Raw genomic sequence first — 288,358 nt, forward strand, 5'->3', positions numbered from 1 at the left:
ACAGGTAAAGAAGCTAAAAATATAAAGCAGGAGTTAACTCTGCACTGACCCATAATCACTGGAGGTGATTAGGGGAAAAACCTGGGATGAGTCCAGAAAGGTTGAGTACATTTCTACTGCTGTGGAGATTCTCAATTTCTTACTGCTCAGATAGACTACACTTTCTGCATGGTGCTCTATAGTGGGTTGATCTGGAAGCTGTGAGGCTGAAAATCTGTTCGGCAGCTGCTGCTGTCCACCAGTCAAAAGTCAAAAGTACATTGTCTGTGTGAGGGTGCATGGCACGCACTGCGGGGCCCTGCTGACTTCACTGAGCCCCCAAGCAAGCTGTTCCCTGGTTTTTCTACCAGCTTGAAAGAATGTCTCATTAGTCCAAACAGAAAATGAAAATCCTGCAGAACTAAATGTTATAATTGTAAATATATATTACTTGACTCTTTGATGCCCATTTTGTGCTCATTTTCTATGTTCTGTGCGGGACAGACACGCACTCAAAGCTTCTTCACACAGAGCTTTTATCCTGCTATTGGGCTTGGTTACTCACAGAAGTTTACGGGCCCTTTAGATGACATCGTCAACCTCCAGGGCGTCTCCCACACTAAATGACCTTTATTCCGTTTTTTAAAAGATCGGAGATAATGAGCTATCAAATTATTCCAGCGTTTGAGTTCCCTCCTGAAAAAGGAAAAGAGACACAATAAGAGGAGCTAAACCACAGCGCCATCTAGCGGCTGTGTAGTGAAACATATGGAAGACTCAGATGAGGAGGGAAAGGGGGGGAAGGGGGCAGAAGCGTGTGTAAAGGGAATCCATCGTGATCCTGCGTTTAAAATGACAACAGAAAGCCCTGTTTTAAGTGCGGGATTTAAGGCTGATGTAGAGATGCTCACGCACACCCTTTGCAGGACCGTAGTCACCCTGTACTACCTCAGCACCTCCATTTCACAAATTCATAAGGCTGAGATGGACCTGCAAGTCAATGAGCCCAGACCCTTGTCCTGAGGCAGACTTCTCCATACATCCCATTTCTTCGGCACCACTGACACCGTCCTCAACTGCATCCCCTCCCAGACCGACACAGTGTCCAGAGACTATCAAGTGCCACACTCAGAGAATGGACCACTAGTAGCATTGTTCCATGCTACTAGTGCTCGTGGACAAGGAATAATTTAGAAAGACAATCTGGATTGCTGGAGCAAAAGAGGTAAAGCCACACTCTACAGAGAGAGCTTAGCCCAAGCGACTAGAGCAGGGAGACATTTTCTTTGCCAGCCAAGGAGATCCCTTTTATGATGATGGAGTAACACGGGGTAACACGGTCTTGGAGAGGATCGCAGGCAGTGCCCTGCGGGACCAGGCGCCTTTCCTGCGCCGCCCAGCATCCCCGGAGCATGCATTTGGTCCCCCAACACATCTCTCTTGTGCTGCTTCTGACCTCCATGGATGTTGGGTACCCTGCATAAGGGGAGAGATGCCTCTCCCAGTTGTCTGTGAAGAGTGCCCAGGAAGATGAGAGGGAGAGGTGCCCTTTTGCCATTCTTTGTGAAGTGTCAGTGGCTCACAGCTCAGCTTGGTGGGACCCTTTATGAGTCTGTCACATGGGCAGTGCCATCTGCAAACTCAGAAGCCAGGAAGGGGAGGGGGTTTCTAGTCATCGGGGCAGACTTCAGTTCCTTGCTACTCCCCAGAGCAAGCAGAATACACTGTGCAATATAAGCACGGATACACGAATTAAGAACATTCGCATAATTTGTTGAGAACATAAGAGCCCTGCTGGATCATACCAAGGGTCTATTCAGTTTAGCATTCTCTTCCCACAGTGTCCAGCCAGATGCCCCGATAGGAAGCCCACAAGCAGGACATGAGCACAACAGCACCCTCCTATTCATGTTCCCCATCAGCTGGTATTCAGAGACAAGCTGCCTCTGATGCCGGAGGTAATATACAACCATCATGTCTAATTGCGAGTTGTTCCAACTGTGCATTTTAGCTTTGGGTGCAGAATGTGGGTTCTACTTGTCACAGAATTATGTTTAGGCAATTGTGTGTAGTGGGTTGGCTTGTGCTCTCATTCTCACAGCTATTGCTTGGATTGCTTTTATGAGATTGACTGCAGCTCCACAGCCAAGATGCAGTTGCATTAGAAAGAGCTCTGATCCTCATTGCAGGTGGCAGCGGCGTGGTGGTGGTGTGTGTGTAATATGTAGATATATACATTGAAATTATAAAATATGTATTAATGCACTTGAGAGGGAGGGCTGAACCCTACTTCTTGCCACACTGAAGAGACACTGCGGTTTTGCTTTCCCCTGGGGAGCTGACTTCTAGATCTCTCTGTGCTTGGAACGACTACAGCTCGATTCCCAGTGGATCTGCGCTTCGATCCCCGGGTGCTCCGCTGGCATGCTGTAACCCTCAGATTGACTCCAGCAAAGAGTCATTAACTTTGATGCTCATGAGCTGGCTGGATGATGGTCCCACACGTCAGCAGGGAATGCTCCAGTGAGTACTTCCTTTTTCATCAGGTAGCAGTTGAATGAGAGAAGATGAATTTTCATTTTTATCATTTTATTCATTTTAAAGATGAATTTTCCAAGAGTTTGGCTGTTGTTTTCAATCCGCATTCCATACAGCTGTTTTGCACTCAGGTGAGCTGGGAGGCCATTTTTTGGGGGAAATATTTTTGGTAGGAGCCCCACAGCATACGGCTTTAGTTATATACTATACAATCTTATATACTATACATAGAATGGGATTAATACACCATGGTACAGAACCAGAGATCAATTTTAGGGTAGAGAGACATAATGCCCAGGAAGCAATACATACCTGTAGAATTTTGCATTGAATCTGATACCTGACATGGAAGATAAATTGCTGCAAATCTTGGCTTTCTTTTTTTAATGGCAATATTCCTACCAATAGCAGTAGTAGTAGTTGTTGTTGTTGTTGATGATGATGATGATAACAACAACATTTATATACTATCTTATTTGCTAAAAAGCCATTAAGGCAGAAGTATGCACAGCAAGTTAAAACAATAAAACCTTAAAACAATTAAAAATAAGAACACTAAAATAGTAGAACATTAAAACTACGTAATTTAAAAGGCTAGATTAAAAAGATGTGTCTTCACACCCTTCTAAAAGCCAAGAGAGTGGGGGCCAATCATAGTTCCTGGGGATGTGCATTTCACAATTTGGGGGCGACATAGGAGAAAGCCCTTTCACATGTGCCTGACAAACAGGCCTCTGCAGGCAATGAGAGAACCTCACCTGCAGATTGTAATATCCAGGCATCAGAGGCATCATTAGGAAAGGCCCACCTGGGCATGGACCCTGGATCTTTTTGAACTGTGCCCTGAATCTTTTGAGCTGTCCTAACTGCCATTTTTTTTACATTTTCCCATGGACTTGATTGGAAAACAGAAACGGCCATAACTGTTTTAGTTTGTATGATAAATTCATGAAATTTGGGGACTTGGTAGCCCCCATGGAGTTGATTGAACCTGACCAATTTCATAGAGTTAGGTTCAGTGGCTTTTGTGCTAGTCACAGGTAAAATTTGCTATTTTCAAGAAAATCTGGTAGAGCGAAGAGCTGTAATTTTTTTGTACTTCCACATATGTGCATAGAGTTTGGGGACCTGGCAGCTCCTATAGAGCTGACTGAATCTGCCAAATTTCACAAAGTTAGGCCTAGTGGCTTTTGAGCTAGCCACAGGTAATATTTGCTTTTTTCAAGAAAAAGCAAAGCAAGGAGCTGTAATTTTTTTGTTCTTCCACACAAGTGCATGGAATTTGGGGACCTGGCAACAGGTTCATGTTGAGATAGGTGTTCTCTTAGTCAGGTCCTAAACTGTTTAGGACTTTAAAGGTTAAAACCAACACCTTGAACTGAGCATGAAAGCATCTTGAAAGCAGTGCAGGTCTTTCAAAACATGTTTAATATGTTCCTGATACTGTGCACTGGTTAGCAGCCTAACTGCTGCATTCTGCATCAGTTGTAGTTTCCAGATGCTTTTCCAGGGTACCCCCACATAGCTGTAGAGATGTTTTCAAAACACGCCATTCTCAAGGTCTTCAGTAATGTTCTCTACCCATAAACCCAGTTGCAAATGACAGGGGAAAGGGGCTTTTATTCTTAAGCCAAGCAATACTTTGCCATCCGAGGACACGTCTTAAGTAAATAGGCAGGATTCAGATAAGTGCGACAATTATCACAGCAGCTGGCAGATATTAATCCCCTTCATCATGTTATGGAACCACTACCCTTTGTAACCCTGGTCCAGGAGGACAAGTCACCAATCAGGAAACACAAGGAGATGACTAAGGAGATGTCATAATCAGACTAGGTACCATCAGGGTCCACCTGCAGGCACTCTGGGACAGTCTTTCCTCCAAAGCCATGCATCTCCTATGCACCAAGAAGCTTCACCACAAGGGGTGCAATCCCAATGCAGCTTGACATTTATTTGCAACTTTAATGAATGCAGCCATTTGGGTGGTTACTCATGCCAGGCAAATAGGGTTTGCTTTATAGGTGTTGAGGCACAGAACACTTCAAGAGTTTTAAAAAGAAGATTAGACAAATTCATGGAGAATGTCTGTCACTGGCTATTAGTGTAGAACCTCCATGTTCAGAGGCAATGTGTCACTGATTCTCAATAGAGATGTCCATCACCACAGTGCCATTCTTTTGAGCTTCTCAGGGCATCTGGGTAGCCTCTGTGGAGATGGTGTCCTGGGTTAGATGGACTTTAGTCTGACCCAGAAGGAGAATTCTTATGTTCTTCGTGGCTCAAGAATTCATGTTTTAGGGATGAGTCATACCTTTGCAAATGAGCTATAACTTGTGGCTTCTTTATAATGTTCATGGGACCTTACAGTGCCTTACTTTCTAGGATACAAGATGCAAGAGTTCAGGCAGGGAAGTCATGCTCCCTGGACCAGAAGTTCATATTATAGGGGCGTAGTGCTGAACCTCTTCCAGACTGAGGGCCAAATTTCATTTCAGAGAAGCTCTCGGGGGCAGCATTCCAGGAGTGGGTGGGGCCTAAAACAAAAGGAGCAGGCCAAAAGCAAAGGGGGAGGCATAGTTTAGCTTAAAGCACATACTGCTGGTAACAAAACCTTAGAAGAAGCTTTTTAACTGTTTAGAATGGGGAAAAAACTGCACAAAAGCCAGGAAGCCACCAAACCATCAGTGATCAAGGGAAAAGGGGTGAGGCCGGGGGAGGGGGAGGGGACCTATCAGGAACCCTGGAGGGTTGGATTGGGATCCCAGGGTGGCCACATTTGGTCCCTGGGCCGGAGGTTCTGCACCCCCATTATAGGGGAAGGGTGGCTATACTCAATGGCTGCAACCACTCTGTGCATGCTCAAAAGATACTCTCCCCTTTATTGTTTCTCCATGCATTCTAAGGCACTAAAAGCAGATTCCACACCTCAAGTTCAAATTAAGGGTTGCTATATACCATTCAGTGGGGGGAAACCCACTGAACATTATGAGCGTGGATACCACCTGGTAGAAGTCGAGTGGTATCTCACCAAAAAACTGAAGTGCAGGAATTTCAAAACTTGCTCAGTCTGAACCAATCAGAAGTGCCTTCCAGAAAACAAACAATAGACTTCAGTCAGTGTATGCAGAAGCTTAGTAGATGTTTATATGGCTAGACCATTTGGTGAGGACAATGGCCAGAAGCTCTGAGACTAGGGTTCAGGCCTCCTTCTAAGGGATGTGTGAGAATTTGCTCTCATTTTTGATAAGAATGTACCCCAAAATTCACAAATTCCTTCATAGTCAGGGTAAAAAGCACTCAAGACTTTACAGATTTCAATGCCAGAAAAAGCAAAACTGACAGATTCTTCCATTCCTACAAGTTCTTCCTCCAAACAACAAATGCTTAACCAGCTTGCAACCAACTCTATCTCCCTCGTCCATTGTGCTTCTAACTGTGCCTCATGCTTGGCAGAAACGTGCCCAGTAATGGGCAGCCGTTACTGAGTAGCTCAGCTAGGATGGGGTTTTTGTGCATGTGTAGTTTGTATTTGGGAAAGGCTGCATGGGCAAGAGGCTCATGGCAGCTGGGAACAAGACAATTACGACATTAGTAAATTAAGTTCACTGACCTGTATGTCCTCCACTGTGGCTTCATTAAAGGAGTTGCCCTGCTGCAGTGTGCAATGCGTGGGTACTCCAGATAAATGGTAATCTTTCTGACCACCAAGTCACCACCTCAGCCAGACAACCCATGAGGATAGCTTTAGACTGGCCAGCCTAAAGCTTTGACAGGAAATCGATTTCATTCCTGAAGCATCCTCACCTCAAGATAGATCAGCAGGTTAAAGCACCACCAGGCACCCTTTGTGATACCCTTTGGTCTGTATAGCCCCACCAGACTATATCTTAGAAGCATGACTTTTGCAATGCTTAGTTTGCTGTAATTCAGTCAAGGAGCCAAGAACCTCCTTGAGGTTCCCTTTCATTCCCCCAAATCACACTATTAATCCCTTTGTTCTACCACAGCCTGAGTCATTGTCTCTTTGTTTGAAGTCTATAATTGGCATTGAGTTCAGGCACCCACTACTCTTCTTGACTGTGGGACTTTCTTGATCCTGCCTAGTGCTCTACTCCGGTGCCTAGCCCAGGGCCAGAGTTTTCCCTCGTGTGAACCGCCTTACTGTCTTGTTTGCCCAGAGCGATCTGCTGCCTTGTAGTCCTGTAAAGTGTTTCAACCCCTGTGAAGCACCCATTGCAGCTTGTTAGCCAGCTTCCATTCTATGGCCCAGCGCAATCACACTGTGTGCTCAATCCTTCTCCCTGGGACACCTGCATGCCTCCCCGTCCTGGGTATGCAATCTGACCTTTTGTAGGCCTCTCAGAACCCTAGGGAGCCAGGCCTTGCAGTGGATTGTATCAAAGTCAAGTGGCCTAGTCATTTGGTGAGCAAGCTTAGAGGACGTTGTGCTGAGGTTTTTCAGGGTCTTGAGCCAAGTGCAACCACACACCCACCATGCTCTTAGCAAGCTTCCTTGCCTTGCTGCCATCCCCTCAGTTCCCTTGGCCCTCTCTCTCTTTCTCTCTGTTGATTATTTTCCTCAGATTACTCAGTATCAAAGAAGAGACCTCATTTTGGGGCTCTCCATTCCAAATTCTACTCTTGCAAACAAATTGTGTAGCTCAGGGGTCCCTAATGATGGCTTAGCCAGCTGCTCAGCCTCCCCATCATTGCCTGAATCAGAACCACCTTTGGATTTATCCAACCTGGGTGGGTGTCTGCCCCATTTTGAACTCATGACCAGAGGGTACCCTGTGCCCACTGTGAGTGTTTAGGTACCTGTGACCACCAGGACGTGAGATCCTTTGAGTTCCCCTTACTCTGAAAGAAGGTTAAGATACATGCTTTGACTCTGTTTTTCCTCTTTCTCCTAAAATCAGTCTAAAAATCTATCTATTCTACTCCTTGCATGGCACATCAAACTAAAAAAACACCTGTGTTGTGTATAGTCTCCCAAGCCCTCCTTTACCATTTTCCAAGCATCCTCTCTGGTCCTCATTTGATGAACTCTAATTTCCCACCTCTGCTTTTCTCTGTCTCTATCACTGCTATTAGAAATAGACTGCTGGTCCAGTGAAGGGTTGGTATACTGATCTAATCTTTCTGGTACATAAAATAAAATGGTGTTATTTCCCGTAAGCTTTGTCAGTGAGCTAATTTCCCTATTTTGTTGAAGCAGAGTGAATGGTCTGCTGTATGCACACCACACCACTGCAAAAGATGGCTATATTTCTAGGCACACATGCAAATTCAAACACATGCAAATGAGGACATTTGGTAGCACAGCCAAATTCCAGACCCTGGACACAGCAGAAAGTATTGTTCTTGCTGATGATATATAAACAAATTAGTATGAATTGTTCAGAAGAGGGCAGACAAAATAACATTTGGAAAAGTAAGGCAGGGCATACAGAGCATCATATGGGGGTGGTGGAGTGGGGAGACACAGTGCATTTGAATAACTATGGCTTTCAGATCACCAGATCAAGTGAAGATGGAAAGTATCAAATGAATACATACCTTGGATGCACAGCTGGATATTGATCCATGAATTGCTACATTACTTCCAGAACCAGATTGAATGGGTTGTGCCTTGAATACTGGACTAATAGGTAGACAATTCAAGATCTTTAAATCTTTATCTTTGTGAACCTCTAACCAAATAGCACATATTGCCTATATTCCTTAGCAGTTTTGCTTGCATGGATTTTTCCCCCTGCATGTTCCCCTCTCTTTTCAAGGTTCTCAGGATAAATGCAGTTCTGTGCACACCTCTGTTATTAGTTATTCTGTTAGGAGGAGGGAATTTTGTCTTTGTTTTTAATGCTTGGTACATTTCCCCGTAACTAGTAGTCTAAGGGGCCCTGTTGTGCAGCAGTGTGTTGTCCCCCCTGCCTGCAAACTTAGGCCCAGCCTCTTTATAGATGTCTGAGAATATTGTGTTTCCTTTTTATAAATGCATATGTCTCACAGTTCCAAGGGGAAATCTAGAAGAAATAAATACTGAAAGTCCTTTTCCCTTCTGTCCCAGGAAGGTGCAAAGCAGCTAGTTTCTCAGAGCGCTGTCCATGGGTAGATGGTGCTGAAACCCTATGATGCAGCGTGGTTGCAGTTTGTAATATGCATGCTAGCATATTGTCCAGCAATGAAATCTCCCCTTGTGGTCTTGCGAGTGATTTACCTCCTGGCTGTGAAACACTCTTGCAATAACCTAACTACCCATCTAAAATTACTGGGCACAGTCCAGTCAAGTTAAGTACTGTATGTCTTATTGGTTTAAATGGGAGAGATTTAACAATGTGTTGCCCAACATTTCTGAATTAAAATTGGAGAAACACTTCACCTACATCAAAAAGGGGTTATTTTTGTGAGAATAAGAACTACCCATCCTCTAAGGAGGTAATTCCATCCCCCTTTCATCTTTCTGCATGTGTCACTGATCTGAGTGGGAGGAAGCCAGCCAGCTCAGAGCAGTGACTCAGGCAGACACACAGCAGGCAGCCTCCCCTGAGGACAGGTAATTCTGCTGTTTCTCTCCATTAGAAGTGACTGGAAAATCCCCAATGCAGAAAATATATCTTGTTTATAATGTGCTGTTTTATTACTATTGAGTTGGGTCCAGACTCTGTCATACTTACAGTATACCCATTGAAATCAATGGGACTAGAAAGTCATGACTAACTTAAGTCCCATTGGTTTTATTGGTTCTACTCTAAGTGTGACTAAGCCCAGACCCAACCCATAATTTTGTTATCATGTAGTTTATGTTTTTGCTTTATCTGTGCATTGCCCAGAGAACTTTGGTTATTGGGCCACTTAAAATGTAACAAATAAATAAATTGCCCACCCTCTGTGGAGGCTGGTTAGAATGAGGCAAGGACAGAGCAATGATTCATGCTGAGATGCATTTTATTTATTATGGTGCAAATAGTGCACACAGTTTAGAATTTACTGCAGTAGTTGTCCCACTGAAATCAATGGGACATGTCTTATTTGCTGACATTGTATTTGACTCCACTGCTTCCTCTCACCAAGGTGAGCATGCGAGGTATTTTTGCTGCTGTCCAGCTCAGTCATTGCAATCAGTTTGTTCTCAGGATAACTTAATTTTTCAGATCTTGTTTATAACGATGCAATCTTTTAAAAAAATAAGTACGTTTCATCAAATCTGCCTTCTTGATAAATCGAAATGCAGCATTTTGAATTACCATTTTTCAATATTTTGCAAGACCTTGGGAAAAACACTGTACAACACTTTATTTTTTCCACCACCCACTCTGCCCCACACACAAGTTACTAGAGACTATGATGGGAGGAAATGAAAAGGAAAAAGGTGGAAAGGCACCAATATGGGGGTAGGGGGAAGAGGAGATGGATTTCAAAAGGTGCACCAAATGATTATTTTTATGCACCTTTGAGATTCAGTCTCTCCTGCCCTGCCCTCTCCTTCTGGAGAGAGAAAAAAGTACCGATGTTAACATTTTCTATTCTAGAGAGAAAAATTAAGTGTTAGATTATTATTTTTTACCCCATCTATATATTCACAGAGGTCCCTGTGGCTGATTGGCTGTGTTTTTTTTTTTTACTATTACAATTAAGGTTTGCTAGCCAAATTCACAATGTTCTTGGTAAATTGTTTTACATATTTTCTCCTAGGGCTTGCAGATGCCTTGAGAGTTTAACTCTTTATTGTCCTGGGAGATCCTAGCTCTCTACCCTTCCCTGCAATATCACTCTGCCACTTATCTAATGGCTGAAAAGAACAGAGCAATTTGTAATAATTGATGTTAACATTTTAACACCATGGAAGTAAATGACTAACAACAAATGCCCCTTTCTATTGATTGAAAGTGGAAGGTTTTACCCCATGTCAGTTTCTGGAAAATCATTACCTAGAATCCAGTCAGGCATTACAAGCAGAGCTGAAATGAATGTTAAAAATAAGACCAGAATATCATAAATGCAATAATCACAGGGTAAAACTCACCCCCCCAAATCCCTCAGCAGAAATTTCATTTTCCATTTCTCCATTTGAGTTCTGAATTTCAATGTTAGGAATAAAAGCTTAAAAAATAGGGAACACTGTATCTCCCCCAGCCAGCCACCCCGTCCCCCAGAAACTGTTCTTGATTCATGCTGTTTGCTAGTCCTAATCTGAAAACTGCAACTATGTGATATTCATCAAAACTTGGGGTGTGGGGGGTGTGTGTTTGCAGTTTTAATTTCAGCACATTTGTTGTTTTATTTATTCTTCCTGATGGCTGTCAAGGAGTTTACATAATGAAAATTAAAGATGTAATCTTTTGCCCATATAACTAGAACATAAGAAGAGCCATGCTGGGTCAGACCAAGGGCCCATCTACTCCAGCATTCCATTCACACCGAAATAAATCTAATGAATACAGTAGGACTTATTCTGAGGGAATATGCATAGGAGTGGGCCGCAAATAAATGCTTAGAATAGACATTAAAACAAGTATAAAAAAAGAAAATCATCAAATCATCAAAACAGCAGGAAAGCCTAACAGTGCAAACTCAGAAGCAGACCTGTAGCCATCTTAAAAATTCAGGGAGGGGCACCAAAAAAGTAGGAATATACCTATCATAGAGTTGGAAGGGGGCCTTTAGGCTATAGAGTCCAACCTGCTACTCAGTCCAGGAATCCAGTTTAAAGCATCCCTGACAGGTGGCTGCCCAGTCTTTGCTTGAATACCTCCAGCAACAGAGAGCCCACCAGCTGCCTAGGCAGTTGGTTCCATTGTCTGACCGTTCTGACCTTTAGGGAGTTTTTCCTGATGTTCAACTGAAATCTGCCTTTCTATAACTGAAGCCTGTTGTTTTGTGTCCTACAGTCTTGGATGATGGAGAACAGGTTGCAGCCCTCTTGTGTGTGGCATCCCTTTAGGTACTTTAAAAGTGCTATCATGTCCCTGCTTGGTCTTCTCTTCTCAAGGCTAAACATACCCAGTTCCTTCAGTCTTTCCTTGTAGGACTTAGTGTCTAGTCCCCTGATCATCTTTGTTATCCTTCTCTGAACTTGTTCTAATTTATCTGAATCTTTTTTAAAATGTGGTGTCCAGAACTGGACACAGTATTTGAAGTGAGGTCTCACCAGCACAAAGTAGAATGGAACTATCACTTCCTGTGATTTTGGAACGATACTTTTATTGATGCAATCTAAAATCGCATTTGCCTTTTTTGCAGCCACATCACACTGCTGACTCATATTCAGCTTGTGATCAACTCCAATTCCAAGGGCTTTTTGCATGTATTATTACCAAGCCATGTTACATGTACTATTCCCCATCTTATACCTGTGCATTTTATTGCTTTTTCCTAAACAAAGAACCTTGCCATTGTCTCTGTTAAATTTCATTCTGTTATTTTCTGCCCAGTCATCTAACCTCTCAAGATCATTTTGAATTTTGTTTCTATCTTCTGAAGTATTAGCTATCCCACCCAGTTTGGTGTCATCTTCAAATTTGGTAAGTATTCCACCACCACCACATCTTGAACTCTTCTTCCTGTTCGGTTTTCCTGCCATGGAATCCTACTTATCAGTGCTCTGAGTTTATTAAAATCAGCTTTCCTAAAGTCCGGGGGAGTTTATGAAGACTTTGATGGTGCTTCATGGTCAGCAGATGCAGATGCTTTCTTGGCTGCTTCAAAGATGTTGTTGAAAACGGTATCATTTTGCATTTCTTGTAATTTCCCCATAATACAGTCAATATGTTTCAGTGCTGCCTCAATATCCAGATTCTTCTGCTGCAGCAGTGATGTTACAGTTTTAAGATATTCCAGTACTTTAAGCATAATTTCAGTAAGAAAGGGGAAAGAAAGACTACTTGAGCAATCCAATAGCCTCAATTTTTAGATGACACAATTTTTCACAAGGGGAAGATGCACTGATTAATTTGTGCATAGAAAGAATGAATTCTTTGTCTGAATGCATGAATCCAAGCGTCCAGTCCATCATTTAACCAACAGGCATTTTAAAGAACTGCCTTTATAGATCTGAGCAACATGCTCTGAGGAACATGCTCCTTCATATACAGTATATATATATATATATATATATATATATATACACACACACACACACACACACACACATACAACTGTTCATTGTTGTTTATTCAGTCAGTCGCTTCCAACTCTTCCTGACTTCATGGACCAGCCCACGCCAGAGCTTCCTGTTGGCCATCACCACCCCCAGCTCCCCCGAGGTCAAGTCCGTCACCTCCAGAATATCATCCATCCAACTTGCCCTTGGTCGGCCCCTCTTCCTTTTGCCTTCCACTTTCCCTAGCATCAGCATCTTCTCCAGGATATCCTGTCTTCTCATTATGTGGCCAAAGTACTTCAGTTTTGCCTTTAATATCATTCCCTTAAGTGAGCAGTCTGGCTTTATTTCCTGGAGTACGGACTGGTTTGATCGTCTTGCAGTCCAAGGCACTCTCAGAATTTTCCTCCAGCACCACAGTTCAAAAGCATCTATCTTCCGTCGCTCAGCCTTCCTTATGGTCCAGCTCTCGCAGCCTGTTACTACAGGAAATACCATTGCTTTAACTATGCGGACCTTTGTTGTCAGTGTGATGTCTCTGCTCTTAACTATTTTATCAAGATTTGTCATTGCTCTCCTCCCAAGAAGTAAACGTCTTCTGATTTCCTGGCTGCAGTCAGCATCTGCAGTAATCTTTGCGCCTAGAAAGACAAAGTCTGTCACTGCCTCCACGTTTTCTCCCTCTATTTGCTAGTTATCAATCCAGCTGGTTGCCATAATCTTGGTTTTTTTTAGGTTTAACTGCAACCCAGCTTTTGCACTTTCTTCTTTCACCTTCGTCAGAAGGTTCCTCAGCTCCTCCTCGCTTTCAGCCATCAAAGTGGTATCATCTGCATATCTGAGATACTTAATGTTTCTTCCAGCGATTTTAACTACAGCCTTGGCTTCATCAAGCCCAGCACATCACATGATGTGTTCTGCATACAGGTTGAATAGGTAGGGTGAGAGTATACAGCCCTGCCATACTCGTTTCCCAATCTTAAACCAGTCCGTTGTTCCGTGGTCTGTTCTTACCGTTGCTACTTGGTCGTTATACAGATTCCTCAGGAGGCAGACAAGATGACTTGGTATCCCCATACCACCAAGAACTTGCCACAATTTATTATGATCCACACAGTCAAAGGCCTTAGAATAGTCAATAAAACAGAAATAGATGTTTTTCTGAAACTCCCTGGCTTTCTCCATTATCCAGTGGATATTAGCAATTTGGTCTCTAGTTCCTCTGCCTTTTCGAAACCCAGCTTGTACATCTGGCAATTCTTGTTCCATGAATTGCTGGAGCCTACCTTGCAAGATCTTGAGGATTACCTTACTGGCATGTGAAATAAGTGCCACTGTCCGATAGTTTGAACATTCTTTGGTGCTTCCCTTTTTTGGTATGGGGATATAGGTTGATTTTTTCCAATCTGTTGGCCATTCTTGTGTTTAAGTTAAAATGTGAACTTAGATTACTTCATCTCAGGTATAACCTCAATTGCATGTACCATTAGGAATATCTGGGCAGATTCGACTGCAACACTGCCCCCACATAATAGCATCTTTACCTTTAAGAAGAAAAACAAAGGCTTTCTTGCTGGTTTCCTAAAAATTTCCCTAATAAATTTGATTATTTATTTGTGAAAAAAAAAAAAACTTAGGGAGCAGGCCAGCTACAGCCGTTCAGAAGTAAGCCCCATTGAGTTCAGTGGGGTTTACTCCCAGGTAAGGGAGTATAGGATTGCAGCTTAAGGCTGTGATCTTGTGCGCCCTCACACGAAAGTAAACTATTAGCCCTATTAAACTCGGTGGGGCTTCTGCGTAAAAACGCACTGTTAGCTGGCTGCAAAGCAGTCGCCGCATTCCAACGGAAGCAAGGGTGGGGCGGGCTGGGAACCCGATGTGGAAATAGCGCCGGTCTTCCTTTGTCTATAAAATCGCCTTTCTTCCACTGACTTGGAAAGTTAATTTCAGCTCTTGCAGGGAGAAATAAACTTTTTCATGTAGCTTCTTATCCGCGCACCGCACTCCTCACCCACCAGGCAATGAGGAGAAGGCATGCGCTCTCACCTGAATTTACTTTAGTTCTCCACTTACGTCTTTTTGCCCCTCTCAGTACATTTCTCTGCTTTGATCTTGTGGAACAAGCCCTTCTCTTAGCAAAGACTTGGCCCTGAAGCTTTCTAAACGCCGGCTGCTACTCAATGTGTACACGCCCAAGCACCGTTTCTCCTTTGGCGATATGGTGAATTCACACGTATACGGTGAACACGGGATGACTTGCCTGTGAGACAGTGGGGCCACAGAATAAACATCGCAGGTGGAACTTTCATATCGCCTGACATTATCTCTATGCATTTCAATGTTCACACGTTCAGTTGCGAGTTAACTAGTGGTAAGTTATCAAGGGACATTTGCTGATTCCTCGGAAAACCCGTCGTGTGCCAGCTAACGCTATTGGAGTTGTGATAGCGAACTCTTATGTTCGCGCTAGTGTCGACTTGGGACGCAATCCTATGCATGTTTGGACAGCATGATTGGCTGAGGATGCTGGGAGTTGTAGGATTTCTTTCTGTCTAAATGTTCATAGGATTACACCCTTGATGCTCATGCATGTACGAATTTCAAAGTGCTTATATCACTTCGCTTTACCTACTTTTCCAAAACCACATGACTCGTCCTTCCTTCCAGCTCCACTATCACTGGAGAAGCAATGTGGTGTAATGGTTAGAGTGTTGGACTACGACTGGGGAGACCCGGATTCTGGTCCCCATTCTGCCATGAAGCTCACTGGGTGACTTTGGGCCAGGCACAGAGTCTCAGCCTAACCTACCTCACAGGGTTGTTGTGAGGATAGTATGGAGCTGAGGACGACCATGGAAGCCGCCTTGAGCTTCTTGGAGGAAAAGGCGGGATATCAATGTAAAGGATATATAATTCTCTTGTTCACTGAATGTGGACTGTAAGTTATTTGGGCAGGGAGTGCGTCGTTTTTATGCAGAGTGTTGGCAGTTTGCAAAAAGCTGAATGTAGGTAAGAAAGGTGTTTCGGGATTCGTGGAAAGTGAGGACGTACACATGTTTTACCAGAAATTACAGTGACGGTGTCCGCCTTACCAGTTTAATGGGCGCCCCCTCAGAATTAGCTTCGTCAGTTTGTAACAAAGAGCTATGCTGGCTGGGGAATGCTGCGAGTTGTAGGACTTTTTCCTGTCTACACCTGCATAGGATTGCACCCTTAAACGCGGAAAGCACGTCTTCGCATGCTTTCCTCGGGACACCTCTGCACCAGACCCAACCTGAGAACTTCTCCGCTTCGCCAGCCCTCATGGAAGTGGCTTGCCTAAGAACTCCTGATTAATTCATAACCAGGGACTGGTGTTTCCACGGCCATTATGCGAAACTAGCTCTGGTCCGTTCCCAGGGCCCATTAAGCACCTGGTGCTTCTAGTAAGAGGCAAAACGGCTTGACTTGTGCGCCAAAGGGGCGGGGAGGGAAGCAGCCCCGGGGGCGATGCTTGAACCCGGCACGCGGCGATGAGCGCCTCTGGAGGGAGAATCAGAGAAACTTCTTTGAAAAGCAGATGCAGCTGGCGGGCATGGGGAGAGACTGTGTGGTGCTGGGTTCTGTTCCTCTTTATAACCCGGAATGTGACATGCATGATCGTAGCTTTCTATAGGAAAGCAAATGGACTGGGTTTTAAGAACATAAGAGCCCTGCTGGATCAGAGCAGGGGTCCATTTATTCTGTTCACACAGTGGCCAACCAGCTGCCGACCAGGAACCCACAACCAGGACATGAGGGCAAGAGCACCCTCCTGCCCATGTTCCCCAGCAACTGGTGTACTGATAGTGGAGGTAGCATTTTGTTGCTTTTCAGCCCAGCTTCCAAATGCGGTGGCAATATAGGTGTGGTGTGTCGCTCTTTTTGGAGGGACTCGGGCTATGAGTCACTTAACCTGGACTTAAAGGGTCAATATGTATCTGAGTCAGGTGGGAGGGGTCCCTGGGACATCCTCGTGACTTTTTCCTTGTCTCCTCCCCCTACTCTCTATTCTCCTTCCTGCTTCCTCCTGCAAGGGATGCTGGCCATGAGGCTGACCTCTGCCAATTTACCTCCAGATGCAAGCTTGTTCTGTCTCCGGTAAAGTCTGTCTTTAACCCACCACTCAAGTGTGTTTTGTCTAAATCCCTGGCTACTGACGGGGGCTGATTCGGACATCAGCTCTAGCAGTGTCTGAGGTGGTAATCAATGCTTAATTGCCGTGAAATACGGCCCTTTGGAAATTCTGTGAATTGGGGGCTGCGATAATGGGTGGGGGAGCCCTGAGAGAAAAGGTGCATAAGAGCGAGACAGAGTGAAGACAATGCGAAATAGTGGCCCGCTGGCATGCATGGGTACGGCTCACGGGGAGGGAAAAATCAGCGGGGGGGATCTGAAGAGAAAGTAGTGTAATGAAGTCGGTGAGGTGACGGTGCTTCGAAGAAAGAATCCCATGGACTCGGTGGCCACGACCGAGAGCCGGTTCGCACGTGACATCCACCACTTTATTCCTCCACGCCTTTGAATGCGTGAACTCCATTCCAGGTGCTGAGAAACGATATGCGAGTTCCTAGCTGGGCCGGGTCAGTGCAAATCACGACTCGATGCTGCCATTATGACCATTCAGAGCCTCCTTTTGCAATGGGAACGAACACGGCAGGTAAAAATAAAGGAGAGGGTGAACTGACAAGGTTTAATGCGTTCAGGAGATCTGGAAACGGACCTGAGCCCTGTCTCCTCCTGAAAGGCAATCAGCAAACACTCAGCCACCTGTTGGTCCAGCTTTTTGGTCCAGACTGTGAGGGAAGGGGCAGAGCTGTCCGTAAGACGCCTCCCCCTCGCAGGGAAAAAGGCGAGACTTGCACGGGATCCCCACGCCCCAGCAGCGCTCTTTCCTCTGCATCACCTGGAGACCCTTTTCCCCGCCCCGGGCTTTTTGAAAGGAGGCGCGCAGGGATTGGCTGGAGGGGGCGTGGCTTTCCTGCGGAAAGTGACGTCACGCCCTCTCCCTGCAGTGTGAATGAATCAAAGCTGCCTTCCCTGGACCAGCACTCCAACGAAAAGGAGGTTGCTGCTGCAGCATCACTTTTAACCCAGGATACAGTCAAGCTGGGATAGCAAGAGGATCCAAGGGGATCTGGAACAGACCGGGCTCGCCTCAGCCCTTCTGCAACCTCTCCAAGGATCAGCCCCAGCCATACCTTATTTTTATTTTATTTTTAATAATTTTTAGTTAATCTCCTTGGGGGGTTTTTTTGGCCCCCATCTTTTTCGTCTTCTCTTTATATTGAAATAAAATGATGCAAAGCTCAGCGCTCACTACAGAAGGTTCTGTGAAAGGGCTTCCAGAAATTCTTGGTGTGCCAATGCAACGTAAGGAATTTTCTCTCTCTCTTCTACATTGATTTAATAATAAAGAAAACTGGCAGTCTTGGGAGCTTGAATGGTGCAGGGAGGATTACTATAATAACTGCACTGTACAGAAGGATACGTGTGTGCGTGTTTATGTAACGTTGTGCTGCCGATATTTCATGATGGTAAACAGGTGGGCAGGTTATTTTCCCTATTAAATAGCTGCATAGATGTGCACAGCAGTCTCTTTCCTTGTGGATAAACAGCATTTTTAGCACTAAAAACAACACATCAGGCGGGGAAGAAGGCTTTCAGCACAATCCTATCCATGTCCTCTTGCATTAATGGGGCTTACTTCTAGGTAAATGGTCATAGGAATTCAAGAGGAAAAAAGGCGGGATATAAATGCAATAAATAAATAATAAATAAATAGGACTGCAGCCTTAAAGAGGTTAGTGAGCAGAATTTGGGGAAGGCGAGAGAATGGCAAGCACATCGAATAAGGGAGAGATCTCGTCTCCTTGCAAGAAGTTTGCCTGGAAGCTTCCTGCCTCTAGTCCCCGTTTTCTCTTCAAAGGGACCGCAATGGGGGGCATTGTGGTGGGGCTCCCGAATAGTCTGTATGCGAAAGTGCCCTTGTCGCTGTTGTGACTGTTCGCCCCCGCCCTGTCCCATTCCTGTTCCCCCGCAACTCATTTGCGCTCAGCTTTGTATTTATTTTCTTAATGCCCAATCACTGGCTAGGCTGCTGCATTTAGGGGACACCCCCTCCGGATTAATTGCTCCAGCGCTGTGGCTTTCTCTAGTTTAGAGTCTGGGCACAAGTAAAGGTAAGGTTAATGGATACACGAGCAGATGCAAACACCTGTGCTTACCTTGTACTGGCGCGCGCCAAAACAATGCACTGTGCCATCTGTCGTGTGTATAGGTGTGTATCTTATGTATGTAGAACTATGAAGACCTGTGTATCTACTGAGTGTGTGGATTATCTGGTATCTATTCTTAGATGTACAGCATGTCCTTCGAGGTGTGCCTATGCAGATACATCACTTGTATCTGTTTACAGAGACATCCGCTGTTGTTTTACTGCATGTACAAACATACATAAAAAGGGATATAAATAGGTGAGGAGGGCGAGGGGCTTTTGAAGATGTGAATAATATATATTTCCCTATATGGAATGTATCCTCCCCCCCCCCCAATCCGCGTAGCTGCATATGTGTATAACACAGCACCTGTTTGTCTAATCTGTCCGATTGCATCCCTCCTATGTTTCAGTCGACCTGCCTGTCGGCCTACTCTTAAACCATACTTATTCAGAGGTAAGTCCCACTGATTTAAATGGGGCTAACTTCTGGATAAGCAGCCCGCATAGATCCGGCTGAAAGTCCCACTGGGTCTAATGTGACTGACTGATTTCTAAGTAAGTGTTCATAGGAATGCAGCTTTATTTCCTCGTCAGTATGGTTGGGATTTCTGCCTGTGGCTGCTTGCAATCACATGAGCGGTCACTTAGGAATAAGTCTCATTTAACTCCGTGGGACTTACTTCTTGGTAGACAGCCTTACGATCAGTATATTTGTTTATAAAATAAGTAGGCACTTCGTTTATGTATGGACCTGCAAATACACAATTAGGTGGGCTTGTAATGTATGGGTATACAGTATTTGTTCATTTATATGTATGTATTCATTTTATAATTTCCCTCGAGAGATGTACCTGCTGATGAACAGAAGCGTTAAGCTTTTAAGTTTACACATGTAGATCTGTAGCATGGCAAGAGTGATATGTACCTATTTAATAGTGTGAATATTTCTAGAGAAGCCAGCCTATGCACTCAAGGCTACCAACCTAAACACGCTTGCTTGGGTTCCATCGCTATCAATGGGATGGATGGACAAATCTGTTCTCTCTGTGTGTGTGTGTGTGTGTGTGTGTGTGCGAGAGAGAGAGAGAGAATGTGTCTACAAGTAAGGGGCATGATCAAGTCAAAATTAATCGCTTTTAAGTCCCGTTCATTTCAATGGAGGATATATAAGCACGTGCTTAACTCTCCTACTGAAATCAGTGGGACTTAAAAAGCGATTGACTTCTCTGGAACGTGTCCACGCTGTGTGTTATCAATAATGATGCCATAAATTGAAGGGAACCTCCCCCCCCCCCTTCCTGAGCGTTTTACAAAGTTGGCCAGACAAACCCCTAAGCCGGGAGGTCGTATGTGCCGACAAGTCACTGAAGCAGCAACCACAGGGCGGTGAGGGTGGCTTTCGCCAGGACGGGAGCTGTTGCGTCCTGGTGTACTTCTAGAGGAGACACGGACGCGGTCTTGATGCGCACGTGCATTTGTGCGTGTGTGCTGGTCACACTCCGGCCTCTGCAAGAGAGCTGTGTTTGTGTGCAAGTGTGCAGTCTCGGGGGGTGGGGGTGGACATTTATATTTTTGCTCACACTCTCCCGCGCACACACAAGGCGCTGTATCTGCACGGCCGTGCGCCCAATAGGTGGCCATGCACCACTCAGCCTCTGGCCCTCCGTGTACTTTCTGCGGAGCACGCTTCCTCCTGCGGCGGCGGCGGCGCGCGTGGTCGGCCGTGTTCCGCAGTGTTCCTCGCCGGTCCTTCGGCCTGCCGGTGGCTTCGTCCGCCTCTTTCCTCGGCCTCCCCCGCGCCCGGTTGCTTCCGTCCTTGGAAGCCTTCGCTGCGTTGGGTCGGTGAATCTACCTGGCTGCCTTGGAGCTACGGGGGGGGGGGCGGGGGGGGGGCTTCCAACGGGAGATCTGTATGCGCAGACGGGAGCGGAGGGCGGCCTTCGCCTTCCGGGGGCTGCTCTGGCTCGGCTGGGATCTCATGTCTTGGCACGCCAGCTGGACCGGCTCCCGTCTAGTCAAAGCAGGACTACGGAAGATTTAAGCCGGGCGCAGCCGCCTGCTCCTCTCCACCAGGCTTACTCGGAAGTAAGCCCCATTGATTTCAGTAGGACGTTCTACTCGCAGGCCCTATTTAGTGGGCACCCCCCAATTCAGGGAAGTCCCCAAACCCATTTTCCAACCAGTATAATGTTTTTCATGTCAACGGGAGTTTACGAGTAGGCTCCATCCCACACCCGAGGGCATTTGGCCTGAGCGAACACACACCTGTTTGCTTAGGCTGAAATCCTCGAGCTAGGAATCTTTTCAAGATGGCCCAGATGTTCATTTCGCCACAGTCTCAAGTGTCAGAGATATTCAGTGGGCTTTGGGATCCAGGAAACCTCTTAAGCCGGAGCATTTTCCTTTGGACTGGGGGACCGCGTATGGCCCAGATCAACAAGCCAGTTAAACCAGGGAGAAGCAGGCTCTAACCTTGCTCACATTTACTCGGGATTAAGCCCCACTGAACGTAGGACTTCCGAGTAAACATACACAGTGTTGGGCTGTCATTGAGTTGCTTCCAAGGCTGCGTAACTAGTTTGCGGGTCTCACCTAAGCGTTCAGGCTGCAATCCTATATGCACTTACCTGGGGGTAAGTCCCACTGAACTCAATCGGATTTCCTTCTGAGAAGACATGCCTGGGATTGCATTGTAAGAAACCCTAAGTGGTAGACTGTATGAATCCCGCACTTTTCTTCCTGGCCTGCTGCCTACATCTCCCCCCTCCCCCCCCCCTTTAAGGCTCTGCTAGGCAGCGCCTTCTTACTAGGCAGAGTTAAGGATCTGCTGAAGAAACCAGTAAGATCTGAGTTTCCTTTAGGCCAAGCTTTGCCTCTGACAGTCAGTGGTGATTCATTCTGGACGTCCGAGAATGCACTGCAGTCCCCCCCCCCCCCCTCCAGGCCTTTCTGGAAGAGGCTTTGACTACGGCTCCTCTGTCTGTCTGCTTCTTTCGATTGCCGCAGTCCCAAGCGCGTTTACTTGGTAGTGAGTCCCACTGACCTCAGTTACTTGCGAGTCAACACGTGTACAGAGCCTGGTCCTAACTATGTCTACAAGTCCTGCTAAATTCAGCCTTGAGAATGATGTTCCGAATTCGCACCCTTTGAGGACTTGCCCAAGTCCGTTTTGGGGGGGGGGGTGAGGGGGGGGGAGTTAAGCGAGTACAGGAACTGTGGTATCGGAGCAAGCGCAGCAAAACTGGGAATGGAGCTTTCCCTCCCCAATAAAAGGGGGAGGGGGCAAAGGCGAACCGAGGCTGGAGTTTCCTTTAGGTCTAAAGGCCGGCTCAAAGGCTTTATATTTAGATGCACACCTAAAATGCTTTAATGAAATCTACGCCTAAAAAAGTAACGGGAGGATATGGCAAACACGTGTATGCAAACAACTTTATCGTATACATCCACTCCCCGTGGATCCGTGCTCTAATTTCGATATATCACCTTCCCTGCGTTCGCCTACTGGTGGGCAATCAAGCAAATATATTTCGACAGGACCCTCCATTACCTCGTTTTTATTTCCTGCCTGAACAATTCCTTTGGCTTTTCTGAAAACTGGCTTTCACCAAATTAGGAAGGGCGGACTGACTGCAGGCGGAAACAGATCAAGAACTTGCTGGAAGCCGTGTGCCCCAAATTTATAGCCTGGGTCACTGATAGAGTATTTCTAATGGAGAGTCAATTGGTTTAATTCAATTAGGCCTAGAATATAACTCAGAAAGTCCGTTAAATTCCAATTATCCAACCGCTGATGTGTGCTTGTATTCGCACATTTTTCCTGCCTTTCTCTTCATGTGTATACAAACGCCAACGTGTTTTACATATTTATATCTGCTGCCTGTGTTTTTCTCTCTCTGTGTCAACATTGGAGTACACAGAGGACTGGCTACTCCCCGGCAGATCCGGATATTGTGTGTATTCCGTATTTTGGTCTGCCCACAAAAATGATCACGTCTGCATCTCTTGAAAACACACACTCTTTCTGTGCACCTGTATCCTGCATGCATACAAAAGCTGCCCTCCAGCACAAAGTTAGGTGCGCTTTAGCCCACTGAAATCAGTGAGGATATAATATATGTCTATTGTCTACCAAGCCTTCACAGGTTCTCAGTTTATTCCCGCATACAAATGTTCGGGGTGAAACGTCAGTTCCATCTGAAAGTCACCATGTTCTTTCTAACCGGTTCCCTTACTATTTTCTCTGTGAACTACTTTTTCCGCGGTTTCTTTCACTTTCTCCTCGATCGCCTGGATTATATTATATTTTCCTTGCACTGTATTGTTTCCCTCGCATCGCTTTCAAAATCTGTAGACCCATTGCCTAAATGCCAGCCTGGCAATCTCGCCGTTCCTATTCCTCTTAAATTCTTGCGGAGTGTCCTTTTGATCCCTGCTGACGAGGCCTTTTTATTTGGGGGAGTTGGAAGGGTCAGCTCTTTTACCAAATCTTCTTTGGGGAGGGTGAGCAGGTGAGGAATTCCAACTGCGCGATTCTTGATAGAAGTGAATAACTCTACACATGGGGCGTCCATGGGTTGGATGGGTCTGGACCTTGAGGCACCCTTGCGTTTAATCTAAACACACTCCGTCCGCGCGCACACACGCGCGCCGCCTTTTGCTCTTTCTGAGTTTCTTTGCGAGGATCTGAGTTCCCGAACGTCCCTGGAACAAAATATTATAAAAGCACTTTCTTCCATCAACTTGGGCGGAATACCGGTTTGTTTCCTTCCATCTTTTCCTATTTTAAAGAACAAATCTTGGCCTGGGAAAACGGCACTTTTTCCGTTCCGAATAAAGGTTCACCTGACCTTTCCTCGACGTCTACATCTTCCCTCTTCTCTACCCGCAACGATTTTGGCTTAATTACTTCCCTTCAAAAAGTAACAATTTCACCTCCCTCCCAAAGGCAAACATGAAGTGAGGGAACGAAAGGGGCTTCGCTGGGAAACCCTGGTTGGTGCCCCTTGAATAGACCTTGGTTCGAAGCGGTGTGTGTGTGTCAGTTTCAAAACAGTTCGGCAGAGAAGGGCGCTGAAATTGACAGCACGGGACTTTATGCAACTCCTTCCTTGGAGCGCTTGATCTCCTCTCTGGCTGGTATCCACACCGGAGTGGATTTAGCCCGGATATTTAATGCAAAATCAGCAGGATAGAAATCGAATTAAATCCACATTAGTTCGGTTAATTGGGTTGTTGCGGATTTGGAATGTAAAAAGGACACCCTCCTTTACTGTTGGCCTGCAGATGTGCCCCCTCCCGCCCCTTATTCGGATTCCCCCGTCCAGAAAACCAGATACGGAGAGGAGTGAGAAAGACTTAAGACGAGGGGACTTCGTTTTCCACCGCCAATGGCTTTGTGCGTTCTGGCTGTGTCTATTCGCGCAAAATGAGGAGGGGGCAAAGAACGGGAAATAACTATTCCTCAGCCATTGATAAGTTAATAAGGAGGTGGTGGTGCTTTGGGTCTTGCCCAGTTCCTCAGCTATCACTCCTCCTAGCTGAATGTGGACCCTCCTGGCACATTCGATGGAAACATGGGATTAATTCAAGAAAAAAAATCTCCCCCAACCCAGCCCAAGATCTCCATGTAAAAGAGCTACGGGAAACTCTGGGGAAGAGCAGTAGGACTGGCCCCCACCCTTCCCCTTTCTTGCGTGATCCCAATTCTTTCTCCAGTGTAAAATCCATTCTCCCTCCGGTGCAGAAGGGAGGGAGAGAAGCCTCATCCTGACACGCTCTTAACTCTCCCAGCGTCCCCCAGAGCGTTTTCTCTGCCCTCTCCCAATGCGCCTGGGGAGGAGCGGGGTGGGGGGTCCGTTTTCCCTCCTCTGTAATTACAAACTTTCTCTCATACGCCGACAAACACCCCTTCGGATTTTACTTGCGGCCACTGACCCGGCGAGTTCCTTCTTTCCCTTTTGTTTGGTTGGGGGAAGAGAGGGAGGTCGACACCACAGACTTGGCGATATGGGATTCATATTTTGTAATGGGTAGAAAATCATCTCTTTCTTCCATCTCATTATGGATGTTTCTTTACTTTCCTCGGGTTTGAGGAGAAGGGAATTCGTCCCACCCCCCTAGTTGGAGGGCAAAATTCGATGGTTTTGAAACGGATTTGGCTAAGAACAAAATGCGGGTTTTCTATCATTGTTCCTCATCGGGTCTGAAATGCCACACAGCCCCGATCTGTCCCCTTCCCTTCGTCCAGAGGTACTTTTAAGAATGTCCCTCTTACGAAGACGGGGTTAAAATTCGACATGTGTAATTAAATAAACACTGCTAATGGTATATCATGCTTTTATACTTGGTGTGGGAAGTTTAATCTTCCCTCTCTTTCTCTCTCTCTCTTTTACCTATTTAGGCACCATTATTATGCGACATTAATTATATATTCTAATGCATTTTATCAATATAATTTATTTAGCCATTTTTCCCATACAAAAGGCTTTGCACATCCATATACTGTGTGGTACATCTATATAATACTAAGTGGAAGAAACAACTAGTTAACAGTAAGCCAAGAGAAAGTAATAAACCGAGAGACAGAAGGCTGGGGTCACAGAAAGAGAGGCAGAAGAGGAGGGGAGAAAACGGAAAAGTATATTCCATGCGGTAAATAAACACTACTTCAATAATATGCATATTGTTTGAATCATTAACTCTGATGTGTACATTTTCTGCTTTTGCTGAGTTCCCATTCATTTCAATGGAGTTTGCACAGGAGAAATTACAGGTGGATCGTACCCACTGTATGTATGGGATGTGCGGATAGATGTACAGCCCACGTTGGCAGTTGGAAAGAATTAAGTCGAGAGTAAATACATGCGTCGTGTGTATGATGCCGCAGGCTGTGGAGAAATGTTCTGGGGTTTCTCGTTTTTAACGGTATGTATTTAGAGGGACGGGCAGGCTGTGAGAAATCTGGATCCGAGTCGTCCGGAGTGGGTGGGGGCCTTACTGATTTGCCATCTTTATGGGACCTAGCCCTGACAAGCAACAGAATCCGGGGGCTGCAACAGTGCAGGTTGACTTCCTACTTTTTTTTCGGATCTGGGTCAATGGAGCTCTTATATCTCCAGCCGGGTTCCGTTTTTAGACATGTGTGCGGGTGTGTTTGGTCATATCCAGAAACCTTTCTTCCCTTTATATGACTTTCACCCTCTTTTGCATGAAGTCAGCAGATCCGGTTGGGAGCCTGTAAGAAATGAAATAACCTGGATTTTCACCTTTAAACAAAATACTGATCTGGAATCTTCCCCCCAAATTTGACATCCCTCCCCCCAATTCAGTGCATTTTAATTTCGCTTAGCATCTCTTTCTAGACTGAGTGACCAGCCAGGAGGGGGCGGCGGGGGGGAAGGAAATCAGCGAAAACAAATAAATTGTTGACATCTTCCTTCTTAAAAGATATGAACATCTATTTTGCCCTTGTTTTGGCTTATTTTGGGCTTCTTGTTCGGGGAATTAAAAATGTGCAACGTTCGAATTTTAAGATGGTTGGTGTGGGGGACCAAAAAGCTGCCACCACTGAATTTTCAAAGCGGAATTTGATTGTAATTTGATCGATTGTAATTTGGAGACACGAGAGTTACTGAGTCCTCGTTTCTTTTCTTTCGTTTAAAAACCCTGTATTTTGAGAAAAGGCACGACATCAGGTGCGGCTTTTAATGCAATCCGTTCTGTATGTAATGGTGCCCCCCCCCCCGGTCTCCCGTTGTCCTCCCCCACCCCCAATCAAGACGAAGCCATCACCATCCAGAGACCAAAGCGAAGACTTGTAGGCCCCTCCCAAACCTACTATTCTATGATTCTATGGACAGCCACCTGTCAGGGATGCTCTGACTTGGACTCCTGCATTGAGCAGGGGGTTGGACTCGATGGCCTTGTAGGCCCCTTCCAACCCTACTATTCTACGATTCTATGACTTTCGCTGCCTTCTGTTGTAGAAGCGGATCCTGTTTCGTCGCTTGTCTTGTTGCAGCAGGCAGGGGGGCCTGTGTGTGTGGGGGGTGGTTTACATGGAGGTAAAGGGTACCAGGGGGTCGACCTTCCCCCTTTGGGCAAATTCTGTCCTTTTAGGCAATTCTGAAGGCTCCATGATCCAGCATCCAGTCCCTGATTATTCCCTCCCAGGATTATCTCTCCTTTGGAATTTGTGTCGCTTCCCCCCCCACACACACAATTACCTTTCCTGGGGTGGGGGGATCCCTGGGCGGGGCGGAGGAGGAGGTCAGAGTTCCTAATCCCGTTACAGCAAACGGAGGAAGCTGGGGCTGTCCTTTTTTCAGTGGAACACCCCGCAGCCTCCGGTTCTTGCGCCTGCCTGAATCCTCGCGTTTGGTCCACTTAGAAATTGGCCTCGGGGAGGCGAACAACTCGCCCCAAGGCAGCCAGAAGGTCACTGATCGGGGTGGGGGGGCAAGATTTCAAGCATGTCCCTGGAAATCCACGAGGCAGATGACAATAGCTACACCCTCCTCTCCAGTTATCCACGGATGGTTTACAGCTTCCCTCCCCCACGGCCCTAGCCGCCCCCCCCCCAGGCCCCTAGCCGCCCCCCATCCTTACCCACCGTATTTTCCTTCCCTTCGGTGGGATTCCCTAATTAAGTCTGATTCGTGTTTCAGCGATGTTTTGCGCAACCCCCCCCCCCGCACGGGGGGGGGGAATCAATCCGAAGGGGAAAGGAGTGAGGGAATCGCTGCGCCGCACCAGGGTTTAAGCTTCAGCTCTCAGAGATGATGCTCTCCATCCACGCACCCCGTTGGAGGTGTTAACATTAACGCTGAGAGGTAGGAAGACACCTGAAGACAGGTGATACGCAATTTTTTCCCCCTCCGTTGAAGGCTGTTCGGAAGAGGGAGTGCTGCTGGTGGTGATGTACGCCACCCGCCCGCACACTTCCACCCCTGGCATGTGGGCTTTGCAGGTTTGTGTACGGCTTCCAAAATCTGCCCGGCGGCGAAGGAGAGGCGAAAGAGCGTACACCGCGCGAAGGAGAGATTCCACGCTCAGCTGTCCTGGGAACTGTGTTTGTCCCTAAGCAGCGTTGGCAGGTTTTCCTTTCGACGGGCTTCCAGCCTCAGAAGATTCTGAATTTGAAAGAGGCGGTCCGTGGAGCTGAAGAAGGGGCATTTCGTCAGTTGTGGGCCCTGGATAATAACAGCGCAATCCTATACGTGTGTTCTGGCGGGGTAACAGTACTCCCAGTGAAGCCCAAGGAAAACCCCCTAACCCGCTTTTTCCATGCATTAAATGCAACGTAACATCGCAATTACAGAAATAAGCCGTGTAATGTTAGTGCCTGAAGGGGCAGAAATTCCAAGCGCGGGCCAAACGGAAATAGCAGAATATCTACGCGGTCTGCGTTTTTAAACGATCCTTTTTTCAGATCACCCGAGTTACCTTTCTTTTGATCTGTGATGCCTATACATTTGGTGACCCTCAGTTCACCTAATCTTGCATCTCTGCCCCTATCCTCCTCATATTTGGGGCATGATCCAGCCAGCGTTAATTAAAAAGACCCAAGCTCGCTCGCTCTCGGTTTCTCTGTGCGTGTGTTTTAATAGAAGTGAAATTAGCACGTGATTAACTTCTCAATCGAAGTCAACAGAATTCAGATCGAACTGGCTCATGTCTACAATCTGCTATTCATAACCGTTGCATATTTTGTTGAAATGAGCACTTTGTCTATATTTGTCGGTTTTCAGGTTTGTCCGCACCTTCTGCTTGCTTCCTTTTTGACCTGATGTTGTTGTTGTTGTTGTTGTTTAATTTAATTGGAAGTTATACTACTGTACTGGCCCATTGTCCTCTTGCCCTCCCCTGAAGCATGCAGGATGCATATCCATCATCCTCTCCCCACCTCCCTTCTATTCCAGAGAAACCTGTCCTGGTTTAAACAATTAACAATGTGCAGAATTGAAAAACAAATAATGAATAAATAAAGCAAACTGATGCATGACAGATTATCCAGTAGCTGGTATGGAGAGTTGTCCCTTTGTTCTCAAAGCAGAGAACAGGAGAGAGATCTTTTGAATGTATCAAGCCTTCCAGTGACACAGAATTTAATCATACACAAAGTGCTTTAAAATTCTGTGTCTGGAAAGCTTGCACACATTTGCCCTAGAGAAATCAGTCTAGTGAAAGAGATTGGCTTGCCAATTCTGTATTTATATTTAAATCCAGTATCAGATCCTTGGATATATAGGAAAGGGTATTATGGCACATTAAAGACTAGTATGTTTATTATGGCATAATAGAATGTTCACTTCCCCAGTCCTTTCGATTACTGGACACTAAATTTGCTTTATTCTCATTACTATGTGTCTTTGAGAGTTAATAATGTCACAACTTTTTTGTGTATGTAGCTAAAATATTCCGTTTTCCAAATTCACCCTTCCTTCATGCTGCCTAACTTTTGCTTTTTACTAAACATATTTAGGAATAATTTTTTCAGTAATCCCCAGAACTGCTCTGTAAGACAAAGTCAATATTGTTGCAATTTTACAGAAGGGATCTGAGGTTGAGAGTCAGTGAATTATCCACCCAGTGGGGCTATGTTGGAGGTGAAGTTTAAACCCAGGTCACTCTTAGACCAGAACTCCAGGTACTGAATCACGCCCATCTGTAGCTGTTAATGGCATTCTCTTATCTCAGTGGACCACACTCAGAGCAAGGGATGGGTTGGGTGTGGATTGACTCCCCAATATAAGATTCCCATCTCCTTCACAAAAGTGCAGTTACCAGGGTGTCTTGAAGGAAATTATTTATTTATTTATTTATTAAATTTATTAATCGCCCATCTGACTGGTCACCCAGCCACTCTGGGCGATGTACAACCCACCATAAAACAATTTTAAACAATAAAATTTTACCATAATTTTTTTTTTTTAAATACCCTAACCCACCCCAAATTAAAACAGTTAACCCAGTTTAATCAAGTTAGTAGTACAAATATGCAGAACCTTGGATAATGGGACTATGAGATCCCCAGGGACTTGGAAACAGTCTTGTGCTTCTACATATGATGTGGTTATGTATGTGGGAACATGGGTTTATGCTAAGTGTGAACATTTAAGCTTAAGCCCTGAGAATATTTCCTTTATTTACCTGGTTTTGCCAAGGACGGTATTACCTGTTGTTTTTTAATTAACATTTTAATTGCTTCCCATGCTTGGCCGTATTCTTGGAATCACTTCTGATACAATCTTTTTATGGGCACATGTCTTCAGGTTTGCATCATAGTAACTTCGGGCTGGTTAGCGTCATGTCTGTTTCTCCACTGAGAGAAGTCTGTTCAGTAGCTGTTTGGTCAATTGCAGGTCTGTGCTGAGTCAGGGGGTTTTGGAGGCATGGCTCTCCTTCCTGCTATTTCAAGGCCCCTTCCCTGAATGTTCAGCTTTAATTAAAAACAACAATGCTTTAATTAAAAACAATCCCTAGCCCATTTGCCATCTTAGGGAGACAGAAGGAAAAACGTACAGTGTTCTGCCCTGAGCTGCTTGTTAAGAAGGAAAACCTCTTTCCATCTTCCCACCTTCTGACAAATGACTACAAAAGCTCTAGGATGACTGAAAAGCACAAAGCACTTAAAATAAATTAATAATGTACATTTTATTTTATTGAAAATGATTTCATAACTTCTACCTTTAAAACATATTCGCCCATAGTGGCCTTGGGTTCCTTGCAAGAGGAAAAGTGGCGGGATAGAAATGCAATAAATAAAATAAAATAATAAATAATAAATAATGTTGCATGTAGGTTTTTGCTGTTGTGCATTGCCCCCAACAAAATGAGCGGGGGTGGGGGGACAGGGAAGCATGCATCACCTTGAGTGGGATCTTACAAGTCTAATAAATAAATTCTAAGGAAACCCTGGCAAGCATTAGAAGACAAGGGCCTTGAAATGAGTATCAGTCAGGGATACAGACAGCTATTTTTCTATCCCCCAACTCGCAAAATAGTTGATTTTTATAATGTTGAACTTAGGAAAGTCAGCTGCTGTTATTCTTATTTAATTAAAGTATTTTAAATCCCACCATGTTCCGGTAAATGCAACTTAAGTCTACACGCCACATTAAATGACTTAATGGGGCCCTCCATTACTTTTGTTGTTTTAAAAAACAGATCCTTCATTTCAATCTCAGGGCTAGTCCATTTTGACGAGGTGGAACATTCAAATAGTATAGTTCTCCCACCCACTAATTATCATGGGGCACAATGTACTGGGATGTTCACCTTTGAAATGCACAAGATCATGGTATTGCAACACCGTAGTAAATGCTTTTATCAAGATGATCTTGGCAGACATGGAGCATTTCACAAAGCTTGGGTACATCCATCTCCTGCTCAGCTGCCCTTAGTAGCCAGGGGTGCTGTTTTGGTTTTCAGTGGAGGTAAGAGAGAGATTTCAGTATCTGCATGTGTGGAGGTGGAGGTGGAGGTGGCGGTGGTGGCATGTGCATGAAGATTAATTGCAAGTTTCCAAAGCCTGCTCTTGGATATATGGATATATTCAAGCTAAGACACATCTTTGGGGCAATTTTAAAGTGCATCTGTTGTAGATGCATTCTGTACATCCTTATAACAAATGCAGGAGCTTCTGGGGACTAATCTTATCTGCAACATGAAATACTGGGGGAAAGGGGGGAAAGGTTGGCTCCCACTACTCACTTCTGCTAGTGGTACTCCAAATCCAGTTTTTGATGCAGGCCTACCTCTTTCACACAATATTCTTGTGTACATGTAGCACCATATGTATAGCCGTGTCAAAGAAATAATCAGACATTCAAAGACCATTTTCATGTTAAGAACCATGTTAAACAAATTGCAACCTGTTCTTTATTTGTATATTGTGCAGGCACTCTTCAAGAGTTATAAGACCAGTCCTGGTACTGGTAAAAAGTATTGCTGAGACTTGAAAGAGGTCCTGAAAGCCCATTCAGACCAGGTCAGACAACAGGGTGAGCATAGAAAGGACTGTCAATTTTCACTGTGGGTTTTCTTCAGTTTGCCGGAGTGTGATATTTGCGTATTTAATTTCCATTAACATTGCTTTAGCATTTTTAATCCACTGGATCTATTAGAGGGGATCTAATAATGTCACCATGCTGACTAATGGCTTACAAATGGCAAGCTGTTTTTTTTTTGTTTTTGTTTACTACATTCCTATACTACCCAATTGCTAAAGCTCTCTGGTGATTTCACAAAATAGAAGTTAAAAACCATAAAAAACAAGAATACAACAATAAAACATAACAGTTCACCAGCAATGTTTACTTGGTTATTCCCTTTTATTAGGGTAGGACTACTGAATCAGCTTAGTGGCATGTGAACTGGGAGACCTGGATACACTGACAGAACCCCGCATGATTCAGATGATCTGCATAACTCAAAGCTTGCTTCGCTACTCTGTCAACACTGTTAGCACAATAAAGAGTATTAGAAACTTTTCTAGATGCTTTCTATTTTGGGGAGCAATTACAATGCTTCAGTTTATAACTGGATATTCCTAAAATGTAGCCATGTTAGTCTTTTGCAGCAAACTCAATAAAGAATTTTATGGCACCTTAAAGACTAACTGATTTATTGTGGCATAAGACTTCACAGAGCCCCCTTCACCAGATGCATTAAGCGTTATCCTCAGTTGGTAGGATAAACATGGGGACAGAGAACTGGGGGAGGGGGGACCCATTTGTAAACAGTGAGATGAAAAGACAGTGAAAGGTACAGCATGCCTGTGATGTTTTATGCAAAGCTCAAATATATACAAGATAAGACCAATGACCATCCACAACAATAGTAAATGCTAATTATGCAATATTTCTAGCTTTGTTCAGCTAATTTAACACCTGTCATGGGGGGAAAAATCCTTGGTCTTAAATGTATAGAATCAAATTTGCTAATATTCTTGCTTTTGTCACAGAGTAGAAAATGAAGGTGTCATTTACTATCCATTCCTTGTGACTGAAGAACTGTAATTTACAGGCAGTTTTGGTTATTTCTTTAACCATTTGTTTTATAGGTTATATTTTTACATTCTGATACTTGTACCTATTTGAATCTGCAAATAGATTAGGGTTGTCAGAATGACCCCCTAGTCACTGCTAAATTTCAAATTGTACAAAAGTGGAAGAATGAAACAATTCATTTTACTGAGGGATGTTATGAGAAGCTGTGCAATATACTAATCATGGATAAGGCATTGCACCAATTGAAGAAAACTTCAAGACAACAGAAGAAGCCAATGTGGCTTCACAAAAAGCTTAGAGATGACCTGAAAACAAAAAAGGACACATATAGGAAGTGGAGAGAAGGCCAAGCAACAAAGGGGAGAGTACAGAGAAAGAGTATAAGCAGGTAGCACAGAATTGCAGGGATGGCGTCAGGAAGGCTAAAGCTGAGAATGAGTTGAGGTTAGCGAGGGAGGCTAAAAGCAACAAAAAGGCTTTCTTCAGCTACATGCATAGTAAAAGACAGAGGAAAGAAATGGTGGTTCAGCTATTAAATAAGGATGGCAAAACGATAACAAAGAAAAAGCAGAACTGCTCAATTCCTACTTTGGCTCAGTCTTCTCCTGAAAGAGGGTCTATGACCCCCCTGGCAAAGGTGAAGTACAGGCTGAAGGGGCAGGATTGCAGCTTGAGATCGATAGGCATATGGTCAAAGAACACCTAATTACTTTGAATGAGTTCAAATCTCCAGGGCCAGGTGAACTGCACCCTAGAGTAATAAAGGAACTGGCAGAAGAGCTCTCAGAACCACTGTCTATTAGCAATCATGGAGGATGGGTGAACTGCTAGATGACTGGAGGAGGGCTAATGTTGTCCCTCTCTTCAAAAAGGGTAAAAAGGAGGAACCTGGGAAATACAGACCAGTCAGTCTGACATCAATCCCTGGGAAAATTCTGGAGCAGATGATAAAGCAATCAGTCTGTAAGCACCTTGAAAACAAGGCAGTGATTACTCGAAGCCAACATGGATTTGTCAAGAACCAATCCTGCCAGACAAAACTGATCTCATTTTTTGATTAAGTAACCTCCCTTGCAGACTGTGGGAATGCTGTGGACAAAATATACCTCGACTTCAGCAAAGCTTTAGACAAAGTGCCCCATGATATCCTGATGAGCAAACTAGCTCAATGTGGGCTAGATGAAACAATGATCAGGTGGATCCACAGTTGGCTACAGAATCGGACTCAAAGAGTGTTTATCAGTGGGATCTTCTCAAACAGGGGAGCGGTAACGAGTGAGGTATGGCAGGGCTCAGTCCTGGGCCCAGCGCTCTTCAACATTTGTATTAATGACTTGGAGGAGGAGGTGCAGGGAATGCTGATCAAATTTGCAGATGACACAAAATTGGGCAGGATAGTTAATACCTTGGAAGACAGAAACAAAATTCAAAGGGATCTTGATAGATTGGTGCGCTGGGCAGAAAACAACAGAATGACATTTAATAGGGATAAATGCCAAGTTCTGCACCAAGGAAAAGTTACAAGATGGGGGATACGTGGCTCAACAACATTACAAGCGAGAAGGATCTTGGAATTTTTGTCCATCACAAGCTGAATATGAGCCAATTGTGTGATGTGGCTGCAAAAAAGGCAAATGCTATTTGGGGCTGCATTAATGGAAGCATAGCTTCCAAATCCCAGGAAGTACTCGTTCCCCTCTACTCAGCACTGGTTAGGCCTCATCTGGAGTACTGTGTCCAATTCTGGGCACCACACTTTAAGAAGGATGCAGACAGCTGGAGGGGGTTCAGAGGAGGGCAGCAAAGATGATCAGGGGACTGGAAACAAAGCCCTATGAGGAGAGACTGAAAAAACTGGGCATGTTTAGCCTTGAGAAGAGAAGACTGAGGGGAGATATGATAGCGCTCTTCAAGTACTCGAAAGGTTGTCACAGAGAGGAAAGCCAGGTTCTCTTCTTGATCATCCCAGAGTGCAGGACACGGAACAATGGGCTCAAGTGACAGGAAGCCAGATTCCGGCTGAACATCAGGAAAAACGTCCTGACTATTAGAGCAATATGACAATGGAACCCATTACCTAGGCAGGTGGTGGGCTCTCCCACACTGGAGGCATTCAAGACGAGGCTGGACAGCCATCTGTCAGGGATGCTCTGACTTGGATTCCTGCACTGAGCAGGGGGTTGGACTGGATGGCCTTGTAGGCCCCTTCCAACCCTACTATTGTATGATTCTATGATTCTAGTGTCAGATATTGTTATTGTTATTATTACTGTCACTGTTATTGTTATTATTCTCCAGTTAGGGTTACTGAATTAGATATTGCTGCTGTTACTTGACATTTTCTTTGTGTACCTGAATAGAGTGCTAATTTATTTCAAATATTGTTTGGTTTCTTTGGTATTATTGCCTGAAATTCGAATTTTACCTTATTTTATTTAGTGTATGTTTCTTACTTTATAGTTTGTCCTAAGTTGTTATCTGAAAACGGGCGGGTTGAGTGGGTGGGCGGGCGGGCGGGCGGGCGGGCAAGCAGGCAGGAGAGCAAGGAGAATGGACAGACAGGCAGGGGAAAAGAGCCGGCGAGGGAGGGAGGGAGGCAGAACGATATCACCAATAACTGCCCTGGAGGCAGCAACGTTGGCTGTCCCTACGGACAGCAGCAAGTCAATAGCTGTAAAGCGAAGATTTTGGCGCGCAGAAGCACGCTGGGTCCAGGCGGCTGGAACGAGGACGAAGCCGTTCTCCAGCAGGCCAAAGTCCCTCATCGTGTCTTTAGCTGCGTGTAGTGGTGAGAGTGATGGACTGGGAGCCGGGAGATCCTGGTTCTAGTCCCCACTCGGCCATGGAAGCTCACTGGGTGACTTTGGGCCAGTCACACACTCTCAGCCCAACCCACCTCACAGGGTTGTTGTTGTGAGGATAAAAGGGAGAGGAGGAGGAGGATAATGTAAGCCGCCTTGGGTTCCTTGCAAGAGGAAAAATGGCGGGATATAAATGCAATAATAAATAAAAATTTAAAAAGTGAAAAATTGGGGCAGGGGAGAGAGCAACCAATTGTAACAAGTTAAGGCAAAGTGTTACCTATATATATAAGCCTTAACATACAAGAAGTTCAACCTGGCCAGTAAAAATCAGCACAATCTGAACAGTCTGGAAAAGCTTCTGAAAGATGCTTAGAACTTCCTATATTTAAAGGAGAAGAAAGTTCTGAGAACACCGTCCTTGATGTTCTTGTCATATGGTCTTGACCTAAGAACATAAGAACATAAGAAGAGCCATGCTGGATCAGACCAAGGGTCCATCTAGTCCAGCATTCTGTTCACATAGTGGGAACCCACAAGCAGGGCATGAGCACAACAGCACCCTCCCACCCATGTTCCCCAGCAACTGGTAAACTAGGCTCACCACCTCTGGTTCTGGAGGTAGCACATAGCCATCAGGATTAGTAGCCATCAATAGCCTTCTCTTCCATGAATTTGTCCAACCCCCTTTCAAAGCCATCCAAATTGGTGGCCATCACTATATCCTGTGGTAGCGAGTTCCATAGTTTTACTATGTGCTGTGTGAAGAAGTACTTCCTGTTCTCTGTTCTGAATCTCCCACCAATCAGCTTTATAGGATGACTCCAGGTTCTACTATTTTGAGAGAGGGAGAAAAATGTCTCCCTATCCACTTTCTCCACACCATGTATAATTTTGTAGACCTCTATCATGTCTCCTGTTACCCTCCTTTCTTCCAAGCTAAACAATCCCAGCTGTTGTAGCCTTCTCTCATAGAGGAGATGCTCCAGCCCTTGGTCATTGTAGTTCCCCTTTTCTGCACTTTTTCCAGCTCTACGTTATCTTTTTTAAGGTGTGTTGACCAGAACTGTACACAGTATTCCAAGTGTGTTCACACCATAGATTTGTATAAGGGCAGTAGTTTTATTCTCAATTCCTTTTCTAATTATGCCTAACATGAAGTTTTCCTTTTTTACAATGGCTGCACACTGGGTTGACATCTTCACTGACCTGTCCACCACAACCCCAAGATTTCTTTCCTCCTCGGTCACCACTAGCTCACATCCCAACAGGCTGTACTTGAAGTTGGGATTGTTTGTCCCAATGTACATCACTTTACACTTGCTTATGTTGAACCATAATTGCCATTTAGATGCCCATTCTCCCAGTCTGGAGAGATCCTTTTGGAGCTCTTCACAATGCCTTTTTGATTTAACCACCCTAAATAATTTGGTATCATCAGCAAACTTGGCCACTTCACTGCTCACCCCTCATTCCAGATCATTTATGAACAGGTTGAAAAGCATTGGTCCTAATGCAGATCCCTGTGTGACCCTACTATTTACTTCCCTCCATTGGATTTACCATTTATTCCTGCTCTCTGCTTTCTGTTCTTTAACCAGTTACGGATCCATAAGAGGATCTGTCCTCTTATTCCATGACGGCTAAGTTTGCTCCGGAGACTTTGGTGAGGGACTTTGTCAAAAGCGTTTTGGAAGTCCAGGTAAACAGCCTCATGGAACATTTGGTCAAGGGAATACTTGCGATCTGTCTTACAGATGTGCCTTGAGTGCCATTTGTTGGCAGAAAGATAGGACATAAATGGAATAAGTAAACATATGAATGAAATCACAACATATCATGAGGGAGGAGGATATCTGAGGACTCCGCCACTTGGGAAATCTGTAAGGAGGTCAGCTCATGCTTTATTCTACAAGCTATGACCAAACATGTCTAATTTGGCTCCAAGGAAACCACAATTTTGCATTTAGGAAAAATCCATTAACAAGCAACATTTGCACAGTTTATCCTGGATTCCAATCTCAGTTAGTGCAGGATTTCAAATTCTCTGGCAAGGAACAGGGTGGGGGCAAGAGAAAGATGGATAGATGAGGAACAGGAAGTACAAGTGGAATCTTAAACAAAACATAGCAGTGTATCCCCCACTCCTGCTCCTAACAAGGGATTCCGCCAGCCAGTCCCTCCAAGCTGTCCACTCCATTCCCCCAGATACAACCTTTTTCTTTCCACCCAGACTTTCATGGCTGTTGAGCATGCCCAGTCCTCATTGGGCTGTTCTTTTAAAGTATGTATTTTTGCTGTAGCTTTTACTTTTTTAAAAATAATAATTTTATTTACAAATATAACAGGACAGAAATGGAAGAAACACAAAAAACAACAAAGCAAAAAACAAAACCTGCTCACAACACCATTAATAATTTAAAATTTTAACACTCTTAAATGCATACATCAATATCAGCAGTCCATATATCTGAATAAGCGTCCAAATGAGATTGACGACTGATTCAAATGTGGAAAGAACAGTAAGCCCTCAGACCACTGAATGATAGGTGGTAGGTGTTTATCTTTCCAGGCTTGAAATATGAGTCTCTTTGGGACATATGGGCTCTCAAAGCCCCCATTTTTCATCCATTTGTTAATCCCCGCATCACAGGATGCTTCTTCTACCTCCATAGACCTTGGGGTTCCTCCGAGCATGCTGTTATTTTCCTCTTGTTTCTCAGGGGCCCTGTTTTGGTTCCATTTCTGTCTTCACTCATCACTCCAGTTTGGTGTTGGGGAGAGTGGTGTGTATGACTCAGGACTGATAGGACTAAGGGCCTTGTGGAAGGTTGATGTGGCCCAGCAGGGCACAGAAACTTTGCTCCTGAAAGCTGGAGCTTTTTGCAGATGTAACCTGCATATTTTCAAGCATTATCTCCCAAAAGAAACAAAACCAATGTCCATGTCCATTTGTGCCATTGATCCTGGCATTTACTCATGTTTGTCCCTTTTGGACCTTGCCTCTCACTCTCCTCTTCCTGTAGCCTCTCTCCATCCCACCCTGCCTTTACATCCTAAACTTAAGAGCCTAAGCACCAGAGGGCAAGGACCTGTATTCTGCTTACATTACCCTTTAAGGTATCATGAATATTGATGGTGCTCTATAAATACATAATATCAGCAAGTATTAGTAATAATAAAATATCATAAAGATTTGAAAAATATTTAAAGTAAGTTGAGATTGGCAGCATCGATGGCTGATACTGTCAGAAATGGAACCTCCTTCCTCTTCGCAATCAACACCACAAGGAGACAGCTTCAGGCTAATACTATTTTATTTTGCTAGAGACTTGCCTCTCTACAAATGCAGATTTCAGGAAGCTCTTAGACTGCCTCAGGCTGCTAAACAACTAATCTGTGATGTCTGATTAGAGGAGACCAACCAGTGGGTAGTGAAGTTGCTGACAGTTTGGGCATGAACCTTAGGGCCAGAACTGCTTCACAGTGATGCCCCTCCCTTAGGGTGATTCCCTCCTACATTGGCTTCCAAGAGTGGCTATCCTGGCAGAGCGTCTGAGCCCTGCCCTGAACTTTTCCTACTTTGCTTTGCAATGTGCCCTAGCATCTCTCAAGTCACGCCCCTCTTCCTCCTCCTCCTTGGAAACTTGAGTTCTCATGGTGGAGGGAAGGGGCAGGGACTCAGCCTGGGCCATCTGGTTGTCAAGGCCTTTGCAGGACTCTCTCCTAGCATCTTGGCTCACTAGGGAGGGTCCCTGCCCCAGGATCTGATGTTTCAACTCTGATTCAGAATTGGAGCTGTCAGACATCTCAAGGTGCTTGGACTCACCCCTGACAGATGCTGGATTCTGTTCCAGAGACATGGGGATCTCTACATGTGTAGAAGACAAGTCATTCTGTCTCTGTGGGTCAGACTCAGTTCCTTCAATTATGTCCTTGAAGGCCCCAGACCAGGATGCCACCCAGCACAGTCCAGAGCATTGACAAAATAAGGCACTCTTGGCAAACGCTCCTGTTCACTAGGCAGGTTCCTGAATGTAATGCAGAAAGAGATGTGCTGAAAATCCCTGCATGTCTGACGTGATCCACGCTCTACTTTCTTTGTATGAGATGGAAGCAGAGCAGTTAATATGTGGCTGATCAGCAGGTTGTATCATCATCACGGGTTCTCTGCGTGTGTCGCTTCAAAGGCAAATGCAATGTCATGAAGTGGAAGGAGGGAGGGAAGGAGGGAGGCTGCCTGGTGAATTATGGTATCATTATTATGCAAATAAACAAGCCTTCTTTTGGAATCGATAGGATTTTGTGCATGATCATTATAAAATGAAGGTGACTGTGTGGGGAGGCAGTACATGAGAAAAGCAGTATGTAAGCCAGTGGCTCCTACAGAAGTTTCAAGATAATTTGACTTGATTTTAGAAAAAGAGTGTTTGCTGAGGGTGGTCCAGATCCATAGTCACAAGGGGGCATGCAAGGGCCTGGTCTCCTCAGAGGTATTTCAGAGCCCTTCTGTGAATTTTCAGCTTCATCTGAAGTCTCTGGCTCTTTTCCCCTACATTTTCTATAGAAACGTGCAGGCAGTATTTCTGACTGAGAAATAACCCTCCTCCAGTGTTCTGGCCAACAAGCACTAGGACGACTGGCGAGGACCAGGACACCAGACCCTTAAAAATCATTACAATTTTGATTTAAATAAAGTTAATGCATCACAATTTCAACACAGTTTACTCTTCAAATTGAGGGGTTTTCTGTTGTGCATCAACAGGCGACTGGATGGCCTTTAGAATAAGTGACACATCTGCCCTTTGCGGTATTCCGCCAAGTCCATTGTTCACAATCAAAGCCGTAATGTTTTCAGTCAAACCAGTAACCACATAAAGAGGTGGCCAGGGTCGGGAGAGGGGCCGGCGGTCCCTATTCCCATTATACACTTTCCCCAACTAGAAATTGCCTTGCTGCATCTGGTGAAGGCCTTTCCAGCATCCTGCTTCCATCCCTGGGCAGCTGGATGCCTCTGGGAAATGCCCAAGCAAGACCATATTAAGGTGACAAGGCCCATTAACCATTTGTCCCCAGCATGTGGTACTCTGCCTCTGAAGACAGAAGTTCTGTTTAGCTCTCACAGTTAATAGCCATGGGCAGAGAGCTATCCCTCCTATTTTCTAGGACCATGGAGCTTTTTTGGGTGGGGGGGGTATGGAGCTGTTTCCAAACCCTCCCCCCTCAATATTTTTGACATGCCTACTATCATTTTTTCCAAGATAACGAAGTTGTCCTTAATTATTTTTGCTTAAGACTTCCATTCAAAACTTCACACAAAAATGTAAAAAGGATCCAAAAATAAAGTAAATAAGAGCAAATTGATTTTCACGAACTATCTGAACTTTAAAAGAGAGAGAAAATTGCAATCAATCTGATTTAATCCCTACAATCCTTTAATTGCTTCCATCCTTTGATCTTCCAGCCAGAGGTGACATTTTTAGGGTTGAATTATGAACCTCTTCATAATGGAAGCACTGACAGAATCTTAACTAGAGTGGCATGGGTGAAACTGTGATGATAAATGAAGAATATGATTGCACCATAACCTGTCTTGTTTCACATGCAAATCTGCAGTTTAAAGTCAGTTTGGACATCGCAGCCAGGATGACTGGAAGATCCTGATGATGATGTTGCTTTTCTGTATGCAAATATATTCAAAGCACTATTACAACATGTTGAAGCTTTATCTATTCAAGGGAGAGGTGATAAAGACAGCCAGCCTAAGCCTGGAGAGCTGTCGGTTGTATCTGTCATGGATTTTAGGTGGTAGCAGTTGCCAGTGGTGCGGTATCACCAGCTTCAACTGCTTCTCTTGGATAAAGATTTGGCTGTAAGCCATTAATATTTGGGTAACATCATACATTGACTATTGAAAGGTGCCCTACTGCAAGATGTCGTTGTCATCATTTATTACATTTCTATACTGTCCCACAGCCAAAGTTCTCTGGGCAGTTTACAAAAGGTAAAACATTAAAATACATCATACAAGGTCACTGAACTGAACTGACATACAAACTTTAAAAGACATTTACATAAAAGCACACAGACAATGTACACAAACAAGATATAGCTAAAAACAACTTTGAACAGTCAGTCATAATTAAAGACACATCTGGGACCAATTAGAACTCATCATGTGCTGCCAAATGCCTGGGAAAACAGAGAGGTCTTAACCTGGTGCCGAAAAGATAACAATGTTGGTGTCAGGCAGACTTTATTGGGGAGCTTGTTCCACAAATGGTGGGGCCACCACTGAGAAGGCCCTCTCCCTCATATTAGCTATGCTTGACCCACAGTGGGACACCGGGCTAATGGAAGCATATATAATGACATTCCAGAGATTACATGAAACATGGCTTTTTAGGATGGCCTTTTTCTACAGTGGCTGACAGAGCAAAGCTGGATGGGTTTTTGTTTGTTTTGTTTTACTGTTGGAATTTTATTGACATTTCTGTGGCTGTGTTTTAAATAATACAAGTTGTTTGATTTGATAGTAATTAATTGTTATTTTTGGTTTTAAATTGTTTTAATACTGTTATTTATTCTTGTTTGATTCATGTTGCACATTACTTCAGTGCCACTCTGATGGCAAAGCATGCAATAAGATCTTGAAATAAATACATATACATACAGGGATAATAATAATGGCCGACCATACTGGATTGTTGTAAGCATTCCTGTGGTAATGTACATGAAAGACTTTAAATGCTCAAAGCACTATATCAATTCTATGTTGGGGTTACTGCAAAGAGCATTCACAACCAATTAATTATAATAAATTATAATACTGATGATCCTTGCAGCCCTAATTTCCTTACATTCTTTACATCTCTAATTTCAAGCACCATATCTCACAATAACTTGCTTATGCGATTAATGCATTTTGTTTCTTGTTATGTTTATGATTACATCCTGCAATGCACCAGGGACAGTTTCTGTAATTCAGGGACAACTTTCTCTTGCTTCAGTTAGTGCTTTTGGTTGTCATTCAAGCTCTGCCTATTTGAGTGACATCACTATTTCTATGGTAACTAATGCACTTCAAGGAGAAAACTGAACAGCATTTTATTTTCTTTTAAAAAGGGGGACTGAAAACAGTGGCATAAACAAAATCTGCCATGTCGGGGATGCTATAAAGTTTTCATTGCCACTTATTGGGAAAAGCTGCATAACTCACTGACATCTTGGGAGCCTATGCAGTCTCAACTAACTCAGGGCAATAAAAATTTTATAGTGCCCCAGTCTGCATTAATTATGGCACGCACACGGTATTTCCCGAGAAATAGATGGGCATTCTGAGTAAATAAGGAAGTTAGTGTTAGGCCCAGTACAATCTATCTGCCTGGGAGTGGAGAGGAGATGAAGTTTGTGTTGGGAGTAATCGGGGAAGACCATCTCAGGTTTTTTTTGCGGGGTGCGGGGGGAGGGATATATATTATGTTTATAGAAGCTTTCAGAAATAATCCAGAGTAAAGCCTTCCCAAACCCAATGCCTTCTAGATTTTTTTGTGCTACAACTCCCAGCATTCCTAACCATTGGCCATGCTGGCTAGAGGTGATGGGAGCTGAAGTCCAAAATGGTCCGAAAACTTCAGCTAGTCCAAAATATGGCTGCAAGATTGTTAACAGGGCCTGGCTAATGAGATCACATTACTCCAGTACTTTTCCAGCTGCACTGGCTGCCAGTCCATTTCCAGGCCCGATTCAAAGTGCTGGTATTAACATTCAAAGCCCTTAACGGCTTGGGGCCAGGTTATCTGAAGGATCACCTCCTCCCATATGTGCCTGCCCAGACCCTAAGATCATCTTCAGGGGTCCTTCTCCATGAGCCCCTGCCAAAGGAAGTGAGGCGGGTGGCTACCAGGAAGAGGGCCTTTTCTGGTGTGGCACCCCAGCTGTGGAATGAGCTCCCTAGAGAGGTTCACCTGGCACCTACATTGTACTCCTTCCAGTGCCAGGTGAAGACCGTTTTATTCTCCCAGTATTTTAGCTTCCTAGTCTTTTAGTTTTGGTGTTTTAAATCTGTATTTTAAATCTCTACATTGCTGCTAGATTTTATTGTGGTTGTATTGTTATGCTGTGGTTTTAATGTTTTTATATTTTATCCTGTTTTATCCTGTGGTTTTTGGTTTTGATTTTTGTGAACTGCCTAGAGAGCTTCAGCTATTGAGCAATGTAGAAATAAAATTAAATGAATCAATCAATCTGGAGGGCACCAGGTTGGGGAAGGTTAGCCTCTGCCAGTACATTTTACTCAGCAACACTGAGTTCAGACAGGGAGCCATACTGCCATGGGGTAGGTATTCTCACCACACAGTAACTTGGTTGTCTATAATATCCCATTGGAATAGCAGTGGTGGGGATCCCCACACCCCACTCCCAAGGTGCAAGCCAAGGGTTAATTTGTTCTTGGAGTTTTTTAGAACAGGTACTAGTGCAATAGCCAGTGTCACTCAGGGTGCACAGCTAATTAACAGCTCTGGATGTATCTGAGACCCTTGGGTGCAAACAGGGGTCACAAGGGAGAGAATGCTGCTGAGCAACCAGGCTGAGCCAATTAAGTTTCCTCTTAGCGTGGATATCTTGTGTATAAAAGACTAGCATGTTCAGTAAGTTCTGCAGTAGTAGTGGTTTCATATTGTTTAAAAGCCTGGCCTGATTTGTTCTACTGTATTATATTTCTAGCTACTTAGACAGGGGACGACCTATTTATGACTCAGAAAAGTTTGCCAAGCCCTTTACTTTATGAATTCGGTCTGCTTTATTCAGCTGTGTCTGTTAACATATCCTGCCAAATCTGGTGGAGATGGGGACATGTTACCACATATCTATTTATCGATCACCAAAATTGCAGATCCTCCCTGTACCTTTTAAATCCAGCACTAAATTGGGAGGCATCACATCTGCAGCCTCATCCATCTATTTTCCCTCAGTCCTTTTGTCCATCTTCTTTCTCTACCTCCTTTGTGGCTCACCTGGAGTCCTATGTGCTACAGCTGGTGAGGCTGGGGCAGAGTAAAGGATCAAGGGAAAGATGGGTGGAGGAAACTGCATATGTCTCATCTTCCATTCCAGTGGCAAATTTAACAACAAGGGGGGGGAAATCTTTGAATTGCCATTGCCACTGCTTTTTGGCAAACCTAGTCCACCTACACACTGCCTATTTATTTATATTTTAATTTCCATTATTTCCCCATCCATTCTCACTGTATACATCCACCCCCAACCATCTTCTTATGGTCCCATCCACCCAACTTCCCCATTTTTTGTCTATCTGCTTTTTTTATTTTTCTAGTCTTTGGCACAATTAGATGGGAAACATTGGTGGCTTGCTGCCAAAGTTTAGCAGATTTTCACAAATATATAGTTTTGTTTTGTTTTTTAAAGTCAGTTTCTAGTCCAGAAACTTTGCTGTAACAGCCAGCCACCAAAAACCTCGAAAGCATGACAGCAAAAGAGTGATGAATACTAAGAACCCAGAGGGACATTGAACATGGCTTCTGGTGGATGTGGAACAAAAACACTGCCTCTTTTTAAAAAACGCACACACAAAACACAAACAAATCTGAAATAAAAATTCTCTCTAATCTCAAATCTACTGTGTGGCCTTAAATTTAGAGACCCTGCCTCTGCTAGATGTATTTTGAAATTGCATTATACGGTCTGAGCCATCAGCTGTCCTGTCCTGGACTTGAATAGATGCTGCCATGGGGGAGAAGGCGGGAGGGCATTGCACCATTAATGACTGGTTGGGCATTTGGTATTGGCCAGGGTGAGAGTTACTGGCCTGGTTTGCTTGATCATTATGGGTTAAACAAACCACAGTGGCTTATTTTATTTATTTATTTATTTATTTATTGCATTTATACCCCGCCTTTCTCCCTCTCGCAAGGAACTCAAGGCGGCTTACATTATCCTCCTCCTCACCATTGTATCCTCACAACAACAACCCTGTGAGGTAGGTTGGGCTGAGAGTCTGTGACTGGCCCAAAGTCACCCAGTGAGCTTCCATGGCCAAGTGGGGACTAGAACCCAGATCTCCCGGCTCCCAGTCCGTCACTCTCACCACTATGGACTGGGCACTATTTGTCTAATCACCCACCTGAACCCAGTGGGTGATTAGGCAAATGGTGCCCAGTACATGCCAGTGTGCTTGGTGTTTGGGGCCCGCTGCTGGGACTGCTGTCTTGGGAGAGGTCCATGGGTATCTAAAAGACTTGCTGAGATGGAGCTGCTGCTGCAAACACCAGGCTCAGCTTGTCTCAGTGTCCTGTGGAATTGTAGGACACATGCGTGCAGCTGGCCCATGACAAATGTCACCAAGGCAATGGACAGAGGCATGCCAAAGCTACTGTGAGTGTGTATCCTGATGTGCTGGGTGTGAGAGAGATTGAGGATGAGCCTGGGAACCAATGCCAGTAGCTGAGGCTGCTGGCCCGCAAAGGGGCGCTATGCTAGATGCCCACTACAGTCACTTTTTCAGAGCCTGGACATGCCTAGACCTGGCCTTCACAGCACTGACATGGGGCAAGGGTAAGCAAACTCTTGTAGTTTTGGACTACAACTCCCATAATCCCTGACCACTAGATATGCTGGCTGGGGCTGGTGGGAGTTGAAGTCCAAAACTTCTGGAGGGTGCCAAATTGCCTACCCCTGGCATAGGGTATGTCCTAGAGTAGGGTTAGGCATTTTGGGGCCTGTGGGCACATTTGACAACTTGAGAAACTGTCCTGGGCACCACCACAAAATGGCTGCCATGAGAGGTGTGGCTAGTCACAAAGGACAAGTCACCTGCCCGAAAGACTGAGTACAAGGCAGAGGTGGGGTGAGAGCCCCAACACACCGAACAACTTTTAACCCACAGTTTTCAGTGCCAACAAAACAAAAGGCAACTAATTTTCTCTCCTCCTTTCTCTGCCAGCCACCTCATTTGCTCCTATTTCTTTTTCTGACTCCCTCCCTCCCCCCCTCACACACGGAGTATCCATTACACATGCGCGCATATATTCATACATACACACACATCCCTCCCTTCTCCTCACTGCAATCACATGAAAAACCACAGTCACTTTTTCCCCAGGATCTTTCCAAAATCCCCCTTAAACCTTCCCTCCCTCTTTCTCACACACATCCAGTCCCACATGCAGACATACAGGCAAACACCCCTCCCCAAACCCTCCCCCAGGTCTCTCCCTGCTGGCTCCCCCAGCCTCTGCTGGCTTCCTGGTGGATTCTCTCTCTCACACACACACCCCAAATTTGGCTTACTGCTGCTCTCCCTAAATTAAAAAAAAATGTGTTTTTAAAAATTAAAAGCAGGAGGGGTAAGGCATCGCGGTGCGTGCCGAGAAAGATGTCTGGGGTGGGGGCACCATATTGCCTTCCCCTGCCCTAGAGAGCAAGATGATGCCTCGCTCCTCCCAGAAGCAACTGGAGTGGTAAGCTGATTGGAACCCCAGGATGAAATTCAGACAATGCCCCCTCCCCTGCAACTCCTTTCAGAGTCTCTTCTCACTCAAAGACCTGTATGGGAATTGGTGGGAAAGCTGTTTTTAACCAGAACTACAAATAAAGAAGACTGTTGCCTCCCGTTGTCTGGTGAATCACACGAGAGCCCCCCTTCCAGCAGAGTTAGTGTCTCACTTCTCTGAAAGATGCTGACTGAGGGTTGAAGGAATAGGTCCATTAGCTGGTAACCTAATCAGATCTGTGGCTGCTGAAAGCAAGCTCCGCTCCACACAGCTGTGCGTGTAAGAAAAAGACCAAGTGCTCATTTGTTGGGGAAAGGAGGCAGAGAACAGGCTCCTGTTAGTGAGGCAGGGGAGACAGGCACACACAAAAGGAGTGGCCGAAAGATTTTCATCACCCCTTTCACATACACACCCCTGAAAATGGCAATTTTGCACAATGATGAAGTTTCATAAATGTGACAAAGCACGGATTCAAGAGCAATCCCCCGTCAAGGCCCTGGAAAGAGAGCTCTTTGAGACTGAGGTTGCCATGGGCATCAGCTCCGAGGTGGAGTCAGAACCTGTCCCTGGACCCTCAAAAGTGGGGCTCTCTGCTCTGGATCCTGCCTGCTGCCCATTCCCTTCCCTGGAAGCGGCGCTGCCCTCCCACTCCAAGGAGAGGCCGGAGGGCTCCTTCGGTGAGCAGGGGGGTCCGGAGGAGCGTTCCCCAGCCAGCTCTTCCCGCCTCAGACCTTCACCACTCAGAGGAAGCCCGCGCCTGTGGGAAAGAGCACAGGCCCACTAACAAAACAGATGCGGCCCTTCCGGGGACCCCCCAGAAGGAGTTTCCTGGCCTAGCTTTAAAACCGTCTCAGTTGCTCTGGGCCAGTGATGAGGGAACTTGTCTCATGGCTCTCCAGGGTCCTGAATCTGAGTCTCTGACATGGTTCCCTCTCCAGGAGACGCCTCCGTGGGTGAATGTCCCCGTGGCCGTGGGGCTTCTCACTGTGGTGCCGAGCGCCATATTACAAATGCAAGCTGCAGCGGGGGTGCGCCTCAGCTTGGTATGATGTGCAAACCCAGGCAGGGTGGGTTGCTGGGATGGTCAACAAGCCATCCAGAACTCACGGCCTCTTTTAGGGTTGCGGGTGGCTTATTAACCATCCCGATGACCCGCCCTGGTCGGGCACGCACATCATAACAAGCTGAGGCGCACCCTTGCTGCAACTTGCATGCTTAAGATGGCAGCCAGCACAGCAGTGAGAAGCCCCATGGGGAGATTCACCCCCAGGGGCTTCTCGTTACATGTGAACTGGCTCCCTGAATCAGCTCCTACAGTTGTACTCAGAGTTCTGTATCTGCTCTATTCCAGGACTATTCAGCTGCCCCCGCCCCTGCCCCTGGGTCCCTTTGCTGGAGCTGTCACTTGGTGTGGATGATGGAACACAGCAGCCAAGCGAAAATCAAGGGATCACTCCCAATTAATTTCCCAATTCCCATCCAGATTCTTCTCCAAAGTGTTATCAATCCCCCTTCAGTTAATTGCCCCCATTCATCAAGCATCATTACCACCACAATAAAATTAAGTGGTGCACAATTTTGTTCCTGATTGGGGGTTCAAAATGGTGGGTAGGTGATGGGAGGAATGAGGTCTGTAGAGTAGGGCATAGGAAAGGGGTCAAGGAAGATTAGGGAAGTGAGTAGAGGTGGAGGATAAGGCCGATTCAGGAGGAGAGAAAGGGTGGAGCAAGAACTGGGTAGCATGGAGAGACAGAGGGAGCCTAGAAAAAGAAAGGGGAAGAGGAGATGGAGGCTGAGGAGGTGGATGGATGGTTCTCTCCTTTTCTTTGCTCTGCATTTTCTGGAGTTGTGACTCTATGTGGTGGGGACGTGTGTGTGTGTGTGTGTGTGTGTGTGTCACAATACACACATATAGCAACACAGAGGACAGAGAAGAGCAAAGTTGGAAGTCACACAGCTAGTGTCACCACATCACATGCACCACAATGCAGAGCAGAGACACATACAGAGATCAAGAGGAGCCAACTAAAGCACACGCAAGACCAGGCTTTAACACACACTTGCAATATTTGGAAAAGGACCTCCTGCCTAGATTATTTAACCCTGTGTTGTTGTTGTTGTTCAGTCATTCAGTCGTGTCTGACTCTTCGTGACCCCATGGACCACAGCACGCCAGGCCTTCCTGTCCTGCGCTCTCTCCCAGAGCGTGCTCAAGTCCATATTCATTGCATCGGTGATGCTGTCTAGCCATCTCATCCTCTGCCGTCCCCTTCTCCTTTTGCCTTCAGTCTTTCCCAGCATCAGGGTCTTTTCCAGGGAGTTTTCTCTTCGCATTAGGTGGCCAAAATACTGGAGCTTCAGCTTCAGTCTCTGTCCTTCCAATGAGCACTCAGAGTTGATTTCCTTTAGGATGGACTGATTTGACCTCCTTGCAGTCCAGGGGACTTGTAAAAGTCTTCTCCAGCACCACAGTTCGAAAGCATCGATTCTTCGGTGTTCAGCCTTCCTTATAGTCCAGCTCTCACAGCCATACATTACTACTGGGAAAACCATAGCTTTGATTAGATGAACCTTTGTCGGCAAGGTGATGTCTCTGCTTCTTACTATGCTGTCTAGGTGTGCCATAGCTTTCCTCCCAAGGAGCAAGCGTCTTTTAATTTCATGGCTACAGTCACCGTCTGCGGTGATCTTGGAGCCCAAGAAAGTAAAATCTGTCACTGCTTCCATTTCTTCCTCTTCTATATGCCAGGAAGTGATGGGGCCAGATGCCACTTAGTTTTTTTAATGTTGAGTTTCAAACCAGCTTTTGCACTCTCCACTTTCACCCTCAACAAGAGGCTCTTTAGATCCTCTTCGCTTTCTGCCATTAGGATGGTATCGTCTGTATATCTGAGGTTGTTGATAATTCTCCCGGCAATCTTAATTCCGATCTGTGATTCATCCAACCCGGGGTTTCTCATGATGTACTTTGCATATAAATTAAATAAGCAGGGCGACAATATACAGCCTTGTTGTACTCCTTTCCTAATTTTGAACCAATCGGTTGTTCCATGTCCAGTTCTTACTGTTGCTTCTAGGGATGTACGAAAGTCACTTACCTTTTCACGAAATTTGATTCGAGGTGGGGGGGAGGCACTCCGTCCCTCCCCCCCAAATTCTGGCCAGGGGGGAGGCGCTCCATCCCTCCCCCCCCGAATCCTGGCCGGCCAGGTCTGCAAATGGCGGCGGCCGTAGCTGCCGCTGTTTGCGTCCCTGCAGTCAGCCATGATAGGTTACGTAAATGTTTACGTTGCCTATCACGGCTGAGTAAAAAACAAAACAAAACACGCGCGTATGGAAATGCGTTCCTTATTTTGCGTTCCTTATTTTGGCACATCTAGTCTACGTAAACATTTATGTAGACTATGGCAAAAATAAGGGGAACGCAAATAGCGTAGTGTCCCATGGGTGCCGCCATTTGCGTACACGCATTTTTTTGTTTTTTGTTTTTACTCAGCCGTGATAGGCTACGTAAACATTTACGTAGCCTATCATGGTATTTTTTAAAAATCTAGCCGTGATAGGCTACGTAAATCTTTACGTAGCCTATCACATTTGTTTGTTTGTTTGTTTGTTTGTTTTACTGGAAATGGCGGCGGTGGGAGCTGGTCGGAAGACTGGCCGCTGCAGCTGCCGCTGCCGAACCACCGCCGCAGCCGCCGCCGCTGCCAGGAAGATTCGCCGAAGGTAAGTCCCGTCCCGGGGGGTGGCGGGGGGGTGGCAGACCGTTTCGCCACCGATTTCAGGGGGCCGAATGCACTGGCATTCGGCCTCCCTGAAATTCGTGGTGAAATTCTCTGACATCCCTAGTTGCTTCTTGACCCTTGTACAGGTTTCTCAGGAGACAGGTAAGGTGGTCTGGTACTCCCATCTCTTTAAGAATTTGCCACAGTGTGTTGTGATCCACACAATCAAAGGCTTTAGTGTAGTCAATGAAGCAGAAATAGATATTTTTCTAGGGATGGCAGAGAATTCTGCCACGGATCTCGGTGAGGCCAAATGCCAGTGCATTTGGGCCCCCGAACTCCATGGCGGAATGGCCTGCCACCCCCCCGCGGAACCCACCAGAACGAGACTTACCAGGGGCGGATCTTTTGGACGGCGGCGGCAGCGGCGGCAGTGGCGGCTGTGGCAGCTGGTCTTCTGACCGGCTGCCACCACCACCATTTGCAGTGTTGTAAAAAAACAAACAAAACAAAATGACGTGATAGGCTACGTAAAGATTTACGTAGCCTATCATGGCTGGGTTTTAAAAAAGCCCCCAAACCATGTACGCAAATGGGGGCGGCTACGGCCACTGCCATTTGCGTTCCTTCTTTTTGACCGTCTTAGTCTACGAAAATATTTACATAGACTATGACGGCGAAAATAAAGGGGAACACAAATAGTGTAGTGGGCGCTATTTGCGTCCCTTTTTGATTGGCTGTTTTAGCCTACGCAAATATTTACGTAGGCTAAAACGGTGAATCAAAAAGGGATGCAAATAGCGTCCGCTACGCTATTTGCGTTCCCCTTTATTTTCGCCGTCATAGTCTACGTAAATATTTACGTAGATTAAGACGGCCAAAAATAAGGAACGCAAATTGTGGTGGCCATAGCCGCCGCCATTTGTGTACACGGTTTGTTTTTGTTTTTTTCCCCAGAGCCCTCCGCAGCCAAAAATTCAGCTGCGGACGGCTCTGGCCGGGCCGGGCCTGGCCAGCTGCTCCGTGGAGCTGCCGAGGAGCACAGCTGGCCATGGAGGATTCCGCGGGGAGGGATGGAATGCCTCCCCCCCCCACCATCAACATAATCCGCGGAAAGGTAAGTGACTTTCGTACATCCCTACGTTTTTCTGGAATTCTCTTGCTTTCTCCATGATCCAGCGAATGTTGGTGATTTGATCTCTAGTTCCTCTGCCTCTTCGAAACCCCGCTTGTACTGTCGGTAGTTCTTGGTTCACATGCTGCCGAAGCCTACCTTGTAGGATTTTGAGCATAACCTTGCTGGCATGTGAAATGAGCGCAAGTGTGCGGTAGTTTGAGCAGTCTTTGGCATTGCCCTTCTTTGGAACTGGAATGTAAACTGACCTTTTCTAGTCTTGTGGCCACTGTTGAGTGTTCCAAATGTGTTGGCATATTGAGTGCAGCACTTTAACAGCATCATCTTTTAGGATTTTAAATAGCTCGGCTGGAATACTGTCATCTCCGCTAGCTTCGTTGTTAGTAATGCTTCCTAAGGCCCACTTGACTTCACTCTTGAGGATGTCTGGCTCAAGTTCAGTGACCGCACTATCATGGCTATCATGGCTATCAGGGATATTAAGATCTTTCCTGTATAGTTCTTCTGTGTATTCTTTCCACCTCTTCTTAATCTCATCTGCTTCTGTTAGGGCCCTGCCTTCTTTGTCCTTTATCATGCCTGTCTTTGCACAAAACGTTCCCTTGAGATCTCCGATTTTCTTGAAAAGATCTCTAGTCTTTCCCATTCTATTGTTTTCCTTGATTTCTTTGCATTGTTCATTTAAGAAGGCCTTCTTGTCTCTCCTTGCTGTTCTCTGAACTCTGCATTCAGTTGGATATACCTTCCCCTTTCTCCCTTGCTTTTCGCTTCCCTTCTTTCCTCAGCTACTCGTAAAGCCTCATCAGACAGCCACTTTGCTTTCTTGCATGTCTTTTTCTTTGGGATGGATTTCGTTGCTGCCTCCTGAACAATGTTATGGACCTCCGTCCATAGTTCCTCAGGCACTCTGTCTATCAGGTCTAATCCCTTAAATCTATTCGTCACCTCCACTGTATATTCATAAGGGATATGATTTAGGTCATACCTGAATGGTTTAGTGGTTTTCCCTACGTTCTTCAATTTAAGCCAAAATTTTGCAAGAAGCAGCTCATGATCTGAGCCACAGTCAGCTCTAGGTCTTGTTTTTACTGACTGTATAGAGCTTCTCCATCTTTGGCTGCGAAGTACATAATCAATCTGATTTTGATATTGACCATCTGGTGATGACCATGTGTAGAGTTGCCTCTTGTGCTGTTGGAAAAGAGTGTTTGCTATGATCAGCATGTTCTCTTGGCAGAACTCTATTAGCCTTTGTCCCACTTCATTTTGTACACCAAGGCCATGCTTGCCTGTTATCCCGGTGATTTCTTGACTTCCTACTTTAGCATTCCAATCCCCTATGATGAAGAGGACATCTTTTTTTGGTGTTAGTTCTTGAAGGTGTTGTAGGTCTTCATAGAACCAATCAACCTCAGCTTCTTCGGCCTCAGTTGTTGGGGCATAGACTTGAATTACTGTGATGTTGAATGGTTTGCCTTGGATTCGTACTGAGATCATTCTATCGTTTTTGAGATTGTACCCCAGTACTGCTTTTCCCACCCTTTTGTTGACTATGAGTGCTACTCCACTTCTTCTCAGGGATTCTTGCCCACAGTAGTAGATATGATGGTCACCTGAATTAAATTCGCCCATGCTTGTCCATTTTAGTTCACTGATTCCCAAGATGTCGATGTTCAATCTTGCCATCTCACGTTTGACCACCTCCAGCTTACCTTGATTCATTGATCTGACATTCCAGGTTCCTAAACAATATAGTTCTTTACAGCATTGGATTTTCTTTTCACCACCAGACACATCCACAGCTGAGTGTCCTTTCGGCTTTGGCCCAGCCGCTTCACTCTTTCTGGCGCTACTTGGAAATTCCCTCTGCTCTTCCCCAGTAGTATATTGGACACCTTCCAGCCTGGGGGTCTCATCTTCCGGCGTCATCTCTTTTAGCCTTGTAATACGTTCCATGGGGTTTTCTTGGCCAGAATACTGGAGTGGGTTGCCATTTCCTTCTCCAGTGGACCACATTTTGTCAGAACTCTCCACCATGACCTGTCCATCTTGGGTGGCCCTGCACGGCATAGCTTATGGCTTCACGGAGTTACGCAAGCCCCTTCGCCACAACAAGGGAGTGATCCATGAAGGGGATTTAACCCTGTAGGAGGACAATAAACACATTTTCTCACCTCTCCCTCCCTGCTTCTCTCTATCTTTCCATCCTAGAGGAAATTGTCCCCTCTTCATGCCAATATGCTTAGAAAAAATGCTTCCATGGTGGGTGGGTGTGATTTTGGGACATCACAGCACACAGGGCCAGAAGGGTTAACCCTTTCCTCCCCAACTTTGGTGTGGGACTTTATTAAAAGCTTTCTGAAAATCTGAGTACACATTGTCTATCATATCACCCTGTCCACATGCTTGTTGTCACTCTCAAAGTGCTTAGTGGGATATGACTTACCTTTGCAGAAGCCATGCTGAGTCTTCTTCAGCAAGACTTGTCCTTCTATATTCTTTATCATTTTATCTTTAATAATGCTTTCCCCCAACTTACTCAGAATGGACATTAACCGAAGTGCTCTGTAATTTCCTGCATTCTCCCTAGATTCCTTTTTTGAACTGTTAGAATGGCCACTCTCCAGTCCTCAGGTGCAGAGGCTGATCTCAGGAACAAGTTAAGTACATTTGTTAGAAGATTAGAAATTTCACATTTGAGTTCTTTAGGGCACAATCCTATGGCCACTAGACGGCCATAGGATTGGTCGGTTCCTGGAGAACTGCATCCCTACCTCCTTCCCTGCGGCTTCGTAGGCAGCACGGATAGTGCCCATGCTCCGCTCTCATAAGAGCAGGGTGGAGTGGGGGAAAGGGAGTATTGCCAGGGGCAGGGTGAGGTGGGGTGTTTGTAAGTGGCAGTATGTGTTGTCCAGCCTCCCCACCCCGAGCTTTGATGTCCTGCGGCTAGACAGCTGCACATGCAGGGTGGCTAGAACATGGAAGAGATGAACCCCTCCATGCTCCTCCCACCATCCATTGAGTAGGCGGTCACCTCCAGGTTCGGAGGTGGCTGCCTCTCTGCATAGGATTGGTCACTTAATAATCCTCTAGTAGATACCATCCAGAGCTGCTAATTTATTATTATTTTTAATTTGTCATGGTTGTTTGCCTCAGTTCTTCAAACTCCCTTCCTGAAAATGTCAGTTCAGGCACAGGTATCTGGCCAACAACATCCACAGTGAAGACATATGCAAAGAATTCATTCAGTTTCTCTGCAATCCCCTTATCCTTCTTCGCACACCTTAACCACCCTTGTCATCCCATGATCCAAATGACTCCCTAGCTGGTTTCCCGCTTCTGATGTATTTAAGGAATTTTCTATTGTTGATCTTACTGTTTTTTTTACTGTCCTCAAATTCCCCCCCCACTTTTTTTTTTTTTTTTTGCATCCCTTATCTTATGCAAGCATTTCTTTTGCCAAAGTTTCTATCCCTTTTTGTTTTCCTCATTTGGGCAGGACTTCCATTTTCTGAAGGAAGTCTTCTTGCCTCTGATATCTTCCTCACTCTACCCATAATCATGTTGGCATCCTTTTGGACTTGGTAGTACCTCTTCTGATCTGTGGTATACATTCTAGCTGACTTGCTATTCTTGAGGTTTTGAATAACTCCCAGGCATTCTGGAGAAATTGACTGTTTTGACTTTCTCCCCATCTTCCTTTTTACCAGTCCTCTCATCTATTTATTTTTTTAGAAGTTTCCTCTTTTGAAGTAAATGTGAGTGTTGGATTTCCTTACATGTTGCAAACATTAACTTATTTTCTATTTAAAATGTCAAACGTATTTATAAATACATATATTATTTTTAATTTTCAATATTTATATAACCACTCCACATCAAAAGATTTTGGAGTGGTGAACAGCAAAGATAAAATGATAAAACACCATATTAAAACAATTAAAACATTTTAAAAGAAACAAGTCCAATAGGCATAAGCAATGGGGAAGCTATGCTACTTGTCTCTTATGATGTCACAGAACATTATCTAATAGATTCCTGTGATATCTCATATAGCGGTCAGTACAGAAGTAGATGTGCCATTGAATGGTGACAGTGGTAGGGAATCACATTTTCCCAGTGGCAAAGTATTGCAGCTTGTGTTGCTGCAATACCCATGCAACAGAGGCGCTTCCGTGAGGAAAGGTTGAGGATCTCCCCAATCGCCAGTGATTGAGTATTGGCTGCATATTTCATGTGCTGAACCTACAATGTCTGGAAAGCCCCCAAGAGTCTTAGGAAACAGTTCTAATATGTGTTTGGAACACTGAACAACTTTTCTGGCGTCTCCAGTCATTTTGAAGGACAATGAGGCATTTTGAAATTTCAGGAGCAAAGTACTCAGGATGTTCTGATATTAATGATGTGTAAAGTGCCTGATTAAGGCACTTTCCAAATCCCTAGTCAGTTCCGAGAACCTTGTTCTGCCATTAATCTATGACATATTTTGCAATGTAACATTTTAAGATAACGTTTCATATTTTTTCCATAATACTGGACAAGAGACAGATTTAAAAGAACCAAATACAAAGGTACTTCTAAGAGTATTCTCACTAAAATTTAGACCTGAAAAAGCTTCTGTAAAATAAAACAGATGTAAAATGTGGGGACTTACAAAATAATTTATAGGCCTGTGGGATATATAGAAATCTAATAAAAATCTCATCATCATCTCTCTTTCCTAGAGATGTCTCACCTGAGTAAGGGCCTTCCAAATTCTCTTTGTTTTGCATCTTAACAGATGTTTAAAAACTCTCCTCAAAGTACTTATGGATGCCTTATGCTACAATTTCAGGATAGGAACTAAAACTATTGAAGCACTAAAACTGGTGTGGTGGCAGAGCAAATCTCTGTTTTCCTGGGGAGGGGGGGAGATTGGTTGTACAAGCCTGGGTTCACAGATCAACTCAGTCTACAACTGGTCAGTATGCTTGACTCTAGTCTCCTCCTGTCTGCTGTGCATTCTGTGATCTTGGAGTGTACTAGAGGCATGTCTGGGTGGGCAAAAAGGAAGGTGCAGGCGGACAAACCAGGGAATGAATTTGTAGCTAGTCGATTAAGCAGCAACACTAATCTAATCACATATTGTGCTGAATAACTGCCTGCTACTGAAAGACAAATGCAGAAGAAACATATTTATTTTAATAAAATGCTGTAAGCACAGAGGTGAAGTGGAGACATTTGTTGTTTTAAAGCACTAGACTCTAATCTGGTCACAGTGCATAATGCCATTAACATTATTCCTGTTATATTAAATAATTTAGTTAAAATAAATTAGATAACGAAAGCAGTTTGCCAGACATATGATAGCGATGGGAGAGCTGACCCGGCAGGCATTCACATGAAAGACAATTCCATTTAAAAAGACAAAGCGGGCGTATAGATTTTTTAATTGACTCCTCTATTATTTTAGTCTTTTGCTGTTCAACTAGGAGCCCATTTTGTACCATTTTGTTTGTTTTGTTTTCTGTCATGTGGGGCAACCAGGTGGGATGGATGAGGAAAGGAACAATCAATACTTCTTGGGTTGGGCCACTCAACCAATCAAACTTGATTGATTTTAAATTTTGTTTTTATGCGCTGCCTTGAGCATCATTGATGGAAAAGTGGAATCTCAATATTATAATTAATAAATAAATAGTATTGGAGCAGGACTCGAAAACGATAATTCAGTTAGTGTTTTGGAGATCATGGGAGAGGCTACTGAAACTGCCATAAGGAAGCATCATTCCTTGGTCTTTTAGGACCAGTTTATCAATTAGTTATTGTGTGTGCACATGGACATGGGTGTGTGTGTGTGTGTGTGTGTGTGTGTGCACAGCCCCCAACCCTTGAGCCAGAAGTGAGTGGCAAACCTTTCCTGGACTTCATCACTCCAGCCTGCTAGGTAGGTGTGTGTGCGTCACGCAGAAATTCCCTGCACATAGAAAAACAGCATGTCTCCTCTCCACGATCTCAGGGGGTGGGGAATCGGGGCAATGTTTTATAGGATCATACCCCTTGTAGGGTAGACCACCCTCGAAATAAAAACAAAACAAATCCAACACCGGCACCTGGGTTTTTAGGAGCCATCTGACTGGCCATTGTTGGAAACAGATTTTAGGGCACATGGGCTGTTCAGCAGGACTCGTCTTTGTTTTTAAATCTTGTCAGTGCCACAAAAGCAGCAACACACCCTTGCAGCCTCTTGGGTCTGCTTCTTGCCAGCTAGCTCAAAGTACAGGACAAGGAAATGTAATGCTTAGACCAGAGTGAACCAGTTTCAAATCAGCCATGAAGCTCCTTGAGCCGGACATTCTCTCCCAACCTAACCCTGCTGGCAGGGTTGTTGTAAGACAAAATGGGAGAGGGAACCATGTACATTCTGAATTCCATGGAGGAAGGGTGGGATAAAAATGCAACAAATGCATAAAATAAACATTAGGCTCAATTGACTTTGTAATGTGCATGTAAAAGCTATTTGGCTAGAATGCGCATTTGTGCTATAAATGCCTTTCTTCCACTTTATCTTCGAGATCAGATCTTAACATTAATAGCATGACAGATGGAAATAGACATGGAAATGCTGTCATATTGTTATGTTGTCCCTGCTTGGAGTGGTGAGCAGCTTCAGGGGCTCAGGGCTTATCCAAGTTTGGTTTTCTTCAGAAGGAGGTCACTGGAGGCTTATGTCCCTTTAAGATATTTGAATTATTTACAAATATACAGGCTGGGCATAGGTGGAAGCCAGGCCTGGCTCTGCCATTAGGCAGAGTGAGGCAACAGCCTCAGGTTGCAGATACTGGGGGGCAGTGCTGGCAGCCCCCCAACCATTCCTCCTGAGCCATTCACCTCTCTTGGAGGACACAGCTGTGTGTGCCACACCTCCTGCCTTGCAACCCCCGAACGACCCCACTGTCCTCTGGTGGGGTGGAGGACCCCACCCCATCACCCGTGTCGAGGTAAGGTTCAACTGTCCGCTTCTGTAAATGGAATGGAGGGGTGACATCTTGTTCTTTGCCTCGGGCAACAAGATGTCTTGGGCTGTCCCTGGTGGAAGCATGGCTGGAAATACTCCAACAGACAGCCAAATCCCCTGTCCTATGTCAGATCTCCAGGGAGAGGCCAGCCCTCTCCCACTGGCTAGAGAAGGGAGAATAGAGATGACTCATCTTCCCCAACCACCTTGTAGTCTTCCAGACCCATTTCTCTGTATCAAGAAGCAGCCCCATCCCAAGACCTCTTGCTGCCCAAGGTGGCAGGGAACGTGGGCAGCTGTATCACATTCCTTCCCCCGCCCCCACATCATGCCCCTCCTTCCCCTTACCTGTTCACCACTCCAAAATCTGTTTTAGATATGGAGCGGTACACACAAATTGTAAATAAAAAATGAAAATAAAAATACCTTTGCTGCCACATCGCCTCTTCTGGCTGCGGGGCTCTCATAAGAACTCAGCCAGTTGGATCTCCCAAGAGCTCGCCTGGGCCTCACAAGCGCCCTGTGGCTGCTTCTTCCAGCTGCTCGGCAGTCCATAGGGCTGACAAGGTGGTGGCAAAGGTGAAGGCGCACGATGAGGGAAAAGAGGATGGGCAGCTGTTCCAGATAGTCCCGCCAGCCACTCTCTCGCTTTGGCAAATGCCATGGCAGGAGAGCAGCTGGCAGGGTGCTCCAGAGCACCTGTTGAAGGTGGCAGGGCAGCTCTGCTGCCTGATGCGGGCACCTCACCCTGCCTCATGATAGCGCCAGCTCTGTCAAGAAGCAATCATCTAACCATTAGCTCCCATGAAAACACATCACCGGAATATCTTGGACTACTAAGACTCCTTTGTCAAGTCCAAGACGCTAGCTAGGTATTGCTTTAAGGCAGCCATCCTCAGCCTGGGGCCTCCAGATGTTTTGGATTACAACTTCCATCAGACCCAGCCAGAATGGGCAATGGTCAGGGATGATGCAATTTGTAGTCCAAAATATCTGGAAGGTTGTGGCAGGCTGCCTTGAGGCAAACCACAGAGTCCTGTTCACAGAAATAGGGTAGTAACACCCATTACAAGAGTTTTTTCTTCCACATTCAAAACAAAACAAAAAACTTTCACTGTTGGGCCTCACCCAGGCAGATGGAGTGTGGCCTGCTTTCGTAGCTGACTTTGCTTAGCCATGCATCCGCTTTCTTTGTCAATGGCCAAATGACTAAGTAGTGTAGTCTATGATGTATGAACTTATACATCCCACATTTAAAAGTTGGTACCATCTGATTAGAATGTTCTGGGCAACATGGTGGCTTACAGATACTGGAGGCCTTATGTAGCAAATGCTCCCTTTTAAAGCGCGGTTCTCCCTGCATGAGGGCACAGCGCCAGGCTCCTCCCTTCCCTCAGTGATATTGAAATCTGCTTTGCACACCTTCTCAGCTATACTGCTGAACTGGGAAGTATGCGTGTGTTGCCATATTGCAGCTGCTGGACAAGGAACAGAGAGATTCCCACTGGATCATCTGAAACCTAGTGATTCCCCCCTTTGGCAGAATTTGGCAATGCGGCCTGGCCAGTGCACAGCTTGACAGCCAGTCATCTGGTTGCGCAGTGAAAATGAACATTCTGGCCAGTGCAGGTTTTATATTTGCATTGCAAGCGTTCAGGAGCGCTCCCTCCCTCCCTCCCTCCCTCCCCTCTCTCTCTCTCTCTCTCTCTCTCTCTCTCTCTCCAGTGTTGCCTCTCATGTGTTGGGGGTTGAGCCTTGCAACTGAAAATAAATCTGAGAGCAGAAAAATGGGTTTGGTGGAAGAGGTGGCCGGGGGAAAGGCAGGACAATTTGGAGCCGAAGTGTATTCATTTATAAGGACTATGGAGTTGGATGAGCTCTGTCGATCATTCGGAGATTCTATGGTATTCTTTACATGCTTTTGGAAAAGCCCCAGTTCCTAATGGCCAGTGCCTGTGCATTTGGGGCTGGAGACAGTTGCGTTAAAGAGCTGAAGTTGGTATGAAATAGGTATCATTTCTTGGGATGTACACATCCATTTCTTTTTGTCCCATTGTCATCTTTGGTCAAACGTATTTTTCATGCGCTGCAAAAATTTGCACATTCTGCCAACAGAATTGGCTGCCTAGGCACAGTGGGGCAACAATGAGTCTGACGTTCCACCTTCAGCTCGCTTGAGGTGCTCCGCAATAAATAAGCCAATCAGCTTGGCTGTTTCATTTGGATTTCAATACAAAAGCTTCCATCGCTCTTGCTTCTGAGAAGCCTTTCCTGGCCATCCAAAGGATTTGTAGTGGCATAAAAAGGCAACAAATCCTGGATATTTACTGTGAGTCGGTCTCCTGCCACCCCAGAGCTACCCAAGAGGATAGCAAAAAACAAACCAAAACAAAAACCAGAGGAACAGTCTGATGCATAAACATCTCTTGCAATATTACTCCATACCTGCTCTGCAGTTTGCTCCTTCAGAAATCAATCTTCTTTCAGGCATGGTTATCAGAATTTATGTGCATTGCTTTTACTGGGTAATCTCTCCTGGCAGAGTTTTACAACACGTTCCATTATTTGGAACTATAGGCGGATAGAAATGGAGATGAACACACAGCTATCCACATCTGTATAATCCATTCTGCCTGCAGACAGGCATTTTATATATAGACAGAGTCAACAACCAACCCAGTATTTTACTGGTCTGACTAGTAAAATTGTGTTCTGTCAAGTAACCAGTAACCAGTATTGTGGTTAAAAAAAAAGCCAGCCAAATGACTGATTCTGCCAGGCAGGACCACTAATCACCTCCATCTTATCTGGAATTATTATGCCCTGGCTTTTCCTGGCTTTGCCCCACCCAAATAAAAAAGTTGGCAATCCTATCTGTATCTGTTTATAACAATTTGAGAGATATTTTAATTTATACAGAGCCCTTCCACCCCCTGCCCCCAAAGCATCTCAAAAAGTGTAGATACTGTACTGATCCTAGAGGGTCATCTAGTGTTTTGTTAATATTTGTTGTTGACGCACAAAGAAGCAAACTGTGCAATTCCTGCTGCAACTCAAAAGGGATGGTGTCCTCAGTTTCAACTATCTTCTGGTGTTCTCCGTAACAGCATCTTTCCATGTGCCTATTCATGGAATGTTTTCGATTCCTACTTTCATTATATTGCCACTGGTTCATAATTTTCATTGATTGTTCATATTGTGAGAGTATTGTTGATGAGAAGAATAATAGAAAGCCTGTGATGGACAGATTTTGTCCATGTTTGGGGGAAAGGCAGAACTTTCTGTTGGAGCAAACTTCAGTTAGTTCAATTTCGAAAACATGGGCTTGAACAAGAAGAGCTTCTGTAGGCAGCTAAAGATAACACCGAGTACAGCATGCTTTCCAGAATTACCTGTGGATATCTAAAATATGTAGGAAAGTGTTTTGTTTTGGCAGTAATACAATGCACTGCCTTATGTGCCTTTATTGACTGAATGGTATATAAAGATTTTGTCATACCATCATGAAAGCTGAAACTTCCGTGTAAGATAATAAAGTGATATGGTGCCCATTAGGCATTGTTTTCCACTTCTGTATTTTACAACTAAAATCATTAAAGTTATGAGCTTGTTATTCTGCACAGCCATTCCTTCTCTTTAGGCAACAATATTATACACCCTTATCTGGGAGCAAGTCCCTAGGACTTACCTCTGACTGAATAGGCACGCATTATAGAATTTTCTTATTTTCAGGATAAGCTTTGCTATCTTAAGGAATGAAGAGGCTCAGAAAGTGTTGGCCTCACTGGATACAAGAAGGGGTAGGTCTGTCTGGAGAAATTTGAATGCAAAACCATCCAGTGCTGTCACTCAGCTTATGCCATTGATGTAGCACAAGCATAGGCCTCCTCTAGAGCAACAGCAGTAGCATATGGTGGCGCTGGATTTTTCAGCAAAACCCGTAACACCAGCACACAGCATTGGCATTGGAGCTAGAGGTCACTTGCTCTAGTGCTACATCAGAGGTGTAAGCAGAGCATCACGTTGGATACTGCCCATAATCGGTGAATGAACTCAGGCTTGATGGCATTCTTAAAAACGTAGAAGCCCAAGGAAGGTGGGGCCATGGCAGCAATCAAAGGGGCCACGGTCGTTCACTTCCTCCACGCACGTCCATCACAGCCTGTGGAGTCTGAACAGTGCAACTATGAATCATCCACCAATTTACCCCTCCAAAATGAAACAGTTGGGAAATTTGTTGATGCAAAATGACTTCTGTCCTGCTGGTCTGTGAGAAGCAAAGCACACGATCACTTGAGAGCATTCCTCTTCAAAGAGCTGGCACTAGAAGGCGTCATAGTTCTGCGGAGCAAGGCGAGTACCATGGGGTGGAGCCGTGTAATCTTGGGAGTGAGGATGAATGGAAACAATGCATGCAAACCTGATGTGTAGAACAAGATGAAGTGAAGTTCTTGTGTGCTTGTTCAAGATATTATATAACAGATCGTTTCTTTAGCATGAAGAAATGAGACTCCATTTTGGCAGCTGTCTTGGCTTATTGCCATGAAAAACCTGTGATGCATACCTGAATAAATGCATTTGGATAGTCACTGAGTAGGATTTACTATACAGTGGATAGAACATGTTAGGTTTACTAAATAAATTGTCTGTATGTTACAATAATGAGTAAAAAAAAAGTTTGCCAAATCTCTTCGTAATATTTCATTGACTTCACCGTTTAAAAAAAAAGCAGCCAGCAGGTGTTTTAAGAGGAAGGGTCTTCTGTGATAAAGGCTTCCAATGCTGTGAAAGATATTTCCCAAAATTGTGCCAGCAATCTTCATAATTACTCAAGTAAAAATGCCTTTTATATGAAAGTTGTATGTGACTGGAGAGGGGTTCCCTAAAACCATATTTATTTATTTATTGCATTTATGCCCTGCCTTTTTTCCTCTTGCAAGGAACCCAAGGCGGCTTACATTATCCTCCTCCTCCTCTCCCTTTTATCCTCACAACAACAACCCTGTGAGGTGGGTTGGGCTGAGAGTGTGTGACTGGCCCAAAGTCACCCAGTGAGCTTCCATGGCCGAGTGGGGACTAGAACCCGGATCTCCCAGCTCCTAGTCCAACACTCTTGCCACTACACCACACTGGCTCTCAATATCAATTTTACAAGTGATGTTACACAAATATAAAAAAAATGGTCCTGATTTTGACCTTATGATGTAAGCTGAAGATATTGGCAATGGTTTGGGCTTTGAGGGCATCTGATTTGGGAAAGGTCAGTTAGAAGACTGTCACTCCTTCTTTTTGGGTGTCAAAATGGCATAGGCAGGCTTACATCATTTCACTTATGAGGTGACAAAAGGCCCTTTTATGTGAAAAGGATATCTGACTGGGAGAAGCTCTCCTAAAATAACATCAAGCTCTATATCTTAGGGTGCACTTCCACACAAGCTAGGGTTAGTTTCACTCATGCATCTGATGACATAAGCAGAAAGCTGGGGCAGGGCAGGGGAGGACACTTTCCGGGCATCTGATTCAGATAAGTAGGAATCAAATTGTGTTGGATTTTGTATTTTATGTGCCAGGATGTATTTCCAAACAAAATGGCACAGATTTCAATCATGAATATTTATGGCATACATCAACAGTACTTTTGGGGTACTCTCTAGCCTACACATCCAGAGGTTGCTAAATAAGCCTCACATTTTTGTACACATGTACAAAAGCCCAGCTGTTGCAGTGTGTGAAGGTTCAAGGCCTACAGAGGCAAGGAAATAAAAACAATCAGGCTTAGAGGCCTGAGTTTTTTGTTGGAAGGTGGTATCTCTGAGAGGAGTAGTTTCATTTCCCCAGTTAAGTTTCATTTTCATTTCCCCGGTTAAGTTTAATTTCTTTAGGTTTAAAATAGTACTTTCAGTTTTGGGGGAGGGGGGCATAAAAACAGTCAGAAAGACCAGAGTAGTGACAGCAGAGTCAGAAGAACACAACAGGAAGAAACAGCTTAGAGGAGTCTTAGGACAGGTAGGGTAAAGGAACTTGGGTTTTACAACTTTTATTTTCTCTAATGCCTTTTGTATCACTCAGCTCTATTGTGTAAATATCTTCCGTTGTTATTTGCTTGTTTTAAATTTACCAGTGAACTATTGTGTTAAACCCCAGGTGTCTGGTATGTCAGTCACCCCATGTCTACAGCCTAAACCCCACATTATTGGGAAGGGGAAGTTCAAAAGAAGGAAGGTGGGACTGTTAAGGAGGCTGGAGATCCTTAAGGAGTTGCTCAGGGGGTCCAGGTCATAAGGGGAACCCTGACACAGTGGTTGGAAAATATGTACCTTATCAAGCAGGCAAAACTATCATGGGCTCTTGGACTAGGCCTGAACTTAGGTCTCAGCCAGCCCGTTCTAGTCATTCTGGCACTTAACTTTTTGTATACCAAGGCCATCTGTTTTCTGAGTTTGTTACAGCAAAGGGTAGCCATATGTCCTACTTTACAGAGGTTAGTCCTCTACTTGAAGGGCTCTCCAGCCCAAGTCTGGTTTAAAGAGACATAACCCTAAGAAGGGAGCGCAAGGAGGCCTTGAAGGTGCCCATTAACGGTTAGCACCTGAGCAGGCACCCAAGTCACCTGGCCACAGTCTTCCCTGCTATGGTGATCTGTATTGTAATTCTATTTAAAATGCAGCAATTATGTCTACATTTGCAATCAGACACAAATTAGCACATGCAGATCTATGTTCCCTTCCGTCCTTTTTGGTGATGCCTTTCCTCTTTCTTGGCGAAGTGTAAGTGGCCCCCGTTTCAGAGCACCTTTCAATGTGTTATAAAAGCATATTGCTAGTGGCCCTGGTTCCTGTACCTTTGAGTTATAGCAGCCAGACATACTGAGATTTAGCAGGTGAAGCTTTCCCTGGCATGAAAAGAATGGCAGTAAAAGCTTCACCTACTAAATGTGTGTGTTTCACGCTTTGTGTCAAAGTTGCAGGAACAGGGGAAAAAAGACGGCTGCCCTTCTCAAAAGAGGTGACATGGGTCTAAATGGGAAGGCTTTGAAAAGGCATTGACTGTGTTCACACAACATGGCAACTCATACTCAAGGTTAAGTATGGGTTGAGTTTGGGTTGTTGTTGTGTTTTGTGAACCCAGCTGTGCTAACAAACCATGGTTTGTTAACCATGAACAACCGATGAGGAAAACCCATGGTTTGTTGTTGGGTTGTGAACTGTGGGTTGTTTGTGGCTAACAAACCATGATGTGTTAGTGCGGCTGGATTCTCCCAACACAACAAGCCATGGTTCAACAACAACCCACACTCAACCCTTATTCAGCCTTGAGCATGGGTTGTTGTGTTGTGTGAGTTTGGAATGTCAATGAGTTTGGAAAGGATTTTAGAAGCTGGCTGCTGGTATATTTACTAGAGCTGGATGTTCTCCTAAGCAGAAGAATCCGCATGGTGATGGGAGCTTGGAGAGGGAGGAAGAGTCGGTCTTCTGGAGAGCAGACACTGGAGATGTGGCATTGACAAAAATAGGAAGCCAATGAATTAAGAGCTGCCATGCCAGCATCCATAAAGCATGACAATGCCTTCAAAGACACATATTTTTTCTGTTTTAACAAGTCTTGCCCCCTTTTAAGTGGGGTGCCTTTCTACCTGCTTTTTTCATGCAGCTTTTACTTTAGAGGGTTTAAGAATCTGCATATTATTATTATTATTATTACTATTAGTATTTTTATTATTGCAACAGGGAGCAAGGAGTGTATAGGCTTTAGTGTAGAACAGGGATGGCCAACTGATGGCCTTTGGGTTGCATCTTATCCTGGTCTGGAGGAATTTTATCTGGCCCATTTTAATCAAGAGTTTGTAAAATGTTTGCCCACTGTTTCACCTGTAATGTAGAGAAAAATGGTTTCAAGTTGTAAGAAAATGAGTGAATCCAACTTCAGTGATACCTCTCTTTTGGATTTTGTATGTAATATGGATTTTCATATGGAGAGGGGGAGAGATCAGATGGTCATTTGTTGCTAAAGGATCAGAAACTAGACAGGCGGGAGCAGTCTGCTTAGTGCATCCCGTTCTTCTCCTTCACTTTTCGTCCATTTGCCCTGACATGCCTGTTCTGCTCTTCCATTTTTATGAGCTGCACCAGTACATAGGACTACAGCCCTTATTCAAGTTTCTAACCCAAAGGGTTTGATTGCAAAATTACCAATTCATTTTTTTTAACCAATACAATTCAGATGGCAGAATATGGGCTTTCTAGCTGCAGAATTCTTGCTCTCCCAGCCCGCAACTATACCCCATTCCCAGTTCAAGCAGTTCTTTACAACTACAATGTCTTAACATTATTTTTGAGGAGCTGCAATTGTATGAATAAGTCAGTAACAGAACGTGTGCAATTGGGTGAGGCTGAATAAATCAATCTAGGACCGAGGCTGGATTTTTTAAAACACTGGGTAAGTGTTTTAAAAAATGCAAGAAACTCGGTCAAGTCGCCACCGAACCTTTATAGTACGCAAAATGAGCAAAGTGCTGTCTTTGAGTACTGTGGTTTCTGTGCAAGAGCAAATAAGCTTCTGAGTTGTCTTCCGTCGGAATGTAACACCAGCTCAGGACTAAATGAGAAGCAATGCAGGAGGTCTCCAATCAGAATCTCCAGTGGTGGTGGCGGCTTAAAATGTAATTGCAGCTGCGGGGTGGGCCACATAGGGTCTGGACCAAGGCATCAAATAAGAGGGTTTGAACCTTTCTCCTTGCACCATTTTCCCAATTAAAATCTACCCCACTCCCATGCTATTTGCCCTGCAGGGAAAATACAGGTAATATGCATACAACATACAGCAAATACAGGTAACGTATGGCGCTCCAGATGTTTTTGAACTCCAGTTCCCATCTGCCCTTGCCAACACAGCCAATGGTGAGGAATGATGGGAGTTGGTCCAACAATATCTGGAGGGCCACCTGTTCCCCATCCCTGCCATATGAGTATCTGTATGTTTCCCCCATGGGCAAATAGCACCAAGGTGGGTGGGAAGGTTTAATCAGGTTAAATCCCCTCCCTTTGCATGTATCCCCCATTCTCTTTGCCCCCCTCTTGTGCTTTATGTCTAGCTGCTTCCTGACAAGGGCCCAAGAAGAGTCTTATACTCAGATAACTGAATCAACAGCCAGTTTACACATTCAACAAAACAGAGTGTGTACAGCTCTGGTCACCATACCTAAAAAAAGATATCGTAGAGCTGGAAAAAGTGCAGGAAAGGGCAACTACAATGATCCAGGGGCTGGAGCATCTCCCCTATGAGAGTAGGTTACAACAGCTGGGATTGTTTAGCTTGGAAAAAAGGAGGGTGGCAGGAGACATGATGGAGGTCTACAAAATTATGCATGGTGTGGAGAATGTGGATAGGGAGACATTTTTCTCCCTCTCTCAAAACTCTAGAACCCAGGGTCATCCCATGGAGCTAATTGGTGGGAGATTCAGGACAGAGAAAAGGAAGGACTTTTTCCCACAGTGCATAGTTAAACTATGGAACTCGCTACCACAGGATGTAATAATGGCCACCAATTTGGATGGCTTTAAAAGGTGGTTGGACAAATTCCTGGAGGAAAAGCCTATCAATGGCTATTAGTCTTGATGGCTACATTCTCCCTCCAGTACCAGAGGCAGTGAGCCTATGTGCACCAGTTGCTGGGGAACATGGGCGGGAGGGTGCTGTTGTGCTCATGCCCTGCTTGTGGGTTCCCGGTCGACAGCTGGTTGGCCCCTGTGTGAACAGAATGCTGGACTAGATGGACACTTGGTCTGATCCAGCATGGCTCCTCTTATGTTCTAGAGTGGGAAGGCTATTTCTGGACTGTAATTCAGGTGGGTGTCTGTTTGAATGTTCCCCCATGAAAAACAAAAACAAAACCTCCCTGCACACAGGCCTATTCCTCGTGTATTGTGTCTTTTTTAACCTGTAAGCCTGCGGGCAGGGATGGTCTTCTTTGTTCACTGATTGTAAGCTGCTCTGGGAGCCTTTTTGGGCTGAGGAGTGGGATAAAAATACAATCAATCAATCAATCAATCAGTAAGTAAATGCTTGTCCCCCACATCCAGGATGCTATTTCAACATGTGACCTCTCACCTGTATCCCTCAGTCCTGATCTCCTGTGCTGTTCCATGCTTGTCCCATGGCAAGCCAGCAGAAATCACAAAGTTTGTGCTGATGGTGCAGCCCAGACAGGGTAATGCTGCATCAACAGGAGAGCAATCTCACATGCCTGTTGGAGGAGCATCGCTTCTTGCACCCTGGGCTTTGGGCTGAACCACAGTGCCAGTGCACCCCCTCTGCATATTTTAAGCCAGAGACCAGTTTGTATCATTTACCCATCTCAGTCAGAACTGCTTGATCCTGGCAGCCTTTTCTTGCTCTGCAGCGGGCTTTGTTCTGGGGGCTGACGTTGTTCTCTTTCTTCCACCACCAGAGATCCCCCAGTGCGCCGGCTGCAACCAGCACATCCTGGATAAGTTCATCCTGAAAGTCCTCGACCGGCACTGGCACGGCTCTTGCCTCAAGTGTGCAGATTGCCAAATGCAGCTGGCAGACCGCTGCTTCTCCAGAGCTGGGAGCGTCTATTGCAAAGAAGACTTCTTCAAGTAGGTGCAGAAAAGCTTTCCATGATGGTGTTGGAGGGCTTGCTGGGCCTCCAATTAGCCACAGAGTATTTCCTGACCAGTGTCGCTGTTGCTGATCCTTGAGCATGTCGTTTTCTCTTGGAATGATTGAGAAGATAGTGTAGTGCGGTGGCTATTCCACATCTGTGCTACTTCCACCCATCCAATACTCCCAGCTATGAATATGCCATACCTCCAGCTATTCCCTACTTTCCTGCCCTGATATGGAGGAGGCGGGAAGGCAGTGTACTTAATAAGGGCCTTCTGGTAGGGATGGGAAATTTGTCTGGGAAATATGCACTTCCCAAACCTACACAGAAGTCGGAATGCAGGTATACAGCGATGTCTGCACTTTTCTGAAGTTTGTGATGCAGTTCACAAATCAAAAACTGCAACAAAATGCGTATATTATGGGAAAGGGTGCACAGAAATGCAGTACATGAAGGGAAATTGCTTGCAAAAATGCATACAGTGCATTCAAAAATGCATGTATTGGGAGAAATGTGCACAAAAATACATATGAATGCTCATACGGACTTTTAAAAAAATTGCAAACTCATGCAGAAATGGGACAGAATGCTAGAAAAATGAGGAACTGAGCAGAATCGAACTTGACAGTCCCACTGAACTGAATGGCTTACTTCTGAGCAGACACATATAGAATTGCACTGTCAGGGTCCCATAGCCCTGTTCTGCCTGTTTAAAATAGGTTCTCCTGGGATGCTTGGAACTTCAGCCTGATCTTCCAAGGCTACCGAAGGAGGGGGGACTTGGAAGAAAGACTAAGGGCTTCTCCACATGGGGCTTTTATTCTGCGATTGAGATTGCAGGTCATTTACATGATGTTGTCAACCTCCAGGGCATCTCCCACACTAAATGACCTTTATCCCATTTTTTTAAAAGATAGGAGATAATGAGCTATCAAATTACAGCATGTTGAGTTTCCTTGTGAAAAGAGGAAATCTCACAATAAGAGGATCTAGACCACAGTGCTGCCTAGTGTCTGTATAATGAAACATGTAGAACAATGCAGGTAAGGGCGGAAAGCGGGGGAAAGGAAGTGCGTGTAAAGGGAGCCCATCGTGATGCTGCATTTAAAATGGAAAGTTGTGGGGTTTTAGTCTGGTGTAGAAATGCTATAAGGATATACTGGGCAGAGCCCATTATAATTCATAGAATCATAGAATAGTAGGGTTGGAAGGGGCCTACAAGGCCATCAAGTCCAACCCCCTGCTCAATGCAGGAATCCAAGTCAGAGCATCCCTGACAGATGGCTGTCCAGCCTCGTCTTGAACGCCTCCAGTGTGGGAGAGCCCACCACCTCCCTAGGTCATTGGTTCCATTGTCGTATTGCTCTAACAGTCAGGACGTTTTTCCTGATGTTCAGCCAGAATCTGGCTTCCTGTCACTTGAGCCCATTATTCCGTATCCTGCACTCTGGGATGATTGAGAAGAGATCCTGGCCTTCCGCTCTGTGACAACCTTTTGAGTACTTGAAGAGCGCTATCATATCTCCCCTCAGTCTTCTCTTCTCAAGGCTAAACATGCCCAATTCTTTCAGTCTCTCTTCATAGGGCTTTGTTTCCAGTCCCCTGATCATCTTTGCTGCCCTCCTCTGAACTCTCTCCAGTTTGTCTGCATCCTTCTTAAAGTTTGGTGCCCAGAACTGGACACAGTACTCCAGATGAGGCCTAACCACTGCTGAGTAGAGGGGAACTAGTACTTCCTGGGATTTGGAAGCTATGTTTCTATTAATGCAGCCCCAAATAGCATTTGCCTTTTTTGCAGCCACATCACATTGTTGGCTCATATTCAGCTTGTGATCGACAACAATTCCAAGATCCTTCTCGCTTGTAGTGTTGTTGAGCCACATATCCCCCATTTTGTAACTGTGCATTTGGTTTCTTTTTCCTAGGTGCAGAACTTGGCATTTATCCCTATTAAATGTCATTCTGTTGTTTTCTGCCCAGCGCTCTAGACTATCCAGATCACTTTGAATTTTGTTTCTGTCTTCCAAAGTATTAGCTATCCCGCCCAATTTTGTGTCATCTGCAAATTTGATCAGCATTCCCTGCACCTCCTCCTCCAAGTCATTAATAAAAATGTTGAAGAGCACTGGGCCCAGGACTGAGCCCTGCAGTACCCCACTCGTTACCTCCCCCCAGTTGGAGAAGGTCCCATTGAGAAGCACTCTTTGAGTCCGATTCTGTAGCCAACTGTGGATCCACCGGATCGTTGTTTCATCTAGCCGACTTTGAGCTAGTTTGCTCATCAGGATATCATGGGGCACTTTGTCAAAAGCTTTGCTGAAGTCGAGGTATATGATGTCTACAGCATTCCCGCGGTCCACAAGGGAGGTTACTTGATCAAAAAATGAGATCAGATTTGTCTGGAAGGATTTGTTCTTGACAAATCCATGTTGGCTTCAAGTAATCACTGCATTGTTTTCAAGGTGCTTCCAGATGGATTGCTTTATCATCTGCTCCAGAATTTTCCCCTGGATTGATGTCAGACTGACTGGTCTGTAGTTCCCAGGTTCCTCCTTTTTACCCTTTTTGAAGAGAGGGACAACATTAGCCCTCCTCCAGTCATCTGGCACTTCCCCCGTCCTCCATGATTTCTCAAAGAGAATAGACAGCAGTTCTGAGAGTTCTTCTGCCAGTTCCTTTATTACTCTAGGATGCAGTTCATCTGGCCCTGGTGATTTGAACTCATTCAAAGTAATTAGGTGTTCCTTGACCTATCGATCTTGGCCTATCGATTTCAAGCTGCAATCCTGCCCCTTCAGCCTGTACTTCGCCTTTGCCAGGGGGATCATAGACCCTCTTTGGGGAGAAGACTGAGCCAAAGTAGGAATTGAGCACCTCTGCCTTTTCTTTGTCATCTGTTATCATTTTGCCACCCTTATTTAATAGCTGAACCACCATTTCTTTCCTCTGCCTTTTACTATGCACGTAGCTGAAGAAAGCCTTTTTGTAGTTTTTAGCATCCCTTGCTAACCTCAGCTCGTTCTCAGCTTTAGCCTTCCTGACACCAACCCTGCAATTCTGTGCTACCTGCCTGTACTCTTCCTTTGTTACTTGGCCTTCTTTCCACTTCCTATATGTGTCCTTTTTTGTTTTCAGGTAATCCCTAAGCTTTTTGTGAAGCCACATTGGCTTCTTCTGTTGTCTTCCACCTTTTCTTCTTGTTGGAATTGTTTGTAATTGTGCCTTGAGAATTTCCTTTTTTAAAAGCTCCCACCCATCTTGGACTCCTTTTCTCGTTAGCGTCGCTTGCCATGGGACCTTACTGATCATTGTTCTGAGTTTATTAAAGTCAGCTTTCCTAAAATCCAAGGTATGCGTTTGACTACACTCGGCTTTTGCTTCCCTTAGAACCAAGAACTCAAGTACAACATGGTCGCTTTCCCCCAGAGTTCCTGTAACTGCTACTTTATCCACTAAATCATCTCTCTTGGTTAGGATCAAGTCAAGGATAGCCGATCCTCTAGTTCCTTCCTCCACTTTCTACAGGAGGAAGTTATCTGCAACACAAGTCAGGAATTTCTTGGAGAGGCCATGTTTTGCAGAATTTGTCTCCCAACAAATATCGGGGAAATTGAAGTCCCCCATTACTACTACATCATGCTTCCTTAAAACGTTGGCTATTTGCTTTTCAAAAGTTTCATCCTCATCTTCTCCTTGATTGGATGACCGGTAGTGGACTCTGACCACAAGGTTCCTTGTATTCTTTGCTCCATTTATTTTGATCCAGATGCTCTCGATGGGGCTACCAAGCTCATCTTCCAGTATTTCTGTGCAGAGATATGTATTTTTCACATACAGTGCAACCCCACCTCCCTTTCTGTTCCTCCTGTTCTTTTTGAACAAGTTATATCCTTTAATTGCTGTATTCCAGTAATGAGAGTCATCCCACCAAGTCTCAGTTATACCTATCAAGTCATAATTTCCCTCCTGTATTAAGAGTTCAAGTTCGTTCTGTTTGTTTTCCATACTCTGGGCATTAGTATATAGACATCGAAGATCATGTGCTTCATAGTCTAGCTTTCTTCCTACATGTGTCTGAAGACTATTATTGGGTGCTATCAGAGCTGTTCTCTCCGTTGCAGTGCATGCGCCTACGTCCATTGTTACCTCTAACATTACATCTCCCTTCCCCGTAGGATTCAGTTTAAAGCCTCCTGATGAAGTTCTTCATGCTGTGGCCAAACACATTCTTCCCATCCTTTGTGAGGTGCAACCCGTCCCTTGCCAACAGCCCATCTTCCAGGAAGTATAGCCCGTGGTCCCAGAATCCAAATCTCTCTCGTCGGCACCACCTTCGTAGCCAGTCATTCACCCGGAGTATTTTTCGTTCCCTTTCTATCCCTCTTCTAACTACTGGAAGGGGGGATGAGAAAACTATCTGGGCCCCAAAGTTCTTGAGTTTCCTTCCCAAAGCTTCAAAGTCTGACGTGATTTCTCCGTAGCTCCGCTTGGCGGTATCATTTGTTCCCACATGGATGAGAAGAAAGGGATACCTGTCAGTGGGCTTTATGAGTGCAGGCAACCTTTCAGTCACGTCTCTAATCCGTCCTCCCGGGAGACAACATACCTGGCGAGTCCATGGGTCTTCGCAACATACTTGGGTCTCGATCCCACGCAGCAAGGAGTCTCCCACTACTATCACTCTTCTCTTGTTCTTCTTGTAGGCCTGGGTTTCATCGCCTCTGTTTGACTGACCTTCAGCCTCTTGCTCACTCTCATGCAGGTTCCCCTGTGATTCTTCCTCTGCAGGCTGTCCTCCAGTCTCATCCGCAAGTACCTGGAATCGGTTCCACAGCTCCACTGCTTCCACTGGTGCAGAGTGGCGTCTATTTCTTCTTCTCCTAACTGTCACCCTTTTCCAAGGAGTATCCTCTACTCCATTTTCCTTCACCTCAGCATTTCCCACTGCCTCATCTTGCTGTTGCTCTTCAAGCTTCTGGTCTTCCCTTTGCTGCTGTAGTTCCCCCATTCTGTCCAAGAACTCTTCGTCTTCCCTTATTCCCCGGAGGGTCGACAGTCGCTGCTCCAGTCCACTTACTTTTTCTTCCAGCAGTGTGATCAACTTGCACTTGTTGCAGGTGTAGGCCATGTTGTTCTCAGGCAAGAAAACAAACATTGCACACACCTTGCAGGTCACCACCACTGCAGAGTCCTGTCCTTCCATTGCCTCTTTTCCTTTTTGTGTCTAGCTTTGTGATTGTTCTAGACTAGCCTGTGCCTGCTCCTCTACTCAGTAGAGGTTAAAAGCAGAGTCCCACTGGTGTGGAAGTGTGTGTTACAAGACAAATAAATGGAAAAAAGTTAGTTAAATAAAATAAAATGAAAAATGAACAAAAATGTTAGGGGCCTCCCCCTTGACCTCCCCTGCCGAACTCCCCTGGCCAACTCCTGTTTGCTCCCCCTGTCCGCTCGCTCTGGTCGCTCGCTCTCTGGGAGCTTGCCTGCTTCTGTAGTCCCTGGACCAGCTGGAGCAGCTTGCTCTGCTCTGCTGTGCTCTGCTCTGCTCAGCTGGGAGGCGGGAAACAGACATATTCAATGCAAATCAGCAAAACCCAAATACAAATAGTCTAATACATTTAAATTAAAGTTATTTAGTGTATTCAATAATTGTAATAAAATATATTTTTAATGGCCAAATACAGAAATCCTTCCCCTTTTCTCCTTCAATTAATCAGTACATGCAGTGGAAGGAAATGAAGCAGGAACCAACTGTTTCCATTACTTGTCAGTTGTGTGTCTGGTCAGAACACTGGAATTCAGGAACAAGTTTAACTTCTTACTGAGCAATTGGATAGAATCCTGTCTCCAAAAGGAAAAGGGATAGAGATTTACTGGTTGTTGTTGTTATTTTAATACAAAATAAAAAAAAATAAAAATAAAAATAAAAGGAACAGAAGGCATCTGAAATATTTCCCAGGGGCTAGCCCTTGAAGCCTCCCCTGTTACAGCTAGATTTAAGTAGCACTTGTAAAATACAAACCCTGAAATGGAAGGGGAGCTTACGAGTCATAACTCCAACAGTTAAACTGGTGGCAAAATCCTAGTGCGTAAGTGCAAACATTCCTCCTGTAGATAGCCACCCTGTGGCTTAACCTAAGACACCCTCCACCATATAACAATCCCCCCAAGCTGTTTTGCATTAGAAATAAATCCCCCCTAACTTAATATTTCTCCTAATGAAAACCTGATCTGCTCCTTGCAGCTGCTTTGCCTCTGTGGAGGGAAATCTAGGCATGAGACGGGTTGCATAGGACAAGGGCATGGCCTCTCTGGGATCAGCTCCAAGTAACTCAGTGACCCAGCTAGTTTGGTAGACAGTTGATGCTCTGTCAGTCATGGGGACAGGCAGAAAAATATACAACAAACATATATGTATGTTTCATCCGGAGTGCGGGGGGTGGGGGCAGGCTTGGCCTACCTAGTTATTTTAAAGGGTCGGTCCTGCTTGACTAGTTGTCATTATCTTGGGGTCCTGGTATTTAACCTTTAACTTGTTTAGGTTAAGAGAAAACAATGGTAATATTTAGAACATTAAATTTCCCTAGCGTACCCCATCTGAAAAATGGGGAATTTTTTTTTAGCCTGTCTTCTAAAGACAGGATAGAAAAATATGCCCATTTTACAAATCCTTCCTTCCTTCCTTCCTTCCTTCCTTCCTTCCTTCCTTCCTGAATGCATGCTGCTTCTATACTGCTTGACATCCCAAGATTTCCAAGCAGTTTAAATAAAAACACATACAATATAATAAAAAACCAATATAAAAACAGTATAAAACAATAAATATCTTTAAAACATGACAACAAAAGCAGTAAAACAGAGCCGTGTCAAGATTGAATTACAAGCCAGGGAAAGCCTGAGTGAACAAATGCGTTTCCACGAGACATTTGAAGTTTGCTACAGTTTCTGCCTCTTTGGCCACACGTGAGAGAGTATTCCAGAGGGTGGGTGCCACTTCTGAGAAGGCCCACTTATGTGCCATTCCCTGACAACACCCTGAGCCCATTCCCAAGTCACAGTGGCAAATTGTGGGTTAATTAATTATTTGCCACTGTGATGTGTGAACTGGGTCACTGTCAGTAGTGGAACGACCAATAAGGCCTCCTTCGACGATCTTAGGGGTCGGGTTGGTGTATAGGTGAAGGCGGTCAGCTAGGGATCCTGGCCAGAAGTTGTTTAGGGCTTTGAATGTCAACAGCATAACCTTGAACATGGCCTGGTAGCTAATAGGCAGCCAGTGCTGTTCTTTTAACACAGGTGTAATATGTGTATAGCTAGAGCATTCCCCCTGCTGCATTCTGCGCTAGCAGCAGCTTTCAAACCAGGTGCAAGGGCAGCCCCACATAGAACACATTACAGTAATCTAATCACGAGGTTGTGCATGGATCCCTGTGCCTAGGTTATCCCTAGCCAGGAACTGGTTCATCAGTTGAAGTTGGTATTGGGCTCTCCAGGCCACCAAGGCCACCTGGGTCTCCAGTGACAAGGATGGATCCAGGAGCACCCCCAGGCTACAATCCTGCTCCTTCAGAGGGAGTGCAATCCCATCCAGAACAGGCAAACACCCAGTTCCCAGACCCGGGAACCACCCACCCATAGAGTCTCTGCCTTGTCAGGATTCCACTTCAGTTTGTTACGCTCATCCAAGTTGTAACTGCATCCAGGCACCAGTTCAGAACATGCATGGCCTCTCCTGATTCAGATACACATAGAAATAGAGCTGGGTGTCATTATCATACTGGAGACATCTTGCCCCAGATCTTCTATTGACCGTTCCCAATGGCTTAATATAGATATTAAATAACACTGGGGGCAAAAGCATGCCCCGTGGCGCCCCACAGTTCAACTGCCAGGGGGCCGAGGCACAGTCACCTAATGTTATTCTCTGGAACCGACCCCACAAGTAAGGGCTGAACCACTTTAAAATGGTGCTCCCAACTCTCCACTCAGAAAGGCAGTCCAGGAGGATACCATGGTCAACAGTATCCAAAGCTGACAAGAGACTGAGAGGAATGAACAGGGTCCCACCCCCTGGTCCCTCTCCCAAAGAAGGTCATCTATCAGGGTGACCAAGGCACATAGCCATCCAGGTCTTCCGCCACTCTGAGATCTATGTTTCATCATATCATCCTGTCTCCTACCTACGACTACCATTATCGGGGCACCCTCCTCCTCTATTTCACTCAGACACATCCTGGCTCATAAATACTTCCTCAGCACTAACCAGCACACTGCAACTCTGCTCCGCTATCATACAGAGCATTAATTAAAACAGTTGGTAGATGCAAACTGGGTTGCCAAGACACACTAATGAAGGCCAAGGTGGCCAATTAGGGCAACGATAAAACCTTGATAATATACTACATATATGCACACTGTGTGTTTTGTGACAATGTGTCCACTGTGCGGGAGACCATGTGCTTGAGTTATTGGCTCTGCACGTATTTCTAGTTCTTGTTTTGTGCCTGTGGCACATTGTACTGGTCTGGGTTATGGTGGATTGACAGTCATGGCCTCCTCTCATCTATAGGGGCCTACCTTGTTCTTGAGTTAGAATTCCACCGATGCTTTCATAGGACTTATTTCTGTTGGTAAAAAAACACACTGGCCTTTGAATTACAATACATTATTAAGCCTTTACGCTCTGTGTTGTTTTTGAATTACACAGCACATTTCACTGGAGAATGGGAAACCCCCTGGTAATTTTCAGCTATATAGGAAGGATATAAATGTCCAGTTGCTGGAAAAAATAATCTTAATCATTATGTGTTTAACTCTTTGAATATGTAGGAGTTCCAGCAAGAACTAAGGTAGAAGACAGGCAGATTTTAAGAGCTGCTCCAGCGGGTTCTTCATCCGTGGTGTGAACTTGGGCTTCACAGCTTACCTTACACATGGCCATACCAGCACATCAGATCCAGGGGATCAGCCCTGGATCAGCCCTCTGCCCTCCCTCTTCTGCTTTGGGTGGCTGTCACATTGAGTCAGGCTATTGGTCTGTCTAGCCCAGTACTGTTTGCGCTGGCTGACAACGGCTCTCAGAGGTCTTGGGCAGAGGGGTCTTCCCTGGCCTTCCTGTCTGAGGCCTTCCAGCTAGAGTTACCAAGGATATAGAACTTGGCACATTAGGCACCCAGACCATGTGTTCTGCCGCGGAGCTATGGCTGCCCCCTGTGTTGTTTTAAACATCACATATGCATTGATTTATAGTCCTTATAGTCCAGTGAGAGCTGGACTATAAGGAAGGCTGAGCGCAGAAGAATCGATGCTTTCGAACTGTGGTGCTGGAGAAGACTCTTACGAGTGCCCTGGACTGCAAGGAGGTCAAATCAGTCCATCCTCAAGGAAACCAACCCTGAGTGCTCATTGGAAGGACAGATAATGAAGCTGAAGCTGAAATATTTTGGCCACCTAATGCGAAGAGAAAACTCCCTGGAAAAGACCTGATGCTGGGAAAGACTGAAGGCAAAAGGAGAAGGGGACGGCAGAGGATGAGATGGCTAGACAGCATCACGGATGCAATGAATATGAACTTGAGCACGCTGCGGGAGAGAGCGCAGGACAGGAAGGCCTGGCGTGCTATGGTCCATGGGGTCACGAAGAGTCGGACACGACTGAACGACTGAACAACAACAAATACATTGATTTGAAGATATGATCATTCTTCAGTTTATACCCCCTCCCCTGCAAAGACTTAAAAGCCATTGCTCTGGGAATTGTGGAGGAGGTGTGCTGTTGATGTCTACTAGCTGGTAGGTGACCTCCATAGCTGGGTTTTCCCTCTTGAAGTTGAGCCACACTGAAAAACTGCAGCACTGATTTTCTCCAGAGTTCAGTCCAGTGGTGCTCCCAGATGGAGGGCTCCTAGCACTACCTATCAGAAGACGTTGTGTGGCACTTCCATCTTTTTTTCCATAACGGATTTTCTTTGGTAAGAAACAAGACGGAAGGGGTGGTGGGTAAACACGGGACGGTGATGAGTGGAAGACAGCGATGTCTGGAGGACTCCCCATAAAATCCTGTGAATGAGCAGAGGGTGATCGCATCATAAAAGCCTCGTCTGGAAGCACTCCAGAACAGAAAAATGTACATTGGGTTCCAGAACCATGGTAGCACTATTAAGCTGTTGTTTCTATGACTCTTAAAATATTTTATATCTGACTTCACAGTTATACCGGTATTTCTTAAGTGTGGGTGTCCCGAGGACAGTTAGTTTACCCTTTTTCTTCCTTGCGCCTCACTGTATAACACAATTACTTAAAACAGAGGCATAAAAATATAATTGACCTCTAAAATCATAAAATGTAAGATATAGACTGTAGGCCAGCATCAATTAAAAGTGGAGTGACAGATCCAAATCTTTAAGGCCCATTTAAAAGTAGTCATGGAGGGGGCCAGGTCTACCTCCCATGGAAGGGCTTTCCACAAGGAATAATACTGATTCTTGCCTTATGTCTAAACTTACGGGAGGCTTGAAAGGCTTCCAAGTTAAAGCTCAGTTGCGGCACTTGTTCTCTTGCTACTGTGATCCAAGAAAGCTCCATTCAGTCACAGGAGAGAGCAGTGCAGACAGGCAGCGCATCCTTTGATGTCTCTCCTGCAGCCGCTCGCACTCCCAAAGAGGCTCACCTGCTTTCCTTTTTCAATTTTAACTGCAAAGTGGGCTACTTTTCAGCATGTGGTGGAAACTGGTGGAAACTGTGGTGGAAGAGACCTCCCCTTTTCCGTCAATGATTGATCTAATACAATATTCCTGTATTGTTTTCAGGGTGATCTCAGGAACCAGAGGCCACAGGTGGTAATCAGACCACGCTACAAGAACTACTGAGTTTGAGCATTAAAATAACCCAGTTTAGGCTTCTGGATAATGATTAATATCAGTCAGTCAGTGTTAATCAATAACATCACTCTGGCTGAGAATAAATTATCAGTTAGATGTATAGTTTTGTGTATGTAGCTCTTAAGGCCCCAGACTCTTCCACAGCTGAAGCTGGCCTAACAAGGGAGATCTCTGTTCTTGTGTTCTGTCTTGGCTGGCATAGCTCACAGGTGGTGCCAGCTCAGGGGAACCCTTGGCTCCTAATATTGTCTCTGTAACCCGCACATTTACACATCCTCCCAGCCATGTGGGAGTCACTTATCTGCGAGTGGGAATGTTTCAGTGACCCGGCCATGTGGGTTGGTCCTGATCATACAGGTTTCGACCGTGGAAGCAGCGTCCCACTGCGAAGAAGCTACCGATTCCATGCGAAAGATCTGCACAGTCAGGACCCGCCCACGTGGTGAAGTCATTCCAATATTCGCTGTGTGAGAGTGTGGAAGCTCTTTGTGGATAAGCGTCTCCTGTGTAGTGGGGAGAACTTGTAAAGGGCACCTAATTTCACACTTCATCAGAAGCCAAGCGGGGCCGGGGCGGGGCGGGGGAGTGGAGAGACCAAACTTCTTACTTTCTCTTCGCATTTGGAAGTTTTGTTTCAGACATGCCACGACAGGGAGAGCCACTCTACTTCTACACCTATTTTCCTGGCATTGGCCATTACCCCAATGGCTGTTTTTTGATTGGAAAGGAGCACTCACACAGGCCACTGGAGGGGCTGTGCACTTCAGGCCACTACTGCCATGTGATATAGCCAAGGAGGGGAGGGCCCAGCTAATGTTGTGCAGGCGCACCATGCCAGACAAACTAGCGCAACATTGACAGAGGCTTGGAGTCAGCGGTGCAACTAGGTAATTCACATCTTGGACCGAATGGTCTCACAGGGGCCCCCTTTAGGCGGCCATGTGTTTTACTTCATTTGTGAAGCACACAACTCAAATGTATCTTCCCTGCCCCTGCTCCAACTGCCATTCCATGCTTTACAACTGATCCTACATTCCTGATATGTTAGAATCGTAACCCAAATGTTTGCCAACCCTGACGGAAAAGCATATGCGCCTGAGCATGTGACTTTTAAACTCACTTAAACCGTAGCACCTTCATAGCTACAGGAATACAGTGGAGTTTGCTTCTGCTGTCCTGATCACCTGTCACTCTCTGGGTGGTCATTTGGAGGACCCCTGGACTTTGGCCCCACCGCTTGGGGTGTGGACATGCCCCTTATGCTGTGTGGTGGGGAAAGGGGAGAAATGTACCTTTGGGTGAAATGGAGTGGGGGGAGGCGGATATCCTGGAAAAGAGGTGCTACATGATGTGGGAAAATACTGGATCATTTTTAAATTGAGTAGAATCTCCAAGATTGTACTGAGTCAAAGTTAGGTGTTTAAATAAAAGGAATTGTGCTGCTCTAGAACTCATACAGGATGAATGCTATCTCTGGGAATTCAGCTTTCTTAGGGAGCAATCCTATGGCCACTAGTCAGCAGCTAGACAGCAATAGGATACATCAGTTTCTGGGAACCGACAGCCCATGCTCTGAGGTTGGTTCCTGGAGAACCAACCTTCCCCCCCTCCTGCGCTGTCTCGTAGGCAGCGTGGAACGGCCCCACGCTTGGAAGAGGAGCGCGGAGCAGTGAAAACAGGGTGTTCTTGGGGGTGTTCCAGGGTGGGGAAGGCAGAAATACCGGCATGACACATCCAATGTTTCATCTGGTAGCTGCTTCTCCTGCTCTGCCTTCCCGTGGCTAGACAGCCAAAATTGGCTGTCTAGCCACAAATGCAGGGCGGCTGAAGCGCGGAGGGGATTGTCCCCTCCGTGCTTCTCCTGCCCTGCACTGGACAGGCGGTCGCCTCCGAGTTTGGAGGTGGCCACCTATCCCGGTAGGATTGCTCCCTCCAAGACCCAACCCTTTCTACAACACCCTTCCTCCCACTCCCGCTTAAGGAAAGGTTCCCCCTGTGCAAGCACCGGGTCATTGCTGACCCCTACAGGGACGCCACTTGCGCTGGCGTTTTCATGGCAGACTATAGCAGGTGGTTTGCCATTGCCTTCCCCAGTCGTGACTACCTTTCCCCCAGCAAGGCTTACTCCCACCCCCGCTTACGGTGGTGTTTTAAAGCCCAAATTGGACTCTACATTCATCTGATTTAAACTCCCTTGCCTGCATCAAGCACATCTATTCTGATCTGTGCCAGAGGGCAGAAGGAATCCACATCCATGCCCATTCTTTATTGTCCTGCTGTTTTCCCAAGATTTCCTGTTTTACTTAGATTTGGGGCTCTTGTCCAAATGCATTTGCTGCATGGCAGACTGAAGCAGGGAAGTTTGCCCATCTGAAAACCAGTAGAAATTTTCAGCATGAAAATCCCGTGCCAACATTAACTGCAAAATGTTTTCAGCACAGCTAGTGTCAGATGAGCTTACTGAAGACCTTTGGGGTGTTTCACATATTGCATTTTTTAGATGTATTCCTAAGGTGTAGTTTTAGAAATGTAATGTGACAGATGTGTTTTCAAGCATGCATGTCACGCTCGGTGCCCTTGACACAGAGCAGTGATCAGCTGCAGATCCTTGTTAAGTGAACGTTTGGTGGTAAATGTAGCTTTGCCCTGCATAATGTGCTAAATAGTCCTCAGATTGGTGCTGACCCATGCCAAGCTAGGAGAGACATAACCTGCAGCTGATGGTGCAGTGTCCCTCTGTGCTAACAACAGCAGCAGCAGAATACCATACCCTGGTAACCCAGAAAAAGAATTCTACAACTTATAAAAGTTATATGTATTCACATATTTTGTAAATGTTTTAAAAAATAATTTATTCTACTCTTGCTAGTCATGAGAGGGGGCAGGGAGATACGTAGAGGGTTGAAGCCTCACCCCCTGGCCATTTCAACTCCCACTAAGCCATCGTCTGGCTTCAGCTTCCAAGTTTACAAAAGCAAGTTTCCCTCCCTTGTGGCTGTGACAAATGTGTGGCAAAATCTCTGAAGCGCTCAGGAACATGAATTCAGTTTGTGCCCAGTGCCAAATTTGGGGCTTTTGCTGGATATGCGTGGAGTCACATAGAACGCTTTGCTCTGGATATATATTGTGCCTTCCTGATACAGAGAGCATTTCTGTCATCTGTTGTTCTTATTATTGTCAAAATTGCAGAGTTAGCTTTTCCTTACATGGATGTAGAAAGACAGGCACTCTTGCAACATAAGGTTGCTGTATAACTTGTTAGCTCCCACCCGTAAATATGCAAGCGAGTACCTCACATCTGACCAGGCAGCTTCTCACCTGTAATGTAAGGAGCCAGCTCAGCACATGCTCAGGTGAATAGGAAACATAGCATGAGGAACAATTCCTCCTCCTGCCACTTTCCCTCCATTTGGATTGTTGCTCTCTGGTTGCAGTGCTTGAGATGATATCTGATGCTTCTGCCTGGCCTGTCTTTTTTGTCATTAGCAGCTGAGAAATATGTGATAGACCAGATGCTAAATCAGCCTAGATCCTATGAAGCCATAACGTAGAGCGTTGGGGGTTGTGTTTATGAAGAGGATTAGAGGGACAGAAGGGGTGGATAATGGGTCCCTGTACATGGTGTTTGCTGTGTGTATTATTATTATTACTTCAAGTTGTAGCCTGCCTTTAGGTGGAAGTACGGTTGTAATAATAAAAAAAAGAAAAGAAAAAAGGTCTGCTCCTGACCTGACAGTAAGGTTCACAATCTGCAGCCTGGTCTACACATGGTGTAGAATAAGGTGGTAGAATCCTGAGGTGCTAGGCCAGACTGCGCCATGTCGGGTTGTAGCTGGGCAATATCATTTTTGAGTGCTCCCACATTGCATGTAAAAAAACAACAAAACCCAACCCTCCTTTCCTCCCTAATAGTAAAAAGTAGCAAATTATGGAGAGAGGTTATAACCCAACCCATTCTCTGCTTTCTCTATGTGTGGGGGTTTATTTATTTATTTATACATACATAGGGATGTTGAAAATGTGATCCCCCCCAGCAGTCTGAAGTAGTACAGCCCATTCTATCACCTCAGAACAATATTCCACCTCATTCTGCTGCCACATGCCAAATGCAGACCAGGCCTGAAAACTGGACAAGGGATGGGCAAGAAAAGCTGAAACACCACAATGGCCAAGTATGCACGATTGCCGTGGCTTATTTAAGCCACAGCGAGCCACGGCACCCGTAGGCGCCATCCTGAAAATCCAAGCTGTGACTGCACGTTGTTGTTTTATGCGAACCCAGCAGGGGTGGGTTGTGCAAGGGTTAAACAACCCACGCATACGAGGGTTAAGCAACCCTCGCACAACCCACCCTCACTGAGTTTGGATGACACAAACAAGCCGCGGTCATGGATTTGATCATGCAAACAGGCCCACTGGTAGGTGCACGCAAAGGCTGCTGGTACCAAGGCTCTGTCAGATATGCAGCGGGCAAGAGACTGAGCAAGAGACAATCAGCTGGAGAGAGATGATATGCAGGTGGACATGAGGAGAGTGAGGAAGAAAGACCTTGATGAAGCTAGACTGGGGTGAGGGAGAGTGGTGGGACAAAGCGCCTCAGCCTAATCCAGAAGGGGCAGAATATCTTTCCACCACCTCACCAGAACCATGATCCTGCTTCTTTTTTTCCTGCAGTAACATGGACTGATGGTACGTAAAAAGTGAATCCAGTGCTTATCAGCATGTTGTTTTCTGACAATTCTACAGTAAACTGCCTTGAGTGATGTGGATGGGTGAGGGAGAAAAGTTTCAAATAAATAAAAATTAAAATGGGATGGATGGAGCCTATCCATCTTCTCATGGCTGTATTCCCATGAGGGTGACATTTGTTCTTTGTGCTGAGCCTGTCTTCTTCTCCTGTGATGGCCTGAGTTGAAAGGAAAAAATTTAGTTGGGCAACGATTCTCTGAGCAGAAGGAAGGCCTCTGAAGACAAGCGCTGGGAGTTGCTAGGAGAAGCTCAATTTCCTCCGTGATTCCCTCGCAGCCTTGGGTATTTAGATGGGTGGTCCAGGAGGCAGTGCCAACCTGCTGCCAGTCTCTTGCGGTTGATGCGATAGTAGACTGAGTGGTTTGTCCTGTGTCAGCTGTGAGAGGCATGAGGAATCTCCCCTGACCTATATCCGAGGACTTTGCTGCTCCCAGGGATCTAAGCTGGGGCCCAGATTACCATTCTTCCTTCCCCTTTCTTCTATGCTATTATCCAAGCCATGGGCAATGAGGAGAAATGGCAGACAAACTGTCTTGAGGGTGAAGACAGACCTAGTATCTAAAGAGCAGTCAGTCGCAAGCTTTTTTTCACCTGGTTTTTTTTACCCTTATACAACTAGCATTACAAATGTAATGTTACATTAGGCAGAGCACTGGGTCAGCCCCCAGTCCTGAGCTGTCTTCCTTTAAAAACAAAGCAAAACATCACCACAAATATTTTTTTTAGTTATGCAAAATTGCTGCAGGGATTGAGGATGCTTGAGTAAGTGACAACATTGGTGCTAGCCAATACGCACCCTCTACAGCCAGATTTTCCTCATTGTAACAGCACCACATGAAAAACCTGCACAATCGGGGTGTTTTAAAGCCTGCCCTGGAGCAAAAAAAATGTACCTTTGTTTTGGCAGTGGCAAAACCACCACCATCACTCTGAAATATTAGAACCTAAAGGCTGATTTTCATGTTATTTTCTGAGATGGTAAATTACTTTGCCATGCCAATCCCACCTGATTTTGTGCTTTTCTGAAAGCCTCCACATAGCAAAAAACCCTGCAAATTACCAGGTCAGTGAAAAATTATTGAAAGCAAGTGGTTTCTTAGATGTGACCATAACCCCAAATCATGTGAGAATTGGCCCTTCTCTGTGCAGTATTACAGGAGGCCCAAAACAGTTTCAGCCTTGATTTAGGGAGGCCCAAAATGATGACAAACTCAAGGAATCCCTGCTAGTGTCTGCATTTCTTTCTCTGGGCACCTAAAGGTCATAGAATGGCTGGCACTGCAGAACCTATGCAGCTTTTAGAGCTCCCAGTGGAATAATACCGTAAGCATCGCTATAGATAATATTTTTTTTCACTGTGAGCCTCTCTCCAGTGTTCCCTTGTTGGCATTAATGAGCTTTTTAATCCAGCAGTTTAATATCCCCCTCATTTCACCAGTTGTTTGGATCTCTCTGGAGAGCGAGAATGGAAATGGGAAAATGGCTGCTTGACCGTCCCTGACGAACTGTCTGTTTGCTTTTAGTTAAAACCTCTCTAATGGCATTACATAAGCCGGTTTGAAAGGAAGTAACAGCTCTCGTGTGGGCATCACTCAGCAGGGTGAGCCTTAGAGCCAATTCTACTGTAATATTTTTTCCATGAAAGAAACCCCATCATATAGATCACATTCTTCAGCTTTCTCCATATTATCCAGAAACCTCCTTCCCTTCCACTAAATAGCAAAAACACACTCAAGCTGGCCCCAAACCTGAGCCTTCGGTTTCTAGCACTAAACAGCATAGAAGGAGAAGGCCTGAAGGGAGTGGGGAGAGAAAGTTGTCCTCTTTCCCATTGCCCATCCTGTTATGTCTGAATGGACTGAAGAGTTCCTATTCCAGGATAGCTGGAAGCTGAGCTCTTAGGGTGCTATCCTAGGCACGTTTATACAGAAAAAGATCCTACAACTCCCAGCATTCCCCAGCCAGCATGCCTAGCTGGGCTGGGGAATGCTGGGAGTTGTAGTTTTTTTCTGTCTAAACATGCTTAGGATTGCACCTTTAGGGGCTGGGATGATATACAGCAGTGTTTTGTTGAAGGTTCTACTTGTTCCCTCTAATATCACACTCAAGTGGTCAAGTGCATATCCATCTGAAAGCGAAACACAGTCAGTCAAAAATAAGATCATGGTTCCTACATACTTGGGAGGCTCCCTAGGTATGCAGAAAAATATAAGTTTGTAAATTAAAAGAAAATTAAATAGAAATCCCCCAAATGGTCCTGTGAGTTTCTGCTACTCATAAGCTTTCAGAACTTTTAGAAAGTTGAAGGCATAGAGATAATAAAATTTAGAACATCCTTCTCCAAGCGAGTGCCCTCCAGGATGTGTTGGAATACAACTCCCATCATAAATCCAGATAGCATGGTCATACTGGTTGAAGAAGATAGGAGTTCTAGTCTGACAAATCTGGAGGATATTGAGTTGGGGAAGACAGTTCTAGAGTAATTCATTTTGTCCTGGATACACACAGGCCACAAACACTGGTCTTTGGTGCTGTCTTATGTGCAGGGCGGGGGGGGGGGACTACTGCCCAGTCACAGCTACATTAACATTCTGGATTTCGCCACTGTTTTCTACAGGCAGCTGTCACTGCCTGGGGGAAAAAGAAACAAAAGATCTGAAGGCAATGAAAGCCAAGCCGATTGTGTGAGTCTGTGCTTAAGGGCAGTTGAGTCATGGAATTTTTAAGCTGTCAGTTGTGGGTAGGACTGAAAATGGAGAGTGGGGGCTGGGGGAATTAGTTTGCCTTAATAGTTCATAGCATCGTGGAGGTGAGTATTAGGTTTGGGGAATGCAAGCCATGAAGTTAAAAAAACTCCTCCCCACACAATCCCCACCTCCAGCTATCTAGCCAGGGCTGGTCCAAGCCATTCTGCTGCCTGAGGCAGAGCAGCAAATAGGGTCTGTCCCCCGTCCCCCCCCCCCATCCCGCAAGGTACATAATATCCTAGACCAGCCAAATTATTTTGGCCTCTGAGGCAGAAAATCCCACAACTGCCTCTTTCCCTCACTGGCAGTGAAAATACAATGGTAATAAATTAAATAGCTAACAATTTACTGCCCTTTCATGACACACATAACCAGCTGCCTGAGGCAGCTGCCTCCTTCTGTCTAATGGTCAGACCGGCCCAAAGCACCCAGTTATATGGCTGTCAGCCAGTCCCAATGCTAGAACCTTTCCCTCTGAATGCTGCTGAAGCTGGTTACTAGTTCCCTGTTCCTTATTTACACAGAATTATTTGCTCAATCAGTAAACCTGATAAGGACCTGAACTTTATATGCCCCCCTCCAAAATTGGACTATCCAATATAATGATTAGGGGACTACCCCATTCAAGATAAACAATCATTCTTTCTGACATCTAGTTTTCTATGTGCAGGGTTTTTGTTTGTGTTTAATGGCGAAGCATTCATTCATGTGCATCCCCACTTGGAGGTTGAAGTGGTACAGCCCAGACATAGGTTTGTTACTTCATCAGCTGTTTGTAATATCTAGACCACATGCGCTACCCAAATCTGGTGAACATCAGATACTTGTCCTTTCCCCCTCCCCCTCTTATCTTTCTGTCTGTTTCCCAAACTCCCCTCAATTTTACTCATCCCCACCACCACCTCGCCCACATATCTGTCTTTTCCTCCCTCACCCCACTGTGGGATTTTTTCACATTTTCACCATGGGACTTGTAATACTGGCTCCTGAGGTTCAGAATTTCATTTGCAGCATTTCCCTCCCTTGGCAACTGCTACAACAATTCAAGCACTGCTCAGGCTCTTGTTCAGCTTGCACGTCTCTCTCTCTCTCGCTGTGCCTTTGCTTGCTTTGCTGACTTTTACAGGCTGAGCTGTGGAGGAGAGAGGAAAGCCCAGCCTGGGGCAGCACACTTCCCCATGTTTCTTCCTCATTCAGGCCTGCTGAATCTGGCAATGCAAACAACATGCAAGGGGTAGGTTGAAGGATACCCCTTACTAGTGCTTGAACTGCTAAGAGATAATTGCTGACTAGCAAAAAGGAGGAAGAGGAGAAGGGAGGCTTTCCAGAACTGATTGGAGGCAGGAGAGACTACATTGGGCCCAAGTACTATTCACAGTTAAGTGGTGCCATCAGGGCAAGACTCTGGGGGAGGAGTTCAGGGACTCAGTAGAATGAGCAGAACTCCCAAACACAGCAGGGCCAGTTTACCTCATTTTGAAATATAAGGGAAGTAAAACATGCCATCAAAAGACCATTAAATCCAGAGTGTAAAATTATCTAACTGTGCCACTGCCACAGATTTCCACAACTGGTTTTTATAAAGGTTTTTCCGTGGGGTGCTCCAGATGGATGACTGCAAGTGTTCCCAATCATTACTCTTTCACTGTAAGATAGGAGTAGAATTGCAATTGACTGTCCACAGTCAATTGTGGGTTTTTTGGTGTCTGCATCTATGTTCCGTCTGCATGACATAGCTGAGTGGGTCATATTTTTCCTTCCTCTTTCCTCATCCCTCATTGGTCACAACACACACCCTTCTCCCAGTGTTTTGTGGCTGGTGTTTCTCAATGCCATGTTAATACCCTGTTCTGTATATGTGTGTTTACAGTTTTTGAAGCAACACAATTACAAAAATTTAACAAATTGTTTTTAAAGAGAATGCCTGCAGCACAAGATAGGAGGACTGCAGCTAAGCGTACTTCCAAGGAAACATGGTTACAGGATCAGACTGCAAGTCCCATCAATTTCACCGGAGAGTGCCCAATCTTGAGTCTGGACAATTTCACAACTGGAGCTAATCAGGCAACCCATCTAGTCAGTTTCACATCCCGACTAGAAAACATGCCTGCCTGATTTTCTAAGCTTGACTACTCTACCATAGTACAATTGTGAGGATTATTTTTTATAAATAAAAATAGTGCCTGCAGCACAGGGCTGGAGGATTGCAGCCTTACAGGATTACTGCCAGAACCTACATGGGCTTCATCACACACAGCTAAAAATCCTGCAATTACTGGGGCTCTGTTTCCGGAATCTTTGTGGGATTAGATTGGGTCTTTTCCATGTGGCTTAAAAAAACACACTAAACTTCAATGTGTTTCATTACAAAGCCACTAGGTGGTGCTGTTGCTTTATTTGCAAGAAAAGTTACTTTAAACTGTACACCCTCATTTATATAGACTCCATGGTGGGAGGAGGGAAAATGCCGGACTTTGGTTGTCATGGAAAACAACACAATAGAGCTCACAAAGAGCAAGAGGTTCCCTGGAGGAGGGCTGTGTTGTGTACAGGACCCACAAACTTCTGTGAGTAAGCAATCTCCATAGCAGGATAAAAGCCCTGTGTGAAGGAGCCCCACATCTGTACTTGAAAATAAGCACTGCTGTTTTCAATGTAATTTACTCATCAAATGGCTAAATGAAGTGTGTGGATTGAGGAAACCTCATTCCTTGAAGCAATTAACTACGTCTGAGAGCCAGGTGATTGGGGAAAAGGACTTGATCGATTAACTGTGAATAGTACTTGGGCCCAATGTAGTCTCTCCTGCCTCTGATCATGTGTTGTAGGACATGAAATGGTGTTGAAAGAAACTGGAAATACATGGCAAGCAATAGAGAAAGGAGGAGCATCCCCAACACTTTATCCACCTTTCTCAAGGACAGCTCCTCTCACTGTGCCCCATTTGTGCATTTTCATATCCACATTGGGAAAGGGATTGTGTTGCTGTTCTCCCCCCCCCCCCCCATGGATTTTCTGCAGTAAGAAAAAAGACAGACGCAGCAGTGGAAAAACTTGGGAGGATCACAATTGGCTTAAAATGTCATCTAGACCCCGCATAAATTGCATCATGAAGGGGTCATGGTGCTTGCACATTAAAAGCTTTGTCCAGAGGCACCCTTGGTATCTAGAGTGAGTGAAGTACTATCTTTCAGCCTAATGTGCTGATCCAATGGGATCAGCCCTATGAAGCCTGCCTCGAGCTCCTTGTACAAAGGGATTTCAGCAAGGAATATTTGTCATAATGCATTGACTAAGGCCAGCCCTGTCTTAAACCATAGGATTGGGCTGGAGGAATTCAGTGCAACTTGAACATAGGATGCATACAGTAGCCATGCTGACTGGGAGATTTTGTAGGAATTTTAGTCCACCACATCTGGATGATAGGATTTAATTTCTACCCACCCCTAAAAAACCAATTCTCTGAAGCACACAAGGCAAAACCGTCCACACTAAAGTAAGTCATTATGACTCAGATTATATTTATGGGCCCATATGATGAAGGATACTTTTGGTCTTGAACTAGCAGAAGGCTGAGGACACTTCCTGGCTCCTTCTTCTCCTGGTCAAACCTCTGTCACCTTCAGCAATGCGTCATGTGGATGGGTTGAATCACAGAAGGTTCTTCAGAGATTTAAATGCAGGCTGATGTGACAAGGCACATGATGCCAGACTCCTAAAGAATGAATTCCATGGAGCAGAGAAGGAGGCTGGTGAGGATCTGGATTATTTTGTTCCTTCTTGCTGCTGAGCAGAGATGGTGCCACCAATCCCAAGAAGAATTGCATTGCATTTGTTGTGGTGCCTGATAAAACCCATATCTTGGATATACGGCTGTGGACAAATGGCAGTTTTATCCTCATGGTTATTTACCAGTATTATTTGCTTTATGAAGCTGCATTATACTGAATCAGATAATTGGGCCATCTAGCTCGATATTGCCTAATAAGAGTAGCAGCAGCTCTCCAGGATTTCAGGTAGAGGTCTTAAGAACATAAGAAGAGCCCTCCTGGATCAGACCAAGGTCCATCTAGTCCAGCATTCTGTTTACACAGTGGCCGACCAGCTGCCCATGGGAAACCCACAAGCAGGGCATGAGTGCACCAGCACCCTCCCACCCATGTTCCCCAGCAACTGGTGTACACAGGCATACTTCCTCTGATACTGGAGGCAGCACATAGCCATCAAGACTAGTGGCTGTTGATAGCCTTCTCCTCCAGGAATTTGTCTCACCTCCTTTAAAGGCATCCGAATCGGTGGCCATCACTGTGTCTTGCGGTAGCACAGCTACTTCCCCAAGGTGTCTTCCCCAGCACAGCTACTCCAGACATCCTTGATGCCAGGGCTTGAACCTGGCCTTCACCATGCAAAGCACGTGCTCTGCTAAAGAGCTACGGTTGGCCTCAACCGCTGAGCAAATAGCCATTGTTACAATGCACGCCCACAGGGCTGCTGGTGGAGCCTGCACGTTCTAGGATCCATTGGACAGATTTTGCCTCCATGGCAAATTTGTCCCCAAATGCAGCGTCAAATGGTAGAAAGGGCAGTTATTCACTTATATGGACATGTATGTAAGAAGCTGTTCGTAGGGACATAATTGAGGTAGAAGCTGAGGCTGCTCCTTCTACCTGGTGAGCCCAGAGTCTGAACCAGGGCAAATTCCCTCCACTGGCTGGATCTCCAGCTGCAGCTCCTTTGCTCTGTCCTCTCTGTGGGAACCGTTTAGAATGGGGTTTGGCCCTGGCAGCATATCCTAAGCCCCTATTCTGCATGGCCCCATCCTGGATCATGGTTGCTCTAGGATGTGATGGAAATATATAGAGATTATTACTTAAGAAGCAGTATCCATGTACATGGATGGTGTTTTACAGACAAATTTAAGCCAAAACAAATGAAGCCCCACAGAACCACGTTCCAAGGATTGTACCATCAAATACTTCTGTGGTTGTGTTAGTTAGGGTTGGCTTTAGCCATCCGAGCACCTCAGAATAACATTTGGAAATTGTGCCTCCCTTCTCCTGTCCTGTCCACAGTGATGCCACATCTGTCCAACATGGCCCTGTGGTTTCTGAAGCCATGGCAGAGTTTTATGGGACAGTTGAAGTTGATGCTTTGGCATCTGACTGACTGGTGGACCCATTGTGGAGCTCACATCTGCCATGAATTCCCTCCCATGCAGAGCCCTTTAATTTTGGTGTAGCTTACTGAAATGAGTGTGTTTCCTGTCTGCTCTTATCTCCAGAGTAGAATGTACAGTCAGGCCCAGAAATATTGGAACAAGGATAACTGTTTTGGCAGCTGGCCTCCATACACCATCACACTGAAGTTGAAAGGAAACACACCCAGACGGGAGTGAAGACAGGACTTTCAGCTGTAATTCAAGGGATTTGACAAAAGTGGGGCACTAACCATCCAGGAAGTACAGCCAGTGGCATACACACACCCTCATCGTTGGTGGCTCATATTTAATGTAACGAATGGCTGCCAAGCAGATGCATGGCCAGGTGTGGCCTGTTTCCTGGGTACCCCATGACCAATCAAGCAGATAAAAGGCCTGGAGGTGGTTCTGAGTGTTACATTTGCATTTGGTAGCTGTTCAATGGGACTCCCAACATGAGGTCCAAAGAGGTGTCCATGCGAGTGAAGGAGGCCATCATTAGGCTGAGGGAACAAAATAAACCCATCAGAGAGATAGCAAAAACAGTGGGAGTGGCCCATACAACAGTTTGGAACATCCTGAAAAAGAAGGAGTTAACTGGCAAGCTCAGCAACGGCAAAAGGCCTGGAAGACCACAGAAGACAACTAAAGGGGATGACCGCAGAATTCTGCTCATGGTGAAGAGGAGCCCTTTCACAACATCTAGCCAGGTCAAGAACACTCTTGAGGAGGTAGGCATGTCATTGTCAACGTCTACAGTCAAGAGACGGCTTTATGAATGTAAATACAGAGGCTTCACAACAAGGTGCAAACCACTGGTAATGCTCAAGAATAGACAGGCCAGATTAGTCTTTGCCAGCAAACACCTAAAAAAGCTTGACCAGTTCTGGAATAAGATTCTTTGGACTGATGAAACCAAGATTAAGAGAAAGTGTGGAGAAGGAAAGGAACAGCTCATGATCCAAAGCATACCACATCATCTGTCAAACATGGTGGAAGCAGTGTTATGGCATGGGCATGTATGGCTGCCAATGGAACCGGGTCACTGGTGTTTATTGATGACCTGACTGCTGATCAAAGCAACAGGATGAATTCTGAAGTGTATAGGGCTATACTTTCTGCTCGGATTCAGCAGAATGCTGCCAAACTGATAGGACACCGCTTCATATTGCAGATGGATAATGACCCAAAATGTACAGCAACAGCTACCCAAGAGTTTCTCAAGGCAAAGAAGTGGGATGTTCTTCAATGGCCAAGCCAGTCACCTGATCTCAACCCAATAGAGCATGCTTTTCACTTACTGAAGGCAGAAAGACCCAGAAACAAGCAGCAGCTGAAGGCAGCTGCAGTAAAGGCCTGGCAAAGCATCTCGAGGGAGGAAACTCAGCGTTTGGTCATGTCCATGGGTTCCAGACTTCAGGTAGTCATTGACTGCAAAGGATTTTCATCCAGGTATTAAAGGCGATCCTTAAACTTGAAATGATGTTGGTTTGTTCCATTACTTATGAGCCACCAACGATGGGGGGGGGGGTGTATGCCACTGGCTGCCCTTCCTGAATGGTTAGTGCCCCACTTTTGTCAAACCCCTTGAATTACAGCTGAAAGTCCTGACTTCGCTCCCATCTGGGTTTGTTTCCTTTCAACTTCAATGTGGTGGTGTGCAGAGGCCAACTGCCAAAATAGTTATCCTTGTTCCAATATTTCTGGCCCTGACTGTATGTACTATCGGTGGAATGGCTGGAGCCCCTTGCAGGTCTTCCCTGACTGGGAGTTGCTTGAAGGCAGATTTCAGGTCAGGATAGCTGCTTCCTATTTTATTCACAGACATATTTTGGTAGGTGTCCTGGAGGTGGCTCCAAGATAGCTCTGATTGCTAGTCACTACTGCAAACCACATCAAATTCTGGCATCAATAATATTTCTCCAGATAAATATTAACTGCCCAGAGAGCTTCGGCTGATGTTTGATATAGAAATGTTATGAATAATGAAATAAAATATTAATATCTGTTATTTACATGGTGGTTTAAAAATTAACACAAACCGATGATGAATCCATACCCTGAGGAGCTTACAGACATGTGGTGGAAAGACAAGAGGGAGTGAGAGGCAAGGATAATATGGGGTGAATGTGAGCAGATGGAGTTTTGACTATCTTAGCTTCGCTATAGTTTGGAACAAGGGTGATGGGGCTCAGCCAAAAGCTTTATGGAAAGGGTTCGTTTTGGGATGGGGCTTGAAGGAAGAAAGTGAGGTGGCCCCACAATAGTATTGACAGAGGGAATGTCAGGTACAAGGGTCAGGAAGCAAGAGCAAAAGAGCAGAGTGGTTTAAGGGAGCAAGAGACTTCCAGGTTGCTTTATGGTGGTAAAGTTGGAGGACTGAAGATTACAGGCAAGATGTATCAGGATATGAGAACAGAAAGAAAAGGGAGGGGCAAGATCAGGGAGAATGTGAAAGATAAGGAACAAGGTGTTTGTGCTGGATGCAGAAGGGGATGAAAAGTCAGTGCAGGGATTTGAGTTAAGCTGTAATCTTTGAAAACTGACGCTGTATTAAAACCGGTTGGTCTGAGAAGTGTGCAGTTTGACCCAGACTTTGAATAACTTTGAGTAACCTAAGGGCTTTTTCACACATCACACAGGGCAAGCCTGGGTTTGCTGCTGAGCATCTGCTCAGCAGGGGGCTGCAACTACTCCTGGCTCTCTGATGAATGTATCTGTTAGCTGTCCCTGTTTGCAAATGAGTTTGTTGCATTCACATTGTGCCTATTTATGTGCACACCTTGACTCACATGGCTATCCCAGTGTATCCAATCCCCTGCAAGCCTGATGGCTGCCAAATGCAGCAATATTAGCGCTGAAGCTAGCAATTCTCTTTAGGGAGTCTGGCTGCTATTCTATTACTCACAGGAGCATCCACTCGGGGAGGAATTGAATGAATTTCCCATGTTAATGTGTTTATGCCACCACATATCCTTTTATTAATTTGCCTTTTAAAAACTGATTGATCTGATGTCCAGCAATTGCTGCTGCTGCCCACAATAACAAATGGCATGTTTACTTAGCCACATTTCCTGACCGCTGATAGACTCTGACAGGTGCCATTAAAGAACATGTTTTTTACGAGAGCAGAACATTTTTCACGCAGTGTGAATAGAGGCAAAAAGATGTATTAAAGGGCAATCATGGTGCTTGAAGGGCTCTAGCAGGTGATTGCTACAAAGGAGGTAAAACTGCACTTAGTAATATGGTCTGAGGCTTGGGTGGGAGCCTCCCTCTTTCCTTGTCTCTTTATTCAGGGAATGGGCAGAAAGGGTTTTATTCATTCTGGGGAATTTGTCAGTACTGCTGGTTTCCATGTGCAGTGATATGTTTCATCATTGCACCCTGTGCAACTTTTTTGAAAAGAAAGGAAATAATGTTTATGAGCTAAAGGTTTCCTTCTACACACTCAGATTATGTTTCTAGCACTGTAGGCTGCCATTTGAGAAGGCAAGGCAACATTTCTCCTTCCTTGTCCTTCTGTGGTGGGCTGTGGAGGTGCTGGTAATCAGAAAGGAGAACAAGCATGTTTCTCTCTGGGTTCGGATGACACAATAGCCCACGATGGGTTAAATAAACCATGATGGCTTATTTAATCCATCATGGGTTATTGTGTTGTCTGTTGGGAATTTTTAAATCCACAATGGCTTATTTGCCCCAAATAACTCACTCTCATAATCCACAGTCTTCAGTAAGGGTTATTTAAGCTATCGTGGGTTATCATGTCATCTGGCACTCCACCTTGGCTAAAGGGCATCGGCCAGTGAGCTGCTTGGCAAGAGTGGCAGAAACTCCTGCTGCTCTTGCCCAGCAGGGCACGATCGCCATTTGTGAGCTGGCCCAAACTGCTGCCCATGCTGCCGCCCATGCCCCCTTCTTGGCTCAATCACTATTGCAATCAGGGTTGTCCCCCCTTTTTTAATGTGCCCAGTCCCATTTTTGCGCAAAAATGGACCAGGAACCTTGCCCGCATTTCCCTGTAATTTTTCCCATGTGCAGAAAGGGGGCTTTTCATTTGCACAAATGGGGAAACTGGGTTTTTTGTGTTCTTTTTCCCAGTCCTGCACAGGTGCACAGCAGTGAGAAACCAATGGATACCTGCTTTCCTGCCCCTGCACCCCTGCATGTTGCCCAAGCCAGGGTGCAAGGGGGAGAAAGCGGGTATCCTTCGGTGCCCCGCTGCTTTGCTCCAGCGCAGCGTCCGGAAAATGAAAGGAAAAAATGAAGAAAAGAGCAGGCTTTTAAATCTGAATGCAAGTCAGTGGAGATCACCTCCATTGACTTGCATTGGGGAATTAAAGCTGCCTGGTGAGGAAAATTGGGTGGGTGGGAGGTGAAATCCACCCCTTGCCAAGGACTGGCTTGTCCCCACCGTCCTTGGCAGGGGGTGTGGATTTCGCCCCCTACCCCCCGATTTTTTTTTGCTTTTTTTTGTTTTTGGAGCCCCTTATGTGCAAAAAGGGTTCCAAGAACAAAATAATGGTGGGCTGGGCTCCACCTTTGTGCTGGGGTGGGGAGACCTCGAAGGGGGCGCCCCCTTTCCTCCCTCGCCCCACACCTCCCTACCTCTCCAAAAGGCTTTTCCCACAAGTTGGGGAAAGGATTTCTTCTGGGCCTTGATTTTTAGAGGTTTCAGCACCCCAGTGCAAAGGGGGATCCCACTTTTTTTTGTACTTGGACCCCCCTGTTATTTTTGTAACACCCCCATTTCATCAACATAACGTAGAAATGAGTATTTGCAGAGGCTAATTGAGATGATGATTTTGAGGTAGGTGAGTCAGGACCCCCTCGGTATCCAGGCGCCGTTTTCCTTCTTCAGCCCCTGATTAACAGCCTGGTTTTGTGAGCCAGGCTGAAGTTATTTAAGGGCTTGTTTCTAAGGACAACAGAATGTAGCATTTGAAAGATTGAATGCTAGTTTGCTTGACTGCACTGGGGTGTGCCACAGGATAATTTTTGTTTCCACTCTGTAAAGAAGATTCCTTAGCATCCTATGCACTCACATAGTTATTTTATGGTGGCTGTTGAGTGTGGTGACCAAGGAGGTTAATGTCTAACAATGGCAATTAACTATGAAGGTAGAACCTCAGAATACAGAAGCCGTGTACCTCGGAATACCAGACGCTGAGGACCAACAGCAGGGGACTCTCGTCACTGTCATCCCTTCTAGCTATATCTCTCTGTCTGCTATTGAAAACAGAATGCTAGACTAGATTAACCTTGGCCTGATCCAGCAAGGCTATTCTTATGTTCTTATATGTTCTACGTCGGATCTAGATTGGCCATTCTGTTCACAGAAGGCACTGGGATCCAGCAAAGGCTCCCTGATGGAGGAAGGGGCCAGGGAGTCTGTTTTTGCCAATTCCCCCTTCCGCCCCCTTTGCCACCTCTCACGCTGCTCCAGGGTTCCCCAAGGCTTCCAGCACAGCTTTTCAGGAGGCACAGGGGGAAGGAGGAATCACTGCCCCTTCTTCCTGCATGAGTGGAACTCTGCTAAGCCCTACCCTAGATCCATACCACTGTGTCATTTCACAGGACTGAAATCTCCATGGATCCCACCATAGGGTGATTTTAAAAACCCACTGCATGGTGAGAGCAAATGGACATAACTGAGGGTTTGTGTTTATGTACATATAAACCTCTCTAAAATAAGTATTACGTACAGCACTAAGTTTACTGTTCATCTTGGTGAGGACATACATGCATGCAGTTAAAGTAAAATATTATTTTGAGCAAAAGTGGTAGTTGTGGAGAAGACTAGGACATTTGCTTACCTATAGTCCCACTTACCTTTTGCTGTTGGGCAATATCATCTAGTGATGCAGAATTTACCAATGTTGGGGAGTAAATGACTAGTTACCACTCTATTATGTTTGCTACTAACCAGCAGTCACATGTTAACACTAATAAGAACTGAGAGGTGAATTTCTAAAAGTAGCTTTTATGCTCTCTTTTCTGTCTTTGCAGATGAATTATCTACAGTTTAGGCTTGGGAGGGGAAGCCATAAAATCAAGGTTCTGCGTGGCTGAACTATAACGTTGTGACTCTGCTTTTCCGGTACTTAAAATAAATGTGGCTCCTTAATATTGCCTTAATGTGACTTTATGGGTATATGCCATCCCAGGAACATGGTCTATCTCTGATGCGGAGACAGAAGGACACTGCAGGCTGTATGCAAGCCACGAACCAGGCAGGCGAGAGCACATGCTCCCTTTGGCAGAGAAGAAAGCTTTAAGGGTCGAGCTGCACATTATGTTTTCTTTAGGTGTTCACCTGAGACGTTTTAAGCATAGAATTGAAAACAACAAGTGGGGACAAAGTTGTGTTTGCAAACCCTGGTATCATACACAGATATTCATTAGGGAGTCAGGATCGGCTTTGGTTCCCACCTGAGTGTACGATTAGGGGCAAACTCTGATTTGCTACTGCTAAAAAGGCCCTTAGAGGAAGGCAGGTGTTTGAATTCCATTACAAATCTGGAAGTATCCTTAAAATAACTGATTAACCTGTCCACTGTCCTAAATGGTTAGCTGTCCTTGCTTTTGGGGTGTTGGGGGTCAGCACTGTAGATGTAGGCCCTCTAAAGAGGATGATACAGGTAATTATACTTAGGGTTTAGAGCATCCAAAACACTTGGCACATATAATTTTAGAAATCCTTATAACAGCCCTGTAAAATAGGCCAGCATTATTGTCCCCATATTGCAGATATCTGACTGCATACAAAACAGAGTGGTTTGTCTGATTCTTAGGCCCTAAGACCACCTAGTGAGTTCACAGCTGAGATTTGAACAAGGGACTTCCTGGCTCACACTCTGTAGCCACCATGCTACACTAGCTGTCTAGATGAATCTATGCACCTCTCACCAATTCTGTTGACCTGAGTCCTGTGTGGTTGAGCAAACACTAAGAAGCAGTGGACTGTGGCTTTGAAGAACCTGGTGATTCATGCAAGCCCTGAGAATGCTGTTTGTCACTTGAGATTCTAGTTCTCATCATACTGGCTGTGTGGAATGTGTAAATACACAGATGATTTCTGCACAAGATCTAGAGTTCAGGGTGGACTTGTCTTTTCAGTCTTTCACCATGACTCTGTCGCTCTTACAGCGAACAGGCTATTATTGGGCCCCAGCATGGTGCTTGCTGCAGCTTATCTGTTTCCTCCAGCTATATCTCTAGATGCTGCTTAATACTCTGTACCTATCCTTTCCAGTTGCTATGATCCAGAGAGGCCAAGAGTGCAGGCAGCTACGTAGGTTTTACGTAGATGTGGAGACATTTGGTGAATCCATTAAATAAAGGGCTTGATCTCTTACAGGACAACCATACGGAAGGACTGCTGTGACTGGAACAGTTTTTGAAATTACTCTTTGAAATAAACTGGGAATTGTCACAGCAATCTTTTCTTTAATATTCCAGACCTAGGGTGCAATCCTGTCTGGATAGTCGCCAGCCTCCGAAATCAGAGGCTGCCGACTATCCTATGCAGGGCAGCTGGAGCACGGAGGGGGTCCTCTCCTCTGTGGTCCAGCAGCCCTGCATTTTGGCTAGACGGGCCCATCCAGCCATGGCTACAGGGAGGAGGAGGGAAGGGGCCTGGAGACCCAATAGGGAGCTGTGTAAAGCCGTTTCTGTGGTCTCCTCCCTTCCCTGTCCCTGGGACCACCCCTTTTTCCCCATCACCACACTTAATTCTAAACGCGGAGACATAGCTGGCATGGAGAGAACCATGCGGGCTACAAGGGAGAGGGGCAGGGAGCGTGGTTTCTGAGAACTGAGGTCAGAGCCCTGGCTCCAGAAACCAAACAATCCCATGGCCCTCTAGACAGTGTCTAGTGGCTGTAGGATTGCTCCCTCTGACATCACAGCCTGAGGATGCTCACCCTTCTTTTGTTCACCCAAGATCACTTAGTGTCAAGCATTAGTTGCTTCTTAACACAACGGGCAATGAAAAGGTAAATAATATGCCATCTAACTAAGTGTAAAGTGTTGCAAATTGGGACAAAATAAGAGCATGAATGGCTTGGGGGCTTGGTACCTGAAGGGTCACTTTCTCCCATGTGAGCCTGCTCATCATTGGCATGAGCTTTGTGTTCATCAGGAGTCTTCTCTGGGTTCCCCCACCACATGAAGCCAGGGAAGAGGGCCTTTGTGGTTGTGGTGCCACATACATAAAATGTCCTCCTCTGGCAACAGTGGTGTAGTGGAGCGAGAGCTCACAGGGATGCCAGCAGGGGCTTTGCAAGGTTCTTAAAAGATCCAGGGCACAGGCACATACAAACTTGCATATATATATATATATACCTGAGTCTAAGCACACCTCTAATATATATCTATTCTGTGTGTGTGGTCGGTCTGTGCATGTGGTATGTTTGTGTGTGTGTATAGATTACATACATACATACATAAGAAGTGTGCACTGACCCCCCCACACCTTTAACTCAGACCCCGATTCAGCATTTTGGAAAACATACCGCTTCTGCTTGGGCCAATTTACAATCTGACCACTTCAGCTCAGCACCAAACCTGAGTCCAGGTTTGGAAAAAGGAGCTTTTGTGCTTCCTGTTGACTACCATGGGAAATTAGAAAAAATAAACCTGTAACTTTTTTTCTCTTGGTGAAAAAGCATGTGAACCCACTTTTCTCAAAGACTTGAGTGAGAAGGAGAAAAAACAACCCTCTTGTCTGTTTGTGTAAAGTAAAATACAGTTCAGAACTTCTCTTGCCCTCCGAAGAGAATTCTCTCTAAGAATTCCCAAGATGGGGAATAAAGAAGAGAAAGAAAGAACAGGATAGGGGAAGGAAGAAGAAAAGAAGAATGGTGATTGGAAATGTGCAGGGGGGGAGGGGGTTAGAGAGAATTCCCTAAGCCAAGTGGCTCCTTTCAGAGAGGTAGTACTTCAGAGGGATTTAGGAGGCTGTGGAGGCTTTGTAAGGACTGCATGTACTTAAATTAACTTTATGAGGTGAGATGGCTGAGGGCTTTTTCTAGCTTTTTTAAAACTGTAGAACCTATTTAAAAGCCTCAGCACTTTCTCGATCATGATGCCACATAGTCCTAACTCTCCTTTTGGAATAATTTGAATCCTACAGCTATTTAGGAGAAATTAAAGTGGAAGGGGAGAAAGAAGTTTGTGGGGGCTGATTGGATCCTTTGCTGTACTGAAGCTACTAAACTTCTGCAGACGACAAAGGTTCCAGTTTGGGGCAGTAAAATCAGATGCTGTGTGAAATACCAGTATTTCACATGGAGCTCTTTCTTCCCTTCCTTCTCCCTCTTCAAAATCTCACTGCAAGCAAGCTCCCAACAGTGGGCATGTAAAAGCAGAAAAGTAGCGGGAGATAGGTTTTTTGCACCTTAAAAAAACAAACAAAAAACCTACACCAGAGATTAGGGATAGTGACCGCCTAATGGTCACCTTTAATGGGGCCGCGGTGGCTTAGTGGTTAAGATGCTGAACTGCAGACTGGAAGGTCGGCAGGTCAGCAATTCGAGACCCGAGTGCCGCGTGATGGAGTGAGCTCCCGTCTTCAGTCCCAGCTCCCGCCAACCTAGCAGTTCGAAAGCAAGAAATTGCAAGTAGATAAATAGGTACCGCTTCGGCGGGAAAGGTAACAGCGTTCTGTGCACCTCGGTGTTCAGTCATGCCGGCCACATGACCACGGAAGCGTCTTCGGACAGCGCTGGCTCTTCGGCTTAGAAACGGGGATGAGCACCGCACCCTAGAGTCGGACACGACTGGTTGGGGACACCTTTTAATGGTCACCTTAAACACCTTCTGATTAGGATCTCTAATCCCATGTGTGGCTTGACAGTTTTTACTTTTTGTTTTAGTCTTTGAGAAAAGGAAACTTTATGCATGGTCAGCACAAAAGCCACTAGACCTAACTGTCTGAACTTTGGCAGGCTCACTCATCTCCATAGGGGCTGCCAGGTCCCCAAATTCCATGCATGTATGTGGAAGTGCAAAAAAAAGAAGCTCTTTGCTTTGACAGATTTTCTTGAAAATAGCAAATTTTACCTGTGACTAGCACAAAAGCCACTGAACCTAACTGCCTGAAATTGGGCAGTTTCAATCAGATCCATGGGGGCTACCAGGTCTCCAAATTTCATGTATTTATCATACAAACTAAAAAAGTTATGGCCATTTCTGTTTTCCAATGCAAGTCAATGGGCAAATGTTAAAGAAATGGCAATTAGGACAGCTCAGAAGATCCAGGACACAGCTCAAAAGATCTGGGGCCCATGCCCAGATAGGCCCATGCATAATGATGCCCTTGGACACCAGTGTCATCTGCCACCCAGCTCAGAATTCCCTGTTCCCTCTGAGCTTAGCTGCAATCAACAGGGCAGCTGGAGGAACATTAATTTTCCCAGCAACAATGTATTGTTCCTGTTGTAATGCAAAGTATTTTGGGGTGGCTTGGTCTTGAATGGGCAATTAAGATCCATTAGCTTTACAAAAGAGCTGCTCCTGATGGAGATGAAAACTGCTAGAACTGGTGTGTTGCTATGGATCTACCCAGCTGTCTGAATTTTTAGACTTTCCTTGGAGGGTGTAGCTATGGGGACTATCATGATGAGGGCCTGCACTTTGAAATGGGCCACTACACCACTGCCCAGGAAGCTAGCCTTGTGTTAAGGGGCAGGGGGACATAAAAGAGCTTTATAAAACTACTAATATTGTGGACAAAGTGGATAGAAAGGACATCCCTCACCCCCCAGTGATAACACTAGAGCACCAGTATATTCAGGACAAATATAGTATTTAGGTTGGAATCGTATGTAAACACACTGTGGCATACATCCCATTGAACTCAGTAAGATTTACTTCTGAGTAAACATCCTCCATTTCAATGCATGCTTATGGGTGAAGTGGGGATTTTCATTCAGGGTTAGACATTGTAGATAGAGTGTATAGTGGGGGGGTGTTTCAAGCAAAGGGTAGTAGTTATCCTTCATTAATTAATGTAAAGTTTAAGGCTGAGAGTATGGAGGTTAAATTTCTCGATGCCCTAAACAACTGTGCCCTAGAACAGTTGGTCATGGAACCGACCAGCGAGGAGGCGACCTTGGATTTAATCCTAAGTGGTGTCGCCCAGGACCTAGTACAAGATGTAAATGTTGTTGAACCAATTGGAAACAGTGACCACAGTGCTATTAGATTTAACATATATTTAAGTGGAAAATTATCCAGGAAGTCCAACACAGGTTAGGAAAGGTAGCACCAAGTCCAAGAGGTCACCAGCATGGTTAATGAGCAGTGTTAAGGGAGCTATTAGAGAAAAGAGAGCTTCATTCAGAAAATGGAAGTCTTGCCCAAGTGAGGAAACAAAAGGGAGCACAAGCTTGCACAAAGACGATGCAAGCAGACAATAAGAGATGCAAAAGAGCATTTTGAAGAGCATTATCACTAACAATATCAAGGCCAACAATAAAGAACTATGTAAATATATCAGAAGCAGGAAACCAGCTAGGGAGGCAGCTGGACCACTGGATGACAATGGAGTTAAATGAGTACTGTAGGAAGGCAAGGAGATTGCAGAGAAGCTGCATGAATTCTTTTAATCCGTCTTCACTGCAGAAGATATAGGACAGATACCTGTGCCTGATCTGATGTTTTCAGGAAGGGAGTCTGAGGAACTGAGGCAACAAAAAGTGGCAACAAAAGATAAAGTTCTCAACCTTATTGGTAAATTGAAAGCAAATAAATCCCTGGGCCCAGATGGTATGCAAAGTTCAAACAACTGAAATATGAAATTGCTGATCTTCTAACCAAAATATGCAACATGTCCCTAAGATCATCCTCTATACCAGAGGACTGGAAGATGGCCAATGTAACACAAATTTTCAAAAAGGGATCCAGGGGGAACCCGGGAAATTATAGCCTGCTTAGCTTAATGTCTGTTCCAGGTGAATTGGTTGAAGGCATTATTAAAGATAAAATTAGAATAGAAGCATATAGAAGGACAAGCCCTGCTGAAAAAGAATCAACATGGCTTCTGCAAAGGTAAGTCCTGTCTCACTAACTTTTTAGAGTCCTTTGAAAATGTCAATAAACATGTAGACAGGGGTGATCCAGTAGACATTGTTTACGTGGACTTCCAAAAGGCTTTTGACAAAGTCCCTCACCAAAGACTCTTGAAAAAACTTAGCCGTCATGGAATAAGAGGACTGGTCCTCTTATGGATCAGTAACTGGTTAAAGAACAGAAAGCAGAGCGTAGGAATAAATGGTAAATTATCCCAATGGAGGGAAGTAAATAGTGGAGTCCCACAGGGATCTGTATTAGGACCAATGCTTTTCAACTTCAGAAATGATCTGGAATGAGGAGTGAGCAGTGAGGTGGCCAAGTTTGCTGATGACACCACATTATTTTGGGGGAGTTGAACAAAAAGGGATTGTGAAGAGCTCTAAACGATCTCTCCAAACTGGGAGAATGGGTATCTGAATGGCAAATGTGGTTCAATGTAAGCAAGTGTAAAGCAATGCATGTTGGGGCAAAAAATCCCAACTTCAAATCCAACCCGATGGGATCTGAGCTAGAGGTGACTGACCAAGAAAGAGAACTTGGGGCTGTGGTGGACAGTTCGATGAAAATATCAACCCAGCGTGTGGCCACTGTAAAAAAGGCAAACTCCATGTCAGGCATAATTAGAAAAGGAAATGAGAATAAAACTGCCAATATCATACTGCCCTTATACAAATCTATGGTGTGACCACACTTGGAATACTGTGTACAATTCTGGTCACCACACCTAAAAAAAGATCTTGGAGCTGGAAAAAGTGCAGAAAAGGGCAACTACAATGATCAAGGGGCTGGAGCATCTCCTCTATGAGAGAAGGTTACAACAGCTGGGATTGCTGAGCTTGGAAGAAAGGGTAAGGAGAGACAGGATAGAAGTGTACAAAATTATGCATGGTGTGGAGAATGTGGATAAGGAGACATTTTTCTCCCTCCCGGAAAATACTTGAACCGAGGGTCATCCCATGAAGCTGGTTGGTGGGAGAGTCAGGACAGATTAAAAGAAGTACTTCACACAGCGCACAGTTAAACTATAGAATTCACTACCACAGGATGTAGTGATGGCCACCAATTTGGATGGCTTTAAAAGGGGGTTAGGCAAATTCCTGGAGGAAAAGGCTATCAATGGCTTTTGTCTTGATGGCTATGTGCTACCTCCAGTACCAGAGACAGTGAGCCTGTGTACACCGGTTGCTAGGGGACATGGCCAGGAGGGTGCTGTTGCACTCGTGTCCTGCTTGTGGGTTGCTGGTTGACAGCTGGTTGGCCACTGTGTGAACAGAATGCTGGACTAGATGGACCCTTGATCCAGCAGGGCTCTTCTTACGTTATGGTGCTAAAGACAGAAATGTAATTTATAGTTAGTTAATAAAACCCAAATGGCTAGGGATTATGGTACACTTAATTGATTGATTCAGACTCTGAGATGGCTCATGCATGCAGGGTTGCATGCAGACATATTCTAAGGTATCTGGAACTGAAGCTGCTGGAACCTCGGTCTGTCAAGTCCAGTAATGCCCATTTTCTTTTTGACTGACAGCCACCCTCCAAGTTCTCAGGTAGAGAAGTCTTTCCCATCAAGATTAGGGATTAAACCTGTGACTTTATATAAATAGGGCAGTCTTTCTAGGATTGAACAACGCCCTTTTCCTTCCCCTTCCTCCAAAGTGAATAATGCCTAATTAGGATAGCACCCAGAGGTCTTTGTGGCTGTATTTAGGATGATTAATTGAACACTGTAAAGAGGCATATAAGTGCATGATGGGGCAATGTTTTTAACTATCCTATGTGGTTCCCTTGCTTTACTAACAGCCCTTGTAAAAGGACTCAATTATATGATTACAGGACCCCCATAGTGCAAAAGTGGGGGAAATCAGTCGTCCAAATATGCTGGAGAAGTGGGGGAGCCAGGAATCCTCTGCTGTGATTAATTCAGTTCTGTTAGTGTGACAGAATTACAGCTCAGTTTGGTTTAAATTTGGCCAGATGAACAACACTAACCAGAAAACAAAACTACTGCTATTAGAATCATGTCTAAGCCAGTTAAAAATCCAGGCTGTTGGAGTTGTTGTGTGATTGTCAGTCTAAAATCTCTTGTTCTTTAACTCTTATCAACTGAAGTTAAGAGCAATAAGAGTGGCAATTCCTTTGTCCTACAGTTTTGTTTCTGCTGATTTTTGTTTGGTCCTGAAGCAGATGGCTGTGCTCCGTCTCTCCCAGGTTCCCAGTGTTGCACTGCATAAAGTCAGGCTGCCTGATGGATGACTTGCAGTCCCCACCTGCAGGCTGCTCCATCTCAGTCAATCCAGCTGTAGCTCACCAGTGTCCCCCAGCCACTCACCCTGTTGCTCTGCCAGCACCAGTCACCCTGCCCACTTAGCCCTCTTCCTAAAGGGTTGAACTGCCTCTCCTAGGGCTTCCTTACTGGCAGGAAGAGCTTTAAGCTAGAATATGCTGGTGTTTCTGGTTCCGCCCCTTTAGCCTTTGGCTCCACCCACCACCAGATTCTCCCCCCACCCCGAGAGCTTCTCCAAAATAGTATTCGGCCCTCAGGCTGAAAGAGGCTCAACACCTCTGGTCTACATTGACAATAATTGGGTAGGCTGTGCTAGTTCCTTGCATGGCATCGGTACTCTGTCAATATTAAATGTTGCTAGGCTGGCATGGTGTTTGCTGCACTTGATCCTGAAAACCTTCTGTCTTCACTGCAGATGTGTCAATCAAGCTTGCACTGTCTTTAATAGACTATGAAAATAAGCACCATTGGGGACCCACCCACATGCTGGAAGTGCATACCCATTCTGGGACATGCTTGCTTCCTCAGGCACATCCATAGACACACCTCTAAAGCAGGTGTGTGGTGCCACATGTTACTGTAGTATGTGAGACATGATCATTCTTAATTAATCTTGAATTCATCATCCTAGGAATGGCCATAATTAATTTATTTAGTATTAATGTGGATGAAATATGTACTGTCCTAGTGAGGGCAACTGCACAGCCAACACTGGCTTTTGTTAAAAGGACCATTAAAATCAAACCTTCCTCAGATCCATTAGGCCAGTCTCTTTACACTGAAGAAGATGAAGGCCTGCTGTGTGAAATGTCATGCATAATTGGGTCGATTGCTGCTTTAGACTCTGCCCTTTCCTCCACAGCCTTTTCTCTCCATTCGGAGTGCTCACTTTCTGCAGAGGCTCTGCTGGTTTCTCTTGCTCAGGATGGTGAATTATTCCATACTGGTTTTCAGCTGCAGACAGAGCTTTAAGACATTATAATTGCAGCCTAGGTAGTGCGAATTTTGCATCAAGAAAAGCTGCACACATTATGCAAATTTGCCATTTCTTATTTACGTAATTTATTCTAGTTTTGCTGGTCATTGTTAGGAGCAAGTTGCTATACATGGCTCTGAAGATTTATTTTTATTTTTATTTTATTGCATTTATACCCTGCCTTTTTTTTCCTCTTGCAAGGAACCCAAGGCGGCTTACGTTATCCACCTCCTCTCTATTTTATCCTCACAACAACAACCCTGTGAGGTGGGTTGGGCTGAGAGTCTGTGACTGGCCCAAGGTCACCCAGTGAGCTTCCATGGCCGAGTGGGGACTAGAACCCGGATCTCCCAGCTCCTAGTCCAACAGTCTTGCCACTACACCACACACTGGCCCCCAAGATCAGTCATTGGAAAGCTTATTCAGGAACATCTTCAGCTTCTGAGATTTCAGCAGGCATTATTTTCATAGTCAGAAGAGCAGGAAATGGTTTTTAAAACATGAACACGGAGATTTGTCAGGAAGCTGGAATCTATGCCCAGTACCACATTCTGTGCTCTTTTTTTCCTGCACAGCATACACACAGCTCTGATTATTGGCACTGACTCTTGTCATCCTCTTTTGCAGACGTTTTGGTACAAAATGCACAGCGTGCCAGCAGGGAATCCCACCCACGCAGGTAGTCAGGAAAGCCCAGGATTTCGTCTATCACCTGCATTGCTTTGCCTGCATTATCTGCAACCGCCAACTGGCCACAGGTGATGAGTTCTACCTCATGGAAGATGGGCGCCTGGTTTGCAAGGAGGACTACGAGACGGCCAAGCAGAACGGTAGGGGCCGAGCAAATGTATCAGCCACACACACACACACACACAGGTGACATTTGATGAGCATGGTGCAATCTTTCTTGCTCAGATTAATTCAGGGTCTTCGGGTTTGTAAATAGCCACTTGTGTGTAGCAAGTAACAATTGCCGCTGGACAACTAGCTTCTGTGAATTAGGACAGCGTTGTTTCTTTCTCTCTTTCTTTCAGGTGATCAGTGTGCCACAAATAACTAACATAGGTATGTGTGAGCAGGCAGGCTAGGATATCTTTTTGTGGACTACTAACATTTGGAAATGTATTTGTTGCCTGGGAAGTGGGAATGAGATCCTATCTCTGCCCGGAGAGGGCTAGTTAGTTCTGTGGGTTGCTGACTATCCTCTTTAGTAAGTGGGTCGCAGCTGAAGTTGAAATTAACTGCCAATCTAGTGCACGCTACATAGAACATATGCAGCCCCTTGTCCTTGTGGTGTCTTGCTTGAGCTGGGAAACAGAGCAGTGCAGCACTGGTGAGACAGGTCAGGGTGCCATAACCAGGCTGTGGGTCCTCCTCCTCCTCTCCAAGAATGCCTAAACCTCTGCAGTCTTGTGTCACTGGATGCTGTAGCAGAGGGGTGGGCAGAAGGAAGACCTCCAGATGTTCCAGACTTCAACTCCCAGAAGCCCCCTGTCCGCATGGTCAGGAATACTGGGAGCTGAAATCCAAAACATCTGGAGATCTACTTTCTGCCCATCCCCGCTGTATCATGCATGTTGCAGGCAGGCTACTCTTGCTGTATAAGGTTGTGATTGCAGCTGTGCTGACTTTGAGCTCAAAACCTGTGCAAGGCGCTAGTCCTGGCTTTCCCTGTTGGGGAAAATTTGAGATCTCAGGAAAGGAGAAATGCCCTGGGTGAACAGTTGAGAGGAGGCACGGGCATTGCCATGTGGCAGCTAAGCCTGGAAACAAACAGCGAAAGCCTTGTAGGATATATAGCTTTAGGAACATAGGAAGCTACATTATACCATGTCAGACCACTGGCCCATCCAGACCACTATTGTTGACAGTGGCTGGCAGCGGCACCCCAGCATTTCAAAAAGTTTTTCCTGTCTTACCTAGAAATACCAGGGATTTAACCTGGGACTTTCTGCATGCAAAACATGTGCTCTACTATTGAGCTATAGTCTTCCCTAGAATTCCAAGGCCTGTCCTCATGAAATCATGTATTCTACCTCTTTGTTCTGCATACCTCACCTAATCTGATCCTGAATCTAGCCAGTTATTCTGTTTAGTCTAGCTACAACCCTGGTCTCAACACACACACACACACAGTCTCTCTCTTTTCGTTCTGTCATCTGGATTGGCTTTCTTACAGTAAGATTCCCCTAGTTGTGACCCCTGGCATGTACAGCCCCGTGCTGACCCTCTCTCAGCCCCACCTTTGGTTTAATCATCCACATTCTGCATGTGGCTAGTTGGCCCTGATCCTGTCAAGGCCTGATCCAACAGTGAACCTGACAAAACTATCTTGGACCTTTGGATCCTGCCATAGGTGGCTTATTTCCATACGTGTCCTTCTTACCTTTTAAAAAATTCCTACAAACATGTGCACACCAAGCAGACCTTTTGCTGATTGTAGAAAGAGTTATATTACCAGATAGGGAATATTAACTTTTGACTGAACATAGATCCTACTGGAATAGTTACTGTCACCTGGAAAAGCACAGGTGCAGGAAATAAGGAAATGCATCCACTAGGCATGCATTTCCTTATTTCTCTGCACCTGTGCTTTTCTGTCTGAAGCACCTGTCCTGTGCTCAGGACAGATAAAAGGAAGTACTTCTTCACACAGCACATAATAAACTATGGAATTCACTACCACAGGATGTAGTGATGGCCACCAATTTGGATGGCTTTAAAAGGGGGTTGGACAAATACCTGGAGGAAAAGGCTATCAATGGCCACTGGTCCTGATGGCTATGTGCTACCTCCAGTACCAGAGGCAGTGAGCCTGTGTACACCAGTTGCTGGGGAACATGGGTGGGAGGGTGCTGTTGCGCTCATGTCCTGCTTGTGGGCTCTCAGTTGACAGCTGGTTGGCCACTGTGTGAACAGAATGCTGGACTAGATGGACCCGTGGTCTGATCCAGCAGGGCTCTTCTTATGTTCTTTTGTAGGCCTGAATAAGGACTTGACTCTTCCCTGTCATCTTAGGCTGTGGGTCTGGCTATGATTCCCACCTATCTTCCCCAACTCAATATTTTCTCCTCTTGCTATCAACCCCCCTAGCATGACTTCCTTTGCACAGCATTCGTAGTGCCACCACCACCCCTTTTCCTTCTCTAGCAAAACGGATGTACTAGGGCACTTGGAGGTAAGGGGAGGCAGGTGCTGAGCATCCAACTACTCAGCACCTCCTACAGGCACCTGGGCCAAATCTTTGTTCCCCTTGACTGTGTCTCTAGAAGGCTTCCGTTCTTAGGGAACTGGTAATGAGCTATAGGGGCACTTGCCATCTCTCTTCAGTTTAAGATGCTGTGCATAAAGGAACATCAAGAGCCAAAAAGAACCTCAGGCTCAGCTCCTCTGGAGGCAACAGAGTTGCATCTTGCACATCAGCTTAATTTGGCCCTTAACCCGGAAAGTCTCTCATTTTTCATCCTGAGGTCTAAAATGCCAATATTTACTGTAGGTGAAAAACCCAGAATTGGGGGTGGGTTGAGGGAAGCGAGACAGAAAGAGGCTATAGATCACCAAACGCTAATGAATCCACAGAGACTGCCAAACGGTGCCTGACTGAAATTAAAACTGAACTGGTCTTTAATGGATTTCATGTTGACAAGCCCTGACTTCTCATTAATTAAGGACTCTATTTTGACCTAATCAATTTGGCTAGGGTGATGCAATGCCTATTTGTGCTAAGGGGATTGGAAGGGGAGGCAGGGCTAGGAGATCACGGATTGAATATTGCTCAATTTCTATTATTGACTCAGCGCTATCGATGGCTTCAGTGTCATAAGTTTTGCAGCCCATGGAGCTGCAAAGAATGAGATGTGAAATTCCAGGGCCCAGGCCAAAGTGCGCTGTTAACCCTCTCTATGAGGGGAGGGGAGGAGGCGGTGCCTCTACAGCAAGACATTGTGATAGCAAGGTAGGTGGGAACAGATATACAGAGCGGGACGTGAATTTGTAGCTTTGGCATTTGTGCTTCTATGTATCAGGGCAGACTTCCAAACCTGCTGCCCTCCAGCTGTGTTGGATGACAACTCCCATCCCCCAATGGTCATGCTGGTTGGGGATGATGGATGTGGTAGTCCAACACATCTGGAGGGCACCAGATTTGGGAAGGCCGTATTAAGGTTGTCAGTGACCTGGTTCCCATGTTAACCCAAGATTTGCTAGGCATGAGTGGGAGCAACAGAACATGCTGTCTCTGGCATGCTCACTTCTGCTTTCATTTTACAACCTATGATGCCTGATTGTAGGTTGCTCTCATGATGTCCAAAGCTGTTAAACAACCCAAAGTTAAGCTGCAATTTTTTCTTGGGTTAACTCTGGGTTGTTTAACTCCTAAACAACCCAGAGTGCCTAGGTTCAGACATTATGAGAACAACCTATGATCAGGGTGATTGTAGGTTGTAAAATAAAAGCAGGAGTGAGGAGCATGCTGGAGGCAGCTCACTTGCTCCCACTTGTACCTGGAAAATCTTGGATTAATTAACCCATAATTTGCCATTTGTGTGAACCAGGTCTTTGTATGTATGCACTCTGGCCAATTCGATAGGTCTGCAAGGAAAGGAACTGACACTCTTTGAAGGGCTGCTAAGCTTTCAAGTTGAGAGAGGGGAGAAATATATATTTTATATATTCTAACCTGGCAGCGCCAACATTAGCATTTTTACTGCTGATAGAAAGTGTTGCTGTTCCCAGTGGGACAGCATAAAAGCATTTTACTGCCTGAAGCAGAGCAGCAAATGCCTCCCCCCGCCCCTACAAGTTAAGGAGCATAGTACCCAAAGCCAGCCAGGTTATTTTGGTCCATGAGGCAGACAACAAAAATACAACAACAATGATAAGTAAATAACTAACGATTTCCTGCCCATTCGTGACATCCAGAGTCTGCTGCCTGTGGCAGCCACCTTACTCTGACTAATGGTACAGCTGGCCTTGCCCTGCAGTGGCAGTAAGGACACTAACAATTTGCCAGTAGTTTTCTGGATCAAAATCAGATTTGGAGCTGGACTGTACATTTGGTTTAATTGCTGGGAATCAGATGTGCTATTGTTTTAAGAGGGACGTGCAGATCTAGGGTTGGATCAAGGATCTGCCCTCTGCAAGAGGGAGGGATCTTCCATGAAGAAAGGCTCCATGTGCAGGAGGTCCCAATTTGGGGGATCCCCCTTCCGCACACACACCACAACTCACCCCATTCTCCAAGTTCTCCTGACTCTGTGTAGCATTTTCAGGGGGCTGCAGGGGCTGCCTTGGGAAGGAGGGGGCAGGAAAGTCCACTTCTGCCAGCACAGTTGATTCTGCATAAATCTGGATCCAACCCCCAACCAACAGGGAGATCCATTATTCCCAGTTGAAATGTTATTTAATTACGTAATTATAAGCGCAGGGCACCTATATGTTTAGATATTACAAATTATGTCTTGCTTTTTTCTTTACACAAGAACACAAGGTATGCACACAAGTGCTTCTGCAAGCTGCACAATCAAATAATGTGTGAACCAGCTCTAAATTATTGCTTCATAGTTCCAAACCAGGGAACTACCGTCAAAAGAACTACAGGTTTCAGAGTAACCACTTCTGCCTACCCAGAAATAAGTGGAGAGAGTGACTTTTCCAAGTGTGGCCCCCATCCCTACCCCTGCCCCATGTTTCTTTGCGAATTGCAAGGTAATAAGAACAAACCCTAAAGTTTTATTTGCCTTAAGTGGGCATTGGAGGCATATGTTGAGAATGCAGGGGCCATAGGATTGCAGTGGAGATGTGTGTATAGAAGCTTTTGAATTAGTTAGCACCAAAGCCACCATGTACATTAAAGCAGGAGTGGAATGAGACTGAGGTAAAATATGGAGGATGCATCTTACGACCTTGCAACTTCAGCTTTCATATATGAATAGCAAATTAAACAGCATTTCTCAAAGCTGTGTGTATCCGCTTTGTTTCTATTATTTTGGTGGAATCAGTGTATGCTCTTGTACCACATATACATCGAAATGATGAGAACTACAAAAGAACACACGTACCACAATGATAACGGCAAACTTTTATTCACACAGCTCTTAATAAACACATCCTCAGGGCCATTTCACATATGAGTTAAAGGCAAATCACAGGGTGTACACTTAAATTGCAGCTTCCTGTCAAGTGCATCTATGTGATGTAGGTATTTGCAAACACCTGTTTGTCATGTTCATAGCTTACACTTTTAGCTGTACACCTAAAAAGGTGCAAATGCGATTTACATATGCAAACACACACACACAAATGCACTGGTGTTAGTTCTACATCGTTTTTGTTCTTGCCATTTTTTTCAAAACACCACAGGAGTACACCAACCTTCTGTGTACACATCTGTTCCATGTTCCAAATAATAGGAAACTGTTCTATTACAGATGATTCAGAAGCTGGAGCTAAGAGGCCCCGAACCACCATCACAGCCAAACAGTTGGAAACATTAAAAAATGCCTATAAAAACTCCCCCAAACCAGCTAGGCATGTGCGGGAGCAACTGTCTTCTGAGACTGGATTGGACATGCGGGTTGTACAGGTGAGCCAAATAGTGCAACATTGATTCTGTCTCAGCTAAAAGGATTGACTGATTGATTTTATGGCATTACTTGCTTTTCCAAAATCTGCTGAATGTGATGTACAGAATATTCAGTATTAAAAACAATAAAAAAAAAACTTTAGGGGATGATGAGAATGGATACAAATATGACTTCCATTTTAGAGACAAAGATTGTCTCTAAATGAATCCCCATGATGAACCATGTAGTGCTGAGAACCTCTCTATGAAAATGTCTGAGGGTGGATCTCATGGAGATCTTGCCTCTCTGCCTTAGACAGATGGAGCTAGCTGAGGCTGGAGGACAGTCCAAAGCAGGAGGCAGCAAAATACTCTTTTCATATGTGTTAAAATCCCACAATCCTACAGTTCATGGGGTCAATGGAGCACATTTAGAGGTAGCCGTGGACTTCTGCGGCAGAAAGAAAATGAACAGAGGCACAGGATTTTAGGGGCCCATTAGTAGCTATTGAAGAAGAGGGCATTCCAGCAGGTGCAACTTCATGCCACGGTAGGGAAAGCTGCAAATTCGCTCTTCCACACAGCCCTGTTTTTTTTCATCTAGTCACAGTTGGAGAAGTCCCAGGAGGAGCACCGGCTCAAAGACAAATGGAGCAAAAGCTCTACATCACGAAGAACCTTGGTTATGGAATTCCTTATGATGTCAGTGAACCATCTGATGGCTAGACACATCAAAGGAGCCTTGTGGTTCCGTAGGGATGAGTTGAATGAAGTTCCAGAGCCTTCCTCCTAGTTTGTGCTCCAGCTCCTTGAAGTTTCCTGTGAGAGGGCCTAGGGGATAAACTTCATAATGATCACATCAAACTCTTTGAGTGCCTGCAAGTCTTGTTTTTCACTGAGCTTCTCTCCAGGAAACTATGAACTGCTTGTGCATTGACAGGTGATTTGTTGGTATGTTAATGTGTCTTAGGCTAAAGATCCTCCTGGCTGCCACAGTTCCATTATCAACAGCAGTACTTTATGTAGTGAAGCTGCTATTATTCCCATTTTATGTATGGGGTAGTGTTTTATGTATGAGGCTGAGTAGTGTCTCACTGAGGGCCACAAACTCAATGGTAGAAGCAGGCTTGAACATGAGTCTTCTAGGTCTAATCCCTAACCCCTGTCCACTGGACCCTGTTATAAATCTCTGATTCTGTTTAGAAGTGATTCTTGAGGAGGAGCAGCACCAGAAACCTGGGTCTTTTCTTTCTCCTTTGTGGTTCCAGGTCTGGTTTCAAAATAGAAGGGCCAAAGAGAAACGTCTGAAGAAAGATGCTGGACGGCATCGCTGGGGCCAGTTCTACAAGAGTGTAAAGAGGAATCGTGGAGGAAGCAAACATGAAAAAGAGAGCTCTGCAGAGGACTGTGGGGTCAGTGATAGTGAGCTGAGCTTCAGAGGTAGGCATGGGAGGCACAAGGACTGGGGGAAAGGCTATTTCCAAAGGCTGGGCTTCCAACATTTTCTTCACAGAACAATGATTATGTCCTTTTTGAGGCAGATTGAGTTCCAGATTGGGGATCAAATGATTGGGCCTGGAGTTGCCCTAGTCCAGGAATGAGGAACCTTTTTTTTTTTGGTCAATGGCCACAACCTCTTTTGGACAATCTGTTGGAGACCAGGGCCAAAGCCAAAAGTGGGAAACCACCCCCCCTTCTCTCTTTCTGCTGATCCCATTTCTCTCTCTCCCTTGCCACCCAGTGGGCAGAAAGGTCACTCTGGACAGAGGTCTGAGCTGATCACTTGCAGAGGGCTTTTGAAATGAGGCCAAGGGATGCATGTAGTCGCCACAGGTTGACCTACCCTGCCCTAATCTATGGGGCTTTGTTCATCCAGTCTTTCCAGTGCCTATGTTCAAAACGCAGTGGCATGTAGGAGAAAGGCTCGGGATCATTCACACTTCCCCTCTTGGATGTAGAATGTTTTGTACAATGCAACCTATGTTCACCTAAGACCCATATACATAAGCTGTCATCCATTCTGGTGTTCCAGGTCTCTCCCCCACCCCCTCCAATTATCAGCCAGTATTCTACAGCCACGGAGCATGCTCAGTCCTCATTAGGCTGTTTGGGATCATTTAGGGTTTATATGTAAAGTTTTTTTTAACTTCCGCAAACCTTGGGATTTCCACAAACCTGTTGATACTTCTCTCTTATGTGCTGTTTTGGATACGTAAGGAGCCATACTTGGGGAATGAGTTCAGTATTAGTATGTAGGATATGGTGGTCCCTCTGACAATCAACTGATGACTTGAACATTAACCTGGGACAAACTGGATTGCCTTTTACATTGGTATATGCTTGGCTTCAAATACAGATCGGTGTGCAGTAGGACCTCGTTAAAACAGACCACAAAATGGAGCGTTTTGGTTGTGGTTGAAAAGAATGTAGAAATGGTCTTAAAAACAAACGCCAAAGACATCATCCAGCCAACTGGAACATTAAGCACTTTTAAGCCCCATTGATGTCTATGGGAGAGGGCTCAGTCTTATGCTTAGCTCTCCCGTTGAAATTGGGCTTTAGCACTTTAATAGCTGCTTCCACCTGCCCCTTCCTGGAGGGGCTACATAAGCTGGCTGGCTGAGGTGGCCTGGGAGAGCCAGGGCCTGCAGGAGAAGCTGCCACCATCGGGGAAGAGGTGTGCCGGCTGCTGCTGGGCCTGCTGCTGCCGCACCGCTGCCACCACCACTATCACTACTGTGGACTCCTGCCTGGCATTATTTTTAAGGGGATTTTTAATTGTTTTTTGTTTTAGATTTCTGGGGGATTCTGTTGTGTTTTTAGGGGTGGGTAGCCTGCCTGATACGCGGGAGCAAGGGGGCATGTGTCCACCTGATGGAGGCAGTGGGGGGACTGTTGGGGGCCAGAACATACCGAGGCTGGGCAGCAGGCGCTGGCGGAGCGCTAGGGGCAGGACATGCCAGGTAAGCGGAACAAGGGAGAGATGTGTAGTATCTGTCCCCTACTCTGGGCCTGTCCAGAGCCAAAGGATGGCTGGAGGAGGCGTGACTCCATCTTCTGGCTTTCGTTTGCTGCTCTGCAGTGCCAGGTCTGTTACCCAGAAAACCTCCCTCATCCATGACATGATCCTGGATGCGGGTGCAGACCTGGCATGTATTACGGAGGCCTGGCTGGCCGAGGCTGCTGCTCCAACCCTTGCAGCCATGTGTCCAGCCGGATTTTCATATGCACAGCAGCCGAGGGCTTGGGATCGGGGAGGGGGAGTGGCTGTTATCTACCCAGAGTCCTTGGTCTTCACCAGACCCCCTCTCCGGGATACCAAGGTTGCTGAGTGCATGTACTGGAGGTTGTGCCTGAAGGGCAGTCTGGGGATTCTGCTCGTGTACTGTCCACCCCGCTGCATGACTGACTCCCTGGCCGAGGTGCTTGAGGTGGTCTCTGATGTGCGTGTACAGTCCCCTAACGTATTGGTGTTGGGGGACTTCAATGTACATTCAGGGGCCATCCTCACAGGAGCACCTTGGGACTTCGTGGAGACCATGGCTTCCTGGGAGCTGCACCATATTCTAACTGGGCTCACCCATGTAGCCGGTCATGCACTAGACCTTGTGTTTGTTTCTGGAGAAGCGGGGAGTGATCTGGAAGTCGGGGGTATATCCACCACCCCCTTGTCATGGTCAGATCACTATCTGGTGACGTTGGACTTCTTGGTTCCACAACCCCTCCGCAGGGGCGGAGGACCCATTAAAATGGTCCACCCCAGGCGTCTTATGGATCCGAATGGATTCCTGAACGCGCTTGGGGATTCTCTGGAGCACGCCAACGGCCACTCGGTCGAGACCCTGGTGGGTGGCTGGAATGCCGCAATCACTGGGGCATTAGATCGGGTGGCTCCGAAACGCCCTCTCCCCCTGAACAGGGCTTGGACTGCACCATGGTTCAATCCGCAGTTACGAGCTCTGAAACAGGAGGTGAGACAGCTAGAGCGCCGGTGGCGGAAGTCTCGCTCCAAAGATGATCAGACACGCACTAGAACTGTATCTTCAGCCTATCACGTGGGGGTGAAGGCAGCAAAAAAGGAATATTATGCTGCCTCTATCGCGTCTGCAGAGTGCTGTCCCAGGAGGCTGTTCCAAGTGGTCTGGAGCCTGGTCGGTCCTGTGGCTCCTGAACCACTGGAGCATTCTAAGGCCTCCTGTGAGGCCTTGGCAAGGCACTTTGCAGATAAAATTGATCAGATTAGGAGTGTTACTCTGCACGCTGTGGATACAGTTAGTGAACAAGAGGCGGCCTGTGGCAAACCGTTTTTGTGGGATCGGTTCCAGCTTCTTCCTCCTGATGAAGTGGACAAGGTGCTTTCATCTGTAAAGCCGACCACCTGCTTACTTGATCCTTGCCCATCTTGGCTCATTATGGGCTGCAGAGAGAGACTGGGTGAGGGTATCAGGGCAGTGGTGAACGCCTCCCTTGAGGAGGGAGTGATGCCATCAGCCCTCAAGGAGGCAGTGATAAGACCGCTCTTAAAGAAGCCCTCCTTGGATCCTCAAGTTCTGAACAACTTTCGCCCAGTCTCAAATCTGCCATTTTTGGGCAAGGTGATTGAGCGGGTGGTGGCGATGCAGTTGAAGGCACACTTGGAAGAAACTGATTATCTAGACCCATTTCAGTCAGGCTTCAGGCTTGGGCATGGGACGGAAATGGCCTTGGTCGCCTTGGTGGATGATATGAGGAGGGCTCTGGATAGGGGTGAATGCTCCTTCCTTGTTCTCCTCGACCTCTCAGTGGCTTTTGATACCGTTGACCACGGTATCCTCCTGGACCGCCTGGAGGGGTTGGGCATTGGAGACACCGTATTGCGGTGGTTCCGGTCCTTCCTCTCCGGCAGGTACCAGAGGGTAGCACTGGGAGAGGAGGTTTCGGACCTGTGGCCACTCACTTGTGGGGTGCCACAGAGTTCCGTCCTCTCCCCGATGCTATTTAACATCTATGTGAAGCCGCTGGGGGCTATCATCAGGAGGTTTGGGGTGCGGTGTCATCAATATGTGGATGACACGCAGCTCTACCTCTCGTTCAAATCTTCACCAAGGTTGGCCGTAGAATCCCTGTCCAAATGTCTGGAGATGGTGAGTGGCTGGATGGGGAGGAATAAGCTGAAGCTGAACCCTGACAAGACCGAGGTACTTTTGGTGGGACACAAGAGGAGGTTGGGGGATGTTGACCTAGTGTTGAATGGGGTACGGCTACCCTTGAAAGACCAAGTCTGCAGCCTGGGGGTCATTTTGGACTCCCAGCTGTCCATGGAGGCTCAGGTGTCAGCTGTGAGCCGGACAGCACTGTATCAACTCCATCTGATATGGCGGCTGCGCCCCTTCCTTCCTGACCATCTGCTCCCATCGGTAGTACATGCCCTGATCTCCTCTCGTCTAGACTACTGTAATGCACTCTACGTGGGGTTACCCTTGAAGATGGTTCGGAAGCTGCAGCTGGTACAGAACGCGGCAGCTCGCCTGATTAAAGGCAGCCGCCGGCGAGGTCACATCACTCCATTGCTGAAGGAGTTGCACTGGTTACCAGTTGTTTTCTGGGCCAAATTCAAGGTGTTGGTTTTGACCTTTAAAACCCTATATGGTTCCGGCCCAGCCTATCTCAAGGAGCGCCTCCAGCAACACCAGACAGGCCGCTTAACAAGATCAGCCTGGGATGGCCTTCTCTCTGTCCCATCAGCCAAGACAGCTAGACTGGTGGGGACGAGGGAGAGGGCCTTTTCTGTGGTGGCCCCCACTCTGTGGAACTCCCTCCCTAGGGAACTCCGCCATGCCCCCTCTTTAATGAGCTTCCGCCGTGCATTAAAAACGTGGTTGTTCAGGCAGGCATTTGGGGTGGGTTAGGGTATTTTAGAAAAAAAATTATTGTAGAATTTTATTGTTTTAAAATATTTTATTATATGCTGTACATCACCCAGAGTGGCTGGGTGACCAGCCAGATGGGCGATTAATAAATTTAATAATAAATAATAAAATAAATAAAATTTGGGGAAGGGGCTAACCCCCTAAATATATATGGATATGTGCTGAACTAGCAAGTGGTCAGAAATAAGTTGATGAGAGATTAGTTACGAATTTCAGTAACAACTGGATTTGAGAAAGAGAGTAGTTCAAGACAACCAATGTCATTTTTTAAAATTGAACCATTTCTCTACAGGTACAATAGGTTTTTGGTTCATTTTGAAATTAAATGTTAATTTGGAAATTTCTCTGAGATGTTGGAATCTAAATATCCATGATTGTCGCACCACTTTTGGAATGTTTAGAAATGGAAGAGTACCTTGATCTCCACTGCTTTGGCCACTGTGTTCCAGAATTGGGCACTGGAGCAGTTATGAGGCACCTCAGTCTTTAAATGGTTAATTAGACCCATTTCATGACATTGCCACGCAGAAGAAAAGCAATCACTTCATGCAGGTATATGGGATGGTCTTCTGGCATTTGTAGTGGGTGTCCAATCTTTGTTCCAACGGTGAAAAATAAACTTGAAATGGACTGAAGTTAGAAGTGGGGAACTTGTGGCCCTCCAGATATTGTTGGACTCTAACTTCCATCAGCCCCAACCAGCATGGATGGTGGGAATTGTAAACTAGCAACATCTGAAGAGCTATAAGTTCCTTGATGTATGGGCATTTTACTGTCTAGGATTCGGCTGCACTGAATATATAACTCCTCCACCCCACTGCTTGCGAGATGTATGAAGTGCTCCTTGCTGCTGTTGCACCTAAATTCCTGTTTTCCTTGCTTTGTTTACAGAAGACCAAATCCTCTCAGAGCTTGGCCACAACAACAGAATTTACAGCAACGCTGGCGAGGTGGCTGGCGGACAGCTAATGAATGGTACTTTCTCAATGGACGGGACAGGACAATCCTATCAGGACTTGAGGGATGGAAGCCCTTATGGAATCCCACAGTCTCCAGCCTCTATATCATCCCTTCCATCACATACTCCATTGCTAAATGGTCTGGATTACACAGTGGACAATAATTTAGGAATAATAGCACATGGAGGGCAGGGGGTGAGCCAGACACTCAGAGCTATGGCTGGGGGCCCAACCTCTGATATTTCTACTGGAAGCAGCGTTGGTTATCCAGACTTTCCAACAAGTCCTGCCTCTTGGCTTGATGAAATGGATCATCCTCCTTTTTAAAGTATCACACTCCCTTCAATTTTGCCATATTCCCATTTGCTCTTTTGGCCTAAAAGCATACTAAAAACCTCCCAATGAGGGACGGCAATCAAACTTCAAGGATCACAGGTGTGCCATCCCAAGAAAGTTTCCATTATTTTAGAATGGGAATCCACTATTTGTTTCCTGTAGAGCTCAAAGAAAATATGGTATTAATATATATAAATATATTTACTTTCTGCTTGAAAGAGCGGGACAATAGGAGGAGCTGCTTCTGGATACAGCACATTGATGTGTATAGTATTTGTATGACCTGATCTTAGGGGTGCAAGCTGTAGCAAATACACATTCATTGACTCTTTCCGTGGAGCTCTGCTGTTGAGTGCAATGCTATTGTTAGCACATGTTGAAAAGACTGAACAGATTTTTGGCCTTTGGTAACTCCACATCAGCTCTCACATACGTCATGGCCATTTTCCTTCATTTGCTCAACTAGGCAACTAAGCTTTGGAAATGCAATACTTCTAAAGCCAGGCCTCATAGACTGACCACTGAAGGGAGGGAAAGCTATTGGGAGTTGAGTCTTATCCTTTCCATTTTCCCATTCTTCTTCTCCCTGTCCCCCAGCTCCACACTTATTTGGCTGTTTCATGAATGAGGGGTAAATCTTTGCCTTACTCAAGAGTAACAGTGGGGCAGCTACAGGTGTCAGTATTCCTTACCTACATTGCAGTCTTTGAGCATTTGCTCTTCTCCCTCAACCACATCACGGAGGCTGCTGTCACCTTCGCCTCTCTTTTCCTTGCCTCTGTCCCAACCTGTTAGGGTGCAGTAGCAACGTTCTTATCCCCCTCACTGTTGCCATCCTATGCCAGCGCTGTTTTTGTCAAGGGGGGAAAAAGTAGAGTTACAGTTAACTACAGAGTGCTACAGTGGACAGTGTGCTACAGCGGGGATAAGAAGGAAAACTAACCTTGCAGAGACTAGCAAAACCCACACGATGATGATCTCAGTAGGCAGACGCAAAGTGATATCACAGCTGTCTCTGTTCCTGATTGGGTGCTTTAGTAACCAGTGATCCCAGCAAGAACAGATTCCTGGGGGGGCACTCCCCCTCCCTTCATGGAGAGTGCAGCCCCTCCTTTCCACACTGCACACCCTCTCTCCACAGTGCACAACCTTATCAGTCTTGCAGTTGTTGTCCCCCCCCCATCAACTCTGTGACCACACAGGGGTCCAGCATGGGCTAAAGCCACACAGCAAGAGGGGCCTACACATATTCAGCACCCCTCCACTACTCCTAGGTGCCAGCTCATGGCCCAGAGGAGCGACCAGGCCATGAGCTGTACACAAGTCAAGCACAAGACTGATTTCTTCTGATGAGATATTCATTTATATGAAATGGATTGACATAGAGTTTGACAGTGCCTGTAATCCTATGCAGTGGGCTATGCTGTCTCATTATTTCAGCCCACATTATAACATGGCACTGTTCTAAGCAATTCAGCCATTTATAATACCATTACTGCACGAGACTGTCCTAGCAATCTGTGCGTTTCCTCCCACTGGCTTCTGAGGAGAGATGCATGCAACAGTAATCTGATGAAGCTTCTTTAGGAGATTAAAAATTGTTCAAAGGTCACCCACCAATGAAAGCTTTATAGGGTAGGTAAAATTACAAAAGACAGAGAAAGGAAAATATCACGACAATCACATGAAGCAAGACATTAGCCAGAAGCCAGAGGTGTCAAAGGGCTTTCAGAGATTTTTTGAGATGGGGGACATTATACTTTTTACTGAGGCAGCTCTGTGAACAGAATTTGATTTTTGTTAGGAGCTCATCAATGCTCTAATTCTCTGACTCCCAGACCAAGGTACTGCATTGTCCTTAGAGATGCTATACATCTGATAACCCCCTTCCACTGTTTGAGAACCACGGAATGTTTCTATCTTAAAGTGCTCAATAGAGCTGCATGCTGCTGGAGCCCCCCCCCTTTTAATAAAGACTCTGGTGTCTTCTACAAACTGATCAGAGCTTGCAGACAAAGGTCAGCGAGGAATGAGGCCTTCCCTTGCATCTCCAGGCAGATACTTGCAATTTTCATTGAGCAACAAGAGCAAGGTCACATGGAAAGCAGAGAATTGACTCATGCATAGATGTTCATTACTTGATGACTTGCACGTGTGAATGAACAGTCACAGATCAAACACTGTGGGTAGAACGTTCACATCTCCTCAACGGCAAAGCTTTTCAATGGGGTCAATTTACTTACACAAGTGCGAGTCATCATATGTACATGCACATACATGTGTGAACCAGTCCTCAAAGCTCTGTGTTAAGAGATTCAGTCCCCAAGCTAACAGTGAGAGGCTAAAAGGAAGCTTGAACCATTTCTCTTGGGGATTGAGGGCCAGCTTTGAAATTGCATGAGAACAGGACAGCACACAGTAAAATACTAGTGGAACACTGCAGGTACAAAATAAACATACATGTGGCACTTCACAGTATGTAAGTATTTATGCCTCTCCTCCCACTGCAGAGATTATTACAGTTAAGTAAAAGAAGTGCATCTGGAAATGTCTACTTCCTACAGGTGTATACATTTTAACATACATGGTGGTTGACATGAACAGGACTGAACTGAGTAAAGTCTCTGTACTGCCCTCCATGGCTGCCATTCCAAAATAAAAATAATCAAGTGAAGGAAACATCCCACAATGTATCTGTTATAAGAATCTCCAGAGATGAAAATTCAGACATAAACATTACATTAAAAAAAAAGCAAATACAGACATTTCATTCACCTGTGCTGCTGGCAGAATCCCAGATTCTATGGGGTGAAGGGAAAGTTGCTTTCTGCTTTAGGAGTTGGTTATAATTTGGACTAAATGTCTTGCTATTTTTAATTTAATTTTGCCAAGGAATGTACATCCAGAATGGCTATTGATCCCATGCAAAATGAACTCAGATTCCTTCTGAACAGCACACTGTCTCATGTTCCATTAAAATCTAGAATAATTTCAGTTGGTTTAGAATCAGTCCTCGATTTATCCCCAGTACATTTAATAAAAGTAAAAATGGGCATTAAGGAATTGCGGCTCAGTGAGCGTCAAGAGTACAGATTGGTGGAAGAAACAACCATGCTCTATTGCTGCATAAGCCCCACTGAAACAAGGGATTGTGCTTCTCTGCCTGTGCTATAGTTCAACCATCTCAGTCACTATTCTGTATATATCCACATTTCCAATATTTTACTTATAAGATACAAGAACTATGCAACCTCTTTTCTATGTCATTTATTACCATGCCTCTTTATAGTACTAAGACTAATGCAGCTTTATTACTGTAGAGTGTGTATCGTTCAAGAGAGAAAGCAATTATTTCAGTATCACAGCTACTTCACTGAGTTCAAGCAGTTATAACCATGTTGGAACCACAAACTGAAGAATTTAAAATAGGTACAGGTATCTTTTTCAACTAACCTTTTAGCTTGGACATTTTATTTTTGCGAACATTCATACTATTCAAGACTCTTTTTCAGGTACAGGAGATCAACACAAAAATACAACAAGCAGGTATATGTTTGCACACGTTCTGGGAGGGGTGTTACCCACATTGAGCACAAGTGAAATTTGCTAGAGAGGACCTGCAAGGGATTCATATCAAGCTTTGTTAGCACCAAGGCAAAGGAAATATGTCTACTTTTAGCTAACATAGATATGAATATTGCAGGGTTTGGGGTGTTTTGCTTTTGCATGTATGGCTGAAGCTTGCAAAAATATGGCATGAACCTGCCAAACATTAAGCATTTTCAAGTCCTTTTGGCTTCTGTGGGAGAGATAAACATGTGCTGAACTCTCCCACTGGAATTGACGAAACTTAAAAGTACGTTATCTTTCACTGCATTATGTCAATGTTTCTACATCTTCCTCGCCTATACAGCATTACTGCAGCTTTACCTTGCAATGCATCAAGAATTATATATAAATTGAATCTGCCCTTCCACTTCACTTTCTTTAGTCTTCACAATTCCATTAGCCTTTAAAAAAAAATCAGTAATGATGAATTGTCTTTAGCTGTTTGGGAACAAAACAATAAAGAACAATTAACACTGAGGCAAAAATAACCTGGGGAGGGACCACAACTCAGTGGTAGACCATGTGCTTTGCATGCAAAATGTCTCTGGTTCCATCCCTGGCAGCTCCAGCTAAGGCTGGAAAAGTCTCCTTTCTGAAACGCTGGATTGCTGCTGCTGCCAGTCGGTAATGATTATGCTGAGCTAGATAGACTGGTATAAGGCAGCTGGCTATGTTCAGGGCTGGCGTCAAGGGCAAACATGGTTGGGCAGAGCCCCATGGACAAGCGCCCCCTAGAGTTGCTCCTCCTCTTCACCATTGCAACCTGCTTGTTCACCTGCTTCTCTTCCTCGCCCAGGCAATGGTGGTGGTGAGGGGGAGCAAGAGATGTTGCTACCTACTTGCTCACTGGCTCTTTGCCTATCAAGCAAGGATGTGGAAGGAAAGATGAGAAACAGGAGGAGGAACAATATGACAGTGCTGATGACAATGGCGATGAGAAGACAGACGAACTGAAGCAGGGCCCCCACAGAGGGTGCCTTGTCCAAGGGCCCTTAAAAATCTGGAGCTGGCATATCTATATTCCTAAGAACAGAGCAGAAAAAGCTGCCTGATATACAAGCCGACACTTTAAGAGTACCTAGTGCAGATGTGCCTTTAAATGCATTACAAACTATTTACGAAGGAAAAGTACAAGCATGGGATAATGGCCGAATTTGACAAACCTGATAGATTTATCAGCTGAAGTACCAATGATACAGAAGCAGCAGCAGCAAACAGAATCCCTCCCCCAGTGCAGACCACCAGTTGAGACCCAGGCCTAAATTTACATCTCATTGCCATCCATCTAAGATTACTTGAACATTCTGGTTTCATTTGGAACATATTAAGCTCTATAATGCTGTTAACTCTTTAGTGAGGGATCTGATGCAGCGAAGGATAGCCAAGCGATCACCTTTGTGAGAATGATGAACGTTAACAATGATTTACTTCTGTGTAAACTACGTTTTCAATTCCTGGCAACAAACCCTAGCAAAGTCAATAAGGAGCTGTGGGGCTTGTGCGCACCCACACGGAATTAACAAATCTGCATGTAGATGAAGATGCTCTGCCCTTAGACAGTTTACCTGTTACTTCTTTTCTCCAGTTTAATAGAAAATATCTTCACAGCCCTACATCATCAAATTCAGAGGCAGAATCATCCTAGCATTAATAGTCAGAAGGGTACAAGACTTTCTACCAGATGTAGTAGGGCATCAATGCCATACCCCCACAACACCCAGTTAGAGGTGTCAACGCAGCTACAATTGTGCACGCATGGCAATTTTATAAATCAGATAACATCAAGTGGGAGAAATGTTTGCTCTTGAAACTTTTGTTTAGCTTGTCAATTTGCACCCTGATCATATTAACTCATTAGGCAAAATTTATTGTTATGTGTTCCAAGTTGGATTTTAAAGACTTTTGTATCCATAAGGTTATCCTGTTTTATTGGGTTCTACAGACTTTTCCATAAAAACCCCCAATGAGCAATCTCCTCCACTCCCAATAGCTGTTGCTGTATTCTTCTGCTTGACTATATATTTTAGGCACTCTAGGAATGATACAGATAACCCTGGCTAGAATTCACCTGCATATAAACGAGACTTGCTTTGCACATCTGAGATTAAGCATAAATTATAAATGCTTTGCCATGAAGAATCTAATAAAGTTTGACATTTTCTGGAGGATTTAAGAACATCATTTCAGCTTAACATAGGCAATAGCAGCTGCCTGAAATTGTTCTGATGTAGAGAGAATCATACCAATTTTTGTCTCTCAGCCTGCAATGTGATCAGAATTGATGACTGCATGTTCTTCACCACAATGTCTTTATAATAATTTTTGAAGAGCTTCATTTCAATTTTTACCTGTCTTTGCAGTATGCTGGTCTTACATAAGGTCTCAGTATTTCTGGCCAGGACTCTATGATCTTAGCCTTTAGCAGCTCAGTATTGTATAAGGGAGGCTGGAGCATCTACATGGAAAGGGAATGACATAACCCTCCTGTTTAGAACACTGTACTTTAAAATCTGTAAGCAACGCTCTAAGGACAATTCAGTTTAGTGTGAACATGTTGTATTTTATTACCTGCTGTTGTAGGACTCTGGCCATGGTGGATGAAGCTAACTTGAAAAAAAGAAAAAGCACACCACTGGCACATTGTCTCTATTTCTTGGGTTTGGCCATTGTCTTTTTTTTTTTTTTTTTAACAGGATTTGCTCCTAACAGCAACAATGAAGCAAATCATGCAAAAGCAGAGATCAGGAATACCATATTCACACTGCTTGGTAACACAAGACCCTAAAGCACATGGATGATTTCTAACTAGTGCTGAGGAATGAGATGGCTTCTTTTGTACCTGAAGCAGAACATAGGCTGTGCACATGGGGGGTGGGGTGCGCGTGTGCTCATCAGACATTCTGTCCAATAACTTTGTTGTGTAGACATGCAAGCACAGGTCTCTGGTCCCCCTTAGCGGAGGAGAAAGACCAAGAACATACTCAGCATCTTGGACTCTAACTATGAAGCTGTTTTGCCTTTTGTTTTGAATACAGTTTCAAGGAAGAAAAGAGACACAGCAAGGCTGAATCATTCCTTACACCTCTCTACCCCACCATGACCCTCCCAGTTTGCTCTACTCCCCCATGACCAGCTCCCTGCAGTTATAATTTTTGTACAGTTCTAAAATGAAGTTTTGTTTCTTGGGAGAGAAAGAAACGTATTTATTGCCATGTGTCTTCGGAAAAACACCAACGAAAACCTGGCAGGTTTCTTGGTATATGCCTCCTGTGTGCTGGCATGAGTTGTATGTAAAAAAAAACAAACACAAAAAGTTCTATGTAAAATAAATATGAAACATTCTCTAGGATTCATGTGCCTTTTTCTGTCTTGCATTAAAGGATCAAATTAGAGCAAAGAGCAGTGAAAGAATTTTGCTTATAGCATTGGTGTATTTCCTCCAAGGATCTTTTAAATATATCCTATACACTACAGAACTGAACTCTGAAGCAGCTAGTACTAAGGTTTTAGAACAGACAGCAAACTACTAGTGTCCCTAGGCCTAAACTGGCTCCTACCAACTGACCAAAGTTGTCAACCTGGAGGCAATAAATTTTTTGGAGCGAGCAGTGTTGGTCACCGCTGGATTTGCCACCTGTGTACTTTGGCAGAGGTGGTGGAGCCCTAGCCCACCCCTTTCTAACCTCTGCTCAAACTAGACTTTCAGTAAAAATTAGTTGCAGACAAAGACTTTAGAGATAAAAGCCCTCTATAGGCAGTATCTCCAACTAAACCTTCAACTAGCCCACCAACCAGATGAGAATGGATAAACAATTCTCGTGCAACAAGCAGTAATGAGGAATCGAAACATGCTCAAATGGTGCAAAACATTTGGCTTCTATGAACCCTTTTCAATGGTCACTGGCTCAGGCTGGAAGAGTCACAGCTCAGCAGTGCGAAATGGGATATTAGTCTGGTTGAATGCAGGTCTTTGATGTCTACACACAAGCAAGCCAAGCTGCCCTTGGCCTTGTACATGCCTACCATTATGTGGAGAAACACCAGCTTGTATAATAGATACAGCCAGCAGTGGCATTAAGCAATTACTGCATCATTTCCCCCAACTGCATCAGTTCCCTTTGTTCCTAGGTTGCACATTTGATGAGCCAGTACTTTGTATTATTCTATCAAATAGCAAGGAGAACTTTACTGTATGTCTGTATCTGATTAGAAATCTAGGAGGTAGTAAAGTCCTCCTTGAATATTGCTGGATACAGATAACCAGCTTACTGACTGGTTACAAGCACACTTGTATGTTACCATTTCATAATTGGTATTCTGAATTCCATTTGATAAGTTACCATTTAATCCTAAATGGGAGACTTAATCATAAGTGGTGCCACCCAGGACCTAGTGGAAAGTGTGAGTGTTGTTGAACCAAGTTGAAACAGTGACCACAGTGCTATCAGATTTGATATTTAAGTGGAAAATTGCCAAGGAAGTCTAATACAGTCATATCTGACCTCAAAAGAGGAAACTTCCTTAAAATGTAATGGCAATTTTAAAAAGAGATCTAGGAGATATCCAGGAGATTTACAGGCCAGTTAGCTTAATGTCTGTTCTGGGTAAACTGGCATTGTTAAAGATAAAATTATCAAGCATATAAAAGGATTTAGAAGTCCAGGAGGATATAGAAGTCTTGCTGAAAATGAATCAACTTGCTTTCCGTAAGGCATGTCCTATCTCACCAACCTTTTAAGGTTCTTTGAGGGGGTCAATAAACATGTGGGCAGGGGTGGTTGGTAGACATTGTTTACTTGGACTTCCAAAAGGCTTTCAGCGAAGTCCCTCACCACAGACTCCTGAGCAAACATAGTGGTCATGGAACAAGAGAAGAGGTCCTCTTATGGATTGGTAACTGGTTAAAGAACAGAAAGCAGAGAGTAGGTATAAATTGTCAATTCTTGTAATGGAGGGAAGTAAACAGTGGTGTCCCACAAGAATCTTTATTAGGATTGATGCTTTTTAACTTGTTCATAAATGATCTGGAATTAGAAGTGACCAGTGAGGTGGCCAGGTTTGCTGATGACAGGAATGTATTTAGCGTGGTTAAAATGAAAAAGATCTCTCCAAACTGGGAGAATGGGCATTAAAATAAGCAAGTATAAAGTGATACATGTTGGGGCAAACCCCCCCAGCTTCACATATACACTGATGGGATCTGAGCTAGCGGTAACTATCCAACAAAGAAATCTTGGCGTTGTGGCCAGCTCAATGAAAATGTTGACCCAGTGTGTGGCTGCTGTGAAAAGGGAAAATTCCATGTTTGGCATAATTACGAAAGGAATCAAAAATAAAACTTCCAATATCATACTGACCTTATACAAATCCATGGTGCAACCACACTTGGAATACCAACAGTTCTGGCCATCACATCTCAAAAAGGATATTGCAGAATTGGCAAAAGTGCAGAAAAGAACTAAAATAATCAAGAGGATAGAGCAACTTCCTTATGAGGAAAGGTTACAGTATCTTGGACTGTTTAGCTTAGAAAAAAGGTAAGCGGGGGACATGATAGAGGTATACAAAACTATGCATGGTGTGGAGAAAGTGGAAAGGGAGAAATTTCCCCCTCTCTCTTATACTAGAATGCAGTCATCTCATGAAGCTGATTGGTGAGAGACTCAGGTAGATAAAAGGAAGTACTTCTAAAAGCAGCACATCAGCTACGGAATTCGCTACTCCAAGGTGTAGCGATGGCTACGAATTTGGATGGCTTTAAAAGGGGATTAGACAAATTCAGGGAGGATAAAGCTATCAATGGCTACTAGACATGATGGCTATATGCTATCTCCAGTATCAGAGGCAGTATGCCTTTGTATACCAATTGCTGGGGAACATGAGCAGGAGGGTGCTATTGTACTCATTGTTTACTTGTGGGTTTCCCACAGGTAGCTTGGTTGGCCACCGTGTGAACAGAATGCTGGACTAGATGATCCAGTATGAATCTTATGTTCATATGAATAAATGGCAGTTTGTATTCACCCAGATCTATGTGCAACATGTTTACACAGGTTTCATTGTGCAATTCAGCACTCAAGGATGGCTCTGCATCCTCACATACAGGAGGAAAAATGGTCCAAAGTTTACCAGTCCAGTCCTTTGTATTATGACATTCTAGAGACAAATAATCCCCCAAGCCCCAATTATGGTACCCCACAGTACCATAATACAGAATATGAAAAGCATCTCTCTGGAGTACAGGTTGATCCCAATCCTAGATAAAATGCTATCTAGGCAGCTTTATGGGACAGCTCACTTCAAACAACTAACTATAAACAAATAGCCAGTGTCTGTGTTTAATTTCAGTCAAGACCTCCTCGTGTTGAGGCTACTTTGCTGAACAGCAAAGCAATCAAACATTATGGGGGTGGGCAGACAGCAGCTATTTATTTTCAGATATCCAAGGTATAAAAAGTGGCATTAAGTTCCAGTTTAGAACAATTACCACAAAGGTGCAATTAGTGGCTGGCTGAATCAGACCAGGCCACATCACCACTTTTCAAGGGGAGTATGGCGCTTTCCTATTCTCAGGTGTGTCTTTTTGAGGTGATACTCCTTATAGTTGCCTACCCGTTAGAACAGTTGTTACTACCGCTAAATTTTATTCGGGGTCCAGTCATGGGCATACACAGGAATTTTACTGGTGGGGGGTGGTGGCAAACCTGCACAGCAGTTTGTGGTTGTAATTGTGGTTTTAGTGCAGCCTTACAACACATCTGTGCATTTTCCTTCTGTGTGTGCTTTGTTGCTCAGCATCTCATTCTATGACACTTAGAAGCCTAAGCAACAAGATCCTAAGTAGAAGATCCTGGGAACTGTACAGCACTAATGCAGAAGAGTGTTATGTTCAATAAGCATCATGAACGCCAATAAAACTTTATTTGAAGTGAGGGACACCCCCGCCCGGGTGGAACAGGAGAAAAAAACCCGAACACACAAGCACACTACAGCAGTCTTAACAATATTTTATCAGAAATTTTATAGCATCCTTGTCCTTATCATAACATTGACAACTTCACATGGCTTGTCCTAGAATGATTTCCTTCATCTTAGAAACACTGGTGAATACTCTCAAGAAGTCTTCCCCAACCTGGTACCCTCCAGACGTTTTGGACTACAATTCCCAGCATTCCTGAAAATTGACCATGTTGGTTGGGGTTGATGAGAGTTGAAGTCCAAAACATCTGAAGGGCACTAGGATGGGCAAGGCAGCTCTAGAAAGTAGCAGAGGAGTCTATGGGGAATATCTTTAGCAGTGGGAGGAGAAACAAATATGGTTGATCAGGGTTTAGGGTTCTAAAGGAGCCTGGACTACTCATCAGCCACTTTTTAAATCAGCTAACAATGCATGGTTTGAATTTTGAACTGCAGCAATCTTCTTTTGGAAATGCATGTTTCTGCTGGAACTGTACATTTCATGTATGGTTGTACATCTTAAAAATCCCTGATAAGATCAGGTAACAGGTCTACCATTTCTGGTAGATCTGGTGACTGAGTGGCAACAAGGCCTGGGCACCAGGTCTACCAAGATAGGTCGATGTGGCCTCAGAGAAACACCCACACCAGGTCTTGTTGTTGTTCAGTCGTTCAGTCGTGTCCGACTCTTTGTGACCCCATGGACCATAGCATGCCAGGCCTTCCTGTCCTGCGCTCTCTCCCGGAGTGTGCTCAAGTTCATATTCATTGCATCGGTGATGCTATCTAGCCATCTCATCCTCTGTCGTCCCCTTCTCCTTTTGCCTTCAGTCTTTCCCAGCATCAGGGTCTTTTCCAGAGAGTTTTCTCTTCGCATTAGGTGGCCAAAATATTGGAGCTTCAGCTTCATTATCTGTCCTTCCAATGAGCACTCAGGGTTGATTTCCTTTAGGATGGACTGATTTGACCTCCTTGCAGTCCAGGGGACTCGTAAGAGTCTTCTCCAGCACCACAGTTCGAAAGCATCAATTCTTCGGTGCTCAGCCTTCCTTATAGGTAGACCTGGTGTCCAGACATCTTTCCATCCTACCTGAAACCCTCAATTCTTTCCCTGACGCCCTTCACCCCTGTAATAGCCCTTTGGCCAAGGGCCATTACAGGGATGACGGGCATGGTTAATATTGGGTGTACATGTGTGTGACCTGCTCTGCTGTACAGGCAATGCACGATAGATTCGGGTACCTTCACAACAGGGTTAAGCCAAAAAGACTTAACACAGCTAAAAGGATTAACACACCCAGATAGTTAACCACTGCTATGACTTCATTCATTGGCTAAAACCACTGAAAGGTGGGAGCAGGCTAATTTCTCATAGAATGAATGGGTAGAAGAGTGGCTGCACATTTTGCCTCATAGCTCAGGTTCTACAAGGGCTAGAGACTTGCTTTAAAAAAAAAGTCAGCTGGGACTCTGGAGATTATGGGTCTAACTGCACCCCCTTCCCCCTTCCTGTGGATGCCCATGGGTCCAACGTGGAACTTCTTTCCACCTGCTTTGTCTATCACTTGTGCTGTTTTAAAATCTCCTTTTGACAGCAGATGCTCTGTCATGGGAGTTTTCTCCACATTAGACATTTAGTACAGGTTCCCACTCTCCCTCCCTGAATCCCACTGCAATCCTGGGGGTGGGGGGGTGGGGGCTTCAGGAAATACCTACAGAATATTTTGCTGTTCTTCAGAGATGCTAGACAGTTCAGCTCCATCATCTCAAGAAGTCATTTGCATGAACTGGCTATTTACAGAGGAGGTTCTTCTGTTTTCATTTTAAAAAACTATGAATATATAAAAGAGGTTCTTTATTAATGCATTATGCAAGATCCTTTTAAGTCTTGTAGGCCCACCTTGTATGTCAGTTCAATTTCTACCATTTAGAGTCTGCATCTGTGAAAATAAAGGCCGAGCCCAGTGTATAATGCATTTATAAATGTGATAAAAGAGGGATATTTCTCTCATGCACATTTCTTTGTGGCTTATTGAAGGTCATGTCATTTTGGTCATAGCACTCCTTCAAAAAGAAAAACAGAACTAAAGTCTAAGTCAATAAACTTTCCCCAGGGGGTCTCTCAGCACTGCAGTCCTAGGAAAGAGATAGAGAGCTGCTTGCTGAACACTGTTAGACATCCTGTGCTGCAAGCCAAGAAAATGCACAGGTTTTCTTTTTAGGGAATTCTTAACTGTACCAGCTTTTGAAGCTCACCCTTCACACATGCTGGGCCAACTCTGAAGCTGTGGGTCTGGGCTCATCATATACACCATGTTAGCTTAATATATTTTAATCATTTTAACATTTAATGCTTCTCAATTAAAGTGATTTCCTGGAGTAGATGCCAAGCTTAGTTTGAATATGCATTAACTATTTTCAGTACTGGTAGTTAAAGGCACCAGAGGATTTAAACAGCAATCCAGGGGGCTGTTGGGGAAAAGGGTTGGCTGAATAAAGCAGATTATAAACAATAATATATGCCTTCACATTTTTTCTTTTTCTTTTTCTGGAAGGACTCCAACCTCACAAACAGTCCTAAAGTGCTATAAACATATCCAGGCCTAAGCTCTGAGCTCTGCAAATGTACTTTGTGAAAGCCGTGGGAACTGTTGCTTGCCACTTTGCATCTGGGCACACACCAAGAATGTGTTATTCTGAGAGAGCTTTTTAGTACACAAGATGTCCATCAGAGAAAACTTCCCCTCAAAATATTAAAATGCCAACAAGGATAACCTTCAGCACAAAATAATAAATCCTGGCTTCCAAGCAAGGTGGCTGTTCTACGCCAAAGGAACATAGAAAGGTGACCATTCTGTGCTTTAACTTTTGCCAACCTCTGCATAGCACAAGTCCAAAACTGGTGACTGATTTCAAGAATTTGGCACTGACAAAGTAGCTGCCAACCATGCAGCATTATCATACTTTTTATATCTTTCTCAAGTCACCATGCACCAAAATGCAACTGACACAATGGGACTGTTTGCACCATCACGGAGGGGGAAATAAGCCACAGCAGGTTATTTCCTCTGTCGTGCATGCCGGGGCGGGGGGATTAGCATAATTACCATCACTGGCGCAGCTTGCCTTGTCATGTGAACCCAGCAAGGGTGGCTTGTTGCCGTGGTTAACAAGCCACCCCAGAACCCCAAAACAACCCAGGCCTGTTCACACAATCAGAGAGGAAGAAATAAGCCATGTTGAGTTATTTCCCCCACCCTGTGTGCCAGTCGCAGGCCGGGCAGATTTGCATAATTACCCTTGCCAGCGCCGTTTGCTGTGTTGTGCAAATCTGGCGAGGGTGTCTCATTGCTGTGGTTAACAAGCCACCCCAGAACCTTACAACAGACAACCATGGCAACAAGCCACCCTCACTGGGTTTGCACAACACAGCAAGCCGCGCCAGCACAGGTAATCATGCAACTGTGACCAGCACATATGGGACAGGAAATAAGCCAGTGTGGATTATTTCCCCCTTCGTGATCATGCAGACCTGGTCCCCATGGGTTCTGGGTGGCTTGCATGACATGGTAGGCTGCATTAACGAGGGTAATTATGCAAAGCCCCCTGGCAAATGTGGTGTGGGAAATAAGCCATGGTTTATTTCCCCTTCTGTGATCATGCAAACCCGGTCACTACCTTAGTTGTATGATATTAGCAAACATATATTTGGATCTAGCATCCATGGGATGATAAGCAGCCTTAACATTTTTGGTAGGTGCATGGGAAGAGATGAACAAGGAACTAAGATTTTGCTTGTCTTACAGCTGCCTGCCATGCAGATGAGGGTGGATAAGCATGCACAGCTTTGGCAACAGACTATTCTGTCCCCAAAACAGTTGTCCCCTTTTGGTGGCAAAGCATGGGCCTGTCACTCTCATCTTTACATATCCTTCAATCAATTTTACAAACCTACAAAGGAATCATGCAGTTGGACAGAATGTTTCAGAACCTAGGTGAAGCGCACGGTGGTGGTGGTGGTGGTGGTAACCCTGGCAAACCAGATGCAAAGTGGGCTTGCTTGATCATTTTTGTACAGGCATTAACAGGCAAAGGTAACAAGGGGGATGGGCAAGAGGGCACAAAGACAGAGCTACTTATTCGCCACAAGGCTATCATGAAGGCTAAAGACATCTGATTGACTCAAATGTTTAGCTCTGCCTATTTCTGACTTTACCAGCAACATTCCCTGCTCTTCAAAGCTTTGCAACTGACCCCTGTAAACCACTTCTGGTGGCACCTATGTCAACTGTTGAACATTTTAGTGAAGACAATGAAGTAAAGCGTATCTGAGGGGGAAATCCATGCAATGTTTTTTCTTTCTTGTGTGCATTCAGACAGCCAGTACACATCGATAGCTACTGCAAAGTTGCTACATACTTATTTTGTATGTCAGAGAAACTTTCCTCTCTCCTGCTTTTCTTTCTGTAGAGATACCTTTACTATTTTAACTCCAGAACTCCTCAAACTGTGATGGCAATCCAACGTACAGTACAATGAACTCTAAGCTGTAATCAATAATACTTTTCGCCCTCCCTTTTTGGATTCTCAGCCACTGATGTTTATTTACATATTTCCTCTCAAAGATGCACCATAGGTTTTTTAATCACTCCAACTGGTCTCTTCCCATACCTTCAGAAAGGGTGGTTGGTGGTCAAGAGAAAACTAGTGAAATTTCCCAGAGCCATGTTTCATAATGTCCAACAAGAAATCATGCTACTATTTGTGCAACTAGTTTGATTTCACAATAGGCGAGGAAAAGGAACAATTCAGAAACAATTCTTTGATGTATTTTATCGTGCAAGACAGTGTTTTGCAACAGAGACAGAGGGACACACACAAGGACACTCCAGTGAGTTCTCATAGTTGATTGATTGAACCAGCAACAGCTCAGCCTCCCTATTTTGCCATTTTGATCTTCAGGAGCCAGTAGAAAAGCCCTCTGTCCTTGCATATGGAGAACTCCAGTGCTTCCATTGCCCAATTCAAGGAAGTAACAACAGTGACAAAGTACTCTCTTTTACTAATACGTGTTTTTTTTTGCTAGAGGAAGCTTTGTAAACTGGCTGCTTCCCCTCCCTCTGCCCATCAGGTCCTTTTTTTTCTTTCTTTCTTACCGCTAACTTGTATCTTGCAAAAGAGCATCTAGCCTTACAACCCAATCCTATATATATTCACTTGGGAAACCAAGTCCCAAAGAGTTCCACAAGGCTTACTACTGAGTAGGCACACATAGGATCGCAGCCTACATTCCTTTCTTCAGCCTCCAAAGTCCTGATAAAACCTGACTACATGAAAAATGAGCCTTATGCTGGACCAGGTCAACACAACGTGTGACCCACCAAACTGGAAACATCTCACCAGCCATATTTGGTAGGCTACTAGCAGCTCAATACATCTATTTTGCTTCATCTCAGTGCTGCAAAAACAGAGGGCTGTCAGTCACAACTTACAGCTGGGGCTGTGTTTCACCTGGTGGGTCACAAGATATGCAGGTCTGCACTGCACTGTCCGCACTCGATTGCTTTATTTTCTCCTCCTAGAAATATATATCCATCGTAATCCCCTTCACTCAACAGGTCCCGTTCTCCATATATCATGCATACCAATTATGTGGGAGAAGGATGAGTGTATTGCTGTTTTTGATCATGCTGAGAGCCCCGGGTTGGGGCTATCTGCATCTTCCTTGGCCTTTTGGTTATGCTTTGCCAGCTGTGTGCTCCTGCAGCATGGAGGTGATTATTCTACAGTCCGTCACCTCCTCAGGCAAGTACCCCTCTGTGTCCCGAAGAGTAGGGTCAGCTCCAGATTTCAGCAGCAGTTCCACAATTTCAGAAAATTCACAAGTAGAGGCTAGAGGGGAAAATAGCAGAGTGATCACATGTTTCAATCAACGACTTGGACAGCATCTGATGAGCGACATCTTAGAAGCAAACAGTTTGAAAGCCAAACAGGACAAGGAAGCTGGGGGAGCAGAGGAAAGTTCTGCTCAAGACTGATATTCCACATTCTATTGACATGCTAAGGACCACCACCTCAATTTCTTGCAATGTAGATTGGGTCACAGTTTTGACAGCATTGAATAAGGTCTGATTACTTGGATCTTGATCTGTTATTAGAAAGGAAAAGGATAAAAAGGTCTGAATCTTGGAACAAGATAAAAACCAACTAGCAGAGCTGAGCCTTGGAGAACATTGCGGCACCTCTGCTATTAGCTATAGATATTATAGCAAAATTACTCCAGAGGTAGTCAGGAAAGCATAACTTGCTGAAACGAGAAAGGAGGATGGAAGAAACGCAGGATATTAAATTTAAATCATAACCTTTCCAAGGAAACATGAGGCTCTGTAACCTTGACTTTGGCATTTCCTGACTTTTGAGTAATCTTAAAAAATGGAATTATTTTACCAGATCATTAACACAATTTTCTTAGGTTCACTCTTGTAAAAAGACAAATTGCAGGGAAGACATTTCAGGATGTAACATATTTCTAGGGAGGGCAAGAACGCTATATCCTACACCAGGTGCCAGATCCTCCTTAGGCTAAAGGGCCTTTTTTTCCCCCAGACACAGCTGCCGTTGTGAAGTAAAAGTTTCTGGCCCAATGCTGCCACTACCATCAACTCACAACATCCAGGGACCAACCTATGGAAAAGAAGCTGAGGAGCTAGGCCTTCCCAAAGCGCTAGCAGACTGTTTTTTCCACAGCTGCTGTATTCTTAATCTGATGACTTTTCAAGTTCTTTCCAAATATGTAGATCTCTTTACAACTGCTACAGCTACAGTATAGCCAGAGCCACTAATTTATCTGGATGGTCCACTCACGAAGGTTCATGGAGTCAAATGGATTCCAGAACTCTGAGGGATGTAGTCACCTGCCATGACTACTATCAGTGGTGCATATAATGGTCTTCTTCCACCAGTTCGTTGGGACAAGACCCCCTGATTTACGCAAAACATGAGGTGAATGAAGCAGGAAGGGAGACCACTCGCACCACAGCCTGCCAACTGCAGCATAGGTAATTTTTAAGCAGCTAAGCTGTGCTAGAGCATAGACAAGAAGAAAGCTGTCGTCTCAGATGTCATTGTGCCTGCAAAGGTGCCATCCAATGGAGCTCTTGTAGGTGGTGAATGGTCTGGCCAGTCTTGAGGCTACTGGACAAGATTGTACAGAGATTGGGAGTTCCGTGCCATCACCAATCACATAAACTCATTCTTAGATTAATCTAACGATGAATTTTGCAATCTCATTATTTTTCAGCATTTCCCTTTGGCTAGGGACAGACAATTGGTGGATGAAAAGATCTGAAAATGAATCCAGACAATTGCAGTAATGATGGGCATAAGGCACGCTGGAATGGGAAGCAGCTACAATTGTTTGTACTCTAAAATAAATTAACGTAATGAAATTTGTGGGAAGAAATTTCCTGTCCCTGTCTCCTCCCAGCAGCTCTCCAAATCCTGCCCCACATCACTCAGATGGGTTCCACCAGAGAAGACGGGGGGGGGGGGGGGTTCCAGGTGGCTACAAGTAGGGGGAAGAAGGGACAGGAAACATTCCTTCTGTGAACTACCTTAAGTTAACTTATCTTAGGATCCAAACCACTGTAAGTACCTCCCATGCAATCTCTTTCATCCTAGAATGACTGTAATAGAATGGGATGCGGCAGCAGAAACCCACCCATGTCACTGTAACAGAATGGGATGCGGCAGCAGAAACCCACCCATGTCACTGCTAACACAGGCCTGACTTGATCTTTTATGGCAATTCAAGCACTATATGACCACTGAATTTTTTCCCACAAAGAAATGTAACTCCAGCTGCACTTTTCCTGTAGAGGTGATTAATAGGATTCTATTATCTCTCTTCTTAAAATAGCAATGCAGTAAGTACCCTGCTAAAGAAGTTTTCACTAGCCAAGTACATGAGATGCATATATAATACCACAGATCACAATATGCCCCATTGGCTGCTCATGGTATCAAGCCAAATAATATGGAAATCTGTAGCCCTAAAGTTGTCTTAAGAAAGACAGGAGGGTTTTAATGCCCCTCATGAGCCCTCAAAATCTGTTCTGGAGAGCTGCAAAACCCTCCAAAGAGATTTTTGGGTGGCACCAAGGGCTGCGGTGGGGAGAAGAAGGGGAGAACATCCAATTGTGTTAATGGACTTCCTCTAGCACAACATTGGTTAAAACCCTAGCTTGTTGTATTGTGGTTTTCCTTTATAATTCAGATAATTATGAATCTAACTAGAGAAATGTAGTCACAGAACCACTCTTACTCACACTGAACAAGAAGCCCTCACTTAACCCTATAATCTGCATGTCAGAGGTGTCAGGAGCTTTAGCTGTGAAAACATGATGGTTCAAATTTCCCTCCCTGCCTCAATTCCCCATCTGATAAATGGGACAGGGCTCTACATCTCAAAGGAGTCACAAAGTCAGAAGAAGGGAACAGCTTTTGTTTGTGGGAAAGCATGATGTTACCATTTCTCTTTCTCTTTCTCTTTTCTTATTTTATTGTATTTTAAGGGGGGTACCAGTGTGATTCAAGGCAATTCTTGTACCAGGAGAAGATTGTGGAGTACAGCAGAAATTACAGGTGAGCAGGGGAGGTTGAAGGAGTTGTGGGAAGGCAGGACTTGGAGAAGAATGAAGAGTGGCACTTTTGAGCACCACATTTCAGGGGATGCCCTCTGGTTAGTTACCTGCAGTCGAGAATAAAATACAGTGCAAAAAGCAACCTAAAGAGTGCTCTCTTACCATCTGTGTGCCAAGTTGAACTTGTACAGTACAGTATTTCTATGTCATAGGTGTCATTTGTTTTTTTGTTTTTGTTTTTTTTAATGTTGGGCATAATTTTCATTAACCTGGTCTTCCCATCTAATGTTCATCTTCAATTTCAGTAAACATGATTTATTAAATCTTTTAACCTTGGCTGTTTTTAAACAGTTAGGAAAATCACATAAAATTTCCGTGAGTAAATTTATGTATGATTTTCTCTTAGTACAGACCGCCATCAGCCCTGGGTATACTACTAATGTTAATCTTGAGGAGATGGCAAGTTCCAAGGACAGTAGCCATCAACGACTGTGCTGTGGGGACATATATAATCTGGAATAATAGCCAGTAAAACATCCACAGTAGGAACAGGACAACTATTTTAAAAGGTGCCTGAAATTTGCTTATCCCTACCTTCAAGACAGAACATTGTTACAAATGAATTTTAGAACTGGTACAAAAAAACTCCTTAAGAGGGAAGTACTCCAACATTTCATTCCCATTCCACTGTTAGGGTATGTATGGGGAGAGAATACGAGTATGGTTTAAGTTTTATTTCCAAACCATAAACAAAAAGCTGTGCACAAAGTATCCTTCCCCTTTCAAGAGATTACTAGAGGCAAAGGTTGTTTTAGATTTCACATGCAGATGTATGTTCATGGTTTCAATGTGACTACTGTTGAATAAAGATTACTGCCCCAACAAATATCACAATTTTAACCTTCTCTCTCTCCCTCCTTCCCTCCCTCCCTCCCGCCACCCCACCCCACCCCACACCACACCAGCCCACTCTCTTTATAAATAAAAATAATGGGAACAGGGCTAAAGCAGCTTGAATACATAAAATGCATATGAGTATCTACATATATTGTGTGCCGTGTGCCTAAGATCTGGCCAGAAGATTTGCCCTAAAGAAAATCTGTAACTGAAATTTCCAGTGGGATCTGCACTTTCAAGAAGCCTCTCTGTTGAACACTAATTACTGTTTTTAATTATATTTCAGATCAACACATTAGTGGTGTACTTCTTTTTGCAATTAGGTGTAGTAATTAGAAAGTATCTTGAATGTTTTGTTGCCTTCCTCAGCTGACACAAGGGGGAGAGGAAGTGAAAGCTTAATTAAAATAGGACAGCAGTACTGCTGGAGGTTATTTAAAGGAACCTTTTTATCATTTTAGGAGTGGTCTTATACCAGGCAAAAACATTTGTCTGTCTGGCCTGGCCCTGTTAACCAGGACTGGCAACAGGTTTCAAACCCAGCTCTCCAGGGTCTTGCAGGCTAAGGTTTCTGTTAGCTCTGTGTCCAGGATCATGTCCCATCACCTTTGTGGGCCAATCTGGATGGTGCTTCCCTGTCCCACCCACACATCATGTGCAGCAAGAAAACCAAAACAACCACAGTGGGGCAGGAATACATAGGTGCACTTCCCTATGGAGTCATGCATTTCTTGAGACATTAATGAGCGAGCGACAGAGTGAACTGCAGCTATGGCAGTAGGAATGCAACCCGTCTACAGGATGTCTTGTGGTGAGAAGCTAGAGAAAACTCTTGCAAGGTTATGCTGGTTGCAGCGCTATATATGGCAGATGGAGGTGAGAGGCCAAGGAGGAGACAGCTCAGGCGATATGGGGCTGAGCTGGAGGAACTGCATGCTCATTAATCCTTGTCCCCTCCTTTTCTGAGGCCAAGGGAAGGACAATCCAGGATGGCCGAGGGAGCAGCCAGCCCTTAAGAGCGACCAGAAACAAAAGAGGACAGGCCTCTGGCACCCTTAACAGTTGTGTAGAAGAGGGAATGTCAGCAGGTGTGGCTTGTCAGGCAAACTGCACTGGCTGAAATTCCCTCTTCTTCAATAATGAAAGTGTCAGGATCTCTTCTGCATCTAGTTATCCTATGTTTGAGCCTCCCTGCCTCAGCTGAAGTGGCCCCATACGCAGAGATTCATCAGGTACCGTGGAGCTCAAAACCAGGAGTCCTGGATGGCAGGGATCAATACTCTACTCCTTACACACAGACAATTCTGCTGTCTCTTTGCATCAGGAATTACTGAATGACACACCCAAGAATTACCCACCCCCAGCAGACGCAGCAGAGACATGGCCAGAGCAGGGAATCATGCAGAGATGCTGTAAGCAGCCTCCTCTGTGGGCTCAAAAAAGCCTTTACTTACACAGTTTATGTCTTATGGCACACAACAAGCACACTCTCTTGCATCACATACTGTGCCACAGCACACAGTTTGAAAATTATTGCTGACTATTATGGAAAGTCAAATTGGAAATGTGTTTATAAGGAGATTTTAAAAGACAGACAGTTTTAAAAGAACACACCATGACTACACTGAATAGATTAGGAGGGCAAACTTTAAGCAAGGCATACAGTTTAAAAGAAGTAAATAAATACATATTCATTGTGAAGAGGCTCATCTGGCACCATTGTGGTCTTTTTGGTGCCAGGTGAAGACCTTATTTTCCCAGGCACTTTAGTCTTTCAGTTTCATCTGTTTTTAAATCTGTTATTGTATTTTTAAATCTTTACACTGCTCCTAGTTTTTACTTTGGTTTTATACTGAGGTTTCTATATATTTATTTATGTGTTTGTTGGTTTGTTTGTTTATTTATATATTTATTTTTAATTACATTTCTATACCGCCCAATAATTGAAGCTTTAAAACTTTAAAAAGTTTTATATTATGTTTTATTGTACTGTGTTTTATGGTTTTAATTGTTGTGAACCACCTAGAGAGCTTTGGCTATTGAACGGTATAGAAATGTAATAAATAAATACTATTTTTAAAAATTTTAATGAATAAATGGGGGTAGCTGTCAGGAAAACAAACACCTAGAAAGGCTGTAACTGCTGCAAGGTTTTACTCTGGTTGTATTTTTATTCTGAAGTTTTAATCTATTATATTTTATATTGTATTTTCTGTTGTATTTTTGTGGTTTTAATTTTGTAAACTGCCCAGACAGCTTTGGCTATTGGATGGTATAAAAATGAAATAAAATAAATAAAGGAAGGAAGGAACTCTGAGCAAGAATAATCTCACGGTCCAGGCTCCCACATAGGTAAATCAGAGCAATCTGCAAATGGCTCACACCAATGTGGTAAAAACATCCTATATTTAGCAGAATATTATCTGGCTTCCAAACACTGAGGGTTTTTAAGAAGAAATGAGAATATAGAGGACTTATTAAACCATTAGAGGAAATCTAGGACAGGTTCATAACTGAAAAAAAAAAAAGCAAGCTAACATTCCTCACAAGTAAGGGACACCTGGAGATCAGTATGATTTCTAAACAGATTGAAGCGGAGACATGTTAGAACCTGCTTCTCAAGAAATGATTATAGCACACAATGGGGGCCCAGTTGACAGGACCTTGTGATTTAGATTTGGATTTAAGCCTCTATTCTTCCATGGGCAGAACCATCGGTCTTTTGCAAATGATTCCTTGAACATCTCAGTTTTAGACTGACCTACTTCACAGGGTTGGATGAATCACAGGTCAGAATTAAGATTGCCGGGAGAATTATCAACAACCTCAGATACGCAGACCATACCATCCTAATGGCAGAAAGCGAAGAGGATCTAAAGAGCCTCTTGTTGAGGGTGAAAGTGGAGAGTGCAAAAGCTGGTTTGAAACTCAACATTAAAAAAACGAAGATCATGGCATCTGGCCCCATCACTTCCTGGCATATAGAAGGGGAAGAAATGGAAGCAGTGACAGATTTTACTTTCTTGGGCTCCAAGATCACCGCAGACGGTGACTGTAGCCATGAAATTAAAAGACACTTGCTCCTTGGGAGGAAAGCTATGGCAAACCTAGACAGCATAGTAAGAAGCAGAGACATCGCCTTGCTGACAAAGATTCATATAATCAAAGCTATGGTTTTCCCAGTAGTAATGTATGGTTGTGAGAGCTGGACTATAAGGAAGGCTGAGCGCCGAAGAATTGATGCTTTCGAACTGTGGTGCTGGAGAAGACTCTTATGAGTCCCCTGGACTGCAAGGAGGTCAAATCAGTCCATCCTAAAGGAAATCAACCCTGAGTGCTCATTGGAAGGACAGAAACTGAAGCTGAAGCTGAAATATTTTGGCCACCTAATGTGAAGAGAAAACTCTCTGGAAAAGACCCTGATGCTGGGAAAGACTGAAGGCAAAAGGAGAAGGGGATGGCAGAGGATGAGATGGCTAGATAGCATCACTGATGCAATGAATATGGACTTGAGCACGCTCCGGGAGAGAGCACAGGACAGGAAGGCCTGGCATGCTATGGTCCATGGGGTCACGAAGAGTTGGACACGACTGAACGACTGAACAACAACAACACCTTCACAGGGTTGTGATGAAAAGATGATCTAGATTATAAGCATATTGGAATTGCTATATTGGTGATACATAGACCTAGACTTCTATGGTAGTCGGAACCTTTGTGGCTCACAAAAATAAAGGTGGGGCTTTCCCCACAGAGGAGAAAGAGCATGAAACCCCAGCTTGACCCTATACATATTTACCTGGAACTGTATCCAGTGGGCCTTACTGCAAAGTACATGTGCAGAAGGCCATAGCCTTAATTCCTTAATCAATGAGGGCAACTTTTAAATCAGTAAGGCTGTGAGTTAATAGCATACTTATTTTTTTGAAATTCTTTTGGTTCCAATCTTAGAATAAAGGGGAATAAAAAGATAATATTAAAAAGATGATTTTTTGTTCTATCAGTGGTAGCTTTAATAAACAAAATGATGAGCTACCTTATGGTTTATAAAGAAACCTTTACTGAGATTCTGTTAGTTGTGTGTGTGTGTGTGTGTGTGTATAAATATATAAGAATTTTAATTCACTGACAGCCCTAAAATGAGCACATGTCAAATAAGTGGGAGAGTGGTATCTGAGGGGAGGGTAGCTGGATTCTATTGGAAAACCCCCCAAACAATCAATCAGGAATGAATCCAGTCTCTGCCTATCATTATATTTCAACAGGAGCTTCCACAATAAGCAGAGCAGGGCCAGATGCTTCTTCACTTGAAAGTAGTCTGTTTACATTTACAATAATGACACTAGAGGTCCTTTACAAATGGAGGGCCTGACACCAAGGAGGTGCCATGTGGACAGATATTTGGCATTTCTGAGGAGGAAGCCTTAAATGAGACAATGTGTTGCCACTGCATTGGAATACCCAAGAGGACATCAGCCCACCTCTAAAGACTACAAAATCATCCCTTGAGATCAGAACAGCTGTTGGATTTACGGCACTCCCTGGGAACCTCTATTTGTCAAGTGCCAGCAAGGCAGTCCTGACACGGGCACAGGTGAAGATGAATTTTCATTCAGCGCAGTTTGCCTTCCAAGTCCATTAATCCTCAGGGTTTTCATGATGGATTTCTCCTTTTATTATTTATTTTCTTGCTGGCATCCCCTCCCACTGCCCTGCAACAGTGCTAAAAGAGCAGAGCAGAGCAGAGCAGAGCAGATGGCGTTTCAACAAGGAAGAATGAACCCAGGAGGATACAGCCAGCCAGCCTACTCTACAGTCATGTGACTTCAAGTCCAAGGAGAAACCTTGATTTCCTCTGGGAGAAGCAAAGGCAATCATCTGAGCATTCCCTGAAGGGAACAAGTGTGTGTGTGTGTGTGTGGGGGGCGCTTAAAGAGGGAATATAAGGCTAACAGCCCATTCACAAGGGAGACCACACACATCCTGGGCTTTTCAAAGACACAGTGCTAGTGCCGACCACACAGTGACAGGGGGACCAGTAACCAGAAGAAGTGGGTGGGGTGTTTTTGGCAGCCCATTTGAGGCTAACATACTGGGGAGCTGTCCTTCACTTAACCTCTGAATGGCTCTGACCCGTGTTTAATCAGAACGAACCAGGATTTATAACCCATCTAAGGATGCAGTTTGACACTTTCTGTAATCATGAGAGCTGCTGAGGCAAGGACAGCTGTCAGGCCAAACGCCCTCATAAAAAGATAGATAAACTCAGATTCTACTTTACCATTTTTACTCAAAGGGATTTTGTTAACTCCTTGGCTTGTTGTACTGCTGCAGAAAGAAGGGGAAATGCCCATAGAGAAGCGGTTTGTGCCTACAGTCAAGTTTCGGTTACAATTCATGACTTTATTATGCAGTTCAAGGAGTAAATAAATAAGAATTTTCAGGCGAGTGAAGGTCTCAGCAAGTCACAATAACTAATTGAACTAACAAGATATTGTCAGGCTTCAAGTAATGTTTGATTAGTAGTACTGGAGTTTGTCATATCCAGGCCAAGATGGTAAAAGAGAAAACATGATGCAGGCACTGGACTGAAACGGTAAGATCTCAAGTTGTTGCTTGCTGATTTACAAACAACAGGCATCACTTTGTGTGTATTAACTGCATTGTACTTTATTATACTGAAAGGATAACAAAAGTAAATGCAAGCAGTTTGTCTCAGACAACAGAAGGTTCCACTGAATTCTTGGAACACATTTTTCCACTACATGTTTTTGAGAAGAAACTGCATATACTGGATTCAGTCAAAAAGGCACGGGCCAATTTAACTTTTTTTTTTTTTTTTACAGAAACCGTCCTCCTGCCCCTACTGCTGTTGTACTGGGGATGGAAAAATACGGGATTATTTTCTGCCTTGGAAAATCATTTTAAATATGTTTTCACATCTTCTAGTAAGTTCTCAGTTGTGTGGGTCTTTTACATTTTTAAAAAACACAAATGAGCAATATTAAATATTCAGCAAGAGAATAGCATAAGCTCTAAGGTATATAGTCTCAGAGTAATTTAACTTTTAAAAAAGAGAGACTAAAGTTTTTTTGACGTTCCGTCAATGGTCATGTCAAACAAAACCATGATGCAACCTGCCAGTTATAGTTTTAATTTGCCAGACATTTTTCTCATTTACAAGATATTATTCACTTTGAGGCAGATACTGCAACAGGATTAAAGGCCTGGGGTCAAAGTTAAGAGTCTTCACTTGGAAAGCCACAGTTTCCAGATTTGGACAATTTATTACCAGTTCCTACGCAGACCTTTCTTTCAGCTACATCTTAGGTATCTTAGGTATTGTTTATTTTCTCTGCATGATCATGTAGGTTAATAGACACATATGTTCATGCACTGCTTACCATAATGCAGTGCTGTTTGGCCTTCATCGTCCTGGAAAAAGAAGAGAACTAACGTTAGTTGTGTCTATGCACACATATTTTAAAAGGCATGTGTTTCCCAATTCCCTGGGTATAGGGAACATAGCTTGCCATGTTTCAAAACAGTTATGCTGGCTCTTGGTTTGTTTCTGAGGACAATTCAAAGTGCTGGTTTTAACCTTTAAAGCCCTAAATAGCTTGGAACCCAGGCTATGGACTGACTTCTCCCACACAAACCTGCCTGTTTGTTAATACCATCCTAAGTGGTCCTATCGAGGTCTCCCTATCACCAAGCAGTGAGGCAAGTAGCAATTGTGGAAACAGTCTTTTCAGCTGTGGCACCCTGTTTCTGGAACTCTTCTGTCAGGGAGGCTTGCCTGGCACAGATTTTGATATATTTTCGGCACCAGGTGAATATCTATTTATTCTCCCAGATTTTAAAAACTCGTTTATGCTGGTATGGTGTTTTGCTGTATTGTTTTATTCCACTGTTTATTGTTTTATTGACTGTATGGATTTTAATTCAGTAAGCTGTTTGTGAATTCTTTTCAGGTTTGAAGAGTGGGGTAAAAATATTAAAAATAAAGTAATTAAAATGCCATGATTTACATTCCTATTTGAATTTTAACTCAATTAATGGGATGTGAAACTTGCATCTACAATGTATAGTCTCTGGAGATTTCTACAGAATCTAGACTGTGGACTGAACATTGTCAACTGACCCCATGGGCCAATCCTTATTTGCTGTATAAGGCCCTGGCCACAGAGCCTGGTCTTCTGATTGCTCATCTTGAAGGTGAGGACTCTGCTTTGCCCCCCTTTCCCATCTCAGATTCTGGCCTCTGCCTAACTTGACTCCATACTTGGTCTGGCTCTTGCACTCTAGTATTTCTACTTTGGAGGCTGACCTCAGTTACATTCTTGCCTCTGGCCCTTCAAACCCTGGCCTGCCTTTTCTAGAACTTGACTTGCTCGGTTCTGATTATAAAGACCTTTGGACTTTCATCTACCTGCCTTTGCTAAAACTTGATCTTGCATGATATGGATCATGCTCCTGCCTCTATCAGCCCCCAGGCCTGACAGCTGGGCTCCCTGAAATTTGGAGCTCAGCATAAAAGGACTTGCTTCACTTTACTGAACGTTATATTGGACAAAGGCACTCCAGATTATAGAGCGAACTATGGTGAATTTGCAATTGTATAGATATGCTTTGACATAGATAAGACAAGCACAATCTTATTAGTCTGAAATAAAGTGCTAATGACAAAAAGACAAGGACCTGAAACAGCATTATATTAGTGGACATACACATGATCTCAGCCCTGCTCACATCCAAGTCAAGGGAAAAGGCACTGAAGAATTTAGAGGAATTTAGCTTAGCACATGGGGGAAGGTACATTCCCGCTGGCTTTTGTAACAAACATGCAAGGCCACCAGCAGAAGGCAACTGCCAAGGCCCTCGTACCACAGGAGGGTCTCAGGTGCCCTACAGTCAGCAGTGAAGATTGGGCCCACTCACGTGGGTGCCCCCCTTCGGTGCTGCACCCTCGAGAAAGACTTGTAAACACTTCCTGTGATGTAGTATCTCAACTATGCTAAAGAAAAATGCACAGTGTCTTCATTGCTTGTCAGAGCTGCCCAATGCATTACTTTTTAATGATAAGTCTGAAAAGACTATAATCATGTCAGGATTTGCTTGTTTTTAACTAACTTGAAGATCTAACCAATTCTCTTCTTCCTGGATTAGAAGACATAAAATTGACTGTTTGCAAAATAGGTATTTTGAGCATTTGTTCACAGACCAACAAAGACCACATATAAACTGTGGATGTCACAACAGACTGTCAATATGAATGACATTAAAAACTGGTTCCAGCGGGGTAGCTGTGTTAAGTCTGTGGCAGCAAAAACAACAAGAGTCTTCTAGCACCTTAAAGACAAACAATTTTTTTCTGGCATAAGCTTTTGTGGACACTGTCCACTTCATCAGATGCCTGTATCTGATGAAGTGGATAGTGTCCATGAAAACTTATGCCAGAATAAATTTGTTAGTCTTTAAGATGCCACAAGACTCTTCGTTATTAAAAACTGGCTTACAATTTAAACACACAGATATACTGGCTCTTTGAGCCAACCCTTAAATGTTTTATCTACCACATGAAGGTGACTCTTGCTGGGGCCTCAACATCTGAGAATTGAGCACCATCTGCACTGCTCCAAGAATGATGGGTCTCCATCCTTCTATGTGTAATACTAGTATGGAGACTTATCACATGATCAAAGTAATCCACAGCTTCCACTGTAAAGTTTTATCAGCCCTTATTATTTTTACTGTAATTTTTTTTACAATGTTAAATTGTTTTAAGTCAAAGTCATATAAATATTTCCTTAATTGAAGAATCTGGAATAGTAAGAAAATATTACCATTGAGTGTTCCCATTAAGTTGAATGCTACTCAAATTGCTTGTACCATGTTAGTGTTATACATTTTTTTTATTTTCCACTTTTAATCCAATGAACCTGAAGAGGCTGACCCATATATGCCCATTAAGTATTTTCAAGTGCCTGCACAGAACTGTGTTCTTGGTTTTATTGCCTAGAGTACCATGCCTAATGGGCGTCCAGCTACTCTATGCTGGACAGAGACTGTGCCCCACTCAAGAGGAAGGAAATCTAATTCTTAATCCTGAGAAATTTCAGCATAAAAACTCATTAGGAGAAGGAGGCCTTAAGTAAGTGCCACTGCTCTGGTTGAAGGGAAATAATAAGATTGTCACCTAATTCTACTGGTCTCCATAGAAGTCCCATTGCCTCACAATGAAGCAAGTCACACAAAAGTAGGGCTCTTTAAATTCTTACTTGGCAGCATTCTATCACCAAACAAAATGGATGGGATTATATAAATCTCCAAAAGTTGTCTGAAACTTTTAGGATGCAGACATTGTTTTAATATAAAAGAAAACTGATCTGAACAATGTGGAATGGTACAGAAACACTGCTTTCCATGTGTAACCCTGATAAATGGTCTCTGGGCAACTACTAGGGGAAATTTCCAGCCCTACTGTAAAAATGCAACTATAAATAAGCAAATGGAACTGAGTGACAACAGTTGATCTTTTTTTCTTGGAAACTGAGCAAGATAATTAAGTTTCATTTTGAGTTACTAAGCAAGAAGAGGGGATATTTGCCACAGTTATTTATACCCTGTTCTGTTCCAAGATGAATTACTGCCTAAATGTAGCTCATTTGGAGCTGTACCTATCAACAAGAACTAAGGACTACTGAAATATGGGAAAAATTGTTAATTGATCACGATTTTATATTTCACCTTTCTTCAGGATAGGAGTCATTACATCCATACCAAGGCTGAGTTCTTGCATTACACAGGTCTTGGAAGCTCATCCAGTAAGTTGCTCACAGCAGCTCTCAAACTGTCATCCATTTTAAAGATGGTTGGCAATATTAAGCTTCTATTGCCCTATATCACATTCAATTAAGGACAACTTAAAAACAACATAGCTTTCCTATTAGTTTCCATGTAAGCAACTGTTGCCCAAGGGTGTGAACGTAAGTACGAAGAGAAAATGAAGGTCTCATGAACAACTACAAATGGAAGAAATTATCTCTGTTCACAGAAAGATGAGCTATAACCAATGCTAAAATACACAACTTCAGAATTTTTGTTGTTATTTATATGGCTTTACTTTATGCAAACGCTGAAAGGAGTGGCAGGGAGGCCAACACAATGAAGAAGCAAAAGATTGTTTAGGAAACGTTACAGAACCTTGTTCTCCTCCCCCAGCACCAAATGAATTAAGGACTTGTTGAATATTGAATTATTCACAGGAAAGCGTTCTGAAGGGGAAAAGACTGGAAAAGATAAGAACATGAGAAGATCCCTACTGAATTGGATCCAGGGTCCATACAGGGTAGCATCCTCTTTCTCACAGTGGCCAGCCTAATGCTTCTGAGACGTCAATGAACAGGATTTGGGGACAATATCCCTCCCAACTTCTGATGCCCCCCAAAAGCATGAATTCAATGGCACCACAGCCTTTGAACCTGAAGGTTCCATCTGGCTATCAATGAGCATCAATGGACGGATGCATACCTGTGAATGGGTGTGTGAATTGCAGGAGGGATGTGTGGGTCCACGTGGTATAAATGGGGGGATATATAAATATGTGTGCATTGTAAATGGGGGAATATATGGATGTGCGTAGTGTAAAGGAGGAGGTTGTATGGATATGTGTGTATGAATCAGGGAGGGTGTCTATGGATCGATGGATGCGTATGAATGGGAGAGATGTCTATAGATGCGTGTGAATGGGGTGGATGTGTGTGGGGATGGATGTGTGAGAATGCGTTATCTGTGTTTGTCTGACACAGAGAAAAGGAAGTTGCAAAGACAGCATGCACACAAGAGGAGTTTCTGGCCCATTTTTCGCTTTGGCCCTGCTGGTCACCAGCTCCAGTACAGCCCATAGTCAGTAGGCAGCCCACAATCACTTTTCCCCAAGGGAATGTGGCCTTAAACTTAAAAAGGTTCCCCACTGCTGGTGCAAGCAATATTTAGTTAGATCAGGGTGGGAAACTTCAGCCCTGAGGGCCAAACCGGCCCTACTGGAATCCCAATCTGATCCTCTGGTGTTCCCCAGACACCCATGCCCCTTCCCATGACCTCTAATCATTGGGTGGCTTCCCAGCTTCTGTACTGTTTCTTCCCATTCTGAAAGGTTGAAATGCCTCTTCTGAGGCTTGGTTACTGGCAGTAAGGGCTTTAAGCTAAAACATGGCTGCATTTTTCATGTTTTGGGCCCACCCCTTTGCCTTTGGCCCTGCCCACCACTGGAATGCAGCCCCCAAGAGCTTCTCTGAAATTGAATTTGGTCCTCAAGCTGCAAGAGGTTCACCACCCCTGAGTTTTGCTCAGTATGAGGCAGCTAGGTTCCTACTTATTTGTACCCCAATTCTTAACCAGCTTCAAACCCTGGTTTGCTTAAGCAGGAAACCTAGTTAGCCTAAACCACGGTTCACATCAGTATTTAAAGTACTTAACTGCGGTTATGACAGGAGGGGGAAATTTGGTCCAGAGAGAGGAGGGGCTATGTGATCTTACAGCTTGCTCCCAACCTTTTTACTGTAGTTACATCAGCTCTGATACATATGCTGCCTGTTCTATTCTGTATTATGGAACCAACAGTCTATTTCCATTTCAAGATCTAGAAATTGTGCAGAAATTGCATGAGATAACATCTATGATAAGGATTATGCAATTTAAGGCCACGGTGACCACTATTTACACTACATTTTTAGAAAGTATTAGAGGACTTTCCATGATAACCAATGGAGCTTCAATGTTTTAACTATTAGATTTTGTAAACCACAGTTCTACAACTATGTAATGTATGTGTATAAAAAATACCACAGTATTTCTGTTTGTGTTTAAAGTATTTTCTCTTTATATGTGCAGATTCTATGTGCCCATTATTTTGGGGAGCCCAATTTACTGTAACATTTTTACACTCTAATGACTGGCGAGCAAAACCTACTAGAATATACAAGCAACAGCAAACACAGTAAGCAACAGACTAGGTCTCAGTCCACAGACTGCTTACTCTGAAGGAATGTACTGGTGTTTTATGGAGTCCAAGCCCTTATGTTCATCTAGCTTCAGTCAGACTTTTATTTCCTGTTGCTATACAATGTAGTATAGTGTATACACTAACAGGAAAATATTTTCCTGTTAGTATATACACTACACATGCTTATGAAAATATGCAAAGCAATCAAAGAAGAAATCCTATTTTTCTTTTAAAAACACTGAAACAAAGTTGCATTGTTACTCAGAGTGCAGGAGGTTCCCCCGCTTCCTGAGGTTCCCCAGTGCAGGAGCAGGGTTACTGATAGGGGAGAGGTGGGATGGAAGAAGAAGGTGCTGGAGGATAGAGCAGAGAAAGAGGGGTAGTCACGGCAAAGCAGCAACTCTGCCGGGGAGGTGGTGGATGGTTCCCCACATGAGGCATCCCATGCGGTGGAAAGCAAGACCCCCCACCCCTAGCAACAGCAGCCTGAAGTTATTCACTTGCGTCTAAGCAAGGCCCTTCTTTCAAACAAAATAAGGGAACTAGGCAACAGGCATGGCTGGAGAGATGCATATAAAAAAGGCAGAAGGAGCAGGAAGGAGCTCCTTGACTCCCCATGGTCAGAGGGAGAACCAGGAATTTCAGAGAAGGAACTGGTAACAATAACCTCCTTCCTTCTAGTTCAAGGCAAAGGGGCTTGAAGTTCCAACCATCCTCTTTCTCATACTTAGAAGAGGGAAACTGCCTCCGAAAACTAAAAACTGTGAAATGCAATCTTCTGCTGATCCTAAGATTAACAACCAGTTACTCCACCTTAATTCTCCAACATGAAAAAATGTAAAAGTAGGAGGGGGGGATTCCTCAAGTTAATGCAAGTGCATATACATAGACATTGATACCGAGCAGCCAGCAAGAACAGCCACCTGCCCTTTTGCAGATTTGGCATACCTCTTCTTGCATAGCTGCACTTCCTCAAATGTATCAGTTCTCTGAGGACTCATTTGGGAGTGCACAAACACAACTAAGGGAAAAGAAAGGCAGTCTGTCCAGATGGCAGAGGCACCTGTATTACAATGACAGAATGTGTTTTAGTCATTGCATGTAAACCCTGCTCTTCCTGTGAACAACACAGAGAAGCTTACGTATCATTTCCAGGCAGACTGTGACAAGAAGCTTATGGGTCCGGAGCTAACCTTCAGCGGTAGAACTAAATCATGTGCCTTCAAGCCAGGAGCTCTGTGCTTATCCTAAGAAAGCTTGCTCCAGTTTAGGGAAGTTCACTTCACATATTCAGACCTGTCAGTATACAGAAACATTCTCCACCATATGATTAACTGGGGAGATTTATATTTCACCTTTCCAATTCCAGAAGAAAACGCTCAATGTGGCCAAAACACACGAGACCGCATAAACAACTACTGAGCAACTATTCAGCTCAACAAGGCAATCTTTTTCTTTAACATACTTAATGAACACCAAGACTTAAATCAGAAGCCCGTCATCTATTTATGGCAGCCCTTTTTCCAGCATTTCAGTCAGTGACTCCCTTCTGCCTTCTCCAATTGCTTATCACTTTAGTATGGATGAGGCAGGTACCTGGTTATTCAAAGAGCACGATAAATGGTCTGAGACAGTTTCCCCCAGCCCCAATTCACCAGGGAACGCTCAAGAATTCCACCTGACACTGGGACAGCGTTGTGCTCTTAAACAATCTGCCGTCTGATCCGATTGTTCCCTAGTGGGAAGGCAGGCCGCAGCTCACTCAAGAGTCATTGATTGGATTAACAGCCTAATTCCCAACAGATGAATAGAATACTGATGTCTTGTCAGCCCAGATCATAGAAGGAAAACACAATCTGCTTCTACAGCTTGGAAATTTAACCCTTTTGATTCCCCTTCCAATGCAGTAGGGGTCTGGACTTGGAAGTCCTGTACTTTCAAATTTAGCATGATACCCATTTGAGCTGCAGTTATGTTAACCATGTACTTAATAGAGCATTTGCTTCTCTTGGCTGACTTCATATTTAAGCTTCTCTTTAAAAGAAACCAATACTAGAAAAAGGAACCATTGAGTCTGCACAATCCCGAGTGAGTCTAAGAAGCTCTTAGAATCCCAGCTGTTATTATTCTTGTTTATCTTCACAACAATCCTCTATAGGAGTTTAAGCTGAAAGACAGGGACTGGCCCAAGTCCACCCAGTAACCAAGTGGGGATTTGAACCCACACTTGAGCTTTATGGCCAGGTGGGGATGTGAACCCAGATCTCTCCAGGTCAAGTCTAACATTCTAGCAACTATACCACATTAGATTTAGAGCAGGACTGAAACTTCTAAAACTGGCAGGGGGTGGGTGGGAAGGGAAGACTAAAATTAGGATCATGGAGGTGTACTGGAAAAGTATTCCAAAGCATTTATTATTCTATGTTGGTATAAAAATATATATGTATAGGATTTTATATATAATAGTACCCAACACCACCCAAGTTACAGAAAATGTATTATTTAAATTATGGCAAACGTCAAATCCTGTGCTCATTTCATATTTAGTTGCTCTGCAAACTATACAAAAAGGTTCTGGACTTCAAACATCAGGATTATTGATGTAATCAGGAAAACAGTAGACCATATGGGCAGAATCCAACAGAGGGCTTCCATCTCCAATGATTCTCTTCCACTCCTCCCATTCTGTTGCATAAGCACCCCCTCACTGCTTGAGCAATGGCAATTTAGTGCTTCTGGGGCAATACAAAATGGGTGGAAATGCTCGTTTCTAGAAGGAGGCAGGTCGGCGGAGCTTCCTTATGCAAGCTCCCCTGACCTGCCTCCTTCCAGAAACGAGCGTTTTTGCTCATTTCGGGGCTTCCCCTAGGAAGTGTTAAATCTCCCTTGCGCAAGTGGTAGGTCCCGCTTGGGAACTGGCAGCACCCACCACTTGCACAAGGGAATCAGTGGGGCAGAAAGGAATCAGTGCGGGTGTAAGTACTCCGTTTGATTCTGCCCTGTGACTGTCCATATGTGTGAGTCACACACAAAGAGGAAGCTAACAGGTACAAGAATATGCAGCAGTGTAATCCTAGCCACGTCTACTCAAAAGTAAGCCTCATTCAGTTCAATGGAACTTATTCCTAGGTAATTGAGTACAGGATTGCAGCCTTATTTTGTGAAGCCAATATAATATTTTTATACTGCAATAAAGCACTCAAGTTTAGAGCTTGTACCTAATCAGTCCTAAACCTGAGCACGTCAGTGCTTATAGCCAGTGGGGGAAGGTTTCAGGAGAATGAGATAGAAAAAAGGTGCCTTTTCCTCCTCTTGAATTCCCGTCCTGCACATGACCTCCTAATAGTGCTCCAGGGCTCCAGTTCTAGGCTGGCTGGAGGCCGAACAAGAACATTCCCATTGGGGCTAGAGATACGCTACAGTATTTTGTTGGCAGTCCCCACTTTTTCCCTCTTCAACCAATCTGAGGTATTCCTATGCCCCTCAGTTTTGAAGAGAAACAGAGCCACCAAAAATAAGGTAGTGGGTTTTTTGCATACTTGCAGGATTCCCATGTACACAGAAGTACTTACGTTGTAAATTAAAAGAATGAAAAGAACAAAACAAAAATAATATCCAAACTGGCCCCAAAAGGACTAATGTTCAGCAACATCCAAGACCTATGGAAAATGGACAGGGAAGGGAAAAGAATTGGCCTGCTCACGCCCTAACATTTAGAGTCAGTTGAATGTGTACCATGGGGTATGAAAACTCTCCACTCCCCTCTATAAAGTGAGGTTTCAGGAGGGAGGGGGAAGGAAAAAAGACACCTCTCTCTCTCTCTCTCTCTCTCTCTCTCACACACACACACACACACACACACACACACTTTCTCTCCCTCTAATAACATTTTCAGGTTCACAGTTGGCAGCCAGCTCCAAACCAAGTCTTCAGCACTATTTAGCACAGCATAGGACGGTTTCTGGAGAATGGGAAGAAAAACAGGTGTCTTTTTCCTCACCCTCCCTCCATGGAACAGCACAAACTGGCTCCGGTTCTAGGCTGCTGGGGAATGTACAGCCAGTCCCCACTTATATTTTGGCAATATTATATACAGTAAACATTTAATACAAACTATTCCTAAGCACTAAGAAATTCCCAATCTGAGTGTTATGGTACAGGTGTGCTGTGAGAGATAAATTAAAGGCTCCTGTCAGCACAAACGACCCAGCCTCACAGAGGCAGCTCTCTGTGTGCCTTCATAATTCAGTACTCTGGCCTCTTTGTTTCTTTCCAATTAACCTACTCTGAAGTTGGGAAATTATGCTCAGTCTATGCACTGGGTAGAGGATCCACCCTCAGAGGTGTCTGCCTGTTGCATTTCTGCATCAGTCACTACTCTGGGGCTTGCCTCCTTCCAATCAGGAGGCATACTCAGAACAGTCACATGCAAGAACACAGGAAATGGGATCCCCGGACAGCAACTAACACATTCTAAAGTACACTTTTTTGGAGTGTAAGAGTGAAGTGTACCTCCAATTTTAATGTAAAATAAAAGTGTGCTTCAGCTATCTTAAGTTTGGGAACGCTGACATAACTGTTAAGCCAGGAATAAAAATAGTAATTCTCTAAAGGCCCTTCCTAAAGAGGCCAGCCTTAAATTGCCTGTGAAGTCTGCAAAAGCAACATGTTCCCAAAACAGGAAGGCATCATCTTTGCAGGAACAGCACAGAACAAGCTGATATATCACAGGTATGATGAAATTGATGATCTCTGTCAAAGCCAGAGATGGCAGCCATCCATCAAAAACATGTTTTGAATTATGACGATTGTTTTACCTTATACCAGAATTATAATTTAACAGCATGGAACATTTAATTCTATTTTCTCATTGCACTTTATTTGATTTTGGTTAGCTGGGGGATTGCTCAAGGAACTCACTTTACTGAAATATGTCTAACATTTACTGTAGCTACTCTCAGAACTGGAGCTACCCGGTTTCAAAGAACAGAAGCCCTTCTGCATCCATTCCAGGGTACCTTACAGCATGCTACAATGAAGCTCACCCTTTCTGTGCATGCTTCTTTATCCCCTGATATCAGCTGAACATTGACCTGCGCTCTGGCACTAGAATGATGCCCTACTGGGGTTTCACCTTAGCCAGTGAAGGAAGACCATATTACAGAGCCTCATATCTGCCTGAGAGGCCAGCAGGGCAATGGTTTCACTTAATCTCTCTGAACTCCAAGCCACATGTGCTGTCCTGATATCCAACAGCCGGTCCGATTTGGGCTCTCTGCCAGCAGTGACTTTGCAGGCTTTGTGGCAGAGATTACTGAAAGGAGATTACCCCTTCTAAACCCCTTAGATTTTAATTATTTCTGTATGTATTTATAAAACCTACAGTCTGCTTGTATCAGGGCACAACTGTCCAAGCACCCATCCTTAACCTGGTTTCAGAAAGGCTGAATGCCACTGAGTTACAGCACAAGGTCTGGCTTGTTCAGCTTTTGTTTATTCATTCCCGATATTCTGCATTTTGGAATAAAGATGAATAATATAGTGTTTCAAACGGTAAGGCATTATAATCTGCCTGTGAAATGCTAATAATGCTAACAGTGCCATAATGGTTTGCTGCATTACCATTTCACTAATTGCTTTGTAAGTTTGAATTGTGGGCAGTTTTCTTTAGTCAGTTGCTTTTCCCACACCTCTTTTATTCCTAACACTGAAATCCTGAACATACTCAGAGACTATCCTGCAAGATATAGCTGCCTTTTATTTTGATACATTAAGTGAGACAGGTTTTTCTTTTTGTCTTCTGGTACAATATACGTTATTATAAAATCACGGAATACAAGTGGAACCATGCAACAAAATATTGCAGTGTATCACTGGTGTGGTGGAGGCTAAAAAACAAAACAAAAATGGAAAGTCACCATCAAAGATAGGATGCTAACTGCTCTAACTTGGGCCTTTCTTCATCTGCAAAATTAATTTTTTGAACATTTAAAAATGCAACCAATCTGCATGCAACTCAGTGGAGCGTAAGCCTTCTGCATGTAATTGAGTGCTGGTTTTGGCCTGGGAGGAAGTCTGACGGGGCAAATTAAGTCGAATGACCTTTGGTCATGACGTGTTTTTAATATAATATTTATTAATATCTTTCATTTACTTATGACTAATCTCTCTCTTTTACACATTTATTCCTGTCAATAAAGGTAATTTCCCTATTATCCATTTCCCCTTCCTCATTTCCAATCAAATTTAGAATAATTCCTTCTCTCCTTTAGGCCTCCTCTCTGGCCTCTTCACCTTGTTTAGAGATAACAAGTAACCTTGTAGACTTGGAGATGCCTGTGAACTTTCAAAGCCTGTGCAAAATCGTTCCAAATTGTCAATGTAACAATTTGTGAATCTCTTGAATGTGGGATTGCTTTCCAAAACAACTGTGTGTTCCGAACACCCAGTGTATTTGTTAGTAATGCAGGAAGGAGAGAATGTGGAGAGAATGGTTTTCTTGCAACAGGAAGGCTGGATGAGTTGGGGGGGGGGGTTACATGGGAAATGTGTGTGAACAAAGAGAAGCAACAATATTAGGGCCGAAGACGTTGCAATAATTCTTTGCCACTGGAAAATCCATGAGAACTGTGAGCCCTTAGACGAAACTCTCCTAAAACTGAAGGAATGGTTTAAGACTCCCCTGAGCCGGGGGGGAGGGGGGGCAGGGGTTCTTCAGTGGACATTGGATCAGGAAGTGCGCACTTTCACTCCCATGATCCAAAAGGGGCTCATTTCTTGCTAACTTGTGGGGCCAGCAATTAGCAGCATGTGCGTGAGCATGAAAGAGTAAGTAGAGGATTTATTCTGTTTATTGATTACTTTGGGGTAGTACTGCCAACTTCGGGGCCTTTTGAGCCAAACATTAGTCCATTGTAAACTTGGGAACAGACGTTCAACTGGGTGTCTTTCAATACATTCTTAACTTTCCTATAAACTTGGTGCGTTATTTATCTCCATCCCTATAAGATCCAGTGACTTCAACATGATCACCTGAAATCACTAGGGGTTTAATAAAGAGCTTGTCACTACAACCTGAGACATATGGGGAATTTTTTGAATCCAAAACAGCCTCAGCCCCATCTCTGACCTATAATATTAACACTGGACTATATTGCAAGGCTGCTATAAACGACTTTCTCTCAGCATAGCTTCCCAAACTGCAATAGGGGTATAATACTGAACTATACTGCAGGCTTGTTGTATACTACTCTCTCAGCCCAACCTGCAAAGTAGGGATAAACGATGGATATTATGGTGGGTTGTTGTAAGCTACTTCCTGTGTCAGCTCAACCCCTGGCCTGCAAATAAAGATCTAATACTGCTGGACAACACTGCAGGGTTTTCATAAACCACTATCTCCCAGCCACACCTGCTTCCAACCTGCAATATGAGTACAATGAATTGGATTTGCTTTGTAATTTACATTAGGAGGGCTATTAAAAAAATAAATAACCACCCACTTTCTACTCTCCTCCTAAGCCTCTCTGCGCTCCATGCCTTCTCTCTCAGCTAGCCTCTGCTGCCCACCTGTCAGCTGATCAGTAGCATTTTGATACCTCCTAGACTGTAATGGCCACACCTTCCTCTTTACCAGCCATTTCCACTCAGCCAACCCATTTCATTTTCCCTTACCCAAGTTTTCTTTTCCAATTGATCCAATGTTCTATGGCTGAGCATGCTCAGTCCTCATTGGGCTGTTTTTGCTCCCATCCCTGCCCCTGGGGCTTTTTCCTAAAGATCTTGTGCATTGATGGTGCCCTTTTAGCTACATAAAGATGGGTACTGGGAGAACTCTATTTACTAACAGAGTTCACTATTAGTAAAGGATACAAGATGTTTCAGCTACTGCTTCCTGAAGGCTCAATGATGACCATACAGAAGAATAATGCCCACCTGGAAATGTACAACCATGGCCAGGTAACACCAGATGTTTTGGTCCTGAGGGGATGGGGCATTACCTCACCCAGGCAGTTGGACTATCTGCAGATGCTGGCTCTTCCTGGTGGCAGGGCTGACTGATAAAGGCTTGGGATGGGAGGTCATGAACAGAACAATTCCACCCCCCAGGCTTAAAATATTACTGCTACTGTATGTGATATTATTGTGTTGGGGGCAGCTGTCCTGTCAAGTTAGAAAGCTTTGTTAACTTTTCAGATGAAACACAATCATTTGTCAGATTGGAACAAAGAACCTGATACAAAGGGCAAGAAAAAGCTATTTTGGATGGACAATAATGCAGAGAATTTAAATGGCTGCCAAACTGACCAACTCAGACAATGATAACACATGTTTTTTTCTTCTTCTAATATTTACCTACTGGTGTAGTACTGACCCATGAAGCTTATGCTGCTCAGGTTCTGCTCATCCAAAGCTAACCTGAACCAGTGACCAAGAAATGGTAAAGTCCAAATCTCCCAGCATTATTTCCCAGTGCCTCACAGAGCCCCATACCTCCCCATGAGTGAGGTTGCATTTATGGCTGACAGGTCAACTACATTTTCTACAAAAAATGTACATTTAAAACTGAAAATTAATTACTAACCTTAATATCACTGAGACAGTTCTTTTGCTGAAAATAAAAGTCTACTTTATAAAGCACCATTATCAACATAGATATGCTTGTGCTCCCCTAACTCCAGAGCAGTAGGTTAGGGGCACCCGTTGCTATATTGTTTTGTTTGAGGCAGACTGCATATTGGAGTCTTCACTTTCACCTGTACTTGTGAAGGCCATGTGCTTCAATGGGGAAAAGAAAACTTCAGGGACATGGCTGTTGCAGGGGCAAAAATGGGCTGTCCTGCCTGCAGTAAGTGCAGTCACAGCCCCATTCAGGTGCCGGAGGTAGAAAATTCAGATGGTACCCCTCCATTGTGGTAAAATGTTAACTACGTTAAAAGTTTGCTGCCCTTTAAAAGCACCTCAAAATTTGCCACCTGAGACAGGTTTGAAAGCACGGATACAGCAGGATCCACACTTTCAAAAGGTATCTCTGCCCAGTCTGGGAGGGGGTGGCCTGGGCAGGGAGAACTGAGCACTTTGAGAGCATGGCTCCAGCTGGATCCCCACTTTCAAAAGGCACCTCCTTTTCTGGAGTGTATTTGAGAAAGAAAAGGGTTGGATGGAATGGGGGGGTCTGTGCATGCATGTGTAAGAGAGAGAATAGACAGATGGGGTGTTAGGAGTATGGGTGAATCCATTCACACACACAACATCCATCCATCCATCCACAAATACCCTTGATACCAGTACCTCCATTCATACACACAGTGTGTGCATGTGTGTGTGAGTGAGACAGACAGAGGGCGGTTGTTATTATGATCTCACTTTAAGATTATCACCACCCTACACTCTTCCTCTCTTAAGAGTGAAAGAAGCAGTGTGAGGTGATGGTGATTTTAAGACAAAAAGAATGGGGGTGGCTCTGGACCACACACTGCCTGCATGTGGTCCCAACAGATTACCTTTAAGGGCATATAGCCCTCAACAGAAAAAAGGTTCCCCAATTCTACTCTAATATACTGCCAGGACCAACCTGGGTGCTTCCTAGGGAAGGGGAATCTGGAAACTGAAGGGGCTAACTTGTTTGATTAAGAGCCTCCTCTATATCTTTCCTATGATCTGCATGGTACTATATAAAAATGGTCTACTATGTTTCCTTTTCACTTCACCCTCTTGCCCCTTCCTGGGGCACCCTCTTGCTCCTTCTTGTAGACATCCATGGCTGGCTTGGCAGTATGATTTTGATCTACCAAAATGTACCTGAGTGCCATAAGTATATAGCGGTGAGTAAATACCTACACATCAAGACACTGTTCTGAGCTATCAGGTGCAGAGGGTCAAGCATGTGTGTATGCGTGTTTTCTTTTTTCTTTTAACTGCACAAGCTAATGCTTTGAGAGTGTCTTGATGGAATCAGGGGAAATTGGATTGTCATCCCATTTGCTGGCCTAAAACAAACCTTTTTTATATATCCCATTAAAAAGGAACACAAGAGAAACCTTTTAAATGTCACTAAAAATTTCTCCGCAATGGAGAAGCCAGTCAGAAAGGCTTTAATTCTCCTAGACAACTCTTAAGTAATGCAGTATGTCAGGGTTTAATAAATTGGGTAGGGGACTGTGTTTATACAACACTGTTTGTGCTACTTCAGCCAGAGGTACCTTTGCGAGCTTAGCTGTCCTCTACACTTAGAGACAGTTTCCCGCAGCAACAGTCTACAGATTTAGTAATAGCAGCTTAGATTCAATCAGTGCAAGGTAAAGGGATTCCACAGAACATTGCTGTTTTTCTTTCTAAACCTCTTGAAATATACTGCCACTAAATTCAGTTTTGCATACACAACAGGAGGCTGACCACTAACGTTACCTGAGCTGTACATTTGTTTATTTATTTATTTATTTCATTTCTATACCGCCCAATAGCAGAAGCTCTCTGGGCGGTTCACAAAAACATGGCAGCCAAACAAGCACTGTGCATATTGCAGGCACTCTGATGTGAGAGAAGTATGGTGCCTTGGCATCACCTCATCGAAGTACATCAGTACAGCCTAGTAAGTTACCTGTTTTGAGTACAACTCCTTTTAAAGACATGCAACTTGCCAAACACTTTGCTCAATCTATCCTGTCACACATGAGCACATATGGGAAAGTTGGTAATATTTTCTGCACTCATCTACAAGACTAGAACTGCATGTTAACAATAGGTTTTAAATATCATAGCAGAAACAGAGAAATGGCAAAAAACCCTCCGCCAAATAAAGTAAATTAAAGTTCTGAAAGAACATTTACTACATTATGGTATCTTAAGTCATTCAGAACAGGACTCATCACGCATTTATTTCTGGAATGACAATTGGAAACTACCTCCCTGTGACACATCCACATCCCTGTGGCAGTTTGATGTGAACTCAGATTCAATCAGCATAGTGTAGAAAGATCCATAACAGAGTCGAGACATTTCAAGGAATCAGCATGATAAAGGCACAATTTAAGGATTCATAGGGATGATCCGCACCTTCCCATATTTAAAATGGTTGAACAGGAGGTCCTTTTCAAATGCATACTACTTTACTTATTAGAAAGGAATATGGGATAACAAAAACAATTTTCCCAGCATGAAGACCATTTCCCAGCATTTGGGATGTCTGTGAGGAAGTCATGATGTCAGTAGGGTCACAGGTTTGTGTGAATGTAGCCTCTGTTAAGATGAGCAGATACTATACAGCTTTATTTGACAGGAGGAGGTAAAGCAAAACAGGGGTCATGACTGAAATCTAACCCTTTCACAAGGAACCAAACCATAAAAATACATCTTTAAAAATTGCAGATCAAGATACATCTCTCTGCCTGCTTAACACCCTAAAATCTACAAGGCTAACAGTGGCCCCAGAAAACTGCTAAGGAGGTGAGGCAAAGAGAATCATACTTTCAACCCATCTCAGAAAACAATGCACCCAGGAGACAGATATTAGTGCCTAATCCTTCCTCTAGAGCTTCTTAATCTATTTTATAAAATGTCAAAATTCAGCATGAAAATAAGAGGGGGGGGGAGGGACAGAGTGAATGGTTATTGGACCAATGTTAAAAGGATCAGGAGTTAGTGGCTAGGGAAGGGGGAGTGAAGGGGATAAAGTAGTGGTTCTAATCAAATCAGTTTAAAAAGCTGCAGCCTCTCAGCGCCTCTCAGAGTTAACCTTGCCAATCAGAGCGCAAGCAGAAGCATGCTTGTGCACATTAAACTGGGAGCATGTCCTTGAACCCGCATGGCATGTTTCACAGCAACCTGCAAAAACTGTGCTATGAGCACCCTCAGGAAGAAAAGAAAGCCTTGAATTCCATTATGAGTGTTCCTCAGGAATGAGTTATCTTCAAGTGGCAATGAGCATGGCAAAGAAAGCTCATACACTTTCTTGTTATTGAAAGGTGAGCTCATGGGATTAAGGCTACAGTAACATGAAAAATAAATTTTAAAAAGGCTGGAAAAAATATTCCAACAAATGCAGGTGCTACAACTCTGGTAGATGCATTACAAACCCATTATAATGGTTAAAGGCTAGGCACTCACTTCAAAATAAGCATTCACTAAGCACTGCCACGGGTAGTCTAAAGGGATTATCCTGAGGCCTTAACAGTGCCATATATTAGGCAAAGTGAAGTCAACACAAAGGCTTTCACTTTTCTGACCTGAAGTGACTCCCACCCTTTTTCTGATGGACACAATCAGATCCCACTGCTGCAAATGCTTACTGCTTAAATCTAAGATATCGTATTTCCTCAAACAACAAGCCACTAAGGAAAAAACCACATATTTATTTAGTTCTGAAACTAACCAAAATGACAAATCCCACAATCAGAGGATCTAATTCTGAAACTAGAATGATGATAACTGGAATACAGGTTTCCTAACTGTATATGCTTCACACTGGCTGTGGCACATTAAGAAGGAATGTCTAATAATTCCTTCCTAGTTTAAAGTCGTAAGAAAGTAGAAAAGTTATACTAAAACTCAGTTATACAGATACATCTTGAAGAACGCTAAGCAAGGTTTAAATACAGTATCACTGGCTCCACCCAGATTGCTCTTGAATCCAAACTCAGAATGGTATGGGGGGAAACCATAGGCACACAACTCCCACATATGTATCAATGGGCCCTCAATTCCATTCATTTCAATAAGGCCCCAGAAGCCAACTCTATGAGTGCCAATATCCAGTAAGATGAAAGTGTCACCCTTTCCATTTATTAAAAACAGTTGCACCATACATACAAAATGCCTGGTCACTAACAATTTTTTTCGGAGATACTCAAGTAGAGAGAGTGCTACTGCCTACAACAGTCTTCCCCAACCTGGTGCCATCCAAGTGTTCGGGACTACAATGCCAACAGCCCAAGTCATCATGGTCAATAGTTAGGAATGCTGAGAATTGTAGTCCAACATATGTCAAGGGTACCAGCTTGAGGAAGGCTGGCCTACAATATAAGGCCAGGAAAAAAGGTTGTTAATATCAGAACAAAGGAATGCATGTATCTTCTAAAAAAGAAGAAAAAAAGAAAACAGATCATGGTATCTAAATTCTACACAATATATGCAATTAACAGATCAGGAAATTTCTCCTCTGCACCACAAGTCCATTATTATGTTCTAGCTTCAAGCATTAACCAAATGAGCATTTTACTAAGTGATCCCTGTAATATAGCACAATCAGTTTTTAAAGTCCAATGAAGTCAAACTGCATGGATTTTTAAAAATTGTGTTAAAATAAAAAGCTACTAGTTGCAGTATTTCAGGATTAGTTGGGGGAATCCTGAGGCAGGCATAATCAGCTTAATGGCAACAAAGATTACAGCATAGTTAGTGGAACTGAAACACTCAGAATCATTTTACAGAAGTGTAAAGCTCATATAATGACTAAACTTTGCCCTTTTCATTTTTAGCCATTCCCAGAACAGTGTGTACCAAATCAAAACACATATAGTCTATGTTAGTATGTGGGAATTTAGACATGAGCTGTTTAGAAAGAAACAACACTTGGGATTCAGTTAGATGCAGAAATATAGCTGATTCGCTGTTTTCTGAGTTCAAGGGTAATTTGAACATACTTCCCATTTAATATTTAAATTTGGGCTATAGCTAGGCTTTTTTGCAAACTTTGTCAGAGCAAAATTGTGTAAGTAAAACACACACACGGTGTTTCAGCTTATCAGGAGTGATCAAGGGCTTTTGCATATTCATTTTATGGTTCAAAACAGTTCAACTGTTCCCCATATTTTACATGCCATCCATGTGTCTTTCCTCAAGGTTCACTTTTACTGGGGGCATCATGGTTATTTCAGCACTGTGACTGATATGTAGGATGTGGTTGGTGTGTGTCAGATTCCCCTATTAATTATTAGTAGAACACAGACAGTAATCGGTAACAACTCTTCTCCCCACGATGACTCCCAAATGTTGCAATACCCTTTTTGGTCTTTTTAAAGTATACTTTTAAAAGATTATTTGCAGACTCAGTTTTCCTGTGCTATACAATACCAGTTTGATGGTGAAACACACATTCCCAGGACAAAATCTGGAGAAACCCAAAGCAAGACATTTATCATCACGTCTTGTAAGCAGCATTGCCTGTTTGCTTCCAGCAAAAGGTTCTGAGACTAACCAATCTCTAACCCTCAAGATGTCATTTGACAGCTCCAGATAGAAGAAGACTCCAGCACTTCTAGATTTAGCCCAAAGTTGCCGATGGACCTCAGGATTCAGAATCAAAAGGTTTCCTGTTGCTCCTAATCAGTTAGCTGTCAGTGATACCAGAGTGGATGAGCGGAGGGGACTGTAAAACTACCTGCTCGCTTCAGGTCTTATTGCTGGTCAGCTGATTCAGTTGCAAGCGTTACACTGGGATATCAGAACAAATCTGCCAACAGCATGAAGAGACCAGAGACAGAAAGTGAGAAAGGAAACAGTGAGGGAAGGAAAAGGGAATGCACAGCAGTCTCAAGAGGGTGTTTCAACAACGCACATGTATGCTTATATTGCTGCTACATTTTACTTTCTATTTTCTTGCCTCTTTCTTTTTAAACACACTTCTGTTGTGTTTTACTCTGAAAATCGAGAAAGTGTACCTTCTTGAGAGACTGTCTGAGCTGCTTGGCCTCACGCTTAGCATTTGCAGCTGGGTGGTTAGAAGGTTCTGAACTAGAAAGGAAATTATATATGAATCTGAGCTGCTGAGTTTCTGGGTAAATTCTATCTACAGTCTATTACTTGTATTTCCAAAACAAAACAGACTTGAACATAAACTTTGGTGGTGGCAGCAACATTCAGAGAATTTCGGTGCTGGTCTGATTTCATTGTATAGTCACAAGGAGCGGTCTGGTACAATATCTTTTAGCAAAAAGTCATTTTCTTCTTATTTGTCTCTGCCGCCTCTTCCCTCCTCTTCCTCTGTTGTCTCCCATGTCAAGTTATAGATGGTAAGGTAATTCCTGCATTGAGCAGGGGGTATTCCTGCATTGAGCAGGGGGTTGGACTCGATGGCCTTGTAGGCCCCTTCCAACCCTACTATTCTATGATTCTATGATTAAGCCCTTGGGGCAGGAACCTGTTCTCTTATACTACCTAGGGTGCCAAATACACAGATGGACCCATATAAACAACTTATGCGGAGGTCTTAGGTGAGGTGCCTATGTTACCTCAGCAGAGAGGTGAAACAGTTCTGTTACTTTCTGTATCATAGAAGTAACCCAAGAAGCCCTTAACTATATAACAGGAATCTATATTGCAGCTTCTTCCCACAGCAGCATTAATCCTCAGAAAACTGGGTTAATGTTGGGAAAGGGGGGTAGACCACCAACCCATGTACTCAACCCTTGCCCTTCTTGGCCAGTGTGGGACTGCTGCCATGGCTAAGGGAAATGATTAATGCCTCTTTGCGGGAGGGGGTTGTTCCCTCTTGCTTAAAAGAGGCAATAATAAGCCCTTTACTAAAGAAATCTTCCCTTGACCCAGAAAATCTAACTATAGGTCAACCTCAAATGTACCATTCTTCGCTAAGGTGACTGAAAAGGTGGTAGCGTAACAACTCCAGATGCATCTGTATAAAAATGATTATCTGAATCCATTTCAATGGGGCTTTCAGCCAGGATATAGGACTGAGACAGCTTTGGTCATCATGGTAGATGACGAATGCCAGGAACTGGATGGGAGGAGCATGACCCTACTAGTTCCCCAGGACCTCTCAGTGGCTTTCAGTACCATTGACCATGGCATCCTTCTGGACTGCCTGGTGGGGCTGGTCCTTGGAGGTGCTGTTTTGCTTCGCTCCTTGTCACCACCACCTGAGAATCCAGGGACAGTATAGGATCAAGGAGCACTCCCAAGCGATGCATCTGACCTTTTAGGGGAAGTGCAACCTCTTCCAGAACAGGTTGAATCACAATCCCCAAGCCAGGCTTTCTATTGACCAACAGCACCTCTATTTTGTCTGGATTTAATCTCAGCTTGTTCGCCCTCATCCAGCCCATTTGTCATGCTGAAGGAATCCTCTTCAGAGGAGTAGCTAGATATCCCAGAGACAAAGAGCACTGAGAATAGTCTATACCAGGAGACTGGAAGGCAGACCAGGAAGAGCCTGGACCCTTGGGGGAGGTGGCTGTGGGTCTATCCCCACAAGAAGAGGGGGAACTTCACCTCTGAGATGAAGGCTGAATGACAACCTAGTGTCCGAGAGGGGCGGCATCTCAAAAACCAAGCCAAAACAATACCTGTGAGAAGGAGTGTCCATTTGTAAAGCAAGGCTCCTCATGAGTAGGGCCCTCTTTATAAAGACTTCTTCCAGAAGACTCTAACGTGCTGCATCTGAGTCCTGGGTGGGCCTCTGGAAGCTTCAGCTTATAAACCACAATCCTAAATAGGCAGGGCTACTTTTTCTATTCCATTAACTCCCAGAATAACAATAAAGGAACAGCAAAGTGGAACAGTACTTTGTTTCAGATCCTAATACCTTGCAACCTAGCTTTCCTGACCCTTCTTCTTTGGACATCACTGGTGCTGCTGACCCCTGCACTCCCGATAAGACCCTGTTCCTTAGACTTCGTTTGATTTGGACTGCTTGCCCGTGCTTGACTTTGGCTCTGCTTCAGACCCTGCCTTCGGACTGTCCCTTTTCTTGACTGTGCTTTCACACCGCTTACCTTCTGACTTTACCTTCTGAATGGATTTGAACCATACTTTGCCCCCAGGACTGAGCTTAACCTAGCATCAGCAGGACACCATTAACAAACACAGGCAAAATTCAAGTTCACAAAATTCAAGTACTGACCACTTCCTTGGAGTTAAGGAACAAAGAGCAGTAGAGATTAGTGTCATCATCATTCTGATGGCACCTCATTCCAAAGCTCTAGATGAGGGGTTTCCTGTATATATTGAACAACTTGGGGCACAAGATAGAACCCAGTAGAACACCATAGGCCAATGGCTGTGGGGCCGAACAGGAATCCCCAAGCATCACCTTCTGGACCCAACCTGACAAAGGATCAGAACAACTGATTTGTTGGTTTGTATTTGCATTTTTAGAAATATGATGTTTTAATGTAGAATTTTATTGTTTTAAACTGTTTCTATTATTGTACATCGCCCAGAGTGGCTGGGTGACCAGCCAGATGGGCAATTAATAAATTTAATAAAAAAATAATTAAAACTGCAATACAGTGCCCCTTCTGGTGGTCCAGACAGATACTACGGTTGATACTATCGAACACTGCTGAGAGGTCCAAGAGAACCAACAGGGCCATGCTCCCCCCATCCAGTTCCCAGAGTAGGTCATCCATCAAAGCAGTCTCAACCCCATATCCTGGCTGAAAGCCTGATTGAAATGGGTCCAGAGAATCAGTATTATCCAGTTGTGAGAAAAGGCAATGGGCACCATCACAAAAATGGCGGCCATGGGGCAATTCCTTTTTAAGACTCTGAGAGGCCACCCTTCCTGCTTCATCATGCATCAGTGTAATTTTTCCCTCAGCTGGAAAAAGAAAAATGCATACAATTATTTCAAAAATCATCTATATTTGACATTAGAAGCAGTAAGTTAAAATTTTGCAGCTTGTCTCTAAAACTGCAAAACAAAGAAAATCATATTAGATTCACCTATAATATATAGCACTCCTTCAGTCCTTTTGCTTATGGGACCCTCTTTTCATGTTTCATCAACACAATATAAACATCAGTAAAGTTAAAGGAAGTGTTTACACAGAAGAACAAACTAGATTCATGTTATTATAAAAGTTATCTCATTTTCTTTTTCTAGTTTTCTTGGCCGCAAATTTTAAGATTAGCAAAAGTAATTTCCCTCTAAAGATCCCAGTCTATGGCAAGAACAGATAATGATGACAGCCTTGACAGCAGCATTTTTTATCGTAATTTCTTTTAAATAAAGGATAATTTGGAGTATGCTCCTTTTCACGATTTGAAGTGGGGGAGTTAGATAAAGGTGGAGAGCTATGGAAAGCCCTTAAACAGTAAAAGCAATAAGTAAGTCAATAGCTATGGACAACTGCAATCTACTGTTGGGTGCAATCTATGTGTCTATCTTTCAATCACTAATGCCACTCCATCCCCATACACCTTTTTCTCAGTAAAAACAGCTATAGCTCACAGAAGCCAATACAAAAATCTTAAAAGTCTTGGGGGGAGGGGTGTCAGAAAAGCAGATAAAACAGGGTGATCCTCTCAGACTATAATAAATAACCCCTCTTAGTTATTGCTATAAAATAATCAGAGTAAGAAATTAACTGAAATTGAGGAGTTACCTAGCTCTTTTTGGGTTGGCAACTTGTGGCCTTCCAGATGGTTTGACCTACAACTTCTATGATCATTCACCACTGGCTATGGCTATGGCTGATGGGAACTGTGGGCCAAACCATCTGGAGGGCCACAAGCTGCCTACCCCTGGTCTGTGTGCAGGTCAGTCATTTCGTAAACCCTTGTTCCTTGCCTAAGTTACCAATAACCTGCAAAGTCCATCTCAATCTGATCTCCCAGCAAACAGAGCAGGAAGGGGGGAAATGATGGACCAAAGCAACCCAAGATGAAAAGGGGTGGTAAGAGGTAGCAAATTCCTTTCAGTTCCCAGTAGAAGCTTCTGCATGATTGGGAACCCTGCTTTACCAGGGTTCCTGATCACATGGAGGGTTCTACGGACTTTTAACTGAACGTGAATAGAAGTCCCCTTCCGATCTTCCCTCTCAACGCAGGAAGGTCAGGGACTGAAGTACAGGGATGTTGGGGTGGGGCTTGCATGCCCACCCACACCTCTTCCCACTTCTACCCCTCATGTAAGTGGGCTGGATGTCTGCATAGGTATTCTATGTCAGGGGCATGGAAGAGAGCACATCACCAGCTACCTTCCGACTCGAAGGTTTTCTTTCCCATCAGTCTGTCACCAACATAGGGTACTGTCCACAGTGCTCTTTTGACAGAGATAGATACATTGATAGAGAATAGATAGAGAAAAGCACTCTAAGTATGTGAAAAGTACCTTTTCTTTAAGTACCCACAGGAGTCCAGCAATGGGGGTGGACAGATTGGGGGGGCAAGCTATTTGTCAGGGGGAAGTGCTTGGCCCCTTCCCCACCATGGACTGCAGGCATCCAACAGTGGGATGAACAATGCTGTGTAGTATCCTGGGTGGGTTAGGTGGCTGCCTTAGGAAGGGGGGAGAATGTGTTGAAGCACCCTCCTTCGGAATGCCACTTTGGCAGAGGCAAGAGTGTCAATCTTGTAATGTCTGGTGAAGGTGTCTGCTGAGGACCATGTGACTGCTCAGCAAATCATTGTTAGAGATGTCTTTGTGGATAGAGAAGCTGATGTGGCAGCTGCTGATGTGGAATGTGCTTTTGTGTATACTACAGTGGTTAGGTTTGGGGATTTGTAAGCAAGAGAAATGCAGGCATTTATCCAATGTGCTAGTATAGAATTGGGTGCTTTCTTCCCCATAGAGGTGGGTGGAAAGATGCAAATGGGTTGTCTGTCTGAATGAAATCTAACATATGTAGATTTTGAGTCCCCTTCTGACATTTTGTGCCAGGTGTGCTTGGAAGGGTGGCTGGATTTTCCAGGGCAAAAGGAAGGAAGAATTAATTCCTGAGACCTGTGAAATACAGAGTTGACTTTTGGAATGAACAAAGGCTCAGTCCTGAGAACTACTCTGTCCTTCCATAAGACACAGGTATGTTTGTTGATGGACAGGATACTCAGTTCCAACACTCTCCTGGCTGATGTGGCAGTGATGGGAAATTCCACCTTGAGTGATGGAAGCCATAGCAGTAGAGACTTAAGCGGTTCGAAGGATGGTTTGGGCAATGCCCAGAAGACAGTATGTAGATTCCAGGATTCCAAAACTGTGAATTATAGGTAGGTTGTAGGTAGGTTGAGCTGAGACACTTCTCTAAGGAATCTTTTGATGAGTGGATGGGACCTGTGAGGTCTGAATACCAGTCTGGTCAGCACTGAAGAAAGTGGGGAGGCTTGGCATTTCAAGGTGTTGGGCTTAAGGCACACCTTCAACCCTGCTTGTAGGAAATCTAGAAGTTCCCTTAAGCCCCATGTTCTGTGGGCTTCTTTCTCCTACTCCACCAAAGGAAGGATATTCAAGAAGTTTAATAGACTCTTTTTGTAGAGCATCCTCTGGAAGCCAGGGGTGTGGTAACAACATCTTCCTGGTAACACATTTTCAGGAGGATCTCCTCTCAGTTTCCAGGTGGCTAGTTGAAGCCACATTGGGAATGGGTGATGAACTGGTTCCTGGTGAAAGCAGGTTGCTCTTGACTGGTAGGAACCAAGAAGGTGACAAGGAGAGGTGTAGGATCACCAAGACCATCTCTGAGTTCATTTTGTGTAGGTCCTGGTGATTAGAGGGGTAGGAAGGAACGGCTCTGGGGCCATATTGATATTAGGACATCTATTGACTACTGCTCCTTCTGACTGCTATCTCAAGAACAACCTCTGGATCTTGTGACTGACTGGTGAGGTGAAGAGGTCCATTAAGGGACAGCAAAATAATCTCTTCTGCATTGTTTGGAAGATGGCTAAATCCAGACTCCACTTTCCTGGTTTAAAAACCTGGTGGCTGAGCCAGTCTACTGTGGTGCTGACAGTCTTTTTGATGTAATGGACTGTTACAGATTATAGGCTGTTTTTGGCTCACAATTATAGAGCTGTGGCTTTTGGGTAGAGGTACCTGGATCTGTTCGCTCCCTCTGTTAATTTTTTTTTCTTTTCAGTTTTTTTTCAGTATACATACATGGATTTATATATATCCATAGCAATGAATACATATGAAATGCATATATAGGGAAATACAGCGTTCTAGCAATTATACATAAGCTTCAACAAAAGTGGACCAGATATGCAGATAAGTATCCATTTCAAGGTGGCATCTATATGCCACCTGTTCAAATATTGAAAGCCCTGTAAGGTCCTTAATCCAATGCCCTATTCCATTCCTGCTTAAAACATTGCACATCATATTTATTAACCAGTAAGTATTTATATGTGTCTCCATGGTAGTGATGTCTATCCTTACCAAGAGTTGTGTGTGCTTGACAAGGAATGTGAAGGTTTGAAGTGTTAGGTTTAATAAGTGGAGTATGCTGTGGGTTGCTTCTTTCATATCTTTCATATGCTTCTTTCATATCTACTAAGAACACTTTTAGGGCTTCTCCGAAGAGGCAGCATCCCCTGAAAGGAACTGATGTAAGGTTAATTCTGCAGGTGCAGTCCTTGGTCCAGTGTTTGAGCCATAATCAATGCCACCTTTTGGTACAGTGGCCTGTGATAGTAAGACAACTGTGGGAGCATCTATCAAAAGAATCTTCAGAATCTCAACGGGTTGCTGCTGTTCCAGGCTATACAAAAATCTGAGCAAAATCTGAGCAGATCTTCTGCTATTTAAAGGGGCAGCCCATTCAGATGTAACGACCTCATTAATGGGTGTTGGAAAAGGAATGGCTTTCTACAGGGCTCTGTTTTCTAGAAAAACTGTTGTTCCTCAAGATGACACAGACACTGGAACCTGAGCAGCAGGGCATGAACCTAGAGATGACATGGGTTTGCACAATAAAGGTACAAAATCAGTCTCATTAAATAACCCAAAATTCTGAAATTTCTGCATATTAGATTCCTCATACCATACTCCTTCTTCCAGATCTGATGAAGCGTGAGAGGACAGGTTCTGAGTGACTGTACAGCATGGTCACTGTTGTACAGCATGGTCAATGGCCCTGTTGCTCACGTTTGGGTTTTGGAGGGAACTTTCCCTTTTGGGAGAAGAGAAGGGTCAGGTGAGTCATATTAGGCTCTTCTGAGGAATTAATCTGAGAAAGAATGGGGTGCTTATACTTGCAGTTGGTTTTCGATCTTTTGTCCCTTTTGCCACTCCGGGGGGAGGGGGAGTCAGAGGAGGAGGAAAAAATGTGCTTCATTTGTTGGAGCATTTTTTTTTTTTTAGCAGCTCCCCAGAAATATCAGCAATAATTGCCTCTTTTATTTTTTACAAAGTATTTTTGAAAGTTCAGAAGTGTTGCAAAAGCCTCAGGGGATGCCTGAGCTGGAGGGCCTTGATAAACTGAGGCCATGCCATTCATCAAAAACTTCCATGGAGTGGAAAAGGCATTGTGCCGAGTCAAACTGCCCTTTTGCACCCTCTAGTGGCTAGTGCTATTGTCACTCCCTATTTCAGTTAATGAAAATGGTGCCAATTTCTCAGGATCCTGACGGTTTGAATGAGCTCAAAAATGGCAGTTTTGCTGGGAAGCGTTGGTCCTCGGCCATCCAATACAAGGAGGGCACTCTGGCCAAGTGGACTAAATGTTCCCCATCGCAGCTAAGGCTGGAATGACTGGGATCAGCTGTAGAGTGAGCGGGGCTTGCAGAGGGGTGACTCACAGTCGGGAGTTTTCCTTGTGGTTGTGGAAGTGTCTGGAGATTGCTTCCTGAAAACTCTAATGTGCCTGAGGAGGCCCTGGGTAGAAGGAGGGAACAGAGAATAGGGGCAGAGGAAAAAGCAATGAGAGGCTGAGAAAAAATGTTGGGCTCTTCTTAGAATAAAAACAAAAGGAGCTGGAACAAGATAAAGCTATGAGAAGGCAAAAAGAAACACAGGTAAGAGAATCTGGAATTTAATAAGAGAGCCTAATCAAATGACAGAATAAAGAAGAGAGGAGGGGCTATCTTTTGCACCAAGTGAAGGCAAAAACAAACTGAGGAGGAACATTCAGAGGACAGTAGAAAAAACAATGTCACATGGTTCATGCCTTCCAAGCAGGAGGAGGAAAAAGCTCAGTATACCAAACAAGAGAAACTGGGACTTGGCAACCATTGCAATTTTAATCTGGCAGTGAGGGGAACAGACAGCCTGGCAGGCACCCTGATAGGTCTCTGCAGGCACAAGAGCACCTGTGAGTATCATGTTGAGACCACAGTCCTAGAAAAATTATTCAGTTCCATTAGCATGTGATTGGTTTTACAATAAAAGAGCCTGAAAACATAAATTTTGTTTTTAAAACATAGAAGATACAGGACTCCTGGGTTCTGAAAAAATAACTGCCTAAAATATATTTAAATGTAAAAATTAGATGACTTTTTGCATCTACTTTTTAACACAGAGAAGCAGTTGCACAAAACACTGAAGCATAACTAGTAGAAACAATTGATTGTAGGGAGTTGAACAGTCAATGTGGAAATATCAGAATTGCCACTGTAATCCTTGACAACAGCTCTGAAGAATCCAAATGTTCTGCAATACAACACTACTGAGGAAAAATCTTGCCCAATGCTGCACTCTGTTCAGTGAGCCTTCATTAGTATTTCTACTAAGACATCATCATTACATGTTTGATATGAAAGACAGTCTGTTCTCATGAACAACTCCCTTCAACAACAGCTTGGACCCTACACATTGGCTGAATTCAGGCATCATGCTGAAATATGGTTTAGTGAGATATTAAGGAACCTACCCTCTGGTCAACAGTTCTACCTCCCCTCTCTTTCTCCTGGCCTCATGAGAGGAGGAGCTCGGAAACTTCTGCTTAACCACAGCTTGCCATGTCATACAAACTTGGAACTGTGGTTAATCTTACCTATGGTTAGTTTAAACAAACCAGCTTCATAAACCATGGGTTGAAATTGGCTTGTCTGAAACTAAGCATAGTTAAGATTAACCACAATATGCTGGGTTTGGACAACAAGACAAGCTGTGGTTTATCAAAAGGGGAAGGGGAAGCTTCTGTACTCCTCCTTGTGGATATGCCTGGGGGTGGGGGTGGGGGTGAGGCTAGGCACATTCAAGTCTTACTAAACTATCATTTAGTATGACATCAAAGCACCGTCATTATAAACTGCTACCTTTCCTGTCCTCATTTCCAAAGACAGAAAATATTTTGTTAACTACACTATCTATGGCAAATTCATAAATGAAGCTACTCAGAAGTATTGTCTGTAGGTGTCCCACAATTGTGCGACTGCTTCTCTACGCAGTTCCAAAAGCCAAGAATTTTACAGAAACAGGAAGTCTTTTCTATATTGCATTTTAAAAGACAAATTATAGCTAATATTCTACTTTGTTTCAATCACTTATGTTACCAACTGTTAGCCCATGGTAGGGAGCAGTATTCTAAACAACACAAATAAATATCTCCTACTTCCCATTGGCCCTTCTCTGTAGACAAGCTTGAGGATTAGGTTGCATATTTCTGTAAGCAAATTCTTTTGACCTCGGTCACTGTTAATGTGACTAAAGCCCTTGCACTACTGAAGGGACATCAATAAACTGTAGCCAACTCTTTGCCATTTCTATGGGAGTTCGCTAAATTGCATCCTTCTGTGCCGCACAAGAGCCTGTAATATATCACAGGCTTCCCCTTCTAGGCTCCTATGGTCTTGGAAAGACTACAAACATAACTTGTGGAATACTGTACAGGACACTGCCCTTAACAAGACCAAGCCCTCTGGCCAGTGTCAAATAATCTGTCACTATAAAGTACTTGTATCCAAGCCAGATATTTATTGCTATTGATCGTCCTGATCCTAGAGAAAGACTTTTGTTCTTCCAGCCCAGGACTTTGACCTCAATTAAGTTATGAATTTCAATCCGATAGACTGTTCCACTTACCCTGCTGCTCTCTCTGACTGGTTTAATTAGAATTAGCTAGGCCACCCTCGAATGCCTCATGGATCATATTATTATAATAATAAATATAGAGATGGCAGCAGTATACAAGAAAGAATTTTGAAAGATTGCTCATGCAAGGACATCATTCAGAATCTGCCAATACTAATTTATCTGAATTTGATTACCTCATTTGCTGCTTTTTATTTCTATTAGAACAGAGTCCTCCTTGACATTATACCAGCTCCAAAGTTCTCCCTTCCACATAAAGACAATCACGTTGGCACTTGCTTTCACGTAACGCTCCCTAGTTGCAGGTTCAAAATGCTATTACAGTAGTCCACCAGGACTACAGACAGCAACAGTAGAATAGTCATTAAGCACTTAGTATTCTAAAAGGGGTTCTTAGACAATACCGTTTTCCATTACCACAGAGAGAGGTAACAGAAAAAGGATAGAGCAACCTTGCACATAGCCCTGAATCTTTATTATAAAGCCTTTGATAAAGACTTATCATATAGTTATTTAATTGGCTAGTGGACAAAAATTACCACCTTCATGAAGGTAAAGTCCAGTCTTGGCATCAGGGTATACATTTTTCTATGCATTTTCTGACATCTACACTAATGCTTGAGGAATGGTTATAAAATAGGCTTAAAACCAAGCATGTTTGGCTAATGGAAATATCTGAACTCCATGATGTTAAACCGTGTTAGGTACAGTATCCTAATATAAGACTGACTCTCTTTACATAAAGGTTTACACAGTTCAGATTGTCAGACTATACTGAAACAGCAATGTTTTAATCAGTCAGATCTCTTCAACATCCAGGTCAACCATCTATAAAAAGGTTAAACTTATGCAACTGTGTCCTGGCAGAATGGAAACCTAGTTTGTGTAATGACTGCTAGGTTATTTAATAGGAAAATTCATTCTACTGACAAGCTATCAAAACGCCTATTTCTGAAGGTCCCCCCCCACCCCCACCCCTGGTTACCCTAGCTTCTCAAAACTTATCTGAGTACTATTTTGGTTAATTTTAATGGAAGGAGAATAAAGCTGAAACTGGTCTAGAGACGCAGGGGCATTCTGATGTTGTATACGCTGCACATTTCTATTTTAGGATTGTATGACTAAGGATTAATTCAATTTTTAATTCCAATTAAATAAGTAAAATTCCATCGATGAACACTGTGAAAGTGGCACTAGAAATGCATACTAAGATATACCATAGCTATGATGAAGTTTGTTTTCTACTTTTTTGGAGCTTCAGCAAGTTTCAACATCTATAACATACAAGGAAGGTTATTTGATTTTGTAGCAGAATATCACAGGGTACAAGTGCATATAGTTCTAATGCATCTCTTTATTCTTCACCCTATGAAGTAACTGCTTGCATTTTGACAATCGCACAGCTCCTTTCCAGATACTACAAGTCAACCTCTGCCACATTTTCTCATGCCACATCTACGATGCCTTCAACAAATGGACCCTTACTTATTTAAAAGCCTGTGAAAATTATGTTCCAGGAAGTAATACTTAAGGCAGTTTGTCCACAAGCTGACACCTAGTGCAAATTCCTGAGTCTCTCCATGTAAAACAAAAAAGCAGAAAAAAATCCTAGCTTTCATTATTTAGGAGATACATTTGAAATGCATGAAGACATAAAATATTTGAATGTGAAGGGATAGAAAGGATGCAAATGTATTGTCCTGATTACATCACATATTTATCTCTTTCATTTTGTTTCTCCTTCAGCTTAACTGTGAAAGATTCCTCCAAAACTGCTGGTGGGTTCCTGGTCGACAGCTGGTTGGCCACTGTGCGAACAGAATGCTGGGCTGGATGGACCCTTGGTCTGATCCAGCATGGCTCTTTTTATGTTCTTAGGTTCTTACTTTATATAAACTTACCAGCTTTCTGGGCTACATCATACATCTGAATAGGTCATTTTAGGGCCTTTTCTGTGACGGTGATGGTAGAGAAAAAATAGTATGTCTCCACTAACATTGCAATGGCTCAGTGCCAGCCAGTGGAGTTGTTCCAAGAGGTCAGGGAATCTATTCCCCAAGGTCATAAGGACGAACCTTCACCAGCCCATTGTGCAAGATGCTTTGCCGTTAATGTCACGTACCTCCGTTCTTCTGACTTGGACTCCACATTAACAGCAGGATCTATGGTGGTGACTGAGGTCTCAATTTGCCATATTCGTTGGATAGGTTTCAGCTTGTTCAGCCCAAGGATATGGACAGGTTGCTGGGAGGGCTGAGGCCAACCACTTGCTTATTAAGACTCATGTCCGTCCTGGCTGATCAAAACTGCCCAACAGGGACTGGCCATGTGGGTGATGGAGGTCGTAAATGCCTCCCTAGAGGAGGGCTGTGTTCTTACTATATTGAAGGAGGCAGTGGTGAGGTTTCTACTTAAAAAAATTATCACTTGATCTTACCAACTTTGATAATTATCAGCCTTTTTTGTACAATGTGTTACAGTAAGTATTGGCTATTCAAGTCCAGGTTTTCTTGGAGGCAGGGGTGTTGTTAGAAAGGGGTCCACCTGAGCACGGCCCCCAGATCTTCTGAGCTGTGCCCTGGATCTTCTGAGCTGTCCTAATTGCCATTTTTTAACATTTTCCCATTGACTTGCATTGGAAACTAGAAACAGCCGTAACCTTTTTAGGTTGTATGATAAATTCATGAAATTTGGAGACCTGGTAGCCCCCATGGAAGTGACTGAACCTGCCAAATTTCAGATAGTTAGGTCCAGTGACTTTTGAGGTAGTCACAGGTAAAAATTGCTTTTTTCAAGAAAATCTGTCAAAGCAGAGAGCTATAATTTTTTGGTGCTTCCACATAAGTGCATTGAATTTGGGTCCCTGGCAACCTCTATGGAGCTGACTGAACCTGACAAAGTTCAGACAGTTCGGTCCAGTAGCTTTTGTGCTAGCCATGCATAAAATTTCCTTTTCTCAAAGACTAAAACAAAAGCTAAAAAAGGTCAAGCCACAGGGGATTAGAGATCCTAATCAGAAGGTGTTTAAGGTGACCATTAAGAGGTCACTATCCCTAATCTCTGGTGTGGGGGGGAGGGGGGTTAAGTGCAAATAGTACTTCCTTTTGTCTGTCCTGAATCTGCCACTATTCGGCTTCACTGGATGACCTGAAGCTCATCATTAAGGGAAGAAAAAGGTTAGCATCTCTTTGGCTGCAATTCACATTACCTGGGAAAAAGTCACACTGAACTCAGCTTATTTATTGCACTGCTCCACTTTCGCTACTCCGTATAATTTTAGACACCCCCCCGTTATTTGCCTTTCTTCTAAATTAAATAGTCCAAACATTGAAGCCTTCCTTATAGAGGAGTGATTGCACCCCACTCTTAGTCACCCCACTGTGATTGGAGACTGCTGAGTTAAACTCAGGTCAGCCCTATTGGCAGCTAGATGTCACTTGCCAAGGCTCAGTTCCCCCTAACCCTCTCTAATCTTAAGGAAATTGTTACATTTCCCAGACAGGCTGTCCGGGCTTCAGAATCGTCCAAAGTGATCTGAAACAATTCAGACTGATCTGACCTGCTTTGGACTGATCTGGACATGCTTCGGATCCGGACTGATTTTGTCCGAATCACCCTGCTTCAGTTCGGAATTCGGATCTGGATCCGAAGCAGTGCACAACCCTACTTAATACAAGCCTGCTTCTTCCCTCTGAGCTCAGTAGCCTTCCTGTTACTAGGAGGCCTTAGGACTCACTCCCTTGGCAGACCAAAAGGGACTCTAGTGTGAATGCACCAGCCTTTTAAACTAGAGGGGAGACTGCCACCTTTCCTTCCACAGTCTACTTATTGTTTTTTCTCTCCCTGCCCCCCCCCCCACCCCCTACTTTTCTGCTCTTACATGCCCAGTGCTGGGAGCTTGCTTGCAATGAAATTTTGAAGAGGGAGAAGGGAGGGAAGAAAGCGCTCCATGCGAAATACTGGTATTTCACACAGCATCTGATTTTACTGCCTCAGACTGGAACCTTTGGATTCTGCAGAAGTTTAGTAGCTTCAGTACAGCAAAGGATTCAGACAGCCTCCACAAACTTCTTCCTCCCCCTCCACTTTAATTTCTCCTAAATAGCTGTAGGACTCAAATTATTCCAAAAGGAGAGTTAGAACTATGTGGCGTCATGATCAAGGAACTGCTTTAAAACAGGTTTTTAAAAAGCTAGAAAAAGCCCTCAGTCACCTCACCTCATAAAGTTAATTTAAGTACGTGAAATCCTTACTAACCTTCCAAAGCCTCCTAAATTCCTCTAAAATACTACCTTTCTGAAAGGAGCCACTTGGCTTAGGGAATTCTCTCTACCTCCCCCACCCCTTCTTCTCTCACCTATCCTACTCTTTCATTCTCTTCTTTATTCCACCCAGAACATATCTTGGGGAATTCTTAAAGAGAATTCCCTTCAGTGGGCAAAAGAAATTCTGAACTGTATTTGACTTTATACAAACAGACAAGAGTCTTGGATTTTCTCTTTCTCGCTCAAGTCTTTGAGAAAAGTGGGTTTGCATGGTTGCAGAGAAACAAATCTGGGGCTCTTTTGTTTGTCAGTTGCCATTATCCAGCAATAGGAAGGGCTGTAGCTCAGTGGCAGAGCACATGTTTGGCATGCAGAAGGTCCAGGTTCAGTCCCCAGCATTTCTAGGTAGGGCTAGGAAAGAATCCTGCCTGAAACCCTGGACAGCTGCTGCTGCTAGTCAGAGTCAATAATACTGGGCTAAATGGATCCAGGGTCTGACTCAGTATAAGGCAGCTTCCTATGTTCCTATGAACAGAAAGCTTTAATACAAAATAGGAGTTTTTAGTTTATTTTTTAAGTGGAGGGGAGATAAATACTGCTCATTTATACAATCCTATGTCTGTCTACTCAGAAGCCTCATTATGTTTAATGAGGCTTACCCTCAGGAAAGTGTGCACAGGATTCCAGCAGAAGTTACTTTTGCAGGGAAGTTTGCACCCTGATGTTCTGCATGTTTACTCAGAAATAAGTCCTGAGTCGTGACCATGATACTGCAAGCTTAATACAATGCCTACCCAATTCCACTCTAATTAATTGACTACCCTTTCAGCTCAGTCCTACACATGTTTTGTCATTTGTGTTTTCTTCATTTTGCATGAAACTGGTAAGGGAAAGGCACTTAGTATATGCTCAGAGTTTCTCCATAACCTAGCCCTAGTTTTGAAAACTGACTCATTGGATGAATCCTAGTGAAGTCTTGGCACAAATGAAGTTATGGGGAGGAAGATTCAATGAGAACTTCTGCGTAACAAGGAGGAGGTAGAGGAGAGTTGCACAAAACAAGACATCTGGTTTTATGAAGAGTTGCTGGAGGATGGTAGGATGAGGAGGGATGGTTACATGGAGGGGAAGAGAATTGGTGGGGGGAGAATGTACAGTCAGGGCCAGAAATATTGGAACAAGGATAACTGTTTAAGCAGTTGGCCTCTGTACACCACCACATTGAAGTTGAAAGGAAACACACCCAGATGGGAGCGAAGTCAGGACTTTCAGCTGTAATTCAAGGGGTTTGACAAAAGTGGGGCACTAACCATTCAGGAAGGACAGCCAGTGGCAGACACACACACCCCCATGGTTGGTGTCTCACAAGTAATGGAACAAACCAACATCATTTCAAACTTAAGGATTGCCTTTAATACCTGGATGAAAATCCTTTGTAGTCAATGACTACCTGAAGTCTGGAACCCATGGACATGACCAAATGCTGAGTTTCCTCCCTCGAGATGCTTTGCCAGGCCTTTACTGCAGCTGCCTTCAGCTGCTGCTTGTTTCTGGGTCTTTCTGCCTTCAGTCTTGTCTTCAGTAAGTGAAAAGCAGGCTCTATTGGGTAGAGATCAGGTCACTGACTTGGCCTTTGAAGAACATCCCACTTCTTTGCCTTCAGGAACTTTTGGGTAGCTTTTGCTGTATGTTTTGGGTCATTATCCATCTGCAATATGAAACGGCGTCCTATCAGTTTGGCAGCATTCGGCTGAATCTGAGCAGAAAGTATAGCCCTATACACTTCAGAATTCATTCTGCTGCTTTGATCAGCAGTCAGGTCATCAATAAACACGTGACCCGGTTCCACTGGCAGCCATACATGCCCATGCCATCACACTGCCTCCACCATGTTTGGCAGATGATGTGGTATGCTTTGGATGATGAGCTGTTCCTTTCCTTCTCCACACTTTTCTCTTTCCATCATTCTGGTACAAGTTAATCTTGGTTTCATCAGTCCAAAGAATCTTATTCCAGAACTAGGCAGGCTTTTTTAGGCGTTTGCTGGCAAAGGCTAATCTGGCCTTTCGGTTCTTGAGCGTTACCAGTAGTTTGCACCTTGTTGTGAAGCCTCTGTATTTACATTCATAAAGCTGTCTCTTGACTGTAGATGTTGACAATGACATGCCTACCTCCTCAAGAGTGTTCTTGACCTGGCTAGATGTTGTGAAAGGGCTCCTCTTCACCATGAGCAGAATTCTGCCGTCATTCCCTTTAGTTGTCTTCCGTGGTCTGCCAGGCCTTTTGCTGTTGCTGAGCTTGCCAGTTGATTCCTTCTTTTTCAGGATGTTCCAAACTGTTGTACTGGCCACTCCCACTGCTTTTGCGATCTCTCTGATGGGTTTATTTTGTTCCCTCAGCCTAATGATGGCCTTCTTCACTCACATGGACACCTCTTTGGACCTCATGTTGGGAGTTCCAGTGAACAGCTACCAAATGCAAATGTAACAGTCAGAACCACCTCCAGGCCTTTTCTCTGCTTGCTTGGTCATGGGGTACCCAGGAAACAGGCCACACCTGGCCATGCAGCTGCTTGTCAGCCATTCCTTCCATTACTTAATGAGCCATCAACGATGTGGTGTGTGTGTATGCCACTGGCTGTCCTTCCTGGATGGTTAGTGCCCCACTTTTGTCAAACCCCTTGAATTACAGCTGAAAGTCCTGACTTCGCTCCCATCTGGGTGTGTTTCCTTTCAACTTCAATGTGGTGGTGTACGGAGGCCAACTGCCAAAACAGTTATCCTTGTTCCAATATTTCTGGCCCTGACTGTAAGTGCTCAGTGGTGAAAGAAAGGTGTTCTGCATATGCCCAGAGGCACTCAATATTTAAGAACATAAGAAGAGCCATGCTGCATCAGACCAAAGTCCATCTAGTCCAGCATTTTATTCACAGTGGCCAGCCAGTTGCCCATGGGAAAACCACAAGCAGCATATGAGTGCAATAGCACCTTCCCACCCCAGTTCCCCTGCTGCTAACATTGGTGAAACGTAAATAAATTCTAGTAATTCTAAATTTGCATGCATGTATATCCTTCAGAAACTTCGCAGGTTTCTTGCCTGGGGTACACCTCTAATGACCTGTGCATTTTCATACAAATTTACACAAAAACTATTGGGGGGGGGGAAATGAAGGGAAGGGAAAGCAAATCACTCCCTCTCCCAAATTGGAGAACTCCCCTTCCACACGAACTGTTGCACCTATCCTTCTGAAACTTTGATGGATTCTTACTTAGGGACAACTGTAATTTTCAGAACAATGGTCCACAAAGAACATAGGGAGATAAGTATGGTCCAAAAGAGAGACATAGGTCTCACCTCATATGTCTCTCTTTTGGAGACTTCAAAATGTCAAGTCTACCCTTGCAGAAAACCCTGTGACTATCATTCTGAAAGTTGGCAGATATGATCTCCTCTGATGAGACAATGAATCTTGAAATTTTTATCCAATTCTTCCAAGGAATAAAAATGTTATTGGCAGTTTCCTTTAAAAGAAAATCAAATATAAGCCCTACACCTATTTTTCTGACACTGGGCAGGTGTAATCCCCTTTTAGGGGGCTACTATGCCTAAAATTATCATCCAGATCTGATCAAGAAAAAAAGTTAACAGGTTTTTTTTCTCATTTCCCATGGCAGCCAACAGGAAGCATAAAGACTCATTTTTTCAAACCTTGACTCAGGTTTGGTGCTGAGCTGTAAGTGGATGAACTACAAAATGGCCCGAGCAGAAGCAGGATGTTTCCCAAAACGCTGAATTGGGGTCTGAGTTGAAGTGGGGTGGGGTGTCAATGCACACATCTTATGTATATATGAATGAATGTATGTATGTAATTTCTACACACACATGCAAGCACACCACATGCATACCACACCTGCGCGCGTGCGCACTCACACATGTTAGAGGTACGCTTAGTCTCAAACATATGCACATGCACATTTGTGTTATCGGCTTGTGCCCTGGATCTTTTAAGAACCTAGTAACACCCCTGCTGGGAGGAAACTGATTATTTAGATCAGGGGTGGGCAACTGTGGGCAGTATGGGGCCAATTCCCCACCCCCTGAGGCTGCACCCTCCCTGATGCCTATGCACCACAAAAAGGGGGGAGGGGAGGAGGAAAAAACAAAGTAAATGTGTCCATTCTAAACCTCCATAGTTATTTGCCACTGAATTTAAATGGCAAACTACAACTTCTCCCCTTTTTCAAAGAAAAAAAAATATGGGGAGCAAGGGTAGAGACCGCTTTGGGGGCAGTGGAGCCTACATGTAGCCCACTCCTAATTTAGATTCTTACCAATCAGGTCTGGGGTTGTGACTGAAATGACTTTAGTGGATAATATTCACTGGGAGCTAGACAGTACATTACTATTGGTTCTGCAGAACCAATCAACAACTTTGGATACTACCAACTACGGTATCCTTCTGGGACACCTGGATGGTATGAGGCTGTGCTGTGGTGGCTTCAGTCACATATGGCTGGGTGTTCCCAGAGGGTGATGCTGGAGCATTATGGTTTGGCCCCTTGTCTTATGGGGTTCTGCATGGTTCTATTTTTCCCCTCGTTCTATTTAATTCTATTTAATATCTACCGGAAACCACTGAGAAAGGTTATCCAGGATTTGGGGGTTGGGTGTCAGAAAACTCTTGGAGAAAACTGATTAATCAGATCACGGCTGGGAAACTTTGGGCAGTCCAGGGCCAATTCTCCCCACCCCCCACCCCGGGGCTGCGCTCCCCCTGCCTTTGAAGAGTGTCCATGAACTGCAGCTAATGCAAAATGCAGTGGCCACAATGCTTCCTGACACTCGCTACCCAGATCACATTACACCAATCCTCTTCCATTTGAACTGGCTTCCTGTTTGTTTCTGGGCCAGATTCAAGGTCCTGATTATTACCTATACAGCCTTTAAATGTCTTTTGATTGGAAGTGCTAGGAGCCCTCCATCTGGAAGTACCTTTGGTTTATACTTGTATGGTTCCAGTTCCAAGACAGAAGCTGTGAAAGGTCTTCGCTTCCTTTTTGCTATTGCAGACTTTAGTAAAGTGTGAACAGATTGTTCCTGATTAGTAGAGCTCGTACGGCTCCATGGTATACACTGGAGCTGAGTGCAATGAAACAGGCTGGAAGGTTGCTTGAGTGCAGATGGAGAAGAGCTCCCACCAGATGCAACTGAACATAAGCCCATGTTCCAGCTTATTTAGGGGCAGTGAAGGTGGCAAAGAAACATTACACCTCTGCCTCTATTGCATCCTCTGTAAGAGACTCTCCAGTAGAAATTGTCCCTGGATCTGGAAGATCTTAACGACTTTAGGCCAGTGACAAATGTTCCTTTCCTGGGCATGGTCCTTGGGCAAGTGGTTGCCAACTAGCTCTAGATATTCTTGGATGAGACCGATTACCTGGATCCATTTCCTCTCTTAATTTACAGTAGTATCTAATAAGTTTAAGTGCTTCACAAATAAACTATACAACATCTACTCAGCAATCCCCTGAAGTGAATCTAACTTCAAAGCAGTATCTTTGAACAAATCATGTAGATGACTGACAGATAACTGACATATAACCTTCCCCCATACCCAAAGCCCAAACCCACAAAAGAATTCCACAAGCTATCCTATGTGGTAAATGCCCAAGAACAGGATTGGGCAACCTGCGGCCCTCAGCCTAATTTCAAAAGCCCTCTGCAAGAGATCAGTTCAGATCTCTAGCAAGAGTGAGAATAAGGGTTGGGACTGCCCATTTTTGACAGAAAAAGGCTCCCTACCCCTGTTCTAGAACTATCTTCAAGTTTCAACTTCACAGTACATGTTATCTTTGTGCTAAGTGGAAGAGAGACCCGTGATGTATAAACACAGACCAAAAAACAATTTAATTTCAAACACTGATATCACAACTTTCTAAACTTTAGTTGTATCCACATTCAGTGAGAGAGAAAGCAGAGGACTCAGGACAGTGAACGGTTTTGTTCACTGTGCTGGAGTGAACAAATAGCAGTGCTGGAGGAAAAAAATGTCTAGAAATTCCCCTGGTACAACCGTGCAGTGCAATGTTGAACAGACAGCCTACAAAGCCCTTCCTTTCAGCCCACCAGCTCCAGGTCTGGACCATAAATTGTGATTCTCTAGCATTGAGAACTAGAACCAGCAGAGTTACAGCCTGTGGTCTTACCTTTTCCAGGAATCTGCTCTTCATGCTTCTCCCTCAACCCTAAAGAACATGCTAATCTTATAACAGCAAAAGGACTATGGTGCATTAACCTAATCAAGGAATAAAATTGGATTGCTCAAATGGCCATACCTGCCCAAAGAATCCAGCCTTATTCATTCTGTCTTTTCTCAGGTTAATGTTACAAGCCAGTTTAATGTTGGGCAACTGCCATCTGCCCATTAAATGCAACCAGCAGCAAAAGTCTATAAACAGCCACATGAAGAATTTCCTTTTAACTCCAAATACATTCTTTTGTCAAAGACAGCTCTGTCGAGTGACAGGGTGCAAATATGATTGATACCAGGTTGAAAAGTAGGGATTTGTCAGTACTAAGTAAAGACAGCAGGCATACGTGCTCTTCCATGCTTCAAGATGAAGCCCAGGATTAAAGGAAGCAATTTGTGGCTAGAGCACCTCTGTTATGATGCGCTCACCTGGAAAACTGATTCAGCTGCCAGAGGAATCCTGTTTTATTCTTGAACAACAGCTTGCATTTTCACACCTGATTTTTTAAAAAGAGCAGATAGCCCCAAGAGGGCTTAGCCTTTTGGACAATGACTTCTAAAATTATACCGGTGATTTAGCACATTAGCCACATGCTTTTCAAATGACTAAATCACCAAATCTAAGTAAACAGCAAGAAGATGAGGATAATTAAAAAGAAAATAGGACTACCAGAGAATGTTCTACACCACATTAAAATATTTTTATTAAAATGTACGCCTGGGGGAGTGCATTTTATGATTCCATCCACAAAATGTTGTCAAAAGTTATTGGGGAATTTTTATATTTTTAATGGTTTGTTTATTTATTTATTTATTTTCATTTCCTTTCAATACTGCCCAATAGCCAAAGCTCAATAGATGTGTTTGAATGTTGCACTAAACCATCATTTAGCATCGTTTAGCACAGCAAGCCTTGGGTTTGTGCATTTCTCCTCCCCCTCCAGCATGGTCACGAAAAAGGCTGGAAGCTTACACTTTCATTTTACATTAACCGCAGTTTGCAGTGTCATCTGAATCTGACACACAGTAGTTTATCTTAACTATGGTTAGTGGAAGCAAGCCAATTTCAAACTGTGGTTTACAAAGTTGGCTTGTTTCCACTAACCATAGTTCAAGGTTCAAATGACATGTTAAACTGTGGTTAATTTAAAACAGAAGAGGAAACTATAGATTAACGTGATGTCCAAATGCGTCCAATGACAGTTATATGAAATGGATGGAAATTCTGATAGAACAGATTTTGGCAGATGTGTTGTTTATGTAGATAAATTCCTAGATCATTTGATATATCTCAATGATACATTTAGCTTCCTCTCTGCCAGCATATTAACTCAGACATATCTAAGTGTGTATGTCCAGCAACCATGAACAACTCATAAAATTATCGTTTTGCAACACTAGCAGCATGCGCCAGTCAGTGCACCTCTGCCTAAATATTTCCCAAGAGCTGCAAGCTTTGAAAATAAATTAAAGCTCTTCATATAGTCCACTGATAATAATGTACCCACATTTTTAGGCCTTGCGCATTCCTTTAAGTGCAGCTCCAAATACTAACTACAGAACACACATTGACAGGAACACAAAGGGAAATAGGACATCTCTTCACTTCAAAACCTACTATTTCTTTCTTGACATTTCATTGATAGTGACACTGTACATCACACATGTGCTAATAGTCAACAATGACTGCAGTTTTTCCATAATTCATGGGATTAAAGAATGCCACAAGGAAAGAAATGTACATAACAAATCCAGTGTGCTTTGGAAAGCAAGGTAGCACTCCCTGCTCAAAAGAATCAGTGGTCTCTGTAGTGCTGCTTGTTTACATCCCAAAGTGAAGAGTACAACCCAAGAGAAATCCCTGCAGTATCCAAAAAGCATTTTAAAGTTCCAGCAGAAACTTGTGAATGCTTTGAACCATGTTTCTGCTGAAAAGGTTTTTTTCCTCAGAAGATATAAACAGCATCTGCTGAGTACTGACCACTTAGCATTCAACCTGCTGCCAACCTGCATTCTTCAGAGAGACCTGCGAGAGAAATGTGGAGCTGTGCCACTTCTAATAACTGTGACTGGCACCAAGTCAATGCTTTAATGCAGAAAGCTACCCTCTGTTACTAAGCAGATCTTTCCTTTCTTTTGGTTAATGGATTTCACAGCCATTGGCAACAGTGTAAACAGTGTGGGCATATATGCCTGCAGCCCCCAAACAGCAAAACTGAGAAAGAAAAAGGAAAAATTAATGTTGGGCGATACACTTTGCAGGCACAAGCTATCTTGTATGCTGCTGCCTTTTTTGTCCTCCTCTCCTGGGGTCTTCAGTAGGTCCATAGCTAGAAATTTTGGGTGGAGGCACTCTTCACAGGAGAGAGAGGAGGAATCTTAAGTTAATGAAAATAGCAAGACCTAATTCCAAATAGCTTGTGTCTCAGGCCCAAATTGTGTGAATGCGATTAACATGTATGCGGAGAAGCCTGAACAGCCTCAACACTGAAGGAGAAAGGGAAATTTTACTCTTTCTATCGCCTCTCCAAAGCTGCTACTTGCATTTCAAGGGAAGCCACAATGTGTCGGCTCCTGCCAGCTGATTGCAGCTGGTGGTGGATAAATCATAGGGTTGTAAACCTGTCCAAGGCTGGGAAGCCAAAAAGCAGCCTGTAGCAAGGCATGTTTTACCCGGGCAGTGAGTCCAAAGCGTCGAGGCAAAGAGAAGTCCGTTGTCCAGTCCGAGGTCCAAAACACAGGGAACACAAGCACGGTGGCCGAGGCTGAGATCTGGCGTGTGACACGACGTTGCTTCTTCAGCAGTCTAGCCCCAGCCTGCTGACCCCTTTTAACAGCCATGACTTGAGGAAGCTGCATCCAATCAGTCCTCCTACCCTTGAGAGCCTCTCTGTCTTAAACGGACCGAGGCCTGCCTATGCTGCTCCCGGACATGCAGTTGCCTTTGCTCTGCAGGGGTCAGTGGCATTTTGCCCTCTGAATCCTCTGGGGAGACTGCAGCTGGGCCTGGAACCTCCACAGGGGGTGAGGGGGCTCATGCTCCTTCTGTGCTGGTCCCTTCCCCTGGGTCTGGAGCCTGCCATTCCCCTTCATCCTTGGAGGAGTCCGCGGGGGGCATGACACAATGATAACTTTCCTTTAAATGCAAATACTAGCTTAGGAGATGCAATTCTGTTGGAGAGTAGTTATATATGGCTCCTCGACATTCTAAACAGAAAGAGCAGCAACTTACTTAAAATATAAAATATACAATTTAAGAGGCAACTTGAGATTAACAGCACAAATCTCCCTATGTTGTGTATATATACCAATCAAAGAAAAGTAAAGTTGGATCTAATCATTCAATTTCATAATTCATAATTCAGAATTCATAATCATTCACTTCATACACAGAGCAAAAGTGTTTCTTGGGACCCTAAATACATTAATTGAGTTTGCAGAAAAAGAAAGCATTCTGAGAATTGACCATGAATTTAGTCATAGTCAACGTGTTAGATGCTTCTAGGAAAAACAATAGCTCAAGCCCTTTAAAGTTAAACATTGCTGGCCCAAACCAGTTGAGCTGGTACACTACCCACAGAGGGCTGAGTCTCACAGAGCTTATTAGAGCCCTGTTTCCCCTGTGCTTGCGCTGGCAGTGGGATATGCAGCAAGAATAGGAAAACAGGTTTATGCCAGTTTTCAACTGGATTTGGGACCTTTAAAGGGAGGGAGGGAGGGGAGTAGACCAGACCAGACCAGACCAGAATATTCAAGATATGGAGACTTCAGCATTCAGAAAAACGGAGGCTATACTCCCACCCCTCACCCCAACAGTACAAAATACTTGTTCTAGAACCTGTATATTTGTTTTCCCCACATGAGCCTTCATGGAACAAAACCAAATAAATTGACATCAACAGTGGGGGGGGGGGCGTATTTACGATACCAAAACCACATTCAAATTAATTTTGGAGTAGTAAAATGTTCCCAGAAAAAAGCCATGTGTGTGTTTACATGAGAAATACACTTAATTCTGCTTACTTGTACTGTGGGGCATTTCCCTCCAATATGCTAAACATTGGCTGGGATTAAAAAAGCACACCACGTCCAATTTCTTGGGGTATTTTTTTGTCTCAGGCTATTTTTGGATTTCAGAAAGAAAACTCCATCTGGTGGAAAAGTGATTGTTGGAAAACATTTACCCACAACATGTTACATTGGCTGGGACAAAAAATATCCAGCAACCAAGGATTCAGTTGGTGTTTTGGGCAGGGGGAGATTTATCTTCTCCCAGGCACTTTTTGTGTACAGAAAGAAAACTGTAAATTGGAAAAAATCAAAAGTAGTCAAGTTGGCCATAAGAAAAATGCCAAAATTCATGTTGCTGTAATACCTACACTAGGCCAACCAAAAGATTATTAAAAAATCCTGTGATCACACAAAACATTGTGCAAGCTCTCAATATCCCCAGATCTCTTCTTCAGGCACAATGTTATAAAAGGCGGGGGAGGGGGGGAAAAGGTGACAGTGGCCTGGTTCACACAACATGACAGCCAATCCTGGCTTAACTTGCGCGGGAGCTGTTGTGTCATGCCAGGCACCCGTGGGCACCATTTTTGCATAGTGCTTGCAGGTGCCCAGCTTGCTGTGGCTTGTTGTGTCGTGTAAACCCAGGTGGCAGAGGTTGTTTGAGGGTTAAACAACCCTCAAATAACCCATAGCTTGGTTTAGGCTTATTTGAGGGTTGTCTAACCCTCAAACAACTCCTGCCACCTGAATTTGAACAACACAACAAACCACAGCAAGCCAGGCGTCCACAGATGCCATGCAAAAATGGTGCCCCCACAGGCACCCAGCGCAACGCAACAGCCCCATGGGTAAATTAAGTCATGGTGGGCTGTTGTGACATGCGAACAGGCTCATTGTTTGCAGTCCAGACTAGTTAGTCCCAGGTATAGTGTGGGAGGAGGAGAACAGCAGGTCATGTGATGGTTATAGGAGAACTCTGCTGCACTCCTCCCTTGCCTTCTCCTCATGCCACAATCCAGCTTCAGTGCAAACATTAAGCCAGAGTTCTCCGTTACATCAATACCTGAAATGTGACGATGAGGGAGACTCTCTCACCAAATTCTGATTCCCCACATCCCTCTATCACGGAGGCCATAAGTTATTGATGTATACTGACCTAAATTCTTTATTTTTGAGCTTACTCATAACTGTACCTATGCAAAGAGAATGACAAACCGAGCCATGGGAGGGCAGGTAGGAAGGGACTGAGCAGATGGATAAAGTTGGGGGGGGGGTGCACAGAAACATTAGCTTTTGGGAAACATTAGCTAGCACTAAATGCAGGTTTTGAGTTACATGGAATGTATAACTGCATCACACTGGAAGATGACAGAATGAAAGGAGACATAAAAGCATTTTAGAGGAATAGAATGAAAAGAAGAAAGAGAATGGAAAGAAGTACTAAGGCATCTTTGACATATCCATAATTTCTACTTCATTTCTGGCTAATGGTGGAAATTAGTCTTGAGATAGTTGATAAAATCAGCCTGTCTGTGCTGGGTTAGTACCATGATCTGTGGCCAAGCAAGTACTTCTAAAATTGATTTTTCTTTTTGGCAACCAATGGTCCAGTCAATAATAATGTCGTTTGAGAAGGATTGAGTCATGAGGGAGATGAACCTTCCCTTCCATTTATTATGTTTGTATTGTCTCTATTTGAAAGGAGTCCCTCCCCCACCCCCAAATACGTGCATGAGTGTACTATAAAGAAATGGCTATTCTGCATCTTAGTCTCCAGAAGCAGTCTGATTCATGAGCACCTTAGAATTTAAACTCACAGAACACTTTCATTCTGCAAAAGGAAAGGTTATATTAAGGCAATGAGAACTCCACCGCTTCTACATAAAAACTGACACTGAATGATCAGCCATCTTTCAAAAATGACTGTCCAACATGGATTAAGGGAAGACCAGAGAAGGAAGCAACAACATTGCCCTCACTGAAGCTGAACTATATATGACAAGAAACATGACAAATCACAAAATAATGTCAGGACACAAGGTTACATGTCACAAAGGTGCCATTTTTGGTGCCAGCCCCATGTTTCTTGTAAGATATAGCTCTGCCTGAGGAAAGCAAACAGCCCATTTTTTGAAGCATACATTAGGCTACTAATGCCAACAAAACTCAAAGGACTAGCTATTTTACAGTCTCTGCAAGCAACACACTTAAAAGCTATGGAAACAAATTAGCCAAATTACACAGTAATTATGCTTTTCAATGCCATAAAGGAAGATTTTGCTTGATGGTATAAGGTAATAACACAGAACAATACAGAAGCAGCACACTTTTCTCTTTCCTGGGAAAGGAATGAAATGTGTACCTGCATCATTTAAAACAGCTGGCTATCTGGTAATACACAAACAAACAAATGCTGAAAGTTTAGGAGAGGAGGAGGAGACTCACAGAGATATGGGATATTATTACAGAGAATGCACAATTCTGTTACTCATTCTTCACAGTACTGGGAGTTTTATATATGTTTCTATAGACTTATTTTAGGAATCACCTTGTTTTTATGATTCTTAGTTATTTTACTGTTATAATTTTATCCAAGTTATGAGCTGCTTTAAGTGTTCTATAGCAGAACGTAAAAGGTAGGATTGAAAGGTTAAATAAAACAAACAAACTGGGGATCAACAGATAATGGTGCCAGTTTTACCGTCCAAATTCCTTCATGCGTGTTAACATATACAGATACAAATACAGAGCCATAGGTATCTCCTTGATTATTTCTCTATATTGGTAAAACTAATAGGTTATATACACACCTGTGAAAAGAGTGATTTCCCCTTACAAAGGCATTCTAATTCTACCCTAATATATAATGTTTATACAGGTTAACCATAATCTATAATGTTTACATGGATTAACCAGAGTCTAGGCTATTCTTATAGTTTGGCTGGGCAAAATACCAGGCAATTTGCCTTATACTAAAGTTAAACTCACCCACCTGTTATTCCTACAACCTGGATTTCTGATATAGAAAAATGACATTGCTAACACTAGTCCCCAGTATACAAGCCAGTAAAAGGTCACATACGAGGATATGCAATCTGCTCTTGATGACTTATTACCATTTAATCTATCAATTTGCTCTAAAACCTTGCCTACAAACACTTCCATCTGTGGTAATGTTTCAGATTTATCACCTTTCTAGAAGTCTTCCTCTAACATCCTGTTCAAGGAAGATTATAAAAACATGTTCTGTTTCTCTGCAGTATCTTCATGAACCTTGAGTGCTAATCGTACACCTTAGTAGGTGTGATGGCCTTACCAATTCCCCTATAGGTTTCCTGAATCTAATGTGTTAATTATGATTATGGGCCCTTTTTGCTTCAGATAGCTACTGGTCAAAATACTTTTTAAGTATTCACTCTTTACATTTCTATACCACCCAATAACTGAGCCTTGGTTCACAAAAATTAAAACCCTAAAATACAACATGATAAACAAATACAAAACCTTTAACGTACAAACATTTAAAACCGTTTGAAACAATTTTATTAACAATAAAATACCAGGACAACTAACATTCAAAAGACCCATCATATGTCGTCTAATGCCTGGGAGTAGAAGAAGTCTCACCTGGCACAACGAAGATGACAAGGTTGGCGTCAGGTAGACCTCACTGGGGAGCACATTCCACAATTGGGGGGCTACCACTCCCTTGTTGCCATCCTCCAAACCTCCCTCCAAGGAGGTATCTGGAGGAGGGCCTTAGATAATGAGCATACTTGTCAGAAATGGATCATCCTTCCCCCTTCGCAATCAACACCACAAGGACACAAAGCATCACTAATACTACTTTATTTTGCTAGAAACTAGTCTCTTTACAAATGCAGATTCTAGAAAACTCTGACTGCCTCAGGCCCCTAAACAACTACTCTGTGATCCCTAATTAGAGGAGATGAGGAGGGGGAGTGAAGTTGCCAACAGTTTGGGCATGAACCTCATGGCCAGAACTGCTTTGTAGTGATGCCCCTCCCTTAAGGTGGCTCCCTCCTATGTTGGCTTCCAAGAGTGGCTATCCTGGTTGAGCGTCTGAGCCCTGCCCCTAACTTTTCCCGCTTTGCGACATGCCCTAACATCTCTCAAGTCATGCCCCTCTTCCTTCTCCTCCTCAGAAACTTGAGTTTTCACAGAACCTCACCTGATGAGGAAGAAAAGGAGACATAGGGCTTCATGTCATCAGCATACTGATAGCAACACACTTTAAAACTCCAGATGACCCCACTCAGGAGTTTCATGTTAAATCCTATTGAGGACTATTTAACCAACCTTTGTGGAGCTCCATACTGGAGAATCCATGGGGCAAACAATATCCAAGCACCACCATCTGGAGCCATCCATCCAAGTAGGAGCTAAACCACTTGTAATGTAGTATCAACCACTCTCAACTCAGTCACCGCAAATGAATACCAAAGTTCATGGTATCGAAAGCATTAGAGACATTAAGAAGAATCAATAGGGTCACACTCCCTGTCTTTCTCTCGACACAGTTTATCATATCAGGCAACCAAGACTGTTTCCCTGCCAAAACCTGGCCTGAACCCCAACGGTAGTGAATCCTGATAATAGGTCTCATCCAAGAGTGTCTGGAACTGGCTGGCAATCACCTGCTCAAGGACCTTGCCCAGGCAAGTAATATTCACCACTGGCCTAAAGTTGTTAAGTTAAAGTTATTAAGATCTTCCAGGTGCAGGGGGAATTTCTTTAGGACTGGTCTCGGCACCACCTCTTTCAGGTGGCCCCGGACCACTCCCTCTTGCAAGGAGGCATTTATCACTTAATCAAATGGTGATTCAACTATTAAATAAGGATGGCAAAATGATAACAGATGACAAAGAAAAGGCAGAAGTGTTCAATTCCTACTTTGGTTCAGTCTTCTCCCAAAAGAGGGTCTATGACCCCACTGGCAAAGGCGAAGTACAGGCTGAAGGAGCGGGATTGCAGCTTGAGATCGATAGGCATATGGTCAAGGAACACCTAATTACTTTGAATGAGTTCAAATCTCCAGGGCCAGATGAACTGCACCCTAGAGTAATAAAGGAACTGGCAGAAGAACTCTCAGAACCACTGTGTATTATCTTGAGAAATCATGGAGGACGGGTGAAGTGCCAAATGACTGGAGGAGGGCTACTGTTGTCCCTCTCTTCAAAAAGGGCAAAAAGGAGGAAACTGGGAACTACAGCCAGTCTGACATCAATCCCTGGGAAAATTCTGGAGCAGATGATAAAGTGATTATTCTGTAAGCACCTTGAAAACAACGCAGTGATTATTTGAAGCCAACATGGATTTGTCAAGAACAAATCCTGCCAGACTAATCTGATCTCATATTTTGATCAAGTAACTTCCCTTGTGGACTATGGGAATGCTGTGGACATAATATATTTCAACTTCAGCAAAGCTTTCGACAAAGTGCCCCATGATATCCTGACTAGCAAACTAGCTAAAAGTGGGTTAGATGAAACAACGATCAGGTGGATCCACAGCTGGCTACAAAATCGGACTCAAAGAATACTTGTCAATGGAATCTTCTCAAACTGGGGAGAGGTAATGAGTGGAATACCACAGGGCTCAGCCCTGGGCCCGGTGCTCTTCAACATTTTTATTAATGACTTGGAGGAGGAGGTGCAGGGAATGCTGATCAAATTTGCAGATGACACCAAATTAGGCAGGATAGCTATCTGTTTGGAAGACAGGAACAAAATTCAAAGTGATCTTGATAGGCTGGAGTGCTGGGCAGAAAACAACAGAATGAAACTTAATAGGGATAAATGCCAAGTTCTGCACCTGGGAAAAAGAAACCAAATGCACAGTTACAAGATGGGGATACTTGGCTCAACAATACTACAAGCGAGAAGGATCTTGGAATGGTTGTAGATCACAAGCTGAATATGAGCCAACAATGTGATGTGGCTGCAAAAAAGGCAAATGCTCTTTTGGGCTGTATTAATAGAAGTATAGCTTCCAAATCACGTGAAGTACTAGTTCCTCTCTACTCAGCAGTGGTTAGGCCTCATCTGGAGTACTGTGTCCAGTTCCGGGCACCACACTTTAAGAAGGATGCAGACAAACTGAAGAGGGTCCAGACGAGGGCAAGAAAGATGATCAGGGGACTGGAAACAAAGCCCTATGGGGAGAGACTGAAAGAACTGGGCATGTTTAGCCCTGAGAAGAGAAGACTGAGGAGAGATATGATAGAGCTCTTCAAGTACTTGAAAGGTCATCACAGAAAGGAAGGCCAGGATCTCTTCTCGATCATTCCAGGGTGCAGGTCACGGAATAATGCACTCAAGTTACTTGAAGCCAGATTTCAGCTGAACATCAGGAAAAACCTCCTAACTGTTAGAGCAATACAACAGTGGAACCAATTATCTAGGGAGGTAGTGGTCTCCCCCACACTGGAGGCACTCAAGATGAAGCTGGACAGCCACTTGTCAGGGATGCTTTGACTTGGATTCCAGCATTGAGCAGGGGGTTGGACTCGATGGTCTACAGGCCCCTTCCAACCCTACTATTCTATGATTCTATGACTTCCCTGCCCCAGTGAGCTGTTCCTTCTCTGTCAGTTTTAAGAAGAAACAAGGGGCAAGGATCCAATATGGAAGCTGTCACATGAACCTGTCCAAGCAATTTGTCAGCATCCTTGAGCTGTACTCACTGAAACTCATCCAACAAGACTAGAGTACAACACTACTCTGTAAATCTCACCTGATTTACCTGCTATAAAACAGAGTCTAAGTCCTGGTGGATGAAGGAGATTTTATCCTGGAAGTGCCTTGAGAATCTGTCACAGCAGGCATCTGATAGTTCTGTAACATCATTAGGATCAGCATATAATAACCCCCAAACAACGCTTAAAAGCTCCACTGGATGACATACAGAAGAAGCAATAGAGGCAGAGAACTAATGATTCTTCACTGTCTTCACTGTCCCTGAATAAGCTCGAACATGGGCACACATCAATGGGCACTCCATCCATGCTAGTCATCTCCCCACCTGTTTAATTCCTCTCAGCTCCAGGGTATATTGTGGCACTGTAAGAGCTCTACTAATCAGAAGAGGGTGCTCACGAACAATAACCACCCAGACCATTTCTTCATTCCACAAATTGACCAAGGCTCCAATAGCAGAGCCAGCCCATTATCAGTCAACCCCCCACCCCCAAGCCCTCTGGAAATCATTTGAATCCATTAGCCTTCAGGGACGGACCATCTTAATAGGTCTCGCACCCTTGCAGAGAGGAAAAGGTGCTGTATCTAAACCTCAACAGGAGGTGATCTGACTATGACAAAGAGACCACTTCAAAATCTCCTCACCTTCAAATCACCATTTCTAAGGCTGGCTGAAAAAATCAAGTCTAGAGTGTGTCCTGCTACATGTGTTATGCCGATGACATGTTGGGACAGCCCCATGGTTTTCATGGAGGCCATGAAATCCTGAGCTGCCCCAGATAAGGTACCCTCGGCATGAATGTTGATGTCCCCCAGAACCAACTGGTTGGAGGACCTCATCGTCACATCCAAGACCATCTGTCAGTTCAGGTTCGGAGACTGCTGTGCAGCAGGGTGGGCCATACACCAGCAGAATCCACAATCTGTCCTGGTGGGCCAAGACAAAATGCAAACACTCCAGACTAGTAGTCAGACAGACAGGGAACCGGGAAAGAGAGAATTCGTACAGACTATGGCAACCCTGCTCCACAACCCTCAAGTCTACCCTGATGCTGAACCAAGTACTTGGGAAACACAACCTAGTGCTTGCCCACACATATTTCAGTTATACATGCCAGATTGGCTGCCTCATCCACTATTAGATCATGTATGAGGAAGCTCTTATTATGCGCCCATCTGGCATTTAAGAGCAGCATTCAGAGACCCAAGGGCAGAATGACAGGACAACAACCAAACTTCTGGGTGGGAGGAGGGCCAGAGCACAGCACAGTTGTTAACTGTCTGACCTGTTGTTCCCCTTACTTGGCTAGCCCTCCTTCTAATACCACATCTCCCCCTAATCATCACTATACTAATTAGGGCTCCCATATTCTCTCCCCCAGTACATAATCAGGACCTAGGGAGGAAACCATTCCACCCCCCAAGACTCCAAAAAACCCCAAATTAGCCAGTTGTTAAAGGCGTGTCCCTTGCATCCCACCTGAAGCTGCTCCCCCAAAGCGGCAGCCCCCCTTACATGTCACCCCCTTTGAGGTCACCACCGCTTCGCATCAGGCCTGGCAGATAAAGACCTTTCCCCAGAATCAAGCACAGCTGGCTCAAGTTATCCATCAGCCTGGAGGAGGTTCTTCACTATTGCTGGCTATGCCAGCTTTCCCCAACAGCAGGAGCAACAATCCAACAAACACAAAGCAGCAGTGCAGAGCAAGGGCTGGGCAGATGGCAAGACACAGCTCACCTGCCCTGCAGAGTGTCCCAGATCCTCCCCAGCATTCCACAGCAGGTAGAACTTGGGATGATGGCATGGCTTGTTCACTTGTTGTATTGTTATATTTGAAGGAGAAATATTAACCTGATATAAATCCCCTCTCCTTTCCAATGGGGAGAAAATATAAGTGAACCAGGCTGTACTGTATATATTTCTCTCCTTCGAGTACCCAATTTAAAACAAAAAATTCTGAGTAAAGATTGGGTGATCAGGGATACAATAATAAAATATGGTACAACCCAGTTCACTCATTACTTTTTCCCTACAACTACTGGCAAGAACATGCAAGAGCTCAAGATTCATACCTGTAACATGAAAACTAATCTTCAGTCACACACACCAAAGAATTCTCTTGTTGACTGACACCAAATCCAGTAAGAAACTTAAGACATCAACTTACTTTTGGCTTGTTTACAATACAGCTCGGGTACTTTCAGCTTTCTGAACTGGGTAGCTTTGTCCCCTTACTGCCTATTAGCCCAAGAAAGCTAAGAAGTTCACAAGCCTAAGAACCCAAGTTTTTACAAAAGTATCAGCAATGTGCATAATACTGGAACAAGAAAACATAGTTATTTCAGTGCACTTGAAGTCAATAAAAACATCATCCTAAGTACTACCATGGAGACTATATGAATGGGAAATTTGAATGCATAATAAGGTCTGGCCTATGTAGAAAAGGGGAAACCACCTAACAAGCCAAAGAGAGGGAAAGGCAGTACTTGCAACAACTTCCACCTGCTTCATAAAAAGCAGTGCTAGATGCAGGCATAGGGCCTCTTAATCTGATCACAGAAGGTTATAGAAACCCCACTGATTGTAGGCACACTGATCCTTGACAAACCATGACCATTCCCGAACAATATTACTTCAATCCTGTCAGGATTCCATTATAGCCTACTCTCCAGCTGACCATGGAATCCGAACAGTAGCTTAGGACAGAGATATCTCAGTTTTATCAGCATATGGATGACAGCCAACCCCAACGCTGCAGATGATCTCTATCAACAGCTTCATGCAGATGTTAAACAGCAGGAGCGATAACCCTGAGCCCCGAGGAACCCATTTCATAACCCTCTGGAAGGCAACATGCTCTCTCCAGTGATCATCCTCTGAATCCCACTGGACAAAAATAAAAAAGACAAATTAATCCACTAGAGGAGTTTCCCTGAAACACCTGTCCCATGTTCTATGATAAGGAACCAACCAAATAAGGAAGATTTGAGGGGGAAAATCTTGGGGGAAAGCCACCAACAGTTCAAGCAAGATCAGTAAGGATGAATTCTCATTATCAGTCTCCAAAGATCATACACCAGAAATGACCAAAGCCATCTCTGACTCATATCCAATATAGAAACCAGACTAGAAAGGATCAAAGAAATTCAGGTAAACCTGGAGTTGTTCAGCCATGCATGCTCCTGAAGCTTGGCCAGAAACAGAAGACCGGACACAGGCTGGAAGTTTCCCATATCTTTCCTTATTCAATTATGGCTTTTTTAGAAATAGTCAAATCATTGCTTCCTTCAGAACTGGAGGAAACTCACTCTCCAGTAGTGAAACATTAATAAGCCTGGCCAAAATGCCACACAGCTTCTACCCACTGGCTTTAGCTAGCCAAAAGGGACAAGGCTCCAGCTTACAAACCATGGCTTTTACAACCCTAGCTATCCTCTCCACATCCTCATGGAAGATCAAATCAAAATAAATTTGGTTATTTATCTTGGTGCAGAATTTTAATTTCAAAGCACAGAATACACACATACCTCAGCCTGGTTAGAGCCTACAGGAAGTATTAAGATGCCTGCTGAGAGGTAGTTAAGGCATCTCACCTTGGGCATGGGTTTTAGAGTCACTTACTGGTGGAGGAAAAACCGTCCAAGCAACTTTATATGCAAGTCTGTCACCTCTCTTAAATAATTAAATATACAGAATGTGATTAGCTACCATTTCCATTCTGCCAGACAACAACATCTGTGCCACTCATCAGAAGCCTTTCAAGTGTCCTCTCATGTTGAGGCTCAGAGGGTGGCAACAAGATACAGGGCTTTTTCAGTAATTCCCCCCACACACACACTCTGGAACGCTCTCCCAAGGGAAGCTTGCCTGGTGCCCACACTGTTATCTTTCTGGCACCAAGCTAAGGTTTTCCTGTTCTCCCAGGCTTTTTTAAAGTTTTCAGTGTCTTTTAAAGTCTAAAAATATTTTAGTATTTTCTGTTTTATTATCCTAGTCCTTGCAATGTGATATTGTATTTTACTGTGTTAGCACATCTGTTAGTTTTATATTGTTGATTTTATTGTGATTTTATTTGTATTTTTATCATTGCATCATGTAAAATGCCAAAGAAATTTATTTTATGAGGCATTTAATAAATTTAATAAATAAATGAATATGGATGCAACACTGAACTACAGTATAATGTCATGTGAATGAGCCTCAGGCTTGTGAGCTCTCCCCTCCCCTCTGTTCCAATAGCGTGATCATGAGGAGGAGTTTGGAAGCTTTTGTTCTTATTTTCAACTAGCTGCAGCCTGCCATTATGTGTGAACCCAGACAAATTGTGGTTAGTCTTAACTATGGTTTAGGGCAGAGGCAGGTAACCCATGTCCTCCCTCTGTGTGGCCAAGACACCTCCAATACTTTTGTGCTGCTGCCACCAGAGAAAAAACAGGATGGAAGAAAGTTTGAAAGCATGGATCTCATCAGATCCATGTGTTCAAAAGCCTTCCCTGCCCAAGCAGGAAGAAACAGTGCTTTAAAAGCAAAGATCACAGTGGATCTGCACTTTCAAAGGGATCCCTGCCTGGGCTGGGAGGGAACAAACTCCCCGTCCCCCAGCAGAGAGAGAACAGCACTGATCACCTGAGCAGTGCAGGGGGAGGGATCACAGGAAAGCGAAGGTTTAATCCTTCCCTCATCTCATGAGCCTGATTAAGATCCTGCCCCTGCCCCTCTGCGCATTGCTAAAAAGCTTAATAGCCGTATAGGGTAGGATTTTCATGTGGATCATGGGGGGAAGGGAAGAGAGTGAGTGTGTATGTGAAAGTGAACTGGGGTGTATGAGTGGGAGGGTGTGATCGGGGGGGTAGAGATCACATGTGAGTGTGACAGAGAGAATGGGGGGAAGGGGACCGCAGACCCACCCATGCTGCCCCAGAAAGATTACCCCTGAGGGAATATGGCCCTCAGGGGTAAAAAGATTGCCCATCCTGGTTTAGCAAAACGAAACATGGTTTCTGATCCTGGCATGTTCCCTAAACCATAGTTAAGGCTAACCACAGTTAACAGACTATGGTTAACTGAAAACAGAATCTTCCTGAGCTCCTCTTCACAGGAACCCTGGAGGAAGAGATAGGAAGGGAAGTGCAGTTAGCCCAAGGTAATGCTGAAACCAAAGTTCAGCATTATGACCAAACCCAGCCCATGTTTACTTATTTATTTGTCCCTGCATGAGTGTGTGTGTGTGTGTGTGTGTGTGTGAGAGAGAGAGAGATGAAAATGAGAGAGATACAAAGAATAAATCAAGATAAGGAAGCAGCTTTTGGATCTGGGACAAACATTCGCTTAAAGCTGTTCAAACCATCCAAGTTCTCAAGCAAAGTTCCTGAAGATACAGCCACCCACTAGGAAATGGCCTGTGGCTAAGGATTTAGGTAATTAGATTACACAAATGACCCTTTTAAACACAAAGCCAAGCCTCCTCCCCCCTAAATAATTCCTTCTGAATCTCCCCACCAAGCAATCACCACCTCTTTTTAAATGTGCTATTAAAGGTAATTATCAACACTCAAAGAGCTGGACTCTGCTTGCCCTATTATTTGGAAGGGGAAAAGCCCTGTCACTCTGCAATTTAATACTATGTGGTTACTTCAAAACCTTGAGACTAGATTCTACTTATTAAACATGCCACAGCAACACATACTCTCTCCTGGTGACTGAAAAAAGACACTTATTCACACTTATGTATCACCCTTGACCCAATAAATCACAGAGCACTTTATAGTTTTTTTTCATCTGTTTTGTTAACACAGAACTAGGAAAACAGAAAATTTAATTATGTGTCTGGTTATTCCAAGGCAGCAAGTCCTTAATAGTTTTCAAGCTGAATTATCAAGATCATGTGTCAAATCACTTGAACGTGACTAAAAGCAAGGCAAACAGCATCTGCAAAACTAAAGAGGATCCAAATGGCTTAGATCGGTGGCTTTCAATCACTTAGTTCTGGGGGTTCCTTGGAAACGTATCAGGGCATCCTGCACAGAGATTAATAATAACAGCAGACAACGATTTCTGAAGTCTTGTCCATGATTACTGAGGCTTCTCTGAAATGCTCAGCTACAGAGGAGTGCTGAATGTGTACCAAGGTGCACTCATGCAAGCTGCAACACCCAACATACTCAGGCCTATCCACTGCTAAGAATGCATGAAAAGAATGTGGACCCTAGCACACATCCCAGAATCCTCTGCAATATAAAGGAGTTCCATGGCAGATAAACAGGGGATATGAAAAGCATCCCCTGAAGATATTACAGCAGTCTTCCCAAACCTGGTGCCCTCCAGATATTATGGACTACAATTCCCAGCGTTCCTTTTTTAATCTATTTTTATTTTATTTTTATAAATGAAATAAACACTACCAATAACATAATCAGAATCTTCAGTTTCCAACATTACAGTATTCTGAGGAAAAGAAAAAAGGGAGGATAGCAAAAGAAGGAAGGGGAAGAAGGAAGGAAGGAAGGAAGGAAGGAAGGAAGGAAGGAAGGAAGGGATTATATTAAACTTCAATAAGAACAAACCAAATATCCAAATATAAATCCAGTTGCAGATTATACCTACACAGCATTCTTCCAAACACTGCAAATATTATTAAATCTTCAATCCACTACACCACAAACGGTAAACCTTATCTTTCAATATCACAACCTCACAATTCCCAGCATTCCTGACCAATGATGATCGTGCTGGCTGGGACTGAAAGGAATGGTCAAAAAGATTTGTAGGGAACCAGTTGGGGAAGGCTTGTATACAGTTTGACAACCACTGTTTACATTATACTTTTTCTGGTGATGGTAGAAAGTTTGCAAGTTGCACAAAACTACTCTGTTCAACTACAAGGAGAGAGTGTATGTTGCTGTGACATGTTTAATAAGCAGAATCTAGTCTCAAGGTTTTGAAGTAACCACATAGTACTGAATTGCAGTAACAGAGGACTTTTACTTTCCACTCACATTAAAAAGGACCAATAAAAGTATCACCTTAATAATTATGGATTCTCTCAAGACTCTGAAATAAAATCACTGTTCAGTCCTCTGCATAACTGGTGGCTCTTTTCCACACTACAGGGCAAGTAACTAAAAACTGCCAAAGTCACTATCATATGTAAGCTCATTTAAACTAGTGACCTACCAAGCCAAATGGAGCTGAATGTATGGGAGCCTGACAAGTGCTTGACAACCTCCAAAACAAAACCAAGAACATTTAAATTGTATTTTTATTAGCTACTGTAAACTGCCCTGGAAGTTTGAATTGCAGGACAGTGCAGAAATCAAAATAAACAAACAGGATGTCTACTGAATTCATAGAAAACACCAAACACACCCCTACAGAAACAAGCAAAGGAGAATAGCCAGAAGACAACAATTAAACAAGCCAAGATAAAGGCTACTGTTCCAGGACAACCTGATGTTAATAACCCTGGAATACATTGCTCCAGCTTGTTCAGCTGTGCAACTTCTTATCCTTATCCAATTTTGTTTTAGATGTACTCTTTTAGAATGAATAGAGGTAAAAGATTTTGCAGGACTTAGGGTGGCTTTGTGTTTTGTTTTGCTTTGTTTTTAACGCAAAGCACCTTTTTTTAGTGGGCTTTGATCATTAAAGCTTGCTCCAGATATATCAGGAGACCAAGCTATGAGAACAAGTCACAGCAAGCCTCAGGTAAATGTGCCCCCTGTTCCCCTTTCCTACTCTTACATACAGCAGAGGAGGAGAGGCTTTTGATTCTCGTGATGTCCAAACCTGGGGGACTGTGACTTGTTTAAAGAAGCCATGGTCTGAAATCATGGTTTGATTTTGGCTTGTTCTCACTAACCATAATTTAAACAAACAAGTGGAAGTTTCTGGAGAGGGGAGGAGGAAAAGCACAAGGCTCAGTGCAGTTCATTTTCATAGTAGGAAACTATGGTTTTCTGTTTCATCTCAAGTATCTGTTTTACCACTGAATTATGGTCAGTCAACAAAGACACACATCTCAGCTCAATACTGGTGTGAGAGGACACAGGACATGAATAACAGCAAGGCTCTAGAGACTCTGTTATATGCAACAGATAATATACGGGAGCAGATCCTCCAAAGTTCATGGTATATGTCAGGGGTCCCCGACCTTTTTGGACTTGTGGGTGGATTTAGGAATTTGAGATACTGCTGTGGGCACCACCACAAAATGTCTAATCAATGGGTTGCCGCTTTGGCATCTACCTTTCACATCTATGGATCTTAGGCTGCATTTTATTCAGCAAAAACTTTTGCTTTAATAAGAGATTGTCTAATTCACTAATTCCTGGCAGTGCAATACAGCTAATGCTTCTTTTAAACATATGCTTTAGCAATGTCCAGTGGTTGCTTATTTTTGTGGGGAGGTTATTACACATACAAAATTTGTACTGGAACAGTCGTTAATATTCACAGATGAACACGCTCTTTTAAATTATTTACCTGCTTCATGGAAATTAACAAATGGTCAGTGTAAATTGATCCTCTGCACCCTTTTGACAGCTAAAAGACTAGCATTACAACAGTGGAAGGATAAACACTCACCTCTTATAATGCAATAGAGTGAGGACCTTACAACACTTTCAGTATTTGAAAGGGTGGCATATAGATGTCACCTTCAAATGGATACTGATTTGGATATTTGGTCCACTTTTGTTGCAGCCTATGTATAGTTACTAGAAAGTTGTATGCATTTCATACAAATCCATATATGTATATTAAAAATGGAAAAATAAAAACAAATTAAACATGGAAAAATTTAAAAAAAAAACTTCAAAAATTATTTTAAACATTTTAAATTATTTTTCAGGTGCCCACATTGGGGACCGCTGGTGTATGTGGTAACTTTTTTCCTATTTCAAAATAAGGACCTCCAGCCTTGCTCCGCTTAGAGACCATATCCTCCTCTAGCAGAGAGGCCTCAGCCTTCCGCTCCATAAAGGTAAGGTCACCCCCCCCACACACACACACACAGAAAGAGAGAGAGACCCTACAATTTAAGTAATTCTGAAGACTGGGTGGGGGGTGTAATTCCACTCATTGCTAGGCTTGTCTGCAAACATTTCTATTCCACCCAAGACCTTTAAAAAAGCTTCCTTTATTACTCTTGGAGGGTAGGGGGGATACCAAACATTGATTTTCATTTTATAACCATTATTAACCTTTTGTGACAGGCCCAAAATAATCTGGTTAGAAAACTGCGATACATTACAAAAAAATGGGGGAGAGACAGAGAAGGATTTTTTAAGATTATGATTTCTCAATTCTATCCCTAGGTTAAAATTTTGCAACTAGAACATTTGTGTTGCTTTCAGGAAACTGAAACAAAATTAAAAACCAACCATAAAAACAAACTATTTATATATAATGGTGGAAGATCCAGCCCTACTAAGGTTCCTTCCCAGGGTCAGCTGAAGACATTTTGCTACTTGAAGCAAAGGACAAGCTGTTTCCTCCTCCATGTACAATTCCACATACAGAAGCTGACTGGACTGGCAATTAAATCTTACTTCAACACTGGTGACTGGGCATCTGAGGCAAGCAAGCTAGTTTCTGGGGTACAAGGCAGGCTGTGTGGCCCACAAGCTCTGTCCCCGAGCACCTACCACTGCTCTGTGCCCCAGCACCTGCTCCCTGACAGGGATAGCCCTGTTCCTCCCTTATGAAACCAGTGTGAAAGATCCCACAGCAGCAGCAAATTAATTCTGTACATCAAGAAAGAATTCAAGATTAGATAAAACCCTCACCTGTACTCTAGTCAACTCGTGGTTAAGCAACCTCCGCTTTGCTGGCATTTTACCTCTGCTAGAGGTATTCTTTCCCTTCTATAAGCATGATCACATCACCTCTAAGCCTATGCAATAGTTTACTTTCTACATCAGCTTCAGGCTACTAGTCCTTATAGGTGAAGACGGAATGCTTTAAATAATCTCCCCTCAATCTTCTATCTTTTCTAGTGGTCTTGCTTTTTGAAACTCAAATCCTTTTTATCTCTCACCTTCCTTCTCCTACTACCACCTTCAAGCCATGTGTCATACTATTCCACACATACACAGCCTACCATCCCACCCATCACAGCCTACCATCCCACCTTTCCTTCCACTCATTCATATTAGGAGGAATAGTGGGGCTGAGAAGGAAGTAGCTGCTTCAGCCTTTCCCTTCCTGCTCTTTGTTCATGCAAAATAGCCCTCCTCAAGCTCCTATTCTTCCCACAAGGGTAAAGAGCCAAGGACCCCTATTTCCTCCCCAACACACACACAGACAGGAAAGCAGCTAGGGAGCACAATTTTGAGTAGACAAATGGAAGAGGGGAAAGAGTTAAATTACATTGCCATTTCTCTGTTCAAACCAGCAGCCCTTGTGAAGCTGCTTTTCGGTTAAAAGAATACAAAACATGTCAGGACACTGACTCCCATATATCACCTAATTTGGCCCCCAGCTGATCCTCTTCCGCCCTCTCATATGCCTTTGACCCACCTGATTTAGACTGTCAACCTGGAATCTCCAGTGTGGTGCCCGTGGGAACCACTATGCCTGCAAGTACATCCTTGGGCACCCACCAGTCTCCCTGGCCCTCTTGATTTTTTTTAAATAGATTTTTTAAATTAATTTTTTTTTCCAGTGCTGCTAAGTGAGCTATCAGGCTCTAGCACCATCTTTATTTCCAAGAATGCCTCTGGGCTCCACATGGACCTCAGAGGCATTGCTAGAAAAGAAAAATGATAGGAGCCTGAAGCCCAGTGCCTGGTTTTGAAACATGTCTGACCGGTCAGAAAAAAAGGAAAACATATAAGTGGGGATGGTAGGGAGGATCCTGGGGTCTATAGGGAGGGTGGGTAGCGAGGATGGGGGGTTTGCCCATGGCCTGTGTGTTGCCTTTTTTTTTTTAATGTGATATGTGTGTGTTTTGGTATAGTGTGTTTTGCCTGGGTTTGGGGGTTGGTGTGATGCAGGGCTTTTGGCCTGGGGCTTTTTCTGTGGTATGTGTGCAATTTGCCTGTTTTAGAGATGGGTGGGTGGGTGTTTTGCTTGTGTGCACGTGTTTCTCTGAACATCACCAGTTTACACTCTCTGAAAGGGGTATTTTATTGTGCGTTGTGGGAGCAAATATGTGGTTTGCCATTTGGGGCTCAGACCCGACTTCTGGCTTGTACTCATTTCTTGGCCAAGGTACTTGTCTCTGAGCCTCATCAGTTTGCCTTCTGGGAAGTGGGTGTTGGTGCAAAAAACTGGATTCAAAAGAGTGATTTTGTGTTTTGGACCTCTGACTTTGCCTCTGCCTTCTACTAAGGTTTTTCGGCAAGTGATTTTTCTTTTAGCCTCACCAGTTCGCCTTTTGGGAAATTGGTATTTGGTGACTGGTCATGCCCACCATGGCAACCATTTTGTGAATGGACAAGCCTCCCTTAACAGCCATTTTGTGAGAGTACCCATGACATTCTCTCAAAATTCCAAATATGCCCACTGGCCAAAAAAGGTTGAGGACCCCTGTGTAAACCCTCTGAGAAGGGTCTGTGTTTCTCCTACGTTCTGCACAAAGCCTAGCATAGTACTGGTGTGAAAGGAGATGTTAAACAGTACTGGCAATGAAGTTAAGTGATGCTTTTAAAATGTACTCAGCATAACAGAATCCGAAAAGAATCCTACAAATACTTTTGCTGCACAACCGAGAATGTTTTGCTATATTTGCTTCCCTTTGAAATGCGTTAGATGCAACATAGTTGTCATTCTTCTAGTCCATACCTGGCTGTTAACGTCAGCTGCGTGTTGCAGCAGTACTGAGGCTAGTTCCTTGTGTCCTCTGTCACATGCCCAGTGCAGCAGAGCTCTGCCCTAAAATATCAAACAAAGAACATTAGATGAAGCTGCTGTAGTAAATTAGACATCACTGTGACCCTCAAAGCATTTAATTAGATACATTCATAGGAGCAGAGCTTGCATTGCAACGACTTAACTCCTTTCCTAAGTCAAGCCAAACATCCACCTGGGAATTAGGGGAATTACCAGCCCTGGATGGGGTTGTACTCCTGCAAAGGAACAGGTTCACGGTTTGGGGGTGCTCCTGGATCTATCGCCATCACTTGGAGGCACAAATGACCTCCATGGCTAGGACCGCCTACTACAAGCTGAGGCTGGTATGCCAACTGCACCCGTTCCTGGACAGGGATAGCCTGGTTACTCTGATCCACACACTGGTAACCTCAAGAATGGATTATTGTAATGCGCTCTATGTGGGGCTAGTGCAAAATGCAGCAGCTAGGTTAATGACTAGGGTGTTTTGCTGCAAACGTATTATGCTTGTGCTAAAGGATCTACACTAGCTGTCAGTTTGCTAATAAACTAGGTTTAAGGTGTCAGTATTAGTATACAAAGCCGTATACAACTCAGGACCAGGTCACCACAAAAAACCTCTCCCCCTACTATACTAACCTCCCAGGTCACTATGACCTTCAGGGGAAGCCCTGTCGCCTGTGCTGCGGCTTACAGATTTCTTTTTGGCAGCAACAAACAGACAGTTCTTCTCTGCAGTTGCGCCTGTCCTGTAGAATGATCTCCCCTCTGAGGTACATCAGGCCTCAACACTAGCATGTTTTAGGCATTTATTAAAACCTATCTACTTTGGCTTTCCTCCAGCCAAATACACACATACACATACACACACACACAATATCAGCCTCACATTATTTTGTGTGTATGTATGTACGTGTGTATTGTTTGTTTTTATTATTTTGTAAATCATTTTGGGATTTGTTTCAAACGAGAAACAGTATATACATATTGCAAATAAATAAACAAATTCTAATCTACTCTAGAATTTTGTTTCAAAATTCAGAGAGTGACTTTCATCACATATTGATCTAAACTTCCAGCTTTCTCTTTTAGGAAAGATTAAGCAAACTTTTGAGCTATAAATGGCTGGCAGGTTAAAAAAAAAGATCAGAAAGTATTTTTCTCCCACCTACTATTTTTCTGTCATTCAGAATTGTTTTCCTTCAATGTAGTCTTAATTCTCCTCATTATGGGAGGCTCTACTGAGGAAATATACACCTAATGAAGTACCCAGCAATTTATTCTTGTGTTGCCTTTTGTTTGCTGCTTGAGTAATCTCTTCCTCCCAGAGAGCCTACTTCAAAATATTCAAGTAGGAGGTGATGAAAGGGGAGTGAATAAGTCATGCCATGATGTCCTAGAAAAAACAGCAATGAAGCACTGAGCAGCCAGCAGAAATGTCAGCCAACCTACCTTCACCCTGAAGCACCCTGGTAGAAAAATAACTTTGGGTACAGTCATAGAATGTCAGATTGGCAAAGGAGAGAGCACTGTCAAGGTATTCATAAACGTGAAGAGCTAAAAGAAATTCCCACTTTTGCAAGTGTGTGTGTGCATGTTAGTTAAGAATGATAAAAGCACAGCTCCATTATTCCACTGCAATAACTTTGTTGTACTGGAATTTTGTACTGATTGTTCTGCAACTCAGGATGACATTACAGGACCATATGGCACATTCCATAAAGCAGGGGTGGGCAAAAAGTAGATCAGGATCTACTGGCAGATTTGTAAGCGATTTGCAGTAAATCTCCATTTGTTTCTAACGCCAATACTTTTAACAGCAGCAAGTAAAACTGCAAGAAAAGAAGAAAAATCTCTGCCATGGCTGGCGTTGTACTAACAGCTTATCTCTCATGTTCCTAATCTATAAAACAGGAGTACTAATTGGTTGATTTTGACCAGCCAGTCTTGGTTCAGCTCTGCCAGTTTTAGAGTGTTGGGTTAGAATCCTTGATCTCTGGTAACCTGCATGTAGATCTGTGTGCTTATGGCTCATAGAGTGAAGTAGATAATTGACTCCACAACCTGAGGTGCCATTTTGTGTCTGGCTCTGGTTGGAAGACCTTGGTGTTTAAATAAAAAAGGAAATGGATCCCACAAATCTGAAGTCTGCCCATCCCTGCAATAAAGTAAACTTACTCTGAGGTGACAAAGCCCTATAAGTGGGTGAGTACCCACATACTGCCCAGTACAGGGAAGAACAATGGTGGTATGTATGGAGAAATGGTGATTCCAAACTGGATCCTCTGAGTCAGCAGCCCAGCCCACCAGAGCTGTCACTCAGCATCCACTGAAGAGCCACCCCACCAGCTATTCCAGAGATCACAATTGTCCAGTCCCACTAACCAGAGAGCCCACAAAGGGATCACCAAACAGGAATGCAAGGTTGCAAGAGCAAGCATAGACCCTTTAAGGAGGAACTCTTCATCCTGAGAAGATGGGACCTATCTAGGGCTTAGGGCCTGTGCAAAGATGTAAGAGCTCAGCCTGTTTCTGACCATAAATGGTAAAGCTGTTAGCGGTCCTGCAGCCCATTTCCAACAAATTCGCTGAACTGGCCCCCGTTTCTCTGACCTTTACTGTCCTTTGGTATCACATAGCTGTGTCTGTGCCTTTCCACCCAACCCCACTGAGAACTTCATCTCATCCCCCAAACATGGTCAGGACAAAGATAACCTTGAAAGTTTGTGAACTTTGAAAATATGTCAGGAAGCTGTATCATCTTAAACAAAAAAATTAAAAAGCAGATGACATTTTTAGAAAACAACTTCACTCTCATTTATGCTTTCAGTGTGTCCACTTGTAGTTGTTAATTAGAACTATCTATGCCTTGAAGTGATCGTCTTTAACGTTCATGCTGAAGTGAAGCAGGACATCACAATGCAGCTCATGAAATTATACAACAGTGTGCATTTCTTTCTGGACCATTCAACCTTATGTGCAGAGTTTTATAAAGCCACTAGCTGGCTAGGGGTGGCCTACCTCATCTCAAATAGTAGAAAGCAAGGTGTTTATATACATAGCACAATTTTACATTTGGAGTTAGGGAGGAAAGAATGACATTGGCACCTAAACCAATGCACTTTATGTTATTCAAGAAGGTATCAGATATAGATCATTATTTTGAGTAGGAAAATGCTGTCTCAGACATGATCTGTTAAGCTTTTCAACTCACTTTTTGACCCAACAACTAATTAATTTTGTAACACGTTATTTTAATGGTACACTAATTAACCTTGAATTAGAATGGGTTTTGGCAATGATTCTTTATAGAAACACAGACGACACTCACATTAGTGCTATGTAAATTAGTAAATCTTACTGCACTCACTACACAGCACAGAAATGAAAAGGTGAGTGTTGAACTTAACATATATGATAAAAACAAAAATGAATTAAAATTACATTGATTAACAGATAATGATTTAATAGATTTATATACCACTGAACATATTTAAAAATATCTCTAAGTGTTTAACAAAATACATTACAATATACATTAAAATACAGTTAGAATAGATAAAAATTGCTAAAACATTTATATAAAACATTAGTAAAAACATTAAAATCAATTAAAACCAATGCAACATCATAATTACAACAGATCACATTTTTATCATCACACACAGGTAGCCCATCATAGGTGTCAGGAGGAGCTAGGACTGGAATCAGGAACCTCCTGTTCTGCCAAGGCTATGAACACAAGGCTGAAGCATTTGTATTATTCACCAAGGATCCAGCACACCACCACCCACCATTGGTTCCCCCTAACCTGGCTTAAATATAAATGGTTCCAGGCCCGACCTGAGTCCTTGCCTGTGCAACAACTAGATTCGGGCCTTATGTGTATGGCTCTGTGACAAACCAGTATGCCTGTACCTCTGACCCTGTGAGGTAGGACAGGCTGCAAGACACCCTTTTGTCTATACTCCTCAGAGGTAGGCCGCTGCCACCACCCACGTATTTTTTTCTTATGAATATTAATATTTAGTAACTCATACTCTGGATATGTGGGAATCCAAGCTTATAGCTTCTATATATGGAGTAGGACAGACCCCTTTTTCAGAGCTCCCTTTAACATCCTTAACAACCAGGCTAGCACATTTGCCATGAAGACCAGCTCATCAGTAAGGCCACCCACCCTTCAGACTAGGCAAGAGAATTAAATCAACTCCAGTCTGCAATTCAATCTATTTATTAAATAACCAACCAGAGAGAGGTTGACGAACAGTCAGTTACTTTTAAAATAAAATGAAACTTCAAACCAGCTCAGTAAAACTTATTTATCAGAACCTTAAGAGTAACACAACCAAAGCAGCTTACAGGTGGTTGGGGGGGGGGGGGGTGAGCCCCACCTGGGCTCCAAGCCTGTCTTGATTTTGTCTTCACTCTTTGCCAGCCATTCTGATATAAAGGAAAATCTCAAATACCCAAAGTATTTCTATGAGGCTGGACAGTTCCCAGGGAGAGAAATGCAAACTAACCAATCAGTAGCCTGGGAGCACTTCCAGGTGATTTGTGTGAGGCTAAGTGATACCTGAAATGGGTATACAAGTGTAGATTTTGGTGTTTCCATCAGCCTGGCCATATTCTTTATTCAAAGATATTTCCAGAAAAGGGGGGTGTTTGGATTTGTTACAGACTCTTCTAGGTGCCTTTCACATGCCTGTACTTCCTTGCTTTCCTTTTTTCTGCTTATCCTGCTGGACAATCTAACATAGCATTTTAATCTGATCTCCAGTCCCATCCCACTGGAAATGAAGAAAGGTTTCACCAGAACTCTTTCTTTCAGCACCCTCCATTCCTGGCCACACACACCCCAGCACTGACACCAAAACACAAAACGGTATGTGAGAAGCTGTGGTCCTCACATTCGGCTTGAACTACCATCCAATAAGTAGTATGGGTGATGTATCGTTACCTGCAATTATCTTCCTTAGCCACAGTTTCTGCACTGGCAGTCCAAAACAACCAGTACAAGCTTACTTGAGGGGTAAGAGCTTGAATTTTTGCAAGCTATCCCTCTCCAGTAACAATCTAAGAATAAAAATGTGAATACCAAGCTCCAATTAAAAAAAAAAAATCTTAATTTTTTCCTATAAAAGATGCCGTGGGGAAAAAAAAAATCCCCAAGAAGAAGAGTGCAAAAAAGGATTCACATCTCTGCTACACTGCACTGTCAACAGCCTATACAGTTGTAACATGTATCTAATGTCCTGCACCACACGGTAGTTCTACCTGGCCTGCATTCATTCTCAACACACAGGTAACAGATTGCTTTTAGGCATTTTTGCATAGCACAGGCTTGCTGCTCTTTTTTTTTTTTTTACTGGCTCTGGTCCCATGCCTTTAGAAGCATCTTGTCACACACACAAATTCAGCAGGTAAAGCTTTTCTTGGCAAGCAGGCAGGCAAGTGGCAGGAAAAGCTTCACTTGTTAAATGTCAATACGTCAGGCTACAGTTAAAGGCACAGGATCAGCAAAAACAAAGCAGACAACTAGCATAGACCTTGGACTCTTATCTGACAAGTTTTCATTTAATGTAAGCAACGTTTTGAGTTCTAGCCTCCATATTTAATGAGAAAAGCCTCAACATTAAAGGATGTTGTTTACTAGGGACTCAAACAAAGGCAAATAAAAAACCTCCAGGCGTACACTTCTACATTCCATTAACTATATTTACACATCTTTCCGAAAGTTATGTGAGGGATTGGAAATACTAGGGCCTTTGATTAACCTGCTGGAGGCATCACCTTTTCTCAAAAATGTGAAACTGTTTATTGAAACCAACCTCTCTAACGGGGGTGGGGAATAGTCTCATTTTTGAACCTTAAGTCTAAATAGCTTGGTGATATTTACAACAATCTAGTAAGACGCTTATTTACTGCCTTGACGCCAGAAATTTCACGTGAAATTTCTGGCATCACATGAAAAAAAATCAGTATGGACAGTGCTAATCTGCTATCTTCTACATCCATGCTGCAAACTACACTGATTAAGCATAAACGATTTATGCAAATCAGCTACAATACTCCAGCCCTGAAAGCCAAACTAGAAGTGTTTCATGAACTGAACAGTCTGTCCATCCTTGGCCTACAATCTGTTATGTACAAAATTGCACTGAATTCTCAGGAGAACTGTATGTCACTACACAGTTCATTTTATCCCCAAACCATAAATTAAAATTGCTAGGAGCTATGGCCCCAGATGTGTTTCATTGTAAGTAACTTTGTTCATTTAAATTTCTAACATGCCCCATCTCTTGTATAAAATGTATTCAACCTTGTTGTATGCACATAATTATTTTATGCCCCAAATCAAGGCTGCATGGAAAACATTAAAGTTCTATGTCAAAGTAATCCAAATTCTGTGGCAAGAAAAGCTGAATTCTGAAACTTGTGCTTAACTTCCATAATTTATACATTTCCAGGATTTATATAACCTTGCTAGTCATGGAAAGGGGTGAGGTCAAATACAAGTCATTGGAACACTCATGCCTTCAGCCTCTAGAATCTTGTTCAGCAACCTCTCTGACTTCAGAGATTTCAGCAGCTATTAGGCTGGTTCACACGATTTGCCAAGCATGAGGGGAAGAGAGCAGGCATGCTGCTGCAGCATATCAGCCAGAGCACTGGGTTGTTTAGGGTTTAAACAACACAGCCATTAACCCATAGTTTATTGTTGGATTAACCACTGGGTTTTTAGCCCCTAAACAGCCCAGTGCTCTTTGCATGTCACACTCAACAACCTACAACCCAGCTGATCGTAAGCTGTTGATTAAAAGTGGAAGTGAGTTGTGCATGGGAGGCAGCGCGTTCGTTCACTCCCATTCGTGCATGGCAAATCATGTGAACTGGAACATTGTTTCAAGCAAATTTTCAGTGTCATAATGGCTGGAAACTTGCTTTTAAAAAAACTGCAAATGTGAAGATTCACAGGAAGCTGACTTCTACTCCTAATACCATATTCTCCTGGTTTGCTTCTCTCCATGGAATTGCAACACACACGCAGCCCTGCTCAAAATATATTCAGGATGTGCATTACTATTTTGTTCTTTTGCCCATGGACAACACATTTTAGCTGCAGAAGAGTGAGAGTACTTCTTAAGCTCTCAAAGATCTGGAATAAAAATGCATAAATCTAATCCCACTACGCTGACCCTGCCTATTAAATCTTCCATGCCTCACTTTGGTTAGCTGCTGCCAGCTTGGCCAGCTTCTATAACAGTTTCTCAAGTGAACAGCACATAAATTTTGCTTTCCTGCATGTCACACGTCTAGTCACAAACAAAGCAAGTGGGGAGGCTGGGAACAGGACTGCCCCTCTTCAAACATGTATGTATATCAAGACAAAACATGTAGGAACTGATCTTAATTCAGACAGAACGGGAAGACATAGCTAAGATAAATGAAAGTCTCATTCAGAAGAAAAATTATATTTACTGCTGTCATTCCAAATACAATAACCTTGATGTACCAACAGCAGGATTTTTTCTGGTGGCTAAAACTTGTGTTGGTGTGATAACCTAAGGGATCTCTTGAGCTTCTCATAAGTGTCTGCCAGTAGCAATGTGAAGGCCCATGAGAGACAGGGAGGGGCATAGAAGGAGAACAGAAAACTTCTTTTGTTGTTCCTACTCCTGCTTGGAAAAACACTGGAAATCTTAAGAAGAAAGGGAAGCTTTTCTTATGAAATATTTAATTTCAGCATGATGAGTAAAAAGCTTTTTAAACCAGTATATTAAAATACCGTTACAGGCAAACCACACTGCAGCCATTATCTTACAGACCAGTTTCAGTGTTGATGATAGCATCGCTCCTGCCTCTGAATGGATTACTAAATAAACAATACTCTTAGGATTTGATGTTGAAGAAGTACTTCCAAATGCTGTAGAATACAGAACATCCTCAGATATGCAGCCCAGACATGTAGTCTTGAAATCTGTTGAGTCTGTTGCGCCCAAAACATGGTGGCAGGGGGCTTTATGTAACACAGACTCCAAGTCCTCTTCATTCTAATTTGCCCAAGATTGCTCCGTCTTCTGCCTCAAAGTGAAAGAAACTGATGAATGTTGAAAACTAAGCACTGATCAGTAGTTAAATGTTATAAAGTTTAACTAAATATCCAAATTTATTGCTATTCAATTATATTACAGGAATGTTATTTTTCCGAGCTTTTCCACTAAGCAATCTCTCTTCCAGTTCGGCATGGCTATGCTCAGATCTATATACTGTTTTAAAGCTCAGATATAAAACTTGTTGTTTACGACAATGCTTACAATTTCTTTTTTCAATTTTATTATTTTCACAACCACCAAAAATTAAAATATATTTGATACATTCGGGTGCAGCAGATCCATCTCTAACACTGGATATGTTTGTAGTTATTTCATGAATAAAAATAAATGAATTTATACTTTTTATATTTACATTTATATTAATACATGTAAATATACCAAACATATGCCAATATATTATCACAGGTATGTGATAATTAAGTTATACTAAATATAATCCTATGTGGGTCCATTCAAAAGTAAATGCCATTGAGTTCAATGAGACTTACTCCCAAGTAAGTGTATATAGGACTACATACTATGTTTTATTTCTTAAAGTAGAAAAATAGTTTAGGGTTGATAACAAAATATTGCATATTCCAATTTTTTCTAAAATTTCAATATTTTCCAGAAAACCATTGGAAAATAAACCGGTTCCCATGTATTTCAAGTTTCCAGAAATTTTACATCTTTACCTGTCAGTTTCGCCAGGAATTTGCCCCTAACTTTACAGTGGAAATTGAAAGTTACTTCCTCATATCCAATACAACCATATCCAACAATACAATTTCTGCTCATTTTGGGTTGTTTTTAGAACTGCTAGTTCCCCCTTGCATGAGCAGTGGGTCCTTCTGGTGTACAGGCAAGCTTAGGCAACGCCCACTGTCTTTCCGTGCCTGGCCTAAATGATACTGGAGCAGGTGAGGATGGGGAGAAGAGATGAGAAGATGGGTTGCAATGGTGCAATCAGCCTGACAGTGAAAATTTACTGAGCCAGAGAACAAGAGCATGTTACAATCCAGAAGGGGGAACTGAAAAGGAGAGAAGTACCAAGCACCTTGAGAGATAACGAAGTGTCAAAGGTGGAAACTGATTATTCCATCTTAGATAAGGAAGGGACTTGCAGTGAATCCATTAACTGGAGAATGCCCTGCCTTTCCAGAAGCAGGTATGCTGGAAGGACATGTGCTCCTAGCAGTATCCTAGAAGTGATTTGCATTCCTTGTTCATTACTACAGATGTCAGACAGTTAACACTGATCACAAGCCATTCCCCTCGACTTGCAATTTATAGAAACATATCTTCTGTGGCTAAACAACCTGTGGCCTCTAGTAGAACTGACAGAGCTGAACAATGTCACTGCAGAAGTTCTTAAGTAGCACACAGAGATGTTTCAGTTCACTTCATCGAGGAAGAAGGTTTCTAGCCTTGAATTTTAAACTCCCTCCCCCTGCTTTCAACAAATTAATTCATACGAATTCCTGATTAATAATAAAAGGCCATGCCATCAGCATTCAGAATCCCAGCAGGGAATGTCATGGCTCAAAGGGTAGAAATCTGCTTAGAGCTACAAGAGAACCCAACTGAATTTGTTGCGTCTCAGTCTATGAATGTGTAAGCACTTCATCTGTTCACTACAACACAATGTGCTGAGAGGCCACATGTGTTACAGACCAAGAGCAGGACAAGCAGGCAGTGTGCAAGGGTAGAAGCCAACATATCAAACAGGTTTTATGTTGTCTGACCACAAACACACATACACCTGAGATATTTGCTTTTTCAACAAGCTCTCATGTTTTTAAAAAAGGAGACTTTGCAAGTTATATTCTGAATACTCTTTCTCAACATTACTATGAAGTTATTAGTGCAGACCTAACCTGCTTCAAGCACTGCAAAGCAAGAGAGAATTTATAGGCATTCCTATTTAGTTTTATCTTCATGTTTAGCTGAGATTCAATGTACAGAAAGCAGAGGAAAAAAAACTAGTGTGCATAAATGGCATGATTAGGCGTTTACTTCTCAAAACTCTGGCACTATGAAAGCATAGCAAGATGGAAACACCAACAAATTCATTTTCATGAATGTTTTTCTCTAGCCTAAAGTGATCTCAATATCTGCTGCACTGAGAGGTAGGAAAAGGACCCCAAATAAGGAATATTTAATAAGAATGAACATTCCATATCTGGAGCTATTGCCAATTAAAATGTTATAGAACAAAGGTATTCCTTTGCACTATTACTTTATCAGGAGTTCCATAAATTAGAGAATATTGTATCAATTTAGGCTCCCACTATCACCACCATAGTGGGCAACTTGTAGCCCTCCAAATGTTTTGGCCTACAACTCCTATCAGCCCTAGCCAACATAAACAATGGTGAGTTTTTATGGAGTTGTAGGCAAAAATATCTGGAGGGTCACAAGTTGCCCACCCCTGCTCTACAATGAGGCACAGTGAAATGGCCACCTTGGGCAGATTGTAGGTGCCGTTTAAAGAGACAAAGTGGGCAGCAGACAGATAATCCATACAGATAATCCACCAAAAAGTTCTCCTGTGCCAGCCCCACTAAAATGAATGGGAACTTACACAGCTACTATTCATTTCAATTAGGCTTGCACGAGATAATTTACCACTGAATTATTTCTCATGTTAATTAATGGGAGGGGGGAGGTCATTAGGTTTTTCTGCATTGAACACCAGAATATCTTGGGCCATCTGTAACTGTTACCAAATCCAAAAGTCAAAGTCCAACCATGTGTCAGGAACTTATTGCTTAGGAGTTGCAAAGCTGGACAATTCTTCTTCCACTAACAGATGTCTGGTCAAACACACGGAAACAGAGATATAGCAGCTGCAAGGAGGATTAGAGAAATGAGGGGACATTAATTTGACATACCAGCCTTTAAGACTGATTAATCCCTCCCCAGGCCCAATACCTTCTCATCTTTCGTATTCACATCCACTTTTTTTGATCGGATGGCTTTGGTTACATGGTCAATGTTGTTTTCTCTGCAGTAGTCAAATATGTTCTTATCTTCCTCCCTAAGAAGAAATAAAAGGGAGGATGTGTACCGTTACTGAGCAACACATACAAACTACACAAGTATAAGATGCCAACTTTCCCACCAATTCAATCATTTCAGTATTACAGATTTTCAGTGCTTTGAATACAAATAGCTAACTTCTGGTTGGTATGCATCCTGCATCACAGATCACTTAAACAATATACTGCAAACTAACCTTCCACAAGGAATGAAGTGAACCAACACAAACCAGCATCAGCCAGGAAGTAAAATAAATAAATGTATTTATTTCCTTATAATACGTTCAAATCTAAAATGTAAAGTTTTATCTTAATGTATTTATCTAAGAAATTTATTAACCACATTTTAAAATGTGGTATTTCCCCTAATATAAAGCTTCCCTGACCTCAACTATCTTTATCAGGATGGCTGGGGGTGGGGGGCAAGGTTAAAGCCTTCCTGACCCCGGCCCCCCAATCCAAAACAAGGTATCTCTTTCCCTGCTGCTATTAACAGTGGGGAAACAGTGATCATTCATGCAGAGATCACCAGGGGGGTGGTAGTGTTGGTGTTAAAGCCTCTTCCCCCTCAGTGATCCTAATCAAGATCCACTGTAATAATTTTAGGATCACGGGTGGGGGGTAAGGTCAAAGCCTCCCACACGCCAGCTATCTTGTCTGCTTTGGGATCACTGGGGGTGGGGTGGGGAGATAAATTTCTCCCTACCCCAGCATTCCTTCTCAAGATTGCTGCAGCAGCAGGGAAACAGTGACCTGGATCCCTGATGGTTGATCTGCTGGGAAGCAAAGAAAGTGAGCAGGGCTCCTCAGGGCATGCAGAGAACAGCCAAGGGCCACCTGCGGCTCACAGGCTGCAGGTTGTCCACCTGTATGCTAGTCTCTTCTACCCAATTGTGGAGAAACTCCCAAGAAGAGAAATTCCTTGTGAAAACTACCTGATATTAAGCTAGAAAAGGCACTGATAAAGATTCTAAAGAAGAAAGGTCTCCGTTCGCCATTGTGTGATGAGCAATAAACTGAACTTGCTGGAAGAGATGCTCACAAGGAAATGGAATGGCTCATAGTGTCTGAATTAACAAACCACAGTTTGTAACTGGAAGGCAAACCAGCATCAGAAACCACAGTGTTTGGATGTCTGAATTGACAAATGATTGTTACAGTAATCTCTCCAGTTCTAGAAGTTGTTGCACCAGGGTGACAAGAGAGAAATTCTGAAGCTGAGTGCTGAGAGGATGGAAAACAAAAATACACAGGCAATGCTAAGCTACAATTTGCCTGTTTGGCATTTGAAAGCTCCAATAATGGTTTGGGTACTGAAGTATAGTTAGCACAAACCATGGTGATGTCTAAACTGAACCAATGTTGTTGTGAAACCCTCTGACCATATTCAGATTATTGTATTTCAGTTTATTTGGTGGAGGCTTTTGGCCACGCACACAACTCTTCTGCAATGCATCTTGATATGCCAGGAACTTTCTAATGAACCATAGTTTCCCATTTCATCCACACTGGAAAACTATAGTTACCAGCTTCGAAAGAAGCCACGACCTTAAACCAACTTCAAACTGTGGTTTAAGCTCCTTGAAGCTTGTTAATGATAGTATCCCAGTTCAAACAAAATAGGAAACTATGGCTAATAAGAGACTTCCTGGCTAACTGGAAGAAGGGGGAAGCGAAGGGCTGTGCGCACAGGCAAAAGGATAGTGCATATCTTGCCTTATTATGTCAAGGTATGATCATCTGAACCAGGCCTGAGTCATATATTACAATGGAATTACACAGATTTAACTCAAAGATTTTATTAACATCACTTTGTGGTGCAGGCCTATCACGTACCAAAACAGAAAAGCTACTGAACAGCCCAAATAAGGCACTATAATATCACTCCAGCACATAATCAGAGAGATGCCTGCAATGAACATCACAAATTGATTGTTTTATTAATAACTAACGAATTGACCTAGCTTCTCAAGGGCTGGAATTGGCCTTAGTATGATACAGTGAAGCCTTCAAACAATGTTATGCAGCTCTCAGAGTTGAACACATTGTGCCTGTCTTGTCTAAGCAAAGCCATGCCTGCTGGCACCCTTTGGCACAGCCCCTGCCATGCTACACCCCTATAGCTTCCTGAGGGAGGGGCCTGTCCACCCCATTCCTGAGAGCGGTTGTTGTCCCAAAGCAGGGGAGAGAGACACTCATATAACTCTGCCTTATAGACTACTTCCCTTGGCTTCAAACTGTGTTGACTGCAAAGTTATGTGCTGGTTAGGGAGATCTGCCACCTAGTGACTGAATATGGTACTCCAGGCTTCAACCACTTGGTTAAATTAATTAAACTTGATGAATATATTTAAAAAACAAGTTGCACGCTCCTAGGTCCCCTTAGTATGTGTGCCAAGGTGACTAGGTTTCATGGTCTTGGCGCTATGGCTCACAGACATCCTGTTTTATTATTACAGATTGCTCTATTGTTATTTATGCTATTTGTTTTCAACTCATTTTACAATTGTTGTAACCAACTGTTTTTTAAAGAAAGGTAATGAGAAACTGAATGAATGAATGAATAGAAATACTGAAACAGATACAATACAAACCAGAAATATAAATGCTTTTGTAATTGCTCAGACTCTTATGAGGAACTGCTCCAGACTATGGCACATAAAGCAACCCAAAAATGGAAGCAGGACTTAAAAACACACCTGAGTGTGTATCTGGTTTTCTGCTACTGAGGACAACTCTTCATTTCTAGATAATGGACTGGTTTGAAAATAGCCTAATCTATGTCAGGCCAGAGCAATGAACACACATAGCAAACACATATAACAAAATCTATTTATTATATTTATACCCTGCTTTTCAAAACAAAGATGTCCAAAGCAAGAAAAAACCCTGTTTGCAGTTCAACCAAAAAGCTAACCTGAAAACACTTATAACCATAACAGAGTTAGATTTCAGCAAGGTAGGGGAAGTCCTACAAATAACATTTTTAATGTTCCGCCCACCCTGCTACAATTTTGGCTTATTTTCAAATGCTTTGGTGCTACTTGCACCAAAAAAAAACACCCAAAGCATCTGCGTACCGAAATAATGTGGAAAAAGCAGAACAAATGGAGTGTCAGTTATGCAGTTTCTTTACTCTTTCAGCTTTATGTGCTTAGTGAATTATGATTCGTTCTTCAGAACTCAGGGATTTCTTTTCCTTCCCTTCTGCTAGTGTAGCACTTTTAAAATGAAAGTGCTGATACTGGGCTCTTGCAGTGAAAAGAGAAAAAAAAAAGACAGGACAGACTTCCTCTGACCGCCTACTCACTGTGGACACTGCCTCTGCGTAATCTCATTCGCTCCTGAGCCATTTACAGCACCATCCTATACATGTCTACTCAGTAGTAAAGGACACTGAGTTAAATGGGGCTTACTCCCAAGTAAATGGGTATAGGATTGCAGCCCGTGGAGAAGTCATATATTTGAATGCTTACCTATTTAAAAATAAAAGGTAAAAAACCTTCTCTATACTATACATAGGAAGACAGCCATGAGAAGGAGAATAGACTAATTCTCCCTCATATATTAGCTTTGCATATGTGGGGAGATTTTTTTTTAAAAAAACTAGTATTCAAACATGTGATTCCCCCATCAAGTTTACTGCTTGATTAAATTGACTTGCTTGTTGTTGTTGTTCAGTCGTTCAGTCGTGTCCGACTCTTCGTGACCCCATGGACCATAGCACGCCAGGCCTTCCTGGCCTGCGTTCTCTCCCGGAGTGTGCTCAAGTTCATATTCATTGCATCGGTGATGCTATCTAGCCATCTCATCCTCTGCCGTCCCCTTCTCCTTTTGTCTTCAGTCTTTCCCAGCATCAGGGTTTTTTCCAGAGAGTTTTCTCTTCGCATTAGGTGGCCAAAATATTTGAGCTTCAGCATCTGTCCTTCCAATGAGCACTCAGGATTGATTTCCTTTAGGATTGACTGATTTGACCTCCTTGCAGTCCAGGGGACTCGTAAGAGTCTTCACCAGCACCAAAATTGACTTGCAGCACATAGCAATTTACTAGAAAGGCCTAAGGAACTATTTGTTTCTTCAGTTGGTACTTCAGAACCAAGTACACATTTCTTCATCTCCTAATTCTTGGATGCATTTGCCTCCCTAAATCTAGTTCATTTACCATCCACCCTGAGTTTTTATTCCTTTACCATATTATTAACTATAAGTGTTATTCTAATGTGTTACTAATTATATATCAGTTTGATGAACAGCAATATAACCATTTTATTTGAAAGCTGAACTTTGGCAGGTGTATTTGGGATCAGTAATCTCCTGCATCAATTTGCAACATGTCAGAGTGAACCCAAGGTTTGTCATTTGCAGCTCAGGCTGCAATCCTACATACACTTACCTGGGAGTAAGCTCCATTGACCAAAAAATACTTCTGAGCAGATACATACCAGATGACACTGTAAAATGTTTAATAGCAGGAAAGGGTTTCATCATTTTGTACCAGCATTAAAAAATGGAAGATAAAATACTATTCAGAGTTTTGGTCTGCTCCATCCAAAAAGCTTGAGGAAACAGCACATTAACATCAACTTGTTCTATCATTCTTACTTTACAACCACGAAAAGCTCGAGAAAATGCAATAAATAAATAAATAAATAAAAGGTGATAACCATTACTATCTTTCCACAGGAACAATTATGAATTGGTTGCAGCAGAAACAACCAAGAGTCTTGTGGCACCTTAGAGACTAACAAATCTATTATGGTATAAGCTTTTCTGGACTGCTGACCACTTCATCAGTTGAATGTCATGTTATCCTGTGGTACAGGTATGATTGGGGAGGGAAATTGTAAATAGTCTCAGCAGGAATGAAATGCAAAAAGTACAGTGATCAGTGAGTTCTTAACAGTGGCCATTCGCGAAACAATCGTTCAGGAATAACACAGACATCCTGGCACTGGTGAGCTAATTAACATATGTAGTATGATTTAAGAAAAACCCATAGCCATTCCTATTCAAGCCACAGGAGATTGAACTTCTTGATGAATGATAGTTCAGCTGTTCCATATCGTACTTATCTTTGAAGTTCCTTTGCCAAGAATGGTCACTTTAAGGTCATTTACAGACTCTCCTGGGATGCGGAAATATCTCCCCACTGGTTTTTGAATATTGCCATTTCTGATGTCAGATCTGTGTCCACTTATTCTTTTGTGTAGAGACTGACCTGTTTGTCCTAAGTAGAATGCGGAAGGGCACTGTTGGCAGATGATGGTATATATAAAATTGGAAGATGAGCAAATGTACAAACCCCTGACATCATGGATGAAATTACAAGGTACTGCAATAGCGTTGTTGCCAAAGTAGATGTGGGGACAAAGTTGGCAACTGGGCCTGCAACAAGGCCTGGTTTCTGTGTCTGTATCTGTTAGGTGGTTGTTGTTGCTGGTGAGTAGGTTGGGTGGCTGTCTGTTATCAAAGCCTGTGAGATGGAAGTGTAATTGTTCAGGATATACTGTCAATCATTTACATTTGAGTGGTTTAGTTCGGAACTGGAATTGACAATTAGTAGTGCTCTGTTGTTTTTTCTTCTGGGTCTGTCCTGTAGTAGATTTTTCCTGGTTACCAGTCTGGCCTTGATTATCTGTTTTTTCACTTCATTGGGTGGATACTGTAGTTAGAGAAATGCCTGATGTAAAGCTGGGAATCTCTGTCTGATGAGTCTGAACTGATGTGGCTTGGCTATAGACAATGGATTTCGTGGTGTATTCTGGGTAGAAGAATGTAAGTATGTGTAATGGTCAATAGGTTTCTGATATAAGGTGGCATTTTTATGTCCATTATGTCACAGTAGTGTCTAGAAAGTGAACTTGCTGCATGGAGTGGTCTAGGCTCAGGTTGATGATGGTGTAAAACGTAATGAAGACCTGGTGGAACTTTGTAAGTACGTCCTGTCCACGAGTCCAGATGATAAAGATGCCATCAATGTAGCTCTGGTAGAGGAGAGACTTTTGGGAACAGGAGCTGAGAAAGTGTTTTTCTAAGTCTGCCATGAAGATGTTGGCAAACTATGAGGCCATGCAAGTACCCATGGCAGTGCCACTTGATCTGAAGAAATGTGTAACACTCTTTTAGTGGGGGCAATATCACTTGTCCCATAAATGTTAAGTAGCAATTAACATTTGGCAGGAACATGAAGATCATTAGGGAAAAGTAATATGCTGCTTTCCTAGCCCTGTTATTTATTTGGTGTGAATTCATTAATGAATGGCTATTCTTATATATCTCTGCATTTATATATTCCTGTGCTGCTTGTCATTTTGTATTGTATTTTATCCCTTTAACTGCTTGTAATCCACCCAGAGAACATTAGTTATTGAGTGGATAAAAAAATATTAGAAATGATTGAAATCCCGCATACGTAGAAAAATTCCTTAAAAGGCTTTATAGAATACTCGAAGGAAATAGTTGGCAAGTTCACATTATCAGGGAACAAAGTAAGCCACTGTGGCTTATTTTCTTGCCATGAGTGTGTCACCTGCACGTGACCAGCATACGCAGGGTTGGAAAATAAACCACAGTGGCATGTCACTGCATCACTTGGTGGGAAATTCTGGGTTAATGTGCAAGCCGGTTCCAGTTTTCTGAAACAACCTATGAACGCCTTAGCATGACATCCGAACCCAGATACTTTGGGTTGTCTGTGGGCCAAACAACCCAAAGGTAGTCTAAGATTGTTCTTAGGTTAACTTTGGGTTGTTTAACCCACAAACAACCCAAAGTGTCTGGATTTGGACATCATACTTATAAGCTACAAACTAGGTGTTTGTAGTGTGTTTCTGAAAACTGGAAGCGGCTCATGCACAACACGAATCTCTAAAAATCATCGGTTAATTAACCCATTATTTGCTGCCATGACAAGAGAACAGCCCCTATATATCTTGCCTAGCTTTGTGCCTAGCTTTGTTTTACTCGGTGAAGATAATGAAAGAGTAGGAGCTTTTCTAGATGAGCTCTCAAATGTCTTACCTTTCTTATCTTATGCCAGCCCAGGAGGTCATACAGATTACCTACAGTCTTCCAGTAAGCCCCAAATTATAATGTTTTAAAGAAAAAGGAATTGTTCCAGGGCTCTGGGACTATTCAGCATCATTGAGAACATTGAACAAAATCTTCCTTGTCTGCCTTTGTGGTGTGTTGTCTTTGACAATAAACAGCCAGCTGACAAGGTGGCTATGCGCTATCACTATCCCTTCCCTCTTTTTCTGGACCCATCTAATTGTTATGGTAGAAGGAGATTTGGTTGAAGGATGTTATCTTGCCCATGAGGGCCCATGCACCACAAACAGGTGGCCTTGCCTGTCTGCTCAGCACTGTGCTGCCATGTGCACTGAAGCCTGATGAAGCAGAGAGAGAGATGGGAGCCAAGACACAGTTGCAACAGTTACTGTTTATGTCAAGGCCTTCTTACCCCCCAAGGGACCCATCTTCACATAATCTATAATTATCTCTTCGTTTAATCGCCCCGTCACTTCTGAGGCTCTCCTGGGCACAGGAAGAGGAAAAGCTCATTAACTGAACCTTTTCTCCTCTCTCCAGCCACCCATAGCTTTTAATTGCTTGGTGTTGTTATTATCTATCAGTGCAACTGGGATCATTTTCATAAGAAAGAGTGGTGGGAGGGAGAGAAGCAGGCACGTGTCCCTGAGGTATGCACTGCAGACAAACCTTTGCTTTCTCAATTATTTATGCCAGCTGAGGTTTTACAGGCTGAATAAATCCATAACTGAAGTTTATTCTGAACAGTCTGGTTCCCGGGGGGGGAGTGTTGCCCACTTGCCTGCACACTTCTGTGTGGTCCTGAGGGAATAACCAGGACATAACGAGACATGTGTCAGCCAATTGCCCACGCATGAAAAAAGTATGTACAAAATTCAAGATTACCAAGGCAGGAGCATTTGAAAAACCACAGCCAACCCATCCCCCTCAGTGCAACATGTTTTTTCTTTTTCAATGCAAGAGAATCTAGCTTTGGTAATACTTTAGCCTACCCTGATAAAAATGAAAAATACAAATCCACTGTGCTTGTCAGAAAGTGAAAATGCCAGTGAAGACCCTGATAACTTATATAAATGGTAAGTTCCCTACAAAACATGTTGCCCACCCCACCCAATTTTTTGAGTGCAGGCAATACAGACATCTTTTCTTCAGGCAAGGGGTCTGTTCACATGTAATGGTGGCAAACTGTGGGTTAATTAACCCACAATTTGCTGCGGTGTGTCCTGGGCACGTTCTGCAGCCTATTTAGCCCCCAATCAGGCCAATTGGAGGTTACTATGTGACATCCAAACCCAGACATTATATGTTAATCATGAGTTAAACAACCCACACTTAACATAACTACTAATTGTAGGTTAACTGTGGGTTGTTTAACCATGATTAGCCTATTGACTGGGTTTGCATGATCAGGGAAGGAAAATACGCCATCATAGCTTATTTTCCCACCCTGTGCGAGCTAGTTGTGCACTGTATCATTACCACTGGGCAAAATCACAAACTGTGCCCAGTGAGGGTAATTATGGTAATGACATGACACATAACTGGCACTTATGATGGCTAATTTTCCTTCCCTGATTGTGCAAATCCAGCCATAGTGTCCAGGTTTGAGCGTCATGTAGCAATCCCCAATTAGGGGGGACTGAATCTTAAAAATGGCAGTGGAACGTGCACAGTACATGCCGCAGCAAATCTTTGCTTAATTGCTACCATTACATGGGAACCAGGTCTATGCCTCTGTTGCTGGGAGAGTAACTCTTACTGACACTTAAATCACAAATAGCAATTGCTGGCAAAGCTGAATTCTCCTCTCACTAGTACTACCAGCACTACAGTTGATGGATATGTAATGTGACTGTGCAACTGTCAAGAATACCTACTGGACAGTGCCTGCGGCAGGACTTTGCCCACATTTTTTTTCTTTAAAAGGCCAATCACTTCCCTGCTCTTCCACATATATACATAAACACAACTTAAAATAGCTAACCCCGTGCCCATGCCTGGTGCCTCCCCTCACTGGCATGAAGCAAGCATCTTCTGTATTTCATTTTTTAAAAAGGCAAACAAGGTCTCCCCTTGCAATAACGTTCTGTTATCGAACACTTTAAAAACTGTCATGCTATTACTGCAGGATCAGGGCCACAGGTAGGCAGGCTCATGAGGGATACTGTTCCTATTGTTCCTTAGAAGAAGATAGGCTGTACAAGCCCTTCTAGTTCATAAAGTATGATACTGCTGAAATCTCCACTTTCACATTAGAAGGGATTAAAGCTTGCTATTTCTAAATGTAATAAATGTATAGCTAGCAATCAGTATATCTGCCCAGTTTAAGAAACTGTTCTTACTCACTTTTGGATGCCTTAGGGACCTCAATTCTTTATAGTACTACACTGATTGTGAGTGACAGATGCAGTATTATTCAGCATTCGTGTACATTTGTACACAATGCCTCAGTTCACAGATAAAGGCCAAATCATGCCTTGGCATATGGGACCATACCTTGGACTCAAGCACTTCTCCCCTTGCATGCTCTGATTTCCTCCCTCAGACTTTGAGAAAATTGGAGAGTCATGTCTTAATTCCTCCACAAATGTCAAGCTTTAATTCACTCAAACCAGGAACTGAGAGAAGGGGAGCAAGAAGTGTGTGAATCCAAGGTAAGAACCTGATCTCCAACCCATGGTTTGGTGTTAAATTATGATTATTACTTAAATGTATATCCTGCCCTTCTGCATAGGCACCCAATGCAACCAGCAACAATTAAACAAGAATAGCATAATAAAACAAAACAATGGAACGACCAGATAAAAATAAGAAAAGATAAAACCATGACCACCAGCAGAGAAACATTCCCAGCTTGACAGGCCAAAGGTCTGACCGAACAAAAAGGGGTTTAGCTCCTGGTGGAAGGCCAACAAAGCAGGAGGGGGGGGGGCTAGACAGGCCTCCCTGGGGAGTTCTAGAGCCACAGCCACTGAGGAAGCCCTCTCTCGCAAACACACCTCTGAAACTGGCAAAACGCAAAGGGCCTCTCCCCAAAATCTTACTGCCTGGGCAGGTTCATGTTAGAGAAGGCGTTCAGGTAACCTGGTCCCAAGCCATTTAGGGTTTTAAGGGTGATAAACAGCACTATGAATTGTGTCTGGAAACAGATCAGAAGCCAGTGAAGCTGTTGTAACAAAGGAGTCACATGCTCCCAATAACTGGCCCCAGTCAACAGTATGAGTGCAGCATTCTGGACCAGCTGAAGTTTCTGAATACTTTTTGAAAGGCAGCCCCATGTAGTGTTTGTCATAGTAATCCAACCGAGATGTAACTAAGGCATGTATCGCCATGGCCAGATCTGGTGTTTGAAGGAACAGGCACAGCTTTTACATGTGTACCAAGCCACTGCCAAGAGAAGCCTCATATTTTTGAATAATGTTATCTGCAGCACATCTTCATATTTAATTCTACACATAAAAGATCCTTTAAAGCGATAGCACTCCAAGCACTTTTAAACACTAGGGTATTTTCTGAAAGTTATTTTTAGGGAAAGCTTACAAATGTATGGGAGAAGCTGCTCTTTAGAATTCTGCAGGCCTTTCTGCCTGACCACACACAGTGACCTCTGGTATTTTCTGCCAAAACAGTTCATTTGTCTCTCAGATCAACTAATCAATTCCAGAGCCATCAATCATTCCAATTCAGTACTAGTCTGGTCTAGCTCAAAGACTTGGCCAGATGGCTGCCTCTGTTAATGGGATTAATAAAATTCTGATAGATTACATGGCATCAGACTACAAAATATGATAGGGACTATCAAACATGCTGGACAAGATCAGGATGGGGGAACAGACAATAACCAAACATTTCTTGACATTTTAGTGTCCTCTCTAACAAGTTGCAAAATTTGTCCTTTACTTTTTAGTCCAGCCCTCCAGGAAGTATGTCTGCGTAAGAGGACAGCTTTATTAAAATTATGTTTTAACTACTGGATACATTGTTCCCAAGTTACCAGATACTACAGTATTAAACTTTAATCAAATTTATAACATTCAGCTTATCATAAACATTAATTTTAACAAAACAGCCCTTTTAAAAAACACTTCTGTACCACGGTCATGATGGATAGTACCCAATGTTAGTCCTACACAGAGTAGACCCATTTAAATTAATGGAACTTAAATTAGATTAATATTGGATATAACCCTATATCTCTGCACAGCTTGAGGAAGTTTATTGGTTAAATGAAAAATATATTAATGTGGGAAGTATCCAACGCTGCCCACACACTACCGTAACAGGAAACTAGCAGTTCTTGAAGCAACCAGAAACACTTGTTTCTAGAACAGGGCAAGTTAGTGGAACTCACAGCAACTAGTGTTTCTGCTCATTTCTGGGGTTGCTTTAGCAAATGCTAGGTTTCTGTTGCACTTGTAGCTGATCCTGAGGATGCAACAGAATGAGCGGAGGTCGAGTGGCAGTACTGGATACTGCTCGGTATGTTCAGTCAGCCCCTATGGAGCAAATGCTTTTGCTACCTACATTCCATTAGAAATAGGTTGCTTTACGCTATTTTGCCAGTTTTCAAAAACCTCTTATATTACACGAGATCAAATATTTTATGGAAAGTTGAGTGACAAAAACAGCACCCTCTAGTTCATATGACTCCCCACCCCCCACCCCCACAGCCCCAAAATCAGGAGCAAGTAAAATGTTGTATATTAATGGTCACACTGAAATATATTATAAACCAGCTGTCTGCAGCTAATTTACATAGCAGCTATGTATAATGAACAAATGTTCACTTATAAATTATTACTATAGGATGTGACTTCTATACACTAGCTTTTATCCAATGTTAGTCCTACTTCAAGTAGACCCACTGAAATGAATAGGACCCAAGTTAGACTTGTATTAAATATAAGCCAAGATCTTCTCTCTTTTTTTTTTGTAATTCAAGATGGCACAACTCTCCTGATCATTCATGCCCTCAGTGCACCAAATCCAGACACTGTCATATAGAATTTCTTAAGAATCAGAAAAATTTGAACATACTCAACAATACTGAACAAATTTGAACATACACAGCAGTATGTCAAAGCCTCAGACTATGGAAAAGAGACTAAATATAATCTGTTATGGTGAAAAATTATAAAGAAAACCTCCAAGCAGCTTATGGATTCCACCTATATCTTAGTTTGTAAGTTAAAGGAAAAATATACATATATGTTAAATGTATTACCTCCTATCAATAATTAGATTTAAATCTAATGTGTTTTTTTAATTTTAATTTTTAATTTTACTTTTGGTTGATTTAATTTTGTGTTGGAAAATTAACAAAATCTGTTTAAAAAATTGAACCAAAGCCCCTTTTTTGGGCTGACTTTTTGTTGTAGGAATTAACATTGGGCTGCAGGGGTGGGGAGAACAGAGGGTCAGGTGGGATTAAAATATATTGGGTGTGGGTGGGTAAATACAGTGCTTTACTGTATTCAATGTGCTTCGCATACATTCTCTCAATAACAGTAACAACCACCTGTGAAATAGGTTAGTACTGTTCCCAACACTGGAAACTGAAAGAATTCATAACTATACCAAGGTGAGATCTGAACATAGCTCATGCTCTTCACTACTACACTATAGTTCTCTGCATCGCAACATTATAGATATTTTAGAACCATCTGAACTATGTCTTTACAGGTATTTAATATTAACATTAAAATCTAGCTGAATCTCCAGAACAGATGTGTATGTGCCAAACGCATGTATAATGTAAACCTCAACTATGAAAAAATGGCCTTTGAAAAATCATGATGCAACTACTTCAAAATCCTAAAACAATTAATTTGGGTCTTGCTTTATTCCCAATTGCCAATCCTTGAACAGTTTTCTATGACACTTGCAACTATCAAGTGTCTTGTTTTAGTTTGTAAACCTGATGGCAGGGCCTGCCTCTCTTTTTATTGTTGGTGCTTTGGGAGACAATAGTTGTCTGAAAAGCAGGATAAAAATGCAGGCAGTATCTAAGTAAATAAATATTATAAATAGGGCTCAGGGGATCATTATTATGGGCTTGATACTGCAGAGAAGGGATTAGCAAGTAGCCACAGGTATGGTGTTGTAGTGGACAGCTTGATGAAAATGTTGCCGCAGCAACTGCTGTTAAAAAGGTAAGTTCCATTCCATGTTTGGCATAATTAGGCAAGGAATTAAAAATAAAACTGCCAATATCATACTGCCCATATACTAAAACTATGGTGTGATCACACTTGCAATATTGTCTATAGTTCTGGTCACCACACCTAAAAAAGGATATTGTAGAGTTGGGACAAGTACAAGATAAGGACAACGAAGAATGCAATCTTATACATGTTTCAACAGAAAAACATACAACACCCAGCAACTCCCCTATGAGGAAAGGTTACAACATCTGGGACTGTTTAGCTTAGAGAAAAGGTGAGTTAAGGGAGACATGATAGAGGTGTACAAAATTATGCATGGTGTGGAGACAGTGGATAGGGAGACAGTTTTCTCCCTCTCTCATAATACTAGAACCCAGAGTCATCCCATGAAGCTGATTGATGGGAGATTAAGGACAGATAAAAGGAAGTACTTCTTCACATGGAACTTACTACCTTGAGTTGTAGCGATGGCCACCAATTTGGATGGCTTTAAATGCAGATTAAACAAATTCATGGAGGAGAAGGCTATCAATGGCTACTTGTCCTGATGGCTATATACCGCCTCCAGTATCAGAGGCACTATGCCTATACACATCAGTTGATGGGGAACATGAGTTATTGCACTTGTATCCTACTTGTGAATTTCCCACAGGCAGCTGGTTGGCCACTGTGTGAACAAAACGCTGGACTAGATTGACCTTTGATCTGATCCAGCATTGCTCTCTGTATGTTCGTACGTATTTGGGGGATGGAAAAGTGCTCTTTTTAAATTAGTGATTTAAAATACCTTGCTTTAAAAATCAATCCCCACCCACAACTGTGAAGCCAGAAACTAAAATATGAAAGCTGGAACTCTAGTTTTTACAGTCAGAGGGCTACAAAAAATGTGGGGGGAGAGAGTATTCCATAATGTCCACACTTCTAATACTCACTGGCCGGGTTCGCATGTCACTTTAAACCCTGGTGGTTTATAAGCTACTCGCAGTAGCTTATATGCTACTGCAATCCCCCACACGATGAGACAACTACGTTATTGTGTGTAGCTTATTTTCCTCGCCCTCACCCTTCCTTCCTCTACAGTCCTCCTGCTCTGCCGGGATAGTATTACATCTTCCTTTGTGCTGGATACCATTCCCTACCCTCACAACCCAGTTCCTCTCTCCAAGCCACCCAAAGGAGCAAAACCCCCAGTTGTACCACAAAGGGGGTGGCATCTATAACCCTTGGAAGTTTGCAGGATCAGGACAAAACTTTACAGACAGCTTCCCCTAGTACAGAGGCAACCAATGCACCATCAAAACCCTGTGTGATTACACACAGAGGAGTGAAAACGCTGTATTCACCAAAAAGGGGGTGGTGTCTATATACCCTTGGAAGTTTGCAGGATCAGGACAAAACTTCACACACAGCTTCCCCTAGTAGGGACACACACGATGCTCCATCAAAACCCTGCATCCCCCTCCCCGATTCCTTTCATTTCCCCTACTAGCAGTAGTGCGCTTTTAACAGCTTGTTATTTTACTTTGCGGTATCATGGTAGTGCTATTTTGCACTTGAGAGATAGGGAGATTGATGCTATATAGAGTAGCTCTCTTTTTAATTTGTGCTATGTCACAGTAGTGCATTACTGGTATTTCACAGTTGCGTGATTGGGAGATTGGGGCTATATAGCACAGCTCTTTTTACTTCGTACTAACTCATGGTTCAGAGGTGGTATAGAGCTTTTGTCATAGGCTATCTGTACCTGGCTGCTAGACAGATCTCAAAAACAGAGATCTGCTGGCTGGAGCACAGTGGCGGCAACTGTTTTGACCACTCTTGCCAAGCAACTCTGTAGGGAACCTTTAAACCACCCCTGAAGCCACTGTGGAGCTCCAGATGACACAATAAGCCATGGTGGTTTAAAAAAACCCTCACTGCATACCATGGCTTATCAGAATGGCTTATTTTGGCCTAATAAGCCACCCTTGCAGGGGAAAACCTCTCGCAGACGACATGATAAGCCATGGCAGTTTATAAGCTACTGTGAGTAGCTTATAAACCACATGGCTTATCATGACATGCAAACCCAGTCACTGTTTTTATTCGCATGTTTCTTGCTTGCATTCTCCCTTTCTTATACCACACTTGGGTAAACTCACAACTGGAACATGTATCTGTTTATTAGCCTACCCCAATCTGGTGCCCTCCAGATGTACTGGATTACTGAATGACCAGGCTGGCTGGGGATGCTGGGAGTTGTAATCCAACAAATCTAAATGCCACCAGGTTAGAGAAGGCCGCATTAGCCGGTCTGCGGCAGCCTGTTGAGGACACATTTTGTAGAGAAAAAACCCTGAACAATGGCCAGTTGCCATGCTACATTTTTGAACATGCGGGTTCATACCCTTATGTATATTTTGTACCACAGTAATGGCAGTAATACCTGTGTATTTGTACTCAATGTGGAAAATATATATTCGTACCCACCACTCAATGCAAAATAGATATTACCACAGCCACTTCCCTATAAAAATAAACTCTTCATACACAAATTTGAGTATTTTGTATAAGAAAATACAAGATGGGATTTAGTACTGCATGAAATACTAAACCATAAACATAATACATAGTCCTGGATGATAAAAGTCTAGAATTGTTGAGTAGTGAGACCAATTAGAATGGCTATTCAGAGAACAGATTCGATGTGGTAAATGGCCAACATCACCTAATTTAGTTGTAATCTACACCCTGTTATGAAACATTTACTGGACATTTTCCAAAAAATTACTATCTGGTGTGATCTGGGCACTGTAGTTCAAACTGAAGGTGTCCAGACTGGCCTCTTGCCACATTCACTAAGATCAGCTTCAGCTTGTTTTATCTTCAGATGTTGACATACAGCTTGAAGTGGGTGCAACCACATGCAATTTAGATCATATTTTTGTGGTTCATTAAAAGAACTAGATTAAGACTGGTGCATTGTGGGGGTGGGGTTACTTATCTCTCTCTTATAGAAATATGAATATAGATTCTATTGAAGGAAGAAGTTGCCTCATCCATACACCTCCTCAAGAAAACATCTTTGGCTGTGAAAGCCCCCTCCTATTACTGCCTGGACATGAAATCCACTTGGAGGAAAAATTATTACGCATATGGCTGAAGCAAAAATCCAGGCATGGCTAGATGAAATGTTCTTCATCCACCCATTTAAATCTTGCTTTCAGCCTGGGCATGGAATGAGAGTGCGTTGGTAGATCATAGATGTGTAATGGGAACATTTGTTATTATCTGTAGCTTCCCCCCTTCCCCTCTATTTTCTAAATGTTGTATTACAACTCCAGAAAAATGAATATAATAAAGCTGGGTAAATAAATGAAACATTTTAATAAAGATTTTAAAACAGTTTCATTCACACTCCTAAACACTAAAATATTTCAGAAATGCGGATCAAATACAGCAAATGTCCCTTCATTATTCACATTGCCGTCTTCAACAGTTATTCTTCCTCACAATATCTCAATTTGCTTAAATCATTAAAAGCATATTGATCTATATTTAAGGGGTTATGTATCGATCCTCCTCTAGATTCCACAGAGCATATAAATGATGTCCAAGTAAATAAGAAGCCTGAGATATTTACAAGAGCATTCAAAATGTTAAACTGATGAATATTTTTTTCATAATAGTAATTTCCCATATTTTAAAAAAAGCACTGTTGGTGTTTGATGCTTTCCCCATAGTTGTGCTTTCTGCTGCCATGAGAAGTTGAACTATAAGTTCATCATGATTCCAGGAAAGGGGTAAGTAGGTGAGGAAGACATCAGGACCTCCTCCCACTGGACAGCCCTCCTGGAACAGAGCCATCTACCATCAACTGCTGTGCGGGAAGGATTTTGATAACTTTTTAAATATGCTAACATTGTTTTGTTGTGATTTTATTAATACATTTTCATGTTACTTGTAAGCTACCTTCAAAGGATTTGTATACTGAAATGCAGGATGTAATAATTGTAATAAATAATAGATCACCTTTCCATGATGAGTTTTTGTATGTCATGCACATTTAAAAGAATAGAAATAGGAGTAAAAAGAATTTTGGTTCTGTCACAATACTCTAATGAAGAATCTAAAAAAAATTAAAGATGGCCTTTCCTAAAAATAAAAAAGAACAATAGTTTTTGTTTGATACATTGGAAGTTCTTTTAGTACCTCCAAAAGCCATCGACATGTATTTACAACGTGGTAGTATGTATTATAAATTGATCAATCAACAAATCAGTAAAAGGCTGATGATTGATCAACTTAAAAAGTCTTAAATTCATTTACTCATATTTATATTTTTGTATTTAAAATATTTGTATACCACCTAATAGCAAACGTTCCTTGAGCAGATATCAAAAAAAGCAATTAAAAACATAAAAAGTAAAACACAAACAAAAAATCAAACAGGTTAAAACCAACCATAGTCTAAAACTAAAATAAATAAAACTAGCAGCAGCAACACATTGATAAAGCAGATCTAAAAGTACTTAAAATATCTTAAAATTAAAATGCCTGGAAATATAAAAAGGTCTTCACTTTGTACCCAGAAAGACCATAATGCGGTTGCTAGGTGAGCCTCTCTAAGGAGGGCATTCCATCACGGAGGGAGAGGGCACTGCCAAAAAGGGCCTCTCTTCAGTAGCCACCCATTGCACCTCATTGGTGGGGGAATGTGGAGAAAAGCCTCTAAAGATAATCTTAAGGTCTGTATAAGGTATATGTGGGAGGATGCAATCCTTCAGGTGACAGGGCTCCAAACCATTAGGGATGCGATGGTTAATACCAGCGCTTTGATTTGAGACCACTGCAGATGGAAAAGTACTAGAGTAATATGGCCATATCAGCTAATCCCAGTTAATAGTATGTCTGCCTGATTTTGGACTAGCTGTAATTTCTCGACCAAAGGCAGTCCACATATAATAAGGGCATGGTCATAACGTTGTAAATAAAAATTAGATTTGGAGATGTCATGCACCAAATTATAGGAAATGAGTTGGCTAACAAATATGTAACAGGCTTGAATTTTGGTTCTAGCATAGTACTTCTATAGGGAATTAAAGTTAGCCTTTTCTTTTAAAAAAAAAAGAAAAAGGAAGGAGGAGAAAAATAGCTGCATGGGCTCATTAAAATGCAATGGCTGTCCACAGTCATTTTTTTGGCCATAATATCCAGTATTTTTGTTATACGAGCTCTTACAGCACTTTGTTGTCAAAGATAATTATTGTTACATTATTTCATTTCTATACCGCCCAATAACTGAAGCTCTCTGGGTGTTTTACAACAATTCATAAGACAATAAAATAAAGCATAAAAGGACAGCATAAAATACAGCATAAAAATTTAATATAAAACATTTAAAACAATTTAAACAGCTAAAAACAGTTTTGATACAATACTAGGCCTCTTTAGACGATTGGCATAAATTCCCCATCAAAAATGTCTGGGAGTAGAGGACAGTCTTAACCTGGCACCAAAAAGATGAGAGCGTCGGCACTAGGTGACTTCCACTGCTATTATGTGTGGTGGCACAGTATACTAGCCCTCATCCAGTTCATTACCATACCCAGGAACTGTTTCAGAATACCTACTGCCTCACCTGGATTAGACAAAAAGGAGAGAGAGAGCTTCAACCCTAAAGGAAATCAACCCTGTGTGCTCACTGGAAGGACAGATACTGAAGCTGAAGCTCAAATATTTTGGCCACCTAATGCGAAGAGAAAACTCCCTGGAAAAGACCCTGATGCTCGGAAAGATTGAAGGCAAAAGGAGAAGGGGACGGCAGAGGATGAGATGGCTAGATAGCAACACCGATGCAATGAATATGAACTTGAGCATGAGAGTGTGCTCTGGGAGAAAGCGGAGGACAGGAAGGCCTGGTGTGCTATGGTCCATGGGGTCATGAAGAGTCGGACACGACTTAACGACTGAACAACAACGAGAGAGAGAGCTGGGCATCATCTGCATATTGATAACACCTCAGTCCACATCTTCACAGATGTTAAACAGCATGGGGGATAAAATTGAGACCCTTAGCATAACTGCCAAAGGACAGCCCAATAGTCCGCTGCAATGCAGTACCTCCAACACCTAACTTGGACAATCTACCCAGAAGGATACCATGGACAAAGGTATCAAAAGCCACTAAGATGTCCAACAGAATCAACAGCAGCACACCTTCCCTGTCCCTCTCTTAGCAGAGGTCATTCCACAGGCAGTTTTCATTTCAGGTTTCCAGGCCTGAAGTTCAACTGAAATGGTTCTAGAAATCAATTTCATCCAAGAGTGACTGGAGTTGGCTGGCAACCACCCTCTCAAAGACCTTGCCCAGGAAGGGGGTGTTAGCAATTGGCCTATAGTTGTTCACACCCTCAGGGTCCAGGTTTGGTTTCTTCAGGAGCAGTCTAATTACTGCCTCTCTTAAAGAGGTTGATACTGTCCCCTCTCTTGAGGCAAAAATACAGCCTCCCTTGTTTTGCCTTTTTTGGTACAAACACTTGTGCAAGAACTCTAAAATTTCCATTTCCTGGCTTCCCTTATTTAACCACAACTTTCATGCTGCATCATCATAGATTTTCCAGTTTAATTTCCTTTTATCTTTTTATTTCAAAAACTGACCTCAATTAGTAACCTTACTCTTATATTTTAATTTTTAAAATGTGCTATCTTTATTCCCTTTGACTAGCACTGTTTAAGAGCTGCACCTTTATCCATAATCTTTAAACAGCACATTTATTCAGAGGTAAATCCAACTATATTCAATGTGGCTTATTCATAGGTGCATATTTAGCTATGCAGCTTTAGTTATGCAACATTCAGAAGTAAAAAGTTTTGAAACAGCTTATAAATGAAAATGGAGTCCCATGTTAAACCTCATTACAGTACCTAACAAATATTTCCAAACAAATAATGGTAAATGTTTTGATAAATATTTTAAAATAATTTTTTAAATTAAACAGTGTCTGAAACATACACACACATTCCCCAAACATTTCACACTAGGGGAAAATTAGTATCTGGCAGCCCTACAGACAGCTATTGATTTAAACAATTACAGGCCTAGAAAGTTCTTTCCTGTCATTTATTATCTGGTTGGAGAGGCACTACCAGGCTTGTTGATATTCTAAATAAATGTTGGATGAAAATTAAAGCATAAATATATCACTGTGATTCACCTGATGGTTTCTTCTTGATACAGTGAGCTGACAACTGGGCCTCCAAACCCAGCTTTTCCTTCCTTTCCTTTCTTTTCTGCTATCTGAAAGAACAAACATAAAAATAACTGTTTTTCCACAGTTTATTTCTATCACTAGACAGCTTTTGCACAAGAGTGGAGTCATTCATCCCTGTTCATTATCGCCACATTCAAACCTTCCCACACTGTGACACAAAGACGACAGAAACAGTGTGGCCATCTCTTCATTAAGGTGGAGGAGGGACAGAAGTAGAATCAGTGAAGTTCTGTGAATTTCCCAACAGAGATGATTTGTACACTAAATGGGTATATCTTCCACAAACAGTTAATGAGTACTCTCTTACAGCCAACCCAAAGGGAAACAAAGACTTCAGCCACATTCCCCAGTTTGCTTCTTAAAGAAAATCAAGTCACTGTGTTCCTGCGCTCAGTTCTAACCTCCACCCATCTCTGCATACCTGCAATAAGGACCTCACTATTGTCTATCTCATTACTTATCCAGAAGTAAATTGGAGTCAACAGTTCCAGAAGCATTTCTCCCCTGCCCTTCAGCTTGATTAACCTCTGAATTGTGTAAAACAACTGAAGAATGAACTAAGTCACAAAGGGCTGTATGTGCCTGATCTTGTCTGATCTTGGAAGCTGAGTCAGCCCTGGTCAGTACTTGGATGGGAGACCTCCTGGGAATCAGGCTACCTGCACTGAGCAGGGGGTTGGACTCGATGGTCTTGTATGCCCCTTCCAACCCTATGATTCTATGTTTTTGAAAAAACAATTCATCATGTAAACAAGCCCCCAGATATATAAATGATTCTACAGTTCCACAGGAACATAACAGCTGAGTTATACCAGGTCAAACTGCTGTCTGCTCTGAATAACAGTGGCTCCCCTACTGAGGTCTTTCCCAAATGCTACCTGATACGATTAACTAGAGATACCAAGGACTGAACCTGGGAACTTTTGCATACAATGTATGTGTTCTACCACTAAGATATGTTCCCACCCCTTGCACCATATAGGCATTTTCTTGCTCAAATATTTAGCACAAAAGATATCCCTGAGGAAACTCTGATATAATGGCATCTGATTTTCAGGTGCAATGGCTGTCTAAGATATGTCTGCATAGACTCCCTCTCAGTTCATTTAGTTGTGATTTAATTTCTTATTTTTTACTGTTCCGTTTTGTGCATCTGCAGTGCATATTCAATATTAATTTATTACATTTTAAAACTGCCCATTATTTCTGCAAAGAATAGCAAGATGGCGATGAGGAATAACTGCAACTGGTGCACTAGCCAGGCGTGCACTTGCATAGCTAAGGCTAGTGCGCCAACTGCAGCCATCCCTAAAGATGTTGGAACTGGCCACGCTGACACTTGCTGTAGTTGCATCCCATTTGGACCTAAGTTTCTAGAAGGAAAGGTCTCCACCCAGCAAAGCTCACTCTGAGCTATCCATGGTCCTGTTGCAGCTGCTCTTTATACAAGAGGGTTTCTGCCTTTACCTAGCTTACTATGATGGATGCACTTACCTTGACCAGACTCTTACCTACCAGACACAATCTCGTCTGTTTTGACCTGACTGTTCTGGATCTCCTTGCTCAAATCTGACTCTGTCAGATGACATTAGCTTCCCTTCTGCACCTCAGGTAACCACAGAATGGGACAAATAGTTTATGATCATTGTTGGAAATCCCTCAATATTCCTACTATATCACAATGGTTGAAATTTTACGTATGGATAAATTAACAGAAATAGCTCAAAGAAGAAGCAGACCAAATTCTACAGGTTTGCCTCTACTGATGCAAAAGTGGCAATCCCTTTTAGATATAAGAAGCTGTCTTATACTGGGTCAGACCATATCTCCATCAAGCACAGAACTATCATCGCCAATTAGCAGCCACTCTACTCTCCAAGATCTCAGGCAAAAACGTCTCTTAGCTCTGGGAGCCAACAACTCTAACTGGAGATACCAAGAACCAAACCTGATACATGCAAAAGCCATGAACCTTTCCACCAAGCTACGGTTCCTAAAAACAGAGCCAACCTCTTCCTACTATGCCTCTCAACATATTCAAGCATTTTCCTTGCACTCTCATGTTTTGTTTTGTCCTCTTGCCAATGTGGCCTGCCCTGCATGCAGCATGTTATAGTTTGGACGATCTCCATCTCCAGACCCCACTGAGATAAAGGTGCACCTGTGACTTTACTATGACTGTCAGAACGCATCCAAACTATGGAAGAGACACCTCCTCTATTCCTGTACTCTTGGAAGAAGTTAAGTTCACAAAACTTGTCAGGAAGTGGAAAGCAGAACTCACAGGTTCATTCAAAACAAGGACAGCCAAGTGTTCACATTCCTGGCTCAATACAGTGTATTTTTCAATAAAAAAGAGTAGTTTGCTTCAGGGTACAATCAGATCCTGACTAGCTGTCAGTGGCAATGGTGCTCCACAGGACTAAAAGTTTGAAAGCTGTGTTTCAAATGGAATGGGAATGCTATTTGCTAACATCATTAATTCACTTTTGCCTCTACCCCCCCTTATTCCTTTATACATGATGTCAAGAAATATACTTTAAAATTGTTGTCAAGCATAAAAGAGGTGCCATGTGTCCCAGATCAGAGGTTAACATATAATGACAGACACATTAAACACACTGTCCAATGCCTCCATGACAATTTTAGCTCCATCTTCTCTTTTTAGAAGACAGCAACTCAAACACAATTATAGGGCTCTAACAGAATTAAAATCAAATCATGATTGAACAATAAAATCTGAAGAGGATGGCTCTATCATGCAAAGCATTATATAAAGGAAGAAAAACTCTGTGATAAAACTGAAGCATTTCTTTTACAGGGTTTTTGTATTTTCAACCTGAAGTCTGTATCTGCTGATGTTGTAAACACAGCAGTTTTAAAACTATGTCCTGGAGAACCACAGGGTTCTTTAGAAACTTCTCAATAGGTTCCTCTATGGGAAAAATTACTAATTGCTGACAAACTTCCCTAAAAGACCATTTGCCCACTGTTACTGATTTGCCACCACTACTCAGGCGCTCTGCCTAAGAGGATTGTTGGGTGTGTTCTAGGATGCACTATGTTTGCACAAAGCTACAGCAAGGCCTAAAAAGCCTGCCCAGGAACCTGAAGTTCCTAGGAGTAGGTTTCCCATACTCCAATTCCCCAAATCTAGGCAGCCCAATTTGCACACTTTCCTGAGAGTTAGCCCCATTGAACACAAAAGGCCTTACTTGAGAGTAAACATGTATAGGATTGTGCTGTTAGTCTAATCAAGTAACGCTCAAATCATGCATAGATATGACTTATCAGTCATAATCTGATCTTTCTTTTCTTATGCATAGAAAGTCCTGATTATATTCCTCATGGTATATAGTTTAGTTCTTTCATTTTTTTGGTCAATCTAAACACTTTTAAGTGGCATTTTTATCTCTAATAATGAAAGGACTATAAAAAGAAAGAGAGAGGCTGCAATACCCACTTACCTAGTTATTCAATGGAACTTACTTCTGAACAGACATGTATAGGATTGCACTGTAAATTACTAAGGTTTATGCAAACTTTTCCTTAGCCCTTTTCAAACAAAAAGTATTTCGCAGCAGACCAGCTTTTTCTAAGTTTCTTTACTTTCCGGGGGATTTGCACGATTTTGTTCATTTGCAAATGTATAAGCACACATTAGTTAATGCACATTAGACACACTAATGTACCTGTGCACAAGCATATTTGCAAACAAATTAAATTACGCAACTCCCACCAAAAAGTAAAAAACTAGTCTGTGAATCTGCAGGACTCAGATGAAGCTGGTCTGCTGAGGAATCAGCAGGTCGGATTCTTAGAAATCTGAACTCGTTTGAATCCTTTGCGGATTTCTCCAACATCCCTACCTAGCACTCTTCCTCTCCTACTCTGGTGCCTAGTCCATCTTTCCAGAGCCAGCTTCTCTCCCCTTTTTTTCTTGAACCACCTTGCTGTCTTCTATGCAAAGATAGACCAGTTGTCTTATATGCCCAGATAGAGCTTTGCCCACTGAAGAAGCACCCATCTCAGCCAGCTTTCATTCATAGTGCAGCCTAACCACACTGTGAACTTAATGTTTCTGCCTGAGACACTCTTAGGCCTCCCACTCTGGGTATACTACCACAATCTTGGGGTCACTGACCTTGTTGCAGGCCCCTCAAAATCCTAGGTAGCCGTGTCTATGTAGTGGGAGAGAAAGTGATGCCACTTCTTATGAGTTGCTGACTCTAAGGCCAGTGGCTTACTCACTGAATCTAATCCTGCATGGGTGTTCTTAAGGTAAATATAGCCAGTCTGATTCTCTTTCTTCCTCTTACTATTGAAGTATCTCTAAATCTGTCCACTCATCATGTGCCATCAAAATCCAGAAACCACTGTTGCGTATAGCTTCCCAAGTCCTGCCTTGCCATTTCCTTAGCATCCTCCGTACTCCTTATTTGATAAACTCTAATTCCTCACCTCTATCTTTCTCTATCCCTGGCACTGCTAATGAAACTAGTCTGCTGGTCAAGTGCTATGGTGTTGGTATACTAAGCTAACCTTCTTCCTGTAAACATTTATGATAAAATAAAGCTGTGATATTTCTTCATAATCTTGTCAGTGAGCTCATTACCCCATTTTTGTTGAAGTAAAAAGGTAGGAAGTTTGAAAACCAGTGCTTTAATATAAAACAAAGAATCTTGTGGCATACTGAAAGACTAAGAAATGTACTGTGGCATGAGTTTTCATACGCAAGACACCTTATGCCCCTCAGTATAGACCAGGCCCGTGGACTAAATATGGCCTGACATGGCCATTTGTGCAGCCCCTACCTAGTCCCTGCCACCACTGTCATCCCGCAAATCCCAGCAATTCTATTGGGAAACAAAGTGCACAGGAACACATGTCTTATGTCCCAGCAAAATTGGGCTCCCAACAGCCCACAACTGTTTGGCCGGATGTTGGGAGCGCAATTCTGTTAGGAAACAAGGCACACAGGGATGGTTCCCCTTATGCTTTCTGTCTCTCTGAAGAAAAGGGATCCTAACAGTGCACCAAACATTTGTTCAACAAACTGCTGGAAGCCCTATTCTGTTGGGAAACAAGGCACGCGCTCCCCGCACACCTTGTTTCCCAGCAGAATCGCTGGGATTTCAGTGGTGGTGGCCACTTCCAGCAACAGTGGGGGAAGGGTGTGACCACAATAGGGTTTGGGGAGGCAATGTGGCCCCCCAAGTCCCAGAAAGTTGCCCCCTACAGACAGTCAAATCCATTTACTTACTTTAATAATACTAGGACACAGGGGATGAGCTCTCCCAATTTCAATCCAAAGCTAGAAACATTAATAGTCTAGTCCAGGGGTAGGCAACCTGGTGGCCTCCAGATGTTTTGGACTACAATTCCCATCATCCCTGAACACTGGCCATGCTGGGTAGTGCTGATGGGAGTTGCAGTGTAAAACATTTGGAGGCCACTAAGTTGCCTACCCCTCATCTAGTCTAACAATGGCTGTCTGGGTAAAATTATACTTTAAAAATAAAACTTACATGACCATTTAAAATTTTATCTGTACACTATTAGCAAAGAATATTGTTTACTTAAATGCCTTTTAATAAGGATACACACAATCTGCATTTTATGACTAAATGCATACATACCTAACCTTTAGCAAAGCGGGCCTGAGAGGTATTCGTTTAAAAAAACTGGCTATATGAACCAATTTGTCTTCTGAATCATCATAAGTTCAAATGAAACAAGTTAAAATGATGTGTTGCTCTCTTCCTTGATTAGTTTTTTGACATTTTAGAACACCACAGCAATCAAAGATGAACAAATGTAAGAAAATACACAGGTCCTGTGAGAACAAAAGCCTAAGAGCCAAACTTTACCTTCCCTCTTGATTAACTGCTCTTCTACAGTCATCTAGATTCCTGATAAAACCTGATCCCTGGAAGAGGCAAAGTAGTTTGTTTCAAGTAGACTAGAAGTTCTACAAACATCTTCTATATATACAAGTAGCACCCATAACAGGTGGATAGCCACATGGTTTAAAAAAAAAAAATAGAACAATGATCTATATCAGAGGAAGGCAACATTTTTGGCCTCCCAGGCACATCTGACATCTTGAAAATGTGTCCCAGGCACTGCCAAAATTTGCCAAGGGGTTAAAATGTTTGGAATGCTCCCCTTCTCTGGATTCTCAATTTTCTTCCCCCCTCCTTGTGGGTTCTCATTTTTCTTGCCCCCTTCTCTGGCTCCTCAGCTCTCTCCCCCCGCCACCATTTTTTGGGGAAATGGTCCCCTGCCAAAAAATGGCTTGAGGGTGGGAAGCCCACCCACCATCAAGGATCCTGTTGTCCCAAGGATCCTTTGTGGGAGGAGTGGGATTCCCCTCACCTCAAGCCATTTGTTGGCAGGGCACCCTTTCCCCAACCTCTATTAAAGTCAATGGAGTGATCTCACTCCATTGACTTTAATAGAGGTAGGGAAAAGCTTACAGATCACAGGCACATTCAGGGGTCTTGGTGGGCACGGTGTTGCTGACCCTTGATCTATATCCATCTACCTACCCCTCAAAAAATAAATTCCAAGCGCAACAGATTATGGACAAGTAACCCTAATATTCAGCCAGCCCTATAACTATCACGGTTTCACAAGGCTAAAAATTAATTGTTAAAATATTACAGAATTGTAAGGACTTCTGGGGCTGATTCAGTAATCTTTCTAACAAGCAAATGTTTTTATTTACAAAATATAGTAACAGCACAAAAACTACACCATGGTGGTAATATCTGGAGCCTGTTAGCATACATTAGTTAGCAGTCATGTATAAAATGATTATCTTACAGCCTCAGAATCGCCAATCTGTAGGGTTAAAAGAAACTAATGGAACCATCTTCTTCAACTAGACAGGGATGCTCTAGATTCATGCTGATAATGAGCAGTAGAAGTAAGATTTTTGGTAGAATGTTTACTGAACAAGAAGTGGACATAAATATTATGGATAAATGAATACCCTCCTAAAGTTTCAGAAACTCTCTCCCCTTCCTTTCTATCCCTACATCATGCCCTGGCTCTCCTCTGGGAAGCAAACTTGGTTAGACACTAATTGTGTTTGACAGTCACAATTATACGCCAGAGTGGAGATCTGAAGTTGGTTAATTGTGTACACCATAATTGCTTCTAACTCTCATTTACTAGCTAAAGCCAATGCCAGGAAAGTTAAAGGAAGAGAGGAAGTTCCACCTTTGCAGTCAGGTGGTCTAGGATTGCAGTCTCCAAAAATAAGGAGGTACACAGCTGTCTTTCTTAGGAGGCAATGGACACAACAATACAGGGTGTTTCTTTGACAGGATAGCTAATGAGGCATGTCATGAAAGCAAATCAAGTGCCATCATTCCAAAGGTGTTTGCCACCTGTAGATAACAGTGCTGTGCTTCACACTACCACATTCTGAATCGCTAAAGCGGTGCTGCCTGCTATAATATTCACACATTGTTAAGTTTTCTTCATAAAATCCTCCTCCTCCATTAAAATGTGCATACATCTTAGAATTCTTGACACTTTTTATAGAATGAGGGGTCAGTTTACATATCAACATGCCAAAAATGAACAGGGCAGCCTCCCTATAAGACTCCCTTCAGTGAATCCACCTCTTTTATGAAAGGATACTGTACCTCGGTCACAGAGTCTATTAGTGTCTGTCAGAAACATCCTGTTTTAATATTCTGTTCTCAGCAATACTACTTGGCTCCAATGAACAGTCACACCAAGTGACTGGACAAGAATCGGTATTTGGAATGTTTTAAAAAAACGATAAAGAGTCATGCATTTTCAGCAAACTATCCTTTTAAGCTACAGAATGTGCTACAGCTCCATTTCATTACAATAGCTCTAGTTAAAATATATATACACAAACTCACTATACCTGCCTCTTATATATTACTAAAATGGAAATGATTCCCCAAAACAGTGGTTTTTGAAAACCTGCTTTCCTTCTGTGTGTGTTATGTCCCAGCAAAACATATTTCCCGCTACTTTAGGACCCGGGAAGGTATTTTTGGATCTTACTTTCCTGAAATTATTTTACTTCATTTTTATCCTACCCTTCCTCCAAGGAGTTCAGAGCAACATACATGTTGTGTTCTCTCTCTCTCATCCCACCCCCAATACACACTTTATTCTCAAAACAACCCTGCAAGGTAGATTAAGCTGAGAGATAATGACTGGCCCAAGGTCACCCAGTGAGCTTCATGGCTAGCTGGGAGTCTGAACCCAGATGACCCCAGTCTTAGTCAGACATGCTATCAACTACTCCACAGATCCTTTTATGATATGTAAAGAGGTTTGGAATTACTGGCACAGCAGCATTTTACATCATACTGAAACCACTATGTGGTCAACAAAACCACCCACCACCAAAAAAGCAGGACAGTCAGTATTTCCAGAAAAGTCATGACAAGTCTTAAAGTACAAAGAAAAGCGAAAGCTTCCAAACCTTCAAATAGGGTCCACCAAAGTAGAACAAGAGCACGTATCTTGCTCATCACCCCAAAATGTGCCTAGAATACAGGACCACCACACCCTTATGAACTACAGCTCTTAAGACTTAAGGTAGCTGGCTCACAACATCGATACTTTCTACCCATATGATTAGACACTGGCTGGTCAAAGTAGTGACAAGATGGTAATTACTAACTGCATTTCAATCTCATTTGGGGATTAGCTACTTGGTATTCTTGAAAAGATGGGAACATTACTGAGTAATCTCAGGGTAAATAATAATTTCATTATATTTTCTAGAAGGAAATGACCAGCATGCATTCTTACAAGGCTACTTGAATCACTGGAGTTTACACCCAGACTTCAGATTCTAAGGACTTTGGTTTACAGCTAACAATTGCTGGCGGTGCTGAACACGGTGGTTGCAACTGATCCTGTGTACCGCTGTATCAGTCTTTTAGCATATCTACTGAAACTATAATATATTTATTCTTATTTTTGAAACATGCAAGTCTTAGAATCTCTGACTGGTATATGATGCTACAACTACTATATTTAAAGAGGCAATTTTTATATTTCAAAAGTTAAAGCAAAGAAACAGTGTCTGTCCTAGCATCTGAGCTTATTATTAAAAATAATAGAATAGCTTTATGCTGAATATTCTCCATGTACCAAAGTTTCAATTTCTCTCAGGTCAGCATATAATGAAAAGAGAATATTTCAGCCTCAGAAAATCCATAGTTCTGTTTTCATGGACAGATCACTACCTGGTGCGGTTTAGACTTACTGAGACTCAGAACTTCTGAAAAGGTGGGGGACAATTAAGATGGTCTGCACCAGAAGGCGGATGGATCTGAATGGTTTTCTGAGGTTTCTTGAGGATTTTCCTATCACCTCAGCAGGCAATTCAGTTGAAGCCCTGGTTGACCTCTGGAACAGGGAAATGGCCTGGGCAGTTGACACGATCACTCCTGAGTGTCCTCTCCTGCTGAGTAGACCCAAACAGACTGTAGTTTTCCAGGGAGCTGGGGCCGATGAAACAAGTGGGCCAGCAACTAGAGTGACACTGGCAGAAAGCTCTCAGTGAATCCAACCAAACAAAGACTAAAGCTCATTTGAAAAGTCTACTCTGTGGCAGTGACAGTGGCGAAGAAATTGTTTTTCTCTGCCACTGATGCATCTGCACAGAGTTGCCCAACAGAGCTTTTTTAGATGTTCAAAGCCCATTTAGATTCTATCCTACAAGAAGAAAATGTGGTCCATTTTGACCAATTTGTGCAGATAAAAACACTTACATCAGTGCCGACTTGGATGCCATGGTTGATACAGGTCCACAGCTGATGTAACTTTGGCCTCTGCTTGTCCAGTTATAATGGGTACTTTTCAATTTGTACAGCCAAAGAATGTCAACAGGATTCTCATAGAAGTGAGACCTACCATATGAGTGCTGGACCCCTGGACTTCCTGGCTTACAAAAAGGGCCAGGGTGAGATTGGCTGAGCGGGTAATGGTAGCAGTGTACTCTTCTTTATGATAAGGTGTGATTCCATCTTACCTAAAAGAGGTGGTGGTGACACCTTTGCTAAAAAAACCACCTGCCATATTGGGTAATTTCCAGACAGTCTCCAATATTCCATTGTTGGGTAAGGGGCTGGAGCATTTGGTAGCAGTCTGAACTCCAGGGGTTTGTAGTAGTCTAAGAACGAAATGGGGAGGGGAGCACTGAACGTGGGCAAAATTATAATAGAAGCATTTGAAAAAGTTTTCTACTCGGATATAATAGCTGATTAACATACCCAAAATCTGCCAAATTTGAAGCATGGGAACACCCTCAAATTTGCATTTCAAAATGGAAGTCATGTGCTAATCGGCAGGTAAGTATAATTTCTATTTAAACTTTATTTTTCATTTTTGTAATGTCCCAGTGAATAGCAGTTAACCGTAAAGGTCTAAGAAATATGCAGGCCAAGGAAAATGGTAATGCATTTATTATACATAACAACCATATTATCTGTAATAATAATAGAGGATGTGAGTCTGTCTTGTCAACACCATAGCACCAAAGCAGTGAAACCTAGACAACTGAAACTTCACATGCATACTAAGGGGAACCTAGGGGTGTGCCCCTCAGGGTAATTTCTTTTTTCAAATGTATTACTTAATTTAAATTAATTTTGGTGTGTCCATGTGTTTGGAGCCTGCAGTTACATCTTCAGTAATACATTTAATACATCTTCAGTCACTAGGTGGCACATTTTCCTACCAACACACACAGTTGATACAGCTGGAAGCCAGGAGAAATTACTAGACTAAGAGATAGAGTTATATGGCTTCTCCTTCCTTCCAAACTCCAACCCTTAGCAAAATGGAGGAAACAGACCCCTTCTTCAGAGGGCTATAGGACTTCACCAATGCAGGGACCCATTCCTTCACTCAGACAGGGTGAGCGCAATGTGCCCAACTCTGACAGTGGCATGTTTGAGGGCTTCACTGTATCAAATTAAGGGCTGTTCCAAGCTTCAGTTGAAGCTGGGTCTGTTCACTAGTAACTAATAATAATAAACAAATATAACTAAGTTAAATAATGAAACTTGTTCCAACAAACCTATTCATCACAATCACTGTCTTCACACTCCAAAGTCAAACTACTGTCACATCCACTGACTTAGCAGTTACCCAAAGCGGCTGAACAACACAGCAGAATATTGAACACCCTGTTACCTCGTTACAGCTAATCATTTTCACAAGATATTTAGGAGCTGGAGCCATATCAGACGTTACAAAAATGAAAACTAAAGGTTTAAGGAGAAATTACACTTACCTGCAGATTAGCATACAGTAGCCATTTTGAAATGCAAATTTGAGTGCTTCGATTTTGGCAGATTTTGGATACGTTAATCAGCTATCATTTCTGAGTGGAAAACGCTTGCTTCTGTTACAATTTTGCCCATGTCAAACTGTATTTTTCTCAGACTATGGATGAGGTAAATTATCTAGATCCATTTCAATCAGGCTTCAGGCAGAAACAGCTCCTCAGGCATGTCTCTGGGATAGGACTTGGAGGCACTAATCTACAGTGTTTCCAGTAGGTGGTACTGGGGGACTCTTGTTAGACGCTCTGGCTGTTGGCCTGTGGTGACCCTCAGGGTTCCATCTGGTCCCCTATATTACTTAAGATATACATGAAATCTCTGGAGAGGTTGTCCAGAGTTCTGGAGTTTGGTGCCACCAGTATGCTGATCACACACACACACTCTCTCTCTCTCTCTCTCTCTTTATTTATTTATTTACAATATTTATATATCGCTCATCAGAAGATTTCGAAGCGGTGAACAACATGATAAGAATAAAACAATGGTTAAAAGAGTTTAAAAAGTTAAAAAGACAAATCCCAACTAAGCGGAATTCAACAAACCACGGCTGGTCATGCAAGGAAGGCCTCTTGAAAGAACAACGTCTTCAGGAGGCACCGGAAAGAACACAATGTTGGCGCCTGCCTGACCTCTAAAGGTAGGGAATTCCACAGGAAGGGGGCCACCTTCTTGTGGAATTCCGAAGGCTCTTCTCCTGGTGGACTCCAACTGGGCCATAGGTCCATGTGGAACCACCAAGAACATGCCCTCTGATGACCTCAGTGACCGGGCGGTTGGTAGGGAAGGAGGCTCTCTCAGGTATCCTGGTCCCAAGTTGTTTAGGGCTTTGTACACTAGTACTAATACCCTAAACCTGGCCTGGTAGCAAATAGGCAGCCAGTGCAGTTCCCTCAGCAAAGGACTTACATGCTCAAAAGGGGCAGCTCCCGACAACAGCCAAGCTGCTGCATTCTGCACTAGCTCCAGCTTCCGGACCAGCCTTAAGGGCAGCCCCACATAGAGCGCATTGCAGTAATCCAGCCTTGAGGTTACTAATGCCTGTACCACTGTGGTCAAGCTATCCCTGTCCAGGAGAGGCCGTAGCTGGCGAGCCAGCCAAAGCTGGTAAAAGGCACTCTGAGCTGCCACGACCACTTGGGCCTCCAGCAATAATGATGGATCTAGGAGTACCCCCAGACTACGGACCTCATCTTTCAGAGGGAGTGCAACCCCATACAGAACAGGCAATGAGCCTATCTCCCAGACCCGGGAACCATTCACCCACAGGGCTTCCATCTTGCCAAGATTCAGCTTCAGTTTATTGGCCCTCATCCAGCCCATCACTGAGTCTAGGCACTGATTCAGGACTTGCACAGCCTCTCCTGATTCAGATGTCACAGGGAGATAGAGCTGCGTGTCATCAGCATACTGATGGCATTTAGCTCCAAATTCCCTAATGACCGCTCCCAACAGCTTCATATAGATGTTAAACAACATTGGGGACAGGATGGTACCCTGCGGCACCCCATAGCTCAATTGCCAAGGGGCCGAGGAATAGTCACCCAATGTTACTCTCTGAAATTGGCCCCGTAGGTAGGACCAGAACCACTGTAGCACAATGCCTCCGATACCCATCCCACGGAGTCGATCCAGGAGGATATCATAGTCAATGGTATCAAAAGCTGATGAGAGATCGAGCAGAATTAACAGGGTTGCACTCTGTCCCTCTCTCGATAAAGGTCATCCATCAGGGCGACCAAGGCTGATTCAGTCCCGTAACCAGAATGAAACCCAGACTGAAATGGGACTATCTCTCCTTTCCATCGAAACTCAAGGAAGCTGTTCTAGTACTAAATCAGTGCCTGATATTGGTAGCAGATCAGATGAGGGTGAATGAATTGAAACTTAATCTAGTCACAACGGAGGTGTTCCTAGTTAGTTGAAAGGCAAATCAAGGAATAGGGATTCAACATGTGCTGGATGGGGTTACACCACCCTTGAAGACTCCACATCTGTAGTTTGGGTGTACTCCTAGATTCAGCCCTGAACCTGGATGCCCAGGTTCTAGCAGTGACCAAGTGTGCGTTTTGCACAGCTGAGGCAAGTGCACAACTACACCCATTCCTGGAGACGTCTGATCTGGGCATGTTGACACATACATTAGTTACCTCCCATTTGGACTGCCGTAACAGGCTCTACATGGGGCTGCCTTTGAAAAGTGTTCAGAAATTTCTGCTGATCCAGAATGCTGTGGAAAGACTATTGACTGGGGCTGGATACAGGGAGCATTTGACACCCTTGTTACAACTGGCTAGTAGTCTGTTTCCAGACACAATTCCAAGTGCTGCTTATGATCTATAAAGCCCTATACAACTAGAGGCCTGGCTATTTGAAAGACCAGAATCTCCCACAGTAGCCTGCCCAGTTTTTAAAATCTTTGAGGGAGAGCCTTCTCTTGGTCCCACTGCCATAAGAGGCACATACAGTAGGGGCCTTTCTGGTGTCTGCTCCAAGGCTCTGGAACTCCCTGCCAAGAAAAGCTAGGTTAGAACCCCTTTGCTGCCCTTCTGGCAGCAGGTTCCGATGTTCTTATTCATACAGCCCTTTGGCAGAAAAGCTGGTCTGCTGCTGAAGGGCTTTTTAACTGGTTGGATACTGTCTATTTCTTTAATTGTTGTGTTTTTAATTAATTTGTTTTTATGTTATGTTTTAATTAGTATTTTGTTTTTAATTCAGCGTTTTATTTTTCACCACCTTGAACACCATTTTTTGCAAAAAGGCAAGGAATCATGTAAATAAATAAATGAATGAATGTCCTGCAAGCTGGTAACTAACAGGAAGAAAACATGAACTTCCAGGAAAGGTCCCATTCTGTGTAAATCTTTTTCTTTCTTTTTTTTAATTTCATGTCAGTTTAAACTCCAGGAGCTGGTTTGGCAGTATTTTATTTCAATCAACTGCTAGAATGAAGACAACTGCCTTGTCATAAATAAAAGTTAAGACTCCATAAATTTAAAGCGACAAAGTCAAAGAAAAACAAATAAACTGTCTATAAGCCCATGCCAAAACAAAAAAGCATCAACCTGAATCTGCAGTATTTATTGCATAAAGCCACTTCATTCTCTTCTCGCTCTATGGAACCTATGGTTTAAGTTGCATCCCAAATGGAGCTAGAAATGGTTCCATTCATTGCAAATTCTAACTGCAATTGAGGGGGGGAAAGCCTGCCACGTGTCAAATCAGTTAACCTACTAAATGAGGAGAAAATTAAAAAAAAAAAAATTAAAACACCATTGTCAGCAGCCTTGCTAACATTTGTGGTACATGGTGCCCATGACAATTTTACTTGCCAGAAAAAGAACCAAAAAAGGAACTATTAACAAGGCAAGTGATTCCTCCAGTGTGGGGCTAGAACATCTCCCCTATGAGGGAAGGTTACAACAGCTGGGATTGTTTAGCTGGGGAAAAAGGAGGGCAAGCGGAGACATGATCGAGATGTACAAAATTATGCATGGTGTGGAGAATGTGGATAGGGACACTTTTTTCTCCTTCTCTCATAATACTAGAACCCAGCATCATCCCATGAAGCTGATTGGTGGGAGACTCAAGACAGATAAAAGGAAGGACTTCTTCACACAGCACATATGGAATTATGGAAATAGGGAAACTATGGAACTTGTTACCATAGGATATAGTGATGGCCACCAATTTGAACGGCTTTAAAAGGGGGTTGGACAAATTCCTAGAGAAGTCTATCAATGGCTACTAGGCTTGATGGCTATGTGCTACCTCCAGTACCAGAAGCAGTATGCCTATGTACACCAGTTGTTGTTGAACATGGGTGGGAGAGTACTGTTGCACTCATGTACTGCTGGTGGTTTCCTGGTCAACAGCTGGTTGGCCACTGTGTGAACAGAATGTTGGACTAGATGGACCCTTGGTCTGATCTAGCACGGCTGTTCTTATGTTTTTAGTACTGAACACTGGCTTATAAAGGACAGTTGCTAGGTGCTTATTTATATGCTGCCAAAACAGAAACCATTCTGGTAACACCTTCAATTTAAAATTCCATTCACTTATCAACTTTAATGCAATGATACATCACCGGCATGAAAGATATACCTTGAATGGATTTATTTTATTTATTTATTTATTGCATTTATATCCCACCTTTTTTCCTCTTGCAAGGAACCCAAGGCAGCTTACATTATCCTCCTCCTCTCTGTTTTATCCTCACAACAACAACTCTGTGGTTGTTGGGCTGAGAGGCTGTGACTGGCCAAAAGTCACCCAGTGAGCTTCCACGGCCAAGTGGGGGCTAGAACCCGGATCTCCCGGCTCCCAGTCCGTCACTCTCACCACTACGCTACACTGGATGTCTCCTATAAAAGAGTAAAACTTTACATTTTAGTCACCATTAGATAATACATACATAGACCATCCCACATTGTGTACTCAAGCCACTTAACAAATTTGTTTTCTTTATTTAAGTGGTAGGAACTCTTCAGTACTATGCAGCAGCATTTATTTGTACCTCATTTCAATACAGTGAACCAAACTTGCTTGCTTGTACAGCACAGGTGTTAAATTTACCCAACAAAGCAGAGTACCGCCTGCTTTAATAATAACATGTTAGCATCACTGCACCTTACAAAATGAGGCTGGTAATAGTTTTAAACTGGACCAAGGGTTACCTCCCATCTCCCTAGCAAGGAAGTGCATAATAACTGCGCTGTGCAGTAGCGGGGGGGGTGGTGGTGTACTTCTGGTTTTTTTAATGTAAAATTCTAGATACCTATTTAAGCTGCTCTGAGCCCTAGGATTAGAGTTGGATATAAACTTAAATAAAGAGAAAACACATATATCAGTGTGTAAGAGGAGGACTAATTTTCAGCATGGTTTTTATTAAAATGTTAAATGAGATACTCATTCTAAAATTATTCAAGTGGTACAACATTAACAGTGCAATCAAAGTAAGTCCCTAGGGGTTCAATGGGACTTACTCCCAGGTAAGTGAGTACAGGATTGCTCTGTATTTTGAGGAAAGGCATTTTCAAGTGATTACCTAATAGATCATGTAAGCAGTAATCAGCTGCCTTACTCAGCAGGGGCCATCTCAAATTAGACTAGCTAGCTACTAGCCACTAGACCTCATGGCAGCTCTGCAAACACATGTATGGGCGCGACAGCAACATTTAAATGCTACGCTACGAAAATATACACTGCTGCACATTATCAGGTAGCTGAATAGAAGAGAAAGGAAAATAGCAGTATGATCTCAGAGAATTTCTTTACTGATTCCAGAATAGCCTTCAACTAACACACACACACACCCCAACCATTATGAGGCTGTCCTTCATGCCTAAAATTAGGCTCTCTCCCTTTAAGAGTTACTAGCCTGTGGGACATGGACCAAGTACTCTCTTTGGACTATCTGCAGTCCTTTTTAACAAAGAACAGCAGTGTGGGCTTGGTACAAGCTGAATAGCTTGCTGCCCTTTGCCATCTAGCCCTTATAAGGGGGATTTTAAGCCACTGGAGACCAGGGAGGGGAGGGTCCATTTGAGGTTGGATGCTATATCACTCCATACCAGACTCCTTTTTCCTTGAATGAGTGGAAGGTGCAAGGGACCTTCCTTGGTGTTTAGTCTGCAACAGAGGCATAGCACAGCCAACCGGACAGCTTGTAGGTTTGCTTTCTTGTTTACTGTATCCTCTGTTTACTGCCTTACCTTTCATGTTGTTAATTTGTAATAAACATGTCTATTTTTCATCTGGCTTTAGTTTGTGTATTTTGAGGTTCCTGACCAAGATCTAAGAGAGGGAATTTCTCCCCATGTGGCCTAACCACTCAGAAATGCTACCAGAGGTTTAGATCTGGGCCTTGGGGAAGTGGGTGGAGGTGGATAAACTCCAAATTGGTTTCTCCCATGTGTGTAGTAAAGACAAAGGCCTCTTGAACATCTGCATTTCCAGACCATCCAGCAATAGAAGCTCTGCCAGAATTTCCCCAATTAGGTACCTCAGCGGCCATTCCCCCGGCCTAACCAGGACACAGGCAAATACCAACAACCACGTGGCATACAATGACATATTCACTTGGTTTGGATGCCACAACTCATCATGAATTATTTAACCCACGACAAGCCACAACACCCTCAGGCGATACTCTGTATATCAAATTCTGCTTGGGGGCTATCGTGTCATGAGAACCTGGAGAGCATGGGTTATGCGAGGGTTAAACAAAGCAGACCATGAATTATGTGAGGGTTGTTTAATCCTCACATAACCCATGCCTGAAAGGTTTGCAGGACATGACAATCCCCAAGCAGGGTTTGCATATTCAAAATGGTGGCCACACATAAGAACATAAGTCAAGCCATGCTGGATCAGACCAAGGGTTCATCTAGTCCAGTATTCTGTTCACACAGTGGCCAACCAGCTGTCGACTGGGAACTCACAAGCAGGACACGAGTCCAACAACAGCCTCCTGCCTATGTCCCCCAGCAACTGGAGTATATAGGCAGACTGCTTCTGGTACTGGAGGTAGCACATAGCCATCTGGACTAGTAGCCACCAACAGCCTTCTCCTCCAGGAATTTGTCTAACCCCCTTTTAAAGCTATCCAAATTGGTGGCCATCACTACATCTTGCGGTTGCAAATTCCATAGTTTAACTCTGCACTATGTGAAGAAGTCCTTCCTTTTATCTGTCCTGAATCTCCCACCAATCAGCTTCATGGGATGACCCCAGGTTCCAGTATTATGAGGGAGAAAAATGTCTCCTTATCCACATTCTCCACACCATGCATAATTTTGTACATCTTTAAATGCAGGCAAGGATTTGAGGTTTGGCTCTGATATACTCTTAAAAATGTGATTAACATGAACCAAACTGTGCAAAGGTAACCATTTAACCTACACTTCACTTTGTTTTAGTGAATATAAACAACCTTTACATCACAAAAGAACGCAATGGGAGCTCTGGCAGTAGTTTATGGAAGAGTTGCCTTTCTTTACAAATGATATATAATGGAGTCATTCTTGGACTAGCAAAATAAAGATACAAGGCAGGATATAAAAGAAGCCACAGATTAAATTAAGCCATGACCTAACATATTTTTCCTTTGTTCTCCTCCAAACCTCTGGTAATCCTGACCAAACCTCTCTATTTCTTCTCCTGACTGCAGATGATGGCTCAATGGAGAGATTAACAAAGTGACATCTGTTTGTGTGACCAAACTAAAGAGACATGTGGAGTCTGGTTTTGCTTGCAATCTACAGTTCTGTATTAATACATTGTATTGACTTAATTTCTTCCAGCAACAAAGTTACCTCTATCTAATGTTACTTTTTCAATTCAGGGAAATTGCATTTACTTTGAGTTCTTCCATTTTATACTGTAAGTTTAGAGATAAGCTTTCTATAGAAAAAACATTATATCCTAAACCCTTAGCATGAATTTTTAAACTCAGATTAATTTTAAAGACAAAATTCTAGTACTTTGGGAAATTCAGGATCTGGACTACAACCCATATATTTCAGTTTGCTTAAATCAGGATATGCATATAGGTTTACTTATGCATGTTACATTAGTTTTTAAAGTATTTTAAAGATAAAGCTAAGTGTTTCCTTTATAAAGGGAAAAGATCTGCTGACTCTAAGATGGAAACAGAATCTGTGCTACTGATCTTATGTTTGTAAGGCCTTCCAAAGTAGTAGAGCCGTGGCAGTGTAAGACTATTAAGATACCTTGGATCTGGGGATTTGGTTGGAAGGCATCATGATGAGCCACTAACTAAATTAATTCAATCCATTCTATTTGCTACCTGAACATTTCTTTCTATTATGTTGCTATAAATGCAGCACAATCTACAAGTGCTATCAACAGGGAAAGCCATGTTTATAGATAAGAAACTGCTTTTCTTCAGCATCACAGCTGAAGTTCAAGTGAATTATGAAATTATTTGTCTAACAAATTTTAAACACTTCAACAGTAACAGCATTTGATCTTGGTTGTCTGCAGTGGCTGGCTGGCCACTTGATGAAGCACTGCCCTCTAGAGGCTACTTTGTTAAAGGGGGGGGGAATTCTCAACAGGAAACTTGCATGTTACACCTGAAATAGGTGAACTTTTATCACCACTTTATTTACTTTCAAGCCTGTTCAGTTTCTAAGATTACACTGGCTACTCTCAGGATGGAATCCACTGAGGTCCTTCTACTTATGGAACTGCTTCCATTGGAGGAACCAGGAGAAGGACTATTCCCCCTCTGCCCTGCAGCCCCCTGTGCTCCCTCAAAATCTGCTCTGAAGGGTTGGGGGAGCTTCTGAAGCAGATTTGTGAGGCTGGGGGCTGTAGAAGGGAGGAGAGCAAGAGAAAATCCTGTTGCATGAGCAGACTTCCTCACTGTCCCCCGCCCCCGCTTACCACCACCAGCTGCTAATTGAAGTTCACTTATTTGTTCCCTGAAATTAGAAGTACTTTTTAACAATTCTCCAAGCAAACAGAAAACCAACAACCTAATGATCAAATGCAGAGCAGCAATTCTCTAAAGACATATTTTCTCTCTACAAGATTCAGGATCAGATTTTTTAAGATCCAGAGGAACTGAGTAGTATGTAGGTGTATTTACAACAAGAAGCTATGAAGAAAGTAAAAATAAACCATCAACAGTGTAAAATTTAGATGAGTGAGACATAAGAACAGCCTTGCTTGGAACAGACTACAGCTCCATCTAAGCTAACATCCCGTTTCCAATAGCGTCCAGACTGATGCCTCTAGAAACTGATAAGCAGGGCAAAAAAGATCAATGGAACCTCAATATACAGAGGCAATACAGTGCTGAATACCAGCTGCTGGGTACAAACAGGGAATGGCCACCATACACTGCCTGTGTGATCCAGAGGCTGGCACCTTAGGAAACCAGATACTGGACTAGATGGACCTCTGGTCGGATGAAACAAGGCAATTGTTATGTTTTTATCAGAAAAATGAACAAGAGAAAGCAACTTCCTTCTCATCTTAATTCAGCCAAAAACATCTTCAACACCCTGGATTAGTAGATTTAAATGTAAACATAGGAAGTAACTGACAATCCAGTTACTAGTTTCAACATACATTTCTAAATCAAAATTTGAAGCCAATGATTTCTATAAAAGAACAGCAACACTATGACAACTGAACTTCTGTTCACTATTAGAATAAGAGCTCCCTCTCGTGGCCCAAGGCTTAGCTAGCGACAATGCTACTATAACTTCCAAGAAGATCAAAATGAAAAGTCAACAGGAAAATGAAGTCTACAGTTTGCCAATTTCTCAGTAACACCCATTCACTTTTGACAGTGCTGCATATAAACCTCAGGACATATATCATTTTTAAATTATTTCATTTGCAACTACAGTAATTGTTAGAAGGAAATATGAGGCTAACACAACAGCAAGGGCTTAGGATATTAAACACAGCTTAACTTCCAAGGACTGCATATCAACTTAATAATAATAGTAAATATATTACATAGCCAAGTCAACCTGGCCTCCATCAAATGCTCGCCCATCACTTTGCAAAAGGCTTTGAATGCTCTAAACTGCAAGCACCCCTTGCAAGGAGAATCAAGGCACAGCTCTTCTCAAGCAGGCCCCCAGCCGCCATTCTGCCCTACTACACCTGCTATCCACCATCATTCTCCCAAATGGAAAAAAAAGCCTCACCTTGGGAGAGGGCGGAGTGGAAGGCAGGTGGAAGAGGGCTCCAGTGATCACAGACAAGGCCCAACAGGCTACTCCTTTGGTGGGAAATTATCATTCTCTGCCAGGAATGATGGGGTTGAACTTCAAGCCACATCACCCCAGCAAGAAATGATGCATAGAGTGTCATTTCCCATCAGTGCTGGAGAAGGCTTCCTATGCCTGCCATCCCCTCCAACTTCTGAGACTGCATGATAAGGCATACCACCAGGGGTCTACAATTTTTGATGAATCTTACTGGCTAAGCCAAAAATTGTAGCTGCCAGCTCCTCCCCGATCCTGGCAAGCTCTCACCCTGTGCTCTATCCCAGCAGAAGGGCAGGGGAGAGTGGGAGCATGCCAGATTAGGTAACACTGCTTGGAAGAGCCCCTAGCACCTCCAACCAGTCTCACTCAAAACATAATGAAAGAACAATCAGTACAGAAAAGAACTTAGAAGATGAAACTCTAGTCATGCCTGACATTGCTATCAGCACATTATCCTATAAAAAAGCAGGCAAAAATGGTTATTTGCATATTCCCAAAATTATCTTGAATCTGGAGGAAAGACAAAGTGTTCCTATTGCTAAACAAATCTGAGATTAACTTTCTAGTCCAAGTTAATTCCTCAAACCCAGTTAACATTGCACTTCCTAGCTATCTAACTTCCAGGGTTATAACTCTTCAGCTAGTCTTCAGCTAGTCTTTGAGCTCAGGGATTATTAGGCCAAGACTTCACAAGTTGTGATCTATCTAGCAAGCAGAATACAACCCACCAACTGTGTAAAACAGCCTCCCATGTACAGGACAGCCTCTGTTGTTTTTTCAGTCCCAGGCAGGCAGAAAAAACAAGTTGTCTGTTGAGTTCCTGGTAAACCACAATACATAGCTGGTGGGCCATATTCAGCTTGGTCAATCCCAAATTGTGCAGGCTTGTGTTTGGAAAAAACAAAACAGCACTACAGTGTAAACAGTCATGAGCAGAGGGTGCATACAAGAAAAGCACTTACTTCAAATATCAAAAGGATTTGGTTACCTTCTGTAACAAAACCTCAGTTCTTTGAGCTCTTAGATTAAAATCTACGATGTTCACGTATGTGATGCGCTATATGGCTTATTCATGCATACCAAGGGTGGAAAAAGTATGGTCCTCCGGATGTTGTTGGACTCCAATTCCCATCAGGCTCAGGCAGCATGGATGATGGCAGCTGTGGTTCGACAACATCTGGAGGACCACAGGTTCCCCTCCGCCCCCGATGTATACAATAAGGTAATTCATTTAGCCTACCTGTGGATTCCAAGTGGGGTCCAGTTTCTTCACAGTAGCAACATACTCTCGCATTGCCTGCTCAGAACTTGTATCACCCAATGCTTTCCAAGCTTCCCTGGGACGCAGATGAGGGGGAAGAAGAACCACTACTCAGTAAACAATGTATTTACCTCCAAGTTTCCCACCTCCATTTTAATACCTTAGGTCAGGTTTATACACCTGATTCCTCATCCATAAACAACACAAATACTTTGTATAATCACTTTTCTAGTTAAGTTTTAAAAGTTGTGTGCTTTCAACCTAAGCCTATTTTCTAATGACACATGACATGAGTCACAAGCATGGAACATCAGAATTATTTTGAAATGTTTCTTATTGGCAGCTTGCGGCCACCCATTCATTGAACCCTCAAGATGCATTCTAAAATGCCCTGACTTTATGGAAGTTTGATGCAAGAACTCCCAGTACAGAAACATGGTACACAAGTACCAGAGCCAGTTTCCCAGATGACAGTTCTCTTGGCAACCTCCTAAACTACTCTGTAAACTCACGTGGGTTGAAAAAGCAGTTTTGTGGTTCTGCAGACAGTTGCTGCTGGCATGACAACATGGAGAGTTTTTTTTAAAGATTCACAGCAAGCTTGTCTCCTCAGTGTGGATAGAATACAGTGGCAGTGAACTGGTCATCTGAGTATTTCACCATGGAACCACCTCCTGATTTAGTGCTACTTTAGGGTTGGTCATTTAATTGGCAAAAAAACATTTGGTCAATTGACCAGTCAAATACTGATCCATTAATGGTCACGTATAATAAAACCTTGAATGTATTGCAACTGTAGCCAAGAAAGGGACATGCTAATTAAAAATGTTCCTGTTTCTATGAAACAACAAAATTAAATTCTGAACTACTGTAATGTATTATAGCTAATTATATTTTTCTTTACAATATAATTAATTATATTACAAAGAGAAATTAAGTGAATGATGCTCAAGAGCCTTAACATTTTTTCTTGGCTTTTCGATGAAGGACGCTACACAATCCCTGAGCTTGTCTGAGCAAGGTCAGAGAAGCTCCGCAACCCAAATAAGCGAAAGCTTATGCAGAGTTCCTTTATATATACTTGCTATCAGACTTCACCATTATGCAATTAAAAAGACAGACTGGGCTGGTTTGCACAACACGACAGCCCATCATGGGTTATTTAACCCACAGTGAGGCTGCGGCACGTGGAGTACATGTGCAGCTGGCATTTTGCATATCCAACCCCCGCTAGTGGGTTCTCATGTCGTGCAAACCCAGAAAGCATGGGTTATGTGAGGGTTAAATAACCTTCATATAACCCTAGAACAGACCATGGGTAATGTGAGGGTTGTTTAACCCTCACATAACCCACGCTCGGTGGGTTCACACAACACAGTAACTCCCAAGTGGGGGTTGGATATGCAAGGTAACACCTGTGGGCGCTGTGGCTCACCATCACTATTACCTTCTCAAGAGAATTCCTGTCTTCATGGAATGAAGGTGTTAAACAAGAGGTGATTCCACAGTAGAGTATTCAGTTGACCACTGTTGCACTAATAAGTAAAAAAAATGGGAAGGGGCACTGAAAATATAATTGTAAGTACTGACCTTAATACCTCTTCAATAATTAACACAAAATAAATGGAATGCACAGTATTTTACTATCCTATAAGGCAGGAGTTTTGAACATCTTTCAGCTCGAGGGCCAAATTTCATTTCAGAGAAGGGGTGTATTCCACAGTGAACGGGGCTAAAATGCCAATAATACCAACATATTTTAGGTTAAAGCTCTGACTGCCAGCATCTAAGCCTTAGGAAAGGTATTTCAACCTTTTGGAATGGGGAAAAAATGCACACAAAAGTCAGGAAACCAACAAACAATTGGTGGAAAGGGGCTGTGGTTGGGGGGAAGGAGGCATGGCTGTTTGGGGAACTCGAGAGGGCCAGATCAGAACTCCAGGAGGGCAGAATTGGCCCCTGGGCATGATGTTCTGCACCCTTGCACTAAAGAAAAGTCTTTGGAAAAGACTCACAAGTATCTAGAAATTATTAGATATTTCCACTTACCATTTTTGCTTTCCTTCAAAGTCAAAAAACCCAGGCTTGGGAGTGTTGCAGCTACCATATTTGACCTAAAGAAAAATATGAGATGGGGAACAGTGTTAGAGTAAGTGCTAAAGATTTTTTTTTATATTTGCTGCTATGACCTGGCTAACAAAATAATTGCCTGTAGGTCTTAATTTTGTCATAAGAATATAAGAACTGTTTTGCTGGATCAAACCAAAGCCTCTTTAGTCAATCACTATCTCCAACCAGATGTCTCTGGAAGCTCACAAATGGGCACAATAGTGATGGATAGTCCACTTCTCCCCAGCATTTAGTACTTATCAGGGTACTGCCTCTGAAAACCAAGTTTCCATTTACACTCATTAATGACACTATGGAAATAAGAAAGCTATTTCTGTTTATGGACGTTTCGCTTTGCTTGTCAGGTATAATATAAACAAACTGAGAGGAAAATAAAAAGACACGCCAATAATAGAGCATGCCTTCATAATCTGGCTTTCCTTCAGATATATCACACACTGAACTGGTTCACACATCATACTAAGCTTCCAATCCTGGCTTAATAAGTCAGGATATGCATATATCCAAGCAAACCTTCAATGAAAGGATATGCATGAGTGCAATGCACTTGCATGCAGCTCCTTTCCTGTTGCTTTTCTCCTCCCTTCATGTAAACGGGGAAATAAGCCAGGACTTGGCATTTAAACACAGCTTCCCTTTATATGTTATTTAGAACTATGGTTAAGTGCTTTAAAACATACTAGAAATCATAAGCTAACTCCAAGACCTTGTTTAAGGTTGGCTTCTGATCCTGGCATGTTTAGAAGCACTTAACCATAGTTCCTGATTCACATGTAAAAAGCTATGTTTAAATGTTGAATCCTGGCTTCTTATGCGAAGTGGGAGTGAACGGGCTGCATTCACCTGCATGCTACTCATGCATATCCTGGTTTATTACGCCAGGATTTTTGACCTCCCATTACAAGTGAATGCAGCCAGTAGGGCAAAAAGCCACAAAAGCAACTTACACTGATCAATCACAGGAGCCTATAAGATACTATAAGAATGAATTGTTCCTATACTGCAATTTTACACATGGATGTTTCCAAGGAATTCAGATGCTAGATCCCTGAAAATATATAATGGGGAGTGGTCCCAAGTCAATAATAGGGGGTTCAAAGGAGGTGCCCCTTTAACATAAGGAACACAAAGGTGGAGAACTTGGAATAGAAGGTACCAATATACATAAGAGCCACAGATTCAATAGCAGGAATTGATCGTTTAAAGGAGAACAATGTACCATCTGAACTTCTGAAATCCAGGAATTGCATTACCTGAATGAGAATAGTTTCAAAAATACATTTTTAATAGAAACCTTTATTTTGGAACACTTGAGATTTTATAGAAAGTGCTCATCTTCTGGAGAACCAGATAAATTCAGGAATAACACACACACGATCCATGTGATTAAGGTTCTACAGGCTGCAAATATCAAGGTAATCCAGGCCTACTGATACTCTGTGGAGAAGTGTTATAGACTGAAAAACACTCAGGTAAGGCTGAGTGTATCCAATTCTGTGGATGTATATAAAAAAGCACCAAATGTTTTGTTAGACACAGAGTTCTACTTCCTGAGAATATCAGCTTTCTTTTCTGTGTTTTTAAGCAAGATTCTAAGCCATATGGCTATAAAGATATACTTGAAACTGTGTGGGCAATGCCTGCTCAATCTCAGAAGCTGGAGAAACTGCTTACTAACTTTTCCAGTGGATGATGGCACAGCAACTTTGTCCTGCAAAGTTCCTGGCATAGCATCTCCAGAATCTAATACTAAAAATGGCAGAATAGGTTTTACAAGTAAGTGAAATAATGCAAATTTAGCCAAAAAACTAAACTTTTAGTGTATAAAAATAAATACTATTTTTAGAAGGGAGTTCACACAGCCCAGTCTATAGGGCAGAAAGTCTACTAAAACTAAAACACTGTGACCTAGTAGAATGAGCTTCTAACTTTACAGGGAAGAAATTACTTGCAAAGTGGAGTTCATTCATATTTCCAAAACAACAGGATTTGCCTATTGCCTTATCAGTGCACATGAGGCCTGGAACATTTACAGATAGCTGAGGGCTGCAGGGCCCAATAAACCACAACTTCATTGTCTTAATCCTTACAAAAACATTTTAAAAACAATTCAGCAACTCTTCCCCTTCTCAAGTATGTTTACCTAATCAGAGAAGAGTGATTTAAAAAACAACAACCCTAAAATGACCTACAGTAAATGGCAATAAACATTCAGGCAAATGAATAAGCACAGATAAATAGCACAGTGTCTTAACAGAGTGCTCAACCGTTACCTTCATCTTTTTACACGGGTTGTTCCCTCTTAAATCACACCTTGTAGAGAGACAAACATGAAGTGAAGAAAAACAAGAATGCTGAGTTAGGGACAGTGAACTGATCTGAGTCAGCACCTTCTATTCAATAGAGGTACTACTGTCCATGCACATTGTATTACTTGCATGATTAAACAGGGGGTAGTAGTGTTGGATATTAAGATCATGTAAAGCTACTAATTAAAAGTTACCAGGTTGAGCATGCACAGGTCCTTTCAGTTTTAATGAGACTGATATGCAGAAAGGAATGTCATGATTTAGGTAGGCCCTGTCCCCAAATAATTCTGAACGCAATAGCAAAGCCTTAGGACTTCTCCCAAAGAATTTTATTAACTGTAGTGGACAAGCCAATAAAACCAAAGGGTCAATTCTCAAGTCACTTCAAATTATAGGTTAGCTTTCTTCCACTGACAGTTGTGTGAAAGAGATCTAGCCGTGACAGCTGTTCCACACAGCCAAGGTATCATAGGATACTGCAGTTACCGCAAGTTGAACGTGGTTATATGAACTTCCTAAAGTCAAAACAGATTGAATAAGGGCAGAATACAAAACCCATCTCTAGAAATCTATTTGTTAATGGTAAGGGCAACTCCATGTAATTGAATGAAAGACAGATTAGGATTTTTATGGCACAACAGCAGCTAGCAATATTGTATTAAATACTACAATTCTCCAAACCTTATGTTCAGAGGACTGCAGAGCATAGGAAGGATCAGTGAAAACTGGGTGCTCGGCCTTGCAGAAGTACCAAAGTCACCACTGGATACAATCCAACATAATTTATTTAGTAACTGTTATATCCCACCTTTGCACTGTCAAAGTAATACCCAAGGCTACTTACATAATTTTAAAACAAAACAAAGTTGAATAAAACAATTTAAACAACAATAATAAATCTGAGACAACTGCAGCAGATAAAAACCAATTAAAATATATCAGTCATTAAGAACTCAATAAGGCAGTCAGAAAGTCTGCTGAAATACGAAAGCATTGACTAAGTGGCAGAGGACAAATTTGTTGTTGTGCAGTCGTTCAGTCGTGTCCGACTCTTCGTGACCCCATGGACCATAGCACGCCAGGCCTTCCTGTCCTCCGCTCTCTCCCGGAGCGTGCTCAAGTTCATATTCATTGCATCGGTGATGCTATCTAGCCATCTCATCCTCTGCTGTCCCCTTCTCCTTTTGCCTTCAGTCTTTCCCAGCATCAGGGTCTTTTCCAGGGAGTTTTCTCTTTGCATTAGGTGGCCAAAATATTGGAGCTTCAGCTTCATTATCTGTCCTTCCAATGAGCACTCAGGGTTGATTTCCTTTAGGATGGACTGATTTGACCTCCTTGCAGTCCAGGGGACTCGTAAGAGTCTTCTCCAGCACCACAGTTCGAAAGTATCGATTCTTCGGCACTCAGCCTTCCTTATAGTCCAGCTCTCACAACCATACATTACTACTGGGAAAACCATACGACGAACCTTTGTTGGCAAGGTGATGTCTCTGCTCCTTACTATGCTGTCTAGGTGTGCCATAGCTTTCCTCCCAAGGAGCAAGCGTCTTTTAATTTCATGGCTACAGTCACTGTCTGCGGTGATCTTGGGAGCCCAAGAAAGTAAAATCTGTCACTGTTTCCATTTCTTCCCCTTCCATATGCCAGGAAGTGATAGGGCCAGATGCCATGATCTTCGTTTTTTTTAATGTTGAGTTTCAAACCAGCTTTTGCACTCTCCACTTTCACCCTCAACAAGAGGCTCTTGAGATCCTCTTCGCTTTCTGCCATTAGGGTGGTATTGTCTGCGTATCTGAGGATAATTCTCCCGGCAATCTTAATTCTGACCGGTGATTCATCCAACCCGGCGTTTCTCATGATGTACTCTGCATATAAGTTAAATAAGCAGGGCGACAATATACAGCCTTGTCATACTCCTCTCCCAATTTTGAACCAATCGGTTGTTCCATGTCCGGTTCTTACTGTTGCTTCTTGACCCTCATACAGGTTTCTCAGGAGACAGGTAAGGTGGTCTGGTACTCCCAACTCTTTAAGAATTTGCCACAGTTTGTTGTGATCCACACAATGAAAGGCTTTAGTGTAGTCAATGAAGCAGAAATAGACGTTTTTCTGGAATTCTCTTGCTTTCTCCATGATCCAGTGAATGTTGGTGATTTGATCTCTAGTTCCTCTGTCTCTTTGAAACCCCGCTTGTACTTCCGGTAGTTCTCGGTTCACATGCTGCTGAAGCCTAGCTTGTAGGATTTTGAGCATAACCTTGCTGGCATGTGAAATGAGCGCAATTGTGCGGTAGTTTGATCACTCTTTGGCGTTGCCCTTCTTTGGAACTGAAATGTAAACTGACTTTTTCCAATCTTGTGGCCACTGTTGAGTGTTCCAAATTTGTTGGCATATTGAGCGCAGCACTTTAACAGCACCATCTTTTAGGATTTTAAATAGCTCAGCTGGAATACCGTCATGTCTGCTAGCTTTGTTGTTAGTAATGCTTCCTAAGGCCCACTTGACTTCACTCTCTAGGATGTCTGGCCAAATGGGGCTCCCAAGGAAGGGAGTTCCACAATCTCTGTGCAGCCATGGACTCTACCTCACAACCAGCTTTGCTTCAGCCATAGTTTGGACTCAGAGCCTCCCCATCAGATCTTAGACAACAACCAGGTACAGAGGAGACAGTCCTTTAAGCAACCTAGACCCAAGTCATGCAAAGTTGTAAAGGTAATCACCAGCACCTTGAGCTGGGCCCAAAAACACTGATAACCAAAAACAAGCTCTTGCTCTCACAACTGCACCCCCACTAGCACTCTTGCTGGTACATTCTGGATCAAGTGAAGTTTCTGGAGATTTTTCAAAGAAAGCCCCATGTAGAGCACATTACAATAATCCAATCTAGATGTGACAAGAGCCATTGAAACAACAATTCATGGTTCAAATAAGTCATACTGGAGGTTAGGCTCCTGCAATGCACTGTACATGAGACTGCCTTTGAAGATTTCTCAGAAACTTCAGTTGGCTTAAAATATTTCTGCAGGTTATTATTTATTTATTTAATCAGAACATCTCTCGCCAATCAATTTTCAAGCACAATTTAAAGCCAACCTTTAAAATCCTAGGTAGCTTGAAACCAGTGTCTGAAGGATCATCTTCTCCTACATAAACCTGCCCATGAGGTAAGATCATATTTGAAGCCCTCCTCAGATTGCCCCACCTTCGGCAGTGTAACTGGTGGTGACAGAGAGAGCCTTTTCAGTTGTGGTGCTGTCTGTGGAATGTTCTCCCCAGGGAGGCTTACCTAGAGCCTACTCTGATGTCTTTTCAGCACTAGTATAAACCTTACTATTTATCCAGAGCTGCTGATCATTTGAATTTGTTTTTTAACCTCTCTGGCATTTGTTCTGTTTTATTGCTCTGCTATTTTAACCTTTTAAATTGTAATCTGTTTTAACCTTTTTATCCTGTGATGATGATTATTTGTCTATTTGTAAGCCACACTGAAGATGAAAACATTGGTAGGCTGGGCATAAATAATTTAAATAAATAATTTCTGACTTTTCCCCCAGATTTCCATCAGACAGTTGTTAGCCAAAAACTGAGCTCTTCACTTTACTCATATCAAATTGCCAACTTTCCATACAATATAGATACAGAACCATTCTGTAAGAAAGAGCCAAGTTTATCAAGTCCAAGAAAGATACCACAGCACAAATATTTCCAAGAACTAACACACTCCGCAAGGCAAAAAAAATGGACACAAAAGTCCAGATGTGAACTGAAATGCCTGCAACAACCTCCTCCTCTCATGTGATTTACAGGTTTGCCTACTCAGATAATCATGGATGAACTGCAATCTCTTATACAACTGTATACAATTGCATAATAATACCTTCTAGTTTATACAATGGCCCCTTATCAGTGATGTGAGGCAGAAAATTGTCAACAGAAAATTGTCCAGTTCTTTATTTTTCCACAGAAAATTTCCATTTCATAAGTTTATTAGTAACAATGAATAGATACCAATTCAAATACAGTATTAGGTAAGCTTGGCAGTTTCAAATTTGTAATTAATATTTTTCAGGTGATTATCCCTAGCAAGTATGCAAGAGAATATGTATATGTTATTGAAATACATACATGACTCAGTATGAAATGGGACTAAGTAAAGACAACAAAATTGAAGGTGCCCCAACAACCTCAGTGGAAGAGAGTTAGGGCGGAATCCTATTCAGATAGGCGGCCACCTCCGAACTCAGAGGCGACCGCCTATCCAACGCAGGGCAGAAGACGCACAGAGGATCATCCCCTCTGCACTTCTCCTGCCCTGCATTTTCGGGCTAGACAGCCGATTGCGGCTGTCTAGCTGCAGGAGGGCTGAGCGGGGAAGGAGGCTGATGTACGACACATTGGATGTGTCATACAGGCATTTCCGCCTTCCCCGCCCCAGAACGCCCCTTTTCGGCCATTCCATGCTCCTTGTATGGGCATGGAGACAGGGCTGTTCCGCTCTGCCTCCGAGGCAGCACAGAAGGGAGGGGAGGCCAGTTCCCAGAAAACCAGATATCATATGGCTGTCTAGCTGCTGTCTAGCAGCCATAGGAATGCTCTCTCCATGCCATTGAAATAGATGAATGGTTGTCAGCATATCATGCACAGCTCTTTATTAGTGTGTTAGTTTTCGGTAACTAAGTTTTTTTCTTAAATTTAAATAATGTAAAGGAAGTACATGCAATTGTCTTTCAATTTTTACAAGTATTCAAATAAACATTTCTACATAATATAACATTTAAATCGCATTGTGTGCTTTAATTTTTTCCTCTCACGTATTTTAAGTCAAATACTTATGATGTATTGGGACAAAAATAATAATATGGGTACTTTCTTTAGCTTTGTTTACTAAATAAAAGTAAAAATGTTAAATTAGATCACTCTACAGCATCTGAAAATTTCCCACTGCAAACTAGCCTAATTTTCATAGAAAAAAATCCATTTTTTTAAAAAAAAACCTTATCACTACACCGTATGCAGAAATAAAATTTACAGCAGAATCTTATAAGGGTCTAATCAGAAGTAACTCTCACTAAGTTCAGTGGGGCTTACTCCTAGGTAAGTGGTTTTAAGATTGCAGCCCCATTGAACACTGAGTAGACATTCATAGCATTGTACTATTTTGTACATAGTCATGATTTTTCTGATTACCATATTTAAATAATGTACTTCAGAACTATTAGGCATGGGCTGTGATGGCACAAAGGAAGGAAGGAAGGAAGAGCATGAGAACAGGTTCTATTAAGCAGGGGATAGAGGCTTGGCCCTCAAAAGTCTTGCCCAATGCCCTCAGCACAGGCTATTGTCTTGTTCTTTCATCAAGAGTTAACGAGAAATAATTTTGCAGAATTTTCATCTCTCACTGGGGCTGTTCGCACAACATGACAGCCCATCATGGGTTGTTTAACCTACACTGAGGCTGCAGCATGTGTGGGGTGCGTGCAGCCACCATTTGAAATACGCAACCCTCACTTGGAGATTGTCATGTCGTGAGAGCATGGGCTGTGTGAAGGTTAAAAACAGACCATGGGATATGCGAGGGTTGTTTAACCTTCACATAACCCACACTCTCTGGTTTCGCACAGCACAACAACCCCCAACTGAGAGATTGGATATGCAAGGTTGTGCCCACAGGCACTGTAGCTCATTGTAAGACCCAGTCACTGAAACAAATTATTAAAAAAAAAACATTTCCCTTATTGAATACCTATGAATCAACAATAATTTGCCACTTGCTTGGGGCAAGTAGCATTTGTTCCAGGGTAGGTAGTAGCTCTAGCCTTTTCAGGTTAAAAGATGAAGATATCAGAACATGTATGTCCTAAAACTTGACAGAATTTTGTTAGCATGCCTTCTGAAGGTAAACAAGAATTAGCTCATAATGGCCATGCCCTGTTAGTCCCTGTCAAAATATAAAGCACAGCATTTTTTGGAAAACACAAATTGAAGGAAACTAGCTCCATCTGAGTCAGAACAAATCATTATTCCTGGCACCATATGGAATTCTAGCCCTTCCTGGCACCCAGTCACACCTACATTGTGATGCAATATTGCCAAGCACGTCCTACACGTCTGGGGTGGAAACCACACGGTTTATTGGGAAAGGGAGTGACTACCAGGTGAACAAGTTATTAATGTGTGATGAGTACCACTTATTTTTTTTATTTAAAATATTTTGCTAAAGCTCTGTTTGTTTGTTTTGGAAAGGAAGACTCCATGCATAGTGACAACCCTGAAGTTTTGGAAAAATACAGGCCTTGTATGGAGATAGGAGGCTGAGCCTTCTGATGTGAACCAAGGAGTAATTGTTGTTATAATAAACACATTAAGAACATAAGGAGAGCCCCACTAATCAGACCAAAGGCCTATCCAGTGCAATGTTCTGCTCCCACAGTAGCTAACCAGATGCCTCTGGGAAGCCTGCAAGCAGCATATGAGCATAGTAGCACTTTCCTCACTTGTGTTCCCCAGCAACTGGTATTCGAAGGTATACTTCCTCTGATACTGGAAGTAATATGTATCATTACTAGTAGCCATTGATAGGCGTATCCTCCATGAATCTGTCTAATCTCCATTTAAAGTTGTCCACATTGGTGGCCATCACTACATCTTGTGGTAGTGAATTCCACCATTTGACTATGCGCTTGTCAAGGGCTCCTTGGAGGGCTCTCTCAGTCTAATCCAGTAGCCAAGTCCAGATGCAGACAAAGGGATTCTTTTCAAAGCTTTATTCTTCTTTTACAACTTACAACTCTACAGGTAGCAACTAGATCTGAGCAGCAGCATCCCTATGCCCTAAGTTGGAACAGTTGGTCCCCGTTTGAAAGGCAATTACTGGCAGACCCCTGAATATAAGGACTAGGGAGAATCCCTCCCCTTTTCCCTTGGATCCTCTGGGCGCAACCGTTCTTTGAGCGCCAACCGGGCGCTACGCCTCCTTTCCGCGCTCTCCATTTGGCACCGCTCTCTGCGTCTGCGCCGCGCATCCAACCAGTCTGCTATTGGTGCTGGGTCACTCCCTGGACTGCTTTCTAATCTAGGAATGTTGGTGGGAAGAATCTCTGTCAGCTGCGGGCCCTGGGAAAAAGGGGCGCGCTCCTCTCCCAGGAGCGACTGCCCTTCCTCTGAATCAGAACTACTCTGGGATTCTATGGGCTTAGTGTCCACCCTGACAGCGCTGTGTGAAGAAGTACTTCCTTTTGCCTGTTCTGAATCTCCTACCATTCAATTTCATTGAATGACCCTGGGTTCTCATACTATAAGGAGGAACATTTCTTCCTATCCACTTTCTCCATACCATGCATAATTTTATACAATTCTATCATGAGGTGGGGGGGAGACAAATGCCCCATGATGTGTTCAGTTCCTGTCTGCTGCTATGGCTGAATGGTGAGAGAACTGCTCTGCAGAGCTTGCAGTGGGGGGGGGGGTCAAATCCCAGGAGCTCCCTCTCCCCTGCCCAACATGACATTGTTGTTTTTATCATAAAATGGATCCTATTTGCACCTTTCCCTTTTGAGGATCAAATTCCTCAAATATCTCCTGCTTCCCATCTCCATGCCCTATGCAGTAAGCTGCTAAAGGCTGCTCCTGACAGTGTGCGTCAGCGGCTGCCCATGTTGTGTGGCTGCCCTTGGCAAAAATAAAAAAAAAAGCAAGCTATTTTCTCTGGGTGGGTAGCTCTGGAGTCATCCTACCCAGGAGGCTATGTGGGTTCTGTGTTGCTTTCTCCTTCCTCCCCTTCGTGTGTGCTCCTAACACTGCAACTGTAAGGAGCCACAGTAGATTCGTAACCTTGCCTGAAGGAATGTCTAGGGACTGGCTATAGCAGGATCACTTGCTGAGTCACTGGGACTGGCACAATGGGGGTGCTAAGGCACCATCTTGAGTGTGGCATATGTTGTGATGCAGGGGCGTGTGTTGGGGATGTATCCCCATTGTGGTGAGTCCACTATCTGCTTCTGTGGGAGGGCAGCATGTGGGCATCATTGCAGCACAGTCCCTGACTAGTGAGCTGTGGCATTTCCAAGAATACTGCTGGGAGCAGGGGCGGTCTGGCATTGCAATGTTCTTTTTGTATTTTTTAGTTGTGTTTTCCCCATCCACATCCAGGCTGAGCTTGCACTAGGTACAGCGGCTATTTTGCCAGCATGGGAGTAGTGTATCTCCCACACCACAAAGCATAACCAGAATATAAGATTGCTCTGTAATTTGTTCAGCCCCGCTCCCGCAAAAAAGGAAGTTAATGTATTTCAAGAATATTTGTTGTGGTTATATTTTCAAGTATTTCCTACTGGCTATAGCCATGTTAGCAACAGGACAAAGAATCACCTCCTTTTTTGGCACACAAAACTAATACACAGGTCTCCTTATAATATATAATATAATATAATATAATATAATATATCAGATATCAGAGATAGGCATCTCTCTGACGCTGACGCTCAGTTGAACATAAACAAAGCTGGGCCAGAGGTAATACACAATCACCAGCATCTGGGCTTCGGTGCAGTTCCAGCTCCTACCTAAGCTGCAGCAAGGGCAGCAGGCAGCCTAGAGGTGAGGCAGAAGCTTTCATAGTGAGAATGGAAAGTGTGTCAGATCCTGATGGAGCTTGGGCAAGCTGGCCAAACCCAAGACCAACATGTGGGGCACCCACCCATCTAACAACTGGGGGGCCTGGAATTGTGGCCTGCCCTCCTGGAGTTCACACTGATATGAATCCTCACAGGACAGATTTAGAAGCAAAAGGCAGGACTGAGCATAACAATGGAGACACTGATGGCCAAGGATGAGGTGACTCTTTATTACCCTAACTACAAGGCTGGGTTAGAGGGTACTTGAATGTAGATAGCCACCCATGTCAAATGTAGAATAGCCACATGGAACAATATCCCCTAAGGCTAAGCTGCATATGGGTGTGCCACAATGGCATTAAAATGGCATGCCAAGGAATCTTGGGGTGCTTAGACAGATCTCTCTCTCTCTTTTCTGTATTTAACTTTTGTGTATATGAACTGCTTTGAGAGCATACCTGCTGAAGGGCTGTATATAAATATTGTGACTAGGGTTAGTGTGAGGGAGAGAGGACCGGGAGTGGAGGGAAATTGCTGCTGCTGCAGCAAGAGGAATCACCGAGAAATGTGGCAGCTGTGCTCCTCAAAGGCCTTTGGTACAGCCTCTTCTCCATCCCCTACTGAAACTAAGCATTGGGTCATGCATCTGAACAGAATGGATATTCTTCCTGTTTATGCTCACCTCCAACTTTCACTTCTCCCTCTGTTGCCCCTATTTGTTGAACTTCAGTTTGCAGGCTTCTTGGAGCAGAGGGCCTCTCTGTTTGTTTCTCCATGAAATGTCATGCACATTAGTGTATTATGCTGCTCAGAGAAATAAGGAGGTGCAGGAGCGGACGGAGGGCTATATGCAGTGCTGCGCAAATGGACTTCCACTCCAGCAACAGACCTTTCCCAACTTCTCACCCCGCAGTGCCTCATCCGCCCCCAAAATCTATTCAGGATCTGCTCCTAACTTTGTAGCGCAGATTGGTGGGGCGCGGAGGTTGAAAGGAACAGGGGGAATCCGGTCCACCAATCCTGTTCTGTCAAGAGACACGGCACAAGGAGATTTCGCCCCAGGCTTAGAGTTCACCCTTCTCTGTTCCTCAGCCTGACACCTTGGGATGAAAACCAAACACTCTGAGCCGCTGGGAAAAGATTCCAGCCAGAGGCTGTGCTCACACAGGCCGGCCTTGTCGAGCCAGCTATCGGAACCACTTACGGAGAAGTGCCCTCAACAGCCCTCAGCCACGAGAGGCCGCTAAGCGGAGCCTCAACGCTCAGAGGCAGCGTACCTCAAAATACCAGTGGCCGGAGAGCAAAGCAGGGGAGGGGCGGGCGGGGCGCTGTCGCCCTCTTGCCCTGCTCGGGGCGCCCCAGAAGCACGTGGCTGGCCACGGCGGGAAGCGGGAGGCGGGGCCCTTTCGGCCCCTCCAGCACCGGCGCAGCAGCCTCACCTGCTTGTAGCGCGCGTACAGGTGGAGGAGCTGCTCTTTGCTGGCCGCCGGCGCCAGCGCCGGCACGCGCTGCGCCGCCCTCTCGAACTGCTCCGTCAGGCTCGGCGGCGGCGGCGGCGAGCGGCTCCCCGAGTCGGAACCGGGGCCCGGAGAGTCTCCCAGCCCCACCACGGCGGCGGGCGCCCTGTCGTCCTCCCCGGAGCTGGGGTCGTCCCCTCGGTCGCCTCCCCGCGCCGGGAAGAGAGCAGCCATGGCCTCGCGCCCGCCTCACTCCCTCCGCATCCCCCCCCTCCCCATGGCTCCTCGCCCTCCCCCGCACACTCGCCCCGCCCGCCCGAACGAACGAGAGCGCCGCTCTAGGCAGAGAACAGCGGCTCGCGGCTGGGCCGCGCCCCGCGCCTCACGCGGACGCCCAGGTAGGGCCTAGGCATTGCGCACGCGCGAGGAGGAACACGTAGAGGTGGGGCGGGAAGGCTAGAGCGTCGCGCGGCCTGAGCTTCCCTCGGCTGAGGTCCTCTGTAGACGCGGGGTCGCTTTTACCCCGTGGCGATTACGCTAATGAATCCTAGGCGTGTTTAGACAGAGACCAGGCCTACAACTCCCAGCATGCCCCTGCCAGCTGGCAGGGGCATGCTGGGAGTTGTAGGCCTGGTCTCTGTCTAAACACGCCTAGGATTGCGCCCATAGAGGCTTGTCTTTTTTAATAAGTCCACGGGCGCCTCTGCGGTAAAAGCCCTTATACAATTTTCCATCGGAAGAGACTGGACAGCCGGCTTGATTTGAGGCCTGAAGTTCCGGGCGGCGGCCTTCCCCTCCTTTTTCGGAGCGGTGCAGCGGGGTAAAGCGGCTCGGGTGGAAACGTTTAGACTAGAAAGACTTGTTCCGACTAATCAGCAAGGGTTCCCTTTTCTTCTCGCTCGCGGCAGAGCCAGGGACCGGGGGAATGGGAAAGCGAGTGCGCTCGAGCCCTTGCGGCAAAAATATTTCTATCTCCACGGCAAAGCAGCAGCAGCAACGCGCGTCTGTGGCGTTCTTGGTCTGGTTGCACCGCGTATAGGCGCAACCGGACAGAAGATGGTACTTCGTGAACTAGGGCTGCGCTTTAATGTCTTCTTTTTTAATTTTTCATTTTTTTCGTGACGGGAAGCCGTAACAGCTGGATAGCGGGCAGAAATTCAGCAACTGCAGCATCTCACATTCTGAAGGAGAGTGTATTTTGAATACACCTTTTTGGATAAATTCTTTGCTAAAGTATTTAATGGTGTATTTGATGCCCCATCCAGATGTTAAGATTTGTGCCTTAGGAAATGGCCATCCCATTTCAGCGTTACTCTGCAATTGTTTTTAATGCACTGGAAAATTTGTATCTAAGCATTTAAGTAGAGATATTTTCCCAAATACATCTTTCTAAATATATTTTCTTCTCTCAAAATACACATTTGAAATGCATTTTATGGTGTGTGTTTTTAAAAACAAAAACAAGAACTGCATCCTGACATTCAGAAAGTGTGAAATCCTGTGGATCAATAATTTCTGATCCGTACATTAGTCCGGAAAGTGCAAAACAGGTCAGTTTATATTGGAATGAACAAAGATTGAATTCCTCAAGTGTCCTATCTCAGGCACTGAAATGTCTTGGACGATCAGCCCTAGCGTAAATATTCATATCTAGCTCACAGACTACAAAACTGCAGCAAGTTAAAAATTTTCACAAATTAGAGCAATTATCTATTTCCATCAATACAAATTTAAACCATTTTGGTGATTTATTAACATTTTCAAAAATGCAATGGTGTTTGTTTTATAAAAAAAGGTTCTTCTCTCATGCGATTTGTGAAATTATGCTCTGGGTAAAACTTAATAGAAATATTTTAATACATAATAAAGTATGAAACTGAAAATAAAATCAGAGGAATCAGAGGAAATTCTACATATGGTGTTAATTATGTAGCTTCTGTACCATTATATGGATGTCAGCTGACTGGTTAAAATGATAGTTGTCCTAGACATTGCCCAGTATGTAGAGGCAGGCCTCCTTTCTCCTCTGTCACCAAAAACAATTCTGGATCTTCTACCTCCACTACAGAAAATACGTCCTTCAAAGAAAAACATTTTATATAAAGAAATGGTACTGTAAGGTGGGTCCCCGATGTGGGGAGGTTTCTGCAGGTTTTTTTGAAGGGCTGAATGAGCACTTACACTCACCCATTACAGATCTGGTTTTTTTAAAAAGTAAGGAGAAAATGCGCTTTCAGCTCAGTAGAAGCATTGCACGGCCATGGTGTGAATGGAATTTTGCCTCTTGTCATCAGCAGTGTCACAGGTAATATCCAATCGATATAACAGTAATACAACCCCACCCCACCCCCTCCAAAAAAAACCCCCACCATTTCCACAAGCCCTTGAAGGTATGCCTTACCACTCTCATGACTACTCCCTGGTATTAACCCAACTTTGTTTTGCAACTTTTTACTCCTTAAACACAATACCTGTAATATATAGGCATTCAGACTTTTATGTATCTTAACTCTTTGAACAAGGTAGTCATTCCCAACCAGTGTGCATGGGCATGCTAGTATGGTGTGAGAAATAAATACATTAAAAAAACAAAAGGCTCCTTTGAGCCCAAAGGACTCACCCACAGAGAAGGCTGCTCTGAATAAGTCACTTCTCTAGCCATGTCTCTTTCCAATTAGCTTCTGCTTAAAGCAGGCAGCTGTGTCATCTCTCAACACTGGGTGTGACTGGATCATTCAGTCACCTTCAGTTCAGAGCCACAGCAGAGTTTTCTGACTCAGAAAAGATACGGCAACTCACACAAATGTGTGTGTGGTGGGTTGGTGGCTAATTCTTACTGTTACATACTAAAGTAAAAGTTTTTCAGGTATAAGAATGAAGTGTGTCTCAAATTTGAATTAATAAAAATTCAACTGTCCGAAATTTGCAAAACACTGGAATAGATTGTAGAACTGTGTTATCTGGTCCTATTCCTGTTGCATTTCTTTGGGTACATTTGCATTCTGCTAGATGCCTAGCCTTCTGCCAGTTAGTTAACCTTCAACAGTGCTCCAGACCAGCCTTCCTCAACCGGATGCCCTCCAATGTTTGGGACTACAATTCCCATGATTCCTTACCATTGTCCATATTGGCTGGGTCTGATGGGAGTTGAAGTCCAAAACATCTGGAGAGCACCAAGGTTTGGGCAGGCTGCTGCAGAGGGATTGCTCACTTATTCTTGATGAACTAATTCCATAACAATACTTTTATTAGCATGTGGCAACAACAGACACTGCGGCACCTTCAAGATTATTATCCATGTGATATGAGCTTTTCCAGGCAGTGGTAGATTAAGAAGGGTAAGTAATATATACACACCAGTTCAGGTACATTGAATGATAAATCACATTAACAAGGCAAGAGCTAAAGGTAACCAAGAAAAGAACAGCCAGATTGCTGAAGTACAAATGCAATATATATCCCAAAGATTTGCTGGAACATTAAACATAAAATACCCAACAACGAGTGGAGTAATCAATGTGGAGGAAATGCACAGCCAATCAGAAAACACAGGTTTGTGAATGAGTTTCAGTTCTGTGGCCTCTTCACCAGCTGTCCTCTGAAGTATTTTGGTTTTAAAAGTTAGTGCAGACCTAAAATTAGCTAAAGCACAGGTAGGCAACCTGGTGCCCCCAGATGCTTTGGAGTACAACTCCCATCAGCACTGATTTATTTACTGTTACATTTCTATACCACCCAATAGCCGAAGCTCTCTGGGTGGGTGACAAAACAAGACTTAAAACCATAAAATACAATAACATAAAATAATAACTTAACCTTTAAAATGTAAAGCCAATGGTCAAGGATTATGGGAGTTGTAGGCCAAAACATCTGAAGGATACGAGGTAACTTGCCCCTGAGCTAGGGAGTCCAAGGACATTGAAATGCTTCCCATTCGCCTCTGTATGATCCCAAGAATTTTTGCCAACTTGTTCTTTTCTATAAGAACTGTCCTGCTTGGCCAGTGCAAACTGATGGAGGGCATTGGTGATAAGCTCCAAGGTGCCATGAGGCTGAAACCAGGGCTTTACAGGTTAGGCAAGACAGCCTATTCCCTGGGTCACTGTCTGAAGGAGAGAACAGCAAGCAGTTTGAACCAGGGAACTAGCACTTTGGCCCAGAATCCTCCTAGTCCTAGGAATCAGGTCACCCTTGAGAACTAATCCAATGCCATAATCAGCTGTAAAACCTCAAAATCTGCTGTATTCTCATCTCTTACTGAGACAGATCACCTCATATATGATGGCACATATAAATAAGAAGCGCAGGTTCAGGAACATTTGGCTAATGGAGTGGTCAAAAACTAGCCACAAATACAGCTTCATCATTCTGCTTTCATTATTCATTCCCACTCATTCTTGGTTGGGGGACGGGAGACACAGTGACTATCTCTGAGAAAATAAGGTCATGAACAGAAGAACATGGATAGAGCATGTGCAGAGTGCTTTTCTTCCACCACTGAAGAACAACAAGCAGGCTGTATACCTGGCATTTGGAAACCGGAAACATAAGGCTTGAATCTCCCATCTAAAAAAAAGGAATCCATGGTAACAGTTCCTATTTTTTTGGACATGATAGCACTGCGGAAGGCACAGGGAGTACAAAGATCTCCACTACCTGCCCTTCTGGATTCTCCCTGCAGGGGAGGCGAAAACTCAATACCACCTTCGGTGGGATGGATCTTGCAAAAGTTATTTCAGACAATACAAAGGAGCAGGGAAACAAGAGACAGGATGCCATCGTAGCCAAAGCATTTTAAGGTGTTTATAGGAAATGCAAAAGATGTTACCAACCTTTGCATTCCATACTGATGTCCTGAATAGTTTGGCTTCTCAACAGAAAATGTACGTTGGGCAGCAAAGCCACCTTTTGTCCACAGTGATTTCAGACTGTCGAACTGTATGCCACCACATGAGGGCAGCCAATGCTTTCCATGTGTCTTCTTGTTGATAAGCTGTTTTGTTTATACAGAATGCAACTTCTCACTTAACATCTTTCTTTTAGGACCAAACTACATCTGACATGGGAGATCTGCAATTTCACAGTTCTCCTGATGTTTTTATTTTTACTTAAAAGCAGCCCGGGTCGGTGTGCCCAAATTGGATCAAAGCAGCAGCACTTGTGGGAGAGGAGTCAACACTTCCAGAGCAGGAAAAAAAAAGGAGGTACAGTTTTCACCCACAGTGCAAAATGCGGGGGGGCTGTAATTTTAATAGGGAAAATAGCACAAAGGAAAGGGGTCAAAGAAACACCTCCCTCAGCAAACTGTTGCTTCCCATGCAGAGACTCTCCCCCCACGCCACCCCCCAGCCAGTTTTATGTAAAAATAAAATTATCAGGATCTCCCACCTCACTTGCAGCTTGGCCCTCAGAACCACCCTTTTCAGTTGCAAACCCTGAGCGCCTGGGCCATCAGCACCCAGAGCAGAGCCAAGCTTAGGTATGTGCAGGATCAGAGTCCACAGTCCAGCATTTCCAGAAAGTTCCAGAAGTCATTGACCAAAGGTTCAAGGCATTGCTCAGAAAGGGGATGTCTAAGGAATAATTAATTCTCTAGCCAAGGTTTTTCGTGGAGAATCTACAAACTTGTTTAAGAATACACAAAAACTTTGGACCTAGTCCTCACTGAGGTGATAAACCTGTGCCACTTCAGACTGCAGGCATGGGAGCTCACATGACTGACAGTTCCTCCATGTACATTCGCTCTCTCTCTTTCTCTTCATATAGAAAACTAGCATTTCATGGAAAAAACCGGCCTAGACCTTCCTTAGTTTTCTATATGCAAGGAATGTTTTGTATAGATCAGCCTCTCCCTTCAAATTAAAATGGTGTAGCCCAGACGATTTAAGGCCATAGTGAGAACTAGGTCATAGTTTCATGGCCTACCTGGTGCTGTACCACTGGTCTGTGTACATACTGTCTCCAGGCACAAGAAACTGTACCATCCACACACCATGTAGTGGAAGTGAAATCACTGCAGTGGCTACATTGCATACATACATGTGAAGATGAGAGTGCTTTTCTGGACATACGCTCCTGATGCAAGGAATGCAGCTGCAAAGCGGCAGGGCTAGCCCAAGACATTTTGCTCCCCGAGGCAAAGGCCATGCCAGCTTGGGCAGGACACCCCCAGTGGCCTCCCTCCCTCAATGAGTCTACCATCTTACCAGCCTTGTTCCTGCCGCTCCTCATTGTCGCTACCATCTGCTTGCTTGCCAGGCAGAGAGCCAATGAGCAACCGGCATCTACTGCTCCTCCTAAATACCACCACTGCTCTTTGGGCAGAGCAAGAGCAGGCTGAACAAGCAGGCTGCAATGGTGAAGAAGAGGGGCAGGGCCAGGGGGCACGTCTCAGTACGCCCCCTGCTGGGGTGTGTGCCCTCAGCAAATGCCCGACCACGCTGACCATGCCCTGGGCAAAGGAAAAGATGCCCCCATTCCAGATACAGAACCTGACTGGATTAGCAGTGGTGATGGGACACCTGAGGACAGCAGGTTCGCTTAGGGGGCGCAGGTCAGACCACAGGGCACATAGAGCTCTGTTCTCCAATAGCGCATCACCCCACCACCACCACCCAGCATCTTCTGTCCGAGGCAGATGCCTCAGACTGCCTAATGGTGAGAAATTTATCGCAGGAGTAAAATCTGCTATATGTATTCTAGGGGTAAAATTGACAGTGTGACTCTAACGTAGCTGTATGGAAAAAGTAGGTGTGCAGTGATTGACACTCTAGACCCAGGGTTTAACCACAACAGATTACTGGTAAATTAAGCCAGCTATGTTGGCTGGGGGATGCTGGGAGTTGTAGGACTTTCTTCTGTCTAAACATGCATAGGATTGCACCCTAAAGCAAGTAAAAGTATTTACACAATAGAGGTGACTATTTACATAAAAGGCATTAAGAGAAAATAAAAGTTCCAAAAATCGCAAGTACCTCTACCCTAGCTGCACTTAGACTTCTTCAGGCTGCTCCCTCCTGCTCCCTCTTCATGCTCTGCTCTTCCTGACTCTCCTCTTACTGGCTCTCTCACTCTCTTTATATACCCTCCTCCCTCAAAACCAAAAGTACTGTTCCAAACCTGAAGAAATTACACTTAAATGGGGAAATGAAACTGAAACGGAGGGAGCAATCCTATGGTCGCTAGACAGCGGCTAGACAACCATAGAATTTTCTGTTTTCCAGGAACCAACCTCGGAATCCGCACTCCGAGGTTGGTTCCTGGAGAAATGACCTCCCCACACTTCTGAGCTGCCTCCAAGGCAGTGGGGAACAGCCCTGTCCTCCGCACTCACAAGAGCGAAAGGCCGAAAAAGGGCGTTCCCAGAGGGCGTTCTGGGGTGGGGAGGGCAGAAATGCTGGTACATGTCCTATGTGTCATACAGCGGCCTCCTCCCCCACTCAGCCCTCCTGCAGCTAGACAGCCGCAATCGGCTGAGGGAACGATCCCCCCTCCGTGCTTCTCCTGCCCTGCATTGGACAGGCAGTCACTTCCAAGTTTGGAGGCAGCCGCCTATCTGGATAGGATTGCACCCTTCATGAGGGAAATGAAACTACACCTCTCGGGGATAACCCCTCCCAACAGAAAAAAAC

General features: G+C 43.5%; 2 protein-coding genes and 1 long non-coding RNA gene across 6 annotated transcripts in view; 2 read left to right on the forward strand and 1 right to left on the reverse strand.

Annotated features, from left to right (window-relative positions):
* Positions 1-17,937: 17,937 nt before the first annotated feature.
* LHX4 (LIM homeobox 4) lies at positions 17,938-122,337 on the forward strand. Its single transcript, XM_084851281.1, has 6 exons — positions 17,938-18,013; positions 69,491-69,662; positions 109,208-109,410; positions 115,009-115,163; positions 116,411-116,582; positions 121,943-122,337. The coding sequence occupies exons 1-6, from the start codon at positions 17,938-17,940 to the stop codon at positions 122,335-122,337; spliced, it is 1,173 nt and encodes a 390-aa protein (XP_084707407.1).
* Positions 122,338-137,964: 15,627 nt separating this feature from the next.
* ACBD6 (acyl-CoA binding domain containing 6) lies at positions 137,965-281,004 on the reverse strand. Of its 4 annotated transcripts, XR_014790412.1 has the most exons (9): positions 280,710-281,004; positions 268,269-268,333; positions 266,199-266,295; positions 243,793-243,875; positions 223,276-223,381; positions 212,198-212,287; positions 148,856-148,886; positions 141,521-141,661; positions 138,727-138,804 (listed from the first exon to the last, which is right to left on the reverse strand). XR_014790412.1 is itself a non-coding variant. In XM_084851282.1 (8 exons), the coding sequence occupies exons 1-8, from the start codon at positions 280,959-280,961 to the stop codon at positions 138,650-138,652; spliced, it is 879 nt and encodes a 292-aa protein (XP_084707408.1). In that variant the 5' UTR covers positions 280,962-281,004; the 3' UTR covers positions 137,965-138,649. The 4 variants fall into 4 exon arrangements, 3 of the variants coding, with proteins under 3 accessions (XP_084707408.1, XP_084707409.1, XP_084707410.1); XM_084851282.1 differs by lacking the exon at positions 141,521-141,661 and having other exon boundaries at positions 137,965-138,804; XM_084851284.1 differs by lacking the exon at positions 138,727-138,804 and having other exon boundaries at positions 138,811-141,661.
* A 58-nt stretch (positions 281,005-281,062) lies between these two features.
* LOC146347758 (uncharacterized) overlaps positions 281,063-288,358 on the forward strand; it is an 8,099-nt gene continuing 803 nt past the window's right edge. The window contains exons 1-2 of the long non-coding RNA XR_014790413.1: positions 281,063-281,125; positions 285,771-285,931. This is a non-coding gene — a long non-coding RNA (uncharacterized LOC146347758). The remainder of the gene's footprint in view (positions 281,126-285,770; positions 285,932-288,358) is intronic.

The sequence above is a fragment of the Heloderma suspectum genome, chromosome 4 (genome assembly GCF_057233095.1).
Source record: "Heloderma suspectum isolate Gila_16-S chromosome 4, 16-S_ref, whole genome shotgun sequence".
NCBI classification, from domain to species: Eukaryota; Metazoa; Chordata; class Lepidosauria; order Squamata; family Helodermatidae; genus Heloderma; species Heloderma suspectum.

Coding starts and splice junctions, on each gene's coding strand:
- ACBD6 (XM_084851282.1), bottom strand. CDS start 280,961: ATGGCTGCTCTCTTCCCGGCGCGGGGAGGCGACCGAGGGGACGACCCC. Junction 223,382..243,792: donor TATCAAGAAGAAACCATCAG/GTGAATCACAGT, acceptor ATTTCTTCTTAG/GGAGGAAGATAAGAACATAT. Junction 148,887..212,197: donor CAGCTGACGTTAACAGCCAG/GTATGGACTAGA, acceptor TTCTTTTTCCAG/GACGATGAAGGCCAAACAGC.
- LHX4 (XM_084851281.1), top strand. CDS start 17,938: ATGATGCAAAGCTCAGCGCTCACTACAGAAGGTTCTGTGAAAGGGCTT. Junction 18,014..69,490: donor TCTTGGTGTGCCAATGCAAC/GTAAGGAATTTT, acceptor TTCCACCACCAG/AGATCCCCCAGTGCGCCGGC. Junction 116,583..121,942: donor TAGTGAGCTGAGCTTCAGAG/GTAGGCATGGGA, acceptor CTTTGTTTACAG/AAGACCAAATCCTCTCAGAG.